We start from the raw sequence: 288,358 nt of genomic DNA, 5'->3' as shown, positions 1-288,358 counted from the left end.
TGCCGGCCGGTCCAAACTGCATCCCCAGCATGAAGGTATCATTTCACTGCATCGGTGGAAAGCTGTCCAGAGCTCAGTCACCTCAGAACTGCACCAGATGCCTAGCTCATCCCAGTACTATTGGAGACCACTTCTGGACAGGAATCCACGCTCAGGATGGGATACATCATTCTAATGCCAAAACCAACGTCGTTACCAACATGTGCAGCTGCAGAACCAGCCACCTTCTTTTCCCTGGAAGGAGAGGGGAAGAAGGTGTCCACAGAGATCTCCACAAGCAGAAGCATGGCTGAGAAGCTGGCTTATCTTACAGGATGCTGCTCAGAGAAACCTGCACTTTGCTTCAGGGCAGGTCCCCTCTCTGCTCCCCAGAAGCCTGGTCTCACCTCCGGCTTTATCCCAGTACTTTCCCCTTTGGCAGCTCACCTATAAATCAGCCTCCTGCGAATGCATGCAGCAACGGAGCAAAAGGGAAGTTTTAAAAAAATGTCAAGTCATTTCTGGCCGGGGGGTTTCTTCCATGCCTGCAGTGAGGCGAGGGTTGACACACAGCGGCTCAGCCTGGCTCAGGGTGCCCACACCCCAGGACAAATCCAGGCTGGCAGCAAGAAGTTACAGCCACCAACCTGGGTCCAGCCTTTGCTGGTCAGTCCCTCACTTCAATTTTGTTTTTCAGGTAAGTGCAATGCAATTTCAGATCTCCCCAGCTATCAGTCATTGGTCCTTGTTTCACGTTGCTTACCCAGTGTGCAGGCTACATCACCCCACATGCCAGGCATCTACAGAGGATCTGGGAACATCCCCCTGCCCGGGCAGCAGCTGGTCCAGCATCCCTCCCCGTCACTGGGTCGCTGGGCCTGGGAACGGTGCCAGCCTGATGATATTTGCCGTGACGTCTGCTCTCCATCCACACCAGCTCCCAGACACAGGAGGAAGAGACACTTTTCTTTTCACATCAGGAGTGATGGCAGAGGCACACGTAATCCTCACTGGCACCAGATTCTCCATTTCTTGTTTGAATGATGCTGCCACAAACATTTATTGTCACAAAAGAGGTTATTCAAACACAAGCAATTAGGCAACTATATTAGCATATTTTTCATTGTAATATTACAACAAAGGGTATATTCCTCCCAGTGAATGTATTTATAGGCTTTCGGAGCTAATATTTGTTTAAATGATTAATATGTTTTTCAAATATATGTGACAAGTGTGGCAGAAATATTTTTATCTCAGCAAACAATGTTCTGAAAGGCAAGAGCTCACGAGTCTCCAGGAGGGCTGTTTTCCAGGTTCAACAGAGTTTTTCAAGACATACATATTAAATTTTTATCATAATGAATTCCAAGAGAAGGGCTTTCTGCAAGGAATGTTTAGAAATAGATTGAGGCTGCGAGACCTCCACCCCAGACCAGGTACCTTCCTGTACAGCACGTTTCCAAAGAGCCCCCAGATTATCTCTGCAGTTAGGTTGCTGTCTTCATTCAAAGTGCATACAATGCTCTTTCTTTGATAAGAAAATCCCAATACACTGATGGTTAAAAGCAAGGCTCAGGGCAGTCCTGTGTGTCACAATTTTTTAACCAACACTACATTTGCTGAGCACCCTTCACACAAAGGGATGCAGGATTTTAATTGAAATTCTGGTGTGTGGTTGGCAGGAGTTGACTTCCCACATCCAAGTTACGTGTTACTTTCACTGGTCATTACCTTGGATAAACACATCCCTCGAACCTGAGTCACCTGCAAACTCCCTCTCTCCGTCTTTGCTTGAAAAACGATCAAAAGCATAGAGAGGAGTAAACTCAAAAAGCTTAATTTTGACATGTCCGAACTGAGAGGCTACTGCTGGAGGGAGCAGAGCTTGGGGTTACGGTGCTGAGCCCTTAAAAGCCCGGGCCAGACATCAGAGATGGACCGGCAAGCCCCTCGCTGCCCTGCCTGGGCCAGGGGAGCTGATCAGCTCTGACCAAACTGCCCTTCTGCAGCTGGTATTTCCCCCCTAATTAGTTTATGTTAACATTGGTCAGACCCTGCTCCCTGGTTTTAGGTGAGAAGGGGCAGGGCCAGAGCAGGGCATCATGAAATGCTGCTGTTTATTTAATACTCTTCACAAAAGTTTGGAAAAGTTGTGAATAAGCCTCTTCATTCCAGTGGTCCCACAGGCAGCTCCCTGACAGTGCTGTTTATTGGCTCACGTGTCTGCCCCATCACCTCGCGTCCCGCTTCTCCCTGTTTTCAGGGATGGGCTGGCTACAGCAGACTTGGGTGAGACAGCAGCATCTTTCCAAACATTAAAAGGTGTGGGGGTTTTCCCACGGACAATCCCCATGTCCTCAGCAGCTTTCTAGAGCTGGAGGAACAAAGCTGACATTAACAGAAGAGTATAATATGTCTATGATAAATACCACAAGTGAAATCTCTGCCTGTGATTTTTCTGCCAATTCTAGTCATCTCCCTCCTTTCCTTTTAAATGACAACTGAGATGTTATTTACATTGTACTCAGCTGTACGAGGAAGTGGAGTCTAAAGAGGAATATATTAACACCACCTGTGGAACCAAAATAGCAATCATCTGCAGAGGAAGCCAGGCTGTGGGGCTTCAGCCTGATGTCTCTGTTTGGGAACGTAAGCTCTGCCCAGGTTTCAGAGCCGTGTCCCACGTTAGGGGAAAAAAAACCTCTGCGATGCACAGGGAGGAGCAGCCAGGGAAGCTCTGTGGTGGCAAACCCTGCAGCCAGGGTCCCACCAAGCACGGGGCTGCGCGTCCCCCAGACTGGATGCTGGGGCTGACGTCGTCTGTCACACGCTCAAACCGAGCCGTGCCATAGATGTTTTCTCTGGTTTGAACCATGGCTTTAACCTGCAGGGCCTGAGCTCGGGCCTCTGAGCCCCCTCCCAGCTCTCCTGAGACTCTGGGCCAGAGCAACTCCGGCAGGTCCAGCCACATATGACCTCCCATCCTTTGGGGTCTCCTGGCCCCAGCAGCTTCTTGACCTCTGCACCAAGGGCTGACACACAACTCGGTGGCGTTGCTAGCACAGGGGACACCACTCCACCCTCCCCAGGACTGCTCCACGTCCAGGCAGCAGGCAGGGTTGGCGTCTCTGGGATTCAGAGAGGAGCTCAAAGGGGTTTCCAGCCAGGATCCTTCTCACAGCATCCTCTGATACCCCCCTGAGCCACCACGATGGTCTTAGTGTCAGAAATGCCCCTGGCAGTGGGCAGGTTCCAGCAGGAGACAGCTTCTGGCAGAGCAATTCATCCAGCTCTGGAGAAGAGGAGGCTCTCGGAAGCAACAAGCTGAGAGAGCGGCACCGGGGAGTGGTTCTGCCCCTGCCTGAGCCCACCTGCAGCTCCCCCACCTCCCCGGAACTTACCAGTTTGAGTTTCCAATGCTGCAGCACTTCCCTTGCAAAGAACAACCGTAAACGTTGATGAAATCCTTACAACAACTGACACCTTGCAGCCACGCTGGAAATGTGGTTTTCCACCATTTCTGCTATCTGCTGTAAGAGTAAACTCACAGACAAATTCATGACCCTGGATTCTTTTGAAAATTCTCCAAATAGACTTGAAAATGCATGGCTTTGCTCAAGATCACCCTGTTTGTGTTGGTATGAGGCCAAAATCCATGAAAAATAGCATGTATGCCAAAAAAAATCAATTTTATATAATAAATACAGATCATTTGGATGTTTCTTGCCAAAAACAATGCAAATATATACATCCTTCATGATTCTTATCAGAGCACAGCTGAATCTTTAATACACTTTACTGACAAGCTACTAAAAGGCAAGAACGTGATGTTCAATGGTTAAAGTTTCCTCATTTCCATCCACTGCAATGGCTTTTAACAGGCAAAATTGTGACATTCAGGTTAAGGCAAAAATTAATAAACCAAAACCCAAAGATTCATTCTAAGTAAACCCCTATTTTTAATGAAGAAACATAGGATTTGGTAGCAATATATATATATATATATTTGGCAGCACTAAAATTGCCTTATGTTGCTGCAGAAAGTTTTACCAAGGAGTAGCTGGTCTGAGCTCCACATTCCCAATGATCTTGTGTATTTAAGGTACAGAAGCATGTCAGGGCACTCTGTAGCATCCTATGCCATTTTCTGGAACACAAACATGTTGCTGCAAATAGTTTAAATTCTCCATTACAGCCTAGGTGGAGTAAATAAAATATTCCATCTGCCTAATGTGACATGCAGATCAGACCCCTGTGGGTAATACTGGAGTTTGCAAAGGTGCATATGGGATGCTCCAGCAAATTTAATAAATGTAAAGAAGGTTGTTTTATTTTTTAAAATAACCTTTATGTTATCCTTGCTATAAATTATGTAAGAAGATGCTATTGAAAATGTGACACACATGCTCACACATGTACACAGGGGAAAGCCAGCGCACAGCCCTACAGCATTGTACCAGGCACTGCAGAAGATCCCTCTGTTTGCAGTGTCTCAGACCTGGCTGGAGCAGGAACGGAATCAGCGCTCCAGCCGCCCGGCTCTGCAAGGACCGTGTTTCCCCGCCTGCCCACTCTCTGCTGGGCTGTGCAAGCAGCCACTGCTTTGTTTAAGGTACGAAACGCGCCGTTCCCTTTCACGGCTGGCATTTGTAGGCTGTGGCAGGGACACAGCCTCCAAGGACTGCAGAGCTGCTGGCTAAGGCCCCTCTAATACTGCTGCAATTCCTATTAATAGCTCTCCTTCAGTAAAACGTCCCTTGACCTGTCGTTCACACTGAACATCTGCTGTGCTCCCCGAGAGCCCCCACCAAGCCGGAGGCAGCTGACCCCCCGATCCCAGGCTGTTCACGCTCTTGCTGTCACTTGGATCTTCACGTGAGGACTGAGGCTGCTGCACGCGGGGTTGCACCAGGGGTGCTGCAGGTGCGCAACCTGGCTCAGCTCCATCCCAACACTGTTCAGTGACCTCCAGTGTGAGTCAGTGTACTCTCCATGTATGAATTACGGGTCTCAGAAACGTACACATCAAACTTACAGACCATTTAGAAATAGAGTCTTCTCCACTCCATTTAAAATGCCCAAATTACAATCTCTAATCCTGAACAAAACCCCTCTTTAGTGCATCAATGCCTGCAGGGCTGTTCCTGTGTTGTACAGGGGAGCTGAAGGTACAGGATATAATTTCAGTTCATCCCCAGAAACTCAGATAAAATACAAACATGTAACTATATTAAGCAGCACCTTTTGACTGTGCTTACAGAAAGCAGCCTCTGGTGTCGTTCAAGTCTGACAGTACATGCATGCAGAAATCAAGAGACCATGCTCCGTCCCGAAACCGCCCCCGCTCACCACCACGTACCCTGTCGGGAAGGGGCCTTCTCCCCACGCTTGCTATTGCCATTAGGCAGCAATCAAAGAAAGCAGCGGTAATGAAAGCCCCGGCGCTTGTCCTGGTCAATGCCCATGGCAGGGCAGGCTGCTCTGCGTCTGCCCTGTTCCAGCGGTTTCGCCAGCACTGCGAGGTGGGGAGCCTCGGGTGCAGCCTGAACTGACACGGCTCCTGCCATTTCCCAGAGTTTCACAAACCTGTGTTTCCTGCAGCGTCTTACAAGGTGATTCCGCACCTGAAAAGCTGGCGATGTTAACAGGGCTTGAAGTCCTTTTAATTCACCTGCAAGAGGATGTCCATCAAGGTCCATGCGCTGGAGCTACACCCTGACGGGACCTGGCTCAGGAGTGCAATTTCCCCATCTCTCCCACTCCTGGTAACTCCTTGCTGCAGGAACATGCACAGGAACCAGGGCACCTCAGGTACTAATTTCCTCCAGCTTTCGGGAGGAAAAAAAAAAAAATCAGGATTATTTTTCCAGAGTTGAAAACATTGTACTGAGAAATTATTTCCTCTCAATTTGGGACAAGTAAATTGTCTTTCCCACCACAGCGTGGCTGGGGCAGCACTGCCCCCACACCACTGACCAGCGGGTAGCTCCTTCGTGCAAGCAGAGCTGAAAAAGCTGTTTGAACACAGCTCTGGGTAGTTTGAGTCTCTTTTTTTTTTCCTTCTCTTTTAAAGCATCACTAATAGTTGGAGAGGCTGCATTTCACAGCAAAGTTTGCAAGAACTATAAGGGAGCATGTAACTGCTGGTGGTGGTGCCTAATGAAGTGTGTTTGAAATATTGAAGTGTATGATAAACCATTATGTAAATTAAATTCATTGATAGCTCTGCTATGAAATCGCTCTGGTAGCAGAATAGTAGATAAACATGGAGCTTAGAAGGTGTCATTTATTCATCCTTAAAATGGTTCCAAGTTTCTAGTGATTCATCATCATTCAGCAGAAAACAAAGAGAACATTAGTTTCACAACTAAATTCAAAAGAAAGGCTCTTGGATTCTGCAAACATCCATGCCATGCTGAGGTTTTCAGATGCTGTGACTCTTGCGAAACCAGGTCTTTCTCTTCTCTGCACGTCCTGCCTTTTCCAGCCACAAGGGAAAATTCGTCCTAGGGCTGACCGAGCCCAGGAGTGACTAGAGGAGTATGTGTGGGAAGAGGATAAAGCATGAGACTAAAGGTTTCTGCTGCTGCCCATTGCTGGTGTTTGCTTCTTGGCGATGTTGACTTGGCGATTAGTCAACAAGTAATGATGGAAATGGCGTTTTCTGTGCTCCCTCCGCTGTCATCCCCTGCTTCACAGCTTCTCCCGGGCAGGGACTGTGCAGCATCAGTCCTGGTCGCCTTCTTGCTTCTAGTGCAGACATGTGAAGGAAGGCTGGATCATCCCTTTCTGCTGTGGCTGTGGTAGTTTATACATTCACCGTTTCTGGCATTACCTGAATGTTTGTAAAGAATTGCAGTTAGCAATGTTCCTGCAGGGCTCTGCTGCAGAGTGACGGCTGGGAGCATGGCTCAGGGCATCCTACCGAGGAGCCTGGGGTGATCCGCCAGGACCACAAGCAGGACATCACCACCACGACTGTCCCCATGGCCCCGTAAGCCCAGCACAGGTGCACGTTGCCCCCGGCCATGGGAGTGGGGTGGGCACTGGTGTCCCCACGGCACAGGGTGGGAGCGGGCAGGCACAAGGGGTTAATGCTCCCGCAGCCGCCAGCCAAGCGTGCTGGGAAGGAGACAACCCGCTGCTCTGAAACTAATTTTACAGCTTAACTCCTATCAAATATCCTGGGCCCCCTCAAAAACCCTCTTTGAGAGGAGTGCTCCTAACTCGTTGGAAAACCCATGGCGTGTTTTGATTGGCAAGGTTTCTGCCAGACGGTGGGAGTTATAAATAAACATCTCAGCAGGGCCTGGAAAAGTCCAGCTCATTTTGCCAGCCTGAGACGGTGTGAGTGCCTCTCCGCGGGGTCGGTCCCTCGCTGGAGCCCCTCCATCCCATTACATAAGCTCCAAACAGGACATTACTGCATGTGTGTGAACAACTCGTGTTACAGGAACAGCAACTCCTATTCACCAGGAAAATTGCTGTAGTTCTCAAAAGGCCCCTTTTCTCGCAGCCTTTCAGCCTGAAAAGCTGAGAAAGCTGCCATTTGCATCACCAGGGACAAAATACAGCTCAAACCCTTGCACCCGTTGCTCCTTGCTGGAAGCTTTGTGCAGGAGCTGGAGCAGCAGGGTGCAGACTGAGGAGTGTCCTTCCTGCCTGCCCGCACAGCCCCTGCCAGCAGCCGTCCTGCTCTGGGACGCACAGCCCCAGCATGAGCCATGGAGAGCCAGCCGGCCCCTCTGCTGGGAGCAGTAGTGGGGCTCTGTGCCGATCAGCGGCACGCCTCCATCCCAGTCCTGCAGCCCCATGGGGACACCAGCCCACCGAGCCGATGGCCGGCAGTGGATCACTGCCCAGGGACTGTCCCCGTGCTGGCGTTCAACTGCCAGTCAGATTTACGGGGTGAACGCTGCAGGGTGGGGGCCATGCTGGGCACTAGGTCTCCCACGATGGACGGGGACCCAGCTCGGTACTGTGCCTGCCTCAGCCATCCCGGAATGACATGCCCCCTCCACCCGTGCCATAGCTCCTATGGCCTCGGGGAGACCAATGGGAGTGGGGGAACACAGGCACGTGCAGAGGTGTGCTCCTCCCTTCTGCCAGGACTAGGTGCCCTGGCTCATGGAGGTGGCCAGCTGGCCCCCAGGGCATTCCCCACACGCTGGGCAGGGACAGCGCGTTGGATCTAGCAGAGCTGCTCCGGGACAGGGATGTTCCCTTCTCATCACACAGCTCCACAGCACCAGAGGTACACCCAGCCCTGCAGTGCCTTCCCTGTCCCACACCCCCACCATCCCTGGCCGAGCCAGGCTGTGGGCAGCCACGCTGCACCCAAAGGCAGGCTGCCTCTGCCCACTCTGCTCCGTCTGGTCCTGCCCGTGCTGGCACTCACTGCGGTGAGCCAGAGCTTCACTGATGTATGGTGCAAGCAGTGCTGGTCCAGTGATCGATTGCAGCCATACTTCACCAAATGCCGTTGCTCCCATGATGTGTTATTGCAATACATCACCAGCATGACGGGCGACAGGACCACGAATCCGGCAGGTGCCCTTCATCAGGGCATTTAATTCTCCAGCTCTCAACTTTTCTCCTTTCCCCAGAAAATAAAGGCTGTGTTTACAGTGTGTGGGCTGGGAGGTTCCCAAGTCACTCCGTCAAAGGGCGGGGAAGCGGTAGCAGCAAGTTTAACAGCAGGAGAGCAAACCCCTCTGCATGACGAGTAGATAGGATCGTCTCTCTGGCTGTGACCTCTCCCCACAATTCAAAAGTCACCACCGGTTTATTGATCCTACTTTACCTTCCCTTTCACAGGAGAGGAAGGTATGCCTTGAAGAGGTCGTTTCTTTTGTAAGACAAGTTTTCCCCAAGTCCCACATCTACAACTGATCCCATACTGCATCATCCCGCGCTGCTTTCCGTGTGCAAGCAGAGACTGTGTGTGACGGCCCTGCAGCGGGCAGCGTGTATGTGACTGCTCCTCGCATCCACAGTGCTGGACTAAATAAGCTCTCCCACCCATCTGCAGCTGGGCAGGTAATTTCTGAGCACCCTGCAAAGCTGAAGCTATTGATAATTTGTTCATTTGTACGAACTAAGTTGATCTTGTAATCGTCTGCTGCAAGCACTTCTGTCTTCATCCCCGGGACTGCTTCAGCCAAGCGGGCCCCAGCAGTCTCCAGGAGCCTTCCCTGCAGCATCCCTCCTGGGGGGCTCCTCTTCCCGGACCAGTCCTGTTGTCACACTTGCCATGATAAAAACACCTCCAAGGCAAAACTACTCTGTGGCTCCAGGGCACACGGGGTTAGTCTGCAACCACTTTAGAGAGAAGCTGAAAATATATTTCTCCACCTAAATTGCAGGTTGAATTCAGGTTTTATGTCTTACTGTTAAGGGGCCCTGGCTCCTCATGTCAATACAGAGTAAATGGGAAGGGCTGGTGCCACGCAGTAACAATTCAATTACTTTCTGGGGATGCTGGGGAGAGCTGTTCTCATCTTAATGCTGTGGAGTAACTCATTTCATGCTGGAATTGCAAAGCACTCACTAGTCCCACACACACATGGCCCCTAGAGAGCCTTTTCCAATTAATAATCATTAACATTCACTGCTTCAATAAGTGAAATGATTTCTGCATCGTCAAAGAGAGCTGGGGTTTTTTGCAAGTCAGGCAGCGTATTCCAGGTGCTGGCTCTCCATCAGCCATACAAGTCTATAGGGCACGTGCAGGAATAAACAGTCTCCCCAAATGAGCTGCAAAAGCATGGAACCTACAGATATTCATCTATTTAATCTCCACATGCTCTTGTATTTTTCTTTTACCTACTCAATATCATTCCTGCAGTGAGAAATTTTGGCCAAGTAGATTATCTTACTATGAATATATGGCTTTGGGAATGATCACTGTGACTAGTGCGTCAGATTTGGAAACTGCAACTTCTCTGGTAAGAGGATTTGCTGTTCAGTATTTTTAACCGCAATTAGCTTGCTTTTGTAATATGCAGCAGAAACTGAAAACTGGCACAAGAACCATCCTTCTATGTTTACTTTGTGGGAAAACTTTATCGTGCATCTGTTGGCATCCAAATTTTAAAAGTTCATCCAATATTAATCATGTGGCCATTTATATTTGTACATGACCTGTTGTTCATCCGTTGTTGGCACTTAGATATAAAATAGCACTTCTAATTTTAGGCTGTGAAGTTTGCCAGGTGTATTTTTGCAAATGAATTTTTGTCCTATTTTTCGGAGGGTGGAAGTGTCGAACACTCAAACCGTTGCAGTACTAGTATTCAGCCAGCATTAGGGACATATCTTGTGGTATCTCTAACAAATCCAGCCTGGGTTTCCCAGAGCGATGGTGCTGATGGGAGATCTGGGGTAGATTCACTGAGATCTGGAGCAAACGGAGCCCAAGGCACCACCAGCTCCATGTGGTCCTTATCTGCAATGACCTTAAAGATCCACCTACTGCTGTCACCTTCCTGCTGAAGCTTGATGTCCTATGGCCTCATCTGCACGTGGCAGCCGTGCAGTCAGGGATGGCTCGGGTACAAGGGTGAAAACACCCAACGAGGTGCAACAGAGGCACCGGGGCCACCAGCAGCCACTCTGCTAATCCGGGACCCCGAGCATCAGCTGTGAACCCACCAAAGCCTTCACAAAACAGAACTTTCCTTTCTACCTTCAAGTAAAAACTTTTCTTTTTTTCCCCACTGGAATCTATTTTCTCTTTGAATCTGCAAAGAAATTCAGTGTAATCTGAATGCCTCATCCTGGTCTGTCAGTCCAGTGGAGGAACTGGTGCCTCCTGCACTACTCTGGGTTGAACCAGCTGCATCCAGAGGTTCATTAAGTGGAAGACCAGCCCCATGGTCAGGTCCTTCCAGGTGCCAGAAGGAGGGAGAAGGCGGTGTCTAGGTGACCACCTCCACAGACAAAAACCCCCCAAACCTCCAGGCTGCTCTTCAGCACAGTCACTGCGTGGCCGGCCGGCCCCCACGCGCCGCCCGAAGGCTTTGGCAGTCCTGCTGCAGCCCCACGTGAGTCCCATTCTGGTTTGCCATCACTGCAGACCAGTATCGCTGGAGGTGACAAAAGCAGCGATCGGTGACGGGTGCAGAGGGGACGTGGAGCTGCCTGTGGCTCCGGGCACAGACCTGGACAGACCGTGCTGGGCTGGGACAGCCTCAGCACTGCCACCAGCACTGCTGCTTCTGCTACTGGCTGCCCCCCCCCCCCCAACAGCACAGAAACCTGGGGTTTTTGCAGACACCTGCCCTGAGGCACTCATTTGCAAGCCTCAGGCCACATCATAGTCTGCTGAGAGGTGACAAGGAAAGGCCTGCAGGAACACCATGCCAGGGACAACAGCAAGCAGAGGCACACTGCAACCGAGCAGCCCGCTGCTCCGCCAGGGCCTGTCCTTCAGTTTGTGACTTTGCATGGCCCCTGTGGGACCAGGCACATCAGGCAAGCAGAGGCGTGCGCGAAAGCCTTCCCTGGAGACACGCAGGGCCCCGACCTCCGGCCCCAGGAGGGAATGAAGCTCCCAGCTAAAAGCTGCTCATTTTCACAGACTCCTCCCCGTCCCAGAAGGCAGCAAAGCAGCGCCAGCCTGGGGGCTGGTCGGCAAGCAGGAATCTCAAGCTCACTGCTCATAGCATCAGGGGCACAGGAACAAGGGACACAGCAACAAATAGCTTGTGAGGTCAGGCTTCATGCCAGCTGGTCGGGCTATAGATGCTCAGCGGCAGGGGATGCCTCCCAGCATGCTTTGTCCATGAGCAGCACTCATGCCAAGTGCCACGGCTAGCTGGGAATAGGTCATTCACGCTTGAGCTGAAATCCCAGTCACATTATATCACTTACAGCTAATTAGCAGGCTCCAGGCACAATGCAGCAAGATGCTGTTTCTTGCAGAAATGGATAACTCGGGACACCCCTCACCACAGTGTTTGCTGAATTCTGCAGAAGCAGAGACCACATTCATCTCCCTTCCTCCCCTCTCGGCACATAACCGCAAGCAGGGTTTCGGTATGAACCACCTAGTGCAGGTTTAACCCAACAAGTGACAGGTTATGCTAGAAGACTGCAGGAAACCATTCCCAGAAGAAAGGCTGCATTGATCTGCAGGGGCAGGGTACCTTTTCTCACCCCCATTCACAAAGCTGGGTTCCTCAGGACTTCTGGATGTCCAGGCAGCAGCATGAGCTGCATCGGCCTCTCCCTTCACCATCACTCACCTCAACATCTGCAGCCGTACTACTGCCGTAGCATCGCTGCGTCCAAATGCCACTGAGGGGCTGCGGCAGCGAAGCCACGCCGCTCCATAGACAGCAGCCAGGCTCCATGACACGGAGCAGCCTCCGCGGCTACGCTGTACCTCTAGGGGTCATATGGAAAAATATTGTACCCCAGTGCTCCTCGCCAGTGTGTTTAACTCCCCTGCCAGCACACAGAGGGGGCTGGGGGAGCATCTCCAGAGTGTGCAGGATACACCAGAAGGGTCTGAAACTCAGAGGGCAGGTGGAAGCAGAGGAAGACGCTGCTGGTCACCCTCCTGCTGGTCCCGGGAAGGCAGGGCTTCAGCTGCCCAGACCGAGCCTGAAGGCATAGCAAGCCACTGAAACCACTGAAAGAGCAAAGGATTCCCTTGCTTCCCCTTTAGCATCCCTCACTACCTGGCTTGGTACTTTTAACATCCTTTCATTGCAGTGCTTTCCCTGGCTCAGGCTCAAAGAAAGGATCTTCCCATTAATGGAGGAGCCAGTGCAGACAGTGCAGGGTTGCAGTCCAGCAGTGACAGGGGCGAGCCAGGGAATGGGGCTCCTGGGAGGCTGAGGCAGGATTCCTCCAGCGAAGGATGGGCAACTCCAGCATAATTAGGGCCAAAGATTGATTCCATCTAATCCATGAGTGACCTCAAGCTTATGAATATCTGCTGGTTTTCTACTATCTTGCCCAGCTGAGCCATGAGGTGTCTGACCTTTACTTATGAGAAAACTAGAAGAGCTCCAGTGAAAAAGGACCCAAGCCCTTCCAACAGAACACACATCCCCACTTCTGTTTCAAAACATTTTCTTTCTGAAGGCGCCCGAAGGGGATGCAGATGAGGACATGCGAAGCACACAAGTATTTTGCCTTCTGTCATGACAGAGTCCTGTAACCTGCCCAGGCAACGGAATTCAGGTGATACACAACAGGGGCAATTAAACCAGTTTTTGCATTAGGAGCCACACTGGGCTGGGTCTGCGAGAGGGCAGCCGATTTTCCCCCCATAGCCAGTGTCCCAGGGCCCTGCTGCCCAGCACAGGCAGGCAGGACCCAGGAGCAATCTGTGCAGAGTTGCTAACGATGGTCGCTCCTGTCTCCAACCACCGTTGTTATTCTGGAATAAAAGCATTTGCTTCCAACCTCTCTGATTAATTTAACCGAAGGACACACTCGCCCCAAAGAGGAGTGCTGCCGCAGGGTCACTGCTGTGCAGTCGCCGAGCTCTCCCACCAGGCTCTGGGTCAGCCCCCCGGCAGCGGGGGAGCCCCCCACCCACTCCCCTGGCACCCCAGGCTGCCCAGCGCCCCGCTGGGGGAGCCCCCTCCTGCCAGGAGCCCCCGGGAGCGGCAGCCACAGGGCAGGCAGGTTGGGCACGGAGAGCAGATGAAAAGGTCCTTCTCGCTGCCACTGTAAAAACACTTTTAAAACATTTCCGCAGCTTTCCTGACTGCGTTTTCCTGCCGAGGAGCCGGGGAACAAACACACTCTGTCAGGCTTTGGTTAATTTAGGTAGTATTGATCAAGACTTTTTTTTTTTCATTTTCTATTTTCCATTATTGTTATTATTTTTGTCAGTCTGCAGTATTTGCCAGAAACAAAGGAATTATTTCTTTTTTAGCCAAGTGTAGCAGTTGTGTAGACAGTTCAGTTCTAGCAATGCTTCATAATGGATATTTCAGAACAGATTTACCTTGCTTTACTACACGTTAGTGCACACTGAGCAGTCGCATCTCAGTAAATTTGCTCTGTGCATTTAAGAGGGCATTTCTTTGGAGAGATGCTGGCTAAGCAATGTAACTAATTACTTGCAAAATCATTCTTTTACTTGACAATAACAGCTACCACCTGTTCTAGGGCTGGCCCGTGCTTTGGTCAAACAGTTCACTCCTCTGTTCATTTCCCCACCTGGGAAAGTGAGAAATGCTCTATTTTTATACAAGTTATTTCTACATAGCCGTTCTTAATATAGGAATAAAGAGAACACTCCTGCAGAAGCCAAGGATGTTGGTCACTTTTGAAATGCAGAGTTTTATTGGACTTGCACAGAAGCAGAAATTGCAGGACTAAAACCCTGGACTTGAGGAGCACAGACAGCATCTCTGTTGTGCTGCTGCTGCTGAGGCAGAAGCCTCACCTGTGTGCTCCTCTGGGGAAAGTTTCTGATGGCCCAAACCTCAAATTGTTTCAGTTTCTTCAACAACTGTGTCAAACCATTACCTAAAACATAAAGAAACATAAGCAGCTAACCCCAGCTCTGCGAGCCCTACAGACATTCCCCATGCTGACCAGATAGTGATAATTACAAAAGCTGGCACAGAGGGAGATGAAGCTTCGGAGGCAATTAGCACGTCTGAGCTTGTGAGCCACCCCAGGCTCCGAACCCTGCACCCAGCACCATGTCCCACAAGGAAGGGCTACGAGCTGTCGTCCCCAGGGAGCCATGGGCATCCCTGCAGCCACGGGGCACTAAGGGCAGAGCAGATTGCCTTTGGCTTGTCAGGTCCCACTGGTGTCCAAGAGCCAGATCCAGACAGGGACACGGGCACTTGCTGCCACCTAACCCCGACGTTTCCCAGGTCTCACTACACAGAGCTCTCTGTCCTAACACAGAGCTCTGGGAAAAGCCAAAGAAATGAGCAAAAAAGCCATTTTTAAGGCTGAGGCTATTTTGAGTGCTAGTGGATTATATTGTAATGCAGCCCAAGTGCCAAAATATACTATGCTTGGGGGTATGTAAACTGACTCCCAAAAAAATCTTGGGACTCTATTCTGCTGTCCTGTCCCTCCATCTGACACAGAGCCAAGCCCTGCACAGCCCAAGTACCACAGCCTATTAGAGATTTTGCTCTAAGCAGCTTGAGAGTGTTTATTTGGTGTGCAAAGAAGATTGGAGCTGGGAAAAGCACAAAAAGGATTATTCTGTTTATCACTCAGCTTTCCCTGGCCAATCTCTATTCATGGAAAAAGTCATTTACTCGGGTTATCCACAGGCTTTGCTCGCCAGAAAGTGTTGAAAGCCCTGAAAATTAGAGAGATGCAGAATGGATTGGCAAAATGTAAGGCACTTAGGAGCATCTGACACCCAGAAATACACAAGCCGAACGCAAGGCTTTTTCTATCCCAACTTTACCCCACTGCTAATAAGAAACTGTCCAAGTCCCAGCACGTGCCAGTTAAACCCCTCCATAGGCCAAGCAATAATTAGACAGATTGTCACATCTGGGAGGTTGTTTTTTGAGAAGAAAATTAGAAACCAAAACATCAGATTGAAATAATGAGTCCTTCATTAATTCTTTTCTTTAGCTTTTTGCTTTTTATATAGTCTACAAATGCCATTTGATTTTATTTCTATTGTAGCAAACAAGAACCAGGAATCCACTGGGCTTATGCAATAACTACAGGCAGGAAAAAAAGGATCAGACAAGCAGGACGGCTGCAGTCCTCGTTCTCAGCCCCTGGCACATGGCATCACCTCTGAGTGCACAGCCTGCCTCTGGCCTTGCTTTAATGGGAGAGATGTGCAGATACGCCATGAGATGCAGACTGCCTCATTGCGAAGCACTGCAGTATACCAAGAAGACAGACTGTTAGGCTGGGGTTTTAAATCAGCACTGGAAATAAAACTCTGAAATCAAATCTCCTCCCTTCCCCCTCCCCAAAAAAGCAAAATCCATCACCAGACTTTGTGGAGACACACAACCACCCTCCAGTGCTCGCTGCATGCTGCCGGGTCCGCGGGCACCCTGGGCTCCTCTTGTCCCAATGCAGCCGCTCCCCACTGGCAGCGGTCCTCGGGGTAACCTTCCCCAGGAGCCATTGAGCCAGCGGGTGCTGAGGATGCACAACTGCCAGAGTGTGGATTTGTTTGGGTCTGTTACTCCACATCTGGTGGAACAACCGGGTCGTGCTGAGACCTCTCAGCCCAGTCCTTCCCAGTGCCCACCCAAGAGCAGAGCTTGATCTCCTTTGCAGATGGCTTTGCACTGATTTTGTTAAGAAAACTAATTTGGGGAGCCTTGTACTGAGCCAGACTGCAGAGGGCCCGAGGATCTGCTTTGCGTTGATGGTACACTTGAAGGAGGAGAAATCCAAGACAGTGAATGTGTGTGCAGCTGCTGCCAGGAGGAGAGCACCGCATTCCTCCCCTTGCTGGCTGGTGGCGGAGCCCTGTGGCACGGGGCTGGTTTGTAATGCCTGTGGTGGCTGCTTGTCCCCCTCCAGCCACTTCCAGCCCCTCTGCTGGTATATAGCCGAAAAGTCATGACTGTTAAATGCTGAAAAGCAGCTACTGTAATGGCGGGGCCATGGTGGAACTGGTTAACGTCAATGCCAGCTCATGCCCACTGCTGGGTGCACGCCTGTGCAGTCCCGAGCATCATCCCCCTCACCCCAGGGCAGAACTACGGGCTTGCACCAGAGCTGGGGGGGCCAGCAGCCACCCAGGCTGCAGAGCTGTGAGTCCTCCCTCCCTGCGGAGCTGGGGCTGGCGATGCCTGGGGACTGCAGGTCCCTGCACACCCGTGGCAGCGCATCGTGCCAGCCCGCTGCCCTGGGGAGCGGGGACCCCCACACGGGGCCGCTCAGCCCCTCGGCCTCCTCACGCCCCAGCTCTCGCTGGAGCTGGCCAGACGGCTGGTCTGACACCACGAAGCCTCTCTGAAAAGAGAGATTGTTTCTCAAAAATAAATATTAAATAACTCTAAAATTTCAAATAATTCAGAGCTCTGCTATTTTCCATGCATTATGAAAATAAAATTGAGGGGAAAAGGTATGTAATACGTTTCCTATTTCCTGTTTCTGCAGCCCTGCATGTGCCCCGGGGGATCAGCACAAGTGGAATTATCTATCCTCTGGCTGGGAGCGTTCATTTTGGGCCAAAAACACCAAAAAAGTATGAACTAATCCCTACATAGAGCTAGGGAAGTGTGGGATCGCAGGCCAAATGCTGAAAAATGAGGCAATTTTCCCCATTTCAAGAAGTGACTAAAATCCCTCTGCTGTTTTCAGCACAAGCGCATTCTGTTCCACCCCAAACCACTTCAAGAGCCGGATCGCCTCTCCCAAGAGCAGACAGTGAAGAGAAACCAGTGCACAATGCAAATACTGTCTCTCTCACCAGAGCTTCTGGATGGACAAGGGGGCACTTCTCAGATTTTGTTTCATTTTCTCTGTGATGCTTGGAGCAGCTGGAAGAGAGGCATTAAATAAATTAAAAAGCATGGAATACCAGAGCAAGATCTTCTGGAAACAAACTCATCACTGAAAGTGGGATTAGCGCAGCACAAAAGCACCCCCTTCCTCATGGGGAGGACGCACTGGAGACACGGAGCTTGACCCTTCCCGAGTGCCACAAGCAGGATCAGCCCTCCAGCTGGATCGGGGGTGGGAAGAAGCATCCCCACGCTGTGAGAGGATGACCTGATGGGGCTGCCTGAGGAGGATACGGCCAGGCTGGGCAGCCCAGCGGGGTCCCAGCTGCCTCACACTCCTACAGCCCATTCACCGGAGGTGTTGCCCAAGCAGCTCAGATCAGAGCACGGCAGGATCGGGCACGTCTGCAGAACCCCCCTGCACAGGACGAGCTTTCCTGGCCACCGCACCTGCGGTGAGGGGCAGAGCAGGGTGTGCGGCTGCTGGAGCAGGGAGGGCTGGGGGGAAGGCAGAAATCACCTATCCTTCAAGAAAAGACCTGCCAGCCAAAGGCAGGAGCCTGCACAAGATGCAAAAATTACAGGAATGTGATGCTCTGGTTGCGTAACTTCAAAAAAGTCAAGAAACACAGCAGTCAATACTCACACATCATACTCAGCAACAGCTTGTGAACATTGTGTAATGAGCATTTTAACAGTCTGTGCTAGATAGGTAAGGGTAAATCCAAGCCTTTTGACACATGTGTTTGCATCCACAAAATAACACACTTGTGCGTGCTGCATGTACGTGTTTGCTCTAATCACATACCCACAGCCAGGCTGGCCACACACATCCAGCAGGTCTTTCATCTCAAATGCATCTTTCAGATTTCCAAAAACTAGGAAACACGTACAAGGACGTGCATGTTAATACATGATTTTCTTTCTGGTCCAGTTTACTGCACATTTAACCAGAAAAACATATTTTTTGTTTAAACTTTATGAGCACCACAGAGGAGAAAGTCAATGTGGGGATCCACCTTTTTCATATTTCCTTCATTTAAAGGTGCAAGATCATCTACAAAGATCCTGCTTGTAACTTGCTTACTTTAAAAATAAAAAGAAATAAAAAAAACCCCAAAACTTTACAAGTAGCTGCTCAAGTTTCTTAGCATGAAAGTTTTCAGAGTGCTCATCAGACTTAGAGTTCTTCTTCCAATTAACTGTATGTTTTAGAGAAGTGGGAAGTTCCTACCCTGTGTTTTTATCATTCTTACTGATGCCTTTTAATAAAGCTTTACACCATGGAAAGATGGTTAGAGAAACAGATCCTTGGTTTGCTGAGTGTGTAACAAAGCACACGCCTCTCGACTTTGCTGCATGGGGTGTTTCTCCCCACTCTCAGACTCGGACTGCTGCCCCACCGTAGCACTGGACACCAGCCCTGTCTGCCCACCTTGCTCAAACGCACCTCCGGCCTCTCAGTGCCAGAGGACAACCCACACCCCCGTCCACGCTGGCGCTGCGATTGCAGAGTGCATAAAGCTGTATTAGGCAACACCAAAAAAAAAAAGAAAAGACAGAAATTATGGAAACGTAGAGCATGCTCAAACGGAGTTACGCCCTCCCCCAGCCCCTTTTGCCCAGTCTCCCATTTTCTTATCCTTTTTTTTCCTTCACTTTAATCTTCCCACTGAGGTACGTGGCTTGGAGAAAAGCTAGGTTCAGGCCAAGTTTTGAGGCTTTTCAGACTCCAGACTTTTTTCTATAGTCCTGTCTGAAGAAGAAGGAAGAAAAAAAAAAAGTAGCTAAAGATTTTCCAGTGGGAAGAGAGTATTTTCTCTTCTCCCATAACTCAGACACAGCCAAAGGAATTTTTCTCAAGCTTGAAAACAATTCACCTTCAGGCAAACAACAAGCATGGAAAATTTAAGCCCAGCAGGTGAATGTTTGGGAAAATTTTTAGCCTATAGAAATTCTCATGTAACCTTAACTATAGGGGTCGCTATATGGCATTGAACCATTATGCAGCACCCTCCTCCACGCTGCCGGTTGTCATCAGCTTTCCCAAAGACAGCTACAAGTATTGGCATGAGAAAATATGATCTTGAAAAAAAATCTGCACCCAGCCCCTTGAAAGCACTGAGCATTGGCTGAGACTCTTCTCCGCGTGTCGGTTCCCCTGCCGAGGCTCGCTGCCGGCTGCCATCGCCTGCGCTGGCTGGGCAGGCAGGGACCCCGGGCAGTCAGGGATCCCAGGCAGGCAGGGATCCCGGCCCGCGGTGACGGGGCTTGGCAGCCACTGTGCCTGGGACCACACAGGAATGCACACAGGCCACAAATTCAGCTTTGCTTAGCAGCCTGGACTCAGTGTATATATTTAAGTTAATCAGAAACAACTGAACCACCAAGAGACTAATTTCACTGAACTTAACTAGCCACTGCGGGACCATTGCAGGGAAGGCTGAAGCGCGTCCTCTCTGCCTGGTGATGTGAGCTACCGTCTGAGCAAACATCCCCAGAAAACGCAAGCAAGCTAAATATCTCCTTGGCAGAGCAGTAACTCGGTGACCACATGGCAGATCCACCATGTCCCCTTCCAGCTACACAGCACTGTTGCTGAGCTGATCCTGAAAATTTAAGCTAAGAAAGATAAAGCTCCTTTCTTCCCCCCACTCCTTCCTCACAACATTCCTCTAGAAATACTCATCACTTTTAGCAGACAGCATCCAACTTTTGCTTAGCTGACCGTACGCCAGAATGGCAAGGCCAGCTTCAGCTGGAGATGTGCTGGTGCACCAACCAAGAGGAAAGAGCAGAGACTCTTGGACCCCAGGCCTTGCCTGACAGTCCCAGGCAGGGAGAACCATTTACCAAGCAACGTGGCTTTGAGTCCCTCTAACAACCATCCCTTCCCCTGTGCAGGAGCAGCTGCAGTGAATGACATTTGGCCAAAGACAGAGGGAATTTCACCACCGCTCAGAATTAACAATAACAAGTCATCTTTATACCAGTACTCTGGGCTGCAGATTCCCTTTTGAGCTGCAGGGGTACCTGTGCGGAAAGACCACATACGTCAAGGTCCCAGCCAGAGCAACCACAGAGGAGTAGTAGCAGCGTGATCATCAGCCTGCCTGCCAGGGACAAGTCAGCCTGTCCAGAAGTCCCAGCTCCAGTCGTGGGACAGCCCACGGATGTGGACTCACCAGAGCATCCCTGCTGTGCAGCCCGGGGAGCAGATCCTGCCACTCGGCTGCTGGCCAGATCCCGACCCAGGCACAGGCACAGGGAGTCCTTGGGAGTGAAGATGCACAGCAATGCTTGGCACAGGCAGCCCACCAGACCACGGATCCCACACCCCAAGAGCAGGCCAGCTCGTCTGCTGGAGAATAAATAAACACAAGAGGTGATCGATGGTTCCCTTTGGAAAACACTAATCACTTGGCTGTAGCGCATTTAGCAAGGCGGAGTGTGCATCAATCCCAGCAGCTGCCTTCAATCATAGCTGAGTTTAACTCAACCAGTTTAGGGGACTGCTATTAACCATCATCTGGTAGACAACATGCCCTTATTGTAGTAAACATTCATTTACAGCTGAAGGACAGCAGCACTTCTCATTGTCTCCACATATTTGTGGTGCTCCAGCTGGTCCGGAGATGACTCGCTGAGCAGCAGTCGAAATGGTGGCTGAAGCGCTGTCTGGGTGTAGTTACTGTTGGAAAGGGGAGATATTTTGAAAATACCATGGCTGATATTTTTATACAATAGAGACATCATGTACGTAGGAAGTCTTTTTACATTTTAAAACATAAACCGAATCACCAAAGATAGAAGATGAACAAACCTACAAGCATATGAACATTTATGATCTCACAGATTTCTCTCCTCAGTGCTCTGGGAAGCCAAGAGGCAGTATTTGCAGGCAGCTCACAGGCAGAGGCATTGTCTCATCTCAGCAAGGAAGGATGGGATTATGGAGACAGAAGTCACTGTTTTCTGTCTTCCTCTTTGCCTTGAGCTCACCCTTACACCAGGGCACTAGAGCAGACACCAGCGCAATGAGAGGAGAGAAAGCCTGCCCAAAGGGGGCTAAAACATCTGGCATTACTGTCGGGATCTGGCAGCACACTGTGCTCTCCAAGCAGGCAAGTCAAGCCAGCGAGCTCCCAGAGTGAGGGCAGACATGGGCAGTGGTGGACAGAGCCTGTCTGCAACCAAAGGCAGACCCTGAGGATGCCCAGGAGACAGCAGCCTCCATGCTTGGATCCTCTGTGCCCACCAGGCTGGGAAACAACAGATTCATCCAGCCCCCACACACGGGAGCTGCCGCAGGAGCTGCCCCCGGCAGATGCCCACATCCAGCACCAGCTGCTAAAGATGGCTGGCAAAGGCCAGAAGAGATTGTGTTTGGAGAGGCAAATAAATGAGAACCAAATGGAGGGATGGCTACATGGAGTGGACCGGACTAGTGTTCCAAGAGTTTGAAATACACTGCACTTTAATTACAGCTCTTACCAATCAGGCGGTAATTACTGGTATCCTTCCTGTAGCCTACAATTGCCTAATCTTGTTATTTGAGAGCCATCAAGATTTAAACAGCTGGTGAGCTGTGCCTGCTTCTCAAAAAGTCATCACTTGACCCCGACACTGTTTAAGCTTGCAACAGTGTGTGACAACATGTGCTGGCATTCCCTCTGCAGCTCCTCGGGTCCTTTGGGGGTGCCACCCCTCGCTGCCCCTTTCCAGGCCATTTGCACCAGCTTTTACCCCAGCTTAGCTGTACAGCAGGCAGCCTGCCCCGCCACTGAGTCTGCAGCTCCTGCATGGGAAATCCCACCCTGGGCCCCAGCGAGGAAGGGGGTTTGGGCTGCAGGCTCCAGGCACTCCTCTGCCCCCTCACCGGCTTGGCGCAAGGGCTGGGAGGTGCAGAGCTCTGCACCGTGCCCCCGAGCTCGCCAGAGCTCGGCTGGCATGTGCTGGCACGTGGACGGCTGGAAGGGCCATCCCATCCAGCTCCCATCTGGAGTGGGCACCAGCACCACCCGACAGCAGCGTCCTCATGCTGCTGGAGCGGCCAAAGCAGAGGTAAGGAACACACTGCGTGGAGATAACGTTTCATGGGATGGTTTGGGAGGTTTCCCTGTGGGAACGCAGGACCTCCCTCTGCCCGCCTGGCCGGAGCCGTCCCCAGAGGGGACACTTGTCTTCGGGTGTCTCCAGAAGCGAGCAGCTTCTGTATGCACGATAGAGGTCTGGGCAGCAGCTCATCAGAGAAGTAAAAAAATCCACCTTTCAGCCACGTAAGAACAGATCAAGCGTTCGCATCCAACAGTTTATTTTCCTCTCTCAGTATTGGAGACTCCTGTTACTAGAATGATACCAGCTAAGCTCAGTTATCCTCAGGATGGCAAAGAGCTGACTTCTCCCCAGATCCACACTGCATTTGGGTCTCCTCGAGGAAGAGGAGCCATGGTGCAGCGCTAACACCGACACGCTGCACAGCCCCACAGACCCTGTTCTGCTGCGCCTTGAGGCTAGCAGTGAGCAGATCTGGCTTGCGATGGTTGCTGGTGAGCCCACAAAGTGAACCCAAGCACAAACTGTCCTAACAGCTCTTAATGTGACTCTGCTCAAAGCTGCAGCAAGTGGGAGTTCTGGAAAACGGTCCTTTCCCTTTGGTCATATTTAAGAATTAATGCATCGTGGAAATGCTGATTGTATCTCCTCACCATTCTTCCTTGCATACTTGTGTGACTTATCAGCCTGGGAAGCAGCTAAGGAGATGTTGTCAGCAGCATCCGTCTCCAAAGAAAGCCTGAAATGATTGTGATAATACTGCAAGTACGTAGGGCTTTTATTTTTTGAGCATTACTAATTACAGGGGATACAGAAGGCTCTCAGCTAAGAACCTCAGCTTGCGCAGAGAATGGGATTTAGGTGGTGCTGGGGCAGACAGGAGAAGGTTGCCAGGAGCATTAGGTTTTCCCTGGCGCTGTACGGTCCGTGAGGTGGCATTGCACCAGGGGAGGACCCTTCAGTGGCCCAGCCCTTCGGTCTGAGCAGCAATTCTGTGCAAGCCTGAAATGATGCTGCAGCTTCCAACAGCCCTTCCCGCTCCCGTGGCAGCCGGGCAGACAGACCACAGCTTTCACCTCTGCCTGGCCAGAAAGTGAGAGCAGCGGGGCTGTGCCTGCACACGCTTGGGGGTGTTGATTTTAGGGCCACCTCCCCGCACGTCTAAAAGGACAAGTTCAACTCAGGGCAAACCTGGCCGTGAAGGGGGAGGCTCGGGAATGTCGAGCTTGTAGCCTCAGTGCCTGCTCTGTCCCTGCCCCTGCACCAGCAGTGACAGGGGCTGGTGCAGGGGCTGGGGGAGCAGGGACAGGGCACGGGCAGTATCTGATTGCACCAGCCCACTAAGGGACGGCAGCCTCTGACAGCTGAGCACAGTAACCCTTTAATCCGTTGCAGAGCTCGTCTGTCAGAGCTCCAATGCCCATGGGGAGGTATCAGTAACAAAAACGCAGGAAAGAGAAATGAGAGTGGAAAATGTTTGGCTTTTTGTCTCCTTACCCGCTAGAAACACAACTGCTCTTGTTTTGCTGGTGGGAGCATTTCTCCGAGGCGATGCCCCCACTGCCACGGGCTGCAGCTCACCCCGTTGGGCGCAGGGTGCGGGTGGGGCGCCCCGTCCCCGCAGGACCCTGCACTACGGCTGTAACCGCATTGAGCCTGCGCCCATGGGTGAACAGCTCGGGTCGCTTCACCCACCGCCTTCGACCGTGCACCCCAGCATGGGGCAGCCCCGCTTGCAGGGCAGGAGCCTGCGCCGCCTGCCCTGCCTGCCAGTGTGAGCAGCGGCCTAGCGAAGCAGATGGGTGCAACCTCTGGCTCCAGGGGCTGGCTGGGAGCTGCACCCCGACCCAGCACAGCCCCTGGACTGTGGCTGCTCCGAAGTCACAGAAATCAGAGGAAGGAAGCGATAAAGCCGACGGGGAAGGCAAAGGGAGGGGAAGGGACCCTATTTCTGAGCCATTTAAAGGAGCAATCGACATTTCCGCTTGGGCAGTGCGTTCCTCACCTAAAACAAGGCGACTGCGAGGGGGTGAGAGGAAGCTATCCACCTCCCCTGCTTGTAATCTGCGGATTATAGTTTGTATAACGGGATTACTGGAGGCTGAGGAGCGGCAGCGAGCAGGATCCAAATCACACAGCGAAACAGGAGAGAAACCTGGAAGAATGTCTTACACAGTACGACTGCAAATACATCCTTGCAAGACCACATTTGTATTTTAATATCAAGTTTTCTGTAATGCAGAACATACTTATGGCCCAGGTCCCTTGCCAGGCAGCTGCTGGGTTTCAGCATGGAGGAATTGGCAAGATCTTTTCACCAGGTGAAATAAATAGAGTGCTGGGCCCCAGATAGGATTACGGTTTGTTTTCTTTAGGTGTATAGAATCCGCGGGAAAGCTGAGCCCAAACGGAAACTCAACTCCTAAAGAATTTGGCCTATACTGGCCAGCTCCTGTCTGCCTGCCAGGCATGCTCTCCTTGCCTTGTATTTTGCTCTTTATCTTTTAAGAGGCTTTGTTAGCAACATATCAAGCTATTCTTTGTGTACCTAGAGGACAGGGGGCTTCTTTTCAAATTATTTGAGGATGATAAAGTTACAGGGTTTTACCTGGAGAACTGTGATGAGAAAGTTCTCCTGGGCATTTCCAGGAACACATTCCCCCCTCCCCCAGCCAACTCCCCCCCCCCCCCCCAAACCCAATTCCCAGCATTTTCAGAGCAAGCCGGGGGGCCTGAGCTCAGCTGGGGAGAAAAGCACGACCTGGCAGAACCTCACCCGTCTCTGAATCCTATTTTCTGTTACTAATATGTTTTCCTCCTTGTTGATTTTATCTTTTGTCCCAAAAGGCTTGTGAAAATCCCACAGTATCTCACACAGGGAGGAAGTGTATGAGGTGCGTATTGCACAGCAGCTTCAAGTCAGTGCTACATTCTTGCCCCTGCCCCACAACAGCCACGATGGAAGGGATCTGAGCAAGCATACTGACTCAAATTAACACCAGAGACAGAGACAAACACAGCCCCAACAAGCTGAAGGCTTGCTTTCAGGCGTTTGCTGCACGTCTCTGCTCTCTTGCTTCCCTTTGTTTCTCTGGTGAGCAGCATTCGGAGGAAAAGCCTTGGCTAGCATATGCTGGAGCCTCCAGGCAGCTGCCTCCTCCCAGCTCCCTGCGCTGGCGGCAGCGCACGCCTCCGAAAGCTGGGCTGGGTGGGAGCAGCCCTGTGGACAGACCCACTCAAACCAGTGGCTGCAGCCATGTCACAGGAGGACCTGTGGAACTGGCACCGTCCCTGGCCGGCCGGGGGGATGGCATCGCTTCCACCAGTTCAGAGCAGTAAGTGGAGAGCCTGGCTGGAGTAAGTCTTATTGCAATTAGACTTAACACAGTAGGTGTCTTTTGGGGACCCAGAACAAAGAGAACAGCTAGATGTGCCCTGGAATGGGCATGGGTGCATTCAGTCAGTGCTCAGCATGACATGAAATGTGCTTCAAAGTCAAAGGAGAGCCATCTGCAGAGTCCTGACCCATCCACTGCCCTCCAGACATGGGTGCTGACATCCCAGCTCAGCTCCGCTTGGCCACTTCAGGGACCACCGCCCACATGCCAGTGCATCTCACATGGGAAAACAGGATCCTAACACATACTAAAAATCCTGGGCTGCAGGACTTCTAAATCTACTACTCCAATAGGACAGCAAAAGTACAAAAAGCTGTTTAGTCATGCATTTCGCTCAAGTGGATGAAAGACCTTGAGCCTGTAGTTCAGTCCAAGGGGCAATGCTGGGCACAGAGGACATGCAGCAGGCTCTTCCACAGCCGGGGAGCAGCCTTTGCTCTTCTTGATTAAAATACAGTCTTTAAAATTCTTGCGGAAATATCAAGGGGAATCTTGCACTGAAAATATATACAGTTCACTGTACCAGTGCTTGCATTTTGGTAGTTAATGCAAAGCTTAGTTTTTCACCTTGTGCATGACATGTTCTTTACCTAGATACCTTTTATTTGGCTGTGGAAGGCAGCATCTTGTTTAGTTTGAGAAAATAGGGGAGGTAGAATGACCTAGCCAGTATCGAGTCAAAAATAAGTCTCCAACAGTAGAACACAGTGGTCTGCGTTTTCTTCAGATGTTGGCTACAGGAGTAGTAATGTGTGTCAGCCCCCACCAAAACTACCCCATGGGGGGTTGCCTTTCTTTCCAGACACTGCAACAGTGGCTGAAAAATGGGTCTGCAACTTCAGCAACCCAGGTCTCCACTATGGTCAAACTCCTTTTGGATGGGTGTGCAAGGAGGCTCTGAAGAGTAATTCAGGGCTTATTTTAGATCTTTCTGTGTCTTTCCTCCCAGTGTAAAGTCAAGGCTGCTCTGACATGCTGGGCTGTCCCTGTGCAGCCAGGCCCTGAGCAGCAGACGTTCCTGAAGGCAAGGAGGGAGCTCATCCTTCTGTACCAGCCCCCTCAGCTTCACCACCTGGGCAAAAAACTTGGAGAGCTGCAGAGACATGATCAGAGCTGCCTTTAGGGAGGATGAGCACGGCCAAGCTCCCGTTGCTAATTACACACACCCGAAGCCGTTCGACTCCTCAGGTGAGCCCTTCGTGGGAACAAAGGAGCCCTTGTAAGGAGCATGCTCGGCATGTGGTCCTCAGGTGTGTAGGACCCCAGGTTCCTCGGCAGCTCTCCCTTGCACTCTCAGGCAAGGCTGTGCAGAGTTCCTCTCTGCCTCCTACCATGCAGCTGCCACCGCTCAGCCCGTAGGGCTGGGGCCCCAGTCAGAAAGGGGGTGTTTGTAACGGGAAAGCAAATGTTTCTGTTGTCCTTTTGCCCATAAATTGCCACTTCACTTTTGCTGAAAAATTCACAGAAATCTGAACATGACCTAGCCTAAAAACTATCAACTCCAGAGCGGTTGATTCACAGCTTTACGAACATCTGCAACCTGCAGATAATAAGAGGAACTAGCTTTGCACCATCAAGAGAGAGCCAGGGAGGCGGCAGTTCCCAAGGCGAGGGCAGCTGGCTGGTTTGCCATGAGTTACCTGGCTGGCGGCGGGGGGGGGAGAAGTTCTCTACAAAATGAAAATAACAATATTTGTTTGACATTCAGAAAATTCTCCCAACCTCTGCCTGCTGCACTTACAAATTAGAGCAATTGCTTATGTGAGCACTGTGAATGCACTTCTCTATGGAAGACTTTGGTTTTCTAAATAAGCCTACCTACCTCCTGCCTCACAGAGAATCCTTGTTAACATTTAAGTGTCAGTCACACATGTGCGTTAACAGGGAAAATACCAGGTCTGGGCCCATGGTAACTGTCCACCTAAGGCCAATGCGAGTGCGGCCTCCTCTGCCACAGTGGCCACTGAAAACAGTAATCCCAACCGGGAAACACTGGTGGGTGACCAGCATAGGAAATTGTTCCCCCAGCAGCTTGTGACAGCCTGCTTTGGACTAGCATGTCATATGCCCCCACATTCATTGCACTCTGCCAGGCCCACGTGCATCTGGAAATGCTGTTTGTAGGACTTCAGTGACGGGGGCTGCGAGAGCTGCGAGCCTTTCAGTGCCTGAGCACACCAAATCCGCAAAGAAATGGTCGGATCATGATATCACAGGGAACTCTCGCCAAACCAGCTGAAATCATTCAAACATTCAGAGCGTGCTTATGGGGGGGACGACCCTCTATTCTAAATATATTCCTTTGAAGGCAGCTTGTTATTTAAACAACTATTGCAAAACAGCGTTTACATGGAGCGGCTCTAAACTGAAGAGGGAGGGAGGGAAAGCTGGTTGCGGGCACACAGTCACCACCCAGCTATTTTAATTGCAAATCCCAGCATGTTTTATAGATGTCTAGAGAGTATCTTTTTACGTGGGCTCCAAGGATTACAATAAGATCCATCATGTTTTATATGAACCTAGTGACAGCACGTAAGTCCCACCCTGATGATGCCTAAGATGGGAGGAGACCATGTAACAGCCCGTCCATGGAGCCAGGAATAGTTCGAGGCATCTCCACGCAGTCTAAGGCTCCCAGGAGAGTTTAGACAAGCAAGGCAGCTGTGGGGCAGTGCCTCTGTCCTGCACGTTGGAGACGTGTTGTCTCTCCATCCCTTCCCACCTGCCTCGGCTCAGCACCCACACGTCCTGGGGGAGTGCAGTGCGGCAGCCCCCGCCGCTGCGGAGCCTGCCGGGGCAGAGAGGCCCTGCAGCAGCCCAGCCTCCAGATCCTGAAGCAAAAGGGTGGATGGCACCTCCGTTCCCCAGGGACTCGAGTGCCCGCAGTCAGTGTGGTAAGGTAATGTGGGATTTCCATGGCTTTCCTGGTGTGATGCACCAGTCTCTATCACATCGGCAGCAAGAGCTGGTGGGTAGCTGGAGCAGCTGGGCAGTGTCTGGGGTCCCTTCCCGTGGGCTTTGTGTTTGTCCTCGGGATGCGGGGCAGGACTGAGCCTGTGCCCGAGGCTTCCCCCCATACACCAGAGCCTAATAACTAGAGCAGAGCCATGTGCTGGAGCCAAGCTCCTGGGACAGCCCACTCACTGTCCCTGCCCTCCAGGACCCCTCAACCAAGAACCCACCCCCACAACTACAGGGACGTGCCTTTGGCTGACTTGTTTTCCTACACGCTGTCAGCACTCCAGCAGCAGCCAGGACCAGCCCTGGAAATGACCCAGCACTGCCAGCTCTGCAGTGGCTCCTCACCCTCGCAGCTGGAGTGGGGGTCCTGTCTGTGCTATCGCAATATTCCCATGAGAAGCAATGCTGCCTGTCTGCGCAAAGTCCTGATTCCTGAAGACCTTGCAACAACCCAGTCTCTGCATCCTGATCCTACAAACAGGCCACGGTTCTGTGGCTTGCTGCTTTTAGGCTCAAAAACTCCAGTATACAAGGAAAAAGCAAGGGCAGGACTAAGAGGCGGTCTGCACCAGACGCACAGGCAGGTTGTCCTTGCACACCTGCACGACATGCCAGCAGGTGCAATGGGAAGAGCTGCTGCGAGCCTCTGGCTGTTCCCCTTCCAGCCCCTTCAAGAGTGTTTGTGCACATCGCCAGGCTTTAGCTCAGCTTTCGTTTTGTTGTTAGTACAAATAGGGGAGTCCCAAGCGTGTCTGCAACCCGAAGGCGAGATTCCCAATGGCAACCAGCCCAGCAGTCAGCAGGGGCAGTGTGTCCCATTTGGCCTGACATGACCAGTGCATAAATGCTACAACCTGCTACACTGCTTATTCCAGAAATCCCAGGAGTGCCATCTTTCCTGAAAAGTATGTCAGTCTGTGCTTAGACACAGGTTTTGCTTCCCGCCTTAGAAAGCTTTAACAGAGAGGGTGGCAGGTCTACTGTGCCTCTGCTCATCTAGGTAGCCATGCACAGCATTATTCTTTGGAGGAAGACTGTGCCTTTTGTGGACTCATACATCCATAAATACCCACTTGAGGGTACCTAACTATGCTTTCCAAATACAGCACCACCAAGAGGTGAGAAGCCCCTCCAAAGCATGCAGGGTGGGAACCGTGGCATTAACAATCACTCTGACACTCAGCAGCATGGGCATGGGGACACAAAGGCACTCTACTGCCAGCAAGAGCGTGATGGCTGTATACGTGACATGAGTGTTAAAGGAAGATGTCTCTGTTGCTGCTGTGAAAACACTGGCCTGAATATCCCCCTTTCCTGATGACCTCTGTCCTGACACAAAGGGCAACGCCTGGGCAAATTCAAAACTAAGCTTCCGTTCACTGAGTTCTTCCTACGCTCTCCATCCTCATGAGTGTTTGTTGGAGCTGAAGTTTGTTGTTAGAAATGCCCACAGCAACTGACCTGCTGGCCGCTCGCTGGACCTCAGCTCCTCCTGGTGTGGAATTTGCTTTGGTGGCAGCAGCAAAGTAGCATCCTCAGCTATGTAAGCGAGGGCAACCTTAGTACGACAACATGCAACAAGAGGGAAGGTGGTGGGGGATCGCCCTGCTCAGCCATCCCTGATGCTGCTGGTCACCAAGGCTGGGACACTGTCCCCAGGACCAGGACTGGGCATCGTGGGCTCCTCTGGCAGCAAGGTATTAGGACCAGGGCATTTCATGGGATCCTGCCCTGAAAAGCAGGGACTCGGCACCACTCCCACAGTGCTGGAAAGCAAGCACAAGAAAGCTTACCTTCAGCCACCAAGGGAGATGCCAGTCGTCCCCAAACCTTATGGAGGGCACTCCCTGCCCGGAGGATGGATCATGGACCGCCGCTTCGCTTTGCCAGGCCAGGGACTCCTAACCGGTAGTTTTCCTGACTGTCACCTTTGCAGTAAAGTGCCTGAGGACAGGAGGGCTGGAAAAGGCCCCAAACCTCCCTGGCACCTGTGTATATAAAGTACTAATAAACAAGGACATAGCCTCCAGGGCAGCCACAAACACAGGCAAAACAAGAAAGTGTTCGTGTACCAGTACAAAAGCATCATAAATACTCTCCCACTGCCAAAAGACCTCTTCAGTCTTTTACTAAATCTCATCACAGGAACAATTTACAAGCCAATAATGCTGAACAACTCCATTCCAAACTCTGTGTTAAGCTTTATTTCAGGCTTTCACACTTTATCATGTTAGCACCTCCCGGGCTGGCACTGGACTAACGCATGCCAAGTTGAGAAAGGGGAGTAATGAAGTGGTGCTTGTCTCTGTGACTGAAAGTCTTCCAGCCAGGAAAAACTGCACTTTCATAGGCACCCAGCTTGCAGAGTGGGCTTTGTGTCCCCTTCCCAAATGAATGCCTCTTGATAGAGAATTTTGGCCATATAATCCTTAATCATTTTCCCCTAAAATGCAGTTCTTCAGTAAATGCTCTATCCTGGACAGCATCTGTTCTTGCAGGTATATCCAGGCCTTAACTTCTGTGACTGTGGGAGGCCTTGCACATTCAGGAAAAGCTGGATATTCTGGGCTCTGTATTCTGATGATCACTGTACTAGGCAGATCCCCCTGTGTGCTTCCTGTCCTGCCAACAGAACCAGCCCCACTGGAAGCCCCACATCTCCCTCCGGAGACACGTGTAACCCCCATGCTTATGTCAACAATAGCCATTGACCAGGAATCTAAAAAAACTGCATGGGAATTGATGTGCTGTAGATCATGGAAAAACACACTCATAGAGTGAGTTTGAGAAGGGAACTTAATGTAATTATCTTAAATTAATAAGAGGAGAACATTCCTCTTCAGAGGTCATCTCCATTAACTAATGCAATCCTATTGTGTTGTAATGTAATTGTGTAAGCATTGTGTCTCACATCCAAGAGCTGGGGCTCATTACAAGAACAATACAACTCTGTTACGTTCAGTGTCAAGGCATCGGTGTCCTTCTTAGCTTGCACACTGATACCTAAGAGCTGGAAGACACAGCTTGCAAATTTTCAGTAAACAATGAGGAGGTGTAAAAGGAGATGGCTGCTGGAGGATCACCTGGGGGGGACTGGCAGGGTCTTTCTGTGAGTTTAGCAGCAAGGTATAGACCTTTCCTAAACCTGGCGGCTCACCAGTTTTCCCTGACTTCAAAATGCAGCAATGCTCTGCCACTCCTCTGTACAGCCAAGTCTGCTCTTCGATTTCACAACTGCTAGCACACTGCAAATGTATACAGCAATCTCCGGTGGCTTGCCCTGAGAGAACATGTTACCAATGGCTGCTTAATTCAAATTGCAGCTTCTTCAGAAAATACTTCCACAAACATTGACACTCCAGAAAAAAAGCTCTCTTTAGCTTTTTATAAGCTAAGAGTTTATTTTGTTAATATTTTTCTGCATGGAGTGTTTCAAATGAGAACATTCTGAAAGTAAATTGGCAGAGTATTTATTGCTGTTTATTTCTAAGCAGCTATAAGCCAATAATAATAGAGAATCCTCTTCAAGTGAAAACTAAATTCCTTTCGGTTAAAATGCTCAGCGCAAAGTCTGAAGCTGCGTTTTGTCAAGCAGATGCAAAGTGTCACCTTATAACGCCCATGCTAATGGAGTAATAGGATTGGAGCTGCGGCTAGCTACCCAGATCATTACGATAATCCTGGCCTAGAGAAAACAATTCTGCACTAAGCATTACTGCTCTGGAGAGTCCATTCCCCAGCTGGCCCAGCCGCCTCTGCTGCAGGCACACGCACACACATATACACAAACATGCTGGGGTTAGCACTTAATCCTCTAACTGCCCACGAATGCCACAAGTATTCAGCAAAACAGAGGTCTGGATCCCCCCGCCGAGTCCTGACTCGCTGGGAAACCTCAGGCACGGTTCTGCCCCATTGCTCCTAGTTAGCAGGGGATGCTGTGTGGTAGTGTGCACATGCCAAAAACACCGCTGTCTGCTGCTGGGGACACGTGGACCTGCACAGCACAGGCACCATGGGCTCTCCATGGCAGAGACTGTGGCTGGGCACTGCTGTGGCACTGAGCACCCGGCGCTTGTGCAGCAGGGCTGAGTTGGTCGCATGGAAGGAGCTAAGCTGGGTGGCAATCAGGGACCAGCTGAACCTGGAGCCAGCTGCAGGGGATAAAAGCTCTGGAAGCATTTCTTTCCTGACAGGGAGTATTTGAGAGTGGGGGCTAAGCAGGCTTCAGCTTTCTGGGTGAGGGCTGATAAGGGACTTTGGTGTTCATGGTGCTCTCTGGACTGGGACTGTCGGCTACAGCAGAGGTGAGGGGAGTGCTGAGCATGGTCTGTAGATGTGTCCCTAGAAGCCTAGATCTTGACTACAGGCAGTAGGACCTTCCAGGTGCAAACCACCTCCTTCAGGGCTGCCACTCAAAGGCAGCGCTCTTAGGAGCAAAGACCAGGGTATAAAGTAGAAGTCCTCAGGAACTGTTGAGGATTTTTGTTTATTCCTCCTGGAAAGTTACCAGTTCCTTAGGCTCAGTGCAAGCAGTGATGAGTCTGGGATCAAAGAAGCAGTACTTCTCAGTCCCTCAAGAGGTTTCTCTGTCCCCACAGGTGAAGCAGCCAGCCCAGGTTCCCTGGAAGAGCCCAGGCCACTGGTACTGGGAGACCTGAGCTCGCAGCTGGGCCTCCCGTGTTGCTCCCCTCGCTTGTGCAGCATGGCTGGTGGCCAGTAAGACAGCCGGACTCACTGCAGAGGGGTCCGGAAAGCAGTGTGACTTGGAGACCTCTGCATGCCGCTTTATGTACTTGGAGCTGTTCTTGTTGTCTTGTTTGACCAGGGACTGAAGTGCAGCCAACAGAGAGATCCTCAGCTGTAGTGCTAAAGCTGGTGGGAGGAATGGAGCTCCTGCCCATAGGGATGCCAGGAACTTCATGGTTCCACTTGGTTCTGGAGACTAGCGTGGTGCTCCCCGGTGAGCAGCTGCCAGCTAGTAGAGAGCTGTCCCGAGGCTTGATGAAGGAGCACCTCACTATCTCCCTGCGTGCTGGCAGGAGCAAATAGTACCACCTCGTTTTGGCTTGCCTTCAGCAGCACCCTGCTGCCGACCTGTGAGACCCTGCTCTGCCGCAGGTGGAGCCAGGCCAGTCCTGTTCCCTGGCTGGGCCATCGTGGCGGCTGTGCTTCCTGGGTGGCAGTGCCAGAGGGTTTCCACCTGGCTGTTTGCTCATCTTCTATGTATTCCTCCAGACTTGCTGGAACTCTGACCTCCCTGGGATCGTTTCTACTAAATGCAATAAGCATGCAGCAAAAGCTCCTCTGGCAAGAGATAAGTAGTGGTGCTCCTGTCTGTGCTGGGGGCAGGGGGTATCTCGGAGACATCCACCCACTTGACTGGCAGTAGTTTTCCTCCAGAAGTGCAAGCAGATACTGGTTTTGCTAATGGTTTATACTGGGTTTTCCCTTGAGCTGGGTGGCATCATGTGTACCTGTGACACCTCTGCACTGATATACCAATACAAGTCACTGTGCCCCGGCAGGAAAGGTGCTGAGCCAGGATGTGCAGGATGAAGTGCAGGGCTACAAGAACTGCAGTGGACACCTTCTCACCTTGGTGGGTGGTGAGGCAGAGACTGGATGTTTTCTGGCAGCAGAGAACGAGGCAGCGAGCACCCCTGTGCTGGCTGGCTGCCAGACCAGGTCCTGCAGGGCCAGGCAGCTCTGCCCCAGCCTGCAAAGAGAGGTGACCCCTTCCCTGCCACACAGAGTTAAACAAACAGGCAGCCAAACCACAGGCTTCAGCTTGGTTTGACCTGCAATGATTAAGAACAGGGCTGGTGATAGTGGTTTGAATGCGGAAGAAGGAGCAAAATAATTCGTGAGCGTGCTGGAGACTCTGGCAGCTGCTGGCACTTGCTGGTGAGATACGAAGTACTGCTCTGTGCTTTCCGTCATGCACCCAGCAAGGCTGCTTCTACAAAACATGAAGGTTAAGAAAGGAAGGATGCCAAACCGCTGACAAAACAAACCCTGCTGGTGCAAGGAATCCCAGAAGCGTCTGGAATTTGCTTGTGAAGCTGGGCAGCCCCTGCTGCCCATCTGCTCTTTGGGTCTCTCCATTCGCACGCTCCACCTCTCACTATTTTACAAATTAAAAATTGCAACAGTTCTCTCCAGATTTGAAGTGAGTGCATGGAGGCAGCTGGTGACTGAAGTGAGACCCCTTTGCTCTGAACAGAGTGGGATTTTTGCTTCCCACTTCTCTCACCCAGCCCAATTCATTGCCCTTGGGAGGTTGTCTTTCGCCAGAAACCTGAATGAACCTACCTGCTGGGTGAAACCTTGCTAAGCATAGGATTCAAGGCTGGTCCAGATCCTCCTTCAGAATGGGTCCTATTTGGATGCCAGGTTCCACCTGGGAGCTGACAGCAGTCCAGTACCTCTCTGAGGAGAGGAAGGAACAGTCGCTTTAAACTCTAGAGGCTGCAGAGATGATCTTGGGGCCATGTGTGATGGTGCAGTGAGAGGCACTACCTGCACCCTGCTGTGCAGGTGGGCTGGCCAGGGTGAGCACCCACTCACCAGCCTGCAGTTCTGATCCCATTTCCTAAATGGCAGGCTTTGTGCATGCCACAGCGAAATTACTAAAGGAAAAATCCTTTTATCCAGAATATACTATTTTTTTAAACCTGATTACTTGTTAATTGCTCCAATTTTACTGAAAGTGGGTAGCCTTTAAGTTTTAACCATTGATATGCTGTTATTGAATCAGTGACTTGCTTTCATAGAAGGTTTACTCGGCCTTCCTGGACGCTGGCCCATCACTGCACCCCTGAACGCTCTGCCAAGGTCAACAAAGCCCAGAGAAACATACCTTCTCCCACAACAGCCCTGGGTGCTGGGGCTGGTGGAATTCACCATCTTCAAGTTCAGGCTCTGAATGAGCATTTACCACATTACCCGTGGACCAGCACTGGGGACACAGTCCTGGGGGGCAGCTCTACACTGGGCTCTTTGTACAAGCTGCTTCTTGAAAAAAATGGTACATTTCTATGAAGAATGCATTCCAGCTGCTGACATGCAAGGCTATTACTAAAACTGGAAAGTATAGTGCTTGTATGATCACCCTTTATCTTTATTGCTTCCTCAAAGAGTGAAGAAACTTGATTAAGCTCATTTTTAATGTTGCCACTGGAGTCCGTGGGAATCTTCCCCACTCCTGACAGACCTGGCTGATTGCTCGTTGCAATGAGCTGCAGTTTCCCTCCTGTCCAAGGGGAGAAAGGCTTCAAGACCAGACTTCTGTGACAGTGCCATTCACTCAGCACTCTGTGTGGCCAGGGCCTCCAGCTGCTGAGCTGGACAATGCCTGCTCTGCTGGGTTTGTCTAACCCCTTTGCACTGGAGGAGCCACCAGCAGATGATGGGGTTCCTGTTAACACCATTGCATCCCCAAGGTGAAGGGCCGGTGTGATGCCTGGCCTTGGTGGGTGCTGGTCCTGTGCCTGCACCCTGCCAGTCCTGCTGTGAGCACCCTTGGGTCCATTTTGCTGCAGGACTGCTGTGCATTTGGCAGGGACAACTGGGCCCATGTCCTGCACCTGAGTGCTTGTTCCTGAACCAGGCTCCTTGCACGGCCTGAGGATTCCTCTTGGCACAGCAAAGCGAGTATTTACTGGTTGCGTAGGTGTTAGAGCACGGCACGGGAAGGGTTGGGAGCTTTCCAGTTATGGTGCTCTGATCGTTGTACTGGGGGGGGGGGGGGTGGCAATCAGCAGCATTGGTGAGGGTCTCCTTGGGCCTGTGGAACATCAAACCCCCTACAAAACACTTCCATGTGCGCCTTCCTGCTCCCTGCATGTCAGTCATGCTTTATTAATCCATTGGCCAGCATGAACGTTGCTGTCCCCACAAGTGTTCTTTCATGTTTGCCTACAATCTCAATGTCATCGCACAAAATCAAGAGTAATTATGAACAGATACCAGCCCCTCTCTCTCCCTCCCCCTTGTGACTGCCCCTCAACATCTGGTTTCCACAACCGCTCTCGGGTGTGCTCGGAGCCGCAGATTCGGCTCAGACCCTCAGAGCAGCTCTGCTGAGAATTAATCTCCTCTCCCCCTTCCCTCCCTTCCTCCCCAGAATTTTTCATTTTGATTGGTGATCAACATCAAGCAGGTTTTAATTCCCCAGCTCACCGTTCCCAATGGGCTCATCCCAGGTATCCTGGCAGCACAGAGACAGTGCAGCAGCCCTTCAGAGGGACCAAATCTGCCCCATCCCGCAGCAAACCGCCTCCATCCCAGCGCTGTCCTGATGTCCTTTTGCCATCCCCATTCATTTGCCATTTCAAATTCTGGTTTTAGAGTACCTGTGCAGCCTGTTGGCTGCAGGGGTCTGGGGGAAATAAAATACTGCCATGCCCATATGCAGAGAATTTATCTACCGTCCTTCCACTGAGTCTTTTGGTTTGGATCGACCTGCTGTCACACTGAACCAGAACGAGATTTCTGATTGGAGCATCTCATTTGCTCTGTGCACCACTTGTTGCTTCCACCTTCCTCCGAAGAAGTCCCCTGAAGTGTCTGCACAGTTGGGCACAAAATCTCTCCTTGGGTTTCTCCAGGAGTAAGACAAGAGCAGGTCCAAGGTCTGTTCCAGGTTGCCCTGGGCAGCATCCCTCTCCCATCCCAAACTGGAAAATGCTGGACGCACTGAACACTGCTTGAGTTGTTTGAAACTCTTCATGTTTATGTTTGCAATAAAAGAACAGGTGCTGGCAATTTAACTAATCAGGTACCATCTACATCTCCTCTGAACTGATTCCTTTGCAATACGCTCCAATGGCTGCTTGGCCATCTGACAGCCTGCAATTATGCAAACATCCCGATTCACATGGTCCTTATTACGGACAGAAGATATGCTGTAATCCTGTAATTTTTGCCAAGACCTCGAACTTGCTGCATCAGCTTTTTGGGCCCCTTGTGCAGATGATTTTCCTTTACTGCCCTTTTAAGTGGGAAGGGGCTCTGAGGGGTCCCTGCGGCAACAGGGCAGTGGGTGAGTTTGGAAAGGTGTCACCAAGAGTCCCAAGCATTTTCCTGACGATGCTCAGCGTGGGGTGAGCATTCCAGGCTGCCTGTAGTGAGTGAGGTGGGAGCCTCAGTCAGAGTGGCCCTGGCTGCTGCTCCCACCGTCCCACCATCCCACCTCCCGAGCTCTTGGGTGCTCCTGTAACCCGCTGGTCCAGGCATACCTTGCTGCCAGCAGTGGGGACGTTGCAGTCGGGCCAAGGGACGTGCCAGGTGTGCGACACACACTCGTGTTTCCCTGCGTGCTTGCACGGCTGTGCCAACATCTGGGTCAGAGCGATGTGGACAGTGAGCCTGCCACAACCTGGGAGCTGCCTCAGCAAAAAAAACCAGTCAGATAATTACAACTTTTGTAAAGAAAGCAACTGCTCCACCTCTCAGCAAGCCCTGACCCAGCAGCAAAGTTGCTATTTCACTGGTACATTAATTTCTCTTGCCAACCAGAGGATGCTCTTTGCTGCCCACTCCTCTCTCAGGAAAGGGCTTTTGGGTCTCCCTGCCCACATGGTTCAGAGGGGCGGCTGCTGGGACGGGTGACATGCCCTGTGCTCAGTCCTCTCCACAGGCACCACTGTCTTCCACTGGACTGGGAAATACAGGTTGTGTTTAAATGAAGGGAGAAAAGGGGAAAAAAAAAAACCTATTAGAATGAATCATAGAATGGTTTGGGTTGAAAGGGACCTTAAAGATCATCTAGTTCCAACGCCCCTGCCATGAGTAGGGACACCTTCCACTAGACCAGGTTGCTCAAAGTCTCATCCAACCTGGCCTTGAACAATTCTAGGGATGGGGCATCCACAACCTCTCTGGGCAACCTGTTCAGTGAAGAACTTCTTCCTTACAGCTAATGTAAATCTACCCTCTTTCAGTTTAAAGCTATTACCCCTTGTCCTATCGCTACCTGCCCTTGTAAAAAGTCCCTCTCTGGCTTTCCTGTAGGCCCCCTTTAAGTACTGGAAGGCTGCTCAAAGGTCTACCCAGAGCCACCTCTTCTCCAGGCTGAACAACCCCAACTCTGAGCTTGTCTTCATGGGAGAGGTGCTCCAGCCCTCTGAACATCATACATCTAACCAATTCTGACTTGACCAGAATCCAATAAAATGCAGTTCATACAACATTTTTATTGCTAATTGGTTTGACTGTTAAAATTTAAATGCATGAAGTTACTTTAATGACAGACAGAGAGGACCTTGTTAACCTTTAAAAGGATGTTAATTAATTTATCTACCTCCTAAAAAGCTTTGCACTTCTCCCTCTGGTGCACAGCCCTTGCTGTCTTGGCCAGTCTGCTGCACAGCCCTGGGAGCGCTGCCTGCTGAGCATGTCCAGAAAGCAGCTCTTGGAAGAGGTTATTAAATGCAAAATGGGGCAGACACAGGGGCCAGCAAAGCACAGCCAGCACTGGCCAGGGACAGAGGCGCCAGGTGAGCACCCAGCGCCGGGGGGTCTGGGACTCCCCATGCACATTTATGGAGACAGGCTGTTAAAAGTCAGTGTATAACTTAGGTCCACATTACCAACCCGAAGAGGGGCAGAGGGTGACCAGGGAGCCCCAAGCCGGGTGCGCAGCCTGTGGCGAGCGGAGGCGTTGGGTGGGCCCTGCAGCCCGGCGGGCACAGCAGTGGCAGACAAGGCTCCAGTGCGGCACAGGCTGGTGCAGCCCATCCTGCTGCTTGGAGGTCTGCTTCCCGGGACGCCGGCATTGCTGCCGCTGGTGTTTTCACCACGGCCCAGGGACCCCTGCTGCACACAGGTCCTGATGTGTTACACGCTGCCGAACAGTTTTCTATTTAAATGCAAATTTTGACTTTTCACTTGGCAGCTGGAGAAAGTTTTTCACACCAGAATGAGGGTCACGATAATAATTTATCCACAGGCCTCTTTCTACAATTACTATTTGTACAAGAGAAGTGTTGATACTTGGGTGGCTGGGAGAGGACTCCTGAGGCAGAGCCAGACCGCCGAGGGAAGGAGCACCGCCACGTCAGGGTCCGGCCATGTTTGTTTCCTTGGAATAATCTCAATGCACAACATCGCTGGGGAAAGAGCACTGTGATCTGCAGGACTTGCACAGCTAACCATGCTGTTTGCTGTTGATGGGGTCCAGTCGCTGTGTCTCTGGCTTTGGCAGAGCTGCCAGGCAGGGGCATCGCTGCACTGAAGCCCATGGACAGGCTCTGCAGACCACATGCATGTGGGGGGAAAATTCTTCTTGTTGAGGCTTGGCGAGGTACCTGTCCTCTCACCTCGGCACAGGCTGATGCACACAGTCGGATACCACCTGAACTGCAGGACACTACATTTGTCAGTCTCCAGGAGTCTGTCTGACATCCCTTTATAATTAATTACTTCATCCCTGGCACAAGCAGACATCTTATGTTCCTCAGTGCCATAATGAGAAGTCACAGTCAACAAGAGACTAGATGGGACATAATGCCCCAGGAAGGGTTAAGCTGACCAGAGACCTGTACTGGGAAATTACCTCCTTGTAACCAGAACCTCACCATGCTCTCCAGCCCATTCAATCGGCATGGCTCATCCCATGTCACCAGCACAGCTTGCCAAGGCCACGCAGAGGGTGCCAAAACTCCCACACCCACCACTCTTCAGGGACCCATGGCTCCGCGAGTAGCCCAGCCATCAGCATGCCATGGATATGCCGGCCTGGGCACCCCCAGCTCAGCTCCTGAGAGCCACCAGCAGCCACAGAGGATGGACAGGCACTGAAAACTGCCTGCGTCCTGCAGCTCTTTGCTTCGGAGCACCCCAGGCTCTCTGGTTCAAGGCATGCCTGGCTGCAGGTCCAGCACTTCTCCATGCTCACCCCATTCTGCCCTCAGCACAGAAGTGGGTGCTGCAGCTTGCTGAGCCAGGCAAGGCTGCAGGAGCCCAGGGAAACAGCTCAGGGGTCTTCTGGATCTGAGGCTGCAGGAGCAGCATTTCTTTTGGTTCTTTTCACCCTCTGGTAAAACACAGTGAGTGCTATGCAAAGAGTTGGCTTTCAGATGTCTTCCCCGTTGCAGGCCAGCCCCCAGCGTGCGGTGCACTGGGGAGCCCCCGGCACAGTCCTGCAGGGACCCCTGGAGCTGCTCTCCGCAGGCCTCACTTCACAGGTCTGCAGATTTACCATGTGCCTTAATTAGCAACAAGGGGTCTGAATCTCAAGTTGTTCTGCAGACTGTGGGAGTGTGCCCACATGTACAGACATGGGTGAATTGTGCACGCTTGTATTTCTTCATGGGAAGAGCCACGGCAAGAGGCAGATGTGGCAGTTCCTCTCTCCATGCTACGTATGATACTTTTCCAGAGCAGAGTCCACCAGCCTTGGGTATGATTCACGTCTCCCTGGTGCTGAAGCATAAGGATCAATCAAAGCCCTTGGGAAGAGGGCAGGGAGCCAGCTTTGATGACAGGACGGAGCTGTGTTGAGCAATTGTTTGCCTGCCATAGACACCCCCTTTGCACCAGGCTCCCTTCCAACACTTCCAGCCACCTTCTGGTCAACGTCCTGGGGCAAGCAGCACCGTGGCAAAAATCACTCTGTGCTTATCTTTCCCTGGCCCACCTGGGCAAAAGCCCGCACAGCCCCTGAGAATAAGCTGTCCCTTTGAAATGCACAAAATGCAGCATAATTAAAATCACATAGAAGTTGTATCATTAAATAATGTTATGGTTTCAAAGCCAAGCACTCAGAGTTAGGAAATGTTAAAATTAAGGTGGCTATCGCAATCTTAATTCTGATTGTTTTGCTCAGATGCACTAAGATAGAACACCTAACTCTGTGATGCATGCTGAACTTTCTACAGTGCAACTCTTTTTCAATATTTATCTTATTCTCATTCTTCAGTACATGGCCCCTGCCAGAGTTACCATGTTTAAAACCGTGCTTGGAAGACAGAGTGTTTATTTGATACACCAGGGAGGCTTTTCTACAAGGCACATCATCACAGTGTTTGATATACACACAAACTTATCTTCATTTATCTCACAGCCTTCTTACAAGGTACCAGGGATGATATTTCACAATGTCATAAAAAAGGGCAGAGATGCAAGAAGATTAAAATCAATGGTTTCCACTAATTTTGGATATCCGGTAAGTAGCGCCTGTTTTTTTCCAAACACTGAGCATTCACAGCATCCTTTTTACTCACGATCAAGGGGAGGATCCAGGCTGACTTTGGCCATTTGCTGTCAGCTCCCGGCAGTCGCAGCCCGTGGCCCCAACAGCAGCCGCCTGCGCACAGCCTGTCTCCGAGGACGGGTTGGAGACGGAGAAGCTGCGTCTCCTGAGACATGTTGCACCCCCGAAACGTCAGCCCCCCTTTCTGCAGCTGTTATCCTTGCTTTGTCCCTTCCTACCGTCTGGCAAGAAAAGCCAGGTTCCCGTGGGCTGCAGCCTCCTCCTTGGGCAGCATCAGCCCTGAGAGCAGGACCGGCCCGGGGCTGTGCACGAGGGGCTCAGACAGAAATGGGCAGATCTCCAGGTGGTGGAACAGTGCACAAAGCATCAGGGCCAAACCACATTAGTGTAGGGAATTAAGAGAAGTAGAAAAACCAGAAAGCCCATCGTGTGGCATCATTTCACCCCCTCCCTGGTTCATCAGCAGGACAGGGATTACTGTAGTGCCCAGCCCACCTGCAGCTACTGCCCAGGTGGCTGTTGCTGGTGTGACCTGTGGAGCCGGCAGCAGAAAGGGGCAGGACTCTTCTCCACAGCTCTCCAGATACCTGGGGGCAGCCAAAGAGACAGGAGCTGACTTTGCTGGGCACCCCCAGCCCCAGACTCTAGAAAAGATGATGCTCGGCCTGCCCTAATCATCCACTTTTTCCAGACACACTCGCCCTGCTCAGCCAGCACGGGCAGCCCGGGGCAGCGGCTGAGCGGCTGGCAGGGGCGAACGGGCATCGTGCACGGCACAGGGAACGGCTGGCATCCTGTGTGAGGACCAGTGTGAGCCATGGCCCTAGGACCTTGAGTTGTGTTTCCCTGCACTGCTTGCTGCTAGGACAGGGGACGCAGCACGGCTGCCTCCCTAACCCCACCACCACGAGACGCGCCACCTCCACATAGAGCAAGAGCCATAGAAAAGGGATCTGTAGCCGAGGTCACATCCTTTTTCTAATGTGAATTAGTCTGAGCACTAAATGAGTTCAGACTTAATTGTAAGCATTTTCTGTTAACTAAGCAAGAAATCTTATAATAACACAATAAGGTGCCATTTCACAGCATCCAAATGGAGCAATAAGCTAGTGCCTCATTTGTATGTATTTTTTTTCACAGTGATTGCTGACGCTGCTGCTTTTAATATATTCACATTGGCACAGCCATTTGCATTCAGATGCAATTATGAGTTAGAAACTCCCTCCTTTCTGCAAGCTCCAGAAAGGGAGAATTTCAGCCCAGAGACACGTTACTTTTCATTTTGTGGGGTCTAATTAAGGAGTCTGCTCTGGCAGGAATCAAATTCCTATTGTTACCAAAGGGAGCGTCCTGCAAAGAAATAGATTAAATTAAACCAAGCCTTTAAAATTCTTCCTTTTTCTCCACAAAATCTTATTGATCTTGAGCAGAAATAGTTATTTCCTATGGAAATAATGACCCTTTGGGGACAGAGACCAAAAAGATACATGAACCGCAGCCATTCCTAAAGAGTGTTAGCAGGTCACAGCTGTGCCACACACAATTTGCCACCAGACAACCTGCATCGAGACCCTCCACACCAGGGAGGGCTTGAGGTTGATGGCAAGCCCACTGCAGACCCTGCTGCCACCACCAAACCTCACTCCAGCTTGGGAGCAGCAACAGGGGTCCCTGAGTGCCATCAGCAAAGGCAGGGGACCGAAGGCGGTGCAAACACTTGCTCCACCATCCCTGCAAGAGCAGCTGAGCTGGGTGGCCTCCCAGCTCTGGGCTACATCTGTAAAGAGATCCCAGATCGGAGGAAAGAGTGCCTGGGAAGAGCTGGCATCTGATATTACATAAAACTCTGATACCAACAGGCCACAGCATGAGGCTCCATGGTGTGGGCTGCTCTGGGACTGGAGGTATTCTCCACTTCCATTTATTAAGATGCTGCAGGCAGGCCAGCTGTATGAAAAATTGCAAATATAAATGCTGGCACTCTGCCTGGAACAAGGGCCCTTCCACATCCCCACAAGTTGCAGCTGTCCCTTGACCCCACCTGGTCAGCCCATCTCCTTCCCCAGTCTATGAATTCAGTAAGATTCTCAGAGCTCCAAGGGAAGCCTGCCATCTCCTAAATGTTCCTCCCCAAGACAAAGCCCCCACCTTGGCTTGAAGAGGAAAATATCCCTCATCCTGACACCTGTAGCCTGTACCTCTGCCCAGGAGTCCAGAGAACACCTCTCGCCCTGCACCCTTGTGCTGCTTCAGGGCATGCCCTGACCGTGGGGGTGGCTTGGGCAGGTCCCAGCTGCCTGCAGAGGTGCAGCACCCTCCGACGTCACGCGCATGTCCCCCATCACTCCCCTTCTCTTTGCCTTGGGCTCTACTGACAAGATGCCACAGAAGAGCGATTGGAAGGGAGCACATCCCTCCAAACCCTCTGCTTTCCACCCAAGGAACTAAAGCAACAAATGAAAGAGAGAAGAGGAAAATAAAGAAACCAAGTGAGGTTCAAGCTCCAGCACGGGATTTAGCTCCCCTCCTGCAGGGGAGGCTGGGGTGGGAAGAGCAGCGAGGGTCTTGCCCTGGGTGTAGGCACTGAAGCCACCGCAGCGTGAGCCAGCACTATCCAGGATGTCTGGTTGTGATGTGTGAGAGCAGCAAGGAGCCAGGGGCTTAGAAACGCCCCGCAAAGATGTGGTAGGAGAAGGAGCATCTCTGCACCCGGCGTGGCCTTGCATCCCCGCCAGCTCCATGAAGGGACCACATTGTGCTGAGATAGGCACTCGCTACCCTGCCACTTCCACCTCGATTTCCAGGAACAGTACTAGGATTCTGGGAAGGAGCACACTCAGGAGCAGCTCGAGGGCCCAGCCACCCCAAAATCCCGCCCTAGCCAGGGAAACTTTAGCACGGCTGCGGGAGCTGGCGAGAGCAGGAACCTCAGGTGGTCCCTCAAGCTGGACACCAGCCTTTTCTGCCACAGCAGGGTCAGAGCTGGACCCCTCAGGTGCTGGCGGGCAGCAAGTAGCCTCCTCCTCCTCCTCCTCTCGCCAGGAAGGAGAAGTAGCAGAGGGAGGAGGAGGAGGAGGAGAAGACGGTGTAATTACTGCAGCACCTGAGATCTCATAAAGAGTGCCATGTAGATTACCTCCTCCCGACAGGCTGGAGCTTTGGTTTATAGTTTACACCAGCATATATCGAATTAACCTCAGAGAAAAAGGTTAAACTATCAATCACGAACTGCAGTTTAAAGAACTGCATTCCCCGTGATATATGGCACTGGCAGGCATGTCAGAACTAAGCCAAAGACTGCTTAAAAGTAACTGGGGATAATGGGCCCGGCTCCTTATGGAGATAGATGTGCAGTGTGTTGACTTTAATATGCTGCATAAATGAGACCCCGGTGTGGAAATATTGCATCACAATGTAAAACAATTTCCTCTATTCAAACAACCTCTAAGTAGACTTCTCCTATTTAATATTCACTGGGCAGCTCGGCCAGCTCTGGGCTGCCCTCGGTGATGGCAGAGGTGCCGGCGGGGTGCGGGAGGGCACCCCCGTGGCGGGGGGGACCCGGAGCTGCGCCGGGGCCAGGGGCAGCCAGGGCAGGGAGCACCGGGCAGTTGCTGGCACTTGCCTGTACTGGGGCCTCCGATAACAGAGGGCTTCTATTAGCTGCACATGTGTAGAGCAGCGGGGCTGTAATTTGAAGACATGTAACACAGACTGTTTACATTTTTGCAATCCTGGATAGTTATGTGCTGAATTTCCCTACTGGAAAGAAAAACTGCATGAGTGGGGAATGCAGAGAAGGAAGAGGCTTCTCGCCTCCGGAGCAAGGGGGATGCATCGCATCTGGGAGCGGGCTCGGAAGCAGACACACACCCTCGCTGCCCTGGGCCGAGGGGCCCCTCGTGGCCCTGCTTGGCCAAGGTGGTCTGCAGTCCGTGGCTGTGGTGCTGGGCAGCCTGGGCGGTGGGACAGCTCAAGACTTCTGGCTGCCCATGCCAGCAAAGAGGCTGGCAGGTCACCATGGGAAGCCACGGGACTGATGCCACGGAGGCAGACATGTAAAGGTGGGGGTCCTTGCTCGGGTCACAGCTGGGACCCCCGCTCCAGCCACACTCCAGCACTGCAGAGCCTGTCGCCAGCGTCAGCCCGAGGCTGCTGTGCCTCCGGAGCCAGACAGAGGGGCAGCCCCCCTGCAATGCTCCGCACGGAACCCCGCCACTGTGACCACCGGCTCCGTTGTGAATGAGGATGTGTCTGCTGTCACGGATTGGGGACAGGTGCTACAAAGTTGATTTTTAACTGTAATAAATGTAATTGCTAGGTTTGGGCAAAGGTACTCATCACTGCTTCAGGAACTTTGGGACAACCATCGTTTGATACTCTCAGCCAAGGATAATGCTGTCCGGTTTTCATTATACACTTTCTAATTGCAACAACTACATAAAAGTCATTGCTCTGGCCAAGGTATGGGAACAGTCACTCTGATGATGGCACCTGTGAGACTGAACAGCTGTGACAAGCCTTTCCCTGCCCCAGGAACAGCCACCCCCAAATCGGGAGCACAGCTCCCACAGGCATAGAGTGCTGGGAAAGGCAGTGGGAGCAAGGGCGAGCTCCACTCCTGCTCTCTGAGGATGGCATCTCTGCCCTTATTCTAGCTGCTGCTCTCTCATCCCTGGCCCTGGAGATCTCTGAAGTGGTCGGGGAACAACCCCTCTGGCCTGGGCCTTCAGATCAGTGCTAGTTTCGGATGAGCTGAGACCAGATCTGCTCGTCATACCCTTTGAGCCTAAAAAGAAGCTCGTCTGAGGTTAGTGCTTTACCTAACACGCTGTCTTGAGGAGAAGAAAAGGTCAGTGAGACTTTTGAAATAAAAATGTTTCCATCTCAGTTGAGAAAAAGCCCAGATGGGTGAGCAAAGTTTAGAAAAGGGAAAGAATTGAGCAAGCAAGCTATACTGTGAGAAGCTGATAAGAGGAGCTCTAGCAGGAGAATAGGGGAGCCTTGTCTATCAGCCTATTAAAGGCTATTCTTACAAGTTTTTTTTCTTTTCATTAATACGCAGGGTGAATAGAACATTGAATAAAAATCAGTACTTACTGCACAATTGTAGGATTGAAAGGTAACTGTCAACAGAAGGATTGGGGTGACAAAAGGGGCCATTTCAGTGCTTAGCAAATGATTTTCGGCTTGTCATTTCAATAGGCCGTGTTTTTCAGAGATTGTGTTTTTTTGAATAGCGTTTATTACCATGCTTTTTAAAAATTTCATGTTGTCTCTTTGCAGGCACCATTCATTTGCAGATGCTGTATTCCTTTTTGGTTGTCAGAGGGATACTGCTTTAGAAAAATAAAGTACAGTCGTCCAGTGAGAGAAAGGATTCTCTTGTGAAGCTAATGGCTGGGAGAAAAACAATCGGGGCAGCTCCTACCTTCTTGCCAGCCTGACCCAGTTTCTCCCACTGTTCTTTATTCATGATGGCGTGGGCCACCGGTTCTCTCCATTTCAAATTACAAGTATGATGCTGAGTAAGATAAAACTTTTTTAACAGAAAGCCCATCTTCCTTAATGCTCCAATTTTGCAGCAGGAGACCCTAAAGTACAAATAGGTCTCCTATCTCTCCCCTACAGACAAGTGGTCCAGTTTTGCAGTCTTTATTCAGACAAAATCCCATTTACCTCAATGGGGGCTTTGCTTGAATAAGCAGTGGGCAATTAATGCTCAGACTTTACAAAAGAGATACGTGGGGTGTTTAATGCATTGTGCTTATGCCCAAGAGGAGAAGCTAAGTGACAAAGTTTTACGGTTATCTGCTTTAAATAAAATCTTTGAAAACATGTGTTGATCAAAATGATCATGTTCATTGCTACATAATTGCTCGCATAGGTCCAGAATTTGCATGACACTGTATACTATGCAATAGCGGTTAAAAGGACTTGCATTAGGATTTCATATCATTTTAACAAAAACCACCATTTTTGGCACCCTGGGCTCCTAAGTAGAGAGTAATCTAGAATTAGTGAGAAATAGATTTCATGGCTTTAAGTCACTTTATAGTGTGCAGGTCTTGAACCCTGATCTTTTGTAAATTGAACCACTTGTGAAAAAACAAAGGGCTCTAATCCTTTTAAACTGCCACTGCACATCCCTGGCCCAGTGCCCTTGAGAAGTGATTTAAATGGCATTGAGTATGGCAGTTCAAAACATACTCAGATCTGTTAAGAGGCTGATATCTATGAAGGGAATGGAAGCAGGGTAAAAAAAGCTAATTAAAAGTATTGATGAGTCTGCCAGAGAGAATAATATCCTTCAGCCCTCTGAAAATCATCTGGAGCAAGACTGGGATCCTCCTGAAACAGTCGCTACAGAAAGGAGGAGAGGGCTGGCAGCAAGCAGGAGAGTGCCAGGCAGCTGTTTTAGGTGGTGCCTGCTGCTGGAGAGGGGCAGGACAAGCTCCCCAGTGCAGGTCAGTGCCCCGCGTGTCACCAGTGCTGGCCAGGGCTCTGCACCAGCATGCACCATCATCAGCTCCAAGGGATCGTGGCTGGATCCCAGTTCCCGCATGGGTGCTGGACCACTTCCCTGGGACTGGCACCCAGCACATCACCTCCTGCTTTCCTCTTCCGCAACAGCCTCTGTGACAGGCAATTCAGGGCAGCCCCAACTGACACACCGGTGGGGCCAGCAGCGGTGGCCGGAGATGCTGGGGCAGCTGAGAGCCCCAGCCAGCCCCTTTGGTGGGGTACAGGCTTCAGCCACGGGTCCCAGTCCGGGTGGGTGGCAGGCAGGGGGCTGCCCCCAGACATCCCCCTGGGGCTGCTCCTACCTCTTGTTCTGCGTGGGGCCTCTCCTGCCTCATCAACAGCCCACATGTTCAGAAAAATCCGTGCCTGTAATTTGGGATACTGTTTAGAAGATCGCTGCCCAGTGCGCAGCTCTGTAGCCTGTAGCCTCTGACCCAGCTGGGGGGAGGGTCTTGCCTCTTAAAACCACTTATTTCCCCTTCCTCCAAAACAAGAGAAGCCACTTGTGAACTATCCCAGGTGACCTGGAGTTTTCTGTGTTAGATAAACATTACTAATTCAAAAGCACTTTTCTTTTCAACAGCTAGAATTAAATCAGAACTCTTTCCTGAGAAGCTGCAGCAATAATGGGTGTGTTAATGAGGATTATCCTTCCTGCCAGCCCCAAGGAACAGCTGATAAATCAATAGACCCATCATACAAGCACTCCTCCCCATCTCCCTGGTCTGCAGGACCTGGCGAGGTGTGCAGCAGCCGCAGTGGGAGACGCACAATGAGTGTCCCCCCAGCAAGCGGCTGTGCTCATGAGGACACTGGCCATGGGGTGGAGAGTAGGGGTCCACCTGCACCACACAGCCCCACGCACCAGGCAGAGATCCTGCCATCGCCACCACTTTGCCTGGCTAGATCCTCCTCATCCCAGCCAGCATGGCTCCTGAAACCGAACGTGCCGGGCTGGCAAAGCATGGCCCAGCATCGCACTCAAGCATCCTACCTCTCCTGTGCATGCACAGGGAAGGACGCTTGGCCTGTTCTTTTTTTTGCACCACCAGTCTGCATGTCACTCTTTACTGTCCCCCTCCCAGGGCTCCGTGGGAGCTTTTGTTACTCCAGGTGTCTGCAGGGCTGTCCTGACCCTTCTGCTGCATGCTGTGAACTGCGCTCCAGAGTGCATTTGTCAGCGTCCCTGACCTCCCACATGGATGCCAAGCCATGTGTGGAGCCTTTTCCACCACAGCAATAAGAGCTGGAGCTCAGGGGCCAGCAAGGACAAAATGTTCAGTTTCCTTAGCAATAGCAGAAAAACAAGAATTTCACTTTGAAAAACTTAACAAAAAAAAAAAAAAGCCCTGTTCTTTAACAAACCTGCTGTCTGCTCTTCTCCCAGGGGAAAGGCTGAGACAAGGATCTCTGCAATAGAAATGCCTGACTCGGTGTTTAAAGTGCCCTTGTTAGCCCTGCCTTGATGGCTGTCTTGAGAATCACAGATCCCACAGATATTTAAGGCTATATAATTTGCTTATCTCCTTGTACAGTCTTAAGCAGCCCCTGAAGAAAGAGATGGGCTGTTCCCTTGCAAACACTTGTTTCCAGCTGATGCTCAGGTCACAGCAGAGGCACTGGGTGACAGCACAGGGGACCCCCCCAAAACACTCACCCTGCACCGGGCCCCTGTCCTCAAGCAACCTCACAGCACACATGCTGTGGGAGCATTGCCACCACCAGGCACCAGCCGGGACCACCGGTGGCTGCTACTGGCCGGGGGACCTCCATGGCACTGGCTCACTCCATGAGCCGTGGCCCCATGAGCACCATGGCAGGGGCTGTCAGGCATGCTTTCTGCAGGATTCGGCCTCTGGTTCTGGCTGTTTCAGCAGGGTTTCAGAGTGCTAATCTGCCCGCCCTCCACATCAAAGCTGTGCGCTCATGCTCAGGCACACAGCAGCCATTTTCTCAAGCTGAGGCTCATCCTGCTCCCAGCCCTCTCCATGCAGCAGTCAGTGGTGGCTTCCCCAAAGCCTCACATTGTAAATACTGATGGAGAACCAAAATGAAAGGCCAAAGAGCCCATGTTAGAGCACTCTCTGGACATTAGTCACATGAAAGACTTTAAAACAAAGTTCAATTAGGTGTGAAGGAAATTACAGGCAATGCGAACAACAGCACCACTCTGTGAATTAGAGAGATGTTAGAGCAGGAGACAATACACAGCCCAACATAAATGCATTTGTCTTTGCTCCGCACCAGCCTTCGCTGCCAGCTTATGCTTCAAGCCGTGCAAACAGAAGCCTCCTGGCATATTTGGAAGATAGTCAACATTTCCAGCTATTTAATTTTAATTATAATACATGCTGTTGAGTCAGTTATATGAAGAGACCGGCTCAGTGAAAGGCCCACTGCCACCAGGTGTGGGCTCTAAATGGGATGCTAGGATAATGTTTCTCCAAAAATCAAACGGTCTCCTCCCCACAGCCAAGTGCAGAACTTCCCCGCCACAGCTAGCTGCATTGCTGTGCTGGCTCCAGACGTATTTCTGCCCAGGAACAAAGCTTTTTGCTGCAGACACAGCCACCTCACATCTTCTGGGAAAGCCCGTGAAATGCAGCAGACGAGGATCTGCAGCATCTCCAGCAGACACAGTCTCTTGGGCAAAGGGCAGCTGAAGCATCCACAGATTTTGTCTGGAGGCAGAAGCGGTTCCTGCTTCACTGCTGCAAACCTGTATTTGGCCAGAATTTTCTGATGACTTTTCCAGCTTCTGGGATATCTCCTATGTTCCCAATTCCTCAGCTCCTCTGTGCCATCCATCCTGCCTTCCCAAGTATCATCATGTGTGCCTCTCTCATAGCCTTTCCACAAGCACCAGTGGTTGCTCTGGTTGCAGAGCTGTGGTACCTCGGACAAGAAGGGCTGAGCAGCATTGAAAGGCTGTTATGTCCCTCAGTATCACTGCTGGGAAATAGAACACAGAAATACGAATTCAACAAGGAAATAATAAAAAAAATCAATTATTGCTAAATGCAATAGATGCTGAGAGCCCAGGGATAATGTAAAGGGAACCTGAGAGCTGGAGACATGAAGTCCCAAAGTCTTGGGAGATTGGACAGGAATGCCGTGTTGCAGTGTAGGGATTTTGCTTCGGGACTGGCTTGACACTAAATCAAAGTTTGAGACATTCTCATCGGAATTTATACGTGAACCCTAGCAAAGCCGCCAGCAGCAAGCGTGCAGTGTTAAATCACGGACGCCTCAAATGCCATTTGGGCACGTATAGGAATCTGGGCTGCACAGCTTCTATCCAGGGGCTGGACAGGGACAACTGATTGTATTTTAATTGCAGGCTCAGTATGAAACAAGGTGTGGGCCAAAGTGCAGCTACAATAGGTGTGGTGCCAAGAAGGATTTGGTGCCAGCAATAGATACTCTGGCAAACTCAGCCCTACAGCTCCAATTATGGGACTTCTCTTACACCACTGTCTCTACACATTGGCTTCTGATTGCAGTGCCTTATGCCAAATTGTAATCGCCCTCATTCTACTAATGGTCAAAACGCTTAGAGTCCAAACGGGATATAATAATCACTGAGGAGGAGAAAGCGCACTTCAGAGATTATGCGCAGCATAGCATGTGGCAGTATATAGGGAATTGCAACATATGTCATCGCACTGTGATTACCTCACAGGATCTGGAAAAACACACGTTTCCTGTTCAGACTCCAAAATGATCATAAATTCAAATGGGTTTTGCAGCTTTCTGTGAGGAAGACTCTCCAGCAAACTCCACCAGCCAGTGAAACGCCAGACCGTCAGCAGAAAGGTACTGGCAGTGCAGTGTCATTCCTGGGAGCACTAAGAGGGCCCATTGACATGGTTCACACTATCATAATAAGCCCTGATTTATAGCTTATTAAAATAGAGTGAGTTGAGATAAAATGCCAGGAATAAAAAAAATATGACTGGATTGAGTGTGACTTGGCTTATTGAGTTTGTTTCCTATCTTTTTATAAGGGCTATAAAAACAAACAGCTCTCACTTGACTAAAGAAATCATTCATTAAGTTCCTCCACTTGCTCCGGCACATCCAGACTCAGGCAAATAAATTCCCAGTGTCCCTTTTAGGAGCTCGTCTCAAGGAGGGAGCCCATCAGCTGCAGCCGTGCCACAGGGGCAGGGGCAGGCTGGCGGGGGCACAGTCTGCAGCTGCACCAGGGTGTCCCCAGGGTCCGTGGGGCTGTGGAGCTGCTCCCAGCCCGGGTAGGGCTGTCCGTCCGAGAATCTTGGCCAGCCAAGTTCACATCCAGCCTGCTGAGACGTGGCGATAAATGTAATTGAATAAGGGAAGGGAAGGGAAGGGAAGGGAAGGGAAGGGAAGAAGGGAAAGCCTGAGCAGCTGGGGAAGAGAGGAGGAGCCTGAGGCAAAATTTATTTCTGTCAACTGGTGGTCTATTTCCCTGATACCATTTCCTTGTATACAGATAAGGAGTTATCTTAAATGACCATGTCTTTTTCAATTTGTACTTAACAGTCAGTCCCATTTTCCTTATATGATACTATCACAGCAGGATGAAAAATGCATTACAATAATCCCTGAGGATCTTCATATATCAATATCAAATGGTCTGAAATTGACCTGTTATAAAAACCAGCCTTTCAAGTCAGAAAAAACTTAAATAAAAAAAGCAAATTTCAGAGCTTGCAGTATGCTCCATAACCCAAATACTCAGGCACAAAGAGCAACGTTTCCAGAATGCTTAATGAAAACAAACCTTCAAAATCCATGAAAAAAATATTCTTACTATTGGTACACCTGCTTAACGTTTGCTGCACCTTGGAGGAATGCTAATCCTGGGCTGGATTGACGCATAAACTGCCAAATTAGGTTGAGCCACTGATTCCAGGACCAGTGATTCAGCACCAGGAATTTTCTCCCCAGCCTGCACAAGCTGGAGTGGTGGCAGCCAGACAAGAGGAAGAGAAAGCAACTGAAGTCGAGACACTGCAGTTTTGCCCCAGCCAAACCGCTGGGTGCATGGCACTGCCGATACCCGACTCTGCTCCAGGGTACCTGTGCCTGGCACCGAGGGGTCAGAAACAAGCTTGCTGGCCCTGAGCTCCTTCAAGATCCCTTGCAGGCTGGAGGTGCAAGGTGAACAGGAGGCACAGCCAAGCCCTGAACACTTTTCCTGCAACTTTTTAAAGGAAAACGTACCTCCAGGCTTTTCCACACAACGCAATGGGAGGACGGGGCACTGGGATAACACCCGTAGCAGCAGCTCAGGCTCCAGCTAGGTTCACCCCATTCTCACTTGCAAATACTCCAGCAAGAGGAGCAGAGAGCAGCCTGGGGTTGCTTGGATGCAAAGAGGCTCTCTCCATTCAGCACGTGTTTGCAATAAGTACAAACACCACATTATCACACCACTTTATTCTGCCTTAACTATCGGTACACATTTCCCTTTTTGATATCACAGCTATTGGGGATTTGTCATCCAAATTAGAGCTAAAGATACGAAAATACCTGAATAGATCCTAATCAGAAGAAGCTGTTTGTGTTGTGAGTTATTGGCCCACCACAAGCCAGTAGGAAAAAAAAAAGAAAAAGAAAAGGCTGTAAAGGAGACAGGCATCAGCAGAGCAGCCTGTGCCTAAAGCAAGTCAGAGGCAAGTTCCAACCACAGCCAACATGGACAACGTCTGCTGCTGAAGGAGACACAGAGAGGCACCCCTCGCAATGAGGGAGGACATAAAACTCAAGACCCCAACACCACAAACTCGGGGCACATTAAAAATCTGGACAGGAGCCATGTGGTGCAAAGTACAGCACTGAGGCCAGCATTCACCACAGCTACGTACTGTGCCATGTCCTTGGGGGCCAGACCCCACAGACTCCAGCACCAGCATAGGTTCCTGTCCTCAACATCGAGAGATGCTGCAGTCCCAAAGCACAGTCCTTGAGGAACAGGCCAAGCCAATGGAGGTGGGCACAGACTGCATAGGAAATGGCATATAAAAATAACACTGTTAAACAAGCTGGGACTCGGCAGCACTTTGTCCAGAGTTCAGGGATTCTCTTCCTTTCCTGCTGTTTTTACCCTCCTACTCCAGTGACTCTCCCACCCAAGGGATCGTGGGCCACAGGGTTTACACCACACCAGCTCTGCCAGCTCTGCCCTGGCGCGGCACTCAACCTGCTGTGTCGGCTCCCAGGCACTGCCCCACTCTTATGCCCACCTCCGATTCGTGGCCCACTTTGGCACATGCACCCTGCACCATACAGCTGTAGGATGCTCTGTGCCAGTTTTAAATCTTCCACCCCTCCAGGAAGGTGGATCCACCATGAAGGAGACAAATAACGACCGCTCAGAAGAGCCTCAGCCTTGCTGTCCACAGAACAGTCCTCGAAAGAAGGGCTTTCTTTGTGCCAAGCGGGGCTGTGGCTTTGGCTTTGCCCAGCTGCCCGTGGTGCGGCATCCCTCTCGCCCTGTGCCAACTGCAAAAGTTGAGCTGACATAGGGTCCTGGAGGAGTGACTGCCAAAGAGGAGACAGCAGTGTGAATCCTGGCACGCGTCTGAAAGGAAGGCCGCCAGCTTTAAGTGAATTTTGTGAGAAGTGCATTGGGCTACTTATCATTTTAAATGAGACCTGCATCTAAGATGAGAGACACAGGAGGACGTAAGTAATGTCAGAACAGAGCCCTTTATTAATTAATAAACAGGAGTGCAAGCTAAAAGCTTTACATCTACTACTGCTAAATGCACAGTTAAAAGCCCTATAATAACCTGTGTTCATAATATATTCCAAGCATTCTGCCTTGCTCTGAAGTGCATGTGATATGACACCATCTACCTGCTGCAGCATGCAATTAAAATTAAGAAGCAGTTCAGCCTGTGATGAATACGAAGTGAAACGCTGCACAGCAATATCACCTGGCAGATCAACCTAATTGTCATGGCATCTGCAATGCCAGAGTTCAGCTGGAATGTATGCGTTCATTACAAACCCTGGCTTTGCTGGGATTTCTGACGGGGCGTTGTGCTCTCGTGAGCTAACTGAAGCTTGCTGGTGCCGGTACAGCTCTCAGCTGATCTTTTTTTTAACATAATACTTAGGGCTTCCTAAATCATTTTAAAATCAAGGCACATTTTGATTTACTTGGTTTTCTTCTACCATCATAAAAAGCGTGCCATGGTTGTTATGCACAAATTCACATGCTCTTGTTCACCAAGCACGGTTACCATAAGCGAACATGCAAAGTAGATATTAGCAGGCACACGTGGCCACTTAGATGCCTACTAATTTGCATATGCAAATACTCATTTTGCATGCAAAATGTGATTTACAGGAAATGGACATCTAAATCGAAGTCACCATGCATGTACTAGCACTGGCCATGGTAATGTCTTCGACACTGCTGTAGACAATATTGACATATACGCTAAATTATTATGAATACTGTTGATAAAAAGTGCTGTAAAATGGCCACGCATTATTATTATTTTTACAGCTAGGGGGATTCATTAGCATTCATTAATTTTTAAAAGACACCTTTGGAGCCGGTCAGTATTATTAACTCCTCTGTCCTGGCCTCCACTCTGTATAGCAGGAATAAGCCGTCTGCCTGGCACTACAGCCAAGGAGAGTCTGTAAGGCGTCAGAAATGCCCCCCTTCCCTTTCACCTTGCAGAACAGTTGATTTCCGACACGTCCACCCTGCTCAGAGCAATGCCAAGGATACCTTTTAAGAGGATTATGAGGACGCTATCTCTAACACTGACTTCATAAGAGACCCTGGGAGCTTCCAACAGTCAATGTGTTTGGCAAAGACTCTCCGAGCGTCACCAAGCCTCCACGCATGGCATCGCCCACAGCCCCTCTCGCTGTGCGTGCTGTCCCAGCTGCCGCCGGGATGACGGCATTGGTGCAGCCATGACATCGGTGCTCTGTGGATCAGGGGGCTGGCAAGCACTTAGCACCTCTTTGTGAAGACAGCAAACAGGTGACAGATGAGCCCTCCAAGCTGGAAGCAGAGGACTTCTTGCCAAAGCAGCTGAAGGCAGAGCCCATAAGACCAGTGAACCTCCCTGCTGATGCCAGCAGCCCCGCACCTGGGTTGCGTCCAGCCTGTGCTCCTGGAAGACAGCTCTGTACATCCCGCACCTCCACCACGAGACTTTCCTGCCTTCCCAGACCTCATCTTCTACTTAACTACTGGGCAGCCTGCTGAACACACGCTCTGGTGCTCTGCTGCATACGAAGAAGTCATTCTGGGAAATCCTGGCTTTTGGTATGACTGAGGTTTATAGCAAAAAGTGATCCCATTTTCAGGCAGATTTCCACTAATGAGTAAAGACTTGACGACCATATGCTCTCCACAGCCTCTCCTGCTTACTGCTAGTTCCTTCCACTTTCTTCTTCGTAATGGGGAAGAGACATGATAAATTTCTGTGCTGTTTCAGTATTATATTAGGACTGTTAAGCTTACCCACGTTAAATCAAAGAAATTAAAAATAACAGCAGGATATCAAACTTAATTACTTCTTTAAGACTGTGCTGTACAGCTTGATGGGCCAGTCTCCTGCACACTGGAGACCAGAGATCCCTTCCCTCCAACTGCATGGCAGTTGTGCACATGACGCAGGTATGAGTGGAACTCAAGACCCTTTATATATGTAATATCACACAATTATTTACCAATACATGTGAACAGAAATACAAAACAGTTTCTGTACAGTTATATGCACAAAAATACATACATCCTCTTACAAAACTTTTGGAGATATTGCAGCTCTCTGCATCCTATAAGAAAATACAGAACTACTCTCTCCTTTAGTGCATCTGATTTTGTCTCTCATATCTCAGGACAAGCGATCCTTGAAAACTCTGCAAAGCTGGAAAAACTTCTTTAACCTTGGCAACCTCATAAGTAATGTATTGGAGAGCCAGAGAGGTCTTTTATCTTACCTCATGGATATAATACCACAGAGGTACAATTTGCATTCCTCTCTCTTTGGCTAGGTATTATCATTCCTCTTTTAGATTATATTTAGAAAATATGTGTTGGCAGTTAGACTTGGAATGCTTGTTTAAAAGCTTTAATGACAAGGTAATGGGAAATATTTCTTTGAAAAGGAACTGGGGCTGTTTGTGTGAAATTCTGGAATTGATGAGATGCAGCAGTCAAAATTGGTCATGTTACATTTACATACAGAATTATAGCAATGGTGTTGACTTGCACACTAGGGCTGCTTACTGCAGGTGACAACAGCAACTGGAGGGCGAGGGACGCCAGCTGCCACTCAGTCCCTGCTAGCAGGACTGTGGGGTACTTGCCTGCTCTCGGGGGGGTCACGCCGACACATGCAACCAGCGCGTAACACCATGTTTGTCCTTATATTTTCCTGCAACTCCAGCTGACCTGAGCACCCGAATATTCAAAGTGACAAATTAGATAAGAACATGTGATTTATGAACAGAGTCTCTGTCTCCCAGACTGGCGTGATGGTCAGAGCCTGCTCCCCGGGACGCAGGCTAGATCACAGCTGACAGCGACAGCTTTACAAAAAGAAGAGAAACAGATTCAGAACAAAGTTTGAAATAGTTCTTACAGTTTGTGCAGCTGCTAAAGGCAAACAAAAAGTCAGAGAAATGCTCGCATGCAGTATGACACACTTCGGTTTATATTATAATAAAAGCATGATTTGACATTAATCAATGCTTTCTGTAGAAAATCCCTGTGCAAAGCTTCTTAGTCACTAGCCTGGTTTGATGTGCAGAGCACCCAGGCTTCACACAGAAAGGGTTAAAAGAAAATGTTATACTAAAAGAAATCTTTCTACAAGTATAAAAAAAAGCAAAATGATTGTAAATTCCACCAGGGGAATTCTGCCATGAATATGCTTCACCTTTCGCAGAATCTCCCACCCTGCCTCAGAGGATAACTGACCTTTGGAGAAAAATAATGAAAAGAAGAAATTCCTTGGAGAAAATAATGTGGCCAGACCTCAGTAATGAGATCTGCTCCCTTTATGTTGCTATGACAACCGCAGTCATTTTATAATACAAAATACATGAATGGGAAAGAGGGCCATCTCCTCTCACCGGAGCCGGCGCCTCGGCACCCTTTAGCCTTTGCACACTTCTCGCAGGACGGCAACATGTTTGATTTGATTTGTGCTCTGCTTCATTTCCCTTTAATGCACACATGATCAAGAAATCCTACTCCTTTGAATGCTCTAATTACTGCTCATTAACTTGTTTCTGGGGCTGCAGGCACTAGGAGGGAACGGGCACCCTGGCCCAGCAGGGCTGTGCCCGTGGCACACAGCTTGCCTCCCTTAGCAGGGCATGCTGGGCACATGCTCTCTGCTCCTTCCTGCGGCCAGCCAGAAACTTCAGGCTGGAGAGGGTTCTTGGAAAGTCTCCTGCTCTTGACTTAGAACCATGGGTTTCCCACCCCAGCTGAGCAGTGACACCCTGTCCAGGGTGTATCGGCCTCTGCCCAGGCACTGGGCAAGCAGCTGGGCTGCAACACGGGGATGGCTGGGGCCCGGGCTTCCATGTGCAGACAACTTCCCCACCGCTGGCCGCAGGGACGTCCGTGAGCTGTAACATCCGAGTTCCATTTACTTGACCTTAATTCCTGGTCCCCCTGTCTCCCTGCTGCCTTCCTGCACAGTGCCCACCAAGGCAGAGCACTGTAACTGAGCCTCCCAAAGCCTCAGTGACTAGCGGCAGCAGCCCGCTCCATCATATAACGATCAGCAGAAACACATCAGTGATGTACACCCAGAGGATATGTGCCACAGCGGGACCTGCAGATATCTTACCCCTCTCCTCCCCATTCTACAGCTTGAATTTTTTCCCCATCTCAGCGAGAAACCCCTATCTGTGTGTGTTTGAGCCTTTGCCTTTCTTGCCTGGTCTGGCGGCGTAGCTGGAAGAGGGCAGGAAGGCTGGGTGTGGGCAGCAATGGCTGCGTAAGTCACAAGGCACAGGTCCAAAACTCTGAAAGGAGAATCCTCGGCTGAGCCAAGGAATCGGGAGGTCAGGGGGACAGGGGTATTTATTTCCTGAGAGCTATTCTTGGACGCATTTTCTGGGTGACCCACTTTGAGAAATCCTGTGGTTGCTGCGCTGGACCTCCTTCCTGGGTGGCTGGGACACGGCACACCTGGGTGCTTTGCAACCAAATGCTGCTGGCCAGGGACAGAAATGGGGCTGAGAAAGGAGAAAATATGAAAACAGTGGGAGCACATATTTGTTAGGATCACATCCAGAATCGCACAGGAAAAGAAGGCGCTTTTACTGCAGAGACGCCTGTATATGGCCCGTGCATTCCTCCCGGTTCCTCACTTTTAGTTTAAATTACACTTCATTTTGTACGCTGCTTGTAGGCTGGAGCTGTGCACTTCCAGCCACTGCTCAGGGAGGGTAGTATTTCAAAAGCAGCGCAACCAGCTCCATGTTGCAGACACAAAGGCAATTCTCCAATACCTCTCAGCCATGCAGAGGAAGAGGCTTTACTCTTGCAGCTCAGGCAGCTGTGACAGAGGTGCATACATATGCTGGGGACAGGGATGCCCAGTGACTGAGTGGCCAGCACTCAGCACTCAAGTCGGGGAACAAGCAGCTACAAGGAGGTCTCCCAGGCTGGTGGCCACTGGCTGGTGGCCACTGGCTGGTGTCCACGCCATCCATCTCTCAGGCCAGCAGCTCCTCTCTATAGAATGACGTGGCACCAGAAGTGTTTTGTCAGATCCTCAGCATATGCAAAATCCTGGGTTTCTATTTCGATTTTGGGAAGAGGTTGCTGATGCAATATCCATTTCTCACTCGGGACTTGGGAGACTTTCACAGGTCTACAAGCACACTGCTTGTGTTTGTGCAGGACTTCACTCCTTAGCCAGCTGAGCAAAATATTGCATGTAAATCAGAGATGTAGCTTGTGACTTTGAGGAGCAAGGGGCCAGATGGTGCCAGCCCCAGAGCAGGTTCGAGGCCACTGAGGAGCTACCTCATGAGCACTAACCCTGCTCTGCAGGGCCTCAAGAAAGCTGAGCTTTTGGCAAATCAGCCATCAGCAAAGTGGGAAGATTTGTATGAGAGCCTGAATGTACATCCCAGGCTTTTCCAGAGGAAGATACACTTACTCCTTGGCGTGCAGGGCTCTCCAGCTCGCCTCGAGCCACTTTCATGTGTGAGCACGATTATGACTGCTAGGATTAAAGGCCCAAAATCAGACCAGGAGATGGAAATGGAGAAGTCAAGGGGGAGCTAAGTATGGTCTTTCAGTTAATCCAGAGCTTCAGAGCGCTTCCTGTTTCCCAGGTGGTCTACTGGGAGACCTGAGCTCGCCTGCACAGTCAGCAGAATTGCCAGGCAAACTGGAAGAGTGCTGGGAAAAACTACAAAACTGAGCTTTGCAAATGAAGAAAACAGCCAGAAAAATAAGGAAAACCAAGAGGGTGGAGAAAAAGGAGGCCAAGAAACTAGGAGGACAAGGGACTCCAGTCCATGCTTTTATATAGTGCAAGCAAGAAGTAGCATGGAGGAGGGTGCTGGGGCCATGAGGAGGACAAACAGGACAGGGTTACTTTCATGTCCCTCTCTGCTGTCTTTTCATGGCTACATTTCCCAAAGAACAGAGGTTAGCAGGAAAGGATGAAAAGCTGAGGGAAACAGAGTCACAGGCAGGCAAAATCCAGACTGCTAAAATCAACTGCCATTTTCCAGCTGTTTCCAGTATGGTGATAGACATTTCCAGGACAGGCTTTTGGGTCAACACTTCTGAGGATGGAAGCTGAAGTGGGGTCTGTCTCTTCTCCAACATCTGCTGGAGGCAGGCAACACCATTAGCCAGAGCTCTGAATCTCCTTTTTCCACTCCAAAACAATTTCACTTGCCTCTGGTGACTAAGTCTGGGGACAATGGAAAGATTTCTGCAACCATCTAACTATCTGTGCAAGCCAGAAAGGTGTCAGGAGTAACCACTACATCAGGACAACTCTGAACCACTCAGATGCAGGGACCCAAGGTATTTCCAAAGCCAGAGTAAAATTTAAGTTACCCTCTGACTGGTGCCTTCTTTGCATATGGAATTTGCAAGTGGCAGCAAGATCCCTCTTACATCAAATACCAATGCAACGGCTAATTTAAATTCTTTTTATGCAAATGTTCGGTAGGATGGAACAGTAATAAATCTGGGAAACCACTGGAAAGATGTTTAAGAGGACATACACATTCCAGTCACACATCAGCAATTAGGAATCCCAAGAAGGAGAAAGCACCTGTCTTGGCCTTTATTGAATATTATTCTCAATTAGAATATTCATCATATACACAAGACAATTCCTTCATTCAAACTTCCATAGGCATGTTCAAATTACATCATATCTGCAAAACAGAGAGATGGAAGTTATCATAACCTGTCTCTGAATAAAGCGTTATTGAAACTATAAATGGTCCTGTCTGAAGCTTGCTGAAGTGCAGAAGCCTGACAGATGCTGCACAGAAATATGACTGGCTGGATGATGTCTTCTGAAACAGCTTGCAGGAAAATGATCCCATTATGACTGAGGCTTTCCAAGCAGCCACCATGAATATCTAGCAGGAAGCAGAGGTTCTGATGCTGGGAGGGCCACAGACAGCACAGCAAACAAGGCACTTCTGGAGATGCCGCTGGCCTGTGGGGAGTGCAGTCCCACCTGGAAGGCTGCCCAGGCACGTCACTGCAAGATTTCCCCGGTCAGGAGCCAGGTAAGCCATCAGGTGGGCAGCCACAAGTTCATGCTGGCTGGAACTGAAAATGCGAGCTTACCCTGTTGCTATTCATCCCTCAAAAAGCCATGCTCTGGGCAGAGTACATGCCTCTCTCTGTGAGGTTAGTAAACTCCGAGGTTACTCTTTGCCTGGGGCTACCTCTGTGCACGGCACTGGGAGCAGAGCTTCAGTTCAGAAACACTCCTACCCCCATCCCTTCCCAGTGATGCCAGTCAAGCTGCCAGGTGTTTTCTAGTAACAGATCATACATCTAAGGCCAGAGGGATCCTCATGCTCATCTGGCCTGTGTTAAGCAGGAGATCAGACCTGAGGGCTTTTCTGTGTCAGTTCCTGATATAAATCCCGTGTCTGTGCTTGAAGTTTCAACAGGACTCCTCTGTGATAAGGGCTCTGTTCACCAGGAAGCAACCTGGAGACTCCCCACCTGCCCCTGCATGCCTTTTTCCAAATAATCTAACAAGACGGAGCTCCTTATTGCACACATCTGCCGCAGCCTGAATTCAATCCAGTGCCTCTCCTGCGGACCCTGCTGAGCTTCCTGCAGCCTCTTCATGTGAGGACACCAGCCCCATGCCCAGTTCTCTGCCCAGGCACTTTCCATCCTGCTCGGTACTGCCGTGCTCATCCCCCAGCAGTCCTGTTCCTGCCCTGTTCTCCATCACCACGATGGCTCCATTGTGTACCAGCCAGACGTAAACCCTCATTGAAATGTGAAATTCAGGCTGCTTTCTCAAGAGCTTTTTTTAATACCTTTCATTCAGCCGGTCAATAATTTTGTCTGAGACTGTCAGCTGACAAACCTCTAGCAGTTCAGCTCACCCTCCTCATCTTTTGCCAATTCTTGCACAAACTTTTCTCCCCTGGAATGTCTTCAGTGCACCAAAAAGTATGCAAAGTTACCGTTAACAGTCCAGGAAGGATCTCATCCTGCTCTTTTAACATGCTTGGGTGCATATGTTAGCTGGCTCTTTAAAGGTCCAATATCAGTGGCCTTTCCAAGGTCTGCCAGTGAACATCCTCCTCAGCGAGGTCATATTTTGTGTGTATGGTAATGAAATATTTTTCAAAACTACAGTGAAAATGAGAAACATTTACTGAACACTTCCAAGGCTGTTCACAGCCAAATGATCTCTCCCTGCAAGATCTTCACTCATCCCCCAGGAGCCAGAGGTGCCAGCTCTTCTCACCACTTGGTATATTTTCAGATGCCTCTCTGCATTTTCCCATGCTGTTTTTCCTGCAGGCAGAACCTCCTTGTTACCACTGCAAAAGCCATGGGAACATTCTTCTTTGATTTCTGCAATTTTTTTGTGAAATTCACCAGAACCATAGCAGCAAGACTGAGCACACGGCCTGACACCATGACCCATATTCCCATGCTTCCTTGCACTTTCTCTCTGTCATTCCCACTACACATCCCTTGTCCCTACAAAGTCAGTTCTCCAAACGAGGACCACTGTAGTGGTGTGTGTGAGCACAGCCGGGCTACAACCCATGGCTGTGGTCTGCAGGCGCATGAACAATACAGATAAATACTGATACTGCTAGATGCTACGGTTCAGCAATAAAATCCCATCACCAGTGAAAGGAATCAGATGAAAAGATTAATTACGAGGCTTAGCCCTTGAAATGGGGCACAGCACCTCTAAAATATCCAGGTCCCTCCCTGGTACTTAATCCATTAAATTTTGGTCAAATTAGCAGAGGTAGAAAAATGAACAAGGAAGAGTTTGGAAGGATGCAGCTGTAATAAGAAGCAATATTGATTGCCACAAAAAAGTCTTTATAAATCTTTCATGCTCTCTATCCATCTGGACCTGCCCCACTGAATTTCCCAACACTGCTTGTTTCTAAGGTGAACCTCAACTAAAAATTTGTTAATATGGACCAGTGGCTTGAAGAAATCCCCTCTCTCCTTTTCACCCCACGGTGGAGCTCGCTCCAGCCAGATCACTGCTGGTGCCTTTCCTTGTGCCTGAAATGCGGAGCCACCGTGCCCAGCCACTGCCTGCCCCACCATGCCTCTTGGTGCCGGTTTGGATGGGAGCAGCCCCGAGGCAGTCTCACCAAGGCAGCCCCGCATTTTTGGGTGCCATGTGGTGGGTTTACAGGGTGACTCTGGCTCAGGCCCCACACAGGAGGGGTCCTCTGGAGAGCAGAGGACAGAACTGGGCTGAGACCCTGCAGCGGGGTGACTTATCACCAGCCACAACTGGAAAACCCCAGGATGATAATTGTATTGCCATAGCAGCGGTGTTCCTTTCTGGATCGATAAAACCAAACCCTGGAGTGGGGACGCTGCACAGCGACAGTGTTTGGTGGAGCCACCAGCAGGACACCCTCACAGAGTTGGACATGGCCAGCTGCCAGATCCCCTGCCCTGGCACATCCAGGCCAGGCCGGGTCACTGCACGTGCTGTCCCCATGCCATCCCCACGCCGTTCCCACGCTGTCCCTGTGCAGTCCCCATGAGATCCTCTGGGGCTTGGCCACAGAAACCCAGCCTGCATTGGCATGAGGGCCTGGGGAGGGCGGCAATAGCAGCAAACAGGGCCCAGGCCAGGCCAGGCCAGGAGGACCCCGAGCTCCAGGCCCTGCTCCCCCGGCCCTAAGGCAGTCAGAGCTAGAGGGAACCCCCTGCCCTGGCAGCTTTCGGGTCTCATGGCAGCCAGGGCCAGGCCACGAGTGCGGGTTCCCGTCCTGCCCATGGGGCCGCGGTTATGGAGTGCACAGTACACATGGGCTGTGGGGGTAACACAGAGCTTCCAGCTCTGTCCTACACCAGCTCCAGGAGAAGTCATACTGCCCAAAGTATCAGATTGAGGATAAAAAATAAAGCTAAGACAACGTGCTTTAAAAAGAAGACACTGGCCTGGAGAGGGCTGCCTGAATTGTTGGACCAGCCAAAGGAGGAGACGTAAATCTGCACAGAAAGCATCATCCTTGGACCTCATCTCCCCCCCCCCCCCCGCCCCAGATCATGGCGGCAGCAGCCCACTTGCTGTCAGCACTTCACAACACCGCAAGTGAGGTGCCACCGCGGGTGCTTGGTGCCAAACCCCGCAGGAGCGGGTCCAGCCGAGCGCCGGGGCAGGCAGAGAGGAGGAACAAAGCTCTGCCACACGCTCTGTGGTATCACAGAGGGAGCCGGGGCCCTGGGGTGATGTCTGTGATCCTGCCCACCTCATAGATCTCCCGAGTCCCTTTGAACCATCACCTCTCTCTGCAATTTATCCGGCTTCTGCAGAAATAAAAGGTATTGAGAAAAATCAATGATAATTCATTGTATCCTATGATTTTTAAAGGCAATTAAGGCTAAGACAAGGTAAGAGGTTAGCAAAATCTCTCATTCTTTAATATATTGTATTTTCTCATTAATTCTTTAATCTTGTGACAAATTCTCCCAGGCAGAGGGCCAGCTTCCTGCCCACTTGAACTCTCGCTGAGTTATGAATGAAGCAGGTAATGCCTCAGCCCCAGCTGCCGGGCTGGAGCTAACGAGCGGCACTGGCCATGTCTGGCGCTTCGCCTTCCCCACGCTTCCCCACTCACATCTTGGGAGGTATGGGGGGCCCCATGTAGGATTCCCCCAGGATAGGGAAATGTCGCCTTGCAAGCAGCTTGTACTTCTGACCTTCTGCCTGCACAAGGAGAGGGGCTTTCCTGCAAACTGCCACAGCAAACTGAGGGTCTGGGCAGATGAAGCTTCCCTGGGGCACGAGACCTAAAAACGGCGGGCAAAACACTCCCACGCAAAAAGAAGTCAATACTCCGCAGTTCTATCCCTGCTCATTTGCACCAAAGAGTTAATAACTAAATTACTGCTAATTAGGGATACTATGAATGAGAACACATCACACTTCTGCTAATCACCAGTGTTTCTGTGTAATGTCTGGAAAATCAAAATTATTAATGAAGAAGTTATTTTGGAATTCAGAGTTTAATTCCGCAAATTCTGGATAATGGCAGTCTGGTTTGCCAGCTAATTTTCACATCATAACATCAGAACTCCTTAATTAATAGTGAACTAATTAGAAAACACTAACTTAAAGACAGCAGTAGAAGTTCCTTTCATAACGAAAGACCGGTCAGAGCAAGGCAGCTGCAAGCCCTCCTGGTGCAGAAGGCACAAGGCAGCTGCAGGACACACGCAGAAGATGAGGGTCACCCTGTCACCCGTGGGTGTGCTGGGGGGCACCCTCACAAAGTCAGGCTCTCCACTCAGAAGGTGAGGGTCACTTTCACGTCCCTCAGGCACCAGTACTCCCAGCTGCACCCCAGTGACCAACCACCACAGCAGGGCAGACCTTGCTTTGGGGGTCTGCCATCAGACACACCCCGAGGAGACCAGCCCAGTCTTTCGGTAGAGGTATATTGCAGGGACCAGCAGGACCCGCCACTTCTCTTCTGTACTTGAATACCATAACAGTCGCCGCCTTCTGTGTGAGCTACAAGAGGTACAAGACCTCTTCACCTGCCACTTTTTGTTTCTGCAGCCTAGGTTTTCTCCGCCTTCCTCCCTCCCACCCTCCATGCTTTGTTCTTCTCACCAAGCTTCCTTCCTTGCAAATACAAAGCTGGACTGAGCTCAACACCAAAATTCAGCAAAACACTTCAAGTAGAATATTTGATTGAAATCTCCCTGCTGCAGTTGTGCAATAAAAAAACCCGCATATGTTTCTCCAAGTCCGTCCTGTACTGATGGGTATGCACAAGGGGCGAGAGGAAATTCTCAGTCTCGTTTTGAGCAAGTTTAAAATCAATTGCTGTTTGGATGACTCGCCATGAAGCCTGTCTTTGGAAGCACTGGGAAATGTCTCCTTCCCTCCTTCAAAATAATGGTGAGAGCTTTAGCCTTGTGTAAAGGCAGACACAATGTTAACAACCTAAATATTTACCTGCTTCATTCTGTGTCCTATTTATTAGGAACATTTTCCATCTCTCTGCCTAACTAAGCAGAGTTTTCCCTAAAAACCAGCAAATATTGTGGCCCTTCATTCTACAGAAATTCATTACTACAGAGTAGAAATGCTACTGTATTCCAAACATTGGCAAAAGAGCCAGGAGGCTCTGGTCCTGCCAGCTTCTAATAAGATACACATTTAAGCTGCATGTTGCTTGCAAGTTGCATGTTTATTTAAAAAAGAATTTCCAAATGTTTAGGGACAGAGGTTGCTACAACAAGTTCTTATCATTAAAAACAATGGTGCTGAAACTTTCAGGAAGGAGAATTACAAATGGAGTCACTCTGCAGAATAAATCACTGATAAACTTTCAGCACAACTAATTTTAACCCAGGAAAAAGTACTGCTGGATCTTAACTCTCTCCTAATGGATGTGCACACTCCCAGGATGGTTTGGGACTTATTATGAGATGAAATGATTTATTTGGAGATTTCAAATGCTTTAAATAAATCTTTCTTTTAGTCTCTGAATTATGTCTTTTTCTAGCAGAGCCAGAGATATGACGCTTTCTCGAGGTAATTCTACAAGGCCAGGATTACCCAAACCTTTCCATTCATCTGATGCTAGAAACCTCTTCTGTGACTTCCAAAAAATTAAGCACAGAAAAGGGTGCTCAGGGGCTGACATTCGCCTTCGGTAGCGATGATAAATGAAGCTTCTCAGTTTAATTGTGCCAGGGGGCATTGTCACACCCAATTAAAACATTGCAGGCACAACACTTGCTGAAGGAATGCTGCTTGGGCCACAGGGTCATGCTGTCCCGCATGAGGAAACGTCACTTCACAGCTGCCCGTTCGAGCCTTACCCCAGCTCCCAAGCACTGCCCACACACCGAATGTGAGACGTGGGGAGAGGGGTTCGTACACAGGCCTGTCATTATTAACAAACAGCTACCAAAGACCTTACACGGGGCAGGTTGGCTGGTGGGGTGACAAGCCTGGACATGGAGGTGGCAATTGCCATCAGCTCCTGTTGTGGCTTTACCCCAGCCAGCAACTAAGCACAACACAGCCACTCACTCACTTCCCCCACAACCAGTGGGATGGGGGAGGGAATTGGGGAAAAAAATAGTTAAAACTCTTGGGCTGAGATAAGAATAGTTTAATAGAACAGAAAGGAAGAAACTAATAATGATCATAATAGCAATAATAAAAGTATGATAATAATAATAAAATAAATGGAATACACAAAACAAGCGATGCACAATGCAATTGCTCACCACTTGCCGATCGATGCCCAGTTAGTTCCCGAGTAGCGATCCCCCCCAGGCCAACTCCCCTCAGTTTATATACTGGGCATGACGTCCCACGGTATGGAATACACTGTTGGCCAGTTTGGGTCAGCTGTCCCGGCTGTGTCCCCTCCCAACTTCTTGTGCCCCTCCAGCCTTCTCCTGGCTGGGCATGAGAAGCTGAAAAATCCTTGACTTGGTCTAAACACTACTTAGCAACAACTGACAACATCAGTGTTATCAACATTCTTCTCATACTGAACGCAAAACACAACACTACACCAGCTACTAGGAAGACAATTAACTCTATCCCAGCCAAAACCAGGACAGCGCCACAGTGCCCAGCACCAACCCGAGTCACTTGGGGAGCATCACGAGAGCACTGGCACCAATTCTGCTGTCACAACTCTGTACGGCCCAGCACGACCAGCAGCTGCTTTAGCCTCTGTAATTAAAGATATAAACTGCCGACAAGGGGACACCCACACTGGAGATGCCGGTCCGCGTAGCTGGGGATCCACTGACACCCTGAGACACCCCAGCTGGCCCTGAGGCAGCATTACAGTTTAGCCTTTGGCCCCTCACCAGAGGAGGGACACAGGCCTGGGCTCCTCCTGCAGAGGCACAGGGCACTCTCCCAGCTGTCAGCTGTGCGCCGATCCCATAGCGGGGATCCCCAGCTGGTGCCTGGTTCCATTTTTCTCTTTACGCCTGACCCTCTGCGTGTCCCCCCGGAGGGCTGCCGGGAGCTGGCACAGGGCAGAGGCGCACACCGAGGCACCCCCGGGCCCAGGCACGGCAGCGCTGGTTATCAGAGCTGGGTGCAGGAGCACCTGCAGGGCTCAGCACCACCATGGAGACCCTCACATGGGTCCCACTGGGAGGGAGCTGCACACCGCGGTGGCCCAGGGTGAAGGCGGGAGCGTGGCTCTGATGGGTGCCTTCTCTGGGACCAGCGCCGACCCTGCGGCAGGAACCACGAAGGGTCCAGTTTAATGAGATCTGAAAGCTGCAGGAGCCGCACGTTGGTCTTGCAGGATCGCCGGCCAGTCTGCTGTATGGGAAATCAGCAAAGATGTCAGAGGCGATTGGATCTCAACCCGCTCGCATGTCAGAAAAGAGCTTGCAGACGTGAATCCTTCGAGTTTACAGCTCTGTAGTCTAAATACACCCATATGCCTTCCACATCCGAATTACCATCAGTTGCCAACCAAATCACAGGGGTGAGGGATAAAGTCTGCTCTCCCCTGACCTACTTTTGATACCCACCATTGCTTGCTGATGCCCCAGAGATGGAGGGGGAATGGTTTTAATTGGCTTTGCTCTTACTAATCTTAATCAGGCTCTAAATGTGATGCCCACTTATTGCATTAAAGCAGGACTGTGATGCAGGCTCCAGAGCTGCTCCCACAGTGCATGCATCACTCCTCTCATTTCACCGCCATGCTGCACTGCGAGTCACATCTAGCCATCAGCCCCAAACCGGCTGCTGAGGAACCAGAGGAGAAAGATAAGCAATCCTCTGCCATGGTGCCTACAGAAAACTGCTGGGACTCAGTAAATAAAAGGAGACTCTAAATATTATTTTTGGTAGGGATTTTCATACGAAAAAGTAAAACACCATAAATCAGGCACAATGCTACAATCAGCACATACTTGTGAATAAATGCATCCTGTAGTACATTTCAGCATAAATTATAGCCATTTGATTTAGGCTTTGCTGCACAAAGCCATATTATTTAAATTCAGCCAGAATTGAGTCCACTCACATTGCTACACATTTATAAAACATATTCATGATTATTGTCATAAACTCCTGAGAACTGGCTGTTGAGTTATTTTGCCCCATCATCATCTATAGTAAACAAGACTTATTTTACATTTCTCTTTTCTTTCCTGACAATCTGCTACAAACCGTGCTGCAGAATTAATGCCAAAGTTATGACCAGATTTTCTCCAGCAAGTGTGAAATAGTACCTATACCCAGTATAGTAAAGGCAAACCTGTGCACAGCTAGAAGCTTTAAGCTCTGCTTCAAGACCCTGTGCGAGGTTCCCCATACTCACTCCCTCCCTCCATCTCCTTTTCTCTCAAAAAAAAAATCAGCTGGTACAAGCACAAAGGCCTGAAGGTTTGGAGGAAAGGAGGGGATCCCTCCCTTACTGGCAGGTAGTTCTCCTGGCAAAAAGGGGTTTCTCTGTGAGACAAAGAAGGACAACTGGAAACCAAAAGAGAAAAGTCAGGATTCTATGTGGCCAAAGTCTTGGTTTCCTGAGGTTCTCTGTCAGGGCGGTGAGTTCTGCTGGGGGCCGGCTCTCACGGTCTCTGCAATAATTTGCAATTATTCTCAGCAGTACCCTGCTTCACCCCAGCAAGCAAGATTCTTGTTGCATAAGTTAGCACAGCCACCCTCGCAATTCAGGGAGCGGATCAGCCAGCACCTCTGGCCGGCACACCTCGGGCACCCACCCGCGGGAGTCCCAATTCCCGAACATCTGCCGACGCAAGGGAGCAGCCCTGAGTGCTGGCTGATCTGCTGAGCGCTTTGATCTCGCACCTCAGAAGGGCAGATGGGCTTCAGGAGAGAAAAAAATGAAACAAAAACGTAAGGCTATGGGGGGTGTTTCAGTGCAGGATTTCAGGGGAGGTGTCTCAATGGTGTGAAATGGCACCCTGTAACCGTGGCACCAGCACTGTCGCCGCATCCTGCCTGCCACCCACAGGTAAAGCAGCGACAACCCCCAGCACACATCTGGGCAGCCACGGGCATCCAGCTTGGAGACGAAGGAAGGGCTGGGGTTAGAGTGTCAATTGGTTTCTTTTGGTACCAAAAACTTTTGCTCTAGATGCAGTTTTTGATTTGTGAATCATTTTTTGTTCTCCATGCAGAAGATAAACCCATGATCTCTTTGGTAGAAACCATGAAGGCAGGAGTGAGACACAAAGTGCACTGCAGTTTTAAAATTTTCTGAGCTCATCAGAAAAAGTCATGGACTATCTGGCCCAAAAAATAAAAACTCCCACAAATATAAAACTGACCAGTGCCACTTTTGCCCCCTGCCATGATGGCACTGTTCCTCCACCGGCCTGGGAAGATCAGTCACTTGCTGGCTTGCTTGTCTAACTAAATTAATGTTTTACATTTCTCCTCTAGTTTGCAAACTTTTAAAAAATTAATCCCATCATTTCAACAAGTGTAACAACTAAATTATCATCTTCACATGATTAAAGTCTGTGCTGTGTCTTTTCTTGGCAAACATTACATGCACATAATTTTACTAAATGTAATAAACCAACCATAGAACTATTAATTTTAGCATGGTATTCATAACAATTAGAAACGCATGAACCTTAAAATGATAAAAACTGAAATGAATACCAAAATAGCATGAAACACAAGAATCCAGCTCCTCAAACCAGGGTAATGGGTATTATTGTGTGGTGTCACAATATCCATTTCAGGAGACTAACCAAGCACCACTGGGGATACCACCTTGCTCACTGGGGTAGGTCCTCTGCTCCTCAGGGAGGAAACCTGCAGGGCACAGGGTGTCACCCTCCTCCCTGCCACCCCCACACCCCCCCCAGGCTCCAGCTGACCCCACTGCCCAGCCCTGCCCACCATGTGCCGGCAGCAGCGGGAGAAAACTGGCTGTCCCCCGGGGCCTCGCACGACGGTGGGCCCAGCAGCACAGTGCTCCTCCGACCCGCTCAGCTGGCGGGTTGGACAGGCTGCAGCAACGAGGGTGTTAGTCCTCAGACCAGGGGTTTCACTCTGAAACTGTCCCGGCTTCAGAGCCACCACGAGGAACCCCACTTCTCCCTGCAGGTGGGCTGGGAGCTCGCAGGGAGCTTGAGCTCTCCTTGTGTCTGGGGGGCTGCCTTCCCCTGCAGCCCCCACTTGCGGCTGGTTCCCCCCACCTCTGCAAGCTGCCAGCCTCAGTGCTTCCAAAGACCTGGAAATTATTCCTCTTAACTCAAAGAATCACATGAGTGAGAAGCTTCACAGTTTTCTTTTCTTTTACTCTACTTTCAGCAGCTGAACTCTTTCTTAAAAAAGAAAAAAAAAAAAAAAAAAGAAAAGAAAAGGCAAAAAACTAGACATTAAGTATTTGATCAAAAGCCAAAAACAACCTTTGGTATCAAGGCATTCTTGAGCTGCTTTGTTTATAGATACCAAAATACACACACCATCCCACACTGCTGTAACCACTTAGAGCATAAAACACTTCCATAAAGAGCAGCCTGTTGGTACAAATCACACACTGCTGCACTTCCGAGGCAATAAACACCCAGGAGTGAGCAGCCAGGCCGGAGCAAGGCTTTCTGTGGGATGGCATGGGAAAAGCCACTGCCACAGGGACAGCAAGGGCCGAGCTGAGCCCTACCGCTCGCCGGCTTGCTCTGCTCAGAGTGTCCTAGTTTAGAGAATTCCTGACAGACTGGACGTTTCTGCATTTCCTTTCCCATTATCGCTGATTGCCAAAATATTTGTGCAGTGATGGAATTTGCCTGCCAGAACTAGAGCAGGAGGAGGGAGCTCTGCTTTCGTCTGACCTCGAGTCATGAGAGGTTCTGGGTCCCCGGCTTGAACTACCGGAGCTGAGCTCTGGCAGGAGCCCAGAGCTCCTCAGGAGGAGAGCCCAGCTGGGCTCTGCCTCCCCAGCGCCCAGGAGGGGACGGCAGGAGGGCTCCTGCCTCCTCCGGGACAGAGGGGGCCGACTGAAGCCACCAGAATGTTTCCACTTTGCCTGAGCACACTAGGAAACTATTGGAGAGAGACTATTTTAGCAAAATATGCTAAGTGCCTCCAGATCAATGCCTGTGAGTAGGAAAAATCAAATAGCTTTGCCATCGTAAACAGCAGAAGGATGGCAAACAGAGGAGTCCAGTGAGCAGTGGGACAAACAGGAAAGACTTGGAAATTTCCAGGGTATTGTTTGAAATTCAAGACAGAACATTCTGATCTACTTTTACTGTTTTGATGTTACATTTCATGTTTTAAAACACTCTGTGCCTCTACAGAAACACTACAAAGACGTCGAAAGAATTCAAATACACCAACTGCTCTTTATTTGGCTCCCCTTAGTTATTTGTGATTAGCAACATTTTCATCAGAATGGGAATGAGACATTTAAAGACAGACTCATGATGCCGCTTTGCTTGTTAGACAGCCCACATGAAGGACAGGGGACTTTTCCTCCTCTCGCAGAAAGTGCAGCAGCTTCCAACTGCGGCTTCACATCACAGCAGGGCACCGTGCCCCACGTTGGAGGCAGGTACCTCAGAGCACGGCAGCAACACACTGGGGCACAATGTTTTGTGTATGAGAACAAGCATGAACTTCCCAACTGAACGGTGACTCATTTTCCATAGAAGGGGCATGAGACAGATCAGCTGTCGCTGGCTTGTGGGATGCTGGGAAGGAGAGACACAGCATGCCCGCTGCCTCCTTACCAAAGGGGGTTCAAAGGTCCAAGCACACTCTTCAAGGCACTGAGTAGTAGCCGGCACTTGCCCAGAGCAGCTGCCCCATGCAAGCTATTGCTGGCTTCTGCTGCTGACTTTGGATACCCACGGGCAGCCTGCTGCGCTTACTCCTTGCTCACCAGGTTGGCCGTGCAGTAATGCCCTGCGGGGGGCTGGGGGTGGATGGCGATACCGCCGTGGCAGCAGCACCCTGACCTTCCCCATGGATGCAGGCAATGGACTGCTGGGAGACTGACAGCAGTGCCCCCTCAGCAGTCACTCCCAGGCTCACACATAAAATCTTATCCATGACACACCGTTTCCAGTGCCATCGCTCCTGCACAGGGGTCTGTGTTCCTCCCCTGCTGGGCACATGGCTTGTCTGGTCCCCTGGCCTCAGCAAGGCTTTGAGCCGCCCTCCAAGGGCTTTAGATCTGAGGACACTGTGGGTCATGGCTCTGTTGCAAACATGTGTGCTGGACACTTGTGATGATTTTGGCAACAGAAATGGCCTAAATATTTGTTCAGGAGTAGTAAGTGTCTTTGTCTGTCAGGCACAGAGAGACTTTTCTTCTCCGTCTGCTTAGCCATTTATACTTCTTTGTTGCTGCCAGTTGGAAGTTGCAGTTTGCAAACCAGGCCCTCCCAGAGCAGAGTGAATCTTAATTCAGGCAGAGGAGCGTGTTGCCGAGCCCAAGCTCTCTGATTCGGTTTTACAATACATGCTGCTCACTGCTCTCTCCCTCAGCATACCTTGATGGCAAGGTAGGTTCACACGCTGAACTCAGCTCGGAGCCTGCGCTCTCCAGCGCTCCCCATGCACCATGCCCTCCCTGGGGAGCTGTCGCTGTCCTCCACGAGCAGAGGGGACGCTCTGCTCCCCCTCCAAGGAACAAAGCCATTCCTCTGCACTGATGACTGCTGCAGAACACTCCTGGCATTTCAGCTGAGCAATTTCCATGCTTCCAGCATTTTGAGTGCATAATATAAGCTTCACTCCTGGCTCAAATTTTAAGTAAATGGGCATTTCACTGTGACAAACAGTTAAGGGAGACAGATCAGATTTGTTCATCTATCTAGTTAGATAGTCATAGTATTTGAAAGTAGTGTTATATTCCCAGGAACATGCTCTAGAGGCTTACAACCATGTTCAGGAGAAAGGTGGGAGAGTGCAAAAATCCTCTGATATGGTCATTGCACGTGTTCCACTCCCTCAGGCTGGAGAACAGGGTGCTAGAAAGACAGAGGTGGCAGATCAGGCCATCTTACAAGGCATCTCATCCAATAGGCTTTACCCAGCTTTCCTATACCAGGGGAAAAAAACCCACGTTTTTCTTTTGTGTCTATCTTTAGACGCAGCCCCGAAGATGACATCCCACCAATGACCAGCCAATGTTCTCCCAGCCAATGCTCTCATCATTGACGTGCTGTCAATAGATGAACTTCTCCCGCAGCCGGTGCAGGCAGGGAGGGCAGTGGGAGGCTAGAGCCAGGCAGGACATGACAATTATTTGTACATTCTACACTCTGGAGGGTTTTACTTTTTATTGTCTAGCCCTTCAAACAGATATCGGAGCTGTCAAAATATAAAATCTCCTGATGATAAAAATACTTTGCAGAGGAGCTCCTGAGGCATTCCTGTGTGAAACGCCCTGGGAGTTGCAGCAGGCTGAGGGTCAGACCTGTCCCCAGTCCCTCCCTAGAGCTGCACTGAACAATTAGTCTCAAGTGAAAATCAACCACAGAAGTTCAGATTTTTTTTCCTTCCACTTCCACAGATCACCTTCTGCTCTGAACATGGAAACCATATGGCAGACAGGTCCTATCCCCTGCCAAGAAATTCCTGCTTGATGAGATCCCTGTAGCTATCACTGAGGCTACATGGGCTTCCAGCAAGGGAGTTCACTTTCTGCTTCAGACAAACTCTCCAAGCAACCCAGGGAGGAAGAGCAGGGTCTGAGGTGCCAGAATCTGTGCTGTAGCTGTTGCCTGTGGAGAGTAATTGCCCTCAGAGGGAATATTGTCATGCTTAGATCCTCCTCTCTGGCCCCCCAGCTGATGGAGGCTGTGAAGCTAGCCCTGCTCCACTCTGCTGCCGGCAACTAAGGGACATCTCAGATGGAGGCAGGGATCCAGCTTCGGACCCTCTTCTCCAGCTGAGGGGCATGGGTGGAATGCACAGAGAACGCTTCCCCCTGCACTAGGGAGCTCACACTGCAAAAGGCAAGTGTTCTGCCCATGTACATGGTCCAGGCTTTGGAAACACTGAGAATTTCACCAACCCTGACTGGCAAAGGAGTCACACAAGTGGTCGGGTTTGCAGAGGAATAAAATCCAGAATTCAGCCATATGTTGGGAAGCTTCATCTAAATACTGTACAAATCCATAGTATAGCCCAAGACAGGGAGGAACAATTGTGAGAGGTGGGAAAGTATATACCAAACTGCCCAGAGCTGAATTTGGTCAAGACACAGCACCCACACAGCCAGTCTTTATGGAAACCACAGCCTGCAATGCCAGCACTACTCCAGCTTCAATTCTTCCTGTGGTACAAGTACCATTTCTCATGCTGGATTTTCTCCTGAAACAAGTGCTGATGTAGGAAGGAGCGATGTGGATGGAGTAATCATTGGCTTGAGCAATTGCCTTGTGAAAAGGATGGGGTCTGATGCATGGAGAGGCTGGTATCAGGGGATCAGTGTCTCTACACAGGGTACTGGCTCTTATCTACATCCGTGTCTTGTTTGCGGGATGCTGGTGATGTGCATCCATTTGTCAGCGAGAAAATGATTTGCAAATACAAGTGCTGGCAAGAAGGAATCATGAACAAAAGCGATAACAAATGAAGACACAGGCTCTCCTCAGACGCATCCTTGGCCTGAACCTGAGTCCTCTCTTGCTAACGACAGCTCGGGCTGCCGGCACAGGCAAGAGCAGAGCCCTGCCTTGGGCGAGCGTGGCAAGACTCATGTAGCCAGGAGCCTGCAGGAAAGGGGGCTGCCTTGGAACTGAGAAACCAAAAGCACCAACGCCCTGGGAGGCAGGGGGACCCAGCAGCAAGAAATGGGTTCAGGGAGCCCCGTGGGACCCTGCAGCCGCAGCCTGCCTCCACAGCCAGGCTGCAGGAGGGTTGTTCATTCTGAGAGCCCCCAGTTTGAGAGGGATGCCCACAAGGCCAGATACCAGTCCCCAGCTCCAGTTCCCTTGGGGAGACCCAGCATAGCAAAATGAGCAGCAATGCTGCCTGAGAGCAAAAGCAGAAGGGAGCAGCACCTGGCCCCCACAGCAGCAATACCAGGGTCCAGCCAGGGGCCCCACCAATGGCAACTGGACCCAGCACAGAGTTGTGGCAGTGGCCCAGCACTGCCAAGCCCCTGCCTGTGCCCCTGCCTGCCACCTCTCCGGTGTCACCCTTCTGCCTGCACTGGGAGGCAGCCCCACAGAGAGTGCCCATGGGCAAGCAGCAGACATTACCCCACACCTTTCGGTGACTCAGAGCTTTGCGGGGGCACCCCGTCCCCAGGGGTTGGGGATCCCCACCTTGCTTTCTCGGGGGGGTTACCTCGCATTTAGCTCCTTGGTGATGCATCACGTTGGCTTGTGACCATTGACCTAGAAGATTCACAGCTCTGCCCTCAGCTGCTTACAACAATATCAATCTGCATGTCATCTGCAGACACTACCAGCAAAGGTTTTTATCATCACTGTTGTTAAATCACATATTAAATCACGTCAGAATGCTCCTTGGGAACGCCACTGGAAGCGATGCTGCCATTTATGACCATACTTTGAAATCTGTCATTAAGCCAATTTTTAATCTACATAATATGTGCCATTAGCTACAGGTTCTCTGGGCAAAATGTCAAACACCTTCAAATAAATTGAAATACACAACACCAACTGCATTACGCTTCCTAACCAGGTCCACAATTTGATCATACTGGACTATTGATATGTTTTTCCCCCATCAAGAGCTACCTGTCCTTGCTTTGCACAGCACTGTCAGATCAGCAAGGGAAAGTGCACATGATGTTTGGCCGTTGTTGTAATTAACTGTTTGTTCCTGCAAGGATCACTGAGTTTCTTCTCCTGGGCTGCCCTCTGCTTTCCTGAGCAGACAGAATCTCCCCAGGGCATGGGACTTGTTCACTCTGTGTGCCCCCCCGCCGGTGCAGCACAGTGTGCCAGCCATGGCTGGAAAACAGTTGTGTAAAATAGCCCCAGAATTGCCAAAGGCAGGAAAAACTTGCCAGCAGCCAGATCCTAAATAAAATATATAGAACCACAGTGAGCCTTGCACTAACCTGGTGAGTGTGCTATAAAATCCTACTTATTAGTCAAACATAGGAAATCAATAGTCTTCCCAGACACCTGTGGCTTTTGGCCAGCCGAGGCAGCAGCTGCCCGTGGCTGCCAGGTCTGAGATCACAGGACACCTCAGGCAGCGCCAAGCCCAGCAGCATGGGCAAACGCTGGGCAAACCCTCCCCAGCATGCCAGGGAGATGCTACACGACTGCAGCAAGCAACCCAGAAAGAGGAGACATGCAGGGGACCCTGTGGTGTGAAGGCAGCAGGGTCTGAGCAGCAGACAGCATTTTGCACTCATAAACCCCCAGATTTAGCAGTCTTCTTACTCACTCACAGGTCTAACACAGCTCAAGCCTTTTTGCCTTCCCAGAGTCCCACTGTATTACTTCAGCCAGCGCAAATGAGGTTAACAGTATGGATGGAGAACTATTTCAAGAATATAACCTCTATAGAAACTATTGGGCTGGATCAAATCCTTTTCCTCTCACCCTGAGCTCCCCACCAGTAGCATCGCTACCAGTGGTCCCAGGGAAGGCCAGGAGCCATGCAGATGGGAGCAGCCGGGCAGCCTGGCAAAAGGAAAATAAGCTCTTTACCCCAAAATTCCTGAGGCTCTTCTCTGTCCTGAAGGTGTAGTTATTCACTCTGCCAAAACTCCTGTTTTCATCTGCACTGATACCTCTAGTACAGCTTTCCCTGTTTCTTATGAAGACATAGCTTTCTCTCCCCTTTCCCCCAGCACAGGGTGGGTAAGTGCTGAGGTGCTGCTGGCTGTCCAGGAGCATCAAACCACTGCCCCATGCTGATGTACAGGGAGCCAGCAAACACCACACTCAGTAAATTAATTACCATTACTCCAAACACGGACTTTGGCAGGTGGGGACGGCTGCAGATCCTGGGAATGGGGGGTGACCCCACATTCTCCACTTCAGGGGGAAAAGGTGAAATTTTGCACCATACAAGTGACTCGCATTTTAACAGGAAGAATTGGCTTTTCTTCCAGAATTTCCCACATACATTTGCTGTCAATTGCCAGGGTCTAAGCTGTCGCCTTTCTGGCCTCCAGCATGACATGGGCTCATTTTCCCTGCCCTGCCTCCAGCAGCACCTGGACACCCAGTGTCATTCAGTCGCTCTCCCCAATGGCTTCTGCTGTTCCATGGTGCACAGACCAAACCGCGCCAGGCTGGTGCTTTTGGCAGAGGGTCTGGGCCACCTCTGGCCTTCCCTGCCTCAGCCAGCTGAGGCTACACCGCCATCAGGCTGGGTTTTGTGGGGTGCCTGCGCTGGGGGCAGAGCTGGGCTGCAGTTGCACCCACCTGCACTGGCACGGGTCTGCAGCGGCTCCCAGGGGTCCCGTGCCGGCAGCTGTGGTGCAGGGCACAGTCGCCTGTCCCAGCTCTCCCGAGGGGGCCAGCAGGACCACATTTGCTGAAGAGCTAGGAAGAAAATAAATGAACACGGTGCAGTCAAAACAGATTCTGGCGGAGCCTGCGCCATCCTGAAGTGAATATTACTTGGGACTAAATTGTTTTCCTTATCTAGCAGTTTGTCCTAAGGAGCTGGACTTAGCCTCCCAGCGAACCCAATAAGTCTTTCAGTTTGACTGGAAACTCCACATTTTTCCTTTTTAGAAAAATGTCACAGACATTCCTCCGTTTCATTACTCTCTGCTGCTTCTCCTTTCCCTCCTATTAAAGCTCCAGCAAGGGGAGGCTGAGCTGAGCGCCAGCTTGGAGCTGGACACAGGCCCAGACTGTCTGGACGTGGCTCAACAGTGGAAAGACCTATTGTTTTGCTTGGCAAGCTACTGGTATTTTTCCTTATGCCCAGAAAGGCTGCGCCAATTTACAGCCAGTGACCTGGGGAGGGGGAGGAAGAGCCAGACTTGCATCCCACCCTTTTCCCCTCCAGTAATCTCAGTCCATGGAGGCACTGCATGCCCTCCCACTGGGCAGGGAGCATCATCCTGAAAATTAACTCCTATATCCAGAATAGCAGTCCTCCCCCCCCCAGGTATCCTGTGCCCCTCACTCAGATTTATCATCTGGACGGGATCTGATCCTTAACAGAACCCCAGGGAGCAGGTGGCCTCCCCAGCTCCAGAGCAGCCTCCCCAAGACCTTCCCATGCTCGTGGGGCTGCCCTGGCCCCCCAGGCCCCCCAGGGGATGGCTGGCACTTCCTGCTCCTGCCTGGACAGAAATCCCACCAGCACAGCCCCCCCGATGCTATCTTGGTACTTCCAGCGCTGGGGCAAGCAGGAAGCACAAGGCTGTGGGAAAACTAAACAAGGAAGTTAGCCAAGGTTTCTCACACCACCGAGCAGGTTTGCTGCCTTCTCATTGAAGCTGCTGGGCACAAGTTCAGGTCAGGACTTGCCTTATCATGAATTGTTTCTTCCAGGCCCCGATACCATCAACAGCTTCCACCATCCTGCTCCTGCCGCATCCCTGGGCTGAGCCACAGCCCCACGGCGGGGCGGCTGCAGCAAGGCTCCCGCGAGCCCCACATCTGCCCAAGAGGCAAGGCTTGTCCCTAACTGTCACGCCACGCTGTGCCGCAGCACCCTTTCCCACCCAGTGTGTACCATACATCAGAGTCTGGGGGATCTTTAGGCAGTTTCCATGACAGAACCAGCACACGAGCTCTTCCCCTCCTCACCACTTGAGCCAGCGCCATCAATCTGCTTGGCCGGCTGTCAGCGGCAGGAGTTGGGGGAAGCGATCTGCATGCCATCGCCAGAATCAGCCTGAGCCGCAACACCCTGCTGCCAGACAAGGCCCTGGCGCAGAGAGCGGCTCTGATCAAACTCACCTTCTGGAGGCAGAGCCGGTTCCCGCAGCACGCCAGGCTTTCACGGCACACAGTGCCTGGTGCTGTCGGAGCCCGAGCAGGGGCCTGTGGGCCGGCAGCTCCCAGACCGGCTGCACGTGCTGGGCAGGTGAAGCCAAAGCCGGCCCTTGCACCACAAGACTCATACTCCCTGCATTTGGAGGGGAAGGAGTCGTAATTCCACACACGCCGAGTCTGCCAATATCCTGAATCTGCCCCAGGGAAGCTCCTTCTAGGGTGTCAGAATGGAGAAAAAACTCAACATTTCATCAAGGACTTGCTCCCGAGACCTCTAAGCCTCTCCCCATCCCGACTCCTGAATTGCCATTTACCTTCCTAAGACAGGAATCACTACAGTGCTTTAGAAAACTGTAAAGTCCTGCACTTCAGCAGCAAATCTCTTCCCCAGAGCTGGGGGAGGTTTCCAGGCTGGCCCTTTTATCCGTCAGCAGGGACAATGCTCAAAAAAGGAAAAAAGGAAGGAATGAAGGAGTAAAAAAAACTTGATGCATCACTCCAGCTTTTCACATTGAATACTCCTCTTTCCTCCCAGGCCTCTGCTCACCAAACACTTTGCACCACAAGCCAGGCTATGCTGTGGCAAGCAGCATGAAAGGTAAAGCCCTGTAAGCCCAAACTGCCACTTCCCCGCCGTCCTGCGGCACACACTGGCAGCCATTCACAAAATCTGGGCTTAAAGGTAAGCTGAAGAACAAGTGCGAACCCAAGCCAAGCCCCACCATCCATGCTGGTTCCTGCCTTGTCCTCAGTCCCAGGCTCTCCCGTGCCCCTGGCTCACACCATGTATTGTGCCTGTCGCGCAAATTCTGCGGCGTGCCCAGCATAGCAGCGAGCGTCATGCTGCCCGCTGTGCCGGTGGGGCTGCAGGTGCAGAGGAGCCAATGGACCTGCGCAGAGGGAGGTTGGATTTGGACCCTGCCCCAGAGAAGTCCATCTGTCCTCACTGCTTACAGCCAGAGCCTGAGGAGAGGAGATCCCTCGCCTGGACGCCTGTGGCACACGCCGCGTGCGGGGCAGCAGGGACGTGCCTGCTTCTCCCAGCCATGCTCTCAGGAGCGAGGCAGATGGCTGCAGCCCAGTCTCCATCCAGTGCAGGGTGCAAACTGCCACGGCCAGAGCCAACAGCTGGCCATGCCCAGGCTGTGGGACCGCTGAGCACGCACAGCATGCCAGGGAAACAGTGTTTCTCTGGTCCTCTCTGGTTTTTCAAGGACAGAGCATGAGTAGGTAATCCAGACTGGGAGATGGCGGAGCAGTTTTAAGTACAAAGCTTATCTTGCAGTGTTCTGTTTGATATTATGCTGGAAATGGTCCTGGAATCTACCAAATGCAAACTAACTACAGCAGAGCAGCACTGGCAGACAGAGCTGACTGCCCCAAGGCTTCCGTCGAGGACTGGTTCTGAATCCCCATCTGTGGTTGCGTCCAGCAATCGTCCTCGTCCTCAGGAGTTGCATCTGAACGCCCTGATCCTTGGGAAACTCACTTGGAGACCGCTTTCCACCATACAAAGGCAAATGTGGCAGGTCTTTGAAACCTGCCAAATATTTACCAGAATGATGACAACAAACACTAATTATTGCTCAGGTTCTGTGCTCCATCTACCACATTTCTACAAGCTGCACAAAACCCCCCAGTCTCAAAGACTTCCATGGCCACAGATAGGGCTGGAAAGGAAGGGAAGCTGAGCGACAACGGGGCTAATCAGAAAGGAAATGGCCCTTGTAACTCAGCCAAGTCAAACTCTGATTGTCTCCTGGATTTAAAATGCTGCTGCAGCAGGAAAGCTTTTTAAGAGCACACAGTAATTGTCTTGCACATAGGACGGTGCTGGGCTTTCTTCCTCAGCTTTCAAAAGGACATTGCAGGATGCAATACATGGCCATCAAAGGTCACAGAGCAGTGATTCGGCACCCAGCAGAAAGCTCATCTGTCACCTCTGCTAATTGAGAGTCCCTCCTGAAGTACCTGCTCGCAGTTCCCTGAGCCCCAGTGACGCACTCCAGGCAGGGCAGGACATCTCAGCAGGGCTGTGTGTCCATTCTCACAGTGCCATAGGGCTGCATCTTCCCCAGTTTGCTTCTGTGGTCCTTTAAGAGGTGATTATTCATCTTTCCGGACTCTCCGTCACACCTCATGGCAGCAGGACTGCAAAGCTGCTCTTGGCATTTCCATCTGTATTATTGCTGGCCGAGAATGCAGCTTCCAGTCTGGCCCCTGCCCCTGCCTTTGACTCCTGAGAGAGTGGAGGCTCCTGCTGGGGACTGCTCCAGCTGTGGTGGAGAAAATACTTTGGAGGGATTGTTTTCTCAAACCTTTCTGTTGCCAGTTATTTTGATACCACGAGTCATCGCTGCAACGGGGAGGGAGAGGCCTCCCTTCCTCTTCAAAGGATATCCACGCTTTGTCGGGAGGCTGCTGGGTGCCAAAGCAGACCTCATGGAAAGCAGGTCAAGGGCTGCTCCTCTAATCAGGGAGGTCCTTCCTGACTCCTTTTCAAAGCATTTTCCAAGAAAATTGGATGCATTGGCAGCAATTTGGACGACTTGCACAATGAAGTTCATGAGCTTTGGAGGCAGACAGCTTTGCAAGATGGAAAGTGTCGGACATTTCTTGTCCTCATAGCAAATTCCCTTCAAATGATTCAGTTCTGCCTACAAGGTATGGACAAGCCCAGAAGAATTGAGGATACTTTCAGCTGCAAGCCCCAAGTCTTTCATTACCATTGCAGGTGAAATTACACCTCCAAACCCCCAGCAGCCAGAGAGCTACTCAGATGACCCTGCTGCCCAACAAGACCCAGGCCTAGGAGCCCTGTTGGATGGCAAACAGGAGGCAGCACCTGGGAATCTGTCCTGCGCAGCCGTGGAGTTGAGCGAGCGGGGCTGTGCAGGATGGGATGCAGGGATTCAGTCTAGGGTGATGACAGGCATAAGTACTTTGAAACAGGGAGAGAAAAAGTCTCACGTTATGCCAGGTTTCCAGCTCAAGTCTTGCTTTGCTGCAGATCTTGGTCTGCTCAGCACAGGCAGGAGAGAGAGGGAATCTGGGACCACATAGGGCTGGATGCAGCTGCTGAGCACTCAGCCCTGGGGCCAGAGCACACTCCACAAAGCCTAGGCAAGCCCAGAGGCAAGAGCCCACCCCGGTGTATCTGAGAGGTGCTTGTGCTCAAGACCCCCTCCAAAGGGTCTGGGTGGACTCCTTGTCCAGGTTACAGCATGGTGTTTCTCCCCTGTGGGAACACCCTGCTCAGCACAGCCCGTGTTTGCACCGCACCCTCCGCCTCGCTTGGCTTGGGGACCACGGGGCATGCACAGCATCCTGCTGCCTTCACCCCGGCCCCATGGGGGCAGGAGGAAACCAGGCAGCTCCTGACCCACTGGGCACCTGGAACAGATATCCAGCAAGCTCCCCCGTTCCCTGCCAAGTAAAGAGTTAAGGGGCTGGGAGGAGAGCATCCAGCCGAAACACGCCTAGCAGTGCTGGGGGAGCATGACTAACCCTGCACAGCCGCTGGTAACGCGAGCCGGTACAGCATACACCCCAACACAGGGGAACGTGCCGCCAGCACCCAGCCAGTGTGAACATGCTACTCTGGTGTAATTGCTTCAAAAATGGGATAAATAAGGAAGTGGCAGAGAAGCCAACAACACCAGGCATGAGTAAACCCCAGGCTCGCAGACCAGCTAACTATTACCCATGATGATTTGCCCTGCAGCTGGTTGTTCAGACACACCAAGGGGGATGCGTCTGGGACTGGGCTCTTCTCAGCTGAACCGCACGATCCCATCTGCTGCGGCCGCCGAGGAGCTCTCCCAGGGACCACCAGTTTGGCCCATTACAAAGGATTTCTTCCCCCTTTGGGAAAAGCAACACCACAAAACAGTTTTCTCTCACCCATGAGCTCACCCACCAGTTGAGCTTTGCACATCTCCAAGGGATGAGACCCCCATGCTTGATTACAAGGCTCTGCCCTGGCCCGACATCAAAGCGCAGTGCCCCACTTGGGAGCACCCCAAAGGGCTGAGCTGCTCTGTGGGGACAGGTCTGCTACAGAGTGGGCTGGGTGCTGGGGTCAGATTGTCTCCATTACCTGCAAAACCCAACTCTCCCGTTCATCACACCGAAGCAGAACTTCTCTCAGGAGCAAAGGATCTTTCCATTTGCATATGGGCAGCCCCAGGTTTTTTGTCTGGGTGTTCTGGCAGGTCAGCTGTAGCTTTCCAAAAGATGACTAACACAAAGAAATACTTTTAAGTATATTCATATGTACTCATAGGAAAACAAATTGTGATTTTCAGCATTGAAGATCAAATAATATTCCGGTTACAGCTAATTACACACCCCACAAGTACATCAAAGGGAGTGGTATTGTTCCAAGATCCTTTTTCCTTGATTTACAGTGTGCATCGGGATTTCACACCTGACTTTTTGTCATGGGCTGCATTATCTTCTTCTTGCCTTTAGTTAAAGGTATTCTGCACTGGGTGTGACTTCAGTGTCAGGGCAAAAACAATGACAAAGGTGAACTTAGGCACCTACATGACACCAACCAGAGGCCAGCCAGCTAATGGTTTTGAACACTTGTGTGAGATGTGCTTTCATAGGCTTCTAGAAATTTATGCCAGAAGGCATCAGTAGATCATACTGTCTCATTTCCAATATACCACAGGCTTTTCTGTTTTAACCAGTTTGCCCTGTATTGAGCCAAATAGCTTCTTTGGCCAAGACACCTTTCAGAGAAGCATTAATCTTGGTTTGAAGATGTCACTTTGGAGCATCTGCGACTTTCCTTGGACTTTCCTTCCAGCAGTTAATCCCCACCACTGTGGAAGTACTTACACCCTCGCATTAAATCAGCTCTCAGTCTGCTTCATGATAAGCAGAGCTGCCTGAGCTTTGTGAGCTGCACTGAAAGACATTTTTCCACAGCAGGTCCCCAACCCCAGCCCAGGGGCATTTTCCCCCAGACTCCCTCATCACTACACTGTTTGGACTACAAGATGTGTCGATCTTCCAAGCCAGCAAGGCTTCAGGTGCTCCCCAGAAGTAACAGGCCAGGGTCAATGTCAACAGAAAGATCTCACTTATGGCAGGGAGTGCAAACCAGCCCCCAAAACTACATTAGTCTCAGCCTCCAAGCCATTGGCAGACCTTCCCTGAGGCATCAGGGACCACACTCCCCCCTCTGTGGTTTTGGAAACAGGCATCAACCCTCAACTAAACGTGACCAACAGTAATGTAACAGCATTGGCCAGCATCAGGCATTACAAGACTCTGGGGCTGGAAAGAGCAATGCCGAGGGCATTGGATGAGTTTCCCGTGTCGGTGCAAGCAGGAACAGCACTGTGCACAAACCTTGTTGTGTCCATTCCAGAGACAGGCTGGTCAGAAAAACACGCTTCTGCTCCCTTGTCTCCATCTTCTGCCCTGCTCTCCCCATACTCCTGTGATATTGGCAGCTGGCTCCACAGTGCCCACTCCTCTGCGGAGGGTCTACAGTCCACACCAGTGGGCTAGTTTATGGGAGTTCAAAGTGCAAAGCGAGAGACAGCAAAAGATTGAGGCAGGAATGCACACCCATCACATTGTGTATTTCTAAGCTCACACACCATGTGGGCAGCAAGCAAAGGTTCGTGCAGTAGTCACGCTGCTCACCCCTGCCCGGCTGCTGGGGATGTCACAGGAGCTGGGGAAGGTGCCGACAACTTTTGCCCAGTTCCTGCAGCCCTGCTCAGCAGCTCATGCACAGTCCCACAGGAAGGTTGAACTGATTGATTTAAAAGAATTACAAGGGCTCTGTGGAAATGATTTGTTACCAATTAAGGCGGAAGTCAATTAAGGCAATTGGTACAGGTTAAAGAAAAGATGGCCTAAGAAATTCCTAATTGACAGAAGAAAAAAAAAGTAAGGAAAAAAAAAAAAGAACAGCCTTCCAGAAGCACTGCATTAGCCAAAGAGACTGAGGATGCTGTGAGGTTTCATGAGTTCATTACATTTATGATCAGGCAGAATACAGAACTCCAGAGGCTTGCTGTCCAGATGAATGGCTAAGAGAAGGATATTACATATCATCACTTGACTCTCAACTGCTTTAATTTTCCTCTATTTCCATTTTCTCCCATTCATTGTGTCAGCTCTATCTGGACTCTTGACACCCATAGGTGAGTTTTCATGCACAAGCGACGTATAACAGCACACAACCTTTCACATCCACCCATCCAAACAAACAACATCCGTCATTACAATTCAAACACACGTTTATATCCAGCTCAGGAAACCCCCGAGCTAAAAATATTTGGAGACTGGAAATATCCTCAGACATCAATCATCTCTGCTCACCCAGGTCCTGCTCTTCTGGCACAGGCTTCTGGCCACTGCTCGCACCGGCCCTCCCCTGGGGAGGAGCATCAGCCCCCGCTAGCCAGACCGAGAGCCCTTTGGAGGAGCCAGAAGCTGCAGAGGCGTGAGGCAATCCCAGGGAACAAAGGGTGAGGGCCACAGAGTCAAAAAAAGCAAAGACAGAAAGGTGAAGGTAGTGCTGAGGAGAGACATCCTGACCACTCCTGGCAGAGCCGCAAAGAAGGGCTGGAGAGCCCACAGATGCTCCCAGGATCAGAGCTCTCTGGAGCCGGGGACGGCAGGATGGCCACAGGGAGGAGAGCAGTCCCAAATGCTGGCAGGGCAACGTTGCAAATAAATCAGTCTGTGGTGCTGGATGAGCTCCTGTTGCAATTCAGCCTTGGTCCTGGGGGAGAGGGTGGCAATGCTGTCCATGAGTAACCAGGAGCACCTCTGTCACCAGTGTCCTGGGGCTGGACAGCCGTCCCATCCACCCCTCCAGGCACAAGCTGCCCTTGTCCCACTGGGACAATGCCAGGCTTTGGTGACCAGCAGAAGCATTCGTACCTTACCAACTGCTGTGTGAGCAGGTGGTTGCACCTTAACCTCGCCTATGATCTCCACAAACCATCTGCTGAACACCTCTGTTGCCACCTCTGGCCTCCACCTCCTACCCCAAGGGGCTCTGCTCCCGCAGGTGCCGGCACACACATCCATTACAGGATCCTGTGGTCCTTTGCAGGAATAACTCTGATGTGCTGCAGACTTCAGATGAGGCTAAATCACTTGCCTAGTATGAAGGATGCCTTCCTTGGTGACATTTTTAACACTGTTTTTAAGGAGCATATTGCCCAGCTGGAAATGAGAATCCATCAGGCAATAGCATATATCGTAGGTGCTGGTCAGTAAGTGGAAAGAATTGGGGTTTATGGCTCAATAAATCATAGAACTTTCAATTAGATGAGTAGCTTAATTACTCTGCTGGATTTAGCATCCTACCTCTTTTGTACGATCGTATTCTTTTAATGGCAACACAGCAGTTACACAAGAGCCTGACAAATTAAGCTTCATTCCTTTCTATTCAGCATCTGAACTAAAGCAGATGGGACACTACATCTTAAATTCATGAAATTACTCTTAACATACAACTTCCTTTGACTTTCTGTAGATTATTCAAAACCAATGGCATCCCATGACACACACACACACACACACCCCCGCCCCAGGCAGAGGATTTGCTTCACTTTTGTGATTCTCTCTAAACAGAAATGCACACTGAATAAAAGAAAAGTGAGATAAGCACACATTTACTAACGGGCACTGGGGTGCTTCAGTGGGACTGGACTTGGGATGCTTAGACTCCTGGTCAGAACAGACACCCTCACTGGCCCAGGGACAGCACGTACGTAACCCCACCATCTCCTTACAAAAGTGTCCTCCAAAGCTGAGGCCTCTCAGGGCAGGCAAACAGGACAAGCTGTGGGTAAGTTAAATCAAAGGGAAGGCTGTAAGAGATTATCCACCTTCACCAAACATTGACACCTGAAACCCATCTGCTTCAGGATACTTCCAGACCCGGTGTCACCACGTCAGAGTGAAAAATGACATCATCCAAAATACAGCGCTAGGACATAGTGAGAAACAGCTAGTTCCTTTAAAACAGCTGAACGTCAGATTCAACTGTTAGAGCATTGCCGAGTCCCTGTTGATCATCCAATACAGATGGCATGCGAGCTGCACTGGGAGCTGGCAGGGACAGATGAAGATGTGCCCGATGCTGCGGCTCTGAAGAAAGGCGGTCCTGGTCTCACCTCCCGGAGAGGGGCTGGCTGGCACCAGCGCTGGGGCCACAGCGGAGCGTGCAATCGCAGCCCCGGAGCGCGCCAGCCCGAGCAGCCTGCCGGCCAGCAGCCCACCTGCTCCTCCAAAGGCAGGTTTTCTTGAAAAGTCATCCAGGTTTGGTCTGTGCTTGGCTTTGAATGTGGTTTAGGAATGCGAATGCAAATATGAGGTTAGACATGAGGGAACACAGTGAAAGAGAGGAGCTGTGTGAGGGGCTGTGGAGAGCCCAGAGCCCAAGGCTTGGGCAAGGCTGAAGGTGCTTTGGATTGCAAGGAACTGGTCTGATTTCACTTACTTATCGCACACCTCAAGCATGAAAACAAAGCTCTCGAAATAAGAACTAGTATCCAGCCAGGAGGAAAAAATGTTCTCAACAGCAAACTACCTTTTCCATTAGGAAGCATTTCTCTAGACTTTGACTGCACATACCACAACAGCCGGGATGTCTCCCGTCACCTTGTGTCCTTTACACTGCCCCTTGGGCTGTCAGAGGCTCGCTGCAGAGAGAGCCCATCCCTCCGTCCTGCAGCCATGGGAGGGCAGGGGTGGCCGGAGCAGCAGGGCACAGCCCCGCAGAGGTGATACCATTGAGCCCCAGCAGTGCAAGAGCAGTGACTTGCAGGTTGTCCCCAGCACCCATAGCCGCCCAGGTCCAAGAACAGCACCTGCTGCTCCTGATTGCAACAAAACACCGTGGTTTAGCTTCTAATCAACCTGAGCTTGTGCTGTATGAACCCTTAACAGGTTTACAACGCAAGGTGCTCAATCCAAGCACCTTCCCCTGTGTTATATAAAGGTTATAGCTCAGATCAGGCTGGAAGCGTGTCTTTCCCAAGCAAGTCAGTGCCGGCAGCTGGCAGAAAGCTCTGCTCTGCCACAAGCCGCACGCCAACATTCCCCCTCCAGCACCCGTGGGGCAGAGTGGGCGAGGGGAGGGGATGGGCCACTCATCACGTCATGGGGGAAGGTGCCTCCTCTGTGGAGCGGTCTCCTGCTCGCAGGGTCTCAGGCCACCTTCCCTCTCTGCCGTAGCACCACCTCAGCCCTGCACTAGCCCAAGCTGTCTCCCCACTGCAGCCCTGCGGCCCCCGGGACCAGACACGCAGCCGTGCACACCCAGCCAGACCCCAGGGGCAGGACCATGCACCTGGTCTCAGCTCCTGTGCCTCATCCCAAGCACCCTTCCCAGCAGGACAGCTCGCAGCGTCCATGCAGTATCTCCCAGGCAAAGCACAGAAGCTGTGCCAGCGTGCAGCCCTTGGCACGAAGGGTCTTAGCTGCTGCCACACAGCTGCAAACTCTTAGCTTAGGAACCCATACCATAAGTAACACTAAGAATTTGTAATTGCTTCCTGGATTTTAAGTGTGGCTGCAGAGGTATAACTAATGCATGCATGTTTCAAACACCTGAAACCTCCCACTACCAGTTTGTGGTTTAGCTGTCCCACCTCTTTCCAGTTAGGTACCAGTGCAGCACAGGCTGCCTGCAGCATAGCTGCTCTCAATAAAGATTAAATTTTTAACAATGTCGTCTAGAGGCTGAGCGGCTCCCAAGTCCTGCAATCGCCATGTCTCAAGGCGAGTTACCAGTACTTCTACCCATGGCGGGTGATCATTTCCTGCTGTTATCCAGCACTCTTTGCATGGGATCAAGACACTTTACAAGGCTTAAGTGGAGATATTAGAGATCTTGGAGAGATCAAACCTCATGTAACTTTAGCAGCCTTCCAAAAAAAAAAAAAAAAAGGAAGGGAAAATCTCTGCAAAGCATTAGTGAAGCTTGCATCCAGCAGAGCACCAAAGATCAATGGCATCCCCATATCCAGAGGAAAGGATTGCTGCACTTCTGTCAAAGAATGTGCACACTTACAAATCACCGCAGTTAAGGGCCCTGAGGAACAGAGGTACACACTGACCAGCAGCCCTCAAAAACGCAGATGCATTTGGCTGAGGAGGTGTTTGCCAGCGCACAAACTAATCATTTACATCCACATAAATATTGCTACAGAGCTGGAGATAAACAAACACAGCTTTTGACACAAAATAGACCAGACACTTCTCACCCAGTCCGAGTGCTAAAGGCCTGGCAGGCAACAAGCAGCAGCGGGACCTACCAGCAAACCCAGCCCAGCCCCAGCCCTGACGGCTGAGCACACCACAGGTGAGAACTTCAGGAGAAAATCAGCAAGGTGTGTGGGGAAAAGACAATCTGTCATAAATTTTCCAGAAGGATCTGCTGGCAGCTGTCCTGCTCAGCTCTTTGAAGCTATAAAATTTTACTGGGGGGAAAGCTCCTGACTGCTAGCCGAGTCTCCCTGGGTTAGGGCTGCAGAGCACACCCTGGGCACAGGGAAGGGGTCTGCCGGCAAATGCTTCCCAGTCCTACCACCCCTGCCCTGCCCAGCATCCTGCCCTCTCCACAGACCCCCGTGTCCCAGAGCATTCCGTGCACATTGCTGCCCTGTTACAGCAAGAGCTAATGTAATTGCTGATCGGTGCCAGGGACACATCACTGGCACAAACAAGGCTGCAAGGCCCCGCTTGACTTTACATGCCCTGCTCCGGGGTGCTAGAACATGCAGAGCTCTGAGGGCTGGGCACGTGGCAAAGCAAACAGCAAAGGTAATCTCCAGGAGGGCAGCAAGAGGTACCTCCATCAGCACCCTGCAGAACAAAGAGCACCTGAACCTGGGTAACGGTGTGTAGTAGTGAGCTGGAAGGATTTAAATCAAACGGGTAATGCTGGCAGACCGGTGCCCAGCACCTAGAGGAGCTCAATCTGGGTGTCCAGAACCACCCAGCATGCCTGAACACCTTGACCCGTGAGCGTGACTCATCCCTCTGCACCATCAGCCAAGAGGAGCAGCCCAGGAACACCTATGGGGTGCACCAGTCTCAGGGGAAGCTTTGGCAATTGGTGCAAAGAGCATCTTTATCTCATCTTCACTTCTAAAAAGTCTGGGGTTTAATTAAAAGTGAGCCCTTCCCATACACTACACAGACTATCCGATCCATGCAGAGTGACTCCCCTTCTCTCCTCACTTTCTTCCTATTGCACCTCATGAGTTATAGATCTTTCACACTCGTAAAAGATAATCACCCTTCATGGGTGAAGTAGCCTCTATTTATACCACAGTAGCAGGATTGATAGACTGTGCAATTAAAACAGGAGCTGCAGCAGAAGGGCTGGGTGCAATTCCTGTTGAAGGGAAAATCCAGTATTTAGGTATTTTTTTTTTTTACCCTGGAGTAGAAACCCAAGAGTCAAAGATTTAATCCCAAAGCTTAGCCATGCCACTTCCCAAGATCAGCACTGCAGGAAGTTAGCACTGGTCCCACATTCCCAGCTGGGGTTTTGTCCCAGCACTGCTGATTCACTAGAAGTGACCTCCTGCCATTGAGCAGAGCCCCATACCCACAGAGCTCCCTTACCCAGCAGCGTTTGGGGTTTTCCTGCAAACACCCTGGGTTCCCCAGGGCCACTCCCAGCCCCAAGAAAACCTGAGGCTTTCTGCCCCATTTCCCACACATGTGGCCCTGCCCAAACAGGGACAGTTTTTGCACAGGCAGCAGCACGCCACACAGGCTGCAAACACACGTACACACAACAGCTGCTCGGGGAACTGCACCACGGTGCCCATCCGGGAGCTGCAGCCGCATCCCTGCACTCCTGCCCAGTGCCCAGCAGGACCACAGGGGTGGCCAATGTCCCTGCTGGCCAGGGCCTCCCCAGGAGCCTTGGCCGGCTCCCACCAAGCCCCAGCTCTCCAGGGGATCTCTGCCACATGCAGCTCCACAGGGGCATTATTTACCTTGTTAATTTCTGAGGGAGGCATTTTAATTGCTTTAAATTACTGCTGGAAAAACTGGAGTGGTCAACAATCAATCAGGCTGATTTACCACTCCATACCCACCCGCTGCGAGCCGGCAATCAGCTGCCGCCACAAGATCTATTATTGATGAACTTTGCGGGGCTGCTAATTAGCTGCAAGCGCACGTCCCCAGCATCGCTGCGCCGGCGGAGCAGCGGTGGGTGCCCCGGCACGGTGTCAGTCACCGCTGCCCAGAACGGGGGACCCACACAGCACAGGCAGCACACAGGGGCACAGGGAGCAATTGGCCCCTGCCCTGGTGCCATGGGGGCCATCGGGCCCCGCCAGCCCCACTGAGGGGCTGTCGCACAAGCCAGCACCAGCTCAGCCTCCCTGGCCAGGCTCCCGCAGGGAGCAAGCGCTGCCTGGTAAACAGTATTTATCACTGCCATTATTAGATTACTTAAAAGAAATCTTCTTTTGAATGAGGCTACGAAGCAAGAAACTCCCTTTGTGCGTTGGGCATTTATCTCCTATACCATTAAGTGGAACAGCATTAGTGTTACCACAAATGCCTTAATTACTGCTGGTGCAAGTTGCTCCCAGAGCTGGGGACGTGTGGGGGCACCCAGGGGAGCTCCATGCTTAGGCACTGCACCAGCCCCTGGAGCGTTTGGAGACCGCAGGCTCGGGGAACGGAGCCGAGGGCCAACAGCTGCTCATGGGTCACTCAGATCCGTGTCCACCCCAGGTGGGGTGAGATGTCTCCAGTGACCACAGGAGCATCCCCAGGGCCAGGAGCTGGCAGCAGGTGCCCCCGCAGGCAGGGCCAAGGGAGATGCTGCCCAGCCAGCACAGCTCTCCCTCCCCTCCTGGGGCAGGAGGAGCCCGGTTCCTAGAGGCAGCAAGGCACAGGCCAGTGCAAGGGTGAAGGCAGCCCCACCACAGCCCAGCCAGCAGGCACTTCACCAGCAAACCCTGGCCCCAGCCACAGGCCAACTCGTGAGAGGCATGACAAAATGCAGGGGACAACTCTGGGGGGAGTAAAGCTGCCTGAGGAGCAGAGTCCCTTGTTACATACCTGTATTTAAACAAAAGCAGTGAGGAAAGAGGGTGGCATTGCAATTCTGTGCAGGAAACCATAGTTCCCCATCCTCTGCCAAGAGCACCTCGGCAGCAATGGGTGCTCGCGTGCCAGTCATCCATCAGCCCACTGATCTCATCCTTGATTTTCATGAACATCTTTGATTTTTTCATCGTAAATTCTCCTTGTTCCTCACTGGAAACTGACAGGGATTTTAAGTACAGAATGAAATGGAGAATATTAAAGTAGCTGCTATTCTATTGTGCCTGTCAGCTGTTTCACTTTAAATGCTGTTCTTATTAATGATAACACCATAACACTTTAAGACCCTCAGCTAAGGCCTTCAAGGACGTTGATTAAATGCAGCTTGCCCTGGAAGACCCTTCCTTTTCCTCAAGTTCCTCCCATTTCAACAAGGAGGCAATGGAGGCATGAGGGTGCTGCCTCTGCCATTCAAGGTCACTGCCAGGGCTCAGTGGGAGCACAGCAGCCCTGGAGCAGCAGCCCTCAGCCCTCACAGCTCCTGCCGGACCACTTCCAGGTGGTCCCAATGCTGGTGACACCCAATTGCCAAGCTGGCCCAGCTCCCCGTGCACACCACTGCAGGCACGGATGGGGCAGGAGCTTTTGGCGTGGAGTTACAGCAGGGCAGCTGCTGAGAGGAGAACTGGCAGGGATGTGACCAAGTCCAGGTAATTGTTCCTAAGCTGCAAGGAGGGTGAAAGGCAGCGTGGGGGCCAGCCAGGGCTTTGCAGCACTAGCCACATGCTTCCCAGCTGATGGGACAGGGTGGCACATCCCCAACAACTCGCCGTGCGGACAAGGGCCTTACCCCAGTGTGGTGGTTTAACCCCAGCCGGGAACTAAGCACCACACAGTCACTTGCTCACTCCCCCCCACCCACTGGGTTGGGGGAGAGAATCAGCGGGAAAAAAAGTAAAACTTGTGGGTTGAGATACAAACAGTTTAATAGAACAGAAAGGAAGAAACTAATAATGATAACAACAATAATAAAATGGCAATACTAATAATAAAAGGATTGGAAGGTACAAGTAATGCACAATGGAATTGCTCACCACCCGCTGACCGATGCCCAGTTAGTTCCTGAGTGGTGATCCCTGCCAGCCACACTCCCCCCACTTTATATACTGGGCATGACGTCACTTGGTATGGAATTCCCCTTTGGCCCGTTTGGGTCAGCTGTCCTGGCTGTGTCCCTTCCCAACTTCTTGTCCCCCTCCAGCCTTCTCCTGGCTGGGCATGAGAAGCTGAAAAATCCTTGACTTTAGTCTAAACACTACTTAGCAACAACTGAAAACATCAGTGTGTTATCAACATTATTCCCATACTGAACCCAAAACATAACACTATACCAGCTACTAGGAAGACAATTAACTCTATCCCAGCCGAAACCAGGACGCCCAGAAAGCTCATCGGTCCAGTCAGGACAGGAGCTCCTTGCCATGATCCCAGGAGCCTGAAGAGCAGGGCCAGCTCTTCAGGTGGCCGGTAGAGCAGCAGCACCATCCAAGGATGCCCAGGCACAGGGAGCCCTGCCTGCAGCTCAACGGGGCCAGACCAAAGCAGCCAGGGGGCTGCCAGGGGGGCCGGGGGCATCAGCTCCCCTTCCACACTGGGGAGAAAGCTGCCTGATCATCCTCTCTTTGTCATAATCCCATCAAAGTACTCCTGGCTCCCTCTCACCCAGGGTGCTGCTCTGTCCTTCTTCTGCAGGCATCCACACAGCACCTGTGCTAGCCACCTCTCCCTGGCAAACCCATCCACAATTTTTTATCTCCAGACATAAAGCAGCAGTGCCCTGCAGCTCCGCCACTAACAGGTGATTAAAAGTGCATAAAGATTTACTCATTTCCCCTTCCTGGTGTCTGTAAGCAACATGAAAAATAAATATTCTAAGCACTTAAATATTAAGACTCCAGATTCACAGAGGGAAATGACAACTCCAGGCTACAAGGCAGAGGTTTCCAGCCAGCTGCAGGAAGGGACTGTTTGCTGATTCTGCTACACAACTACTCACTTGGTGCTGCTGCAGCAGCTTTGATGCATTTTTCTCAGCAAAGGTGCCCAACCCACCGGCTGTCAGCGAGGCAGAGCCACTCTATGAAGGGGAGGGTCCCCAGCAGTGCTTCCATGGCCCCCAGCCACCCACCAGGGTCTATCAGGGCACAAGCACCAGTGGACTGAGCACACTGCTCCTTCCCAAGATGGGGTGGGACGTGGAGATGTGCCCTCCCAGGGGAAGTGATCTCTGCTCTGGGTACATGGTCCAAGAGGTTCCAGCTGCAATCCCCAGCCATGGCACTGTGCTGGGATAACCCCGGCAAGTGTATCAGAGGTGGCCCTGGCTGCAGGCAGGTTGTTCTGGATGAAGCAGCTCGGATGGGCAAGAACAGTCCAGGTCTGTGCCTTTACAGGCAGGAGCGTTGGTGATGTTCAAAGTTTGCATAGCATTCATGACCTGCCTCCAGCACTGCTTATCTATGCTGTGCATCTTGCTCTGCTCAGGGGCAGGAACAAGCGGAAGATTTTGCTCACACTGCATCTGAAAGATCATTTGTTTATCCAAAGCTGTGCAAACTTTGTAGGCCTGGAAACAGGGCTGAAACCCTCATGCAACCACCCATCTGAGCCAGAAACAGCCCAACGCCAGCTGACACTATTGGTCCCAGCAGTCTAATGCTTGCATGGTTTGGCCCAGAGCAAAGATGCTGGAAGAAACTGGAACAGAGCCAGGAGCAGGTCCATATGCTGAGCATCCCTGTGCCTCCAGAAAGGCACAGCCTTCTGGATGATGCTGAGATGGCACTTCTGTGCTCCCAGCACACATGTCTGCATAGCCAGGAGACTCCTCAGAGACTGGAGAAGGGGAATCCCACACTGAACAGCACCTCTAGCCCATGCCCGGGTCCCACACTACATGGGACCTTCCCGTGCAGAGCTGCCCTCTGCACAACCTCTACCCAAGGAGAATTAAGCTGAAGGAGTCCCAGGTTTGAGCTCCCCGTAAACCACTGCATCCTCTGTTGGACCACCCAAGACCTTACCCAATCACCCTTTCAAACACAGAGCAAGGCACGACCACAGCATTTGGTCTGTGTCACATGCCAGGAGAAAGATGTGACCACCTGCTCCTCACTGCTGCCACTTTGTCTCCAGCCTAAGAAAAATGCTGATTTGTAGTCAGACACACTAAGATCACCTAGACACATGACAGCTCTGCTTCCCTGGTCTCCTTAGTCAGGCGAGTTGCTCCAGCCAGAGGGACAGGATCCATCCGTCACAGCACCCAGAGCTGAAGGACCCTGCACTCCCACAGCACAGAGGCAGGGAGCTGGAGGTGCAGAGCCCCCAGGGTAGCCCCTCATGGTGGGGGGCTCCTTCACCAGCCCCAGGCAGGGAGATCAGCACCCTCCCACAGCCAGGGCACAGCACTGCATTCAGATCTGACCCCAGCTGTTCATCATTAGCCACCCAGCAACATCAGTGATAGAAGCAACAACTGCACTAATCCCTAGCAGTTTATCATCACCACTATATTAACCTCCATGAAAATTACATTTTTATTTGTCTATTGATTTTTAAATTTTCAAATCAGCACAAACTCACTTCTTACCTGCTTTCTCCTTATCACTGCCACCTGCCCCCAGCACCTCCAGCTCCCTAGGATTTGCCTTTCCCTTCCCTGGCTCTTGCTTTATAAAAACACACCCCTGAAAGCAACACTGCACCATTTAGCACATTAGGGCTTCCTACTCCAGTAAGAACCCATTGGTTCCAGGGCACAGCTGCTGCCAATTACCACTACTTAACTGGCACATTAAACACATAGTAAGGAATTAGGAGTTTCGGTCTGCTCTCTACTTAACAATAACAAAGTCCCTTGACCTTTTTTCAGCCACCACAATGGCTGTGTAACTGACTGTTTGACAAATGTGCTTTGTAATGGTCTCTGTTCTTTCTCATGCGACTGGTGGAACAGTTAATATCTTGAGTCACAGCATTAAGACGAGTGCTCGTGATTAATTTAAGATGTCAATTAATCACGCCAAATGGACTGGTTTGTCATTACTTCCTAATGGGAAGATGTTGATTTGTCCCACGGAATTTGTAATAGGAACGGAGGCTGAAGCCCCTGCTTGGAGCGGCTGGAGCAGCCAGGCTCTGTGCACCGCGACCTGCCCGGGAGCTGCTGCCACCCAGGCTGCGGCACAAGTGCCAGCGAGAAGGAAATAAAGAAAATAAACACTTCCCCTTACAAGGGTTTGCTTTTGGTCCCACTTTAAAAATCACACAACCCTGGGAAGAGCTCTCGTGTATTTTTTCCAAAGTGCCAGTACTGATTTTGACTTTAGACACCTTCTCCAAGCACTCTGAGGCATGCTGCCCGCAGCGCAGGGCAAGCGGGGCTGTGCCGGAGCGCACGGCACGGGCGGGTGTCAGGGGCACCCAGTGCGCACTCCGTGGGGTGACCCCATCCCCAGTCTGACAGGCAGCACCAACCACACATCCCTCGCCTCGCGTTCCGCATCCAGAGCATGCCGAAACAGCTCGACACAAGGGCAACTGGAGGCGGCGAAGGAGCGGGTTCACACTGTGCTGGGGGCCCATGGGCATGGTCAGCCCCCAGCAGGGCTGCCCCAGCCCTCTCCTCACTGGGATCCTTCAGAGGGAGACAGAGCTGAGCTTCACCGCCTGCCCGCCTCGTCCTCCTCCGTTCCCTTTCCTGCCCTTCTCAGGTCACCTTGCTGTTAATACCTGAGTGTGAAATCAGATGGGTTTCCAGCCATCTCTTGTAGAACTACCAAGGTCCCACGTTCTCTTTGCTGGAAGCCGTAGCTGAAGTGAGAGGTCCTTTCTGATGTCAACTAATGTCTTATTCCTATACACAGATGAATGGGTTCAGGTGGGATTTTCAGAAGCACCCAAGCCTCATGAATATAAATGAGGCTTGTGCTTCTAGGTCACACACTTGGAAATCCTGCCTTAAGTCCTCACCTTACACATGTTCTCACTAGGAGGGTCCTGCACAGCAGCTCATGCTGCAGCCGCCCAAGTTCACAGGAGAAGAGCAGGTGGGATACCAGGGAGAGAAAGCGTACCCTGTGCTTCAGGCACTGTGTATTGGTATCAGGTCAGCATTTACCCTAAGCCAAAGGAGTTCAGATGTGCAATGCTGGTGCAATTCTTGTAGCCGTGCTTTCTCACCTGTGTGTAAGCTTCTCTCCTGTTTAAGGTGTCCAGTGCATACTGCACTCTAATTTTACATTGTATTGTTTGGAGATAAAAAAATCCAGGTCCAGGCTTCAAGAACCCCACACATTCCTCCTCTCTAGTGTAGACAGCAAGGACTGGAAAAATCTTTGATTCTAGCTGGACAAAGAAGACATTGACGATTCAAATTTGTCCTTGGTTTCTTTTTATAGAAACAAGACATGTGCAGCGATGATTCAGAAACATACTCAAAAGATTGCCAGTGCTGCTTTGTACCAGTTCCTCTGAGCTAAACAGTGATCTTTTGCAAACCCCTCCTCGCTCCGAGCTGCCTGCCAGTGGGGGGCTGTGGACGCAGAGCCACTCTGGGTCTCAGGTCTCATCTTGCCGGATGCGGCCAGCAGCCCCATTTCTGGAGGGCTGGCAGAAGCCCGTCAGTCACCGAGAGTGTTGCAGTGCTCTGCACTGATGGTCAAAACATGTCAGCCGATCTGACACATGGTAGGGTTGTTGCAGACAGGCACAGCCAAGCTCTGCAGTTTTGTTCCGTTTCTTAAAAATATGTTGCTTACTATGCCTGCGCTGATTGCTGAGCCGAAAGCCACTGCGGCCACCACACTCTGCCTCTAGAAAGTCCATCCCGGACTTTAGATTGTATAAGAACATCCTCCATTGGGAAATGCAAATGCCCCAAATACCCCTGCGTTGGTCCTCACCCTAGGAACAAGCTCCTGTGCTCTAGAGTAGATGAGCAGGCTTTGTTTGAAAAAAGTCTTGTGCAACAGTGTGACAACTGTGGTGAAAAGGAACTGAATCTTTCTGAATTTCAAGTGGAGCACTTCGTACTCCATCTCTCTTTACTTTCTGCAGTGTGGTGTTGATGGTGCAAAATCAGATCTGTAGTCTGCCCCACGCTGCCCATCTGACCGTGGAGGACAAGTGGTCTCTTTGTCCCTCTGGGTGCCCACAAAAGCAGGAGAGACCCGTGTGTGTGCTGGAGCAGAGGCTCACACCTGCACAGGCGTGTGTGCAGCTGTGTGCTCACAGTCACTCCAGGGCACAGGGCTGGCTGGACAGGGCAGAGCTGCCACATCACAGCACCGCGCTACGGCACCGTGCTATGGCGCTGCACTACGGCACCACGCTATGGCATGGTGCAGCGACAGCAGGCAATGCCACCATGCACCACAAGTGCTTCCCACCCTGCTCCCCGACAGTGGGCAGCTGGCAGCAGGGCTGTGGTGTGGATGTTCACAGGAAGCCACCTTCGGAGTCTGGCACCCAAAAAAGGCTGGGAACCTCCCACCCCATCACCCTCACTGAGGGTGCTTGTGGAAATGGCTTCGTAACAAGGTATGGTAATGACTGTGGCTACACTCTGTGGCCTGAGCGGTGGCACTGGGAATGGAGCGTCCTGCTGCTCCCGGTGACGCGATCTCGACGCCAACCGCTGGCTGTGGAAGTCGCTGCTCAGCCGGTGCCGGTCCAGGGGCTCTGCCTGCCGAAGGCTGGGTGCGGCACGGCACAGCCCCAGCCACAGCGGAGACAGGAGATCCCTGAGGAAAGCTGTGGCCAGGCGCCCAAGCTGGTTCTTTTATCTTTGCCTTTTATAAATGACTCTGCTTTAAACTCTGTCTGAGAGCTGTGAGCTTTCTTTAACCAGCACGAAATGCCCCTTTTATGTGCATTACCAGCTGTAGAACCATCTCCTGTTTGAGTGTTGACATGGATGGATGCGTTGACAGAGACAAACTTTCACACACAACCAGTTGTTAATACAGCACAAACCTGTCTGCTGGGCCTGCTCATGGGATGTAAAATGTAAGGAGTGCTTTCCACAGACAACTAAATGACAAGTTTACTGAAAGGAAGGAAAATGCACCGTTCTGATGGAAATAGGACGCAGGGGCCAAGCGCTGCAGTTTCCTCTTTCTGCTGGAGGAACTGGACTCGGAGAGCCTCCAGCCAGCAGTGCATGTTTGCAGATACCTCCTGCTCCTGAATTGGCTCCTTGTCTACAATCTCCTGCACACTGTGAGGATGTATATTAAAGCGAGTGTTATCACAGTGGTTGGGCTTAATAAGCTCAGTGTGCTGGGAAGGCAGCATGCTGCACGGCAGTGCATGCAAGCCCCCACACACACCACCGTGCCCCCCATCTCCTCTGGCACCAGCCTTTAACTTTTATTGACAATTAATACCACAGGAAGGAGCCCCGCCACCAAGGCGAAGAAAAACCCAGGGCTGTTTTACAGCACCATCATTTCGATATTCATGAAACAGCTGAACAAAAATGCCAGCTTCTTGCAGATATAAAAAAATGCTTCAGACTTTTCAACAGATCTGCTCCACAAGACTGCCCATGACCAGACTTCGCAGTTGCTGACATTGCCTAAGACCAAACTGCCAGGGAAGCAATCCTCCTCTCCCCGATCACAGCAGGCACAGAGACTCAGGAGACAGCTAACGCCTGCAAACACCCTGACTTACTCCAAGGGGCTATTTCCTTGGCTGCACTTTTCCAGGATGTTTCTGGGTCACTTGCTACCCTATGAGGCATTACCTGGACTCGTGTGAGCTGTGTCACCCCTAATCAGTCTCACACTGTGGCAATAAATAGAGTCCAAGAGGAGACAGAATTTTTTTCCACCCCGAAGTCTGTGAGAAAAAGGGCTGCTGGAGTCGGAGATAGAGCATCACCTGCCTCTGGCTCCCATGCAGCTCCCAGCAATGCGTAAAACTCCAGGCTGTATGTTCACAAGGCATATTAATCACATAACAAAGAAGTCACTTGGGATGTTAGAAAATAAAAGCAAGAATGGAAAAAACAAATTGGAAGTGGGGTGCAGATGAAAAAAGCCCACAGGTGTAACAGAGATGTATAATTGGGCTCTATCTCACTGCCTCAATGTAGTAATGCTAGCCAGCAAAACAGCTTCATCTTTCCCTTTCCACTTGTTTTTTCATCCTGCAACCACACATGAGGGCTGGCTGGTACGTGACCCCTCAGCCCCAGGCAGCACAGCCCCCGGCTTGAGTGGGCCCCGCAGCTTGCCATAAGGGCGTTCGGCATGCTCCAGCTCCAAATAAAGAGACCCAGGGTACAAGCGTGCTCCAGAGGTTTCCTCTGGCTCACTCCTCGTGTTGCTGCTGGCACCACTGCATGGGCAGCCAGCTGCAGGTCCGGCTCCACGAGACGTCATTGCTCTAGCACGGCTCTAACAGGACTCTTCATCCTCATGCGAACATGTGCAGCATCTCCTCTTCTTTAGCATCTTTATAATGAGCCACGTTTCCCCCCCATGCAGGCAGGTACCTCTCCAGGAGCAGAACCTGGTTCACTGCATGCCCAGGGGCCCATGAAAACCTGCTCTCTCATCAAGCCCTGTGACCCGTGCTCCTCTTCCCAGAGCTGCAGGAAACACATACTCTTTTCCTACAAGTTCCCATGAAATCACAAAAATGTTGGGGGCCTGGGGGGAGGAAGGACTGCCTTTCCCGTCCATTCATTGCCTCCCGTGGAGGAGGTTTTAAAACAACTGTCCTTCTGTCCATGTGCAATTCCCTGCATGGCAGCCACGGGACGGGTCCTGCTTGCCGGGCTGTGCAGGACCACCAGCACTTGCCCTACGGGGTGGCTGCACTGGGGACCCCACAGTAAGTGTTAGGAGCCTGTTTCTAATGGAGCGACCCCAAGAATGTTGGGCGAACTCCCCTGCGCACATGGGACGAGCCCAGCTCGGGCAGGAGCAGGCACAGCATGGCACCCAGCATGCACTCACTGGGATTTCTCCACAGTTTTTGCTGGCCAAAGCTCCATGACAAAAACGTCAAATCTGGAATTTTAACCCATAACAAACCCATGAAATCTCAGCTGCATTTCCATGAAAACATCAAGCCCCTTCCCTAGACATGCCTGGGCTCACACTGCAGGATGCCGGTGCCTTGGTGCCAGCACCAGCACCTCCAGCAGAGTCACAGGATTGTAGCAACAGGTGCCAATGGGGAAACTGGTCTTGCTGGGCAGTCAGGTCTCAGGGAGGGAGGTACAGGTGGCACAGCCCTTCCCACCACTCAGGAGCCTTCCCAAGGATCTTCTCCAGCCATCACATCCAGGCACACACATATGCATGTTGGTCCCTTCGTCCGTAGAAGTATTATTTCTAATTCACACCAGCAGAGAAGTGAACCATCAGGTGGAAAATGCTCTCCATCCGAACAGGATGGAGAACTGCAGGAGATGGGCAGACACCCTGCACCAGGGCAATGCCACTCTGCAGATCATCTTCTTGCGCTGACAAGTAAGGATTTCAGCATGAAATCACAGAGTGTGAGACTACACCGCAGATGGCCATACTAAAATAGGGAACAAAACCTCCAATAATTAATTTTCTTCTTTTAAAATCACTCTTGCAATTGGTTCAGAAAAAGCAAAGTTGTAATAACAAAAGAAAATATTAACCTATTTATTATCTCTCAAGCCCCTTAGAATAAAACTAATTGTATGTAACGAGCATCTGGAGAATGCTCAGAGAGTGGCAGTACCTGGTGGGATACCAGAAGAGATCAAGGTGAGCTAAGCAACAGCCTTTGAAAAGTTCCTGCTTTATTCAGACTTTGAAGTGGCAAAAGCCACTCGGTTCCCTGTTCCCAGCCTCAGGAAGCAGCAGAGACGTCGTCCATCGCCGACAAGCCGCGGTCCCCCTCGCTGCCCCCCCTCGCCACCTGTCTGGCTCAACCTGGTCCCCGTGTGGGACGCAGACCCGATGGCCAGCACTGAGCCACTGTGCAAGCCTGGAGCTGCCGGCACAGGCACACAGTCTCACAGGGAGACCCTTTTCTGTGCAAGCTCCAGGCAAAAGAGTGGCTCTGTCCTTCAGGATGAGCAGGACACGGCCCCGCTCCTGGTCCTGCCCCGGGTGCGGAACAGAGCTCACCTAATGCCACTGTTGGGCAGCGGCAGAAGAGCCCAGGCAAGCTCATCTCACCCATTTCGGAGCCGCTCTGCTTTCTTATTTATTAGTTTCCCTAAGACCGACACTGGAGCTGCGGCGTGTCATCTCCAGCAGCATCCTGGGAAGTGGCAGAGAGCGTGGCCCTGGGAGGAGGCAGCTCTGCTGTGTGGCGGCACTGCTCTGATCTAACTGGGAGTGACATGGTGGCTCAGGGTGCTCATCTGTGCCCACCCCCCTTCTTCTGTGCTTCTGGACGTTTTATATGCAGTGCTGCAACAAGAAAAAAAGTTACAGCCTAACCCAGCTATGATGGGCAGCCAGGTAGTCTGCCGGAAGAGGCTCTTTTGTCGCCAGAGCCCCACTGCACAAAGCAGAAGAGCAGTAACCCCAAAGATAATTTCCTTATTCTGATTGGGGATCAATTGACCACTTGCTCCTGTTTGTTCCCCCTTGGGACCAGCGGCCTCCAGCTCTGAATGCAAAGCAGTCACTCCTTATTTCCAAATGCAAATGAGGTCTGTGAAAGGCCTTGCTTTGAAACCAGTATTATTCCCTGGGGTCCTGACCCTCCCTGCCACATCCCTCACCCCAGCCTCTATCTCTGGCTCTGTGCTCTGCCTTCCCTGAGTAACAAAGGTTACGGGAAATAAAAGCAGAGCAATTACCATCTGGGAATCATCAAGCAGGACCCCAGAGGGGAAGGAGCAGGCTCCAGAGACTGGGCTGACCCCACAGCCCACCACCAGTGCATGTCTCAGCCCAGCCAAACCCCAACAGCCTGGCAAGTGCTCCAGGGACCCTGCCCCAGCAGCACCCGCTGGGGCAAGACATGAGGGGTGCCAAGCTGAGCCGAGCTGAGCCACAAAGCCTGCATGGCATTGGCGTGACACCCCACATCCCACTTAATGGGGTTGGAGGGAAGCGAGGCCACCACTAGCCTCCTTGCACCCCAGTGCACCAGTCCTGCACACCCAGAGCTGGGCACAGGCAGCCCAGGACGGCAGTGTATGGCGATGGCTATGGCAGGGCCAGAAAGTGACCGGCAGTTCCATCTCACCCCATCCACATTGCACAACCCGCTGCCAGCGTGGCTGCAAACCTGGCAGCTGGACAGGCTGCCTGCCTTGGGTCACGCACATCTGCCGGCCCTGACACTGGTGGTCCCTTGGGCATGGTGGGGCTGGGGCTGGGAGAGGTGGGGATGGGGACGTGGATGGGGATGAGGGTGGGGATGGGGACAGGGGTGGGATGGGGATGGGGAAGAGGATGGGGATGGGGACGTCCTTCAGCTCCACCCTTCCCATGTCCCCTCGCAGGCGGCCGTGTCCCTGAATGGGGCGGCTGCTCCTCCCGCTCATCAGTCAATTCCAGCTCTGTCCACTTCGGAGCCTGGAAATAAAACCTCCCTGTAAATCTCTGCCACAGCCGCTCTGTTTTGGTGGCGGAGGGCCCCGCATTCCTGAGTTGCAGGCTGCAGCCATGTCTTCAAGAGCGGAGCCACAAGAGCTTTCTGATGGTTAATTGCTGGCACACTCTCACTGAAAACATGAAACACCCCCTGACAAGCTGTGTGATTTATTACTGCCCACTGCAAAACGGAACAAAATCAATTGGCTATTACCTCACTTAGTGAAGGCTTGTCACCGCCTGGGAGCAGGGTGTTAAAAATAAAAGCCAGGCACGGCCCCGGCAGTGAGCCCCTGCGCTGGGGCCACTCCACCTGCTCCGCGGCAGATAACACCGGGGCTGCACCAGAGACGGGCTCTGCTTTTCCTAATCATTGCCTCGCTGGTGCAACACCAGCTCATTCTTGCTTTGCAGTTATTAATTATACAGACGTCATCATGAGCACCACGTACAGTAAATTTCACGTGAGATGCAGAGCAATGACAGAAACATATCCTGTAGTTCATCAAATTCATGCAACCCTTCCCTGCCCAGGCAGAGCAGACCCTCCGTGCCTGGGAAGCCACACTGTGCAGGCCGGGGCACTGGTGGCTGGGAGCAGCACCAGCCCTGCTGGGGCAGGTTGCCTTTACTGGCAGGTAGAAAATGGCCAGCACGAGTGCCAGGGAAAGGGACTGTTTGCCTGCATGTCTGCGTGTGACAGCCATGGTTTTCCTTGGCTGTTAGCGCATCTCGGAGAAGACAACCTTGGCGTGTCCAGCAAAGGCTGCTGAACACCCACGCTGTGGCAAAGCTGATGCAGCCCACCTCCGCCTGGCATTTCCAACAAAAACTGGCGGCTTCTAAACACTCAGGGAAACCCACACGTTGCCCTAGAAAACCTACCAGACAGAAAGCTGCTCTAACAGAAATCCGACTTTATTTCCCCACTGCCAGGTCTTTTCCTTAGCAGGAAAAGGGAGTGAGCTAGAAATCCACTGCCACAGAAGCAGCCGAGGTCAGGGAGCGCTCACTGCGGCCGCTGGTGGGAGAGCTCACAACCCGGGGCTGACACAGCCGGGGATGCTGCTGCTCACTTGGCAATTGCAGCTGGTGCCAGTGAGAACACACCACACCCGGGCAGCCCCAGTGCCATCGTAATTACTGATGAGAGCCCGAGCCGCAGGAGGGGAGGCAGGGGCCCTGCCACAAAGATGTTTTTAATGGTCAGTTATTGTAGGGTGAGTGTCAGGGCCCACGTCCTGGTGCATGTGGGCACAGCCCGTGGGGTGCTGGTGGAAGTGCAGGAGTTGGCCATAAATGGTTGAGGCACATTTGCAGGATATTTCAGAAATTGAATGGTCCCCTTCTTTGCATTTCATCGCCTTTGTTTCATTCCCAAATCACTTACAGGCTCTTCCAGTCATAGCAGGGAGATGCTCCTCCCATGAAGCTCCAAACTGTGCAAAGCATAAAGAGGCTACATTATTTATAGACTCTGGATAGATATTTCACACGCGGTCCGGCCCATTCCCAGCATTCCCTCCATTCACAGATCATTAAGTAGCACTTGCTGACATATAAGGTAATGCAAGTGGAGTGGTTAACTTTGAATATTGCCATCCAGCCCAGTGTGTAATGAGATTCAGGAAGTAATTGTCCGAGGAGAGGGGACAGCTTTTGCCCTGCCAAATAGAGCTCAGCTCAGAGCATCCATGAAAGCACCCAGCAATAACGTTATCACAGGGCGCTGGCCTGCACGACCCACGTGCTGCCCCGCATTGCCTGGTCACCACTGTGGTGCCAAGAGGGGACACAAAGGCCCGCCCGGGCCGCATTGCCATCGTCGTTGAACCCAAAAGGGCTTTCCTCCTCACTGAGCTCACCGCTGCGAGGTGAACCTCCTTGGGCAACAAAAATCCTCCAAGACCTTCAGAGCAGCACGGTGCAGAGCAGCCTGCCCCAAGAGCCTTAAGGGCAAAAGCAGACCCCAACTGGTTTAACACGAAGCCTGGCAGGTACAAGAAGGGGTCTCTGATGTGAGCAGTGTGAGCAGATGGCTGTGTTCAGGGCCGTGCGCCGTGGAGGTGCAGCAGCACACCTCTGATGACAGTTGAGGGTTTTTTGCCCCTGTGTCCGCCCTGGCCCCAGCCTGGGTGCCTAGAGCAGCCAGTGGCTCCACTGCCGGCCCGCAGACCCCGCTCCAGGCAGGCGGACACTCTCCATGCCAAGAGCTTATGACTGCCACATCCCTGCCTACAGTTAGGGGGAAAACCAGTGGGCACGTCTGCCTTCGCCTCTGTGGGCAATTTGGAGTAGCCAAGCAGAGACAATGGCAGGACGTGACTGTGGGGACATCTGTGTCTGATCCAGGAAATGTTTTGGTGTCAAAATAGAAGCAGTGGGTTGTTAAAAAGAAAAAAAAAAAAAGAAAGAAAGAAAAAAAGACATGAGCTTGAACAGATCTGGGATACATTCACAGATTGCAGCAGAGCATTTTAGAAGCAGACAAGGCTGAGATTTAGGTTCCCATGTTCCATGGATTGCATCCCTGCCGGGAGCCGGCAGCTGCCCTCTCTCCAAGGGCTCATCCTTCTGCCTGGGGGCTGCCCGGCAGACGGAGGCAGAGCTGTGGCTTGCACTCCTCCCCAGTACCTGGCTGCTGTGCCTGCATCGCAGGCTTGTGGCTTTCGGCAGGCACGACAGATTTGTGTCTCCTCTTTAGTCCCTGATGCTGAAGGCCTGCCAAGGAGGAGGTTTTGAGGTCTGCAGCAGAGCCCAGCCCCAGGGTGGGTGCCACCACCAGTGCAGCCCAGCCACATGGGCTTCCTGGGGCAGAGCAGCCTCCTGCTGCCGTTCACAAGGCATTTCACTTACCTTAAGTCTGGGGACCAAATATTACCCTACAGGTCTGTACCCCACTCTCAGACTCAGGTTTCCTCTACTGAGGCCAACACTGCTGGTCAGGGCAATTGTCCAGGTTGTGCAAACCAGCCAGTAAGCACAGAGCACAGGGTTTTGCCAGTGCACATGAGGTTTGCAGCAGCTTCTGCTCCAAGGAGAGCTGTAGCTTGCCCAGTTCCCAGCTAAAAGCCACCCCGCACTGCAGCACTTCCATTTCAGTCCATAGTGTGGTGTGCTGCAATGACAGGAACTGTGGGGCCAGTGGAAAATGGGGCTCTGAGCTCATGCATCTTATTTTAGCTCCCCATCCTCTCTGGAAGCTATCTCAGGCATGTTTTGGGAATACAGCAGGTATTTTTATGAGTGGGATTTGCAAGGGTATTTTCATCTTAAACTTGGAGACAGCTGGGCCTGCTGCCAGGTTTAGGAAGCGCAGAGGCAAGAAACATAAAACTAGCAAGAGGTAGGCTTCCTACTGGGGCTTATATTTAGCTGAGAGGAGCAGGAGCACTTAAAAGTGTCCTGCTGGTGCTCCCTGTGCCAGACAGTCCCTCAGCCAGTTCACGGAGGCCAACCTTGACCCGAGCCAGGAAAGGCAAGAGGAACGTGTCCCGGCCGATGGCACTTGTCTGGCCCAGCCCACCTGGCACCGCTGAGACCCCGGCTGCCCTTCGGATCAACTGACAGCAGTGCAGCGGGTGCGGTAGCGAGCCGGCCATCACCCGTGCGCCGGGGGAAAGCTGCTGCTGGGAAGCTCCGAGCTGTGCTCGCTGCATGCTCCTGTGGATGAGGAAAACATGGGATGGGGCCATAGTCAGCAGGAGCGGTGCGCTCCAGGCAGGCTCACCTCCACATCGGTGTTTCAGACACTCCTGCCGAGCCGGCCAGCTCCAGCACTGAAGCGGTACTGCACCGTACACCGTGCATGGGCTGTCACGCTGAGCTAACGGCAAGGCTCCTGCATCCCACGTGTACTTGCTGCACACATCGGCCCTGGGCAGGGCCTGAGGGCGCAACGAACAACTGACCAACAGCCGGCAGTGGAAAGCCTCCCAAGAGGCTTCCTAGGTGAACCCCATGCCACAAACCCACCTAGGTCCTCACCCCGCACAACTTTGGCCCAGGGGTGTTGCTGTGTGCGTGGGGGGGGAGCAGAGCCGAGCTGCCTCAGGCAGGCCTGAGCAATGGAGGGGCAGGTTCAGCTCCGCAGCGACCTGCCCCAGCCCAGGCTCCGCCATAGGGCTGGTGGCAGGGCGGCATGCAGAGCACATCCCCGGGGCTGAACTAGTGCACAATGTGCGGGGTCCTCGGCCAGCACAGAGTCCCCTGGGTGCCGTGGGGTGGCAGAGCTGCCAGCCTAGCAGGGGACAACAGCTGACGGCCCAGCCAGAGGGGCCAGGAGCCGCCCAGCCAGGGAAAAGCACGACCTTGCAGTGACATGGGGAGCGCTGTGCCATGCCGTGGCAGGGGAACATGAGCCGAGCAGCTGCGCGGTGCTTGGCCAGGGGCAAGGGCTGCTGGCGGCCAGCACGCAGAGCTGCTCTGAGCCACCCTGCGAAGACCCTCCCCAGCAAGCGTGGCCAGCTTGCTTCAAAAACAAAATGCCTTCCTTGTGAAAAAAAAAAAAGAAAGAGAGAAAAAGAGACAGCTTCATCCAACAAATAGCCACAGGCAGGTTTTGTTTTTAAAGCATTTTTATTTTGTTCATTGTGAATTGAATTTTTATGTGATTTCACTGCAAATGGACACATTTTGAAATACCATGTGTTCCCTCCTCTCTGCCCAGAGGGAGGTTGGCTGCTGACCCAGAGCAGTGAGCTGGAGGGCTGCGCCTGCTGAGAAGGGACACGCCACAAGCTCTTCATTTTCCATAGTAGCTTTGCACCTTTTCCAAAGTAAAGACAGTCCTCAGAAAGGAGGAAGTCTCAAGCAAAACACCCACCCCTCTCCTGTAGTTGGTATTGGTTTTGTTGCACCTGGCAAAGAAGAGGGACAATAGCTGGGGGAGGCAGAGGAAGAAAATCAAGATTTCCTTCCTCCCCCTTTTTTTTTTCAAATAAAAGTGTAATGTCATGCCCACATCCAACACAACCTATCACCCCTGTGGTGGGTCTCAGGCGAGCACTCACTCCATCTTCCCAACAGCCTTCTGAACAACCAGCACCTGCCAGAGCCCCGTTCAGGCCTGGCGCAGGACCCCGCCAAGCCCTGGCTCAATCAGCATGTCACATCAGCAGGTCACTATCCTTGCAGCATTCCCCCAGCGGGAATTCCTCCCTCAGCAGGCTACAAAAATAAACACCCACCTGCTGCACAGGTCGGCACCACAAGCTGGGTCTGTTCCACTGCCCTGCAGACATGTGGCACCGAGGGGGCTTTTCCCCCTCGAACACAAGCACATGATGCTCCACCATTTTGGCGGCCATCCTCTGCACGTGAAATGGTGGCAGGCACAGCTGCACCCATCAGTGGCTGCCATTGTGTGCAGATCTACTGATTACATCTCAGTTGTCATGCCACTCAGTGAGAAGCGAAGCTAAATTAGAGCAACTAATTGCACCTCTCTTTGAAACAATCAGGATGACAAATCAGTGGTAATCTCTTCAGCTCTAGAGGGAAGCTATTGCAGCTCCCTTACAAGGATTAATCAGCTTTTCATCAGTGTTATTATACCAACACTGCCTCGGGAGGAGCCCTGAGGCCACGCTGACTGGGCTCACACCATGGGGACACCAAGCTGGTGCTGGGGCTGCTGGTGAAGGCAAGCACTGCCAGGTTGCTCACTCCCAGCCCTTGTCCACATCAGCAAGGCTGCCAGCTTGCAGGCTATCGCATCTTTTGCTCAGCATGGTGGAGGTTCTGCCCGGTGGGCTGCTCAGTGGGCATCTGGATGCCACACTGCACTGGGCAGGAGGACCAGGGCTAGGCTCCAGGAGCTAATGCAGCTCCTTGCTCAGCGCAGGCAGCCCAGGTGAGATGGCCAACCTGCAGGAGACACCATGACAAGGAATGGCAAGCGAGGTATAACAAGAGAGGCACCAAGGCCACCCTGCTGCCACTGGACCCACACTGACTTGGCCAGCTCAGCCAAGGACCCCAGGGCTACATGCTGCTGGGACATGGCCAACAGAGGACTGGGAGTGAGGTGGCACCTTGGAGCTGGGCAGAGCAGACAGACAACAGGACAGCTGAGGCAAGAAGGAAACCAGCATGGCCTCAGGGCTTCTGTTATGGCAGGTAACCACTTTGCCACAGTCATTAAACTCTTTGTTAGATTTATGTGACCTAACGGGAAGCCTAGAGGCTCAGGTCGTGAGTGCAACCCTATCGGAGGGACTCTCTAATACACAAAACCATTTTAGTTACTGCAGTGGCATGTTAAGAGATTAGACAGGGAGAAATAACTATATGGTACCTCTCTCTTTTACGTAACAAATTGCAGAAGAAACCCTGGTACACCCTCCCCAGACCACAGTGAGGGTTTGCTCCACATGTCCTAGGGTTAGCACCACCAGCACTGCTCTGGGCCCATTGTTTGGGAAATCATCCCGTGCAGCCTGTTGAGCTGGAGCTGTCAGCAAGCAGTGTTGGTGCCTTTCAACTCTTCACCACCTGCAGTCAGTGGAAAAGCACTCAGCAGCATCCCTCCTTGGCTGATGCTTAACATCCAGAGGTCACAGACCACTATGGATGACGGACCTAGGCTTGGTTCTCCCAGCCTTACCACTGCTACATGGCATGACTACATCCAAACAAGCCGCTTTCTTCTCAACAAAAGCTAAAAGAGCAGGTCTACAGTCTCTCATGGGAACCAATTCATCAGCTTCTACACTTCCACTGCACTTTGTGGCAATCCCAGAGCACTTTGTATCCCACAGATGTTAAGACCAATGGTGGCAGACAGCTTTTACTGAAAATGCCCAAGATCTTGCGCTGCATCAAGTGGTGGTGCCCCTCGGCCAAGGCCCAGGAGGAAAGGACTCCTGAGGGAAGATAAACAATTCATGATACAACACAATGGACAAAACTAACCCAACTTGCTTTTTGTGGACTCATTTTCTTACTATCACAGGCCTTCCCTTGGTCCACAAGTGTCCCTCTGGCTGGCCTGGCAGGAACTAAATACACAAGCATGAGCATGGAGTGCATGAGGAGGAGGGGAAGGCCACAGTACTGGTGCAAAAGCCCCTGGAGACAAATTCTTGCTCTTTCACACACTCAGACCAACAGCCCTCAGAGCCCTGGACAAGAGGGCTGAAGCCCTGCACGTGGCTCTGCTGTGCCCTGGAAAAATTCTGCAGAGAGCACATGGCATTTCAGTCCCCTGTTTCAGTTTACACAATTACAGGTCACTCCATTCCGTCCCCAGTGCAGCCCTGCTCTCTCTGGCGAAGGGGTTGATGCAGGGCTGGGGAGAAAACTCTGCCTGGCCTTTCTCAGGGAGTTGCACAGGGATGGAGTTGCAGCACCTACATGCTGGACCTTGCCCAGGCAGGCATCTGTCTTACAGACCCCAGCCTACTACTACCCTGGAAGCTGAACAGGAGGGGGAGCAGAGCCCAGGGAGACCTTAGCTGCCACTGCCCCAGCGGCATGCCCTCTGTGGCTGAGGAGAGGGTCCTTCCCACAGGAAGGGCTGGTCAGCATCTCCAGCCAGAGCTCAGTCCTATGCTTCACACCCTCACTCCAGCAAACACCTTTGGGAGGCAGTCTCTGTGAAAGCAGCTGGCCGGTGACATTCATGCAATTAAATTAGCCCTCCCAAAGTAGTACCAGCCCCCAGCATATCCCCACAAACCTATATACACCCCACCTCGCCCTCTTCTCCAGCATGACCCTGGTGCACCTGCCTGTGGGCAAAGGCTGGCTGAAACTCATGTCCATCCTGCCTCCCACTGGGAGTCTACCAGATCTACTGGATGTTGGGCACAGTGATCGCTTAGGTGCAGGTCAGTGCCGCTGCTAGGGAGCCTGCCCAGTGCAGCAGCTCCGAGTGGGAAGCTGCCCAGCCGTGCAGTGGAAGATGATCCTTGGAGTCCAGGAGACAGTCAGCAACAAGGTTGGCATGATGCTGCATGAGGGCACTGTCCGAGCAGGCGTCCACGTGGCTCTGGAACAGATCACCACCTGCAAGGGATGGAGAGCATATGAGATTAGCAAAACTCAGCCGTGGTTATGGAAGCTCAGCTCCCAGCAGCTCCATTTGGCTTCAGACCCAGTCCCTGCTCAGTCAGGAGAGAGGCTGACGTTAAGGGGTCGTGGATTAGGGCCTGCTGCAGCATCTTCCATAGAAAAAATATCAGACTGCAGACCACTGCTAGGGGCCAGTGAAGGGCCTCCAGGCCATGCTGGAATCCTAAGGCGTGCATGCCAACACACCAGCACCCAGAGCAGTTTAGCACAGCCCTCCTGTCACAATCTTGTGCACAACAGCTCTGTGCCAGCTCTGCTACATTACAGCACTTGGATTGGACCATAAAAATGCAATGATGCACTTGAGTTACATAAAGATGTAACTCTTGGAGGAGAGAGGGCTCTTGACGTTTCCCCACAGCAGGCTTTTTAGGGTACATTATGAATGCTAACACCATGGATAGAAAGTGCACAGGAAGGTGAACAAGTCAGGCATCAGGCCCTCCAAAACAGTTAAACTAAAACTGCTGAAAAACATACAAGGAAATGGAAATCCACACTACATGCCTGCAACCAAAAGAACTCTAGAACATGTTTATATACTGTAAACATACACTATATAGCATACATAATTATAATTTCACTTTCCCACTGGCATATGTGTGGGCACACACCAAGTATAACATGTACATAAAATACTTCAGAGAGATATATTTAAGTCATCCTCATGTGCGCATACAGAAAGCATCCAGGCAACAGATTTCTCCTAGTGAATTCAAAGAGCTGAACCAGGAGCCATCCTGAAAAACAGCAGAGCCCTCTTTAATTCATCGTCACTCGCACAAAAACAAGTACATCCAAACCCTTTCTTTTTTCCCTTCTGAACTCTCTCCTACCCGAGTTATTAGAATTTGCCTTTCTGCTGCTGGGGCCTTGATGCACACGGTTTACTCTGCGGCATGTTAAACTGCCCACAAAAGACAGTGTGATAAAGCAGCCAGGTTACAAAGCTGTATCTGCTCTGCTCCAGATGGATTCTCTGCAGATCCCCGCTCGCAGCTTTACTCGGGCCAAGTCAATTAGAAATGTCTGAAAGTCAAAGCATCATTCCCGCATGTGATCTCTGGGAGTTTCCCAGTGTATTCCATAATCGGGGCTCACAAACACAATCCTGCCCTCGTGCATTGCCATTGTTGCCTGTAACAAAGACGTTTCAGATCAAAGGAAAGGGTTAACCCCTGTGCAGTCATCCCATTGAGTCTTGGAGGTCTGAGTGCTGCCAACTCCTGAAAAATGGCCACCAGGCAAGCTGCTGAGAATAATCAGAATAAGATTGGAAGGTGTCCACATCAATCAATCACTTGTTGACAGATGACTGGAAGCCCCCACTGTGACCGTGGACAGCTGACCAACTCTCGGCTTAAGCTGAAGTCTAACATTAGCCTGTTTGTTTCGTGTGGGTGGCTTCTGTGTTATGACCTTAATAGTCAATCAATCTTGCAATGAGTAGTCTGTCTGGCAGAAACATTAATTATCCATACTATTCATGCATTGAAAAGCTTTATCTTCAAAAACTCAGCATCACTTAGGGAGGAATAACAGAACCCAGAGCAAGAAAATAAGCCCAGCCTCAGTTCCTAAGGGGGGAAGCGGATGGCGGGGACAAGCTCCTGGGGCTGCTGCAGCCCCGACCGCAGCCCAGGATCAGGGGCACTCAGAGCAGGGCTTGGCCTTGCTTTTATTCCTGGTACCTATTCAGGCAGCTTAGAGGCTGCTGCTTTTGCACCAGCAACTACTGGAATCAGTGCCAAGAGGAAGACGAGGGGCAGAGATATAAAAGGACAACAAACACACATCAATTAAACCTTGCAAGCTGTTAGTCACACTAGTTAATAAGTTCATTCTATCTGTAAAGTGCTCTTAGTGACAAATCCTTTAACTGGCACTCAGAGCATTATTATGGCTTTCAAGATGCCTCTGTCTTTCATGTGCAGCTTCTTGTACACATGTGAGTGCTCCCCGTTGCGCAGTCTGTTTACACTAGTTGTGAGAAGACATCATCAAAGCAAACTGAAAGCAACACTAAATGCTTCAGAAAAAACAGAATTCATTCACTGCTGCCTGCTCTGAAATTGCCTTTCAGTTTGTTTAGAGGCAGCGGTCACTGCAAACGACAGTGGCAGCAGGGAAGAAATGGGGAGCCAGGCTGGCACAGCCTGCATTTGGCCTCTCCGGGGCATTGCCACTGAAAACACCCACTCCCCTGGCACCAGGCAGAGACTGGAGCCCCTTCCTGCCGGCTGTGACATGGTGGTCATGTCTCCAGCTATGCGGAGCAGGGAGCTGCCCATCCCCTTCCGTGGCCAGAGGTCCAGACCACGGCGGTCTGCGTACCTGAGCTGAGCTCGGCACAGGACAAGGGCAGCCCCTGCGCCTGGGTGGCGGGAGCAGGAGTGATGCCCTGGGGCCGTCTCCCCAGGTAGCCCTTCGGAGGTGCTGGGCAGGACAGACCCCCACCTCCCTGCTACCACCCCCTCTTTCATTCCTGATCATCAACCTCCTGTCCTCCTCCACCATCGCACCCGCGTGCATTCGTCCTGGCCGTTCCTGTGCCACAAGGGACCCAGAGGATGGTGCAAGCTTTGTTTCAAAGAGCTAAAATCAGACAGAGCTTCAGGCAAGGTGAAGGAAGGAGAAGAGGCACCATGCTTGGGAGGGAAGCTCCTGCCTCACTCACCGCCCTGCAGCGGCCAGAGCAGCCGGACAGCCCGGCACAACTTTGAGGCAGAGGTCTGCAGGAGCAACACAGGGCAGAGGTGCTGAGCCACCAAAGGACAACGTGCCTGCGCAAGGCTGCCGTAAAGGCTCTGCAAGGATGGCCCTTTCCCAAACTTCAAAATCCTCCCACTTCAGAGGGGATCTGTCTCTGCTGCCCTGGGCACAGAGGTGGCTGGGGCAGGGTCCCCAAGACCAGTGTGTGCTCAGCAGGGTGAGGTTGCGGCCACTCTCCAAGGACTGGTGGGTTTGGTGCCAGCCCCAGAGGTCCCGTATTGCGCAGATCCGGCACAGCAGGGAGGGAGCCGGGCTGCAGTGCAGCCCCACTGGTGCAGGCAGATACCTGGTCCTACCCAGTGTTCATCCCTCTCCTAATGCTGCAAATTAATTAAACTCTTTATCCAGTGCTGCAGGGGAAACAGAGCCGAGATGTCTAATGGGCGTGGGCCAGGTTCACACTCAAGTGGCCGTGGCATTGGAATGGCCATTTCAGAGCGCGGCATCCCTACGGAGCCCCATGTCAGGAGCCAGCTGGGTGCCAGCACGCGTCACATCCAGTGTCCCTCAGAGCAGAGTCACGCTGCCCTTCTCCCCAGACAAACTCTCCAGCACTGGGCTGGTCTAACACAGGCCCATGTGCACAACACCATGGTGTGCATGCAGGCGCAGGCACAGGCAGGGGGTTCCTCATTAACACCTTGTAACCTAGTAGTCCAAGCACTACAAAAACAACACCATAGGCTAAAGAGCTGCCCATTCTGCCCAGATATAGGGATATGGAGACACTACTGCATGCACAGTCAGCATCTTATCCTGCTGCCAAATGCTCTTGTGCTCAACAGCAAAGATGGCCCAGGCTCCATGCCTTGCACTGAGTGGACAGTACACAGTGAACAGCAGCGGTGCCTCACAGGCCAGGATGCAGAAGCCCCTTCAATACCTGCTGGTCCCTGTTCAGGCAAGGAGCAACGAGGAGTTGGGTCCACCAGCATCCTACATAGCACGGAACCCAACCAACATCCCAGTAGAGCAATATGGGACATGCAACAGCAGGTAAATGCACTGGCACAGGGGAGGCTAGGGACCCAACCCCAACCGCCGTGCCTGGGGCCCCTGCCTGCACAGTCAAAGCACAGGTCTGTGGGACACCCTTACGGAAACTATCTTCTCTTTAGTCAAAGTCAAAGCAATTAGGCCCCTGCAATGTTAGATTAAAAAAGAGACAGCTAATCGGAGACCGTCCATAATCTTTCACGCTTGGCCTGCCAAAGCAGGCCACAATTCAGCAGGCCTTGTCTAGACTGATTGTATTTCCTGAAAAATGAACAGTAACTCTTGTGTAGAAGCAAGTTATGTTTCTGCAAACTCTCTTCCACAAAAATTAAAGTATTAATCACCTTAATAAACATTAATGTGGAATGGTCATTCATTAGATTGAGGAAAATACACAGCCTCAAAGCAATCATTTCATGTTTTTGGTACCCAGCACACTCACAATGCAGCACTTGTGCTCCTCTTGCACAGCACGCCCCAAGCCCGCAGGCACCCGGTGCCCGCTCAGCTCCACTCTGCACCCACTTGCCAGTGGGCAGTGCAGCTGTGCACTGAGAGCTGTGTGGCCAAACCCAGGCACAGACCTGGCAGCCGGAGCAGCATTGCTGCCTGCCTGCACCATTGTCATGTCAGTGCTGTATCATAATCTTCTAGGTATGCAAAGAGAACAGCACAATCTACTAGCACAGTCAAGGAAGCAGAAAAAGGGGGCACAAATATAACAGGGAATTTCATTAAGCTTCTCTTTTAAGCACAAAGCCACCAATTTCCAGCTCTGCTAGTAACTGCGTCTAGCGCAGCCCAAGCAGTCACAAAGCAGGCCTGCCTCCAGACCAGCTAGCCCTGTTTGCACAGCACAAGCACCATCCCCAGGAGCCACCCAGGGAGCCCTGCCTGTGTGCAGCAGAGGAGGTAACTGGCTGGCTGCTTGCTGGCTCTGCTGTGTCCCCACTGCAGCCAGCTTTTGCTCCCAGACACCATGTGCAAAGGGGGTCTAGAAAGTTGGTGTCCACACCTGCCTTCAAGCTGCCACAGCTTGTGACGTACAGCAAGGAGCCAAAAGAAAGGGAGATTACTAGTGCCATAAGGCCCCCACACCTCCAAAAGCCAGGGCTGCCAATGGCTCTCCACCAAATGCCTTCCACGGCTGTATCACTTCTGTCCTATATCACCAATTACCCATTGCAGTTGGGCAAACCCCTCGTGTGCTCCATGGTGCAAGGCACAGGCACATGGCGCCTGCTCCTGGAGCAAAGTCCCCACAGACATGAATGTGCAGCATGAGTAAGGATTGCTCCAGAGAGCTCTGCCCAAGGATGAGTGATCTGCAGCACAAACCCGGAGCAGGACTCTGCCATGGCAGCAAACAGAGCTGGCCAGTCAGGCTGCGACCCCAGCTCAGCCGTACCCTGCCCCCGGCCAGCTCTGCTCAGCCACAACGTGCCAGCTCGGCTGCCCACACTCACAGCTCCAGATCTGTATTTAAGCATCTGTAAGGAGTGCCCACCTCACTGACATGGCACCAGGTATCACATATGTGGATGGCACTAGTAAGGCCATGCTAAAGGTGAACATGACCCAGAGTCTCCCAAAACGCGGAGTGCTGCCGGAGGCCGGCCTCCCATCGCACCTCCATTTGCTGAGCGGGGAGACTCAGCGCCTTGCTTGCCACAGCGACTATCTGCCTGGCTCCTCCAGCAGCATGCCCCAGGGGTGGAGGGGGGCCATGCAGCTGAGAAGCAGGGCAGCAGCAGCGGCATTTAGGAGACCTCCAGGCTATCAGATGCACACAATAATGTTAGATCTCCTGCCCCAGAAGGTCCTTGGTGCAACCTGGCCTCCTCCGGCTGGCTCAGGGCTTCATGGCCGGTGTCAAGTGGCAACTTTCTGGATTCTGACCTTGTTGGAATTTGCTCCTGGGGGGGGGGGGGGACGACACGCCAGTCCATAAAGTTCCCATTAGTGTAAAAGCAGATGTAAGCACTTTGTTGGCAGAGTTCAGCAGCAGGGAAGCCTGCAGTTGATCAGTTCTGCCTCGCTGGTCACTGCAGTCAACAGGAATTACTACAGAGGATTTCTGTGCCCCCTCTCCCAAAGCCCACCCTTCTCCAAAAAACAAGATTTAAAGAAACGAGCCAAGCTCAGACACCGCTCCAATATAACGCAATAAATCTGCGTGATGCATGCCAAGGGGAGTTGGCCCCATCCAGGAACAGCCAGGAGGAGGGTGGCGTGAATTTGTTTATTTCATGAAACAGATCTAACCACAGGGACTGGATGCCACTCAACGTGAGGAGCGAGCGGCTCTGGGGCCTTTGTGCCAAGCGACCTGCTGCAGGACTGAGGCACAGGTGGGTGGCAGCTGGGACTGGCCTTTGCCACCAGCTCCCCACGAGGACAGAAGATGCCTGGCACTCCTGGATCTTCCATAGCCAGGGAGCATCGCCTTCCCCTTCCCACGGGCACCACGGACGTGAGGGGATGGCCAGGCCCCGTGACGCCACCCCTGGCTGGGGACATAAGCGCAGCCCTCCCCAGGACCCCAGCCACCCCACGGGGTCTGCAGGCCGCTGGGCTCAGCCGGAGGGAGAGGAAGAGATGGCAGTAAAGATGGTGCACTGCTGTTGCCGGCCATTTGGGGCCGTGGTGCTTCCCATCGCAGACAGAGCGGGACTATCAGTACTGCGGGGTGCTGGGGCTCACAGCACTGCCTCCTCAGCCCCTCGTGCTCCCTCTCCATCGTGTTGCACCAAGAACCAGCACTGGCTGACCTGGTTTCAGCCAGTTTTCCTTCATGATTAACACTCCCTGGGCCCCTGCTCACTCTGTTATTCTCACCAAATTAAAGAGCAGTCCCGGATCCTCGTTAGATTTGCTCACATTTGAGCAGTGTCATGTGGTCAGTAGCCCATGGCAATACACTAAATTAAAGGCCTAATGCAGAATCCACCTACGAGCCTGACAACTAATGAATCGAGGGCTTCAGGCCCCAGAGGACCCGCGCTGGGATGAAGCCACTTCACACTGAGCCAGAGCAGAAGTGCAGTCCCTGGGCTGTCATTCAGAAATAAAGAGTTGTTTAATTTTATTCACCGCAGGACACAGAAACAACAGCATCGCTGTAACTAACAGCTGGTTTGCCAGAGAGCCAGGCAGCGATGACTCCTCTCGGTGCCGATCCCTGGAGCACAGCAGCTCCCACCTGCGCACCATAGGTGCTGACAAATAAACTCCTGCTTGGTTTCAATGAACTGGGTTTGAGTCCCCAACACAGAAAAGCTGACTCTCTCGCCTATGGTCAAAATGAATACCTCCACCCATCCCTCCAAACCAACACCAGCTGCTCCAGAGCATGTAACTGGGCCACCTCCCCCATACCCCTGGCCCTGCACGGCTCTTCCTCCGCACCAGCACCCACTGCTCCCCAAACAAAGGGCCCAAGGGAGCACAACTGCTCGTGGCACAGCACGTAAGCACAACTGCCCCGGCTCACGGGTGAGCGTCACTGCCCGCGGGCATCAGTCAACACTGACTGGGCTACACATGAGAAAAACAGACTATGGCTCCCACTCTGGGCTTTTAGACCCTTCTCCCCATCCTCTGGCAGCAGCTGGGTGAGCACTGGATGTAAACACTGGGGCCAATGCAGCAGCCATCAATTTTGCTCTGAAGCATTTCAAGTTGGAGCTGGAGTCTGGAAAGGTTCAGCCTGTTGCATCAGACAGCTCCAGCCCCGCAAAGGTCAGGGCTGTTTTGGTAAGGAAATGTTTGCTGAAACCTTCCCCTCCCCCAGATCCCTGCTGGCAGCTTCATGTTCACACACTTATGCACACACACTCACACTCTGCTCCAGCTTACAGAAACAGAAAAGCTACACAACGTGACACTTCTGTTCACAGAAAACACATGCGTGTCCCGAAGTTGCAAACACTGCAGCAGCTACGCAGCACTCCCAAGGCAGGGTGCACAGAGCAGATCATAATGTTAGGGTTAGTGGTATTTTTTCAGTCTCACACCAAAGAAAGCAATTCCTTCTCTCAGTGAACAGCCAAGCGAGCCCAAGGCAAAACCAGTGGTGAAGGACAACTCATGTTCCTAGCTAACTCTGCACACCAGCACCACTGGGAATCGCTGCTCCCTCAGCAGCATACCAAAGGGTTGCCAGGTGTTGGGGCAAATTCAAACCCCAGCAGACCAGACCCACCAAAGACCACGTAAGAGCATGGTTAGAAATACCTGTCCAGAGGAGACCCCTCTCTCTTGATGGAGCCACCTCCTTACAGGCAATCCACGATCTCTTCTGCATTTCTTCATCCCAAAGCCAGGAGGCTTCACTGCAAAAGGCACTCTGATCCCCAGCAGAAGGGTTTCCCTGGCAGGCTTCACCTGCAGCTCACCTATTGCAATGCTACGCATGGCTGCTCTGCTCCTGCACCTGGAAACAGCTGGCCATGGACTATCTCAGCATAGCCACCAAAAGGCAGAAAAGCTGAGAGCAGCACAGCCCCTGGTGGTGGGTCGGACTGAGGGGGGGAACCCCACACCAGTGGCTCTCAGAGTAGGCATAACAGTGCCTTGGCAGGGCAGGGGAGGCTGAGAGGCAGTGACCCAGCAGTGGGCTGCAGCCCGACCAGGCGCCGCTCCACCCCAGCATGGCCAGGTGCGGAGGCACAGGATCTGTAACATTGGCTATTCAAGTCCAGTCCGGTTTAAATGCTTAATTTGTTTTAAATGCTGACACTGCACATAAAACACCTCTGAGGATCCTGGTCTCACCCCTGAGGCTCAGCCAAGCCCAGGCCTCCATCATGCCCCTAGCACCAGACAGCCTTTGGACGCCAGCACCCTCGGGGTCCCGCTCAGCCACAGCTCCTGTGCTGGACCCACTCCTCTGGAAGGGGACACCAGCGAGCAGCCACTGCTGGAAGCAGCTGTTTCCTAATTGCTGAGCAGTCTCTGATGTCCAAAGATGCAAACGCAATTTTACAACAGACAGCTCTGCTTAAGGTTTCTCATTGACAAATGCAGCTATTTATATGACACTTATAAATGTGCACACACAATAGACTCAGGAAAGCTTTGTGCCTAAATACTGTCAACACTCTGACAACATTTTTATTACACTAGTAAATAATTTGTTTTGTTGCTTCTTAATTGGGAATCAATAAAGTGCCTATGTTTAATTACATTCCTTATTTCAGAATGGTTGGGATCAGTTGGTCTTTTCTCCCTACAGAGATTAGGGACTCTGTATTTAGGATTCAGAGAACACAGAGAGTGCCTACAGGAGAGAACAGCCCCCTTAAAGAAATGGACGTAGTTAGCAGGATCATTATTAACTATAAACAACCCATATGAAGAAAGGTCAGAAGCACACTTACCCTTTCCCATCTGTAAACAACCAATTATTCAGCTCATCAAACAAAATAATGCACAAGTATTTACATATGTGTGGTGTTTGTGCATGCACGTCTGTGTGATCAGGTGCCCCTGGCATAGCTAAAGGAAGCTCCATGACATGAGTGTGTGCAAAACCCGGACAGGGTAACCCAGCACACAAGTGACTGACGAACCCCCTTCCTCTGGCAGCAGACCCCCTGTCACTGAGGGCAGAAGGCAGCTGCCCCACTGCACAGCTAGGCCATGTACCATAACAAGGTGGTGCTCGCTGGCAGGCAGCAGCACCGCTGCTCTGCTTGGGGGCAGGGACACGCATTTGAGCAGCATGCGAACAGTGGGGATATAAATAACAATATCCTGCGCTGTCTCAGAGACAGCTGTGTGGTAACTCTTGCAATTACTTGCTTGTAAATGGCAACCTTTACATGTGCTTGACTCGTGACATCTTTACGGGCTCCATCTCCGGAGAGCTCCTGGCGCGGCTCAGCAGAGCTGCCTCCCGCCGCGGTGCTGGCGCTCCTGCCGCCCCACCAAGGCCACCCCAGCCAGGACACACAGTGCTGGGGGATCCCACCTCCCTACTCCGCCACGGGACTGCAGCTCTGTACCCATCCCTGGTGCCCTGCTCCAGCCAGGAGCCCAGGCAAACCCCCTGCCCAGGGAGCAGTAATCTCTGGCCAGGCACATGGTGCCACTGCCACCATCCACCATGTGTTTCAGATGGGCATGCTCATGGACCTAAACCTCCCTCCTCATCTCCAAAGTACAGGCTAACCTGTGGCGCAAGGAGAAAGCAACGGACTCGCTGCCTGTGGCTGGTCCGAAATGCCTCAGCTCATCCCTACAAAGTGGCCATCTGAGAACCCGCCCCAGAAAGTGCCGCACTGTGGACACAGGACACACAGATCTATGGGTCTTTGCAGGACAGGAGAACACTCCCCAGTGACTCTCCAAAATACCATAACAGCGGGGGGAGGGGGGGGGGGAGGCTTTGCAAACATGTGGGTCAGTCGCTCAGAGCAGGGGTGCAGAGCTGTGAGCAGCCAGCAGGAACTGGGAAAGGAGAAGGCTGGAAAACCCAGCGATGGGCTGTATCAAGGCCACCCCTCCCAGCCAGGCACGCGTGAAAGCTTCCCTCTCCTCTCTGCTGCTGGCAATCAATTCGTCCCCGGTACGTGAGGACAGCAGGGCAAGGAGGAGCACTTGAGGCTGCCATGTTTATTTGATGCTGGTACACAGCCTACCCACCCCACGTTTCTCCATCTGGACAAAGCATGACTACTTCTCTAAAGCAATTTTTTCATCCCTAGTGCGAGAGCTGCATTTTAGCATTAATTTCTTTTTTCCCAGACAGTCTTCAATCTCATTAATTTTAAGACACTCTAAGCTCTCTTTAGTGGTCTCTAACATAATTCTCCTAACTTAAGATACACTAGATAGAAGTAGCCAATCCTGTTCATAATTGTATATATGGCCAGCAATTCAAATTCACTTCCCCTGATTTAATGTCCTATTTGTATTCTATCAATAAATGAAGTTCTCAGGACCATACTTAAATGGAAGCAGCAGCATGCTCTGATAGCCAAAGCCAGCAAAAAAAAATTTCATCACTAAACCAAAACGTCTTGTAGTATATGATTCTTTGACTTATTGTTCTCTCCTCTTCACTGCACTTGAATATTAAATGTTGTATTAATAGCTCACTCTTAATTATCCATGAGTAATGTACTACAACCAGAAAATTAATGGAGGGAAGCACCACAAAAATGGAAAAAAATTCTCACTATCTCCAATACATTTTCAAACAGCCTGTGAGAAGAAGAGAGACATACACACTCCTTGAACACAGCCAGACAAAAGACCAGCACTGGGCCGGGGTCCACCGCTAAACCCCTGTGAACGCGACTCCTCATTCTTCCGGACATTGCTCACTGTGAGAAGGAGATTATGAGCATAATGATCATATAAATCTGGGGGTGGCCTAGAGAGGGGAGGGCAGGGGCAACCACTGACTCCATCCTGAAGCCCAGGGTGGCAGAGATGATGAGTGAGACCAGAGCAAGAAATTCAAGACTGTTAAGGAAGACTTTTCCATAAACATGCAATTCAGCTCTAGGCTTCACTGCTGCAGGAACGTGTTGAGATCTGAACTTGAAAAGACTGACAAAGGACTGGGTGTTTTTACAGATAACATGGATTCTCAGAGTTAAATGTTACAGCTGACAAATGTGGGAGGAGATGCTACACCCCTCATCTCATCACCACGGTTTAAAGTGCTCTCCAAAGGGCACCTGAGAGGGAGGACCTCTTGTCTCTGCCAGCACATTTCCCCCACCCCCCCAAGGACCAAGGGCCCAGCTCAGACCCCGAGCTCGGTGGGTAGCAGGACAGACCCACAGCACTAATTGGTTCCTGGGTTTCACGGTGGTTCGCATCCCATGGACATGGGCTGAATCAGCCAGGCGTGTTCCGACCTGGCGATGCAGCTCAGTGCTCACCCACCAAAATCCCACCCTGAGTGCCCAGCTGCTATCAGCCTCCTGTCAACTCACCCATGCTTGGAAACTAAGCCCTGTGAGATGTCACCAGTGACATACACATACAGTATGGACCATATATATCACCACTCTCAATGCGTTGCCCTACTTTGAGTGTCTTTGTCTCCATAAGTCAAAGCACGGCTGTCACATCAGCTGCATGCCCTGCAGCAGGGAACACGCCTATTCCTCTCCCTCCACCAGCAAGATCTCTGCTCACTGGAGCATCTCAGGTCTGTGGAAGCAGAACCAAGCTTTCTAAACCACACTCTTGGCAATGCTGCTGCCAGTGATGGACACCGTGAGGACAAAGAGCCAGCAGACAGCCAGACAGACCCACAAGCCAGAAGCCTGCTTTATAAGTAAAACCAACAGCCTGCTTTCTGGAGCAGCACTGTCTAGCTGGGCTGTGATGCAGCCTCATGAGAGCAGATGACAATCAGCACTGAAGAGGAAACAGGCAGTAATAATCCTTTAACTTCATCACTAGAAATACTGCCCAAGGAAGGGAAATGCTGCAAAAGTTGTCTGCACCCTGGCACAAAGCACAAGAATCAAAGTTCTGGTACCCTGATCAGCTCTGAACTTTGTAAAACTAATTTATTGAACTGTTCAGCATAGGAAAGGGAATTAGTTACTTTGTCTCTTACTCAATACATTAGGCATTAAAAAATTAACCGGCCATTACTAAGTTTTCTTTGCATTTCTGCCTATTACAGTGTTATTTAACAACTTGGGGCTCTGCTCCAAGCTCAGCACTGTTAGTGCAAGGAACCTGCAGCCCCAGGGAAACCCCTATCTGCTGCAAACCCTTTTGCTCTGAAACTGTGCCCACACACAGGAGCCCAGCGCAACACACCACTCCCAGGGTCCATCCCCAGCTAGCGGTGCGGCAGGCACCCCAGCATGGGCTCCCCAAGACATGCCACCCTGTAACCTGGCAGAGGGCCAGCAGCAGACTGGCTGGCCACAGCAGCACATTTCACTTTAGCTAATGGGCACCTTGAGTTTTCTCCTGCAGAAAGCTGGTGCGGTCAGCCACACAACAGGGCCAGGCATCAGCTCCCAGGGCAGTTCGTACTGGGGCACAGAGGTGAAGTGCAATGGGCCCCCTCCAAGGTCACCTCAAGGGCAGCATGGCTTGGGGAGGCTTGCTGTACCACAGCAGCCTCCACAGACCATTCCTGAAGCTGGGTGTCCTCCAAGGACAGCACAGGCTGAACTGCTTCTCAGGGGGCTATGTTGTCCTGTACCCTGACACGGACCATGCCACCCAGAGGGCTGCGCTGTCAGATGTCCCCGGAAAGAGCTGCACCATGAAGCCATGACACAGTGCCTCTGCCTCCAAGCTGGGACACTGGGGACAGTGCCAGCACAGCTTCTGCAAGGCGGCCAGGGGCTGCAGCAGGCAGGGCCACTGCAGCATCCACTTCCACGGGTGGGATCCCCAGGCTGCTCCAGAAGAGTAAAATGGTGAGGTGTCTAATTAAATATGTGCCTCCCATTGCCAGAGCCCTGCAGCAGCCATGAATTATGCAGCGGCTCACTTACATGTCAGCAGGATCACAATATTGATGAGTTATCCCATGTGTAATCTGATAAAAACCAAGATAAACTCAGCAAAAATTGAGTGTAATATGATCCTTTCCTTTCAATAAACAATTTCCAGCCCAGTGTTAGGAGCATCTCCGCACTCCCCTCTCTCCCTGGGCTCTCTCCTCACCTCAGGCAGCCCAACCCAGCAGCTCCTCAATATGGCCTAACACCGGCACAAATAAGCAGCCAAGCTGGCGGCATTAACCTACAAGCTGCGAGACAGTGCTGGGTGTCTGTGAAGTGCTACCTGGGGGATATTTCCGTGCCATATGGAATTAGAGGCTGGTGCTCTCCGCAGCGCCGGCGCATTCCACAAGGTCTGCGTTTTGGCATTTAGATTAATGCTGGAGACAGGGAGGAAGAAGTTGCCATGTCTCACGCTGACTCCCTCCTCTCTGTCTGAGCAAATGACGGATGGCAGAGTACAACTCCCACTCGGAAATGCTTTCCAGCACTCGCACAGACCTGGGTCCGACTCTGGCTTCCATGACAAGCCAACTGCTTTGTAGTCCTGTCCCAGATGCTTTCGGTACCCTGGAACAGCCAGCGGTGCAGGCTCCTGCCTTCAGCCGAAACATGTCCCACAAGAAACACCACGAGGAGAGGGAGGTACTTGGTGCTTCTGGCCAGGTCCGGTCACCAGGCCTATGCAAAAGGCCAAGCACTGCAAGACAAGGACGGAGGATGCTGCTCCTTGCCCCAGCACTTCCCCCGTGCAGCAGGGACTGGTGCTACTCACCCCAAACTGAGTGAGACCTTCAGAAAGGCCCTGGGCCCCCAAGGGAAGGCAGTGCCCATCTGCATGGCTGCTCCCCAAGGTGAGGAGAGCCAAGCCCACACCTCTTCCAGACAGAGACAATGAACAGCAAGCAAAGTGACTGTCCTCACCCTGGGGACACATACCAGACTCTCCTCAGCACAGTCTCAGTCACAGTGCCCCTGTACCATCAGCTGCAGAACATGACAAAGCAACCACTTCATTAACAAGAAACAAACAACAGATGAAGTATGGACACAGAGGTTGCCAAGGTTTGCCACCTTCAAGGAGGTGTCACAGGAATACCACGTGGCAAAGTGGGAGCCAGCAGCAAAGAGGACTCCAGAGCCTGCTGTACATCACTGGGAGCCCTGTGTCCACCCATAAACACCACCACCAACCCCAGCATTGGCAGGTACTTGCAGAAGAGGTGATCATAAGTAGGCTTGTTTGACCTTCTCCTGAGGGACATTGACTGTGGAGCACAAGAGCAAAGCTTCAAAAGCAGAGCACTGCTATTTTTCTTATGGATTTTCATATCTATAACTTAATGTTAAATAAAGAGAGAGACAGAAAAACAAAGACAGAGAAATAATCAAACTGGTGAGACATGGGAAAGACAGGAGGAAGGGGATCTTCCCAAGAGAACCAAGAAGCTGCAGAAAAAGACCAGTAAACCTTAATGACTTTGATGAATGCAAAGGCCCCAGTATCAGGGTGAGCACCCGGCTCCCAGCCCTGCTACTCTTCTCTCCAGACCTCTCTCCAGCACACAGGAGGGCATCAGCAGGGTGAACCCCCGGGTTGAATACCTCCGACAGCAGGGGCGCGGGGGGATGACAACACCGCACAGTCAGCACCACTTGCCCAGCTGGCCACAGGCAGCCCTGGGCTGTCCATAGCCACAAGTTCCTTTGGTTCAGTCCTGGCCATTGCAGGAGGGGTCTGGATCCAGCCAGGTCCTACTTGCCCTGAAGGCTGCTCTCCCCTTGTGCCTGGGGGGGTCTCAGAGGCATCAGGCTGACACTGGGCCAGCGGGTGTGGAGAACTGCGGCGAGCCAGGGGGGCTTGGGCTGGTGCAGCACCCTCGCAGGGGTCTTCAGCCACACTGATAGCCTACAGGGAGGGACAGGAATGGTGCTGCCTGGAGACGCTTCATTTCACAGATGTGTCTGTGCACGAGAGAGAAACTTTCACAGTTTTACTGCTTTTCAAATATTTTAATGCAAGCCATTTGGTGTCATATTTTTAAAAAATTGATACCAGCATGAGCTACATGCACATTAGTAAATGTCTCTGTATTAGTATAAATACAAGAAGCAGAAAAGCACAGTCTGACTCCTAATCCATATGGTTATTCCAAATAGATTGCATGGTCTTAAACTTTGGCTTATTAGACTGGATCTTACATATGGAAAGAATTAAAATGCTGGATTTAGAGTGCAGGCTAATCAGAACATGTTTAACTTATGATGCCCCAGAAGACCCAGGTCACAGCCTCCCAGACACCTGGCGCAGAATCCGATTCTGGTCACGCTGGTGTAAACCTCACAAAACCCCAGCATTATGCAGCCTTTACCATGGCGTAAGGCAGGGCAGGATCTGACCTCTAGCACTCTAATACAAGCAAGCTGCAAAAAGGAAATACCTCATTTCCCACTGACTAGTCCATACAAGTGCAGAGACAATAGGGCCAAGTGTGTGCTGCCGGCAGCACTCCCATATAGGAGTGCTGGCCAGTGTTCGGGCTGCTTTGCTGTGACTCTGTATCTGAAAAAGTCATCAGCCTGCCTGTTCCTTCACTTAGAATAAAAGGTCACTTCAGGGCTTTTAGGTTGGTTTTTTTCTTTTTTTTTTTTCAAACAAAATAATTGTCTCAATTTTTTAAAAATACTTTGCCCCGAGATCACAAAGGCTCTTAAAAGCAAGGCATGATATCACTGTTAATGAAGCCAGAACTCATGGGAAGGTGGATATACATTATTTACTTCTGCTAATTTATTTCTGGACAAGGCTAGACTCATCTCAGGTGCTTTAATACATGCATTTCCATCACCTCAGATGTAAGCACACTGAACTCCCCCACCAAAGAGTCTCTCTTGCAGCAGCCTGAGCCTCACTCCCTTTGTTTTTGCATGGATTTATTCCACTGATGTTGTTTCCATGTGAGTCAGTTGCCTTTTTATTACTCCTCTAACTACAACTTTGGAGAAAGTTGTTGAATTTCTGGACTTGGAGTGATGACAAAAGAATACACTGATTCACCCACTTTCACACTACTCTGTCTGCTCTCACTGTCTGACATATCCCTACAGGGATCATTTCATATGTTGTCTCCAGTTTGCTTGTTTTTCCAGTGTTGTTTTTTCTATGAAAAGCTAAATTGTTTGATTACAAGCATGTTTTTAAGTAAAAGGCTTTGGGAAAAGCATTCCGCTTTAGCTTCAAACTGGCTCTCTTCCAAAAGCTACCTTTGCTTCATCTTTTACATGTAAGGAAATTGTTTATTACCAGCTTGAACAAACAGGCACACTGCTAAAATGCTTCAGCAAGGCTGTCCTAAAACCATGCAGTCTTCGTGATGAGGTATTAACAACTGATAGGAAAAAAAAAGTCAATTTCAACAACCTGTCTGCACACACACATCACACAGGGGCTGAGAAAAAGCAGGGAAACTTTCAGTCCAATGGGTCACTGTTTTCAAAGGCCATACAAAAGCACGAAGCAGTTGGGCTTCAGAAGAGCTGCTCAGCTCATACCAGTGGTGTCTCTGCTGCAGTGTTAGAGAACTCTAGTTCTGAAGAGGAAAGAGAAATTAGAAAAGAGAAAGTTTTCACTAAGCACCTCCTATCTCGGTGCTCTGGAATCTGCACAAAGCTGCAGAGTCCAGGAGGATTCAGCTCTGCCACATGAGGCTATTTTCATCATCCTACTAAAAAAATAAGATGAGGTTGCTAGTCCCTGGCCTTGCTTTGCTAAAGGAAAAAATGCAGACTGTGTTCAGAAGTATCACTGTGGAAATCTTCTTAAAAACTTGTGGTTTTCTAACTCTGACCAAATTGAGGCAAAACTGACCCGCCAGACCATCTAAGAAGAAAAGATCTTACTGAGAAAAACACTTTCAGTGATGTCACCCAAGTTCACAGTTCACCTGTGTCCCAATGGTACAGCTCCGGTCTCAGCACATTTGCTGTCTGGTTTTAATCACCACACCTGACAGTTACAGAAAATCCCCGGAAACACCATGGGCAAAGGAAAGCTCCCAAAGGCAAAGGCAGAGCTGGCAGAGCAGGGGTGACCATGCCTTGCCTATTGCTGCAGCCAGAAAACTGCACCGAAAACTGCACCAAAGCAGCTCCTGCCCACATGGCAGCAGAAACCACCCAGCTTCTCCCTGCAGGTCTCCAGGCTCAGGTGCTCCCACCACAGAGAGCAGGAGCAGACCATGCCTGAAGCTGCTGGAAACGCCTCACCATGGCCAATACAAACCAGTACAAATCCAGCAAAGGAGATATGGACTGGGAGACTGGCACAGTTCTGTGCACGGACAGCCTCAAGGGTACAAATCCTGCTGCACCCAACTGCATCTCCAGCCCGCCTGGGTTCTACTGTTTGCCTCTCTGCTGACCCAGACAATAAATCCCAGCCCCAGCTCCACCACCACCATCCCCAGGGCTGGTCCCACAGTGTGCTGCACTACCCGCGTTCAGCTCCATGCACCAGAGCAGATGCCATCCGCACAAGTCTGCCTCCCTCAGCTCCATCCCACACCCGACATCGTTAATCAACAGTGCTCCCTTTCCTGGAAGGTCACTGGAGGCTATGCAGAGTTAGGAGGGGAGAAGGTTTTAACACCACAGCAGACCCCTTAATGATTATGTGTATTGGGTTTGCACGGCAAGATTTTGGTAGCAGGGGAGCTACAGGGGTGGCTTCTGTGAGAAGCTGCTAGAAGCTGCCCCTGTGTCTGACAGAGCCAGGGCCAGCCAGCTCCAAGATGGACCCTGCTGCTGGCCAAGGCTGAGCCCATCAGCAACAGTGGTAGTGCCTCTGGGATAACAGATTTAAGAAGGGGGAGAAAAAAACCCAAACCTCCGCAACAGAAACTGGAGCCAGGAGAGAAGAGTGAGATATATGAGAGAACCAAGCCTGCAGACCCCCAGGTCAGTGAAGAAGGAGGTAGAGGAAATGCTCCAGGCACCGGAACAGACATTCCCCTCCAGCCTGTGGGAAAGACCATGGTGAGGCAGGCTGTCCCCCTGCAGCCCAGGGAGGTCCATAGTGGAGCAGATACCCACCAGCAGCCCAGGGAGAACCCCACACCGGAGCAAGGGGATGCCTGAAGGAGGCTGTGACCCCATGGGAAGCCCGCACTGAAGCAGGCTCCTGGCAGGACCTGTGGCCCCGTGGAGAGAGGAGCCCACGCTGGAACAGGTTTGCTGGCAGGACTTGTGACCCCACGGGGGACCCACGCTGGAGCAGTCTGTGCCTGAAGAACTGCAGCCCATGGGAAGGACTCATGTTAGAATTCATAGAGGACTGTCTCATGACCCCACACTGGAACAGGGGAAGGTGAGGAGCCCTCTCCCCGAGGAGGAAGGAGCAGCAGAGACAATGTGTGATGAACTGACCACAACCCCCATCCCCATCTCCCTCTGCTGCTGGCAGGGAGGAGGTAGAGAAAATCAGGAGTGGAGTTGAGCCCAGGAAGGAGGGAGGGTGTGGCAGGGAAGGTGGTTTTAAGGTTTGGTTTTATTTCTCATTATCCTACTCTGATTTGATTGGTAATAAATAAAACTAATTTCCCCAAGTCAAATCTGTTTTGCCCATGATGGTAATTGGTGAGTGATCTCTCCCTGTCCTTATCTCAACCCACAAGCCTTTTGTTATATTTTCTCTCCCCTGTCCAGCTGAGGAGGGGAGTGATAAAGCAGCTTTGGTGGGCACCTGGCATCCAGCCAGGGTCAACCCACCACATTACATTAAGTGGCAAGTCATCTATTAGTCTCCTTAACTGCCAGAAAACATCAGCTCTGAGAGACTGGAGTGCAGCATTTAGCGTCTCCTCGTCTCTCCAGTGCCAGGACATGCACGGCATGCCCAGGGCAGCCAATGGCCAGAGCGGCCAAGGAACAAGATCACACCCCCAGCCCACCCCTGCCCCATCCCTGCTCCTCAGCCCCAGCGCAGACTACGGCCTACAGCTCAGGCTCCCAGAAAGCTGCATGCTGGGCTGAGCATCTGACAAGCACTTGCGATTAGGAGCAGAAGAGAGCAGCTCCATGGAGCTGCACAGGGACAGCTCAGCAGCAGGAGCTGCAGCCAGGCCAGCTGGAGGCACTGCAGACACTTGCAGGTTCCTGGGCAAGTCCTGAGAGTGCAACAGAAACCCAGAAGTGTTTTCCCACGTAGTCCATACGGCAAACTACAACAGAGGAGCACCTTGCCTTTGCTGAAACCATCATCAGATTTTGCTGTCAAAAGATGCTGCAAAACTTGGAAAGGCCAGAGGTGAATAACTATGCTCAAGCCACCCATTTCGGTACTGAAAGTGGTTCTGCAAAAATACATTAGGGAACCACCTTGCACTAACTATGGCCTAACAGGCTCTTCCTCTCTCCAGCCTCTCATTACTGAGGACCAGAAAAAGATAAGGAGCATGTTCTCCTTTTGATTTTCAAGGAAATTATTAAATTGGGATCAACTTTTCATCTTTCCCACGAAAAAGTGCTCTGTCATCTCATGCCTGTTCACCTACACAAAGACGAGATGGCATCTCTGGCTCTGCACCTCCTTGTCACTTTTAACAAGAAAATAATCCTGCAGAAACACTTGAAAAACAAATAAGTGTGGACACCCCTCATCTGCTAGGTACATTTTACAAAAGGAAAGAAATACTGCATTAGCGTTTGACCTCCTCACCTTTTTGACACTGGAAGAAAATAAAGAGGGCGAGGCTCAGAAAAGCTGATGCTGGAGTAACAAAATAAGGAGAGCAGGCAGTGCTCCAAGGCAGCAGCCCACCTGTCATGCAGGGAGGCCAGGCAGGGCGGGAGCCAGCCCGGGCAGAGGGAAGCTCTGAGCTGAGACGGAGGAGCCAGCGTGCACTGCTGCAGGCACCCAGCAAGCCTTCACTGGGGCACCAAGAGAGCTGAGGGGCACACAGGAGTTCCAGGGACTGGTGCCGACCCTCACGCTCCCTGCCACCTACCACCGCTGCCAACAGCTCCTGGCTTGCACCAGTGGCATCTCTAACTGGTGCTGGAGGCTGGACCCAACTCAGAAGAGCACTGGAACCAGAGCACGACAAATAACTGTGGGGAGGTAGTGCTGCACGTGCTGCAGCTCTGCCTGCTCAGCAGCGAGCATGGCACCCTCTTGGCTCATTTGGAAAGAGTAGTTCATTACAAAATGAGCTTGCTCCACCAAGAACTGCTTTTGTAGATGAGGCCACAAGGAATGGAGTCCTGTGCCTTAGAGAAGGATCATACAAGGCATTACCAAAAAACTCAGTATGGGGGCTCTGCACACGAGCTACAGTCCCTTCACGGGAGCAAGCCAATGCCTTCCCACCTCATCTTTTCCCACGTCTCATCTTTACCCCACAGGAGCCCTGCTCCTCCTCCATCCTCACACAATTATGTGGCTGTGCAATGCCGAGGGGCTACTTGCACTCACAAGAAAAGACTGCTCTGTCCTGCTCTAAATGCTCATGAATCACCCAGCACGCTTCCAGCTTCTCAACTCTGTAGCCTGTGGGCAGGAACAAGAGGGCTTCCTCGGCTCCCAGCGCTGCCAGCTGCTGCCTTCAGTCTGGGCATGGTGGATTTCACCAAATAAGTCACACTAACCCCATCTCCTCTCCCCTGAGCAGAGGTTACCAAGAAATAAAACTGAGCTTTGTCTTCTGAACAGCCAGACACTTTCTCCATGAATGTGCTCCCAGCACAGGCAGCCTTGCCCTTTGGACACAACGCTCAGATAACTTTCCACGTATGCGGGCACCAGATGGTCTCACTGCTTCCCCAGTATGGCTGGGTATAGTTTTGCTACTGCCTCAACAGGCACAAGTCCTTGCCTGTAGGAGGTGGGGGCAGTCTGAGGAACTCACAGAAATATTTTCCCACCGGTAGCTGTTGGCCTGAGCTAATGCAACATGACACATATCTCGCTAGGAACAATGCACTGACATTCAGAGCCTGCTTGCCATGTTCCAGACTGCACCATTGTCACCGCAGTGTGATCACAGGCAGGGGGATACATTTCTCCTCTGAGCTAGTTTCAAGCACCCCTTTGAGGTGCCACTGCTGTGGAAGTCCTGGCATTCTCTCTGCAAGACAGCTTTGTAACAGGTAGCACAGTGCCCATGGTAATGTCAGCTAAAAACAGGAGGGCAAAGAGCAAGGCAGCACTGGCTGAACAAGGAGACTCCTCTTGCAAAGCCGCTCTCATTAGTGTCCAGGCACACTGGCAGCTTCACATCCTGCAAAGATGAACCTGGCCCCTACCACATCTACCACTGTCCCTGGAAAAGGTGCTGCTAAACACAGGAGCAGAAGTCAGCACATGAGCCAACCATCCCCAGCATCAAGACAACCCCTCCACCAACAGCACATTCTGAGAAACAGCTCTGGTAGCTACCACTGCAATGCTACTGGGAAAGTGGATGGAAGTCCCTGGGATGGATGCCCTCCAGGCTGCAGGTGGGGAAACACAGGGAGCGTGACAGGGAGCATGGCTCGGGTGCCGAAACCCTGACACCCGCCTGTGCCCTGCTTACACAACAGCATTATACAACACAGCACTTCAGCAGATTGCATAAGGATGGGACGGGCACTCCTCGAAACCCCAGAACCAGCGGCATGCTGGGATGACAAACCCACTGCTGGTCACCCGAAAGCACATTCCCCACCGCGCTGCCTTCCCACTGACCCTTTCAGGCAGCTCCTGGGGGGAGGCAGCCCAGCACGGCACAGCCGCCTGAATGCCAGGTGGCCAGAGAAGGAGCTCTTCCACCACATGCTGGGAAGAGGCTGATCTGACCCCAAATCACAGGACCAGGGGAGCTCTTGCCGGACAAAAACATTTTAACTTCTGGAGAATTTCAAGTCATTTTTGTTAGAGATCAGCTGGAGGGGCAAGCAGCAGTTTGATGCAATCTGCAATTTTCCTCTTGGTTAACAAAGGCAGCACCACGGTCACCAGCAATTCATAACTTCTACTCTGAGCTGGTGTGAGAAGGAGAAGCGCTGCAAGGCACTGCCATACAACAGGTGTGAAGTTCTGGTCTCCGCTTCAACAAAATCCATCCAGTACATCCCAATGTGTAAAAAACCAAGAATCTACCACACCACACAGCACACAGAGAAGTCTGCTGGGAAGGATGAGGTTTGAGTTTCTCCCTGGCTGCTAAAGTTTCCTTTATCTGCCCCTAAGCAAGACGCCTGCAGCCTGAGCAAGGATTTACGATGGAGTAGGCTTTGGAGTCCCTCTGCTTCTCAAGGAAGTATCAGGAAATAAAAGGGCAATTGCATTAGTCAGTCATCAGGAGTTCAGGGTTTCTGCTTGGCTTCAGATGACAGCAGGTAAAAAAATTGCTTAGCTGCCTGACTGCAGCCAGCAGTATCTGCAGGAGGCAGGACGGAGTCGCCTTTGCAATGTGCTATGCACACCACACACTGTTTAATAACTGAGTGGCCACACAGCAACACCACAGAAACATGCCTGTTTTCCGGAAACCGCCAAGACCAAGTTCAGGTAATTACCACAGGGCTCTCCCTCCCTCACCAAGGCAGGGCAGGTCCTGGCACATACCAGTGCCTCACCCCAGGCTCTGCTCTGCTCCAGTGACTGTTGTCTGCATAGGGGGAGGACAGAGTAGAACACTATGCCTGAAGGGTGCAAGCATGCCCATGGAGGTCCTCCCCATCCTGTGGGCTGGCATGGGCACAGCTACATCTCTACTGAAAACTCCCACTAAAATGAGATTTGCCTTTCACAGTTGCATGTCAGCAGCAGCTCCCAAGCACCCACCCTTCCCCAACCAGTGAAACCAAACCCTCCTCTCCCTGGGCTCCTCAGTCCATGTTCTCAGCTGTGGCAGAAGCACCCATTAGGAAGGCCACATACTTCTGAATCCCAGTCCCTGTCTGTTACCCTATTGCCTGCTCATCAGGAAGGCCATCCATCCACATCTGCCAAGAATGCCTTTCAAGGTTACACTATCAAATTTCATAATCAGATGCCAGTTTTCCTTGCAACACAATTAACCAAGCACTATCCAGACCCAAGACCAATTCTTGAAAACCTCACCAACACCCTCCCTTCATCTTCCTTGTGACACCCTCCATACAGCTCTCGGTTGGTGACCGTACACAGCCAGTTTCACCCACAGTGCTGTCCCCACTAATTTGTTTCTTATCTCATGTAACAACTCCTAAAAGGCCACTGCAAACTATTTCAACAAGAGCTGAGGTAGCCAAATCCAGCTCCTACTAGCCTCTTTTCCTCTCCCCCCCCCGGATATAAATTTTATACTTGAAACTACTAAAGTTGGCTGAAAATAATGATAACTGACAGATGCTGGGTTAAATAGGCCACAGTCTTTCCCTCAGGCCTAATTTAGACCGGATATCAAAATGATATAAAATATCATTGCTTGCCTTCACTCCATCAGGACATCTGCAGACAGACCAATATTAACTCTTTCCTAGGAGTGTTTTGTTTGCACTGCCACCTTGGAAGAAAAAGCATGTTTTATCTAACCTTCTCCTGCCCTAAACCCAAGGTCCAAGGGAGCTCAGGTGCTCCTCAGCAAAGACACTGAAGTTCATGCTCAGCACCAGGTGTTGGGCAAGTTGCACAGGTCTGAACCTTCAAAGCTATCTGAGCATCTTGCCTCGATGCTGTCGAGGCAAGATGTTCAGTGTACATAGGGCTGTGTGCCAACAAATAGCCCACAGCAGGAATAACAGACCTTGAGAAGGGTTTCAAAATGATAAGAGAAAGAGGAAAATGGGGTATTTAAACCCTCTTCCAGACAGGTGTTTTATCATTACACTTTTTTTAACGTAATGATCTCCATCAGCAATTCCAGAGCTAAAACATAACTATACTTCAGCAAAAGTGGGCACCACTTCTAGATAGATACCACCTTGTGCTCCACTATCAAAGAGTTAACCTGAGTCCTGCACTGTGCACTGGTTTCAAAAGCACACTGGGTGTAAGTTGATGCTGGACATGGGGCAATCTGGTAGCCTGAAGACAGAGTCCAGAGCTGCTCTTGTCCTTATCAGCAAAGAGCTGATGCTCACATCTAGGGGGTTTCCTCTCAACTAACTAGAATTAGACATCTAAAAGCTGTCCTCAGAAATGGGCAAGTCACCTACCTCTCTGGTTGGAGTCCATACAGTTGGCTTTAACCAAGACCTGAAGTTCATCAGGAAGAGGCCCCACCTATAATACCAAAATGCCAGCACCATTAACCCTCTTACTGCTGGTCCCAGATGGACCACAGAAGCAAGAGAGCCATCACACAGCAATCTGCAGTCTACTCTCAGTAACATCTCACCCAGGCACTGCTGCCAAGACGACCACCAGCACCAGGTCACACGATAGATGTTCCTGTTCTTACTTTCAGTGTGACTCCCCATATAGCAGGAGCTATCAACTTCTAAACTTCAGGGAGAGCCTCTTCATTGCACTGCTAAGTCCCTGAGCTGGTTGCATGTATCACCTGCACAAGATGTGCTGGAGCTTTAATTTATCAGCCCTTTAAAGGGACAGCTGAGGGAGACACATCAGGATAAAACCCACCCAACAGTGACCAACAAAGCTCCACAGCTACAGGCAACTAATAGCAACTGTCCACTGGGTCACTAACTATGCCTTGCATGGATAAAAACTCCACTCGTGGGCAGTGGTGAAGAGGTGCAAGCCCTCACCATCAGGTAGCATCCAGAGGATTTCTTTTGTAATGCCATACGATTTGCTCTCAACAGAATTCATCCCCCATCAGCTGCATGGATATGCTGGGCAGGGCAAAGAGCTCACCTGAGCTCTTAACAGAGGAGGAAAGACACCACTGAGATACCATACGCTTCTGGCTGGCTTTAAATAGGATTAAGCAGCATATAAGTTCAGTGTGGGCACTATATGTGAATAGAGAACACTGTTACTGCAAAGATGCTGTGTAGAGAGCACAGGCAGGAAATCAGAAATGAAAAAGCCAATATAGTTCTGATGTTTCTAGGAGATCACCAAAGCTATTTCCTCCCATTTTTTTCTTGTGCGCTATTTCTAATAGGAGAGGGATATTTTGAGCAACAACAGCAAAAAAATCTTTTAAAAATCCTCTAAATCCATTTTCTGAGCCCAAGAAAGTCCAGCTGAGAATGCATTCCCGCATCCTAATGGCACTTCTTGGGTGGCTGAGCCTGCATGGCACGCATGGCAAGTGACAATGGCTCAGCTTAGAGCCCTTTGTGCCTCGTTGCTCAGGCAAGTCCATCATTCTGCATTTGCACCACAGAAGGGAGGTGGGCACAGGCTGGAGTTCTCCCATTTCACTGGAGCCCAGCTGAGACAGCACAAAGGTCTGTCTGCAGCCTGACCCCCAGCCTGCATCGGTGTAGGGGCAGAGCACTCAGCTGGGCTCCAGTCCAGCCCACCAGCTCACTCTGGGTACCCACTGCCTTCAATCCAGTTGCTCCAGATTTAGAACAGCACCAAAAAAGTCAGAATGAAAAAAACTAATCTTAAAAGTGAATGTCCACAGGTATTGGACAGATGACAGCAGCATCCCCATCAATACACACCAGCACCGTGACAGTACAGGAGTCAGATCTAATCTGTGGCCACACAAAGGCAGAGTGAGTCACTCGCACACCTAACTTGGCAGAGCTCACATCACAGCAGCCACCTTTAACTTAGCAGCCTCATGGCCTCAAACCAACAACCCACCCACAGCATCACAGCATACAGTACAACAGAATTTTCACTTCTGTACTTAAGGACACATGCAGCTCAGACAACTTACGACATGTAATTAGAGACTGTATTTTAATGAATATGCACAAGGGGGCAGAGTCAGAGTTGTGCACCTGAGGTTAAGTTTTGCATATTTTAACTTTTCACTTAGCAGCGCAGTCTCCCTTCATTAACTGGACCTTCTGCTCACTTGCTAGGAGGCTTGTTGGTTTTGTTTCTCTTAAAAAGAAAAAAGGAACATTACAGGAGAGTTTCTTTTGTTTCCATCAGGCACTCGGGATGAGGTGCACCATGCACCTCCAAAGCCCGAACCCAGCCTTCCCCAGCTCTCACATCCTTGCCAGACTGCAGCCAGGTCTGACCAAGTTGCAGGCAGCATCCCCACCCAGCACCTGCCCATACTGGAGGCAACAGTCCCATCTGCTAATAAGATTGTCTGAAAGGTCTGACGAGAAAGCCTCATTTTCAGTTGCTTATAAATTTGCCAAGGGTGAACTGATCAGACCCCAATTTTCATGGCAAATACATCAGCCAGACTGAAAATATTGATTTGAAGATTTAATTCAGAACTTCTTGGTTATTTCTGAGAGATATTTCTAAGGTAAACGCTCCATCTCTCCCACTCTATTCAGTTTACAGGGCAAAAGCATATCCCTGTGTTTTGAAAGAAGGTTCAAGATCCAAAAGGACTAAGGATCCCTACCAGGTTTAATGCCAGCAATAGCCTTTTTCTATCATCCCATGAAAAACTGCACAAATTTGCCTACTTAGCCTTCCAAAAACTTTCTCTTTCCTTGCCACCTCTCGGATTTTACCAGCTAAACTCCCCCAAGACCAATCCTGCTTGAAGATGCCCAAAGCAAAGGACAAGCAGGGCTCACCACATGCTTGCTCTCTGAGCTGCTGCAAGCATCTGGAGCACCACATCCACACCCTGACGCACAATGGTTGGGGAAACACAGACCAGTGCCGGTACCCAGCACCCTGGAGAGGAAGCAATCCTGCTGCTGGTGAGGAGTCAGCCTGGAATCAGCCACCACCAGGCAAGCTTCCCAGCTGACATTCACCATCTTGACCACTTGCAAGCACATGTTGATGACTTTCTCAACCAGTGTATCCTGGACTCTACTGACTGGTGAATCTGTGATATTGGCAGAGACAAAAAAATTTCTTCTAACTTAGGGCACATTGAGCCAGAAAACAGGGAGGTGGGATTTTTACCCCTACAAACCTAGCCATGGTGTGGCAAACAAGACTTCAGTAAAGATGGTTACAATGTAAGAGGAAAAGAGCAGCTTTGGCCTCAGATCATTTTGAAAACAGGAGTTTGATTAACAAATATATCACTGTTAAGATACTTACTGGACTAAACAACATGCAGTAAAATGTAGCTCAAGTCAAAGTAACATCATTACAGCCACCTCCACTCCACACCCACCTGCAGCTGGCTGCATGCTTGCAATCCTCAGAGCTCTCCAGCTCTAAAGGCTCAGAAGCTCCCAAGATCTCAACAAAACCCACAGACCTAGCCAAGATTGAAGAAAACAGTCAGTGCTCTAAAGTGAAGCCGAATTCAAAGAAAATCAGTTCATCAGTTTTAAAGTTACAAATGTTAAACTCAGCAAGGGGACCATTTGTGCCCCAGTAGACTCATAAAACTGTATTACACATTAAGTACTATGTTAAAAGGACATTATTTCTACATTTCAAATCCAGCATTCAGAAGTTGGGAATGCCTCTGCAACCTGAATTTGACCTTCTTGTTTCTTTGAATTGCAACAGACTCAGGTTATGCTGGTTTTATCTGAGAAGCCGAGTGCAGCCAGTGCACTGGGTGTTGGAGCTGCTCCGTGAGTGAACTGGAGATGCAGAGTGGTGGATGCTGATACTGTTAAAATCCTGCTTTACCTGCTGGAGCTGGAAGGTGCACATATGGGAGGGAAAAAAAAAGGTTATTTGGTTAAGGGAAGACCATGTGCCTTCCCAGACCACTACCTGCTGTACTCGCCGCTGGCAGATCCTGTGCATGTTGCTACCCAGGTGCTGCCACCAGGTTTACAAGAGTCCCATGTGGCTGGAGAGCGAGGAGCACCCCAATGGCAGACGGGGGGATGTGACAGGCTGGCAGCACCCAGAAGCTGGGGAAGCATCTCGTTGCCCCCAGGGCTTCACTGGGAGGCTGAGCATGACAGCTCTGCAGACCTAGCGGCTCTCCCCAGCCCTGTGGAAACTCTGCCCTGGGCTGGATGAACCCTGCTGCTGCACGTCTGACCCACTTTGCAGGGCTGCAGGGCATGGGCCAAGCCCACCAGCGGGCAGCACGCACGTGGGAGCAGCAGGAGCAGCTGCACTCATGTGCTGACGAATTGCACACTTAACTGGACACCGAACAAGGCCAACCTGTCAGCGTGTCAGCACAGGGACTCCTAATCCGAGTCTGTGTCAGGGACGGCCGACAGCCTAAATATAATTGCAGGGAGGCACAAGCTCATGATCTAGCAGCAGCGATGCTGCTACTGATCTGACATGACGGAGCAGGGGAAGGCGGCGGCAGCCACCGGCGCGGAGCACCAGATCCTCTGACCTGCCACACAGAGGGAAGCCCCACAGCCCACAGAGCTGTCCCATCTGCCAGCCCCACACCAGCCTGCAGCCCCTCACCACGGGCATCCAGGGGACAGGTTTGCACCCCAGCAGAGCCCAGGCCCTTGCTATAATTAAGCTCTCTTTCAGAGGGCAGGGAAGCCAGGGATGCCACAGAAAAGGGATTGCCTCAGCCTGTGGGCAGCCAAGCAGTATTTATACCTATTTTAAAGCAACAGCAGGGTGTGCAGTACCCACCGCTCTGCCAGACAGAGCTCAAGGCCACCCATGTGGTAATGTCATGTTAAAGAACCAAAGTGTGTCAGAACCCCCAAGAGCAGCTACGATGTTTTTACTCCATTAATAGTGTATTAATGTGTAATTAATTACACTTTGAGATTTGGAGAAGAAAATGGCACAGCTGTTTACTGGGATTTGCTGAGCAATTGCACCTCACCCCTACGACAATGTAAAATGTACAAGACCAGGATACACCTCCACTCTCACAGCAAAATGCAGCCTCCCCTGAGACATTGCCTGGGAAACACCACTTGGGGCCAGGTGCAACAGGAGGGAGAGGTAAGAGAGCAGAGATCAGTGCCCCAGGTTGTCCTGACTCATGCAGATGGTTGCTGGGATTCCCAACATCCACAAGCAGGAACATAGTTTGCCATCTTACCCTCCAAACAAGAAACCCAATTTTCTGGAAGCAGTATTAACTGCAGACAATTATAATGATAAGTGCAGGGAACAGGGCACTCACTCTACTCCCCAGCCTCACATCACAAGGCTCCAACCAGGGCAGGCTGAGGGGTGAGTGGAAAGCTGATGAGACAGCCCATGGTCCTGAAGAGCCCTGCTACCAAGCACCTTCCTGGCAGGAGAGCTTGGGGCCTGGATTTGTGCTTCCTACCTGGTGAGGCAGAGGCTCAGGTTGCACTAAAGCACAAGGAATAAATCTTGACTACAAAATGAAGCACTGCACATTGCACAGCAGGATGTGCCACTGAGCTGACATCACCACCAGCTCTCAGACAGCACATCCATATGGCAGGCCAGCAGCATGCATGTTCTTTCACTTACATTTCCCTGAAGTTTTGATATTATACCAGGAGCTCCAGCAAAAGCAGTTTAATGCCTAGGCTGATCATGTAGCAGGATCATGGTGAGAGGGTTTTCCCCAACAGCAGTACAAGCAGTGATGAGACAGCATTACCCATTAACCAGGTTCTGCTAGGCTCAATCCAGAGACAGATGCCTGAGCAAAACCTCTCACCTTGCTCCAGCCCATGCACTGAGGGGCACCCACGCATACCCCCACCCTACTTCACACACAACTTGCGCAATCCCAGCAAAAGCAAACACAAGCCCATTAGCAAAGCCACAAGCAAGGTGGCTGCCTGAATGGCTGCTCCTTCCTCTCCACCACCAACACTCAGGGTGCAGGCAGCTGGCACAGGCTGCACAGCCCAAAGATGCACCCACAGACACCAAGGAACACATGCCCCAGTGTCCAGAGGGGCAGACCCAGAGCATGAGGCACAGAGGGCGGGGGGGGGGGGGAGAGGTGTGTCAGCCATTCCACCAGACAGACATGCCCCAGCAGCTGGGTGCATCTCACTTCCATGCTCAGCACAGCTCCCTTACTACCCTCTTCCACCCAGCCCAAGCCAGGCAGCCCCATCCCAGGCTCCAGCCACACTCTGGTGAGACAGAAGAGCCATCTCTTCTCCCAGGCTGAGTGGTCTCTCCTCTGTGAGTAGACAGAATAAGGCAACAAACTATTTCATTTTTACTATTTGTATTTGACCTTTTTATATTGTTTGCTTTTTCCAGCATAATCTCTTAAGAACATGACTCCAATGATTTATAACAAAAGAATATCTCTATAGTGGGTGCCTTGCAAGACCTCTCTCCTGCTGCTTTAGAGTGATTTACTTTTGGATTAGCCTCTGATAGAGAAGGGCTCGGTTGACGATTTGCCCTCGTATATCAAAAGGGAAATCCTTAAGACATCACTATAAAACAGCAGGAAAGAGCACCTGCCTGACTCATAAACTTATATGATGTGGTTTAGTCAGATAGGCCATCTGCTTCCCTTACATACCCATATGTCCTTTGCTGTTCCCCGCTACCTCACTGTTAACTTCAGTGATTTTCCTCTTCACTTCTGCAAAGCTAAAATAAAGAGAAATGAATCAAATTATAAACTTTCACGCAGATGGGAACAAGTGGCCACTGCCTCTGCCTTCTAGTTAACGCAATAAATAATAACAGTGAAGTTGAAGAAACACACATCTTCTCTTAATTAGATCCACATTATAAAATTATTGTGCCAAGTCTTGCCCTAGCTTACACCCACATAGCTCAGCTGACTCAGGTTAAGGGAGAAAAGACCCATTCTTTAAGCATATCCTTGCCAAACCCTGGGTGTTCACAGCAGGAGCAGGGTACAACCCCTAGCATGGCTGCTCTTCTGCACTGAAGCCTCTGCCCCATGGCCAATGGAAAGTTATCCAGCCAGGGTGTGCCTCAACCATGACCCAACCCAATGCTTAGGGAAAAAATACAAGAAACTGGACCCAAGAGATTGCTCCTTTCTCTAGGACAGGATAATACCCTCCTGCCTCATGACTACCTATTTAGGGATTGACCAAGCCAAACCACATATCAAACTATCATCACTAATAACCATAAATGGACTTTTATCCCACAGACTCACCCATTTCCCTTTTGAATCCATTTCTTCTTTGGCTTCTACAATAATCCATAACCATTAACTTCCATAACATAGTTAAACACAATGATATAAAAGGTACTTCAGTTTCAAAACTGCTGGCTAACTTCATTACATACCCCTAGCTTTTGCACTATAAGCAAGCAATTAATCGTTTTCTAATGAACCTTTGCCTTCCACACATGAGTATACACAGCTAGGTAGCAGCCCCAGGACCAACACAACACTCCTTTCCCAGCTGCACAGGCCTGCTCTTCTAGCCTTCCTTGCACAGAAGCTGTTTCATGCCACCTTCTTCTCCTCTCACCCTTTAGAGATTTTTTTTTTTTTTTTTTGAAAGAGCACTTGACTAGAACAGCACTCACTGTATTTAAAATGAACATGCAAAGATCACTGCAGCTTCTTAACAATGTAATTAATTTTGTCTGCTCCTCTATCCTCTTTGGCCATGCCTGGCCATCAAACACTACAGTCCCCTTACACCTCTTGTGAGGAGACATCCAATAGATTCTGACCCCAGCTGCCATCCCAAGGAGGATGCCAGCATCCTTCCCTGGTCCCGACTAGTCACTCACCAACTAGACCAGCCTGGGGCTGAGAAAGGCACTGGTGGAACAGGACAGGACCAAGCCTTCCCCATGATCAGCACTGGGGTCCACAGGCCTCCTGGGGAAAGGAAGCCTTGAAAAGCACACAGGACTCTTGATAAAGACCATGGGGCTTCAATGGCCAGCCCCACACAATAATGCAGATGTTTACAGAAGCGCTGGAAGTGAACAGTGCCGGTGCATGCTGCTGGGCTGACTCACACCGCACCCTGTGCAATAATTTCAAGTGATAAATGCATTTGAAGCAATCATCTTCTGCTGGCAGATAATGCATGGCCAGCAAAAGAGGCAGCATTCCCCAAGCAGGTTGGCTGCTCTGCCTGGCCCCTTGCCAAGGCAGGACCCAACAAGCTTTCCAGCCTGCATCTCTGGAGGATCTGGTGGCAGAGCATCTGCAAACAGCTCTGGGAAGTTGAAAGTGCCCTCCATGGAGGCAGCAGGAGCTGTTGGTGAGTCTGGGGCAGGGCACTTGTTCTGCAAGGAGAGCATGTCTGCATCCACCCAGCCGCAACAGTGCTCCACAGGCTGCTGTGGCTCAGGGGGAAGGGGGCTTATGCAGACTGCCTCCAGGGGCACAGAGAAATCAAACCCTCCACAGCTCAGTGGGGATGAAAAGTCTCCTGTTATTTACGTTCCTTTTTAATGTTCATCTTGCTTTTTAATTTCCTAAAACCAAGACTCTGGGAGTTCATTTTTTCCCCTCTGCAATAGGGTAAAGGAAGCAGAGGTTTTTCTGGCTCTCTGGAGAGCTGCCTATAGCCTACCACAGAATGGAAAAAAAACCTGCATAAAAAGACCACCCAAGGGACTGGGAAAAGTGGTCCCCACAGGAAAGAAAGAGGCATTTTGTTTAGAAAGGCTGAAGCACAGACAATTACCCAAAGCAGAAAAACAACAGCATGAAGTCTCTTGCTCGGCTTTCCCCTCCAAGAGCCCTGACTAGCATCACTGGCCAGCACCGCACTGTGCCACAGGCAAAAGAGCTGCCTACACAGGAGCAGGTACCAGGGAGCGTAAATGCACACATGTGCACGCACTGGCATGTGTCCTTACAGAAAAACAGGGAGCACCTAGGGCATGGGAAACACTTCCCTGCCCAAACACTTCACACCACTTTCCCCCTCAGAGACCCTAAATTATTGCTCATCAGCACTGTTGAGCAAACAACCCCAGTCAAGCAGCTGATCTCTAAAGACATCCCACTATTGCAACACTCGGAGCAAGCTTACCCACAACACGTCCTCCCCATCTGCTCTTACACACCCAGCAACAATGGTCTTGCACAACTGTGAGGGCAACAGCCTTCCTGGGCACTACATGCCTCCTGGCCCTGCTGCCAGCCTGTCTGGCCTGCTGGTGACATGGCTGCGGTGAGTGCCCAGCAGTCCTGCCCAGTCCTGGCAGCAGAAGCAGGCAGGGCAGGGTGGGCAGAGCAAAGCTCAGGAACAGAGCTCTCCCACCCCGCTCCCCACCAGCCTCCAAGGACATCCTGGAATTCAAAGAAATTAAAAGTGGAAAAGGCAGGACATTAACCTCCTTAATTTTTCATTTCTGACACAGATTGTTTTCTCCTCATTTCAAAGAATTTCAAGTTAATGTCTGGAGGGCAGAAAAAATCCATTTCCCAATACGCCTGCTGCAGCTCTTTCACCAATCGACTGCCCTTCCTGGTACAATCACTGGGACATTGATTTTTTTTTTTTCTTTTGCTAGAGCATCATCCAAAAATCTATCAATGCAAACAGCATCTTTGAAAAAAATACCAGCAATCCAAGACAAGCTGCTTTCTCCACCCTTTAACCCCAGTGCTGCAGAAAAACCTCTGCCCAGTACCTGTTCTAGCAGCATCTCTTGCAGCATTGCAGCGCAGCAGGGACCAGAGGCAGACCCATGAAGCACACGTCGGCAGCAGCCTGTGGCCCATGTCTCCTGCTTGGCAGGGACGGTGCCTGGGGGACCGCATCCCACCCAAGAGCAGTGGGCAAGGAAGATGTGCCAGGGCCCAGCTGAGAGGAGTCAGCAAGGCTGCTCCATGCCTGCCAACTGTGAGGGGCAGCACCAAAGGACAGTATTTGGGGAAGAACAGCACAGGCAGCCCCCAGCTCACTGCCTGCCCCCCACCTGCAGACACAGAGGGACAGACTCAGCTATCACCCCAGGGACACAGCCCAGTCCCAGGGCTGCCACCTGCAACGCTGGGCTCACTTTGAGACTCAGTGCCTGCAGCCACCGCCCCTGAGGACAGAGAGCTTCATCTTCCACCTCACTTTGGGGAAGCAGCAGCAATGCAGATGGGCAGCAGGCAGGCAGCTTTTCTGCCCATGCATTGCCCTTGATGGGGCAGAGCATGCAGCACACACTACCCAAGGTTACATATACAACAGAGACTCAATTCTGGTGAGCCTGGCAATAACTGCCTCCTATTACTAAGCTAAATAAACACTTCATTCAACAGTCTTGGCACTTATTAAGCACCTGGGAAAGAGGCTGCCTCATGTTGTCCAAAACACTCTTAATTACTGTTTAATCAAGATCTCTTCCCCTCTAGAAAAAAAAAGAGGCAGCTAAACATTTGCATGTATTTTCCACTGCAATCACATTACACATCTCTGTGACAAGCAAATTCTTGGCAGTGCTTAGGAAGAACACACTGCCTGTGTAGGAGCATCTCAGCACAGCGTGCTAATCCAAATAGCCTTAGGTCTCCCCTTCTTTAGGTAAAGAAAGGAACCAGGAGGATTTCCTGGCACATGGACTAATGCTATCAAATGCTTCTTTTATTTGTTGTTGACACATGTATAACAGTTGAAGAATCACTAAATAACCTTGTAATATCTTGATTTATGGATTATTCTTCCATATGAATAGCACATGGTAAGGACAACATGCATTCAGTTCTACATTGTATCTCTGCTGGTCCAGGAGCATTTGATTCCTGCTATTAAGCACCCACAAATCCCATGCAGCACACAGCTCAGCAGCAGCACTGTTCAGATGGGATGCCCAATCCCCTGCTATCAGAGTGGGTGAATGCACAAAACCCTGCGTGGGCGTTTAGGCACAAATCTTTTTCCTTTCTGTAAACCAACTCCTGGAGCTGGATTTTCTCTGAGCAACTCCTGCACACAGCTTTAGAAGTATGCCTGGTGATTTGCAGCTGCATTCCCAGAGGCCAAAGACCAACAAGTGCTCTGCAGTACAGAGCAGGCAGAGCCAGCAGGCAGCACAGCACCTCCATCCTGACCTCTCCAGCCAGCGCACAGCATGGGCTTGGGGTGCAAGAATCCACACAGCAGAACCTCCCTTTTCCTCCACTTCACATGCAGCTGAGGCTCAGCTCTTCCTTAAGATAAAGGGGATTTGTCTCAATTGATTTAACTGGCAGACACAGTGCTCAGGCAGCTCCAGCAAAAATGAATTTACATCCGAGTAGCATGAAGAAGAGAAGGGCCTTTGAAACAGCATCACTACACTGCTTCACAATGAGGGCCAGGTCCTAGATGGGCCAGACAAGGCTCGGCCTGGTTGTACCACCACCATTACCTCCATCACAGCTAGAAATGCATCAAGCAGCACCAGTCTGAAAGCTCAGAAAAGCAGACGCAGCAGGAACATGTCCAGGGCGCGTGCTCCCTCCCAGCAGAGCTGCCAGTGGCACCCTGTGTTCTGCACCTGACACGCTATGTTCACTAAGTGACAATTACCCAGGAATGGCTGCTGGTGATAGATTATCAATGGCATATGACTTCGCATTTTAACAGCTGCTAATCTTCCTGCTAAACGCAGAATATCAGGTTAAATCACCTAATGTGATCCTTTGAGTAAGGTAAAGCAGAGTTCTATGTTGCAATTTAAACATAGTTGCTGGTAAAATCACCCAAAGAAACACAGCTGCAATATTCCAATACAGATGTTCATGCTTTGTGCAAAAGGGACATCTGTACTGGAGATGTCCCCAGTACCTTTTACACTGTGACTTCATTCAGAAGATCCAAAGCTCTTCATAATGACAGGCTTTGGGAAAAAGGCAAGAGTTTTCAGAGGAGCTGGGCACAGAGGTTTGTTCCTCTAGGACTCCTAAGCAAGACATAGGTATAAGGATCTTGGAGTACACATTAAACATGGATTCATTTACCCATTTTTATGAATGACTGAATTTCTTCAATCTCTCCTCCCCATCCATGGTACAAGGGTTATCCTCACACAGATAACAGGCAATCGGATATGTGCACATCCACGTGCATGTGACAGCTATCTGACCAGGAGATGCATGACTGCAGCAGACTTAGCTCTGAAGTAGTATTCAAATATGAACTGAGCCTGTGTCAGTCCTCATATGCAAACCAAACTAGACTAAGATTATTGTTGCTCTCAACCCGTTTACCAAATAGGTCTCATGGTAAGCATGTGCTGACTCTTGATCTAGGGAACACATCCAAGGAAAACAGCTGCCAGAGGCTTCACTGCAAATGAACACTGTGTGCTAAAGGAGTCCCTTGCCTGACACAGAGCTGGAGAGCTGGCTAGGAGGTTTAAGTGGGGACAGATGAAAAACCAAAGCTCACTGCCTCCTGTGCCATCTCTGAAGGAAGCCATACATGGACACAAAGAACAGGAGTAACAGTTTGCAGCAAACCCCAACCTAGAACGGTCCTCTGCAGTTTGCACAAACTATTTCTGCTGTCCTCAGCCCAGCCACACCTGTCATGCACTAAAGCCTGCCAGATACCCTGCACTAGCTGCGCAGTACTGCCCTGCCCCTGTAAGTGCCTTCCCCACCTCAGCTCGAAGGAAGGATGGATCGCCCTCCACCAGCAGCCAGTCCTACCAATAACCCCTCCAGCCCCTGCGCAGAGCTGCGACCACCCTCTGAGCATCCTCCAACCTGGGCACAGCTCAGGGACAGCACTGTCCCCTCTGCAGGGGGAGGGGGGGGAGCCTGAACCAGCACTAACAAACCTACTCATTAAAAACCTTGGAAGGGCTTAAAATTAACTTTCCTGTGGATTGGGAACAATTTGAAAAGCAAAACAAACTTAAATCTTTCTTGCATAAACAGGGAGTGGAGCCAGGATATCAGCATGCTGCAGCCAGGAAAACCAACCTAGGGAAGGGGCTAATGCCCTGCCCTTCTCAGGCCCCTGCCCAATGCTCTCCATTGCCACACTGCAAAGCTTTATCACCACAGGCAGAAACACACCAAGAGAAATGGGCCAGCTGCTGCTCTGCCATTTAAATGAGACATTTCACACATTTCCAGTTGTGAAATTAGTGTCCGACTTCATTGATTTCTCCCTCCCTCACCCTACAAAAATCCATTTTCTCCAAGATTTTTAGAACCTACACCAGGGAAGACAGAAACCAGTTTGGGGTATGCAAAAGAAAGGCCAGCAAGTACATGTGGATAACTTTTAAAGATAATTACTCATTTTCATATCCGCCTTCCATTCTTCTGGCTGGGAGCACCAGACACCATGCAAACAGCCTTTCTTGGAGTATTTTCTTGGCACACCAGGGTACCAAGGGTCTTCAGAGGAAGCTCTGAAAGCATTCAGACCTAGGCTGTGATACCCTTGCATCTCATCAACATGCACATTCCAGTCAAAAGCCAAAGTCTGGTGTAGATGACATACATACATTTCCCACTGAACCCACAGAAGGATTACTCCAGGCCTGTTTAGTGAAGTCCTAGCACAATAGTGCTGTAAGGCCCTCAATCACACTGTGCTTTAGCAGCATTCCTTGGCCCAGAAGAGCACACCAGCAGTATGAGACATGAACGCTGGCCAAGCTTTGTTTCCATGTTCCTGTCTCCTGAGCCCATGAGGAACATCTGGTTGCCTTCCTTCCATTGCAGAGGGTGGGCATGGGTGGGTCTCCACTGACAGCAGCAAGGCTAGAACTAGCAGCACACCCCAAGCAGCCTATTGATCAACGCAAGATGAGGCAAGACGAAGGACGTGCTTGGAGAGGTGCCTGCAAGACTTTTGCCATGCTGGCAGCAGAAGCGAGGGACACAGAAATTAGGATCTGCATGAATGTCAGAACTGCAAAGAAAACCAGGATAATGCAAGATAAAAGACATTTGACCATGGCCTGCAGAGAAAGTAGCCACCCATTTCCTCATCTCCACAGTCTAATGTAGGAACCATGGCACTTCACTGCAAGACACTTCCTGGTCCCTGCCAGGACACAAGCATCTGCTCAGAGGAGCTTTAACCACATCAGAGGGTCAGCCACAGGAACACGCTTGGGGTCACAGCTGATTTGAATAGGAAGGCAGGACCATAAACCAGGAGCAGGCAACCCAACACCCTAAAGCCTGTGCTTGGTCTTATAAGGGTTCAGGAGGTCTCTTCCACGGAAGCGGCACAAAAAACCCTGCCTGTGTAAACCAGAGACCCAGTCCTGAGGTACATTCACCAGATGGGACTCCCATCACCCAAGGCAGGTGAGGACATCCCTCTTTCACCCAGGAACACAACAGCAGCCAGGGCACACTCTGCTTCGAGGGGGTTTAAGCTCCAGATTTATTCTTCCTCTTTGGGGGTTAGGTAGGTGCTCCCTAGGATAGACAGCAAGAACACACACACTTCTGTGTCTGGAAAAAAGAAAATCTATTTCTATAAAATAAAAAATCTTGATCCTGAGTTGTTCTACAGATAATTCATTTAAAAGTAACTCCATATAGTCAGCTTGTCTGATTTGAAAGCCAAGGCATAATTCAAGGAGAGGTTTGGGGGCTACGAGAACTTGGCAGGAGACACCAAATTCCAAGGAGATTTCAGACACATGCCTACCCCACAGTTTTCTGCTGAGGAACTCAGATGGTTCCCCTACCACGCTGGCTTTTGCATGCCACATCTTCCGGAGCCCACGACTGCAGAGCCGCTGTGACTGGGACTGGGTGTGCGAATGCAAAAGCCTGTCCATTAGGTGCGCCGTGCTTGGGGCAGAGATCTTACCCACTGGTGCAGGGTAGTGATGGAAAGGCACTGCCTTGGCATGCCTCTCCATTGACATTACCAAGCAGTCTGTCCTGGGTCACTGGGGGCAAGGGCCCTGCCAGCAAGTGACAGGCTGGCTGCAGGCTCAGCAGCTCCATGCAGCTGAGAGTCCAGCACAGAGGGAAGCCTGGATTAGCTCCTGGCACTGTAGGAAGTGCAATAATAGCAGAAGCAGAGCAGCAGGCAGCAATTGTAGAGCCTGAGCAAAATCCCTTGTTTTCACTGGCTAGTTCTGGTTTCATGTTTCTGATCTTTTAAACATCAGGCACTCCCCAAGCCCAGCCAACAGCTCCCTAACACAGCACTCTACTCTTCCAGTAGCCTGACCTGTGCCAATAGATTTCCTGCAAATTGCCAGCTCCAGGCTGGAGACAGAGCTCTAGCCCCACTGCATATGGACTGGCAGCATCCCGCAACATCAGGAGCGGTTGGGCTCAGCTCCCTGGACAAAAGCAGCACCATCCCACTCTCCTCCAGCCAAGGCTCACAACAGGCAAAGCTACTTTTCCCAGCCTATCTCTGCAAGCAAACTCACAAGTATCCCAAATCAAGGCAGCTGAGGCATGGGGAACATTCTGCAACAGGAAGACACAAGACCAGTATAAACCAGTGCCAGCCATGGGCATTTACACATGCTCTGCTTTCAGCCCAGCCACTTAACCACAGTTTTTCCCTGGCTGTTAATGCAGCCACTAACACAGACCTGCCTGTCTCCCCCTGCAAAGGAGGAAGAGAGAAGGGAGGTCATGAAAATAACATCACCCTCTACAGCCTGGAAAAAGCTGGGTGTTACAAGACCACAGAAACAATGAGAGGTCATGTGGGCAGGTGAAGGGTTAACAGGTAGAAGTCAATGCCCCTCTAGCAGGCAGCCAATATTTCTATCAATACATTATGCATCAGCATCTAGTAATAATGACCTAGCAGCCACAGCTATTTAAAACAAACCAATCAATGGTATTAACATAATCCCCAGGAGAAAACAAGACACCACACACAGAGCTGGGACAGGAGCAGATCAGGCCAAGGAGAAAGGGACCTTTGGCTGGGAGAGCAGTTGGCCACAGGGGAAGGAGAGGTCCCTGCACTGAAAGGCCAGGCAGAGGCTCCAGCCAGGCCAAGAGCACAGAATAGAAACCACCTCCCTATCCCATGCCACCGCCACCGTGGCCATGGGAAGGGCTGGCACAGAGACCACCAGCCTGGCTCACATGCACAGCAGCTGCTGCAGCCCAACTTGGATCTCCCAGGCCAGACCTTCACCAAGCATGGAGGCAAACAGCCACTGCACAGCACTGGCTGCTGCCTGAGGGTCTGGGCCACTGCATATCCCAGGCATCCCGGTACATCAGCCATCAAGGCTTGGCCCCTTTGCAAGGACACAGAGCTCCCCTCAACACTGAGGCTGCACCCTATGCTCCCCATCCTACTTCTGTTCTTCCAAAACAGCCAAGGGGTATCTCTGGTGCTCATCTGTGTGAAGAGATGCTGATAAACAGCAACCCATGTCCTGCAGGCACTGGCTCATGCAGTGACACATGCCAACTGGTGGGAGAAAGACAGCAAGCCACAGACATCCCCACAAGCAGGCAGGGGCTGGCCAAGCACAGCTCCCAGCTCTGCTATGAGCACCATGCTGCCTACCCAGAACCAGCCCTGCACTTCAGGCTCAGGCACTGTAGCGATGGTGGGGGGTCCCAAGAGAGGGAGGACACCCACAGTTCCAACCAGCCACAGCAGAGCACAGGGGCAGAGCCACGCTCACCACCAGTCATCCTCTCTCCACCACAGCCAGGGGCTAGCCCTCACCTGTCACCTCACACCATCCTGGCACAGAGAGGTGCTAGGAGGCAACACAGCAGGGTGACAAAGGCAGCCAAGCTGGAGAGGGCAGATCCAGGACCTCCCAAACATCCCTCAGGGTGCCACAAGGCAGGAAGAAGATTCATTATTTGCTCAGGTCTGCATGCACATCCCTGATATTTACTGCTGCTAAACACTAAAAAAAGTCATATTTTCTGCATTCTCTGTATAAGTATTCTTGGCTGTTACTTGTTTCATCCTTTTCAGTTACTGGCCCAGATCTTTTGCCCTGTCTGATCAGCAGATAAGTATTACAGGGGATTCCTTTAAACATCTGAAAAAGAAATCCTTAGATAAGACCAGCACACAGGATTGCCTCCGATTTCCTTGAATCAGCACTGTACTCTGTCCCAAGAGCACATCCCACCCAGGGATGCCGAACCATGCAAAGAGGATAGGCATCGCTGCTGCTAACGCAGGGGCTGTGCTGCCTGGAGATAAGGCAAGGAGCTCACTTGTAAACACTGAAAAGGTATCTAGAAATTGATATTCCAATTTCCTGACCTAAAATTCAAAAGGTGAAATAATTGGGGAAATGACATTAGTTTGCACCATTTCTTCAGTTCTTGAAAGCTGCCAAATCTTTTGCCCTAACTGCTCAGCAAGAGGACAGTCGGGCACCAAGTCTTCTTGCTGCTTATTTATAATAAGCATCTTTACCAGCAATCTGAAGCAGAAGGGTTTAGTTTTGCTGTTGTAGCCCTTCTGAATACTGCCTGGCTCACAAATGCAAGAACATCCTGAAGGATTTGCCAACAGCATCACCCAGATGAAATGACAACCATTGCACCCAGGACAGCACCAGCACAGGGTGGAGGTTAAGTCCCAGATCACAGACCTGATACATCCAGGCATAAAGCTAATTCAGAGGGACAATAGGGCCAGGGTATCTCTGGTTTTTTCTCCTGATGTTTCTAAGTCCCTGAAGCATCTCTGGCAGAACTTTGCTTTGAACAATTGGTTCCTTTTCCCCTGGCATAATTAAACTAAATCAGCTTCAAGCAACCCTACAATAACAAGGAGCACAGATATACAGTCCTGTATAATCAGCATGTACAGCTCAGCATCCCAAACACCAGCACGTACCAACAAGCAGTTTGCAGCTGAGTTCACACCAGCCACCACACAGCACACAGTGTTTGCAAACAGCAGGTCTGCCAGGGCCATGCCACAGAGAGCAGCATGTGGCAGAGCCGGAGAGTATGCCACCGGCCCCTCAGCCAGGGGCAGGCTTGGATCGCTCTCCAGAGCAGACACACAGCTTTCACCTCATGCTCCTTAATAATGCAGCACATCTCCTTCCTTCCCCTGGGACTTGTACATCTTCCCCCTCAGGGCCTTCAGGACACCTTGCCTGGGTGCACACTGAGCACCCCCTCCACTGTACTGGCCCTCACCGCAGGGCAGGGGCCACAGCCCACCCAAGACAGGCACAATGTATTTAATCACGCTCATCCTTAGTGCTGCTCATCATGCAGAGACACCAGAGCCTGGAGGGACAACAGGGCCCCCACCACACCCTCTGCTCACCCCCACCTTCACTGTGGCCAGGCCCCAGGAGCACAGCACCTATGCACGAACACAAGGGCTCACCAGCCCATACATATAACACACTTCATGTGTATTCTCCATATTAATAAATGGGGAAAGAAGGAACCATAAATCTACAAACTGCCAATTTGCACAGGACTAGCTCTTTTACTGGCTATGCACTAGCACCTTTTACAGCCCATTAATTACTTTCTCTAATAAAGTTTGACAAAATGATAACTTGCCCATGAGAAGTGTTGTAATAAATACATTTTCTCTAACTTTGGACCGTTCTTGCATGTCTGGCTCATAAACCCCTCCCACGGTTCAGTAACTTATGGCCTACCTGTACTTTCCAGCCAAGGAGGGGGCCCCAGCATGATGCCCCTCTGTATGCCAGCCAGTACAACAGCACCAATGCCACGACCAGTGAGCAGGGTTCCTCCTGCAAACCGGGCAGGAGCCGGCCCTGGTCCAGCCTCCACCAGCCTGGGCTGAGCAGCAGAGAGCACATCCCACATTTCACACTGCACTTCCACTGCACCCTGGAGCACCTGCTTGCCTGGCACATCCTAGGTACCCCATAAAGCCTGCACCCAGGCACCCCCTTCACCTCCCACTTCTCAGGCCACACAGAAAACACCTCTTGGCTCAAACCCCAGCAAACCCTATGGCAGGGTTAACCAGCTACATCCACAGCAGCACCAGCTTTGAGCTGAAGAGGGTCAGGGTCTCCAGAAGCCCAGAGTGCCATCACCACCTCCAAGATGCCAGATACCTGGCTCCCACACACATGCAACACCTGTGCTGCTTCTACACAGCCCCTCTCATTCCAATTCTCAGACCAGGCACCAAGAGGCATCACATTTCCCAGCCCGACGCTCACAGCTTGGGGTACTCGCTGCTCATGGTATTTCTTTATTTACATAAAGCCACAGTTGAGCTCAGCAGAGAATACAGTGGCCAAAGCTGGTCTTTCCCAATACAGAAACAGGAAGCAACAGGTATGGTTTAGTCTTGTAAGAATTCCGAATTATAAACTGTTTAAAGACTTTCCTTTATTATGATTCAGAGGAGCACGAAGAGACCCAACTCACCTCCTGACACAGAAATTCAGATCTCTTACCTTACCCAAGTCAGCCCTGTAAATCTGAGCATTGGAGACTGGCTCCAGAGCCAACGGTCAGCACAGCTGGGCATCACTGCAGCCAAAGCACAAGACATCTGCCCTCAGTCCCCCTGCCTGCCTTTCACCCTTGCCCAAGGCCAAGCAGCCAGCACCGCTCTCAACCCCCAGCACTTTGCCACTCACTCTCACCCGGACACAGGCAGTGCTCATAGAGCCACTGCCACCACCCCTGCAAAGGACCAGACCAAGTGCAGCGACTTCAAGTGAAGGCCCGAGCAGGTTCATGCCACAATGCCCCAGCACACCCTGGCAGGTGCCCGAGCTGCAAGCCAGCTGCATGTACGCTGTGCAGGCTGTGCTGCACCCCAGGCAGCCGAAGGTTTCTTTCCCTGTTTAATTAGTTGAGTGACTCTGCTCTGACCAATAAAATCATCACCCCCCTCAGCAGTGCCATGCCACGGAAATTTATGATCATAATTTAGAGGCTGAATTACCACTGTCAGTACCTGTGCCATATGAATTACTCGGTCATATTAAATTCAACTGTTGATTTTCCAGGGTTATATGAAGCGGGAACACTTAGAGCCAATGAAATAATGGAGGAGAAAGAATTATGGTCAGGGAAGTTACATTAGCTGTTCAAAGCGTCCTGTGCAGAGCCCACCTGCCCAGCCTCGGCCAAGGGCTGTCTGCCCACAGCAGCATGCTGTGCCAGCAGCACAGGGGCTCCCCCAGGACCATTCCAGCAGCGCTGGGACCTGCAGCTGGTCCTCTTCCTGCTCCACAGTCCTGGGTGGCCACAAACCCTGCAGCCAGGGTCCTGGCCACACACAGCTCCACTGTCAGAGGATCAGAAGCAGGATCCATCCTTAACAAAGAGTTAAGGAAATCCAGAGGCCTGTGTTGGCATGAACAAGTCCTTCCATTTTTTAAAATGGTGTTCCCCAGGGCACATGCTATGATAAGCCTTATGTCCATATACACACAGAATTTGCCAGTCTGTAAAGCCCCAGCACGCAGCTCAGGGACACTAAGCACAATCCTGTATGTACAAAACCAGGGACCTCAAATCCCAGCATGACAATCTGAATCCAGCACTGACCTCACTTTCACAGGCAGATAGTTTAGAAGAGTCACTCAGGTACTGGTCCACCCTACAAAATCAGATCAATGAACTTGAATTCCAGCCAGCCTAGACAGAGTCGGTTCAAAACTTCACAGCCTAGCAGCTCGCTCTGACAGTACAGCTTGACTTGCTTAGAGAAGACTAACAACCTGGAGCCCTGCAATGCCACAAACTGGAATTTAGCATTAGACACAAACAAAACCCCTTTGACTTGAAAGCCTAAATATAAAGCAAGCTGATTTTGGAGTGATGACTTTAACAGTATGTCCAGCTTATTGGTAAGCAAGATTTCTAATGTACAGACAAAAAGAACAATGTGCATTTGTGTATGGAGCAAGTATTAAGCAACTACTGCAGAAAAAAGGTCCATTGACAAAAAAGGGAGCATAAACTTTGTCACTTATCTCCACTCACAAGCAGCTAAAACTCTAACTCAGAACAATGGAGAATGAGGATATGTTTTCTCTCTTTATAGGCAAGCTTAATTTACAATTTACAGTGGGTAGCACTGCAGGGGAAAGTAGCTGAGCCAACTGCCACAGAGAAAACACAGCATCAGAGCTCCCACTAACTGAAGGCTTGGCATTTTGTCCAGCCTCTCCCAGGTCGTTATGCAGCACAGCTCTCCGGCACTGTCCTCACCATTCCTGGCATGCCAGAGGGATGCTCCTTTCCTGCCCCAAGCACTTGCTGACCCCATGTCAAGGCACAGGAGCTGCTCTGCACAGGAACCTGGTAATGCCCAGGGTGGCATGCTCATCGTCTGCCCTGCGGTCTCCCCAGGAAAGGCATGGGATCGTGAATCTTTGCGCTTCTAGGGCAAAATGTGCACATCTTGAGGTTCAGCACAGTGGGAGCTACCCAACTCACACAGAGGACCTCCCCTTTGGCCAAGGCCAATCATATGAAGTTCAACAAGGCCAAGTCCTGGGTCCTGCACTTTGGTCACAGCAACCCCATGCAGCGCTACAAGCTTGGGGAAGAGTGGCTGGAAAGCTGCCCAGCAGAGAAAGACCTGGCCATGCTGGTTGACAGCCGGCTGAATATGAGCCAGCAGTGTGCCCAGGTGGCCAAGAAGGCCAATGGCATCCTGGCCTGTATCAGAAATAGTGTGGCCGGCAGGAGCAGGGAGGTGGTTGTTACCCTGTACTCTCGGCACTGGTGAGGCTGCACCTCAAGTCCTGTGTTCAGTTTTGGGCCCCTCGCTACAGGAAAGACATGGAGGTGCTGGAGCGTGTCCAGAGAAGGGCAACCAAGTTGGTGAGGGGCCTGCAGCACAAGTCCTATGAGGAGCGGCTGAGGGAGCTGGGGCTGTTTAGTCTGGAGAAGAGGAGGCTGAGGGGAGACCTTATGGCTCTCTACAACTACCTGAAGGGGGGTTGTAGTGAGGTGGGCTCTGGTCTCTTCTGTCAGGTGGCTGATGATAGGACAAGAGGAAATGGCCTCAAGTTGCAGCAAGGGAGATTTAGGTTGGATATTAGGAAAAATTTCTTTACCGAGAGGGTTGTCACACATTGGAATAGGCTGCCCAGGGAAGTGGTTGAGTCACCATCCCTGGAGGTATTCGAAAAGCATGTAGACAGGGTACTCCATAACATGGTTTAGTGGGCATGGATGATGGTTGGACTCGATCTTGAAGGTCTTTTCCAACCTAAATGATTCTATGATTCTCTTCCACCCACAGGCATGGCCGTGAGCCGGGGACACTTCATTACAATCCTGAGGTTCTTGGTATTAGCAAAATAATTTCCGTAAGGAAAGTAAATATCATACAGGGGCCTTCCCTCTGAGATAGCAAATTATATTTGTTATAAAGCCTCATTTTATACAGACATCCTAATGTCCATCCAAGACCTTTCTAATAATGGAAAAAAGCACATAGAAAAATTCACATGCACGATTTCGATCAAGTGCATTTATCTGTATAGATAGTCCTTTTTTTTGCCAAGACAATGTCAGAAACTCTACACAAATCATCACAATTTACACTCTCCTCCTCTTTAGTATAAGGCAGACTCTGCCAAATCAAGGGCTAATATATCACATTATTTCTAGTAATCCAAGGGCTGCCTCCTGCCACATGCTTTATGAAATACCTATGTCTTTGATTCATTGATTCCTGCCTCACCTTGTGGGTAGAAAACCTTTTCTCCCTTCCTGTACAACTTCCAGTTTAACACGCCATGTACTGTGCTGCTTGGCCAACATCAGCCCTCCACCCTTCAAGCCAGGATTAACCCCTTCTATGCTAATATAGGACCACATATATTGTGGAAATCTTGCCAAGGATTTATTTTTTAGAAAAGAAATTGTTTGGGGTTTTTTTCTCCTTCCAGGGCACCACAAACACATTTCCCCACTGCTACAGCCAATGCAGTCAATTATGCATTTGAAGAAATTGCAGAGGTGAGCACAGCTGGAGAGGGTCCCATCACTAGTGTCTCCCTTGCCTGCTGCAGCCCTACCCTGCTCAGAACCTCTCTTTTTGCCTAGTATGAGCATAAAGACCTCAGGACAGAAAGCCCTCCCGTTCTGGCCATGCAACACTGAACATGGCAACAGCAGCTGTCACCAGAAACTTGATTTTTTTTTTTTTAATAAACCTTCTTCTCAGGTTTACACATAGGCAGTCATTGGAGTTGCCTCCAGGAACCCAAAGAAAAACACCAAGCAAAAGCAGCTTCCAGAGAGTCACACTGAAAACCAAGAACCAAACCCAGCCAACCTGAGCACCTAAATCCCTTCTCTGGAAACTCTGCAGAGTTCTCAAGCCCTGCAGCAATGCCAGGCAGAGCACAAGCAGCAGCGTGGGCATGGGCCATAGCAGCACACCAAGCAGATCCCTGCCGGACACCCCATTTGTTGGTGCAGCCACCAACCCCATCTCCTGGAGAGAGGACAGACAGCAGAGAGAACCTCAGTCACTTGGCAAGCAACCCCCAGGCCTCCCACAGCCACAGGATGCTCATACCCAAAAGGGTTTGGGAACAGGATTTAACAGTTCTGTGGCCTCCACCAGCAGGGTCTGCAGAAGTGGTGCTCATGCTGTTGTGAAACAGGGCCTCCTGCAAGAATTAGCTGTGCCTTGTGATGGAAACAACTCAGTATTCCAGATATGCATCTCAACACCACACAGTAGATCGAATACGCATTGGTAAACACTGCTTTTGGTGCAAGAGTCCACAGAGAAGTTATCAAAAGGAAAAGCAAATGCATACAGCAAACAGTAAGCACACTGGAGAACACAGCCGCAATACAAAATGTGTCCTTCTGATGCCAGCTCCAGGATGACTAATTCTGTGCAAGGATGCCAGTCACTGAAAGACCATAGACACCCTTCTTCCATAACTCTGAAAACTGAAATAAATGTATGAGACTGTCTTGCAAATCTGATGCCTGCAGACCCAGGTGCTCCTGTGTAGCCCCCTCCCCACACAAACAGGCCTGTCACTGCTCTTCACACTAACTCAGCACTCACCCACCTTCAGTACAGGCACTCACCAGCTCTCATGAAGCCCCACTCCCCGTACCCTGTCACACCCCCAGGCTGGGAACAGCCTCCCATACCCCACATGTTCACAACAGATCTGAGCTCCTTGTCCAGACAGACTGGTCCTTCCCTGGGCTGCTACTTAATCCCCAGCTGTTGGAGTGAAAAATCCAGGGCCAGTGGGGGACATGCTGAGATCAGTTCCTGGTCAGGTATTTTGCACATTGTGTGTGTTTGTCCAAGTCACCACCAGCAGCCTAAAGCTCTGTGCATGGAGAATAAGATCTAGGAGAACATCAAGGAGGTGCACCAAAACAGACACCACTGATGCCTTGTAAGGAATGGCAGAGCTTCTGAGATCAACCTGGATGGAAAGCAACCTCAGGTGCTGGCAAACTCCCACCCCTCCACCACCTATGCTCACAGCTCCTAGAGATTTGCTGCCAAGAGCCCACATCAGGCTTGCAGTTAGCTTACATTTTGCCAGTCCAGTTTCCACAAGGTCTCACTGGCCCTTGCAAGGACTTGGCCACACAGTTATCAGACCAGGCTGCCTCATCCACTGCCATAACCAGCAAGAGCTGTTGTTTGTCCACATCTGAATTTCAGATAGCCCAGTACCTGGGAAGATCCCAATCACACAGGCTTCTTGGTGCCTTCTGGTTCCCTGTGGACTCATCACACCTGTGCTCAGCACCTGGGGTAGCCCAGAAGGTGGTCCCTGGCTATGACCATTGCTGCACAGCATACCTGCTCCCACCACCTGGGCTGAAAGCATCTGCTTGCAGGGGCTCTACCCAGTCACAGCCTGAGACTATTATCCTTTTGGCATGCATAAGTGCCTGGGAGTCTACAAAGGGGCCATTTTGCATATCAATAACAAAGTACATGACAATGCAAGCTGCAGGAAAAGAGAGGAAAAGGATGTGAAGACTGAGCATCCCCCAGCAGACAAGGGAGGCTATGGCCAAACCCTAGGGAGGTGGGAAATGACTCCTTCCCTTCCAGAACTCAGACTAGCCTCCTCACAGCCTTCCTGCCCAGAGAAGGCAAAGGCAGCTTCCCCACCACCACCACAAGAGGGGCAAGGGCTACCAGGTAAGAGGAGCACAGAGAAGAGAATCCCAAAGAGGCCCTTCCCACTGAAGGGCATGCAGCACCCAGGTCCATCAGTATCAGGGCACTGCCCCATACACACCCCTCCTGCCTGTGCCCTGCCCACCAGAAACCCCCCACACCATGCTGGAGCTCAGCCCCTCACCCACAACTCCCCACACTTCCCTGCGCCCAGCCAGGATGTGCCGGCCAGCCAAGAGCAGGCGCCAGGACACAGCGTGCTCCTCCACCTTGCCAAGGCTGAAACCGCTACCAGTCTGGTCCTCTTCCAGCCCCTCTTCCTCCACAGATCAGTTTCCAACCTGGCAACAGGGCTTCTGCGCTACCAGGTGAAGAACAGACAGCATGTTCAGTACAGTTATTTCCTCGGGAAACAAGGCTAAAAAGCCCCTGAGCAGTTTCCAAGCCTCTTCTACAGCCCCCCAGCAGGACCCTCCTTGCTCTTAAGGACTTCAAGGAAAGGAAGCCAGGCCTGAACCCAGCCACGAAGAACCAGCTTTCTCACCTCTTGCTCTTTTAGACATCTCAGGTCCCTTTCAGCTAAAAATCTTTAAGTGCAAGTTCCTCTCTGGTCTTCCTAAAAGGGCTATAGCCCCTCACCTAACAGCTTGCTGGCAAGCTTTTTCCTTGTGCTTTTTTTGATCTAAATGCACTCTTCCCATCTGTGGCCATGCAGCACCCTGGGGAGCAAGGGTGGCTGTTCTCATGCTGTACCCAACATGAAGGCACTCTGGGGCCAGGAGAGCCCATGAAGGATGTACTTTGTCCACTTTACAGTCTTTATCGAGGGCATAATTTCAGGCTTTTTTGCAGATTAGAAAAAAGGGGATTTATTTTACAGGAAGCAAGTCTGAGGCTAAAATCTTCCCTCCATCTCATGTCCAGTAGCAAGGTCTCCTCTGTTCATTATAATCTTCAGTGTAACTTCTGCTCTGCAGCTCCTTTAATCACATCAGATATGGGAACAGAAGAATGTCATTGTTCCTTGGCCATGAACAATGACATTCGTGGAGCCATGAGAAAGCGCAAGATGGATATAAAAAAGGCAGGCTCTTGTCTCCCCATAATCTCTTCTACAAACTGACAAAAGAGGGTTTTGTATAGAGAAAATTGTCACATACAGAAACAAAACAAAAATAGAGCATGCGAGCTGGGACCACTTTTATCTGGAGAGGCACCACAGGGAGATATGCCAAATGTGATTCATTTTAACAAGTTTAGCCCTTGAGAGACAAGAGCAGAGCCCCCAGTTAAGAATGAGGAGGTTAGCCAGGAGGGTCAGGGGCAAACAAGGCCTGGCACAACCAGGGAGGGTAAGTGACCCTGAAGACTGCTTCTTCCCTTATTAGAGGGGCAAGGAGCTCTGGCATGGGACAAGCACATGGAAAAGACTGACTGGTCTCAGGTAGGGATGAGGTGTTTAGGCTATTTTAGTGTTAATTTTGTTAGGTTAGCCTGTGAATTGGCTCATTTACAGTGGAGTAATTAAAGTATATAAACAGATAGAGGTTCTTGCTCTCCCATCCATAACAGGCAGCTAGCAATGATTAACTATGTAACCCTTTGGGGACACTCTTCCCCTACACAGGTAGCTGAGCAAATACCCCAGAGCTGCTGAGCAGCTGTGCGCAAAGCACCAAGAGGTTTTGGTAAAATATCATACACACACTCATGTGTGTTTGGGACCAGCCCTCCCACTCCTCAGGTTCTGCAGGTAGCAGAAGGACCCAGATCAATACAACTGCAAGACCCTTTGAATGAAATCGATGCAGCTGAACAAGTGTATAAGTCCTGGTGTCATCACATTATTTATTCCCCAAAGTCCACATCCCGCTTCAGTCAGAGGTAGCGCTCAAGCACATTCCCTCCCTTTGCTCTGCAGCGTGCAAATAAATCAGAGGGTCAGGTTCTGCTTCCCAATAAAAGATGGGATTACAAACCACTGGCACCAAGCATGCTGCTAACCACCACCAATTCAGAACGAGCACAGATAGCAGGGGAACAGTGCCACTGGAGCTCTCACCCAGAGAAGGTGAAGCTAGCACCCTTCTGCAAGCAGCTCTGTGCCTGCACTCCTCACAGGTTCTCCTCCTCCAGCTCTTCACTGCCTCCCTGGGATGTCACTCTGTTCACTTCCTCCTTTCAAGCCATTGTTAGTTTAAGTGCTTTTTAAGAGATGCAATTTGTGCCCCAGGAAAACGAGCTGCAGAGAAAGAGCTCCACAGTCCTGGTGGCCTCGCAGCACTAGCCAAAAGTCACATCCAGGCCCAGCAGGCAGCGGCATGGAAGCAACCAGGGCCATCCCCCGCCGTGCCTCCAAAGAATGGGTGAGATGGGCACAACCCCACCACTGTGCTGCCTGCCCTCCATGGAGGGGCCACAGCTCCAGCTCCAATAAAACTGTGGGGCATGACAGGAGATGGCCACAGGGCCAGGCAGCTGAGCCTCCTCCATAGCAGAAAGGAGAGATGCGGATGTACAGCATGCTCAGCCCTGGCCCTATCCCACCCTGCCCCTCAAGCCAGTGGGAGTCTAGCAGGGCTCGGGCAGCTCCAGACCAGCACCTTCTCCCCCAGCCATTGGCAAGGGCCCCATGCAAGGAGAGCTCCCCCTCCAGCTCACATGCCCACAAAGCCCACCAAGAACAGCTGCTAGCTCTGGCCTTCCCTCCTCTCACCTGCAACAGCACAGCACTCACCAGGAAAGGGCTGATAGGGCTTTCAGCATGACCACAGGAGCAGACACACACCAGCTCCCCTCGACACCAGCCCTGGTCTGAGCACAGCACCTGAGGAGCCCCCAGCCAGGCACCGCAGTGCTGTGGGGGCAGAGGAGACCCCTCCAGAGCACCGGCAAGGATGGGGAGCTCAAACACTCCCAGCCTGGAGATGCTGTAGGAGCCCAGAAACACCCACAGGATCCTCCCTTGCTCTGCTTTCACTCATGTTAAAATGCCACTTAAGTGACTCGTTATATGATCATTACACTAGACCACAAACACTTTCCAGGTCCAACAATGCTGGGGAGGTGGTTCTCAACGACTGCAGGCGGCACAGTAATCTGTAAGCAGACCATTACCTGAAGGCCCTTCCACTAGCAAGGCAGCACCTCCGGGCTCACCAAAGGCTGTTTGAAGCAAGTAATTGGGCTGGGGCAATGCAGGACAGCTGTGCACACCCTGAGGCCTGCCTCAGCCAGTGGCTCTGCTCCCCCCTGCAGCCCAGCACCCTGGAGACAGGGAAATCAACCACCCCCAGCACATCATCACAGCCCTCCGCTTCACCCCACTTTTAGTATGGACCTTCCTCGCCTATCCTCCTGGCAGCTGCCAGGCCATCAGCACCCCTAGACCTCAGGCAGAGGGAAGGCCTCCTGGAAATGCCTACTTGCTGCCAAGGATCATCATCAAATCAAGAAACTGTCCACAACTTGCACAATATAAATAACAATGCATGCTACGTACTTCCATGCAGGTTTTGAACTCATTGCCCGAAGGCTCTGAAGATGACTCACATCTCAAAGCCTCCTGCACTAGCAGCATCTCAGATACACTTCACATGCATTTGCTTTTTTCAGGTTAATCCATATTCCCACCCATGAACAAGTGACAAGTGTCTCACTTGCCACCTTCACCCCATCAAGTCAGCCAAATCCCCAGTCAAAAGCCATATCACAAATTAGGTTATTTAGGATTCCTAACCAACACTATTAGCTAAGTCTCTAACACCGTTAATTATGTTTCCTACCACCAATTTACAAAGCAACTCTATTGATCTTGCCCCTACTCTGCAAATTATGAAGAAATGACCAGAATTAAAAACCAAACATGTAGGAGGGAGATTTCAACCCCAGTAGAGAGGAAAGCTGGCTGGGTCCTTGCACACAAAAGACCAAAGACAGGTTTGTCTGCAGGCACCAGCTCCCACAGGAGGCTGTCCCGCCAGCCACCCTGGGGAACTGCAACAGAGCCAAGAAGGAGGCTATGAAAACAAGTCAGGACCAGCCAAGTAAATAATTTTAAGTAAAAGGACCGATTAGAAAAAACACAACAACTATACCCGCTCCATCAAGGCACCAGCCACATTCCCACAGCCACCACTGAAACCCAGCCGAGCCACAGGTCTGACTCACCTCAGCACTGCACTTCCCTACCATAAGCCTCCCTGGAAGAAAGTCTGCATGTTGCCATTTTTCATTTGGGCAATGAAGCAGAGGTCTAAGGAGCAATATATTTTTTAGCTGTGGTTATAGCTTGGAATTAATGATCTTCCCACAAGCACAAAGCTAACCCTGAGGTAGGAGTGGCATTTTCCATTATCTTATTGAGAAAAATACCACAGAAAACATCACTTTAAGTACACACTACAGGCAGGTAGCCTGGGAATACCAGGCAAATAATTAGTTGTTCAGAAAAGTGTAAAAGTTTAATATGAAACTGGGAAGTTTCCTCATTACTCAACTGGGCAAATCCCCACCACCCCACCCCCCACCTCCGTGACCCTCTGGGCACACAGCAGCACCCCAGGGCAGGCGGTTGGGCCAAGGTCAGCACTGCCTTTGCTCTGCACAGCTCCATGTAGCACCAGAGCTGCAGACCTGGCTTTCACCAGCACCTGTCAGGAGCTGAGGTCAGCCCTAAAAATCTAACACTCATTTTCACGTCATTTGCTCTGGTAGGAAAAGAGGCATTCTTCGTGATTAGCTCTATCAAACCCTTGTGCACATCGATCTCATTACAGCCAGAAAACTCATTTAGACCTTCAACAACAAGGAGAAACGAACGGTGATTGTGAGCACAGCCCACCAGCAGATCACAAATCCTCTTACTCTGAGGATACAGTTCATATTACATCCAAGCAAGAAATCTATCAAGTCACTTTAATTAATTCCCCTCCTCTAAAACAGTTGTGTGTAGAGTGGGAAGGTCACACCCTCCCATGAGGAAGCACCGTCTGCGCACCCACTTCATCCCCCAGCACCTCCAGCTCAGAACCTGGAGGCCACCTGACCACAGACACAGCAGCAAAGGGCCACGAGGGTCCCCACAGCTACACCGCCAGACCAGCACTGTGCCCCTGCAGCAAAGGTGGCTAACAGTGTCCTGGCTGCATTAGGCAAAGCATTGCCAGCAGGGCAAGGGAGGGCAAGCACTGCCACACAGCTCACACCGGGTCCCTGACCAGCAGCTGCTGGCCACAGGGTGATGGGGCACATAGGCGTGCTCATGCCCTGGTCTATCCCACCAGCCTTGGCCACAGGGACCATTGCAGGCTGTTGAAAACTCAAGAGAGGCAGGGGCTCTCCCACACATCTTATACTGGGGATGGCTGCAGGCACATGCCAGGGCAGAGCACGCTGCACTGAAGAATACCTACAGAGGATCGCGCCACCCTTTACAAAGCTGTACAGAAATTTGCATGCACTCCTTCCACAAACTTTTTTTTTTTTTTTTTTTTAATATTTCCTCATCTACTTATAGCTGCAGATAACAAAGCTTGCAAAACACCAGAGGACCACTCACACAGACTTGGGAAAGATGAGCCCAACCAGAACAGGGGCAAAGCAACAAGGATTGATAAAGCACTGCAGAACCAACCCCATGAGAGATGCTAGCATTGCCCAGTCTCAAAAATAAGTGTGTTCAGACACTTCACTGACAGTACAGAAAAAGAAAACCACTGGGAAAGAGAAGCCTTATGGAAACTGAAGGGATGGGGAAACTGTCATGGGAACACAGAGGGAGGGGCAGGCCAGGAATAAACCCAGGCTAGAGAGCAGCAGGAAGCATCTAGCAACTGGAACAAGAACATTCCAGAAGAGAATGTCAGTTTTGCCCCTTCTTTCCACACAGACTTTGTGAAGTTTGTCAGTGGATGCTACAGACCCCCAGTCCTCGCCCCCCTGCCCACAGCCCCATCCACCTCCCTCCCCAAGCCCCTCTGCCCTGCTCCATGAGCGAACACACCCCTTCCCTCTCCCACCTGCATCCCCCACCTCCCCACAGCCCCACATCAGCCCAGCAACCCAGCCAGGGGCAGCTGGCAGGCAGCTCCCTGCCGAGAGCAACGAGCAGAGCACCGCTGGCTGAGGAGCCAAAGCCAGCGTCCATCCTGCCCACAACCTTTCTCAGCAGCCCTTCAGCCACACCACACTGCCCACAGCAGTCCCCTGCCGCGTCTGACCTTAACGCCTTAATGTCTCTTGGTTAAGCGGCGCCCATCCAGCGCAGCCCGGCCCATGCGCTCCCCAGCCCGGCAGACCAAGGCCCTCCTGATGCGGCCTGGTGCCAGCCCATGCACTCCCACAGGGGGACCGCGGCAAGTGCTTTACCTGTGTGAGCGTCTGTGCTGCAGCCTCGCCCAGAGACACCCTGCCCGGCTGGGGCAGCGGGGCCGGGCCAGGAGCCACGGGCGCTGGCGAAGCTGAGGAACGACCCGCAGGAGCGTCGCGTGAGGCTTTATATAGGTGCCAGGGCGGGGCCAGCTGGGATTGGCGACCCTGCAGCCAACGGTAGCTCAGGAGCACCCTCCCCCCTCCGTGGTGCTGCCGCTGGCATGACCCTGAGGCAGCGGTGCCTGGTGGGTGGGAGGTGCCGGGACCAGGACCGGGACCGGGACCGGGACCGGGACCGGGGCCTCAGCGCTGGTGCTCCGCCGATGGCAGGAGGCCCCGCAGCGCCGGCCCTGTCATATGGGCCCTGTCAGGGCGGGAGGCCCCGGGGCCCGGTTCGCACAGCAGCGCTCAGCCTGGAGGCTGCCCATCGGACTGTAGTGAGCGCCGCGCCGTTGGTAATGCAGCCCTGCAAACGGTTTGCCGTCAGCCGCCTCGGGAGTGAAGGGCAGGGTCTCTGCGGTCACCTCCGAGCCCCCGCCCCCAGCCACCCGTCGGCCCTCCGGGCAGGTGCCGGTGCTGTGCCCCAGGTGTGGTGGCCTCGAGAGGCACCGCAGGCCCCTGAGGTGCCCGGCCGGCCCACGCCAAGCCCAGGTCTCCCTCCAGTCAGCGGGCAGGAGGCCCTGCCGAGCACAGCAGCAGGCAGGGGAGGGGAGCCAGGGGGGTTCCCTGCCTCCGACAGGCTGTCACTGGGCTCAAGACTTGCAAACGTGCGAGACCCTCGTCTGTAACACCGAGAAGCACACCTGCTTTATCTGACAGAGGAGCATCCAAAGCCCAGCTGAATGAGGACTCTGGAAAGGGAAGCACGCAGAGCTGTCTTTAGAGCCAAGTACACGTTAAAATGAAATCCATCTCAGACGAGATAAGCTCGGCATCTCTAGAGAATGTGAGGGGATGGTGAGGTGACTGACAACAGAACAGCCTAGAAGAGGAGTTGAACCCCACCACCTTCTCCTTGAAAAATCACACCCCTTCGTTAGCACCCACTAACTTCGACTCAAGCGGGCATCCACTAAACACCATACTCTAAAGACAGATAGGGCAGACAGAAACACCTGTGCTTTCACAAAGGAGAATTTACACAGTAAATCTGTCTATCTGGACATACAGACTGTGTTCAGCACTGTAATATTCAAACAAATTCCCAAGTGTCTCAAATTAATACCGACTGATCCCAAAAGACTGACAGGTACTGCACAGAAGGAAGCCTGGGAGATGTTTTGCCAGATTTTAGAAACAAAACTTTCCTAAACATTAAAAAATTTTCATGGCTGCTAACATATTAGCAAAGCAGAAAGGCACTTACGGCAGGCACTATACTGCTACCCTGCACACTCAGCCAGCTGGGTTTTCATTACAAATCCATTCAGCATCTCATTACTGTCCATCATGAGGGCTCCAACACCAAGACCAGATTCACTTAAGCAGTGTGAGCCTCGCACTGCGCTTCCTAATGCGGCTGGATTAATGGGAAAAACATCTTAGGGAACATCCTCACCAAACAGAGGAAAACAGTAACATCCTCTGACAGTTCTTAGGCAGCAAGGCACAGATCCCTAAAGGGAGAGAAGTTCAAAGAATCTCAAGAGCTGATGGGGCAGGGACCTCATGAAAGACTGTTCATGACATGCCTTCCTCTCTGCAAAAAGATCTCACAGCTTGAGCTGCAAGAACAGGAGGTGCATTTCCACTCTGCAGACATGATTCCACATGAAAAGAAGATGGTACAATGTCAAACTCTCAGCACTGCAGAGCGAGAACAAAAGTAAGATGGAAAAATACAAGTGTAAAATATAAATACAAGAACTAAATTACAGTAATCCAGTATGCTAGAAATTTTTAAGAAAAGAAACCTCTGTTAGCTGAAGGACAAATATTTACTGTCATTAAGAAAAGCATTCAAAATACACATGAAAGAGACAGACTACCTTTACGTTATGCTTTCTTAGAGCCATGAAAAGGGCTTTGGGGGCTCAAGTCAGCTGTGTTAACCAAAAGAGATTCAATTTTTAAAGTTGTTGTCTTGCCTCACTGGGCATGTTCTTATAAAACATGAAAAGAAATAATTCACTGTTAAAGCACAGGGTTTGGAGCCAGAGCTTCCAGCTCCCAGTCTTCTGCAAAGACTATCAGTAAATGTCTTAGATTTCAATGGCTATTGATGACAAGGTTTGTCAAACTCGCACCTTACTGCTTCATTAGTGGTGAGAACAGCGGGGGTGGAGGGGCGGAAGATTTGCTCCACTGTTCATTGCCTTTCCTGTGACGTTTGCAGTCTGAGTGTGATACAAGACACCCGTGTCTGGTTCTGGGAAACATCCAGCTCTGATCCCTCCTTTTTCTGAAGGCACTTCGCAGCTCAGAAGCAGTCCCTCTCTCCATACCTGCATTGTCCTGCTTTCCAAATGGAAAATTCCTGGTTCAAAACATGCATTTTGGAAGACTGGAGCAGTTACTTTCTGTGCAGCATATGGATGCCTTTAGATTGAAGTGTCATGGGCGATCACCTAGAAGGCTGCTAGCTCTTTGCAACTTGAAAGTTTGGAACAAGCCATTGCTATACCATATATGACAGCAAAATCCTGTCATGTGAGGTAAAACCCTGCAGCTTTCTGCTCCTTCCTTAAACAGTGTAAGGTGGCACAGAGGACAAGCACAAAATATGAGGGCAAGGCATGGTTTGAACCATGCCAAGCAAGGCATGGTTCAAAGCTCAATTTCAAATTGTCTGTTTTGCCCCAGATCAATCCCACAAGCTCGGGCTGGCAAAGGCAATGCTGTGGCATTACAATTTGTTCTTCTGGTCTTTCTAAGAGGTTGGTCTGAAAGAGTAAGTTAGGTTTTAGCCCATAAGTTTAGCTTCATAAAGGAACAGCAATGGGAGCTCCTGCTGCAGTGCATGGGAAAAGGGGATCAAAAGGATATAATTTCAAATTCTTCCTGTGAGGCTACAGCTTGTGAGGATGGCTGTTGCAGAAACTGGATGCTTCCAGAGCTTATATGATAATTAACTTCATACCTGGGATTAAGATAATAAGCAGAATACATAGCCCATTGGGAGTGCACTGGCTCCTCCATTAAGTGCAATAAACAATACAATTACTCGATACCCATACCTCAGAGAGGGGGGAAAAAGCCCTTCACACAATTAATAAAAGTTAGCAGCTGCCATTATAACTTTTCCTAGCACAAGGCCCCCAAATTTACAGGATGAAAACTTGTGCCAACACATCAAGAATAAGGCAAATATATGCAACAGTGCTCAACTTCCATGAACCCTGGCCATCTTCCAGGTAAGAGTGGCTTCTCCAAACGCTGCTCCATGACAATGGGCCAGTCACTAATGAAGGGACCACTCTCTAGAGTCATTTAGGAGCCAGCTGTTGCTTTAATGTGCATAAGTGAAACCTACCCAGGACTGCACAATTGAGCTGATCACGGATGGTTTGCATAGAGACCAGGGAGGGCTGATGTGGATAGTCCTGACTGCAGCTGTTCCCAGGCACAAATATTACTGCATCCATGGTGGAACACAGCATGTACGTGAGCCAGCCTGGGCATGGCGTGAGCCTGGACTTCAGGGCAGGGTGCCCTGTGCTTCCAGAGGGTGTTGGCTGGGCTTCCTTTCAGGTACCGTCAGTGTTCCTATGACTAATTTCTGTGGAGAACTTCAACCTGCATGTGAAAATAGAAATAAAAAGCAAGCAATGAGAGGATTTCACACTGAACTGTCTGCCTACTGTCTGGTTAACCTATGCATGCTGTAAGTTTAGCCCTACCTGTTAGACACAACTCACTCTAAATGATTAGGCTCACCAAACCTGCAGGAAAAAGTCATGCTGGGAGCAGATACCAACCAATGCAAAGGAAAAAAAACCAGCTTTATTCTCACTGGCTCTCACAATACAGCCAAGGTCCATAACGGTAACTTCCAATGCATTAGTGGATTTTGCAGGATCTAGTTACACAACCCTTTCCTCCTCGTGCAGTGAACCAGAACCTTTCCACTGAATTCATCAAATTCCCTTCCAAGTGTCCCACTCCTGGAAGGAACAAATTCCCACATCTGCAGGAGGAGAGGTGCTGTGCCTGACTGCACACTGAGTGAGAATCAGACTGGGTGCTGCGTTGTGCCCCTCACCGCGTCTTGCCCAATGTCAGCAAGAGCTACCTCAGGGAAAGGAGAACCTGCAGCTCCAAACGTACGCACAGGGTGCCACAGCTCCTGAAGCAGGAAGACATTGTAAAATTAAAATCTGATTCCCTGCTTTGCTTTCTCCAAAACTAATGAACGATATTCTAAGCATTATCCTTTATGATGGAAGAACCAGGCATTAAGATGGCAAGTGATGGACAGGCAGCCTATGCATGCAGAGTGTAATGGCACACAGCAATACTGCTGCACAGACAAGCCACCTGGGCGAGTCACTGCAGACTTTTGTATGCAATTTCCTTAGATCAACGTGCAGGCTTTAGCTGTGTGCCTCCCACATTCTTCCCAGATAAGTTTCCTCTGCACTCTTTGGGCCTTCTTATCAGCCACATGATCCACCAGGCCTTACTTGCAGGATGTGAGCCAGACTGCCTGCTGATTCCCTTCCCGGAGAAGGCATGACCCTGCCTGAGGGATGCAAAGCAGAGCGGTCAGCCACACATGTGGGAGCGCACCAAATCTGCTCCAAGGGTGGCAGCTCTGAAGGTGCATTTCCATAGCTTGCATTTACATAGTGTCACACTGGCAAAGAAAGGAGAGTGCTGGGGAACGACTGGCTTGGCAAGGTTGAGAAGAAGGCTCTGCTCCACTAGCCTTTCAGATACAGAGGTCACGGGCTTGCAAGGGTCAGCAACCCCTCTTAATATTCACCAAAGTAGCAACAACAAAGGCAAGCTGGGGAAAGGGAAGCGTTCCTGTGGAGTCCCATCTTCACTCTGGATACCACTCTACAATGAAGTTATTTCAAACCGCCCATAGCTTAAGCTATGGCTTTCATCCCAATAGCAAAGTTCCCGCTGAGCTCTGTCTGCAAAGGCACATCAAGCAGATATGCTCAGATGACGTCTAACCTCACCCAGCTCACTACAGCAGCCACCCTTCTCAGCCAGGCTGGTAATTTATATAACAGAAGAGAGTGTGTCAAATGCATAACATTTAATAAGACCAGAAGAAGGTCAGCTGCCCTGTCTGAGCAGCACTTTAAAAGCTCCCATCTGATATAAATGTTATCTTGGACATCAGCAGTGCTTGGTAAATAAAACGTTCCACCTTCCAAAGCAAATTACATGAATGATGCTTGGCTTTGATGATGTTTCCTAGGCGGCAACTCTCTCTTATTTTCCCTTCATACACCTGGGCATTAACCAGAAAGCCAAGGTCACTTATTGCTTTCTCATTCAAACAATCTGGATTATGTCTCCCTGAAATCATTACCACGTTGTGACAGCAGCTGGGAAGCCCAGTGAATGCACTTCCCTCTGCTGTTGTACAGCTGCCAGGAGCATGCCTGTGATCCGAGTAACAGAGCGGCCCAGCTACAGCCATGAGCAGCACATTGGGATGCAGTGGCAAACACAGCATCTGACTATCCCAGCAAAATGATTGAATTCTTTCTTTCAGGTTTGTTGCTTTCATGATTGCCCGAAGCTCTTGCAGGTCTTGACACCATGTAAGACCTGCACTTTAAAGCGCGGATGCCAACAAACCTATAGAGGACTGGCACCCAAGAGTGTTGCCTTCCCAAACCACGTTTCTCTAGAACCAAAGATGTGGCTGTCACTAGAACAGGTCACCTACCAGTTTTCTTCCCTTGGGTTTCCATCGTGCATTGAGCACTGGAAAGAGGAACATGGCCAGCCCTCCACAGCCTCAACCCATGCCAGACCTGATGGAGAGTAGTAGAGGGGGCAGAGGTCCTTCGCCCGCACCCTCTGCTCCACCATGCTTCACATCACCCACGTGGGCACTGCGTTAGCAGCAAGGTCTGGTCAGCAGCAAGAGCTTCATATCACCCTCATGCCTTGCTGAGGCAGGCAGAGCTGTGAGAGCACATGAGGAGTTAAGCTTTTTCTTACAAAATGTGTAAAGATGTGGTCTGCACACTTGGTGAGCTGCAGCATTTGTGGGCCAAAACATTTTGCTGCATATTTCTGAAATTATTTGTCAGAAAAGAACGTCAATGACATAGAAAATGAGTTGCAGATGTAACCTTTTCAAGCATCAATAATAACTTAAGACATCTGAAACTAAATCTTAACTCACAAGTGACTACATCACACAGGGTAGTTTCTGAGGCAAGGGCTAGCAGATCAGATGCAGAACTGTAACAGATCCCAGCAATGGTGCCCGCCTCCAGCCCTCCCACTTAGCAAAGAACAATTAAATTCCTGCATTTGACAAAGCTGCTTCCCTTCCTGGGACCTTTTTCCTGATTCCCAGGCTGCTCCTGGACCCAGTAGGCACACTTGGGTGGGAAAAGAGGCTTCCAGACCAGGTCCAATAGCCAAGTCCCACAGTGCGCTGAAATTAGGATGGCCAGAGTGCTTTCTCTGAGGTCCAACATAAAGGCAAACGCACTTTGCAAGAACAACTCGTGTTTTAATACTTCCTCATTTACACACACCCGCCCCACTGCCACAACGGTCGGTCCACACCCCAGATTCCGTGGGCTACGCGAGTATCGCTTCTCGGACACACGAAGCATGAGGACCCCCACTAGAATGCACAGATGTGCACGCTGCAACCATGCTACAGACAGCGAAGGACGTCAGGGTGTTTCAGTATATGCAGCAGTGTCCTCAATTCTGCGCACCCATGGCGTGGGCACATCTGCAGCCTGCAGGAGCTTTCCTGCTGGCTCAAAGTCCAATAAAACAGTCGCTGCTATGGGTCTCCTGACATGGCCAGATAGCCTGTGCTGCCACCACACTGATATTTCTGTAATGAATATCACCACTGTATTCTCAGAGGCACATGCTTAAGGAATTTAACTACTTTAATACAATGGGCTCAAATTGCCAAAGAATGTTTGTGCATCAGTGTGAAATCAGAAATTCGGGGAGGGGGTGCTTTATCTGTCAAAGGCCAACATCAGGGGGCTGACAGAGCAGACAGTGGGAAGCTGGATTGCATTTGATACGCATCAGCCCATCAAACACAAACAGCCTTCAAAGTGCTGAGCCAGCCCCATTACAGGCTGTAACAGCCCTGCCGGGGTCCGACCAGGAACGCTCCCTGTGAGCTGTGCTGGACTCGCGTGGGTCTCCTGGCGTGATCTTGCACCATAAATCACAGAAAAAGGGATACTTCTTAACAGCTCAGATTAAGATAAAATGCCTTTATTGTCAGGCCAGCAGCTACCTGTGCCATCCCCTGGCCATGTGCTGCTTCCAAGCAGAGGGCGTGGGATCTCCTGCCCAGGGATGTGCCTGCCATGCAGATGGCAGACCTGCTGTAGCCAGGCGTGGATGGACTGGTGAACTGGGAAGCAGCGTCCAGGCTGACCCCCACCCAGCCAGGCCAGCAACTGGGCCAGTGACCATCAGTTAATGACTGTTCAACAACAGCCTGCTCAGGATGGAGAGCAACAACACCCCAGTCCATGCCGTGGACTGCCAGCACATGCTGCCGGGCTATGAAGGAGGCCAACCCAAAACTGAGATCCTGCCAGGGTGAGCAGACATCACCCAAGCATGGTGATCATCCCCATGGGCACCACTCCTGTGGCTGGCACCCACGTTTGGCTCAGCAGAACTGGGGCTGGCTGGGGAGTGGCAAGCGTGTTCCCACTGCCTCACAACCATCCCTCTGCAGTCCTGCTGAAGAGTTACCAGCGCCTGAAAAGAGCTGAACTTAAATTATTCCAGGGGAAAAAAACCCACAGAACCTTGTCTTCAGATTAACTCCCAGACCTCCACCCTGAAAAGACCCTTTCTGCAGCCCCCCCCACTGCCAAGCTCAGCCCTGGCACCCTGGGCCCTGGCCCTCCTGCACAGGCTGCCCTCGGGGCTTTTCCAAAGGGCTGTGCAGCCTTCTGCAGAGCGTGAACACAGCCAAGGGGAATAAATAACATAACCCCAATGTGTAAAAAATAGGCTTTTCTTGCTAAGCAAAGACTCAAATAATAAGTGAAGGAAAGGGAAGGGGGGGAACATGCCTGAGCAACCCCTCATAACCACCTCCAGCACAGCACAGCATCACTCAGCCAAGCAGGGTGCATGGCAAATAATACCCGCTCTGCTGTCGCCCCCACCCCGGCAGTGAGACCCCACGCACCAGGGAATGCAGGGGAACAGATGGATTTTCCATGGGAAGGAGCTGCGACTGCTCCTTCCAGTCAAACATGTCAGCTCCGCAGAGCCATGTGTACAAAACATTAAACCTGCTCCCTTTGCTAGGACAGCAGCGCTGGGAGAGGGATTTGGGGGATATTCAGAAGGAAATGCTCCTCAGCACGGCACAAGGTGAACAGGCAGTGTTTCACAGGGGCCCATAGCTGGACCCTGGGCCCATCATTTCTACATATGCAAACAACCAGGTTTTTCCTCTTCCAGGTGCTCCTTGTCAATGGGATGGAGCAATGGTAAAATATTAAATTGCATTGAAGCAGCAGTAATCTCCCAACACAATGGGCTGCCTTCACTAGTGCTTGTAAGCAAGAGCCTTGATAAGGTGTATCGAGCTTACAAGGCAAACATGTTTAGGAGGTTATTCATACACAGTGCAAGCCACTGGGGTTATTTCAGGCCGAAACCCGTGCAGAGCATTGTGCTAGACGCAGGGAGATCTCAGAGCTGAAGGTATCAGCCATTAATTAGGGAAACTGGCAATTCCTAATCTCACTGCATCAAGAGTAGGGAACCTTGAGGGTCCATGAATTGAGATAATTTGATTTAATTACAAATATAATGCACGTCTCTATCTTTATTAACCTTGGAAATTTAAATAGTTTAAAACAGATGGAAAAGCAACCCCTGCCGCATTTGCTTACAGTGCTGCTGGGAGAGAAGGCCACAGCAGACATGGTATTTGTTTGTAAGGGATTTCAGGCTTAAATCGTTGACTGTTTCCCCAATATCGCCACAGAGCCACCAGCTGAGCAGCTGAGGAGCACAGCACAAAGCCTGAGGCTCTGCCAGGCACATGCAGGGTCAGGGGCACTGCTGCAATCCAAATCCAGCATCTCCCAGCCCTGCCATGACACAGCGGGCCAAGATCTCCCTGACCCAAAATGCTCACGCCCCACACAGCCCTGCCACTCTGCTGGTCCTCCCTAGGACTAGGCTGGCTTCTCTGGAGCTGCAGAAATGGCTCTCATACACGTGGGCCTGCCCATAAGCAGGGCAGTGAGCTTGCAGGAAAGGATAGCTCATTCCTCGCTCTTTTCCCTAGGAAGGTTCAACCACGTATGTGCATGGTGTTGCCTTGCATTTATGAGAGGAGGTGCAATGCCAATGGGGCCAGGAGCACGGTGAGGTCTGGGACACCTTCATTTCCTCTGAAAGAGAGGAACTATTTTCCATGGAAATTAACAAAATACTTCCCTTAGCAGCAATGGGAAATAATTTGAAATTATATATCATAGCAAATGAAATTGCACACCCAAAAAAAGCAGCATTAGAAGCAGACTAGGTCTGCAAAGTCAGAAGGTAGGAGTTGCCAGAGCTGATGCTGCCAGCAGCCTCCAGCCTTCAGTGCTGCAGAGCCTTCATGCAGAAGTGCTGTCTCCAGCAGCTGGCAGGACATGCAAGTGGCCATTGTCCACAGGAGGGGTGCCCAACAGAGCACAGCTGCTTCTGTGTACAGGTATGCCGGGGTCCCGTGCAGAACACCTGCTTTTATTCCTGAAGGGCAGGATTCACTTGACTTGGGCATGAGCTGCTCTGTGAAAGGCTTGGAGTCTACCACCAGGTGTGTTACCTCTCAGGGAGACAGGCAGTCTCATGCAACAGCAGCCTGAGAAAGGCACAGCATTATTACTGGCAGGCAGCAGGAACCTGAGACAATCTCATGATTTTTCTGGGTTTCATCCCAAAACACATTTCTTTGGGCTGAGTGATACTCTGAGTTGCTTGGCAGACCAAGATTTGGCAGCACAAGCCACAGAATTCAGACCATTTAAAAATACAAATATTCTAATAAATAACCTAGAAGACCTTCCTAGTATGGGAGGGAGTCATTTTGGGGGATAGGTCTCTACAAAAGCAAAATATTTCCCGAGTAGGCTTTCCACCTGGAAACAAGAACAAATAAGGTTTCAAAGCCTAAAACATGGCAAGAGGTGCAACTTGCACTGTGGACTTAGTGCATATGTCTCCCCAAAGCCTCTTGCTGATGCCAGAGTGTTGCAGAGCATGGTGCAGCTGGCCGGCATGCCAGCTGTGGCCGGGCGGCCGCTCTCGGGTTGCCTTCGAGGCACAGCACATGCAGAGAGGGGTGCCGGGGGCACAGGGAGTGCAGGGCTAGCCTGCATGTGGGGGCTAACAGCCCAGCTCACCTCACCTCGTGCTCCACAGCAGAAGCTGAGAAGGAACACAGCTCTTCCATACAAATGCATTGGATAGTCAATGCGAGGAAGAGCAGGGAGTTACTCAAGCAAAAGGGGAATCCCAGTGCAGGAATAAATGGACATAAGTTTGCCCAAGCACTCCTAGGTGGGGAGCAGGCTTGCTGGCAGCAGGAAGGAGAGGACCTGAGCATCCTCCAGCAGGAACAGAGACACCAGCCTGGCTTGCCGCATTGTGCTTGCAGGCAACACTGAGGCCTGTGCGGGCAGGAGGGGGCACAGGGAGCGGTGAGACCCGCCAGCCCTGCTCTGCCAGGCGAACATGCAGCGTTGGACCGGCACCCTCACAACTCAAAGTCTGCCGGAGGTTCCATGGCCCGTTGCAGGCAAAGGAACTCTGCTTTGATGCCCAGAGCAGCACATGGATGCGAAGTGGCATGAAGGGATGCGTTGGTGCTGCGGCAGCCCTGGCCGGCAGTGCCAGGCTGCCCGCCTGGTGCTGTGCCACAGGTTATCTATCGCAGGAGTCCCACACGTGTTCACACCTCTGAGCATCCCCGCACGCTGCATAATAACCACGCTGAGCATGTCCAGCTTTGTTGTTTTAGCCATACTGTAGAGGCGCTTATTTACTTGGGAATCATATGTTTTCTGCCCTGGTCCTCACTGTATTCAGAACAGTTACTTAGCTTCAATAAGCCCCTTGTTAAAGCCTTTTCCCTTCTGTAATCTCATCAAACTAACCAAAAGGAGTTTGTTCTGAAATAGAGTCCCATTTTGTAACCTGGCTTCCTATAGGAGATCTCCCCATGCGCACTCGGCCCCTCCACCACAAAAGGGGTCTGCTTGTCCTAGCGCGCTAACAAAACACTGCCGTCTGTTTGGGTTAGCCAGCAGGGGGTTAATGAAAAGCCCGGCCCTGGGGACTCCCACCTTATCTGCAATCATGAATTTATTGAAGAATGTGTTAATGTGCTGGATTTTATTCATCAGGGGTCAGGGCTTTTCAAATTCTTCCTCCCAGCTCCCCCTCTTTCCATCCCTCCCCAGCAAGCTCACAATGCTGTTTAAACAAAGGACTCCCAACACAAAGAGCAAATTTACACAGTAAAGTTTTCTTGCAAGCCCAGAGCGAGTCTGGAAGAATTCCAGCTTTATAAAGAGAAAAGGGGGTTGGGGGAAGAAAGGGGGAAGGGAGAGAGGGGCATTTTGCAGAGGATAAAAGGAAATTGAGAAAAGTTCCCACCTCCTGAAGCTCAGAACTGAATATTCTCTGCCAGTTAACCCTGATGCATTACAAACCCTTGAGGATGTTTCAGCAGGACATGAGCCCTCCTAACACCAAACTTTTCTTGAAAGAGGCTGAAATTAATGTTTTAACATCAAATTTAGGGTGACATTTCAACAGCTTCTTTGTCTGTGGATTAATAACATTAGCCCCTAAAAGGACACAGCAAACATTAACCAGGGCTCACAGTTTCTCCCTTGTGCCAGTCTTACAGGTGATGATATAAGCAAGATATAACAGGAAATAATAAGGCTAAGCGATGGCTTACAGGCCTTGCAGTGACTACGTGTCCAAGGCCAAGTGAGAACGTGAAGGAGCCTCTGTTCCCACCTCCCGCACCCCACCCCTACGCCACGCACCATCCCGGGACCAGAGGCCATTAGGGTCCTGCGTGGAGCTTCCCTGCGCACCACCCACCTGGGCTCTGCAGATGCACAAACCCACCGCTGTCTGCAAGTGCTAGAAAAAAGGTGGTGTCATTCCAACGCTGCCTATACGGCCGGTGGGCTCTTTTCCTCTTCCATCACTTTGAACGTTATCCCCACCTGAGAGCTGGGGATAAAGGGTTGTTTGGTTGGTTGTTTTTATTTTTTTTAACTAAAAGGTTAGGACTGCCCCCACTGCTCTGTCAATTTTAGTTGTGCTGGTCAGAGCTCTGGGAATTAGAGAACAGGGAGCAATCCTACGCTAATTAACCAAAGATGACCTAAATGATTTTCTTCAGGTCTTGTCACCTCCACTTTCTGCACTATCATTAATAAGTTCTGGCAATGTCTCAGAAAGAAGGAGAGCTCAGAACAGGCATCACCTCTATTTCCACCTCTGCCCAGCAGGCACAGTATACAGAGTTCACCTGAGCAAAGAGTTTTCAGACATTTTACAAGCAAAATGTATGTGATGTTATTGGCTGTAAAGCTAAAACTGCTGGGGAGGCTACAAACTCTGGTCACCAGGCAGGAAAGTAACTGCTTCAGGCATGTAACTTGGAGATTTTTGGAAATAATTAATATTAAAAGAACCCCATCATAATTCCATTTCCTAACAAGTTTCTCAGCCAAAAGGATATCATTGACCCAAATTTTCATTCCTGTGTTTATTTACTTTGGTTTGCAGGAAAAAGATGCTTTCTGCCATACTCCCATGTAAGCAGCTAGCACAGACAACGACCTGGGAAAAGGGGGTTTTAATGACTCTGGAGTCACACACAGAAGCCCACAAACAGCAACGCAGCACGCATTTCTGTCCATCTTTGCTGCGTGCAGCTCTGCCCTGGCTCAGACACGCGTGTTGCTGCCATGGCCGCAGAGGTTCAGAGGGGAGGCAAGCAGCTTCTAACACCTCATGGCCAAACCTGTCCGGGAGCCATGCTGAGTGCACTGCCATGCTCACAGCCACCCTGCAGAAAAGCACACAGGCTGGCAGCGCAGGGGCAGAGCTGCCCAGACTGCTGCCCAGCTTCTTGTCTTCCCGGCTGTGGGCACTGCCAGGCAGCTGCGGAGGGGCCGGGCAGATCTCGGCTCACGGGATCCAGCTGTGCTGCCGATGGATCCCTGACTGCTGAACATACAATACATATTTATAGGGTCTCCTCCGTGACAGGAATGCCAAAGCCTCGTGCAGAAAATAACTCAAAGGACATAATTAAATCAGTTAAATGGCTTGGGAAAAGAGACACGGCTACAGCCAGATTTCAACTCTCAGCACAGTCTCAGGGCACAGGGAACAACAATTAGGAGAGCAAGAACTATAAAAGCTCTCTGACCAACTACTTGCTCTTCTTTAGTTAATAAACTATAATCCCTGCTTAACACTGACACAGACCAGAACAGAGCCTCTGAGCACAGAGCACCAGGATGAAGGCAAGCGTTTGGGGTAAGCAAGCACCGTGCCAGCATCACCAGAGGTCATGAACGTTACCAGACAAGTAAAGCCAGCACAAAGAGTAGGAAATCAAAGATCAGTCAGTTTATTTTCATCTGTTAACATGATGCACAGTGAACAGCGAGCTCCTGCTGGCGTTTTGGAGCCAGGAGCTTGGAGACGAGCATTGCCGGTGCAGGAGGGGCAGCTCCAGCTGCTGGCAGCAGCAAAAGGAGCCTTTGCACAGAAGGAGATCTGGCTGTCGAGAAACAGCCATTGCGTCCCAAGAAGCCACATGAATCCAACCATTAACAGAGCTCATAGCCAGTTTTACTGGAGCAACTAAGGCAGTAAAAGGAGCAGTGCTGCATTACACAGGCGGGGGGGGGGGGGGGGGGGGGGAGGCTTTGGAGAGCTGCCCCACAGCCACCGCTCTTGCTGCCCAGCCGCCTGCCAGGCAGCACCGAGACGGCTCCAGCCACAGCCACGCTGCAGGAAGGTCTGTCCCCTCCAGACCACCTCTAGAGCCACAGGTGACGAGAGGAGAAAATGAAATGCTGCAGCAGAGAGAGGGCACACTGAGGTGAGCAGGACGGCCCAGAGAATCCCAAGACAATGTTTGGGCAAAGTGGCTGACATTAAAGCTGCACTGAATGTCTCCGATACCCAGCAGCTGAGAGGGTCCTAACACTCTCAACATACGGGGGTCACCATCCCACAAGCGTCTCTGTGGATGGGTTGGAGAGAGGTCGGGAGCCATCAGTGGCAATGAGGAACACCAGAAGCTCCCTGCCACCAAACTGGGCACCGGTCCCGCAGGGGAACTGGTGCCTGTATGGGGAGAGGGGAGGGTCTCATCTTCTGTGGGTTGCTGCTGCAAAGAAGGAACTGCACAGGTGCCAGGAACGCTGCCTCTATTTCTCTCTCAGGATCAAAAAGAAGTCCAAACTTAAAAAAACACTGATACTGAAAAAGTCATTTCAATGGTTTTGAGTTGAAAGTTGGGGAAAAACATGCACACTACTTACACAGCAAGGAGCAAAAAGCTGTGAAAATAGATTTACTTCTCAGAAGGGTTGCATACAGAAAAAAGGAAGCAAGTTGCTTATTTTTAAAGGTAGAGTTACAAAGTATCTAGCATATAATTACCAGATTTAACGAGAATGTTTCAAAACAAAACAGCTTTTTACAGGCAAAGTTAACAGATTTCTGTCTGCTCCCTCTATACCCAGCCACCACAACGAGAGGTGAGCTCACATCTTTAAAGCAGATTACACTTCTCTTTCATACATTGCTTCATCCCTTCAAGAATATTAAAAGCATGGTTTGAAAATTAAGCAAAGCTTTCACCCTCAACGGACTTGAAATGGCTCTCAAAACAGTTTCATTTTTCCATTTGTGCTTTCAGTGTTACAAAACAACGTAGAGATGGAATACAATGTCATGGTACTTCGTTTAGGTTTTGATGCATTACCTATGAGTTACTAGATACCTAATTCAGCATACAGAAACGCTGGTGAGATGTGGGCACGCTGGCTGTGCAGGAGACGCAGTGGCCCATCCTGCTACACTGCACACCAGAAGGCGCAGTGCTGTGCTGCAAGCGCTCTACACCCCGTCTGCACCCCAGCGCGTGCTGAACCCACGGAGACAAATACGTGAGGCTGAGCACCACTTCTGTGTTGCCTGTGAGTATGAAATATAGAGAAGGTTGTTTCTTCAGTTAAAAAATGACATGTTTGAACATTGCCTGGGCTATTGCGCCTTTTTTTTTGTTGCTTTGGAAAATACCATACGACATTTCTCCTGAAGGACTCCTTGGAAAACTCGCAGGAATGTGAAAGGATTAAGAGTTTGAAATTTGAATGACAGAGATGAAGGGATTTTTAAGAATTTTGGTAAGAGCTCTAGCCTGTTTACTTTTTATTCACAGAATTCAGCTCAAACATCTTGCCCGAAGTGCTGTGGAAGATCCAGCACTCAAGCTTACAAGGCCAGAAGGAACTTCCTCTTGTACCAGGGATCCCCCAAACCTGGGGAGGAGCCTCCTCAAAATTCAGCTGCTGCTCCCAGGGAGGTTAATCTTTCCTCATTGAGCCCCATTTACTGCAGACGGGGTAGCTCAGCAAAACTCATGGATTTGCTGTCTGTTCTATCAGAGAAGTGCCTTCAGCTAAAAAGACGTTTCTGATCGCCCCGGTTAGTTCCAACCTTCACGATCTCCATGTCCGTCACCGTCTGAACCAGGAGTGAGGGGCTGTATCTGGCTGCGGAGCTGCACCACGAGCTCCCAGGGACCCACATCGTCAGGCGCCGGAGCAGAAGGTCACCTTACTGCAGGCAGAGAGGAATCTGCAAAGCCCAGGAGTGCCAGGAACAAACTGCATCCCCACACCTTCCTGTAGTCATCCGGCTCGGCGTGACAGCCCTATCAGCGAGGGAAGCCAGTTGTTAGTGACGGTTTCCCCAGATCATGGGCAAAATTTGTACCGGTCAGCGCGAGGCCCAGGGTTTACCTGTATGTGAATACTATCATTTCACTTCTTTACATCTTAGCAGAAAAAGGACTTACTACAAAAATTAACAAACATGGTATGAAATATACAATAGCCACCATTAACATCATATTTATTGTTATTTAGTTGCTCAGTAAAACATATACAGATATGTACAATATGCATGAATACAGAAGACTGCACTTTACATATTTAAAAAAAAGAAAGAAAAATAACACTCAATTTCATGAGCTATTGTCACAGTCTTCCAACCAAGCATTTAAGAAATGAATTTAACAAGAATAAAAAAAAAAAAAAAAAAAAAAAAAGGAAAAAGATTACAGGATTGCCTAACACACAGCAGAGTCAAGTTTTCATATTTTACATGTGCAATAACATTTTTCAGAAGAGTTTGCTATGCAGTACGGATTACCAGTGTTTTGAGTTTTTTTTTTTCTTTTCCATGAACCAAATTTAGTACAATGTAATAACATCCTTTTGCTTAAGGCTGTTTTAAAGCTGTAATATTCTTGGGTAGTGAATAGTGATAAAGTTATAACTGCTGGAAATCACAGCCTGCAGTTTCATCAGTCAGAATCTATGAGCGGATGGACTCAAACCAACAATTTTAATAGAGAATTTCTAAGACAAAATTAGACTATTTCCTCCATTAGCCTTAAGCAATAAAGGAGAAACAATTCTATAAAAATGGGTTATGCTCTTACACACCATCCATTGAACAGCTGTGAATCTAGTAGTTGAGAAAACCTTACACTGCAGCTTAACAAAAATAATCAAAATTTACCAGTTTTGTTTCTGTCTGCGTTTCCCCCCTACCCACCTCCTCCCACCCTCCCAGCAGCCGATGCGTTCTGCTGACCTGTGCTCACCCTTAGTAAAGGTGTGAACATTATGCCTTACTGTTGGTGCCTGGAAGCCTGATACCGATTCCTGGTTTGGGAAGGCCAGCCAGCCTCAGAATGACCATGTAGACATCCAGTATCTGAAACAGTTCCCTAAATGACCTAGATGACATAACTCTGATGCTCATTCCCTTCCACCCAAACCACACAATGAAATCCTTACCTATTTGATGAAAAGTCACCGTAACTAAATGAAAATGAGTCTAAACCCTCTCTCACTGATGCTCTAACAACTGAGCTAGAATAGCAGAGAACTAGTGACCCTAGGAAAAAGTGATCTGGAGAAAATTCACAAGAGTATTTAATAAATAAGGCCTATTCCTTCCTTTTTTTGGCAAAGAGGTATTTTATCACTCCTCCCAATTTAAATGCAAGAGAGATTTTGCTCAGTTTGCTAATACATTTCGACTTACAGACTAAAAGTGCAGAGCTTCTTTTAACAAATACCAAAGGAGTCAGCGAGCTGGGTCAGGAGGTCAGTGACGCCCAGGCTCCCCCTTATCCAGCACCTGGGCATGGGGCCGCATGGGAGAACTGAAAACGCCCGGGCAAGGCAGGGAGAAGTCTCCAAAACAAATGCAAAGCTGCATTTTAGCTGTTGTTCACTGTACAAAGAAAAGATTGTGCATATCTCAATGGCACATTTACTGCAGGTCTTTGACTTCTTGTACAAGGTCCCCCCTGTCTGGAAGCCCGATAGGACAAGCAGGTGCAAGTTTACATTATTCTGGCTTTACCCAGTCATTTGGGGAACATGTAGCTCATAAAATTTCACCCTGTTGCACTGGCTTATCCTCTGAAGGGAGCAAGCTTCAAGCCCTGCGGCTCAGCAACCAGGGCTGCAAGCACAGGTCAGACCTCGGGTACAGCTCAGCTCTGCCACTGATGTGCCTTTGACCCAGCTCGGGTTGACACTGTCTGTGCCTGTTTCCACAAAAAAAGTGCAACTTACCTCTTGCACAACAGGCTTTTACCTACAGATCTCAAACATGCTTCAGTTGGACGTTATTATTACTCAGAAAATTAAATCATTTCAATTCTTACCATGTAGGGCTATGCTGATATTTTATATATGCTAAAAAAAACCCACCCCAGTGCATTCAGTGTCAAATTAATGGAAAAAAGAAGCACAATGGAATTACTGCAGGCAACACAAGCTTTGTGACAAAGCTCTATCCTTCTGCATATGCTGTCAGTACTAAATACACCAGGTTATGAGCATGAAGTGATGCATATCCTGGTCAGTCATTTCTGTTCTGGTTTTTGGCAAAAAGCAAACCAACATAAAAGCCCAGGTTGGTCCTGGCATTGCTAACAGCTGCCCCAAGTAGCACTCACAATGTCTCCTTTTGCTCAAGCGATAATGTCACTTAAATTAAGCAAGATCAAATGGATAGGAGGTTAGCAAAAGGAATGCATGTGACCATATTATTCAGAAAAATGGACAATAAGGCCCAGAAGACAGTCAACCACTGTTATTAGCTCCTTGCTGTCTGAAACTCCCATCCTCCCACTGCATCCACCTCACAGGTACAGCGGTGCCAGCCATGCAGGAACAGACCCAGTGCCACAGCTCCCACACTTCCATACTGTACAGCTCAGCAGCTGAAGACATGTCCCCTGCCTTCAGTATAGCCCATCCTCCTCATTTCATAGGATTTAAAACTGTTAGGATTCCACTGCTTTTTAAGGAATTGCTTCGATTTTGTATTTCTATGAGCAAGTGAAAAAGCAAGTCTCAAGTAGATGAAAATAACTCCAGGAAAGAAGCACAAGCTGTAGAGAGCAAACCAGAAGAAAAAGGCGGGTGAGACCGAGTCACCACATTTCTACTTAAAGGAGGATTTCTCTTTAAAAGCGATCTGAAATGTTTGATGCAGCATTCACTGAAAGGTCTCTTCCTGGTAGCACAGGGTGTGCATCCCTGACCTCAGGAAGCCTGAAAAACCTGTTCTCTTGAATGCAGCAGGAAAAACTAAAAACAAAGAAGTCAGCCACTGGGGCTGCACTCCGGTACAGGAATGCCAGCAGACCATGAACTCTTCCTAAATTTTCAGCTGGAAGTGCTGAAACGTGGTATCATATGTCTGGGCATGCATTTTGGGGGGTTACTCCAAGACCCGCTGAGCTGGAACAGGTAGGAGCTGCCAGGTCAGGGTGGAAGCAGCGGACAGAACCCACCATGGCAGCTCTCACCCCCGCTCTGGCAGGCACAGAACCCCCCCAGCTCAGCAGCCCCCAGGTGCTTTGCTAGACAGGATTTAAAGTTAAACACATATTTGGGTGAACTGGGACTTAAGAAATGACAGGCAAAGAAAGAGGCATCTTCCAGAGTGGGGGGCTGACAATTATTATTCTACCAGGAAATACTTTACTGGGGATGGTGATGTTTTATTGCAGGTACAGGGGAGAGCTCCGAGCTTTTGGCAGCACACACACCTAAAGAAGGTACAAAACATCGCATCCTTTTGTTCCAAACCAAGCAGGTGTGAGGCAGCTCCACAGCCAATTGCTCCGGGATGGGCAAAAATCCTCATCCTCATGGCAGCTTCAGCTTCAATAAAAAGTAAAATAATATCGAAAATCAAGGTTCAAAACTATCCAAATTTATCCAAAGTCAAGTCACTGACCAGACCCATAAGAGGAAATCAATCCATGCACGGTTAATAAGAGCACATTCAACTAACATTTCCAAGCACTGTGAGTCCCTCTGAAGCCACGTAAGACCGAGGGTGAGGATTTCAGACCAGCCGGTGCCACTGGCATTTTAGGCAGAATTTCCTCTCCATTGGTGTCTACCAAGAACATTACTTCAAAATCATTAAAGGCCCAGCACAATCATCGAAGAGAAAATACAAAGCAGTCTTCAAACTCCGTCCCTTGAGGAGAGACGCATTTTGCAAATTCATGACAGAAGTAATAAATAACCCTAGAGAGGCCAACCTTTATATCACAGCTAAAACCTAAATCTCCAGTGATGTTATTAAGCTTCAGGGAGCAGAGGAAAGCAAGCTGGCCTGAGTGGAGTGGGACAGCTCACACTCCTGTACACAGAAGATACACAAATAATGGACAGCATTACGTAAACCACAGGAGTGTCGGATCATTGCGTCAGTCGTGGTTTTTATCTGGTTTGCTTCCAACCTTCTTCTCAAATGAGTATTATCTATCACGAGCAGGAAAGTATGGTTTTCCTTTTATTGTGTGCATCCAGTAACACTGTTCTTCAGTGCATGGCAAAAATGGGGCCTCAAATGAGTTTGGGGGAGTCTAACACGGGGTGTCCCTGCCCTGGCAGATGAGGAAACACTGACCCTGGGCATACAGCTCCCCACATCCCCTTGCTTGGGCTGTCCCCCGACCGCTGTCACTGCACTGGGACAGCCATGGTGGGAGCTGGGGTGCTCCACGGACCCTGCTTCCAATCGACAGCGTCTTCCTTCAGCTAAAAATAGGTGAAAAATGGGCAGGGTGCAGCAGTGCCGCCTGGCAGGGCTTTGGGGACACCGGCCACAGCTGGCGATGGACCCAGCCCCAGCCCCACTGTGGGCGCTGGCTCCTGTGCCGGGACACCGTGCCGTGGGACAACGCACGCAGGAGGCACGCAGTAGCTCAGGGGGATTTTTTCTCCAGCTGTGATAAAGTGGGAACCGTGGGAGCATCACCAGGACCAGGAGGCTATGGCCACACTGGGGAGCACCCCCCGCTCCTCCTCGCAAGCAGGGAGGGAGCCTGGGTGTTTGGCAAAGGGGATAATGACTCTTAATTATTAAGTAAAACTTCCTGTTAGACTTACACAGAAAAACTTCTCTATACCTTCCCCGGCTGTGTCTGAACCAGCCCATTCATGACAGAGCTCCATCTCTGGGCTTTACCAGGGTAAATACAGGAACGAGCGTCCTCGCCTCGCAGGGGGAGGCGGAGAGCAAACGAGGCTGAACGTTATTAGTAACAGAACATCATTTTCTCAGGAAAGGGCAGGCTCGTTGCCTGAATATTCAACAGAGCATTAACTGTTTGGTTTGTATGTGACTGGCAAAAGCTGGGTGTCAATAAAATATATAATATAATGATGACCATTTCACTTTAACCGGCATTTATTCCTGAACTGCTGTTCTTCAGGATCACCATTGTAATAAACACTGAACAAAGCAAAACAAAAAAAGGAAAAACAAAGCAAATAAGGAAGAAAAGAAGGAGGAGGAGGATCTTTGTCTTATTATGACATACGTGACTTGGACATACGCTGAGATGAAAAAGGAAAAGGCCTCATCTATAAATGTATGCCAAGGTTACAGAATAATGGGAAAAGGTGGTCTAGCAGGAAAATCTTAAGCAAAAGTGTGCTAACTGCAGAAGGGTTAACACTGGTAACATACTGTGGCAGAAGATTAAAAAAAAGTTGAGGTTTACTTTAAATTAACCCTTTCCAGTCCATATGCCACTAAGCAGGTACCAACCTAGAAAAATAGTCCACCTAGCAGTAGCGGCCCTTTGAAATTAAAAAGAGAAAAAAAAATAATTTCTTTTGTTCAAGTCAGGGCAGCCACAAAAGTCCCAAATCTGTTGGAGATGTCCGAGTGCAGGGACCTCCACGTCGGTACCGCAGTCCGGCCCTTCGCCTCGCCCACGTCGTCCGTGCAGTGGACCGAGAGGCACTGCAGGTGGCTGCCAGTCTGCGCCGTGGCCGAGGTCTTGCTCGGGGGAAGGTCGTGGGCTGGAAAGGGTTCACAGAGAGAGCGTTAGGAGAACCATGCAACGCAACCCCATCACCTCACACAACCGGCAGGCGGGGAGCAGGCATGGCCCCACGTCTCTGCCACCTGCCTCTGCCCTGCCGGCCTGCGCCCCAGCTCCTGCACCTGTGGCGTCCCCCAGTGTCCCCACCACTAGTACAGCTCCCTCTTCCCACCCTGCAGCGAGCCTCTCGGTCTGCCTTTTCACCGTGCCAGAGAAACACCAAAAATATTCTCTTTCACATGCACTTGGTTTAAAGTAAACCAGCAATGCTGGGGATGTATACCCGACTGATTATGTATGTCCTGGACAGCAGCACAACTGGGAGTTCTCACTCCCCGTGCACCCTCTGCTATTTGAAATCGATCCTGAAACCTCCCCAAGCAGAAAAAAACCTCCCCAGCCCCAAACCCTCCGTGTCCTCCAGGTCGTTCCGACCGCTGGTCTACAGGCAAAGGCCTCCCTGTTCACCTCTTTTAATGGAGCACCATGTAACATTTTTCTTGTAATTTCTTCATTTTAGGACTTTGCATGATCTTTAGCCACCACTAGTTTCTGTTAACCACAGAAATTAAAGAGTCTAACCGAAACATCCTAAACGATGTCCCAGGCCTTTTTCCTCTGGATTTTACAGTTAATATGAAAAGTAGCTAAAATTGTTCCTTCCAAAGTATACTGCCATGTATTCATGACTCGTTCCCACTGTCACTCCATTATTTTGCCTTGCTTCCATTCTTAACACTCTCAAGTAATCTTCTCTGTTGCAAACATATTTTTCTCATCTTCAAAATTTGTCTTTGTGCATGTGCCCTCTCCCTGCCCGGCACAGCCACTGATATGTTTCTTTCATCACCTTCTTCCTCTCTGAAATCAAGCACTTCTTTAGTTCTTCTCCACCGCTCTTAGTCAAATCATCAAAAAACCCCTAAAGCCAAAACCCCCCAAACTTCATCCCTCACCTTGTAAATCCTCATGTCCTCAACAGCCCCTCCACGGGGTCCTTCTCAGACCCTCTGAAACAGCAAGGCAGCAACTGGCACCCACCCTGGCTGGGGCTGGCCAGCCCAGTGGCCGGCACAGGCTGGGGCTTGCTCCCCCCATCCCCAGGAGGAGCCAGCCTGCCAGCCCTGGACACAGAAAACCGCCTCGGAGCTAACGCACCCCCAGGAACACCCATGAATGTCACTGCTTCTGCCAAGGAGGACGCCTGAGCTGATGCAGACAGCCCCCCCAGCATTGGAAGGGGAGATTTTTGCAGGATAAAAACAGTGAGTAAATAGAAGAACAATGCAAGACAAGACAAAAAAGCCAACATCATCTTGACAGGCAGCCTGCATTTCCTCTCATCCACCATTTTGTTCACATTCACCCAGAGCACAAGAGGTAAGAGCAGACCCGCTACAGGACTAGCAAATGCAGGGACTGCAATTTCTCTGACAGACCCCGAGAGTTACCATCGCACAGGGCTGAGGGTGATGCTGGAGCATGCCAAATATGCCAGAAAATGGCTGTGAATGTTTAACCTCCTTAAGACCTTTCTTCACATCATCTTTCTCATGTGCCACAAAGCCAAGCAGTGCGGGTTTACCACACTGCATGGAGCAAGTTGTATTTGTTTCACTTAACCAGCCACTACATCAGATACAAAACAGGAACTGAAGAGCTTGTTACACAATCACAGTGCTATTAAAAAATAATCTTAAACCAGTCTGGAAGTCCCTGGTTTAAACTGGAAAATGCTTTTAATGCTTGATTATAAGATGTCAGAGATGCTCGTATACAAAACTGTATCATAACACCATACAGAGAAACTAGTTAGAACACGGGGACACGATGCTATAAATGACGGGAGAAGGAACACGGATGCAGAGCAGTGCTGCTGCCTGCACAGCCATGCACCGCATTAGTGCAACCATGTGCCAAATCAACACAAAGCTGCGTTACACACCTCAGCCTAGCACAACCGTGCTCTGGGTTTGCATTTCTGTAGGATACCCTCACTCACTGCTCCAATAAAGAATCCAACATCAGCAGGCCAAAGATGCTCACGTTCTCTAAACTCCAAAGTGGATTACAGTCCACTGTAGTTGGCATTGGGTTTTTTTAGTCAGTCTTGATAAATAAGCAGTACCGAGGAGCAGAGCTGAAGCACAGTTTGTCGCATGATACCCAAATGCAGTGTTTCAGCAGGCAGAGACAGCATTAGCACAGCCTGCCTTTGCTCCAACACAGGGAGCTTTTACTCTTTTTTCCTGTTACCCTTGAGCCCCATCACACCCCAGACCTTCTCCCTTGCTGCACAGTCTCCTCCTGCCTCTGAAGAGTAACGAGTGGTTTTACCTCCCTGGGGGAGCGTTTCCACCTCGGCCCTTAACACAAGGGACACATCTGTGCTGCAGAGCTGGTCCACTGGCAGCACTCTGTGGGAATGGCAGCCCTGTGCAGGGCAGGGAACGGCACAGGTGGCTCCACCAACACAGGGCTAACAGCTGCAGTTGTGCAGACCAGTGAATCCCAAGCTGGTGCCACTTTGGGAAAATCACAGGGAAAAAAAAAGACTCCATAAACAAATGCTATTTGATGAAGTGTTCAATTTAAACTTACTATCCTGAATGTAAATATACCCAAATAACTTTTTATTTATAAATTGTTTCAAACTCAAATGGGATTGTGCAGAGAATTGAGAAAGGGAAACATTTTTCTCATTTGTATTTGTTCGCATCCCTTACAACGCACACAGTACCCAGTATTTTTTATTCTTAGGTCTCCCTGAACGCACAGGACATGCTGGTCTCAGTACAGGAAAAGCCAGCGTCTTGAGATTAGTCTTTGTGACAGCAGCTTTCTTCCTCTGCTGCAGAGGAAGAGTCCCACAGCTGAAGTGCTGTCACGAGGGACCCAGAGATCTCGGTGGTGTTTCTGCAAGGAGCATTTACTGCAGGGCTCCAGGAGACCAGCACCTTGCCTGAGGACACCGACAGAAGAGGCTGAGATGGTGCGTTCCCAGAGCAGGACCAGCATGCGACTGTGCGTGCCCAGCCACCCAGCCAGGATCAGAGCTAGAGCTGCGCTGTGCCGGCATGGGCAGCAACATCTGCATCGGCTGTGCAGACACCACCGACACCCAGAACGGATGAGGACCTCAGCCAACAATGAAGTGAGGAAGTTCTTATGCCACAAGCACATAAAGAATAAAAAATTAGGCTTGTTTACTTGTAAATCAGCAAATTATTTCTAAAATGTTTGCCGTGGATAAAATCCATAAGCAAACTACTGATAAAGGAATCAGTGCAAAATCTATCCCACAGTGATGAACAGGACTTGTTGGCCTCAGAGGAAAACCCAAGTAAACAAGGTGAGCAGGATGTGATCCTAAGTTTGTGAAGTTAAATACCAGTTGCCACTGTCCACATGATGCATAACTCAACACCGTGTGGGAGCTCAAGCTCTTCTGATCTATTGTTACAGAGCACAGAAAACAACGTGTTCAAATCCAAAACAAAAAGAGGATGAGAGCTTGCAGTAAGGCTTGCATTGGCACAAGTGTTCTCAAAGCCAATCTGGAAGGAAATATTCAGTACAATTTGCTTTTTTCCAATATTTCTGTCTTGACAAAGCTATGATGCTTTTCTGAAAAAAGCCCTTTGTATTAAAAAATTAAAGTTGTGCTGATCCACCTGATGAGAATTATGTTCTTAAGCACGAGATACTGCCTGATGCTTGTCCAAAACAGTAACACTCTCCCAGCAGACCTGTTTCAGCAGCCTTCTTCGCTGTCTCTTTGCCTCCTTCAAACCAGCAGTGCCCCAACACCTGCCTTCTGCAGTGCACACAGTCCTGAGGGGTATTGCTAGTAGAGACTAATGGGACTCAGCAGGTTAAAATTAGTTAGGTAATGCAAGATGGTGTCGTCACATCATTGCCTCGCAGTTGCCAAGTGTCAGATAATCACTGTTAGTCATGAAGTACATCTAATTGAAAGCGAGGAATTTTCAAACAAATTATGTTTAAATTGCACAACTGCCTCTGTTAGAAATTACTGCAAGAAATTTCTAAGTGTTATTAATAAAAACAATACCCTCCTAGTAAAAGCCATCCTCCATACCCAAGATCTCAAGATGGTCTGGGTAGAGACTTCCTCTCCAAACTGAAGAATGTGACACAACAGAACCTGGGACAGATGCAAGTAAAACTACCTCGTTCGCAGGATAGCGTATGCCACTTGAAAACAGGAAATGTTGAAGTAGAGGTAAGAGATAAAATGTCATACGTAAGCACACAACGTGCTCACATGGAAGGCATGAAACTCAAAGCCATAAAGTGACCAAAGAGCGAAAGGAGTCTGGAAACAGCTCAACTGTGACGGTATCCTCACCCCAAAGAGCTGTGATTAGTGCACGTCCCAGCTGTGGCAGCCTCCACCATTCCTGTAGGCCAGGGAGGACAGTCACCTGCAGAGCAAAAGCCAACAAGCTGCCTGCGACCGCAGTCAGGTTCCTCCACCAGCACAGCCAGTACCCAACCCTCGGCGGCAGCACCTTCTCACACTGTGACCAGCTGAAGTTGTGGTGGTCCCAAAAGCTAGTTCCTGCATGGATCGAGCTTGAATTTCTAGTACTGGAAACTCTTTCTTCCTTTTACTTGGATTATAATGGGCCATCCTACCATTATACTGTCCAGAGCAGCAACCCATACTCTGTATTTCAGAGGAAGATAAAGACGAAGAAAACCCAGCACTGTGTATCCCAGCCAACTGTGCAAAATTGCTCACAGCAGAGAAAATTCCTGCAATAATCACTGAATGCCCTGAAAGTTAACATGAGGTTTGATTAATATTATTAGCTCAGCTTGCGCACAGGCACTTCCAAGAGCCAGCCACAACATCTGGAAGAGCTGGGTGGCTATGGCAAAGAAATGTTTGCAAACATTCATTGGAACATGAAAGTGAATTAAGTCCAGCCATTTTCACAGCCCTTACATGACTGCATTCTGCCAATATTCCAGCAAGTTTGTTTATTGCAGTTCAAACTGTATGTTTTAGGTAAATATTTCAAAGTATTCTCTGAATAGTTTGCTAACATCCATCAGTTACAACAACATACAAAAGCAATGGTAAGAACTGTATCAAGCAGTTGGGACAAAAATGCCAGGCTGCTCTCCTTTACAGAGGCAGATGCATACACAGACAGTACACAGACAGCTTCACATTCCCAAAAGACTAAAAAAGATTTTTTTTTTTTTTTTTTTTTAAATAATATTGAAGTTTGCTTTTAGGTGAAAGCTACACATTAAGCTTTTGAACAGGCTTTAATGATAGAAATGTGTTCGTGTGGGTAAGTCCCAAACAAACAAGCTAACAGACAGAAAAGCACAGCCCTTGAAAGACTCACCCAGGCTTTCTCCCATGCCCCGTATCCTCTGCTCTGACCTTGCACATTTAGGAAGCTGCTCTTTCGTTCTGCTCTACTTTGCAAAGGCACGCATGCCTTCAGAAAATAAAAGGTTGCTGTTTGTTTGTTTACACAGCATTAATGGCAGCATGGTAACTAACACAGGAGCCTTGCCAGGAGCACTGGTAGCCCGCAGCTGGGACACAGGGAGAAGACAAGGAGTTCTGCTCCACCAAAAAATTCAATGCACACACTACAGACTGCTTTTCAACATCAACTCGGGAAAGACACATTTCTCTCTAGTCAGATTAGATCCTGACATTCTCCTCACTCCTGAAGACACCATGTATACACACTTTCAATCCCTCCAGCTTCCTTCTCACTCCCTCTTTCTCCTTAGCCGACATTAAGCTGCTATGTAAAGCCTCTTCCCTCAGGTAGCATCTTCCTACGCATTTTTAAAAAATAAACATGTTCTCTTAACTGTGACGACCCCACCATGCACTATGCAAACCCAGATGTGTGCCAATTTTTAGGTAAGCTAATCCCATTAAAAACAAGTTCACCTGCAATGCTAGCACACATTACGTGCATTGTCTCGTGAGAGAGGAGATTAATTGAGGGAGGGATGGTGCGTAGTCACGGCAACCGTGGATGCTACACAGAGGCACCAGGAGTTTAGGCCGCTCTTCAGGTGCTGCTCATGCCGTTCCTCTTGTTTTTGCCAAAACCACTACCAACAAAAGGAACAGGAGGCAGTGACAAGCAGGAGCAAGAGCGCAGTCATAGTCTGGTAGGGGTCTGGTTGGGAATGGGTTCCACTCCACATTTCAGCACTCCTGCGAGATTGAAGTGACAAACAGGAGGTGAAGATCCCTGGAACAGCTCCTTGCCCCAGGGCTCATCCCTTACACTTCCTCACCGGCTCTGACAAAGCCTCAGCCGCCCGCGCTGCCCAGGGTCCGGCTGCCTGGCACAGCATGGCCCCGCCGCCGCCGCCCTCGATGGCCAGCCAAGCGTGAAGCCCCTGCGTTGCTACTGATCTCGTTAAGGCTAAATCGGAGCATTTGGCCAAAACCACTATATTCCCTGATCAGAGATCAGTTTCCCCTCTACCATCTGATAACCACTCTTACAGGATGTGTTAATAGGCTTCTGTTCACTCTGCGCCCGTTAAGCAGGGGCCAAGCTATCATAAGAGGGGATAGATTTGAGTAATGATCTCTTATGAGGCAGCAAACCTACATATAGTGTTTAAAATTATTCCCTTAGGACAAGATGTTTTTCACCAAATCTCCCACATGACAGTTTGACATATTGGTTCAGGCACATAGCTCTGCATTTGTACACAGTACAGAATCATCTATTTCAGTTTTCAAGAAAAATAAGGTCTGAAAACATTTTGTGTTTCCCTGCACACTGGACCTAGTCTCCACAGATTAATTTACTCCTAAAGTTGTATTTTTAAACACAACTAGTTCATTTGTGTTGATAAACAAATGAGCCATCTCCTCCCTCACCGCTCTAGCACTGACAAAATCCTGGACAAAGGCATTTTCTTGACCCAGGAGTACAAGTAAGCACATGTTTTGCATTTGTTTATAAACACAAACATAGCATCTGCCACCTGCTTACTCCATAAACTTGCACCACTTTCAGTTTTCTTCACCTCTGGCAACCTGTACCACACTTTGGACTGGATCTGTCTCTTCTATTTTAAATGCCTTGGGGCATTTGGACTCTGCAGCACCGAGCACTCTGCTGGCGCTCAATGAAAAGCCCCATCTGCTCCATTACTGAAACCTTCCTCTTACTCCAATTTTATTCCTTCATTTATTTTGTGTAACCTGTGCAATTTTTAAAGCCCATAAGATGCTTAAAGGTGCTACCCTCTCCAATATGAACAAAATTAAAAGAAGTCAGAAGTGTTTGTGGTTAAGATGAGTGGCTGATGCCAAGGCCTCGTAATGACAAGCACAGCCGAAATGGGGACCAGGTGATTCCCCTCTTTGCTGACCAGGAGCGCTGTGCAGAGATACAGCAACTCCAGGGTATCGGCCACATCTCACTCATTAACATTTCAAGAAGTCATTTGGCTTGGTCAGCCCATAGATTTATTGCCAAGACCCAGCCAGCTGAGCTGCACTATGAAAGCCTTTCTCACAAAGGAGGGAAAGCTCTTTAGTAAAAAATGTGTGCACAGCACTGAGCACTGTCCCACGCCACTAATATATCCTGCAAACCAGGATTAAAGCATTTGACTTTGCTGCATATAGACAAGACAGTGCTCACCTGAAGGCAAGGCAAGGCAAGTGTCCCGGTTTCAGCTGGGATAGAGTTAATTGTCTTCCTAGTAGCTGGTATGGTGCTATGTTTTGAGTTCAGTATGTGAAGAATGTTGATAACACTGATGTTTTCAGTTGTTGCTAAGTAGTGTTTAGACTAAAGTCAAGGATTTTTCAGCTTCTCAAGCCCAGCCAGCGAGAAAGCTGGAGGGGCACAAAAACTTAGCACAGGACAGAGCCAGGGCACCTGACCCAAACTGGCCAACAGGGTATTCCATACCATGGGATGCCAAATCTAGTGTATAAACTGGGGGGAGTGGGGGTGGGAGATCCCTGCTCGCGGACTAGCTGGGTGTCGATCAGCGGGTGGTGAGCAATTGCACTGCGCATCATTTGTACATTCTAATCCTTTTATTATTGCTGTTGTCATTTTATTAATGTTATCGTTATCATTATTAGTTTCTTCTTTTCTGTTCTATTAAACCGTTCTTATCTCAACCCACAATCTTTACTTCTTTTCCCAATTTTGTCCCCCATCCCACTAGGTGGGGGGGAGTGAGTGAGCAGCTACTTGGTGCTTAGCTGCTGGCTGGGGTTAAACCACGACAGCAAGGCATGGCCGTCCCAGCTCGCTCAGGCTGGGAACACAGCCCATTCACCCTTCACGTGGAGTGGTACCCACCCCTCCCTCAGCCCATCAGGTCTAGCAATGTCCTCTGATCCTCAAAGCTTCTTCCTCCATAGACAGCATGATTAATTGGAGGTACCTGTGACTCTAAAGGGAGCATATATCAGCCCATGCTGCAAAGATGTTTATTTTGCTTTCAGTGGTCTCAGAGCTGGCATGGAGCTCCACTGGTGCTCACTGCTTGCACAGAATTTAGATAACAGGCGACAGAGTGCTTGCTGTGAATACATATTTTTCTTTTTTCTCCCTTGACCTCTTTTCATGCTCCTATTTTCACCAGGAGCAATGGAAGGATGTGCATACCACGACAGGGAGGCTGCCCAAACCCACGGCAGCATTAAGGGTTTGTTTTTACGGCTGTAGGGCTACAGTCAGACTGCAGTGTCCTACCCTACAGCTCCAGCACCAAGTCGGGGCAGATATCACTTCAGGACAAACTCAGACTGTTAGCCACATGCCAGTGTCTGAAGAAACTGGTGAAAACACCATTAAGTAGGAAAAATGCTAGTACTATCAGTGGAAAAGGTGGAAGTCATCTTACACATAGTATGACCTTGAAGACACAGAATGAATGATGTGTACATGAGAACAACATTGCCGTTTTAAAAAATGTGTTCCCTCCACCCTGCCAGGAGTAGATGAAAAAGGGGGAACACACAGTTCCCACTTTGCTACACACTGCCCAGCAGGAGAACAACACGCATCCATGGCTTTACAGGAAACTGTGAAACTGCCTACACCTATTTATTTCTCTGGAAGCTACTGTTAAATTACTGCTTACCAACTCTATGACTCTTTGAGAAGAAACGTAAACCCTTTGTCCAAGGGGGAAGCCAGAAGCTCTGTACTTCGGGACAGCATCAGCTCCTGTGCCCTGCTAGACAGCCACAGGGACAAGGGACTGTTTTTAACTCATATCCTTCCTCTCTTCTGGCTACCTCCAGTTCCTCTTTTCAGTTTAACACATTAACTCTCAGACTGGCTTTACTGCAAAATATGCAAACCACAGAGGGGAGTTCTGCCTACCCCCCTTGCGAAGAGGCCAATGTTGGGGTTTTGGTTCTCACATAATAAAAGACTATTCTTGCAAACCAGGTCCCATCACAACTACAGCACTGCAGTGCTGCTTTCTGCTAGCCTGGTCCTGCCTTCCCCCACGCAGGCAAACCACTGCTCGTGTGTAACAGCCATGGAAAGCTCAGCGACTGACAGCCAAACTTTCAACTGTGGTCTAAGCCAACACAACCCAACCCAACCGCATGGCTCTGAATCGCCAGTCGGGCTCCCCAGTGCCATCACTAACACCGTGCCCTCCTAAGCTCTGCATGGTATGGAGAAACTACAACCCTGCCCAAGTGAGGAAAACTGCCTTTAAAAATCAAATCAAACCAAACCAACTGCCACCAACAATCAAAGAACTTCTGGATGCTTCCAAGAGAAAACAAATGAGAGTCTGGCAACTGCAACCCATCCTGGCACAGCTGACTCAATGCTCCCGACGTTCATACGCTGCCATCCGAGACCAGTGAATCCTCTGGGAGCTCTGAGTTATATTCCAGGGCCTGTCCTTCTCCCCCTGCAAAAAACCGAGCATTTCTGCTCATCTCAGAAAGGAATTACCTGCCTAAATCCAACGCACCGGCTCCATCCAATTTACCCTCAAACCCAGCATTGGGAAGGCGGCTACAAAGGCCTTCTCCTAACGCTCCCTCCAAAGGCCTGCAGCTGTCTCAGCCATGTCCCTATCTCTGCATCTAGCACGCAACGTGAAAAGGAGAACTCCATGGTAGGAGTGAATATTGGCTGACTGATCCCATGTTTTCGCACTCACTTTCACTAACTAAATGCTTTGAGCCTATTTTCACCGAGAGTAACAGCCCACACATGATGAGTAAGGAAATGCTGGTTTTTGCATCCAATGCTTTCAAATTTATTTCATATGTACGCAAATTATCACATGGCAGCTTTGCGCACAACTCCAGCCCATGTGAAATCCATCTCTTGACAGCCAGAATGCACAAAAAAATAAAAGGTTTTGCATAAAATCCAAAGTGGAATTTTCTGCCTGCACAGAAGTCATATGAAATTGTTCAATACACCCTCGTTTAACTAAATCCAGCTCCTGGACACTGTCTAGCATTATTTCAGGACAGGCCAAAATTGAAAAAATACACTACTTAAATGTTCTGCATTAAATTGCCAACTAGACATTTAACAAGGAGTTAAGCTGATTAATGGTGACTAATGGCCGCCACTTCCCCATGCAGGATCACCTCACAGACCTGCCCTCTCCCACAGGCACCGCACAAGTGGCCACCACCGGTCCACGCACACACCTGAGAGCTCACTGTCGGCCTCCAACAGTCAGACTGCCTTCAGACAGTGTCCCGGGCTACTGGGTTTGATCGATCCCTGAGTTGGTTTTTCCCATTATGATGGAACCTTTTAACACGTGTTAAATACTGAAAAATGACTCAAGCTGGCCTGAGCTTCACTCTGCCACTGCACCAACACCACCAGTTTGATTCTTCGCCAGGGGATGGTGCCTGAAAGAGCACTATTTACTTGATCCATCAATTCATTCTATAACCCATCATACCATTTTAGTAAGTTTTGCTGCCACTCATTACTTCTTGAGGACACGCAGGTCCAAAGTACCAGTATCACCTTCAGCCTAATGTGAGTTTCAATGCACAGAGCAGGCCTCTAAAAATAGCATGAAAATGCCCACTCACACTGGCAAGGGAAGTGGGTGTATTAATGGGGTTTGTAAAGGCAATGAATAGATGGTGATTATGCACTGAGCGCAACAGAGGAGGAAACATGTAAATTCCAGCTTTCTCTCATCAGATTTGTGCAAGAGCTTCTACATAATTGCTGGGGAAAAAATAGAAATTACAACAATAAGTAGGATATTTAAGCTCTGCATATTATACATGGAAATCTCTATTTTCCTTCAATGAAGTGAAAACAGAATGAAAGAAGAAGATTCCCTTCAAAGAACTTTGTTTGTGGTCGCTTAGTTTCAGGATGCAAATTAAATGACTACTTGTTAGCCAAGTGTAAAAAAGGGAATTTGTCTCTGAAATATTACCAGGCTCTTGCGGGGCGAAGGCTTGGATACAGCTGGCCAAAGACTTTTATGTGTTTAGTCGCCTTGTTACCAAAGAAATCAACAGGAGCCATGTCCTCGTATCCCAAAGCCAGATCTGCATCCAGCTTGACTGCCAGGGCTGGGGATTGAGGATCCTCTGGCTGCCCAATCCCTCAGTCACTCCCGTCTCCTCCCCAGCTCTGCCTGCAGCTCCTGGAGATGCCTCTGCCCGATCTATAATTCACAATTACGAGAGACCGTAATACAAAACTGCCACGGGCAAAGTCAATCTCTCCCAGGGGCCTCACACACGAGGCTCTTGCACACCAAGAAATGGTGATCATGTGCATTAATGCTCTGGGTTAAACCACACGAGTTCAAGGATATTCGTGAAAATACAACTGGAGTTTACCAAAGGCTAACAGTAAGCGAGAAGAAACAGCATCCAGGATCTTTAGCTCTTTTATCTCATTTATTTATAGCGTTACCTTGAAATACATCATATTCCTCTTTAGGATACCTCCAGCTGCAGTTTGGTGTTTCGGAAGTAGTGGCTTACATGAGGCGACCTTGGGAAACAGTCTCCCTGAAATCAAAAGGAGCTCAAACAATTTCACCACTCACAGAGTAAGAGCAAAGCAAGAGCAGAGACCCCAGAACAAAGCTGGGTCTCACCAAGGCACCCGCAGAGACGTGGTTCAGAGGCAGACACCCCTTGGCCTGCTCTCTGTCCAGGAACACAGAAGGCAGAGGCGTGACACTGCCGAAATAACAGTTTTCAAATCACAGTTTGCAAGTCCCTAATAATTCATGGACAATTTCTAAATAGTCTACGGAAAGTAACTTAAAAAGGCAGAATCGTCAGGAAGCCTGAGCTTTTTAAAGGGACAAAATCTCTGCTGGAAAACATTTAAGTGCTTGCAAATCAGACTGATATCTGATGCTATCAACCCAAAATGTACTTTCTGGTCAAATTATTGCTAGGTCTGTTCTGCTATAGAAAACCCCCAAATTCTGGTATACCCCAAATTTTGGTTTGGCTACAGAAAGAGATGGAAATGTTTTTGCTGTATAATGGATTTGGCACATTCAGAAACATGCAGCAGAAAGGTGTGGTGATTCAGCTGGGGGTCATAAATCTAATGGAGGACCAGGGTTTGTTTGAACAGCATGTTTTAAAATTAAATCTATCTGAAGGAAAAGCAAAAAAATCATTAGATAGAAGAAATATGCAACCATGTGAAGGAAGAATGGCAGCAAGGGAAATTCACCTTAAAAAAACCACACAAAGAAACCTGGCTTTCTTAGGTACATCTCTAAGTGCCACTATTAGGGTAAGAAAAATATAAGCTCATCTTTTTCTTCCAATTGTCACATCACTGTGGAGAGTCTTCACGAAATTCTCAGAATAGCAACGAATCAGGAGCAAAAAGCTGTTCAAGCAAGAAAGTCACGGGTAGACAGACTTTCACTGCTTCAACAAAAAATTAACTCTAAAGTTTCACAGGCCAGTAAATCAACAAAATGGGCCAGTACAACACAGGACAGACAGTCTCATCTTCAAACCCAAAGCTGAAATATGGACCTGTGTTCCCTTTCTAGCCATATGCTCATGTGATTTATGATCCCCAACGATTTCAGTATCCCTGGAAAATGAAAAAATGGCAGGCAATTAGCTCACCCCGTTATGCTGGCAGCTGTGTGGGCTCTGCCCTACGGCACTTGGGGAGGGGATGCCCAGAAGCACCAACTCCCCCTGGCAAGCGCAGGGGAGCAGGGAGCCGGCACAGGGCTGAGCAGCACCCAAGAGCCGGCACACGGGAGTACACCATGTCCCTGGGCACCTCACTGCCGTGCAGGGGGGCTCTGCATAGAGCAGCCCAGGAGAGACCAGCGTTCATTCCTGTCCCATACAGGACATCCTACAGCTGTTTGTGACAACTGCTTTTACCCTACTTCAGATTTGGTCAGTGTAGAAGCATGGACCGTCCTACTAGAAGGTCAGGTCCCTTTGATAGCCTGGCTCCTAGGAGAAAGGCTTCCAGCGGCAGCGATACTCTCCCCTGCTGCGCCACTTTCCATGCGCCAAGTTAACAGGGAGTGGTGGAAGAAGGTAAATTTAAAGCAAATACTGCATGCACATAGCAGTAAGCAAGAGGAGCACAGAGCGTACGGAGCAAGTAGGGAGCTCCTCGCCGAGGCCCGAGCCCCGGCCCCGCAGGGCGCAGCACGAGGGGCGACAAGCAGCGCGCCCGTCCCCTGCACTGATGGGCTCTTGACACGGAGGGGAACGTTGGAGCAAATGGCCTCATCCTTCCAGACACAGAGGACACCATTCCTTAATCCATGTAAGTTATAACACAGAAATGTGCTGTGGCATATTCATCACCCCTACACAAAGCAGTTACATAGCACAGAATAATGTTGTGGGGGTGAGCTGATTAGGAAACAGCTAAATAACCTTCCCATGCATGTGGCCTGCAAGACCTTCAAAGCTTCTGGACACGTCCATAAAATCAGAAACACAGCAGCCAGTCCGAGATCCCTTTGTGAAAGGACTTTGTTTGCAAACACAACCCTGACACTCATGGGGGTGACTGTCACCTCGCACCCCCCACCCCTCCCGCCCCTGCAGAAAGGCCCCTTACCTCAACGCGTGCACGTTCCACACAAACGCCTCACTACCGAAATAAAGCCAAATACGAAGATGCCACCACGCAACAGTGTAAGGACTACCTTGTAATCTCCACCTGCAACTGCCCCAAGCAGGGCACTGTTTGCACTTTGAGCTCTGTCAAACCAGGCAAGCCATCGCCCTTCAGCACCCTCTTCACTGCCACAACACAAATGCAAAGAAGTCACCAAACAAACAAAATCCTCCACCCCAACACTGAATCATACCTTTCATGTGCACAGGTGGGGCAAGATGCAGGTGTAACTACAGCTTGAGTCATACAGTCACAACTCTCACCAAACCGCAGCCAGAGCTGCTGCACATGTAAACCACCACACTACACACAGCTTAAAGCCTGTGAGATACCGAGTCAATGGGCCCAACATCAAAACTGGTTGTTCTGAAGACAAGGGTATTCAGACTGGTCTTCAGGTATCTTCCAAGGGGCAAACCCCAAGTCATGCCTCTGCTCAAAAACCTGTCTCCAAACAGCAGCATCGCACCCTTTGTGGATGAACGCTTCATTTACTGGAAAACGCACTGAGAAATACAGGTATCCATAATAGCATTACAACAAATTATGCCATCCTCTGTCCTTCTCAGAGGTTTGGATCCACACAGCCTCATCCTCCAGCTGCACAGCTGCCAAGGCACATGAAATGTTGGGCGTGCTGGGCTTAGATAAGAGGGTGAGTGAAATGACAGCAGAAGCACCCATCACCAATGGGACTGCAAGGATATATGCATGAACAGAGACTGAACTCAGTGTCTTAACGTACCCACCTGGACTCCAGTCCTCCAGGTCATCTTGAGCAGAAGGCAGCTGTGCTGAAAGAGTTAATCTCTCCTGGAACAAACATATCTCCAGTTTCTCAGAAAGTCAAAGACTGCAGCAGAGCTGGGCTGCCTGCTCCCTGCCTGCCCTGCCTGCAGCCTGACCCCTGACATTTCCACTCTGCTTCTCCCTTGCATGGAAAACTTAACCATACACAAACAAACAGGTTGGGAGGACAGATAAATGGAGGACAGAGAAGGAGAAAGGGAAGATTTCTCAGATTCCTTGTAATAGCCCTGATCAAATAATAGCAGCCACCACCAGATGTGGGTGAGGGGCTGGTGTTTATCAGTAAACCCTGATGTCTACATACAGCTAGACATCTCTGTTTAATTAATTCTGAAAGGGTCCCTTCCCCCTTTGACTTCCCAGGGAGGTTTTGAGGATCCCCAAGTTTAAAGATACAGTGAGTCCTTTTTAGCTCTTTTCCTTACAAAACACAAGGGCAGAAAGCGCCTGTTTAAAACCACAGCCAGGATTTACAAAATCTATGGCAAAGACTTCCATTACATGAAATCATGCAGGCAAACCCCACTGAGAAGGTATCTTTGATTTAGTTGTATTTAACCCTTTGAAGCATATACCCACCAAGTTTTACAACAACCTGCTGGAAGTGTGCACAATGTAATCATAACCAGATATGGGTCTGCAGATTTTAGCCAGGCTTAGGGTCTCCTGCCATTCTTAGAAAATACCCATTTTCCAAGGGATAAATCTGTTCAGTGCTTGATGCAGTTCTACTGTCTCCCATTTTTGTCCAGTTTTCCCATTACCCTGGTGGCATTAACATCACTCAGTGATGGAAGAGATTGCACATACACACGGAGCAAGACAATTGCAAAAGCTCTTGCCTCTGGGCTTTCACTTAGCTCAGGGAGGCTTGGGAGGACCTTCCAAGGCACCTTCCATTTCAGAAGGTCCCCTGCCCTTTGATCCAAGGTGAACACTGTACTAGTGCAGAGCACCACAGATTAAGCCATCAGCCATGAATAGCCACAAAGCTGGCATGTCCCTCCACACCTCAGCAGCAGTGGGCAAGGAGCTCCACTTCCAGGGTGCCTTCATGCCACCACCACGCTCGGAGGGCCACAACATGCCAGTAAGCACCCATCACTGCAGCGATGGAAACCCTTGTCCCTGGGAAGTGGGCAGACCACCAGTACGCATCCTATAAACCAAAAAACTGCGGCCTCAGTGAGTGCCTGCCAAGGCTTTGAACCAGTCCGCAACAGACAGCAGGGCAGGGAGGGCCGGGCAGCAGAGCACTCGGTCAGCCAGCCCCCTTAAAAACCAGCCAGCCAACCACCCACCCAACTGACTGACCACCCACCCAACCAAGGACTGGTGGACCGACCTCCACCCCACTGGGAGGGCGTGCGGGCAGCCGTGCCTCCTCCGCTCCCACGCAGCCACCTCCTTGCCCAGGAGCCAGCCAGGAGCAGGGATGCTGAGCAGCAGAGCCGGACGACAGAACGGCATCGCTGGCACAGCACCAATCTACTCATTTTTACAAATGGTTTTTAATTTCCACATGTATTTTTCAAAAGCTGGCCATGAGATTTCATCCTTTCCTCTCTTCCTCAGTAACCACAAAAATGAGTGTTAATGTTTATTTAATCACTTATCTCCCCCCCTTTTCTTTTCCAACATTTCTTTCCTAAAGCCTTCCCAGCTTCAGAGAATAGTGACACACAAAATGGAAAAATCTAGTTTTTCACGTTCTTTTTTTTAGTAAAAGAGTAAGCTTTATTTAATTTTCTAAACCCCCTTTTCCATTCTCTCTCTTTTTTTTTTTCCCAAAACTTGTCTAAAGCTGAATGAACTGGTGGTAGAATTACAGAGATTTATTCTTTTTGTGTGGTGTGAGTTGCAAAAACAGCAAATTAAAAAATGGAAGAAAATCTCCAAAATAATGATTTCTGGTGCAATCAAAAGTAAAAAGAAGAGTGGGGGAAAAGGGAAATTTTGAAAGTCTAAATTAAAATTGTACAAGAAAGCTATATTTCACATCAGCTTTATAATATTCCCAGGAAAATAAAAAGTCAAAACCAGTTATTTTCTTGGATATCTATATTCTTAAATATCCGTTTTCAACATAGTCTCTTCTTTAAAGAAGTACTGGGATGGGGGATGAACTGGGATGAACTGAGAAATGCCTCTGTCTACCCAAAAAAGAAAAAAAATCATTATGCAATGTGACAAGAGACAATTCAGTATATAATCAAAGACAGAATCCTGACACGTTCAAAGAGAAAATTATTGTAACAGCAGCGACTTTGAAGATGAGAAGGGTTTTTTTGATAGAAACAATGGCCATCAAGATTTTTACTGTACCTTAAATGCACGACTTAGTATGCAGCATGCTTGCCATCAAGCTAGCACCAACAGCAAAAAAAAATTAAAAAATAAAATAGTGACGCATAAGAAATCCAAACCTAGAGTAGAATCAAGCAGCACTCTTTGAATGGTTAACCATTCACACAGGGTAGCAAACACTCCTAATGACAAGCACTCTTGTCCTAGGGCATGAAGCAGCCAACATAGAAGTCTGAGAACAGCCCACATTTGGCTAGTTGTATTGCGTTTTCCTTCTCAGACACCAAGTTTTAAATTTCCTGACAATAAGATGGCTGCACAAGACCTAGCCACCCAGGTTTAGTGGTATCTTTTCACCTGAAGAGCAGGGGAAGAGCCAATTCTGCAGGGTGGTGTGTCCTGCCTGGCAGGTGACAATCCAGACCTCTCTATCTGCCTGCAGTTTTGCCCTGCAGGGCCCTCGGTATTCATCAGGATTGCAGAGCACTTCTGAGTAATAATAAAAAAAGCACTCAGTGTAACACTGTACACTACACTGCACATTTTCAAGTACCACAAATGAGACAGCAGACTGTAACTATTCAGAAATGTTTGCCTTCCAGAGTTACTTTGAGCAATCATTCTTGTGGGCTTTTTTTTAATTTCATTTTACACAAAAACTCAAGAGCCAATGTTCCATTAATACAAAACTTGCAAGTTACAAAGAACTACACTGAAATATTTAAATTTTCAGCATTTGCTTCCAGGGAATTGCATATTTGGCTGTAAAAGTCATGATTTGCAATCTTCGCTGAACTACTGTGATTCACAAAAAGTGAATCACAAAAGGGAAATCTTGTGACTGAATAAATAGCTATTATGTAACCCATCTGATGAGGAGTATAGTATTTTTCTGTTCTTTGATTGGAAGACTATCGGAAGATGACTGTAAATAGTCAAAGCTTCACTGACTATAAATACCCCTTTCAAAAACAGAATTTGGATTAAGCTAAGTGTTAGTTCAGAGTAAGAGTCAGAAGGAAAACAAACGGATGCCAAGTCTCTTAAGTAAGGTATCAACCCAAGTGGAAATCACAAATGTGTATGAACTGATAACTATTTGCTGAGGGAGCCTGAGAACACATTTCGAATAACAAATCACAGAACTTTGTGATCCATTTCCCAGTAATCTGCAAACTGGTGGGAGGGGGAATCCACTGAAGGCATCTGTTTCCTTGCAAACGCGATTCAGGGAGCAGCGCCCGGGCAGCGACAGACCCACCGTGTACCCACCCTCCGGCAGCACCCAACACAAGGCTGCCGGGGTACCTGCCGAAGACGACCCTCACCCCACGACGCACGCGGAGTTCCCACCTATCGAGTTTGAACGGATCACTGCCGTCCTCCCGAAAGGAAAAAAGTTTGTCAGAACACGAGCTGGCTCTGGCTCTGCCCCGGCCTGAATCTCGGCGGCCTGCCGGTGAGATGCACACAGGCAGGGTCGGGCACCTTCTGGTTGCCTGAGCACTAAATCACCCAGACGACAAGTGCGTAAGGTGATTTTCAAGAGTGTTTACTTGGCAGCTCCTCCCCCACTTTCCAAACAAACGTAACACATGCGGGCTATCGCAAACACCATCTCCTTCTGTATTTGACCGTGCTCACACAACGAACGGTTAAGGCAGCAGCGATACTTTCACTGACTGCAGTCACGCAGTCGTGCAGGAGCAGACCCTTCGAACACAGGCAGGGAAGCAGCATCTGGGTGAAACCCCAATTAAAATCCCAATGCAGGACACCTACAATAGGCCAGCTAGATTTTGGGTTCAGCTAAGGCGTCCAAAAAAATACATTTTCAGATAGTATCAGGGAGAAGAGCTCCAGAGTGCTTTTACAGGCATCAGAACTGCTTTAAGAAAATAAGGCTTTACATTTTTCCTGTATTTCACATCTTGGGGGGATATCCCAAGCACAGAGTCCCTTGAAGAGTAGTTTATCACAAAAAGGATGCAGAAGGCTGCTCAGTGCTGCTACCAAAGGAGATTTTTGGTTTGAACATGGAGACTTTGAGTTGTACCAACTCCTATCCATGTCTTCATTGTTACAAGTATTGTTTATACGTGGAAACCATTTTACTAATACTATGGAAACACCAAACAGTTTATTTAATAAAAGCGTTTTCCCCACTGCAACTCAGCAGTGAATAGCTGCTTAAAGCAGGAATCTTTCTATTAGCCCTATTCCTACAGTACAGTTTTGTTCTCACCTTTATATTAAAACCCTTTTATTAAAAAGGAAACCGTAAAAAAAGTGTGAATATCTGTTCTGGTTTTCTGTTGCCTGGGACTGGCTGTTGATGACTCCGGCACACTTGCAGGAAAGGCTGTGAACCCCCCAGCACACTCGCTTGTCTCGCGGGTGCCCGTGCCCAGGGAAGGGCCAGCGCCGCTCAGGGCTGCTGGAGCCGCTCCTGCTCGTCGGGGAGAGGCTGCCAGGAGGAATTAAAAACACCTCTGCTCTCACACGCACGAGCTAATGACCCACGGCCGCACAGAGCCAGCGCCAGCAGCTGCCACACACCGGGGCCTGCTTGAAGTACCATTGCTCCAGAAGGAAAACAGCAAGGAGACACCGACACTGCAGATGGACAGAAGCCACCGTCACCAAAATCGGGCACGTGTGCTGCACGCTGCATCCCACGAGGACTAACCTCCCCAGGGACCGGCAGCTCTCACCTCTCCTCCCACACCGCCCGCCGAAAGCACCGTGGGACGTGCCCCACCAGCGGGCTCAGCGCCAGGGTGGTGGCAGCGCTCCTCCCCGAGCAGGTCTTCCGCAGTGTCCTCTGGCAAACCGAGTCTTCCAGGGGCATCTCCACCTCGGTTTTGCTGCCACCACAGAGGATTCTTTCTTCTTTTTTTTAATTTGGCATTTATTTACTTTCTAGAGAAAACGGACATATTAAAAATAACGTCTGTGCGTTTTTGCAAGCAGCTGCGTGGTGCTGCCAGCCCATGCCGCATTCAGGCTCACCACCGCTGCTCCAGCTGTGCAATGACGAACCCGCGCTGGGGCGACGCAGGCAAAGGCCACGATGGGCTTGGTCCTTCTCCCTTTTGGAGTATTTCTGGCAAAAATGACCCAGTAAGCGACATAGTCATGTCTCTCTTGCGTGGTGGCCAACAGCCAAGTAGAAGAACCAGTAAGAGCACAGCTGGCACGCACACCACATACCACCCCACCAAAAAGCACAATCCAGATGTGAAGTCACACGGATAAGAAGTGTCCCATGACGTACACCCTGCGAAGGGATGGAGAGTCAAATTGTGATGCTGACCTTTGAAACCAACATCTATTTTCCATAAAGTACCCAGATATCCCACAGTTCTATGTTCCAGTGAGATTTAACTAAGATTTAACTGAGGATAAAGACAGATCAATTTTGCTCCAAAATTTTAAATGAAACACTCCTGTTTTGGAAAGAATTTCATTAAGGTGAAAATATGATATAGAAGGGCCCATTTAGGAAGAATGTGCTATTAATTCTTAGCAGTGTATGTGGAAGGGAAAATTGCATTTTTATCTAAATGGTTTTTTCTGCATAACCCATTTACGGTATTCTTTTACAGCTCAGTAATGGGAACTTCTCACATTTCTATTTGGGCCAGACCACTGTGGAAGGCAGCCTTCAAGAACATTTCAAATACAACCCCTTAAAACAGATTCCAAGAGTAGCTCCACAAAAAGGAAGAGAAAGGCCAGTACAGCACATCTTAAAAGATGGTAGGAAAAGGAAAAGAAAAAAACCCCTCCATCTTAAAGATGTAATCCAAATTTTTGAGGGGGAGAGGAAAAAGGATGTGTTTTAGGGTTTGTTTCTTTTTCCTAAGGGACAAGAAAAGGTTTGGTCTTCCCCCTCTTCTTCTTTGCGTGAAGCGCAGAAACAGCTCCTCTTCAATGTAGTACACAGTCCCAAATGCATACAGAGAGCAAAATGGTGCCACGTTATCACTTTGACAAACTACACAGGGATATTCTGAGCTATAACAATTACTATTACATACAAAGAAAAAAATGTAGGCTATGAAAAACTATTTTTATCATCATAAACAAATGCTCGTTCCTCACTACAAATAGTTTCACACCATCTGAAACTGAATATAATCTAAACAATAATTTCAAACAATTGACGCTATGATCCATATTTGCCTGATACATTGCCATCAGGCAACAAGAATAATGTCAAGTAAAAGCAAAAGGAGACTCAGAACTGACTGAACCATGTTTTACCAGGTTTGCCTAATCTAGTACAAAAAAAAGCAAACATAAAAGTCAAAGTTTTTTAAAGTGTTAATTTTATCATCAAATATCTCAAACTCAAGTAAACACAAAACAAAATAGTATACTGGCTTTGTGTTTAATAAACATATCAACTGATTCTCCAAATAATGTAGCAGGGCTCACAAAAGAAGTTAAAGCTGTATGTTTTCTAAGCGTTGTGCATTTGACATTCTTAACCTCCCCCCCCCCGCCCTGTGTTGGCTTTTATTAGCTTACTTCTGAAAATGAGTATAACAAAAAATTTTATCTTTCAAACCAGACATTTAAAAGTGCAGCAGTTATGGAAATACAATTGGACAATGAATAGTTTTTATTCCCTTTACCTAGCCATACTCCTCACTGCAAAGTAATTACAGGAAGCAGTAATTACAGGAATCTACTTCTGTTTTAAGCTTTACAGTAAGCTCTTTCCAAATTTAAGGCCAGCAACCAACCCTTCATTATGCTTAATAGGTAGACATAAAAACGTAATTGTATCACAATCTCTCCAACTGCATGTTTCTCCAGCTCCTGAAGCTCACATTTGTCTGATTCAAGGAGAAGATTTTTAATCTATTCTTTTCTGTAACTGAAGTATTTCGGCACCATTGGCATAAACCACTCTAGAAAAAACTACACAAAATGCAAGAGGATTTGGATAATTATTTGAAGTAAAACTTCACTGCTTTGTTAAAAACCCACACTTCCGAAGTGGCACTGGTCAGCCCGCAGCAGCCAGAGTCCCCCAGCACACCAGCAGCCAGGCACTCAGCTGCACGTTCGGGAGTCCTGGCAGAGCCCGGACCATGGGAATCCGGAGCACACGGGAAGCCGGAGCACCCAGGAGCCCTATGGCTGCAAGCAGCAAATTCGTTTCTGCAATTCCCATAAGCACCTCAGCTAAAGTAAGTAAAATCAGGACACAGTATACTAACTTGATTCCTACAGGACAAATCACTTTATCATGTAAGGTATGATACTACCTTGCACGCACAAAGCTAAAAGTAAAGATAACCCAAATAACCCTGGCTACCCCCAAGCTCCCTGTAGCTTTTCCTGTGACAATTGCCCCAGTCCCCCCGCAGTTTTCGAGCCATCGCAATTCATACCTGTTCTGAGAGCACTACAACGAATTAACGGACAATGGTATGAAACTTCCCATTGATGGCAAATAATAATAATTAAAAAGAACAAGAATGAAGAAATGTTTTGCTGTTCTTTCTTTTTGGGGGGATCTGCCTATCTCAAAATAGCTAGTATGAGATTTTAATTATACTTGAGACAGTCCTATTTTTTCCTATGCCTCTAGAATGATGGCGTGGTAGAGAGTGAGCACAGGGATTTGGGATGCTAGCTGTTTCTCCCAGCATAAAAAGAACAGCGTGTGCCTATATTTAGAGGTAGAGAAGGGAACTACAGCATCCAGGGGAAAAAAAAAAAAATCATACTGATTTTATCTTCAAAAAAGCACTTGTGTTTTTGGTTTGTTAAATCAAGAATGTGTTGCAAGTGTTTGACCCTATATCCAGCAACAATAAAATCTGTTCCATCATAAAATACCAGCTGCTTTGCACTTTGAATGATAATACTATTTTTAAAGTGTTTCAGAATTATTGTCTCATAGATTGTGGTAATTTTTATTATGGTTACTGGGGAATTCCTTTTTTGTTGTTGTTTAGAATACAAACAATGGGCACATTTATTATTTTCTTGCTTTTAAAACTGCATTTGGTCTGAAATTTGGGCTACTCTTCAGACTAGGCAAAAAAAAAATAAATTAACAAAACAAGTGAGTCAGATCAAAAATACCTGTAACATTACATGCAAAAAGTTATCTGGCTGCATTACATGTCTAAGGGATACCCTGTTTCTAGCAATATTACATCAGAACAACTCCAGGCTTAAGTCATACCAGAGAGCTGTGATGTACCAGATAGCTCAAACCTTGGGGTCAGGCCCTGGTGGGGGAAGGACCCTCCTCTCCCCTCGCCCGACGAGAGAGGAGAGGGGGAGAAAGAGGAGAGGAAAGGAGAGGAGAAGCTTATCCGAGGTGATGCTTCCGTCCCCAGGCATCTGGAGAAGGTGAAAACCCATCTCGCATCAAACTACTTCCACATCATTTCAGTTTCTTTCCCTGTTGCTCAGACTGAGAAATTCATTTAGAAATTCACTCACACTCTGGATCAGAAGTGCCATAACTGTTTTGGGGTTTTTTTTTTCTCATTTTTGCAGGAGAGGAGAAATGCTGCACCGGGGAGGGCAGTACGGCCACTCTGTCCCCACCAAATGCACCGGAGGAAGAAGTAATTGATGCAGAAATGAGATTACCAAGTGGGACAAGACACTCTCAGCCCTCCATTCCCCCTGCGTACACATACTTCCTAACCACCACCACCACCAGCCCCCCGGTCGCACACTCCATCCCAGCACCGTTCAGTCCCAGCATGCCAGCCTTTATCGGTCATCCAACTTGTCCCCAGGTTCCCTCCAGCTCTGCCAGCCCAGGAGCCCACTGTGCACCCCACCAGCATCCTCTGCCAAAGCCCTGGCAGCACCGCGGTCATTCAGCCACACAGCTGCTCGTTTACCGGGACCAGCGAGCCTCCAGAGGAGGAGGTGGTCCCTGGTACACTGGCAGCTGCGTGGCCAAACGACGTCTGTTTTATCTCATTTGTACTGTAAATCTTTAGCAGCGGGAACGTCTCCCAGGTTTCTAAAGGACCGCGTCAATTTATGGTGCAATAAATATGATCTTAAATAATAAAAATAATAATAGAGTGGGACCTGAATACAGACTCCACTGCAATCTAAATCAAATATAAACCCAAGTATCCATAAGTGCAATGGTAATGACTTGACCGACTGTGCCATCTAGCCAGGAGATGGGAACACTCAGGCAGACGCTCCCTCTCCGCCTGTTTTCACCCAACAATCGGAGCATCACCTCCAGCAGTGGATGGGAGGGAACGCTCCGTTCTGGTCCCTGGGGACCCGGCCCTACTTGCAATGCATTCACATCTGTGTCTCTCAGACATCCTTCATCTACAGCATCCTCTGCTTCCCATGACTTCTCTTACCCAAGACCAAAAGGCTTTAAAATGTCATTATAGAGGAAGATTATACCCACCCCCCCAAAAAAAATTAGTGGAAGATTTTTCTAGGAAAGAGATCCTAAAATTCTGACCAGATAATAACCCCAGTCCAGCCTTCATTTCCTATGTTAATAGATCAATTTACATCTTTCTAGCAAAATGGTTTCAGGCTACATTAAAAAAAAAAAAAAAAAAAAAAAAAAGGAAAAAGTCATGCTTTTCTTCTTAGACGGCATTTTGGGAGAGGATTAAGAAGGAAGGAAGGATATGACTGTTTCCAGCAGTTTTTAGTGTATTTGCTTCACACAGCAAATTAATATTCTCAATTTTAAATCAGGAGTATATTCTTAATTAGGGTATGAAATGTTTTAAAATTTTCTTCACTTTACAAATGGCTGCTTTTTCAATTAACTGTGCTTCCTCAGCCTCAGTATGATCTTTCTATTAGCAATACAAATGCTTTCTAATATTTTGTGAATACTAATTCACAAAATTAATTAAATGCAGACTTAACTCTGAAAACATATATTTTACCACTGACTGATTACAGGCTTTTCTGTGATCAAGAGTATCAAGTCCTAAAGGCCCAGTGGTCAGAACTGAAGGTAAGAGAGTTAAATGAAAAAAAGGTAGCAACTCACTTTCCTCATCTCGCTTTTTAAATGCTCCAAAAAGGGTGGGGGGAAGAAAAGATAAATATCCACAAGTTGAAACAAACTGGTCATTAAAGCAAGGCTGCAGTGCCGTCCCTAACACAACACTCTGCAGCAGAGAACTAGTGGAGCCCTGCAGAGCTCACACATGTGTTGCTTGTGTTTAAACTCAAATAAACTGTATTTATTTTAATGTAAAAAAAAATCTATCAAAGCAGCACTTAAACGTAACCAGTCTTCCGCTTACCAAACCAAAAAAAGCTTCTTTAGACAAATCTTAAAAGCTAATAAAAATTTAGATGGCACAGTGTCATACTGCGTTTTTATGTTAAAATTCCAAACAGACACAAATAGATTTCCTAAAATTGAAAACAAACAGACATAAATTGCACAACTAAAGACTCTCAACAGAAGTTAAGCATGCAGATGAGAAATGGTTCATTCTCAGGAGCTTCCTGTGACTGATACATACATGCATTGGGGGAGTGAAATTGTAAGATGTGATAAAACAGTTATCGTCTAAGAGGGGCAAGAAAAAACTTGGAAAAACTTTATTTAAAAATGGCCAGCATGGATCAAACCCAATCCTATGGGAAGGGATGCATTCTAGGTTTTAGTCAGGTGTCTCAAAAGGGTACAAGCCCAGAACACATGGCTGCTGAACACAAATACTCTTACGGTAATGCTTGTACTGTTACAAAAAATAACTCAAGTACGGGGGAGAAGACTACTAGAAAAGCAGTAACCACAATATTTTTTGCATCAGTATGTAGACAAAAAGTGCAACACTAAGAGAGTACATTTCTAGATCATCAAGTCTTACAACTTACTACATCAACTAAGGAAAATGCATTCCCCGCACACATATGCTTTTGTCATTTGCCAGGAGATGAGCAGAACATAAAGACTTAGAAGGGAGGGCATTGGGGGTGAGCTGAGAAGAAGGGGTGCTGAGGAGGGAAGTAGCAAAGCAATATCATCTAAGATATTCTCTTTGAAGTATTAAGAAAGTCAACTTGTAAAAATTAATGGATTAGACCTCCAGCTGTTCAATTCTCAGCTTTAAATTTAAAAGGTATTTCACTTTGTAACATTGGCACATAATGCATAAAATACATTTAAATTTAAAAAAATATATAATATTTGCATTAAAAAAGGTCACTAATAATTCACGTTTTAACTGCACCAACACAAAAGTGTTTTGCAAAGGAAAAGCAGCTATCCACAAAGAATATCAGTATTTTTACATAAGCTAGTCATGTTATCACTATTGTGCAAACTGGGTCTATCTACAGAATAGCAAAAATTCAGATTTACATTTTAAAAGTTGAGAAATCTAACCAAGATCAGAAAGTCAGGGCAGACCTTGAATTTCCTGGAAGATTCCACAGCTTCACCTATTTAATTTCCATAGGGTTCCCTGCCCTGTGTCCCTTACCCAAGAACTGGTACTGAGGAAGTGCACAAGCAAGCCATGTTCTAAATATACCTCATTAACGGAAGCTCTAAACGCCCCTCAAATAAATGAAACAAGAATAATTCTGTATTAAAAAACCCCAACGTATCAATCTTAAAAATATCCTGCAAACTATAAGCATGTATTTGCAGGTGCAAATTTTGTTCTTTTCAAGGGCTTAGATTTTTCAGCGGAAAAACCAGAATAGTTTGACAGAAAGCCGACTGCTGGCTCGAGCGGTGGCCGCGACGTTATCCATGCTGTCTGCATACGAAGCGCTCCAGCCCGAAACATGTTAAGGATGATCTATTTTATGCTAGCAACAAAACAGGGAAGGATCCCGCTACCCATAATTTGACTGGTCTCTTTTGATATTCTCAATGTGCTCTAGGCATTACATAATTAAACTGTTTATAATATTTCAGTAAATTTAGCATTAAAAAAGCTTATGTGTTAGGCCACCTGAAGATTCATTTTAGAGCTGCCTTTACACTTTCAGTGGATGCTCTACTCATACTTGTATTTAATAGAAACACACAGGAAACCACAGACTAAAAATGTACAGTAATTTGTCTAGTACTAAAATTTTATATGGCCACATAAAGACATTTTGCTGTATCAAAACCTCTCCCTGGTACAGAACATTGCAGAAGCTGAGTCAGCTGGTACAAATAAAAACAGCCCATATACTTTTAGGTTAGACTTTTGTTTAATGCCTTATCCTTTGCTCTATACAAGCAACGACAAACTGTATCTGTAGGTATTGCTAATTAATAATGGTTTTTAGCAAAAAAATATTTGCAGTTTCATGGCAGAGCATTTCACTAGGTCATTGGTAAAAAAACAGGTATTGTATGTTAAAATTAAGAGCAGACACGGTGTAATACATCACAGATCAGAATAAATCTATGCTGTCATCTAAGCTCATATATAAACATTAAGTCTAATTCATTTCCCTTTACATCATATGTAAAGATGTGAAGCACATTCACATACCCATTTCAAGAATTATATCCCTCAAAGCCTGTCTCATGCACTCTCTCACACAAAGTGTGTACAAAACAATCCAGTTAAAACTAACCTCATAACTAAACGTGCCATTATAGAATAACAGACTTTGGTAAAAGAAAGCATCATGACACAAAGTAAATTAGTGATCTGCATTAATTCAAATACAGCTAGTCTGTCCACTAAAATGAGCGGAACAGGTAAATCTAAAGGCCAAAAATTAATAGACAGACAGACAGATGGAGGGATGTAAAGGCAAACAGAGTGGCTATGGTAGTTACTGAAAGGCCAATAAATTCACACACTTTCTGCATTAAATATCTTAGTGCATTACAGCAGCAATAGCAAATACTACTGAAAACTGCCCCCTTGCCTTCTCTAATATTTGCCATGAAGGTCTACAAACACATTGCTGCAGAATGTTTATAAAACAAAGGAAAACATTCCTAAACAGGGCCACTTTCTAGCAGAAAATATTAAAAATGATAGTCGGTCAAAGTAAACAATAGAGTATTACTCTCATTCACACGAAGCCAAGCCAAACTGGGGCAATCGCTTGATTTTTTTTATATTTTTTTTTTTGGACAGGTCAGAAGAGTTTAAAAGATCCTGTTAAACCCAAATCTAATGCACACCGAACTCTCTCCTACGATATGCAATGGGAGTACTCTTTCCTCATAAATCCGCATGCTAATCCAGATCATTTATTAAAGATGTGTATTTCATATCTGTGGAGTATATCATGTAACTTCTTGGCAAAGGCAATAGCATTTTTTTCACTAACTGTTAAAATTCCTTGTGTAAGTTTAAACAGCTCTTTCAAGCAAACAAAGCAGCATCGGGAATCACAGATCCATCGCTGCAAAGTGCGCCGAGCTTAGTCAGTGAACTCATTTCCAACAACCCTCAGTACAGTACAAACCCATTCCAAATCACATATTGCTTTCAATGATATTTAAGTGTTTGAAATACCTCACAAGAGGTCTGACAAACTCGGTCTCAGTAAACAAACCTAGTCCCTTGGTAAGGGAACGTCTAAAAGAATTTAGCAGTATTTAAAATAAAAGCACGCAGCAGAACGTACTAGGAAGAGAAAGAAAACAAAGGCTCCTAGCCACATCTGGACCAAATTTGACCTTTGTTAATGTATTTGGTAGTAATTTACGGATGTTACATACTGCTTCGTCACGAGTTTTGGCCTGCTGGCTCATTCAAATGATAGGTTCGGTGTTAGGATGAAATATTAACAAAACCTCAAAGATGAAAAGTAACCATGCTGCACTGCACATGCTCATCAGCTCGGACAGACGAGCCCAACGGCTACCGAGCAACTGAACATATTCTTATTTTTTCCAGTCAACACCTGCATGGTTCTAGGTTACATACTGACATCTTCACCTGACATCTGCAGTATGGGACCTTCAAAATTTCAATTAAAAACTAAAACCAAAACCCCACCAGCACTTAATTACTGGGTTTCTAGAGAATACTAATCAATATTTCACTAAAGGGGAAATTGTTCTGGTTCAGTCAAACCAGGCAAAGCAAAACCCCATTAAACTGGCCCTCAGTTTTTAAGTGAGTTTGATCTGGTTATTCTTTGTTAGCTAGAGCTGCAGGGTAGGAAGTCAACACGACCTCTCTAGACTCAGTATTATTATATCTAACTCCCAGTTCTAGCTGCAGAGGAAAACATGAAATTCTAGAAAGCATTTTGGGGGAAAAAACCCCAATCAGCCACTTCACGTAAAACATGTTAGCACAAGAAGCAATGTATCAGAGAAAACTCCTTACGGAAAATCGCATTTCAGTGAAGACCAATGTCCAGCCAGCATTAATAATGTTAAATTCAGAAACAAAACGTGAACATATGCACGGACCTGGCTAAAGGCTATCACTAAATGATGTAGGTGTGTACATGTTACAAGGGCACCTACAGCACAGGTGTCTGCAATAACGTTATCTGCTCCCCTCTACCTTCAAAGCTCGCAGCTCACACAGATTGCTAGACATTAGCAAATCATTCTAATGCCGTTATGAGAAAAAAAGAGACGAGCTATAAGAATCTGACCAGCCATTAAAACAACTCAAACAAGTTGTTTCCCCCGGTAATCTGGGCATTAACGAAGTATTTGAAAAGTTCCCGATCCTGCTGCATCTTGGGGAGCCTGTCCGTTCCAACAGCTGTGCCTCCACAGCTGGCAGCGAAGCCAGAGCCTCTGGCCCCGGCACTCGCTCCACGCCACGGGAGGAGAGCAGCGGGAAGGGGGACACCTGCCCTCCGACACCCGCCGTCCCTTCCTCCGCCCCGCTCAGAGCCCACGGAGCCGCCGCTGGTGCAGATTGCGGCAGTGCCACAATAGGAATAAATCACCAAATGCTTTCCCTCCCATCACGGCAGGTGTAATTAAGAAGCCCACCAACAATGCCTGCGTGCTGGTGAGGGAACTTGGGTCTAACAACTAATCTCACTCTTAACATTGCACAGAACTACGAAATGGTGAACACTTCCCCAGCGCAGTATTAAGCACATTTAGAAACTGCTTGAAATTTGGAGGAGTGCTGTCTGAAGCCTGTGCATTCAACCTGCATGCGTACACTGGGGAACTGCTGGAACAAATACCACGGATGCAAATCCCAGTCACCTAAAAGGGTTTAAAATCTCAGTCACCGGATAAATAAAGCCTTTTCTCAAACACAATTTCAAACACTTGGGGGTATAGCAATGTAAAGTTAAATTATTTCTACTAACTGAGGAGAACAGCCCGTTTTGTCTCACCTATTGTATCTTTATCACTTCCAACAACAGTTAAAGTAAATTCTCCACTGGTCTATATGAATTTCCTCATCCAAAGAACCAGCCCACTCAAATCCTGTAAGTGACTAAAGTGTGAAACAAAATGAGTGTCTCTATGCATTGTTGTAAAACTGGTTTGCTATTTTATGTTAAGCCTCTGAAATACTAAAACATATCCTTATACAGGAACACTGATTAAATGGTTTTCCTTCCAAGTGATGAACTGTTTTAATGGCAACATTGTGGTTATCGCGACCAGAAAGCAATTACTTATTTCACTAGATGTTACTAAGAATAGCGGCGATCAAAGTGAACGTAGGAGTGCTGTTAAAGACGTTAAAGAAAGCATGGCTCCATGTGACACATATACACAAAATACACATAATTTTAAGCCAAATTACACTTTTCATAAATGTGCTGTTCAGGATTAAATCACTGCTCAGGATTTTTTTTTTTTAATCCATGAAATTAAGATCTATAGAATATGTTACTCTTTTAAAATCTATTTCTAAAAACAGCACGGTGTGTAGATCTGCATATCTGTATGCATGTGCGTGTGTGAGAGTGCACACATAACGGGGGGATGTGCGCGCGCGTGTGTGTGTGTTGTGAGAGAACGTATATATGTGTTCGAGTCTGCCAAGGTAGAAGTGACAGGAACTGTGATTTGTGCTAACTAGCTATTGATCCAGTCAGATCTAGATGTTGTGTACAAGAAACAATAAAAGAGAAGGGGCCAGGAAGGATGCTGTGTGCAACTCCATTTAAAAATGGAAAAGAAGGGCCCCAAACAAACCAATTTATGTCCTTGCCTGGGTGAAGCATGGAGAATGCTGATGGGCTTCCTAGAGTCTGCTGTGCATGCTAAACACTCCCGCTTGAAATGAGAGTCTCCTGCGCTGGGCATTAAACATGAACAAAGAGACAAACCGTGGGGGCTAGGATTCACGCTTCAGAAAGCCAAAGCTGGAAAGCCAACCAGAACCGGGGGTAGGAAATTGCCCAGTTTTCAAACCAGCTCCCTTTTGATTTTCCCAACACCTTTCTTAGTGAAATCACGAAACGCGGAGGACTGTAAAAAGTCAGTCTGTACCACCAGATGTAATGAAAATAATTTCAAACTATGCTAGCGGTAACAAAACAGCAACTTTCCTAGGCACAAATAATGAGTTTATATGGCGTAAATTACGCACGTGTACTTATAGCACATCAAAAAATAGCCTGCATGCATTCATACAGCAGGTACTTCCACGTGCATCTATTGTAATACTCACACACACAGCCAGGCAGTTTGGAAAATATAGCTTTGATACAATAAAATAGAAACCAATTGAATCTATAATCATCTTTATCTTCAACAGCTTTTATAATAGGGGGCTTTCCATTAAAATATTTTTTTCCTGAGCTTGGGGAATTATGATGCCCTCTAGACATGGGGAAGGATCAAAAATGACAACTAATGTTGAAATTAAACATCTGTCAACTAAGCAAGTTTTATACTAGCAGACCCAGAGCCTTATTTTAAATTGCCTTTCTAGTAAAGGAAAAAAAAAACACGTTAAGAGCCTTTCAGTTCAGTATCCCACTGCTGGTAGGCTCTTAATGCAAGCAGGGAAATACCTGGAATCGGAGGGACAGCACCACTAACAGATGCGTGTTTTCTCTGTTGAGGAAAACCTCCATAACAGTTTGGGGGAAGTGGCTGAAAGGCTCAGCCGGCATGGGGCTCTGCGGGAGCCCCCTCCTCAGGACCGCATGCCCTAGTGGGGCTCTGCAGGAGCCCCCTTCGTGGCACCCCATGCCCAGTGGGACTCTGCAGGAGCCCCCTCCTCAGCACCCCACACCCGGCAGCCCAGCCCAGCAGCCCAATGGGGCTCTGCCGGGAGCCCCCTCCACAGCACCTTACACCGCAGCCCCCCTCCGCAGCCCCCCAGGCCCGGGAGCGTGGCTGGGGCTCCACCAGCAGCCCCTCTGCTCAGCACCCCCAAGAGCCCCGTCCCATCCGGGGCCGCCACAGCCCTCGGGGGGCCACTCCCCAGGAAGCACGATGGGGATGGGGATGGCCGTCACCTGGGGACGGCCGGGCAGCAGGCGCTTCGTCCCTGCCAATGGCCACCCCAGCAGAGCCACCTGCCATCCCACAGCCCCAGCGCAGGATGGGAAGGCACCCGGCACCCACCGAGGTCCCCACCATTGGTGGAGCAAGTCTGGAGCCAGGGTGTGCCCAGCAGCCCAGGGCCACAGCCCCGCCACCTCCCCTTCCCCGAGCAGCCCACCGTCCCCGCTGCCGTGGGCCAGCACCCGCGCGGGATGACTGATACCTTCTTTGCTTGGGTTCGGGGGCTTGGGCTTCTCCCAGGGCGCCATGGGCTTGTCCTCCTCCTGCCCCTCCATCAGGGCCTTCTCGCCAGGCAGGTACCAGGTGGAGTTGTGCTCCGCCATCAGGGAGTCCAGGTCGATGGTGCTCATGGCGCCCTTGACGCCCTCCGAGCAGCAGCTGCCCAGGTCGCTGTCCCCGTTCTGCCCCGCACACTCCCCCTTCTTGCTCTTCAGCCCCAAGGGCTGGTCTTCCGAGATGCTGAACTGCTGCCGCTGGAGCTGGATCTGCGCTTGCAGGATCTCCAGGGGGTGGATCTCATCCTGGGCCGAGGTGCTCGTGGGGGTCCGCACCTGCTCCATGCTCGGCGTGCCTGGGTGGGTGCCCGCCGTGGTGCTGAGCCCGTAGCTGTCGGGGGTCGAGGTAGACGTATTGAGGAGGCCGAGGGCCAGGGGCTTCTGTCCGTTGAGAAGTGCGTGCTCCGCGCGGGGCAGCTTGGGCGAGCCACCCAGCAGCGGGCTGCGGGTGGGCTTGGAGGCGGCGTTGTCGGAGCTGGAGGACACCTCGTCCTCGTTGCCGTAGCTGGTGCTGACCTCGTCAGGAAAGTCCACGTGCGGGGAGCTACCGTCCGACTTGGTCACGCTCTGGATGCCGCTGTCCAGGGAAGACATCAGGTCGGGCTGCTCCCCCAGCAGCAGCTCGCCGCCCTTGCCCCAGGAGGGCGAGGTCAGGGGCTTGTCGTGGGGGGTGCCCCCGCCACGCTCTGCGCCCACGGCCCCTGGTGGGCCCCCCGCCGCCACCGGCACCGCTGGCTGCCCCGGGCTGACGCCGGCCCCGCCGCCTTCCGTGGCCGAGAACTTCTCGAAGAAGGTGCCGGGGCTGACGTGCCCACTGTCCCGTTTCCGGCGGCCCCGCCCCCGCCCACCGCCCGCCTTCCCCTCTCCGCCGGCCGCCGGCTCCAGGGTGTAGCCAGGTGAGAGGCTGCTCTCGGCGGGCAGCAGTGGGGCAGCGCCCGCCGTCTTGCCCGTGCCGCCCCCGCCTGCCGGCGGCCCCGCCGGGAAGTAGTCTGGGGCAGCGGGCGGCGGCGGGTCGGGCTCAGCCTGGCTGAGCTTGCGCTTGGCCTCAGCCGGGCTCTTCTTGTTGAAGGTGACGTTGAGGTTGGGAGCACCCAGGCTGGCGATCATGTTCTGGCAGGCAGTGGAGAGGGCGGCCAGGCAGCTCTGCCCGAAGACGTTGTCCTTGCTGGCCGGCTTGCTGAAGGAGCCCAGCGAGAGGGCGCCCAGCTTGCTGGCGGCAGGCCGCGGCGGTGGTGGTGGTGGGAACTCGGGTGGGGGCGGCGGGTAGGCACCTGGTGAGGCGCTGAGGGCGGGCGTGGCCCCGTGGGCCACTGGCTGCCGCGCTGCTGCCGCAAAGGGGAAGCCTGGCTGGGCAGCGAAGTCAGTGGGGCCACGGCGCTCGGCGGGGGCACTGGGCAGCGCCACGCCGCCGCCCGGCGACTGCAGCTGCGACAGGCCACCCATGGCGGGCGCGAAGGGAGGGTGGACGCCAGGCGAGGGCAGGGCCTGCGCCGGCCCCTCGCCCGCCATCCGCAGTGGCTCCTGCAGCCCCAGCCCGCTGGTGCCCGGCCGGAAGAGCACGGCGGCACCGCCCGGCTGCAGGCCCAGCTCGTGGGGGGCCGCCTCGGCCGGCAGCCCCGGCGCCGCCATGCGCCGTGGCAGCAGCTCCCCAGGTGGCGGTGGGCCCGCGAACCAGGCGCTGTCGGGGGCCAGGTGCGGTGCCGGCGGGTCGAAGCCGCGGTTGCTGCCACCGGCCTCCCGCTCGAAGGCGGGTGGGGGCAGGCCGCCAGGCGGGCCCACCTCACCGTGGTGCCCCAGCTGCTGCAGGCTGGGCGGCCGCAGGCGCTGCTGGCTGCGCGAGGCCATCTGCTTCATCACCAGGGCCGCGTTCTGGCGCTGCGCCAGCGCCGGGTGCTCGGGGCCGCTGTGCGGCAGCGGCCCCCCGAAGGCCTCGGGCGCCGGTGGGGTGAATTCACCCGGCAGGCCAGGGTAGGCCGTCGGGGAGAGGTGGCTCTCCATGGTGGGGCCATGCATGCCGCTGCCCCAGGAGGCGCAGCGCTCGACGCCAGGGTTGCCAGGGAAGTCGAACCGCGGCCTCTTGGCGACGCTCACGTAGGGGGCATCGAAGTGCTGCAGTCTTTGATTTGGTGGCTGTTGCGGAGGAGGGTGCTGCATATTAAACACGGGGTCGGTGTAGGGATGCATATTCCTGTTCTCCAGTCTGTGAATAGGGTATTCAAACTGTGCATGCTGGTTCTGCATTATGGGCCCATTGTCCTGCAGGTTGGGGTTGGGAGCGTTGGCTTCTGTTTGCTGTTGCCTAGGGATGGCTGGCGGGCAGGAGTTCTGTCTGGCCAGCAAGCCCGGCGGCTGCTGCGGCGGTTGCGGCGGCGGCGGCTGCTGCTGCTGCTGCATCAGCGGGTGCCTGGCGCTGGCCCCCGGCTCCAGGCTGGCGGACATCTTCCGCGCCCCCCCGAAGCGCTCGAAGAAGACGCCGTGCTGCTGCGGCGGGTGCGCCTTGGCCACGGCCATGCCCGGCGCCCGGGCCAGGGCCGGCGCCCCCGCGAAGCCGCTGCCCGCCGGCACCTGCCGCCCACCGCCGTAGTGCGGCAGCTGCCCCTCGGGCTCCGACGGGGAGAAGACGGGCAGCTCGAAGTGGCCGGCAGGGCCGTCGCCGGGGTAATTGTATTCCAGCGAGTCCACGCCGCCCTGCGCGGGGAGCCGCCGCGGCTCCAGGCCGTGGGGCTCGGAGGAGCCAGCCGCCGGCAGCCCGTGGAAGGAGGCGGCGCGGTTGGGGGACTGGTCGAGGGGCAGGCAAGGCGCCGGCACGGCGTGGCTGGAGGCCCCGGCGCTGTGGTGCTGGAAGTCGGGCAGGTTCCCGGGGCGCTGCTGCCCGAAGCCCTCGCCGCCCTGGCTCTCGGCCATGTGCTCGTAGCCGTCGGCGAACGCCGTCTGCCCGCCCAGCGCGCCGCTGTAGCCCAGGAGCCGGCCGCCGTGCACGCAGGAGGCGCCGGGGTCGGGCCCGAAGTTGCCGCCGAAGTGCGGGGGGTGCTGGTGGGGGTGGTGGGCGCCGCCGTGGCCGCCGTGCGGCTGCTGCCCGCCGAAGAAGCCGTGCACCGGCGGCTGCATGCCGCCGCCGTGCAGCTCGGCGGGGCCGCGGCCCGGGAAGCCGTAGGCGTCCCCGGCCAGGCTCATGTTCATGCCCAGGAGGGGCGGCTCGCCCAGCGCGCCCAGGGCCGGGTCCACCGCCGCCGCCGCCGGGCCGCCGCCGGGGAAGGCCGGCGCCTTGAAGTGCGCGCTCATGCTCAGTCCGGGCTGGCCGAAGCCCCGCTCCGCCTGCCCGCCGCTCCGGCTGCTGCTCTGCGGCTCGAACTGCTCCAGCCCGAACATCCTGCGCGGCTCCTCAGAAGGGCATGGCCGCTCCGCGCCGCTCCGCCGTCCCGCTCCCCGCCGCGCCGGCCGCCGCTCGGCCGCCCCGCTCACATCCTGCCGCGCCGCCGCGCCGCTGGCACCGGCCGCCCGCCCGCGCTCACCCCGGCGGCTCGCCGCTCGCTGCCGCCCGGCGCCGGCCGCGCTGCGCTGCCCGAGAGCCGACGGGGCGGCGCGCCGCCGCTCATAGGCTCCGGCGCCCGGGAGCTGCGCGCCGCATCGCCGGCCCGCCGTGCGCTGCCCGCGGCTCGCAGGGCTCCGGCGGCGGCGGGGCGGCGGGGCCGGTGCGGGCGGCGGAGCCGGCGCTGCAGGCGGGCGCTGGGACGGCTGCGCCGCGCTCCCCTGCGCGCTCCCTCGCTCTCACCCGGCGCTGGCGGAGCAGCAACAAGTTTTGCATTTCAGCGATGAATTTCAGCCATCGGGGCTGCGCCAATGAGCGCCGCGCGGCCCGGGGCGGGGCTCGCCGTTAAGGTGGCTCCGCCGCGCCGCCCGGCCCCGCGCCCCGCCCGCCCCGCTCCGCTCTCGCTCCGCTCGCCCCGGGGCCGGCGGCACCGCCGCCGCCGCCGGCGCTCCCGCGGCGCACGGAGCGCGGGCGGCCGGGCAGCCGCGCGGAGCCCCGGGGCGCCGGCGGCGGGGGGCACCGGGCGGCGGCGGGCACCGGGCGGCCGGAACCGACCGGCGTGACCGGGGACGCGCGCCGCCCGCCAGCCACGGCCAGTCCCGCACTCCCAGCCGCCCCGTACGGCCCGCCCGGGCCGCCGGGGCGAGACCCGCCCGACGGTCGCGGGCTGGCGCAGGGAGCGGCTCGGCGGCCCCGCCGTCCCGGTAAACCCTGCCGCGCCCGCGAGCCCCGAGCCGGCCGCCGAGCGGCGCGCCCCGTCCGGCCCGGGCAGCCGGAGGCGCGCAGGGGAGCCGGGCGGCCCAGCGCCCCTCTTGCGCCCGGGCGCTGGCGGGAGCGGGGATGGCGGAGCCCGGCCTCCCCGGGGGGACAAAGACCCCTCGGGTCCGGGAAGGGGAGGGGGGTAAAAACCGCCGGCAGGATAAGGCACTCCAGATGTGCACGTCTCGCACGTGTCGATAGTTTAAAAAAATAAACCCGAAAATTACCCCCCCCCCCCCCCCAAAAAAAAAAAAAAAAAAGAGATCTATAAATAAGCGGCCGAGGAGTATTTGTATATGGCAGGAGAGTTTTAAAGGGATTTTTTTCTGCAGGATCAGGATGCTGCGCTGTGATTAAATATTGATTTTGTGTAATTAGTTTTCATGTGAACTATCCTCCTTGCTGATGGCTCGGAGATTTCAGAACTAGAGAAGAAATGGAATTGGACATGGAAATTATTACTTAGCAAAGTGACAAGGGGGGGCGCGGGGCCCGGGGCCCGGGGTGCGGGGCTGGCACCGCGGCAGAAAACGAAGGACGCGCGGCCCGACAGCCGCACAAAGGAATAAAGGGAAAGTCGCGCGCGTCCGCTGCGGGAACGGCGGCCGCGGAGGGAGGGAGGGAGGGAGGGAGGGAGGGACAGAGGGAGGCCGCCGGCCCCTGCGCCCGTGTCCCCCGCGGAGCCGCAGCGGTCCGGACCCACGGCCGCGCCCCGGCCCGCCGAGTCGGCGGAGCAGGGACGGCCCCGGGCCCCGGGCCCCGGCCTCCCCGTCGCCGCCGCGCGTCTCTGCGCCTGCGTGCGCGCCGTCGGAGCCGGCTCTTCCGAACGGGCACAGCGCCCCCTGGCGCCCGCCCCGCCCCAGCCGCACCCCCCCGCCGGGCAGACCGGCGCGGGCCGCCCCGACGGCGGGCAGCCGGGCCCGGGGGGACGGGCCGAGGACCGCGCCCGGCCCCCCCTTCCCCCTCCGCGGAAGGACGGGGCCGGCTCCCGGGGCGGGGGGCTCGGCGGAGGCGCCGGCACCGGCTGCCTGGTGCCGTCTCGGGGCACCGGCGCCGCCCGGCCGGCGCCGCGGCTCCCCCTCCGCGGTGACCCTCCCCGGCCCGTCCTGCCGCGTTCCGGGGGCCTCGGGCGGGCAGCTCGCCGGGCCCGGGCTACCGCCCGACCCGCTCTCCGCCGGGGGCGGCTCTGGGGGAGCTCGGGCTGCCGGGTCAGCCCCGCCACACCGCCGCCGCTCGCCACCGGGCCTGGGGACAGCCCCCCTCGGGGCCCCCCCTGCCGCGCCGTGTGCGGGCGCGGGACGGCTCCGGGCCCGGGGGCGAGCGCCGTTCCCTCGGGGCTTCGCGACTACCGATGTGACTGAGGGCACCATCAGCTGGGCCTCGAGGGGACCCTGCTCACGCCAGAGCCGCTGCAGGCTCACGGGAGGGGGAAATGCTGGTGGCTCATCCACAGCCCGTCCCAGCTCTTGCCACTCTCAAACAACTTCTGTTAACTTTCACGGGAGCTGGAGCGTGTCCCAGCAGAGAAACCGGTTCCTGAAGCACATGACCCCCCTTGCTGCGCGACGCTCCGGGAAGCACGGCCGGCCGTACCCAGGGTGCTTTGTGCCGCCCTCCGCTCAAGCCAGCGTTGGGCGAGGCAGAAAGCGTGGCGTATCTGCGCCCTGCGCCGGCCCCAGCATGTGGGCCCCGCGGGCAGCAAGGCAGGTGCGCGCCGGAGACAAAGCTCGCGGTAGATGTAACACCGTTTCCCGAACGCGGGAAGAGGAGGATGCCTTCATTGAGGAGACTTGCCCGTTGGCATTAGCGGAGGAGCAACTTCTCCGTCACGTCATGGAACTTTTTGAAGTTTGTACCCCACAGGAGTGGCGTTAACATGCTTTGGCTTTTGCTCCCAAGGAGATGTTCTCCGAACGGTAAGAGCAGCAGGTCTGCTGAGTGCCGGGTTGTGGCAGCCAAGGGCAAGCCTGCAGGGGCATGACGGTACGGCACGGAGAAGTGGGACCCCAGCTCGCCTCTGTGAACAGACATGGCATGCACTCAGCTCTTCACTTTAACTGGTTATTGCCTTGAAATGGTAATAACTCGTTGTGTAAACTAGCATTCACTTGTTACCTAGTATTTTTCTGACCAAAATGGCATCCGATTTGAAAACTGGTTTATTTGAAAAAAAAAAGGAGAAAGGCTGGATTAATTTTAAGAGCGCCAATCGAAACAGTAAGAGCAACAGAACAAGTAAGAGCATTTGTAAACCAAAACAATATTGGCGTTTTAATGCCTGTCCTGCCAGTACAGAATTGCACAATAAGGGCTGAGGTTCTCTGGCTGGTATGTCTTTAATGTGGGCAAGGAATGTGATCAGCCCTTTGTTGGGACAGATCGGCAAGTGAAGCATCCACCTCGGAGAAATAACACTGCTTTTATCTCAGCTAGAATCCAGTTTTTGTTGGTGTGTCCACTCTAGGGTGGCCTAAAGGGATACTTTCTGTGTAAGATACCACGTGCCAGTTGGACAATATATCTGTCCAGAGTATTATTGGAGGTAATTACTTACTGTTGTAATCATGGTGGGTTTCATTTGTAGTTGACCTTTTTTTATCACAGCTTCTTTGTTGTGTTTATATACAGGTATTTCTCTGGGGAAACGGTCTGTTCCCTCTGCACCATGGATACGATGAAAGTTGTATCACAAGCAGTGTGGAAGAAAGTTGATCCTGCAAGGCAGCTAGATTTCTGCTGTGAAGAATTACTTTTGCTGATGTAAAAGGACCTCAGGCCTCTCTGAAATTGCAGCTTTTTTCTAAAGCAGGGAGTCATGCCTTCATAGATAACCTCCTGTAACGTTGGCTTCCACAGAAGAGACCAAACGCTTCAGAAAAGACAGATTTTTACCAAATCAAAGATTTACCTTGCATTTCCTAGAAGATCCAGAATCCATTTTTTTCCTCCAGCAGAGCAAGCACGGTCTCTCTAGAAGAGCAGAGCGATGTTGTGAAGGAGAATACAATTAGAGGGATGGAGACTTCCTTGGTCCATGGGCTGACTATCTCAGATGCTTCTGGGCAAGCATTAATCCTCCTCTCTCCTCCTCTCTGGTCTGTGCCCACCAGCGGGAGCCACAGGTGTCCCTGCCAGGGCCAGCAGCAAGGCTTGCTGCTGTATTCTGCAGGCAGCGGCTAGCTGCTCGCTCCTTCCCTGGACTGCTTCGCTAGGAGGCTTTTCCGCTTCTCCACCGCTGGCCTAGGCATCACTATCTTCCAGGAGCAAATTTTAAGACTGAAAGTTTCAGCATGGCAACTCACGGGCAGCGCCGCCCGGATCCGGCTGCAGCTTGGGAGTAGTATATAAGTAGCTGATGGCGAACATGGAAATAGTATCAGCCTAAATATTTTGGCAGTAAAAACAGTGAGTTGATTGAAATGGTAGGGTCCTATAACTAGCTGCCGTGTTCTACAGGCTCATGGTGTAAATGTTTGCTATTTGTTAAACGTTGGAAAGCAGCTCAGCCCTGGTTTCTAACTTGGAACGTGTTCCCATTAGACACGCCCCGGAGGCTGCCAACCTGCCACGCACCTCCCGGCTTGTCAGTGCGGTGCTGGGGAGCACTAGCTGGAGGGGGCTCCTGGACTGTGACCAGTGCTGTTGGGAGCACTTCGGTGGCAAAGGGTCACAGTCGCCCAGCCAAATAGAAGGAAGCCTCTCTCAAATTGTACCGAGTAGTGAAAAGTATATTTCACGAAAAATATTTTTACTTTCAGTCTTCGGGTTTTGGTCATCTTGGGGGAAGCAGGGGAAGGCATTATTTAAATAGTTGTAGCTGCAGGGGATTATTTTCTAAATTAACAATAGTAATTGCTCCTGCCAAATCCAAAGTTGAGGGGATTCATTTATTTCAACTCTCAAGACAATAGCACAATTTTGGGTTTCATATTGCAAGCTCTGAAAACCGAATGGTGGGGCTGATATTTTAAAAAAAAATAAAATTCAAACAACATAAATTCATCAGACTTGAATTCAGCTCTTTCCACTGTGCCAGTTTAACTTGAGCTGAGAAAAGTTGCTGCTCAGCAAAAAAAAAAAAAAAAAAAAAATTCCTTTTTAACAAAATGAATGCATCATACATAAAACATCATGAACCATACAATTAGTAAGCAAATGTAAGAGTTCAGCTCAGTTCATAATTATTCAGCAAACCTATTCAGAATGATTTTTTTCTCCCTGCAGCAATCAACTGTGTGGGCTCATTACCACTGAGAATCTAACGAAGAAACCACCACATAAACTGTACAAAACAAGCCCATATGCTAGAAAAACTTTAGCCCAGCTAGTCATTAGCAAGAAGCCTTTTAAACCCTTCCATCGAGCAAAACCACATCTTACTTTTCTGTGGTGTTTATACCCCCAGCTCTACAAAGATGCCATTTCATTAATATGTCAGGCTTCAGGTATATAAATTTTAGCTACTAAGTAACCTCTACAGCGTTTGGAAGTGCAGCCATCTGGAACAATACAAAAAAACCATTTGGTTGCCGCTGCACGTCGCGTACCAGCCAAAGCGATGAGTCCTGTCTTTAGAGCATGGTCTCCCAACGGTTACTTTGCAAAAAAGCTGATAGGTTTTTCTTGGCAGTGATCTCTGCTCCTAGAAGGAATATGCAATGAAAGGAATTTGAATGTTTTGAAGGACAGGTCTCTAAGTCTGGTGGCTGACATTATGAGGAAGGTTTTCAACGTTTCTGCCTGGAACAGTTAGGGAAACTATTGCACCTCCTCCCTCTCAAAATCATAGTGAACACAGTGACTGGCCCGACTCAGAAGGCAAAAATGTAAAATCATTAGATGAGCTTCACAGTGCAGCGAGTGCGGAGCAGGATCATGAGGGAAGGTATTCCTCCAGAGGAGATGATGGAGTTTTGTGTGCACCTGCTTTAGTTCCCAAGAAGGGTAAGGAGTTTGGGGTACAGAAGTGCTCTTTTCTAGCAGGGGCACAGATCCCTGGGTGCTGCGTGGCACGGGCTGTGCTGGCAGCTGCCAGACCAGCTGCAGGCAAAGGGCTGCATCACACAGGGGTCTAGTGGGCTTCCAGGGGGTTTGCTGCGGGAACAATCACACCGCTGGCCTCCCGAGCTGGGCAGCACTGGGAATCGCGCTGAGAGGCAGCGTGTAAAGATGTACAGGGATCCGACCTCCTCTGTCGCTTCTTGTCCTTCCCTACTTGAATGTCTGGAGGTGACTATTTTGTAATTGAGATTAAAGACAATTTCCTCTGTAAAACCTGATTTGCATTCAGTTTCTGAAAAGTTCACCTTACTGATGTAAATATTTCATGTTTAGTTTTGCCAACAATGTTGTTTTCTGGAAAGTTTGAACCAAATTCCTTCAGACACTTGACTGCTTCCCATTTTAAAAATTGCATAACTGAATAATAAGAGCTAAAGGACTAAAAAACTGTTCCAGTCGTTTCCCGCAGAGATTGGCAGCGATTTCAGAACTCAGCCCTTCACAAGGCTTTTCCTGTTTGTTTCTCTGCAAGGTGGTTGGCTGGTTTAGTTTCTTTACACCTCTGCAACCTTAAGCTGTATATTTTTCCTGTGTGGTTTTTCAGGTACCTCAGTATGGATCATGATATTTTCACAATATTGGTATGTTTTTCTATTGCTGCAAACAGTTTTTTTGCATCAATTAAGTATATTGGGTCCCACTTATGTCAGTTAGATGAAAACCTTTACAGCATATGGGGCACTTAGGTGTACATGTTGAACACATTTAAATTTTCTAATTTGGATCACTAAAAAACAGGACAGTGCTAGAATAATACAACATCGAGATTGTACAGTTAGTAAAAACACTAGGAAATGCTAAAGCAAATTTTCCCATCTAGCATAATTCTACTACCCTATATGTCTTGGACTCTTTTTTTCCCCCTTCAAATTCCCATCCTTAAAACACACACCGTAGGGTTACACATTTGATTGGGGGGGGGGGGCAGGAAAGAAAAAAGGAATTAGATCATATATACAGCACAAAAGAATTAGTTTGGCGGCAGGAACAATTAAGAGTTTTATATTTCCTAAAATAACTCAGTGAAACATAAATAAAAATTAGTACCTCTCTGTACAGATAATTGGTATTTAACCCTCCTTGGTATTTTATGATGGAGTTTGTATGATTGACTTTGTTCTGTTGTCTTCTTAAACTTGAACCAGGTGGGATTTATGTAAGCTTGGTGGAGCAGGAATGATCTTTGAGCATCTGGAAAGTCTAGCTCACTATGGGTGATGCCAGCAAACCACTAAAGTTAATTCATTTTTCATCATCTTACAAATTGAACTATTGTGAAAGGAGAGAACCACAGGCTATTTTGTAAAGTCCTGATGACTTAATTTTCCCTAAGCATTAGCTTCTCGGGAGCGTTCACCTTAGTGCTTCCTTTTTACATCCTGAAATCCCTTGACATTTTATGCGCTGTGTTTGCGAGTCCTTCCCTTCTGTCACTTGCAGGACAGCATCTTTCTGTCCAGGCAGAGCGTGACTGTGCTGGGGGAGCAGCAGGGGCTGTTGGATGCAGTTTTAGATGTCACTGTTCTGGAGGAACTTGCCTGGCGTGGACCAGATGGGTCTCTCCTGGAAAACCTCCATGGGGCCACGCATCTGAGTGTCCCCCACTTTTCACTGTTGTCTGATGCCCACTGAATGCTGCCAGTACGTTGCCACCGCCAACCCTCAGGGTCTTTGGTAACGGTCTTGTTCCTGGCACTCCCTGCATAAGGGTCCCAACCTCCTGGTCTCGGCTGAAGAGAAAGCTGCATGTCCTGCGGGCAAGAGGAATGCTTGAGAACGGGGTGCCCAGAATTCAAAGCCACCGGGCAAATAAAGATACTCTTGTATTTATTATTTATCACGTTACTTCACAAGTTTTTATGGAACAACTCACGTTTCTGAGCCATCGCTGAACCTTGTCTCATAGTCCTGATTTGTCCGGTTTGAAGAAAAAGTGCCTCTGCCCACAGAAAGTGGTGAAGAGCTGTCCCAAAGGCAGCGAGCGCTTGGTCCGGCGGTCCGGCACAGCAGCAGCGCTGACCCCCCCGGCAGCCAGCCCCAGCTGGCCGGGCAGTGCTGGGAGCAGAGCAGAGGGTCTCCAGTGCCGCAGGGAGGTGCCCGTACACCCCCCTGCCAGGGATCCCATCTCCACCTGGGCCTTCACATGGGGCTGGATTTCACCCACTCCACGTAAGGCATTATTTGCTTTTTTGACGGGAATTTCTCAGGCTCACTAACGATTGGTACACACAGCAGCCCTGGCTGCCCCTGTGCAGCCCCCTCCCCTGCAAACACTCACATCAGCAACCCCCCCGGCTCCCCGCCACAGGCGCAAAGGGTTAAAAATCTCCTGCCATCCATAACCATCGCTTCTCCAAGATCACATGGCCCCTCAGCATCTCAGTACAAAAGGCCTGATTTAATCCCGGCTGCAGACGACTCACATTGTACGCGCAGACTTCTAGCGATGTCAGGCGATCAGGTTTCCAACTAATATCCAAGGCACAGCCCAAGCACAGAGATGGAACAAAGACTTCTTTGTTGCTGGGGGGAAAAAAAAAAAAAAAATCCCCTGAAGATATTAGCAGTGCAATAGAGTTCAAACTGTTAAATGATTCAAATATTATTTAATGAATACATTTGAAATGAGGTCTCACAACCCAGAACATTTTTTTAGATCATCATTTACAAAGAGCCCGCCTCTTCGTTTACTTCTTTATGAAGTCATTGCTTTCAGGTTTTAATTATAGCCATTTTGCTTCCAGGCTTTTTCAGGGACTTCACTTGTTGTAGATCAGTTCTTTTTATGATACGGTTTAGCTGGCGACTATTGGATCTTTCAGAAGTCCTAATAACCACGTTCCCTTAATTTACCTTGGACTGCACTTCCGTGGCCGTAAGAAACGAGACAGCCTGTTGCAAAAGAAGCAAATCATTAGGTACTGTTCTAGAGGGTGCTAAAAACAAGCTTTTAAAATTAGGAGATTTGTTAAATTAGTGTATCAAGATTTTAACTGGGATTGGAAAAGCACTGCAAAGTTCAAATTCAACAAATACCTCGAATTTCTTGTTCAAGTCTTGGATATGCAATTCTAAAACAGAAAGCCATACCATTTTAGAGAGAAAAATTAAAGAAACAAGGTAGGTGGGGTTCTAGAAAGAACCATGTCTCCAAGCTGAGGAAATAAAATTTTAAAAACTAAATTTGAGTTTATTGTGCTTATAGCAATGAGAAATCCACTGCTGCTCTGAAGCATGGAAGGCAGATATCTGACCTAAAGAGTAACACTAGTACATCTGGGACTGGGCAGGTGCATGCTGAGATTTGTGTTTTGAAAAAGTACAGCATATCTAGGAAAAATGGGGGGAAAGAGCAACAAAGCAGAAAAAGTACAAGAGCAAGTATCAAAAGAAGTAGAACAAGTACCAGAAAATAAGGCAAAGGGCAAGAGCAGAACTACTTCCAGATTCTGTCAGCAGAGTGCATTGCAAAGCAAAATGTAAAACACGTACCCTTACACCAGCAAAGCATTCTTGTCTCTTCTGCCTGGGGGGGGGAGGTGTGTACGTTAAAATAGCCACTTCAGGTGCAACTCTATGGAGAAAAGGGGAGGAACATCAGAACCATAACCCACTATTCAAACAGAGGCAGCGTAAGTGATACAGGAGCACGTGTATAATTGAACTATCAGAATTTCACTCAAGTCAAATTAAGGGTCCAGCTTGTCCTCATGCAGGCAACGCCTCAGGTGGAAGTTGTTGAAAATATGCCCCCAAAAGCTGGTTTTGACATATTGTTCTTTTAAATTATTGCAAGTGCCAGAACTTTGTTCTTGGTATGGTTTGCACGTTGAATTCTGCCCGCAGCAGGTAACAAGAAGGAGAGGCGGCTAACAAGAGTAACAGTGGATAAAATATCCTCAGTGGCTAAATGCCCTGGCGACAGGCATGGCAGTCTTTGTCCTCTGGATAATATCCCTTTCGTTTCCCTGCAGACACCCTCTTCTCATGTAAAGGGATGCTTTCCTTACTCTGGCAAGTTCCTTTAAAATTGGTCATTTCCAGCCTAAGCATGAATAAGGCTCAGTCAAACCTTGCAGGGCAACACTATGGTCTTGACAATTAGTTGCTGTTGATTAAAATTCATTTTCCATATAAATTCAAGCAAGTAGAATGTCTTTGATAAAAAGAGTGACAAAACTACAAAGAAAATATTTTTCTGATGTCTCTATTGAGACATAATCCAATAGAGAAGACTCTACTGAATTGCATGCACTGAATAAAAAAATCACAGTTAACAGCCCCAAGTTTCAGACTTTGCCATAAACCCACAGCACTGTCCCCAGCGCATGCACTCACGCTTCCCCCGGCTTCCCCCAAGGCCCATGTAAGAAATAGCTTTCCCAAAAGGAAACGCATAGAAAGATTAGTTAATGACAGAGGCATAAATTGTGAATTTGCATGGCATCTGTGTGCCCGCAGTTTTACAGAGCGACCCGTAAGCCCAGCCTGGGGCCAGGGGTGGAAAATGGGCAGCAAGGCAGAGGAGACGGGAGCACCTCTGAGAGCTTTCACCCACCCAGCAGCACGACGCCTGCGCTATCTTTGCAGAAAGCCATTCATTTTCTCCAGCCACCATGTTGGTTGGGACCCAGTCCTTTGTGCAGGATCTCAGAAAAACCCTAATTTTTGAAGAATCTTAAAAAAAAAAAAAAAAGTTAAATTTCTCTGTCAGATTAATACAAAAACACTGATAGCAGCCACTGAAATTTTTGCAGTGGTCAACAAAAGGGTAGCAATCATTACCACTATGATTTGTTGTTGTTGATTGAAAATTTTTGTTAAAATAAAAATGTTAAAATGGAAAAAGACTTTCAAGTAGTTCTAGTATAGTTCCTAAGGAAAAAGACCCTTGGGAAAAATGTTATTGCTACAAAATATGAGCACATAGAAAAGGACAGATTTCTGCACCAGCAGAAACAAAGATACGCCATAAAATTATCCATAGCCTCTCCATAGATCATTTGATGCCAGTTGCCAAATCAACAAGTTCTTCCCCCTCACCCCCGCCACGTGAGCCCCCCATAACTCGGTGGTGCATCTCGGTAGGCACCCCGGTACCTGCTGGGCGGCTGCCAGGCTCTTCCCAGCAGTGCCGGCAGGCAGAGGCTGCAGCATGGGCAATGCCGACAGGCACAAGGGCAGAGTCCTCACCAGAAAGGCTGTCAGATGAGGGTCGGTGCCTGGTGGGGCCGCGGGATCCCCGGCCTCCGGGAGACGTCCTCTGTCCACGGTGGGATGCCCCGATCCCACCTCAAAGCTGGTCCTGTGCCGAGCAGGGCTGCAGCCCTTGGCCGCTGCCTGAAGCATTTAGTGTGTCCGTAAAAGCTCCATAAGCTGCCAAAATATTGGCTCTTCTTTCAACTGAGAAAATAACGACTTGGTTGAGAGGGGGTGGTTTGTCTGTGTGGCCGCCAGCACTTCAAAACCATCGAAATGTCCAAATGTGTCTGATAGACGTTCACTGCTGCGCAGCTGAAAACGGGAGGATCCTTTATTCGCTTGATTCTCTTCAAGCGAAGATGACCCCACGATGTCAGGGCTGGCATAGGAACGCTGTAAAAGAGGAATAGGATGGCTTGAACTTTCCCAATGCATCACTATTTGCTAAAGCTAATCGTAACTTTGGAAGACACCGTTATCTACAAATTAATGGAAAGTGAAAATAAACATCTGCTTTAGCTAGTTGCCCAACACAAATACTGCTGTGCTAAAAGTTTATGATGCAATCTCAAAATTGGAACAGCCTGACTTCTGCATGCTCTGACTTCTGACACAAACACACAAAGAGGGGGGAAGTTACATCAAAAAACTAATGACAGATGCTGTATTCATAAATGTAACTTCGCTAAAAACACATGAAGGCAAGTCAGAAAAATGGCGAGTAACTTTGCTGAGTGGTGTGTGTGTATTTATATATATATATATGTATACACGCCCCCCCTTATTTTCATAATTCTGTATCAGTGAATACATTTCACCCAATTTTACCAGTTTCTTAAAAAAAAAAGCAAGTTTACTCTCAGAAAAGAAAATTAATGCCAATGGAAATTCAGAAAAAATATATAATGCTTGTTTATTTGTATGAAACATACCGGATCCTCAGACACTCAAAAGTGTCTGTCATATATGACCATTTCAGCAGTCATATTAGGAAATTGTCTAATGCTTGCCTTTAAATCTTACTTCTTTCAGTTGCTGGAAACTCATGGACTATACCATGTTTGTTGCTACCTCAAATAGAGCAACAGAAATAATATTTTTTACATAAACACAATAGCATAAATTGCAAAAAATATTGTACATATTGATTCTGCTACTAAGAGCTTCAAATTAAAGACTACTTACTGGTATAAAGTTTCAGGAATCAAATGTTAAAAAAGAAAGGATGTATTGAAATGCAGTGACAAAACAAATACACGCTAGAAAAGCTCTGGGAGCAATCCACTGCTGCGTGCCACTGTACCCGAGGTGCTTCAGCTGGGACTCTGTCTTTTCTTTTACTTCCTCAGGTATATCTGTATTTATTTTAAAGCACAAGCTATTAAGCAAATGTTCCACCCTAATTAATGTTGGCTAGAGATCCTTTTCAAGGAAGCTGGCGAACTATCAGCCATGTGAAAGAAAAGGTTTTTCTGATGGGTTTATGGTGATCAGAGACGGTGTTCTGATTTTCTTCTAACCTCCTGTTCCAGCTGTAACCCATTAGTACTTTATAGTAGGGGCTGGGGAGGGAGTTATTTACTGCAGGAACCATGGGACCAAGATTGAGGTTTAAATTGTGCGTATGAGTGATATAAAAATTTTGTTCCTTTTAACATGTTGCCCTACTAAAGCTTGATTTAGAGTATGTTGGCTGCAACAGAGTATTTCACATTGCAGAGATTCTGACACTGGCAGGAAACATAGTGAGAACAAAATACCCCTGTCACCGCTTACATCTGAGGTATTTCTTCACTGTAGCGACTTTTACCAGATAGCAAAGGAAATGGCAAACTGGCATGGCTCTGCAGCTGTAGCAATGCCGTTAGTGGTGTGCTTACAAAATCAAGAAGCGAGTGGGCCTCGGTGGTCTTCTGCTCCACGGAAGTGGGGGTTGCATCTGCAAAACAGAGAACACATAAGAACTTTTTTTTAAAAGGAAATACCTTTCAAAATCGCATGAATGTTGCAAACTAAGTTAATCAAATGCAGTACTTCATAGCCCTTTTTTCTTAAGGAGCTTTGCCCTAACAAAAATACAGACGGATAGTGACACCTAACAGCGGCGAAGGATGAAGCAAGCCCAGAAAGTGGCAGGCTCCGCTCTCAAATGCTACGCCTGAACCCAGCGAGATACGAGCAATCGCTGGCTGCTGCAGAACTGCCCCGGAGAGCTTTTGGCAGCCTCTGCCCAAGCCCTTTCTCCTCCAGCCAGTCACTACAGGAAAGAGGCACTTGCGGTTTTCTAACTCCCAGCCCAGCCTTTGCTCGGTGCAGGTACGGATGCGCTTCCTCACCACGTAACCTAGAGAACAGCTGAAGCCTCTGTATTTCAGTGAGAGGCATTAATATTCATACACCACAGATCTGACAGGGAAGAGCAAATAAAAGCCACTAGGACCTTGTCCCCACCAACACGCAATTGAACAAAATGCAGTTGTAACATTAACAGGCTTTTCCACGTATCACCTGGGTCCAAACCCTCCCACACCTTTGCAGAGGTGAACACCAGCTACACGCAGAGAGGCGGTGTTCACCAGTGTAACCGACATGGGCATTTAATTCTTAATGTTCAATCACTTCCAACCAAGCAATTATGATTTAGCGATACATAGAAATGTCAACTGCTCTACTCACAAATCAACCACAAGTTCTTCCTCTCAGCCAAAAAAAAGGATGAGAGCAGCCGAGAGCAGGAGGTGCAGGATAGAAAGCCCCACGGGGCTGGCACCAGCACCCACGCATGCCTGCATCTGCCTCCAGGCAGGGCAGAGCCACGGCAGCCCCCCCCCCCGGGACGGCCCTGGGGCCAGGGGCTCCAGCCATGTACAGTTTTTCTAACTTGCTGCAAACCTGCGGGGTCTGCGCTGTGCACCCCCACCAGCTCCAGCCTCCCCTGCAGCCCAGGGGCTCTGCAGAGCCCTCTGCGCCTGCGGTGGCCAGGACATGCAATGGTATTTTTAGCGTCTGGTCAGAAGGGAAGCAAAAAGAGAAGACAGACCCCCAGAGTGCACCAAGGGCTCGGGGAGGCAGAGGTGTCTAAGAAATACCAGTCCCTGTGCAGCAGAAGGGACCCTGGAGTGGGAAAGGGCTGCACAGTGTCTCAGCAGCACTCACTTGTTCAGCGGGCTGGAACAGAAGGAAGATGCTGAAATCAGTTAATGTTAAACAGTGATGGCAATCAAAAGGAGCCGAGACCGGAGGAATCTGGCATCAGCTAACGAGCTGTTCCTGCTGTTCATGGAGGGACGGAGCCTGGCTGGCAGCCACTGGCATCACACACCCACCTGGTGCTGAAACCTTTCCCCAAGCACACCTACGCGAACACCAGCCTATCATCTAAAATCACGACTGTCAAGTGCGGATGACAGCCCCAAAATTTAACACGTGGTGGTCAGTGTCACTCAAGACTGGTTGGGATTGCACCTGCATCCTTTGGGCGCTGGTGACTGCAACACGTCTCGTGGGTGCCTTCAGCCTGCGATGCTGGTTCACGTGGCAGGCGATAGAGCTCTCTGCACGCTTCCCGACACAAACAGGGCTTTATTCCCACGGATCCTCTGTAGCAGCTCGTTCTGCAGAAAGCAATCCTCCTGCCGACAGGGCCAGCACAGCCCACTGCCTCTGGGGTCGCAGCCCCCCAAAGGCACAACCCCCCCGGGACCTCCCCGCTCTGCTCTGCAGTGCCAGCTCAGCCCCGTGTGCCTGTTCCCCACCAGGGTGCACTTGCAGACCTCAGGCTTTAGTCAGCATCCCATCTCCCTGCCTTGATTAATCCTCAGCACAACCCGCTCCTCCTTTAACGCCTTCTCGCCCCAGGAGAGCACGGGGAGCTGGTGTGCTGTGTCGTAGCCAACGTCTGCAGAGCCAAGCGCTGTGGCAGACAGTTTGCAAGTGTCTTGCAAAGGTACAAAGCTATTTTATTCTTCCTGACAAGCATAATCGTACTATTTCAATATTTAAAGGGAAGCACTTGCTTAGTCCAGCGCTTTGAGGAGAGGTCACGATGTTAAAATCCATCTGTCAGGCGCAGTTAAAAACAAAGTAGGAATACAGCCTTAAGGCAATGCTGCTCAGCAACTCTGGGGTTCAAAGGATGCAAAGCAAAGAGATGGAAGCTCTTGTACATCACCACCAGACCCAACACAGGTTTATCTGCCCATTCGACACACTGTGACCATCCCGAGGTGCCTGTCGGTGCCAGCCTGCTGCCGGTCACAAGTTCAGGTGCTGCAAACATGAAGGTTTTGAGTGACAGGAGCAATATTAATACTCCGCTTTTGCTGGTGGATGTTGGCAGATAATAGCAGTGCGCTGAGGCGTTGCAACTACAAATCCACCAACAACATAGAAAACAGAAGCTGCATGTGGCGAGGTAACATTTTAGACCAGCATCATCCACAGCTGCAGGAGCAGCCCCGCGTCAGGAACAGGGCTGGCCGTGCTGCTGGCAGGAACTTTCACCTCTGCCTACAAACAGGCCGTCACCTTCTCTGACGTTCATCCCTGTTGTTCACTGAATACAGACGAGTTTTTAAATATCTCCATCCCAAGCCGCTGATCGCAAGTGCTGACCCTTGCGGTGCTGGCCGGGCCTGGACCAAGTGCCCACTTGGCTGGAGCCGCCCGCCCTATCCGGAGCCGCACAGCCACAGCATCGAAGCTAACAGCTCATTATTTCCTGCCAGCAAGCTCGTTTGCTGAAGCTACCAACATGGGGCACAAATGGTTTTAGCACAGTTCACCAATATTTAAGGGAACCACACAAACCTTTCTGGAGAAGCTGTTCCAGTTCCATTTAGCAGGGACAGGGGCAGGATTTGGTCTTTCAGTCCTGCAAAACTGTTCTGGAGCAGGATTTTGCCCTGTGGAACAGTAGCGTAAGCACAACAGGAACTGAATTCATTTCAGTTTTTAGAAGTGCTATTTGCAACACAAAATCCTTTACAGCTTTTTTTTCTCCTTACACTGAGTGTTGCACATGGCCTGTGAGAGTCCAGCCAGAACAACTGCATTTCAGCAGGTGGTTAAATAATCCTCATTAAATCATTGGAGAGATTTCTACCATTGCAGGAAAGGGCAACAGCCAGGCCAAGTCCCTCTGCAATGCCAGCATTCCCTGCTCTCATGCTCCCATGCTGGCACATGTCCACATGCAGAAACCTCCTCCCGTCTGCCTTGTCTATTGCGTATCTCTCGGATGTGTGTGTTTGTACACTTTTGTGTGGTCTAGCATCCTAAGAGAAACAAACATGTTGAACTGCCATAAATAGACACCTCATTTAGTTATATTTAGTCCTTTTAGCATGTTTCCGTTTTTTCCTTGTAGCCAAAATTAACACAAAGTTAAAGGACAGTTTTGAAAGCATTTACAGTTGCTCAAAGACTCTGGTGCTGGTTCAGGAGACTGAGAAAAGGTCCTCTAACACAAACAGGTGAACAGACAAAGAAACAAAAGGGCTCTAATACCTGCCCTCATCTCTCAGGGGCTTTGCTGCATCTTCCAGAGGTGACCAGCCAGGACCCTTACCTCATACAGGAAGATCGAGTTTTCCTCTGAAACACAAATTCACAGTACCTGGGAAAAAGCTTTATAAAATAAATTTTAAAGGCAGACTTGCTGACACAGCAGCCCAGCAGTTATCCCCTGCTCCCGGCCCACCTCCTGAGGGCTCACAGTCCCTCTCCTCTCTGGAGCCTCTAAACAGCAGAAACCTGCTTCGCCACGGACTCTGTGTAAATACACTTTCTGCGCTATCCCTCGATTCCTCTGGCAAAGGCAGGCAGCTCCACTCGAACGCCTGTGTTGCCCTGTGACTGTGGGCTGAGCTGTCCCACGCGGACAGACCCTGAGAGGGTGGGGAACAAGGGGGGCTGCACAAAGTGCCAACGTGCCGTTAGACCTACTGCACACGAGATGGGGACACGGGGAAGGGGCAGCCAGGTCTGGGCAGGGGCAGCCAGAAGGCAGCGGCTCACTTGGAGCTGTTTTCTCCTGAAGTTGAATTAAATGCTGGGGGTTTTCTTTCTCGCTTAGAATTTGTCAGCTTGGTGTTTCATACCTGCACCCCTATCCCTCCTGTGTCTGTTTTTCACCGCAATGCCAGGTCAGGGTTAAGGCCCAGAGCTGTAAGCAAAGATAGCGTGTAGCTAGCGGTTTTGCAAGGGCACGTCAAAAATAACATCAGCCGTTTCTGCCAAAGCACTTGTTGACACTGAGGACTGGCCTTGCTGAAGTAATGTTCGGAGGGGCTCAGCGTTCACTTTGATTAAGGATTTGATGAGAACGTTAACTCAGTTCTGTTGCTTTACAGTTGCTTTAGTACTTACTGCAGACATGAAGCATCAGACCAAAAGCATCTACCACCATCTGCATGAAAGCTGGATGCCAGTGGTTCCCTCTGTGCAAACTGTGCCTGACCTGGGATTGGACCAGATAAATGTAGTGGCCAAAGGAAGAGATGGTGTCACATCATTTCACTGCAGGAGACACAGCAGCTGCCAACAAGAACAAGGGTGTCACCTGGATTTTTTTTTTTTTTTTTTTTTTTTTTAAAAAGATGCTAAAACCAGAGAGAAACGACATGGCTCCTGAGTAACCTGGCAGTAAGCCCCTCCGGTCTTCACAGAGACCAGAGCAGACTTGGGTTGTGTAGGGAGATCACCTTGGTGCCCTCAGCACCTATGTGAAAAGAGAAGCAGGCTGCAAAGCCTGACCCGTTTATTCACAGAAACAGTGGAAGAGTTGTTCCACAGAGTGAAGAAGAAGAACAGCTACGCTTTATACATGAGCACTCGCCTCTGGAAACGCAGATTTGGCGGTGACAGACAGCGAAATGGGTGATGCTGAGGTCAGGAGTCCCAGAATGGTGGGAACGGCTGAGGACCTGACCATGTTCACTCCTGCCAGCAGCGTGTGACACAGAGGAGCAAGAGCACTTTCAAGTACATGATGTCGCCCCTAAATACGGCTAAATCAACCGAGTTCTGAGAAATTAATAGTAAGTTGCGTTATCAGAGACATTTTCAGACTGCTCAGAGAGCACTTAGAAAGGAGTTAGGGTAAAAAAACCCAAACCACCTGAAATCCCAAAACACAGATCTTGGCAGATTTTTTTCTGACATTTCCCAGTCCACACATGAAGGCAAAAGATGGAAAACATTCCCCTTTCTTTTCAATGATTAAAAAAATCCTCCAGAAAAAAAAAAACCTTCTTCACAAGTCCCTTTTAGACCACACTTATGTGCAGCCAAGTGATGGATTTAAAAGGTTACTGCTGGAATATGGTTCACAGCAGTCTATTGCAGTGAATAAATATCATGTTTACATATCCATTATAACAAAACTATGTTGCACTTCCATTACTTCATGTTGGTTTGCCATCTGGAAGCTAAACAAGCTGTGTAGTAAAAAAAGAATTCAATTTTGCATTTACCAAAAGGAGCCATACAAGTTTCAATTTATAGCAGGCGATTACACAACCTTAGCAGGCAGAAATCTGCCCATGGAGAGTCAGAGCCGTGCCCACACGGGAGGGCAGTTAATGCAGCTACGAGGGTTCAGCCGTGCCGAACAGCCCCTTAGAGAACTGATCTCGCACAGTAGCATCAGTCCAGAGACGAGTCTGAAAACACGCTGGTGGGAAACTCTTCCCACATACCCCGAGAGGACTGCACGCAGAGCCGAATACAGAGCAGAGTGGCACTTCTCAGTTTATGTTGTGTGTCAGGCTTTGTATTGCATATTCAGAAACACCCTGAGAAAGTGGCATTTCCTTGCTCTGAGCCAAGAAAAAACCCACGCGAACAGCTCTGCCCATCGCCACGCATCTGCCCCCCCCAAAAAGCGCCCTGGAGGCGGCAGTCGTGGGGTCACCAAGCCCAGACCAGGCTGGGCCCTTCCAGGCCAGACTGGGACTCGGTGCCAAACCCGCTCTCCTCGAGCGGGGCAGCCTGGCGTGCAGCCACCCTCCTCCTGCCCCCTCAGCAGAAGGCAGCCCCGCTGCTGGCGGGGGTCACAGCCCAAGCCTCCCTCCCGTTCCCTCCACCGCCCTCGGTACCACCAAGACATGCACCAACACCCCCCTCACAAGTTCCTGCTGCTCCCCAGATGCCGAGCGGCAGCTGCGAATTGCCCAGGTGCCCCGGTTGAGGGGTTCTCCACCCGCCCTCTCCTGCCTTCGTGCCAGCCTCCAGGAGCTTTAGCTAGGGCCGGCTATAAGTTTCCAACCCCAGACGGGGGACGGAGGCGCACGCGTCTTCCTTCCATTTGCTATGCAGCCCTTTGACTTTTGTTCAGATAAAAGGAGCATCCTTCTTGCTGACACACTTGCTGCTGAAAGTAGAAAAGCAACTCGCCGGCCTGAACTGTTTTCTTGCTGCAGGTGCTGCTCTTCCCTGGAGCCAGCCTCCGGCCGCTGAGGTGCCAGCCCACTTCCCGCACGGACCCAGCCTTAGCGCAAGACCCTCTGCCCCTCACACCCGCTGCCGTGGAGAAATGCTGCGTCTCTGCCGTATTTCTCTGGACTAAAGCATTGCTGGAAATCACTTCCAGCATCCCATAACACATCCTCTGTAAGTCCCCGCGCTCAGGGGCGACCGCAGCTCCCGCTCCAGCTGCCCCCGCTGTGCTCCGCATCCCTCGGCTGCTCTCCAGGCATGCAGCAGGCTCTGCGGTCAGGAGCAAACCCCGAGTGTACCCAGCCGGCAGGGACCGGCAGTAAACCCAGTACCAGCTACCTTGTCAGCAATAGCTCACTCGTGACAAGCGCCGAGAAGAGTAAAGCCTCGTTACGGACAATTCCAAGCAGCAACACAGATGCCAGTTTAACTCAAACTTTCATCAGGAAATGCTGAAAACTGGGACCCCAGAGGAAAGTTACACTATTGTTGTAGAAACTGCAAAGATGCCTTGCTATAAGCAGCCTTTACTCTCAAGCCTTTCTGTAATTTATCAGTTGTATGACTGAACAGAGTATTTTTCCTGCCACAGTTCTGATCACCTCTTCCTCACTCCAGCAGTTATGTTATTTTTAAATTCTTGAAATAAAGACTAGATCGTTACTAGGGTGCTCCATTAGAAGAAAACTGAAGCCAGGGAGGGGAGGCCAGACCCAGCTTCCCACAGGGCACCGAGAGGCAAGCTTGTGTCCAGTATTGTACCGAGCACAAAGTCTCCTCTTCTTCCACTCCACAGCTCTTACAGCACTTACTGGGGCCTGATCAGGGAGCAAAAGGACCCCACGCTACCTAACAGTGACCATGCATTTTTAAAAAAAATAAATTCAAAATCACAAATGCTTTCTGAAATCCAGCAGCTTCAGCAGACTGGCAGCCCATGGTCCATTTCCAGATTTCTCATCCCATGGGACAATGGTTTTAATCAGCATTAGCAAGCTTCTGCTCCTCATCTTGAGGCCATCTAACTTACCAGGAGACGCATCCAATCAGGGACGCAGCCAGGGAAGGCCAGCACTGCCAGGCAGAAACACAAACTCCTCCACAAGCCCCTCTCGACTTGGGCAGCTGCCTCTGCTGCTCTCCCCACACAGGCCTGGAAGCCAGCAGTCTGGGAAGCAGAGGCAGCTGCGAAGCCCCCTCGCAGGTGAGAGCAATGAGGACAGAGAGAATGGGACCAGCTGGGGAGGGACACCACTGCCCTCATCAGCACCCCCGGCACCATGCACTGCTCAGGGGGCACCCCCCATCCACAACCCCCTTCTCCCGTCTGGACTTCACCTCTGGTGCTCTGAGCGGCTTCACCTCTCCCAGTCTAACACGTCTTCATTCTTCTGAGGAGCACTGCAACTGCTCTGGTATGTAACACAATCATCCGGTGCAACCTACTTGCAGCTGCCTGTGTTAATTTTGTCTTTCTTACTCCATTTCTAATTATTTCTCCAAAGTCTGTTCTGAAGCTTTGCATATCACTGACACCAGACTAAATTGCCCAACTGCTCCCCCACACCCCATACGTATTCTATACTCATCTCACCCCAGCTTAAAAGCTTTCTCAGACATCCTTGCCAGGAGACCCACAAGGTTACGTGCCACTTCCTCAGGTGTTCTGCAAGAGCAGTTGTTCACTACTCCAGTCTGAAGGAGCCATGCTTTTGGAAATCAGCCTCTGCACCAGGCAGGGCGACTTCCACGCCTCCATTCCCTAACGACAACTCAGCAATGCCGCAGCCTCCTCCTCACACCACCTCATCCTCTCTGACCAGTATGGTGGATCCTTTCCTTCCACAGGCAAGATGCAGAATCAGCAGCAGCTGTAACACACAAAGACGGCCACACACCAGACAGCCGCTCTAGACCAAGAGCATCAAACGCAAGTGTCTGCAAAATGATCAGCCTGGCACATCAAGGTAGGCAGTCATAATACGCAACAAAAGCAAAACATCTTCTTCCTACTCTAGAGTGGCAAGGTTCCAGCTAAGTATGTATTGCTTAGCTTGAAATCCTAAAAGAAAACAAAAATCCAAACAAGCCCTTCCCTCCCCCTGATTGCTACTAAAATTCAAACACAGGTTTGAGCTCATAACCACTGCAGCGCATCCTTAGAGGACTTCCAACCTTCTTGTACAGCTCAATAAACTAAATGCCAGCTCGTTACCAAACTACAAATACTAATACCTAAGACAAGAGACAGAGCATTTTATGTTCAAATTTATTTAATTAAATTTCATTGACTGTTTTACCATAGGTCACACCAGAGACTGCCAAAGTAAACTAAACATTTTACATTCACTACAAGATTCTCTCAAATTTTCACAACTAGTCCAAAAACATGAAAGTTGTAGGGTCCCTTTCCATCAGTTTGCATTACGACTCACATTAATGACAGCAGGACTTATATTCCAGCACTGAAGAGAACGGAGCCCTTGGGTTCCCAGCAGCACTCCTGGCTGCAAGCTCTTCTAAATGTGTGTGTCGATGTGCGCGCATGTGTCTCTGCATATCTACAAAACCAACCTCCTGATGGTACAGAGGACAAATAACCATTTAACTGCTAATCGAGAAAGGAAAAAAAAAAAAAAAAAAAAAAGAATTTTGCAGCACGGAGGGTAGGAGGGTGGAATTACACAGGAGAGAGGTACAAACGCCCACACGCTGGCAGACGCGGCAGTGCCTGGCACTTGCAGCCGACAGGCGCACCAGCAGGGCAAATTGTATAGCAGAGCTGGCCCACCCTGGAAGCTTAGGAAAATTTTGCCACTGCTTGGAATGGAAATCAGATTGCTCCTTTTGTAAGCAAAGTAGGTCCAAAATGATTCCAAATTACTTGGATGTATGTGAGATTCTGAAGATGGAAGCTCAAGCAAGGCTTGTCCCACTGAGGTTTCTGGGGATACTGGGAGGAAACCAGGCATTAATAAAACTTCATTTAACTTCTGTTTTTAAAATAATTTGTTCTGATCTAGCAAGCATTTTGATAATATATATCTATGATATGCTCTGAATATTTCCTTAAAAAATGCTGAAGACATTTTCCCTATCTGAGAGTTATCTACAGGAGGTCTTTATTATACCATCTTTTCTTTTACGTGTCTACTCCTAACAAATATCAGAGAAATACGTCAGATGCTACAATTTAAACTTTCATCATATCTGAAAGTATACATCTCTTTTAAAGTGTATTTTCAACATGAAAAGAGCTAAAGTCACAATTATATTCCATTGCGTTATGTGTGTGAAATCAAGACCATTTGCATAGCTTCCAAAGTGAAACTCTGGAAAATAGCGATTTCATTAACAAGAAGTATTACTTTAGGGAAGGGCTACCATCCCCCTTCACTTTCACTGCACGGCCTAAGATATACTTGAAATATTCTACAAGTATTGTCAGTATCTTCGTCTAAAAAGCCAGCTTCTGGAAAATTTCAAGTTGCAATTATTTTATAAATCACAAGCCATTTTTCCTTAATCTTGCCAATTTTAATGAAGAAAAAACATTAGCATTTCAATGTACAAAAGTCCAATAAAACATGATTTTTTTTTTCTTTTAAATCAGTGAATGGGTAAAGTTTGGGTTAAACTTGTTTAACAGTAAAAGTATTCCAATTTCTACGAATAGAATTTCTTTTTTTTGATTTGACTATAGGATAATGACAATCCAGAAATAAATAGCTATAAATACATTCATTGTTCCTATTCGAAAAATAATCACATAGAGAAGACAAAACTGAAATGAACTTATTTGAATGTCTTTCTTTACAATGAGATATGGGCAAGTTATAGCAGAGCGACTCAAGACAGGAAAAAAACAAGTAGGGAATAAATTGGTCCAGTATTGACATTCATGAAACATACCAGTTAGCATAATTCTGCAGTTAATTCATCCTTTAAATGACACTACTCAGTTGATTTTTATTTGCTTCAGGTATACATAATGAAAGCAGTTTCCTTTGAATCTTTGCTGAGGACAGGTATAGTACCCTGGAGACACTGTAACAACCCCCTTCAGTATGCATGTGCGTATATATAATTATATACAAATAATCATGCATCCACACACACATTTGTATATCAACACTGCATGTGACGGTTAAATCCATCATCATTCATCATTGGCAGCACTTGTTCCTCTGACTTGGCCTTGATTACGTAACTGCAGAGAAAGAAAATACAGAATTAAGCATTAACAGTTTCCTCAAACAGTAAGTTCCAAATAGGCATTTTTATTAATCTCTAAGAAAAATAGGGCAGGGCAGTCAAAACATCACCAGGACTGAGCAAATCATACCAAAGCAATGCAAGACTTGTTAGGGAATCTTAATTTGGGTGCTGTCCTCACCGGCGGACAGCAGCTCCGGTCTCTGAGGAGCCCCACACGAATCAGAAGGCTTTTAAAACTGCTTTGGCTGGGGATCCCATCTGCAGTATTAAAACAGTCACAGGGGGAAACACCAACATTAAAGTACTGGACACAAATACTCAAAAGCTTGCAACTCTTGGACAACCTGTTTCCCGCAGTAACAGTTTTAACACTATTTAGTATTTATAAGAATCTGTGTGGAACTGGATTTCAAGAACTTACGCTTTCAAGATGACAGTCCACAGTTTCCCTAAATTACGTGGACTAAGTGTGTAGCAAAATGATGCTCAACGACTTTTCTGATTTGTGCCAAAAAGACTACCTGCAGGCTTAGGAGCTCAGTGCCAGCACAGTGATGACAACAGGTCACACACTTTGGGCTTCTGTACTAGATAAGCACAAAGAACCAGGTTATGTGGCCAATACCTCAGGCATTCTGCCACCAGACCGAGCACCTGCCCAGCCTACGACAGTGCCCATCTGTGGAGAAGGTCTCTTACATACCCTGGACACTAAGGGTCATCTCCCAAATGCTGATCACCACAAGGTTGTCAAACAGGAGGGAGGCAAGGCCCAGAAGTGTTATCTGGATATATGTCCATTTAGATGATTTCTGCCAGCAATTCCCATCCATCAGAACATTAATCACTTTTCTCCTTTTCCCTCCAGCAGTTGACTTACACAGCTTGATTTGCCTCAGAACCTACAGAGAACTCCTCTAGACGTCAGCAGCCAAAGTGCCTCGAACGGAACCCTTCTTACGCATCTAAACGTAAAATAAAACTGTGAGCTACCACATAAAGAACCTATTGCGCTGTTGGTTAGTAAGAGAGAAGTAACAACCTACATGACCAGGACTGCTTTTCCCTTGCCCGGAGCAGAACCAGCCTCAGCTAGAGCTGAGCGTTTTTGGAGATGGGGTGTACAGTATTTCTTTTTGTGAGGAAGCCTGGGAACTGTGCAGCAGCTGTAAATGATGCTTCTTAAATTTTAACAGCCCATGATGCTTCAGCACAGAGCAACACTGCTCAAAATACCCGATGTGGCATTCCTACCCTCACAAAGACATGAGGTAGGTCGGTCACAGTGCTTTGGCAGGGTCGGATGCTTTTCTACTATGCACTGATTAGCTGATGTGTATTTAACGAAGCACAGGTGCTCCTCATCTCCAGGAGTCAGATACATAAACCACTAAGTGAAAGATAAACAGTGAAAAAAGGATGAGCTGGGATAGAGAAACTCTGGAAGAACACTGATGAAGATTCAGAAAGTAACAAAAAAGTAACAAAAGCAGAGATTCTGACTATAAAAATCAACTTACGATGAAGAACAGGACCAACCAAACAACTGAAATGTGCACAGAATCCAAAGAGAAAGATTAGCTCACACCAGGAAGAAGAAAGGGTGTTAATGAGAAAGGAAATAGCAAAAGAAAGCAATGTATGTAAGAAAATGTAATGCTGCCAATATTACTAGGCTTGCTTTCTGCAGTTCTTTAAGCATCAAAGAAGTACATAGTGCAACACTGTCAAAAAAGCTGACTAGTACTCTGCAGGGACAGAAGCATGAGATATTCTTGTCATATTAAGCACCTTATCACTAAGCGCTTGCTTCCCAGAGGTCCTGGCCATAAAACAAGTGTTTTGTGGCATACTTGGGATTTAATGAAAGTTACTATTTAGCACAATGGATGAAATAGTTGAATATGAAACATAAAACCAAATCATTTGGGGTAAAATTATCATTCATATTTTATTTAGCCGTGACATTTTTGCCTTTAAGTTATTCTCCAATAATGCACTTCACCACAAAAACCTTGAAATTGCATCATTTATAGGTGTTTGTAGATACCCCTATTATAACAGTTGGGAAAACCCAAAATATTTTAACAGTAGGTCCGCACTCCTCTCACATTTCACAATACACATAGAAAAGCTGTGTTAGTGTAACTAATCAAGACATTTCTCTCATGAAAAACTGACTTTTTTCAACAAGCAATACACTTAAATTCCTGATGCTAATGTCTTACACAACAAGCTATGTGAAATAAACTATTTGCATTGCTTTGCAAAACAAGAAAATATTAAGTAAATACATTTTATATTTAAGAATGAGGGTAAATGTTACACCCAGAAACACGTGATCCAGGTTTTGCTTAAGGTAAAAACTAAAAAGCAGCAAATATTTTGCAAAAAATATTTAAAAGAAATTACTTACCAGCGAGAAATGTGAAACAGAACTTTGTCTACAAGAAGACAAACATCCACAGTGACACAAAAGGGAAATTTTCTCATGCACACAGATGTGTCAAGTGCTGCTTACTCTCTCCAATACATACCTTGTATGCACTCCTCAAACTGTCACTATCCCTTCTCAGAGAAATTGGATGAAGTCCGTTTCATTCCAAATAAAGAACTATGGGTGTGCAAAAGAGAACCCTTCTGACAAAAATCAGTTATAGAGGAAAGTAGTTACTCTTCCTCCTTCACAGACACCTACGAATAGGTGGCTCTAAGAATAGGTTCTGGCATAAAACAGAATTAAAGAAGAAATCCACATGATTTGAGAGAACACCTGCCATAATCAAAATTATCCAAATGCCAATGAGAGCGCACAATGTTTGCACAACTGAGTGAACATCATTCTTTTCCAAAGCATATTCTGGGAACTGCCAAAACAGACAAACCCTTTGGCTTATTTGAAGAGAAAGTTTGGTTTTACCAGCTCAGAACATCTACCTATTAACACACAGAACACTGAAGAAACACTTATTCCAAATCCAGAAAACATCTCTACACAATGCAAGATGGTTCCACACCATTCATAAAGTCCGAACATGGAGAGCATAACAAGTGGGGATGGAGGAGCTACAGCCAGTTTTGATACTAAAAGAAAAGATGTGCTATCCACTAACAACACTAGCCACTGTCAACAGTAGGTCTAAAGCACAAGGCAATCTGTTTAAATATGTCTGGCACCTGAAATGAGTTAAACCATGCAAAAAAAGCAAGTTATAGCTGAAGACACATTGTGTCTTGAAAGAACCAAGACAATGGAAGGAAAGTGACAAGCTGAATGGGTTTGGGGCATAAAGCAACCAGCAAAACAGGAAGGGGATAGAATTGCAAATCCAAAGACTGCAAAGAACTTAAAAAACCAGCATGATTTAAAATGAGAAAGGTTCATGCCAAAGGTCATGCTCTGGAAAGACACTACAGAAGAAGGCTTCCTGCCTAGCCTGTGCTGTTTCTCTACCTCTCAAAGGAAAGAGTACAGAGTGTGCCCTATGGATGAGTTTCCTTCTAGGCATCAGTCCAAAGACAGATCAGGCTAATATGTATTTGGTCCTCGCAGCCACTAAAGCATGAAAATTGAAACTATCTCAAGCCCGTTAATTTTACTTATTTCCTTTTTGCAAGTAGAATTCTCAGTTTTGGCGTGCTAATCAGCATGAGTTGAACAGCTGTCATGTGATTTATGGAAACTTGCCTGAAGACATGTTTGAAGAGAAAAAGTAATCAGAGCTAATGATGATTAGAAACAAAAAAAAGCAAGACACACGATGGAAAAGCAAGATGATGGCTCTGAATTCTAACTGACAAGTGGTAAACAGGCACTGAATGGGACTTTGTGCAATGGGTATGTTACCATAAATAAAAAGGTAGTCAGGGCAGACATTCTGGATTTAGTGACATCAGATATATTTACCTTACAGCCACTTCCAGCTTGACACAACACAGTATGCAGAAGCTTGAAGTGCATGGGTCTGCACAGGAGAATCACTAAAGGGGCTGTAATGTTCATCCGCAATTGCCCAAACACACATAAGGGGATGGACACAACATAACTTGCATCGATTCCCGAATAGATAAAGCTACAGGTAGATAGCACACAAACATCAACCTTAAAAAACCTGTTCTCACCGCTTCCAGCTCCTTTTGGGTTTCATCCTCCATTCTCCTAATGTCTTCCATAGTCAGATCAATCCACTTGTCAATCCAACAGAACAGCTGGCGATGAAAGTTGGTAAATATCCTTTTTTCTTGCTTTAAGAAGATAAAGAAAAATCAGATAATAGGCCTACATATTGCCAAATACTGGTGAAGTGATTGCAGCTGTTCAATTTGAAAAGTTATAATCTCTAGGTGCATGCTGTTTCACATTGCTACAGGTTCAGGCCCCTCACATTCCTGAATCCAATTTAAAGCCATCTCATTTCTCACATGATTTAACATGGAAAAAATGAACAAATTTCACTATCAAAAAAAAGTTTCCAGAAAGTTCAGCAATTCATGTTACTTGAAAATGCTGAAGAATCTTTCTAAAATCTGCTCTAGCGCCAAGATAGCCCCAGACAGAAAAAACATAACATCACAACAGCTAGAACATTTAACATGAAGTGTACAAAAATCTACGACAGAACTGTTGCAGGTTCTGTGCTTACTGTTAATAAAAACCAAGAATGGCCAATTCCTAAAGCCAGAACGCAGCAAAAAGGGAGTACTTCTGACTCCGAAGATGGCATGCTTGCAATTTGTACCAAATTGGCATCCCAGTAATACCTGACATGCAATTTCAAAGGTACAAAAACATTGAGAGTATAAATATTCCAGCTAAGGATTCCACAGCCCTTTCATTAAAGTACGCATATAATCAATCACAGTAAGAATATTTTCACTGTACCTCTTCTACTTAAATTGGTAGGTTTCACATTTCAAAACACCTGCCATCCCCCAAACCCCACTGTGTTATGTTGAAGAACTGCTACTTGCCAGCTCAGTCCACCTCTACTGCCCTGCAATCCCAACTTTTATAATGGGGACTTGAATGAAAGATGCATCATATAAATCATTCAATTTGCAGAATTACCAGTATTGCTTCCGGCTGCTCTGATAAAAGTAGTCATGTATATACAATACAAAAATCTATTTTACTACTAAAACTGACTTCTCCATGTATTCAGTTACGCAGGTTGCCACCTGAAGTTCACGTCTTGTTCATCTGCTCCCAGATTTTGCATTGCTCAGGCTGCCGAACGGCCTTAGAAACAATGCTGATCAAATCTAACATACGGTTCTTGACGACTAGCAGGCAGAGATGACTTCCTCTAAAGAATCAGCTTCAGGTAAAGCAAGGTTAAAAAAAAAATAAATTCCTATCTTCAAATACTCCTCATCAGACCATAGAATCATGTCTTGGCTCTTCTGCTCATCTTATTCCCTAACAGTGTTCAGTTTGAAATGTGTGATGGGCAACTCCTTCCCAAAACCACCACCAGTCTAAAGACAGTGTTCAGTATCTCCTTACCCTTACTTTGTACTGTGGCCATCACAAACTATGTCTCCATCTCATTTTCAATTACTATTGTTTGAAGCTTTTCTCTTTTGCTATCATATTTATTGAAATTTATAATCATTTAATACAGTTAGCTGTGTGGTCCACTCAGAGCTAAGAGCCCTGGCTACCACAATGAAAAAGGTCTGGCATTGGTTGTCTGTGAGGAAACACCATGGCTAATTGGTAATAGAATATCATGTTTTGGTTAACTCACTGTTACAGCACATTTTCTCTGGATTGGAAGGAACTGGCATGATGGTCTAGATTAAACACTTTGCCTATACTAAGTTATGTTCTAAATGTTTAGTCATACTTTCAAAAATATTTTATAATTCAAATTCTGATAATACAGCAGTAACAAAATAAAACGCAAACACAAATTGACAGAACACCACAATTGCCAACTAAATCCTAGTGCATTGGATTCTACCTGCATCACACCTGGTTTTGCAAGCAATAATTAAAAAAAACAAACAATCAAATATTTAGAATTAGCAGAAACACAAGAAGAGTTTCACAAGAAAACTAGAACATAAAATACTAGAGAAACATTAGCACACATTTTTTGCAACTTTCAACTTAAGAGAAAAAACAAAAGAATCAAAGAACTCTCTTCCTGCCAAGTGTTGCTGGTTACAGAATCAAGTATTAAACCTATGTGACCACAGACTCTTTGCTTATACCTTTGCTTTTTTTAACTTAGAAAGTTATTCTAGTAACACCAGTGAAACACCATTGCTAGTAGATCAAGACACGAATGCTTGTACTTGCTGAAGAAAAGAACAGAAATTGCTTGACTGTGAGCAACAGGAAACTTCATCACTGTTTCTCCTCAAAAACCCCCACATCAACACAGAACCACCCTGCCTACTTACCTGCCCACCTCCAACCCCACCTCCCCAGCAACATCCCTGCAAGGGAGAAGAACTTACCTTTTGTATAAAGTTTTCAACTTTGTTCTGGAGTCCCCACCATTTAAATTTGATAGTCACCAACTTGTAAGCACACATTTTAGGACACTCTTCGTCAGTTGCTAGCTCTTTCTGTTTAAGGATAATGGGAAGGAATTTTTAATTTTTTAAAAATTTACTTCAGTCAATTTAATACAATTATTAGAAATTATAATTCTAAGTATTCTATTAGAATTAGAAATTATATTGTTAATTTATAGTAAATTAAATTATAAATTATAATTCTAAGTATTATTAGAGTTATAATAATACTTAGAATTCTAAGTATTAGTAAATACTTAGCACTGTACTATGAACATGGGGTAATAGGGATTAACAAAATCAGGTTAAATCTGTAAGACAATTCCATCCATGTTGCAAACTTATACTATAAATCTTAGTCTTAACATGGATTTCATTTTCACGATTTCCACTGTAATATACTTTCTGACATTCTGAAAGGACAATGAAGCTTGATTACAATAGCTAGCACCAAATTATTTTTTACTTTTTGGTCTACTGCACAAAGGCAATTATAATCTGTGTTGTACCAAGTTGCTCAGTACAATGGTGGAAAACACATACTAGAAAAGATTCAGATAATAAAAAGCACATAATCATCCTTCAAGTTTGCTTCTCACAAAAGCATAAAATTTGAGCTTATTGCAGTTCTGCTCTGCCCATACAGACACTGGCATGCTCACCCCTCTTCCTCACATCCCTCTCCTGCAGACAATGCCAGAAGGGTATGTCTTTACCCAGGTGTAGAGGTAATTTCTAGTTGTGGGGCATACATATTCATTTTTGCATAATGAATTGCAGACCTCCTGACTGCTACTATGAGAAAAACAGGGAGAGAGCTCCTTTATCATCAATGGCAACAGGCAGCCATAAGACCAACTAAAACTCCACTTCAAAGACTGCCTGGAAGCAGCTCCAGCTCAAGGACTTCGTGCAAAAGAAGGATCCCCAGAAGAATGAACTGAGGAAAACTCAGGAGACGCCCACCACTGTTTCCTACAATTCCTCTGTTTCTGTTATAGTTCCTACATCCAAACAATTTTGAAGTACCTGTAACATCATACACAGTGATTTTCCTACAATTCATGCAGTCAAATTTATGTAATCCAAGAGACTATATCATGTTTTTAGTTTAACAAAGCATGTTAGGTTACTCTAAGCCTTGTAAAAGAGGAAGGAAAAATAAGAAAGGAAAAAAAAAACCCAACCCCCCAAAGGAAGCTGGTAGTAGCTTAAAAAAAAATAAAATCCAAACCCCTGTGTGTTAGGCTTGAATAACAAGCAATTACTGTAAGAAGTTCACAGATTTTTAGTCTTTATATCTGCAACAAATTTCTAAGTAGAAATACTTTACAGCATATGTAAGCTGGATTTCTTTTAACCATGAAATGGACAACTCCTGTTGGTCATGCACACAATAAAAAATATTTACTGTGGTATATATCTAACATATAAAAATCTTGGTGAATAATTCATATTTAACGAAGAATTTTTATCACAAATACTCATCACCAGAGAGCACTGAAATGAACACCAATTATCCTCAGAAGACTGATGTTCTATTCACAAGCAAAAAACAAAGTGCTGCTGTTGTTTGATGTTCCAAACAGCACAAGTCTACGTCCAGGCATTAGTAAAAGGACAGAACTAAATGGAACATATAAACTCAGTGCCGCCAGTTCCAGGCATTCAAAGTTCTCCTCCTCATTCTACAGCCGTTTTTAAAAAACAAACCAGCAACTCCTCACTTTCTTTGGGTCACACAGGCCCAAACAGGCCGTTCCCGCATCAGCCTCCTGCTTCCTTCCTGAGGAGGAAGGAACAACAAACACCTAAGGCAGGATGCACATTTTCAGCACAGTTTACAAAAATAATCCCTGTGACAATTTTACCCTGCTAGCAAGAGTACTTAGCCCAGATAGAAAGAGTATTACAATAATGGGAGTTTGAATACTTGCATCCCCTCATCGTCACCTCGAAACACACAATATGTTTATTTTCCCAGGAGATTCCAGCTAATGCTCTGGCCCAGGACAAACCCACAAGTCAGACTAAAGGTCTACCTGGCTCAGTATTTTGACAGTAGCTAATGGCAGAAATCTACGTAACTATATATAATCCAAGGAAGAAAATATTGGTAATTCACTTAGAAACTCTACCAATCTCCAGTTACTTAGAAGCTCAGAGACTTCCTGAAGCAGAACTATCTTCAGTCTTTGGACACACAAAGGGAAGAATTAAGGCTGTGTAGATATATGTAGATTGCAAAATCATGGCATTGCTGAGGTTGGAGGGGACCTTCTCTGATCACTGAGTGCAGGAGCCCTGCTCAGGAAGGGTCACCTACAGCAGGCTGCCAGGACTGTGTCCAGTCAGGTTTTGAGTATCTTCATGGAGACTCCACCACCTCTCTGGGCAACCTGTTCAAGTATTTGACCACCCTCACTACAAAAAAGTGTTTTCTGGTGTTCAGATGGAATTTCACGTTATTTTTGTGTCTGTACAATTGGAGTGTCACAGGATGAACTTTCATCATGTTGAAAAGATGACGGGAACAGCTTTGACAACACCACTTAGGTCAGTGGTATACATCGACTGCATCCTTGGCTGTCATTAAGACAAACTGAAATATGTGGAGCACCCACGAGGTAGCTTCGCAAGCTTTTCTTCTGGTAATGCAGCATAATGCCAGTGAAGTGTCTGCTTCAGTAGCACACACCCTTTCCGCTCTGCTGAAACTCTCAATGGTCCTGTTATGGTTCCCTGTGTTGCCATATTGTTGCCTGTCCTCTCACAAAAACCTGGTTCCTTTATTTTTTTCCCTAGGTTAATTGCCACGCAGCATTAAAACCACTGTACCAGCACATACTAAAGTAGAGGAGTGAATGGTCAGTGCTGCACAAACGTGGCCCTGGAACTACAGCTCATTCCACAGAGGGACAAGAGACACCTTAGGTCCTCAAATTCAGGCTGCTTTGATTTATGGTCTCAGGCCAGCTGAGAACAAGTGTGGTACTATGTAGTGCGAAATGGGGACTCTGTCCTGTCAGACATGGTGGTCAGTTATAGGAAATTAGAGTCTGCGAGCTTGCTGGTCCAATGCATCCTACTCAAATATTTGATGCTTATCTTGCTGCTTTGCAAAAACTAGTGGTAAAATAACTAATGGTGACATAACTAGAAGAAAATTCACACCTCTCACAGGAAGTTCTTCACACTGTATTTGACAGAAACATTCATGCTGTATTTAGAACTTTTTTTGGGTAATGAAAGACTGAATGCTTTTACAAGAAAATTTAAGAAACTGGGGCACCATTTGCAATACATTCAAAAAAACCTCAGCATTTTACTTAAGCGTAATTCATCACAGTACACACTAAACACAAGAAGTAAAATTACACTACTGTCAATGAAACATTTAATTTATGGTAATGACAAAAGTGAAAAACTATATTAATTGGTAACTAGGGGCCTATTCCTGACAGATTGCCTGTATATTCATTCCGGTATACAGCAGTTAGTTTCTATGAGGATATCTGGTGTAGCAGACAAAGTGTATTTCTTTCTGGGATGGGCATATACACGTGAATTTTGATGGCTGTCTGTGGAAGGATGTGCTTTGTGACTGGGGCAGGGATGTGCTGGCAAGTTTTGCGTTGCTGCTCAGGTGTTGTTGGGTTCCATGTGGTACATGTGGGTCCACATGAAACTTGTTTCTGAATTTGAATCAAGCAAGGCTCTGGAGGAAATGGAAGAGGACCTCAGGCAACAGATTCTAAGAAAAGTTATTTCAAGATAGGACCATCTTTATGTATGCAGCAACTGTTCAGGCTAAATTGTAAAGAAAAGTATACAGGCAAAGGTATATATGGGTGACATATGCGTGTTCTGACGCTTCAGCACCAGTACTCATGCTGCCTACTAAGGAGTCAGTTCTCACGCACGATTTTCCTGCAGTTGAGTATCTAAGCAAAGCAAATTCATCCTGGATGGGACTAAGTGCTAAGCTTTCACACTGCAGTCATACTGACAGCCACATAAGAATTGGTAAATGACCAAAGAATCTGGAAAACTGATTTCCCAAACCGACTCAGATTACATATGCCAGACTGAAAACTTGAAGAACATGGTAGATGCATCTGTGCATGCATGCACACACACATGCACAAATGCAAACAGGGTGTGTTATCTCACTGAGAGAAAATATTTATGATGAAATACTGCAGGTTGTCGTGTATTTTGTATACACTCCATACAAGTGAAAAATACCTAGATATTCAATATAGCAAGGTGAAGACAGGCTTAGATTTAGTTGCCACTATCTTCTGCTAGTTTTATGGTAATACTAAATAAAACATACACATGTACTATCTTTTACCCTGCTCTAAGAAATACACAGCTAAAACCATTTAAATATAAGCAGGTTACAACTAATTTTTTTGCATTTTAAGTCATCTCCAGTGGCTACCACAGCAGGCTGATGACTTCCGTGGAATTCATCATAGTGTATATTCAGATGTCAATCCTGAGTAAGGATTAAGTTCATCCAAGTTAATTTGCACAGCTTTGGTTTTAGTGATGTTTAACAAGTAGCAGACAGTACCTTTACTTACTAACACATCTGGAATTTAAACCAAATACAAAAGTATTCAATTTCTGCCCTCCGTTTTAAGACTAACATTGCTAGGGCTAGTCTCTAAGGAACAGTGAGCTGCTTTTTTTTTTCTGCTGATAAAGACTTCATAAGGTTGTAACATCAGTTCTTAGTACCTTCCAATTTGGCCCCAAAGGTCCTCTCTTCGTCTTAACTGACTGGAATAACGCAGGGTCTTCATCAGCTTTGTAGTCCTATAATATAAAAAAACCCCGAGAGTCAGAAAAAAAACCCAAAACCAAACCAGATTCAACATCCCACTGTATTAAGCTTCTGTTCAAGACTACCAAATTGATTCTCCTGAGTGGTCTGGAGCAGGATAGGTGATGCACATTTGTTAGGCTGACTTAAGTTTGTATTGAATACTCCATCACACCTGCTCATTCACTGCATATCACTAGTGGTGCTCATTATGTTTATACTACAATAGCATGCCAGGACTGCCTTCTAGGTCAGAATTTTCTTGTGCTGTGCACTGTGTGACAAACACTATCCTACTTGTTCTATAAACTTTTGAGAGGAAGAGAAAGCAATAATACAGAAACTAGTGTGCTAACATTTTCCAAGCTGCAACCTATATCCACACAGAACAAAAAGGGAAGGCGGCATAAGTGAGCTAACTTGCAAAATTAGAAACTCTGTAATCTCAAGTCTGTGAGATATCACCAGGCCAAGTACAGAGAGGGCACAAGGCAGCAGTCTGAGTGGCACCACTTTACAACGGACATCACTGCTTACCAAGTCATATACAGCGGGGAAAAAAGCTAGTATCTATAACAGAGTTGAAAATGACAAATGCTTCCAACATACAGATTTACTTAATTTTACTGATGAGGGGTATGAAAATTATTATTTGGTAAAGATGTTACTTTGGAAATTAGGAAAGGATTAAAAACACTGACCTCAGTAACTGAGAACACATAAGGCTTCAACAATGTATGAAAAACATCAACCTAAGAATACCATTACACTTGAGCAACCAAGGAGAACTGTAAAAGTTTAAGTTGCTTTAAAGTAGAATAAATGCTTGGGGGGTGCTACAGAAAAGCCCAAGAAAGTTTAGCAGAGTTTATGGTCTCCTTTTAAAAACAGATTTCAATGAGGACAAAATTTGCAGAACATGGAGTAAAAGAAATACCACCATAAAAGTAGCTACTGGCATTTCCCCCCAGTCCTGCATCAGAGAGAGGTCACAAGGAATCACATTCGTAAATTGCTTCTAAAGTGAATTAAAACTAAACCTTTACCTTTCTAATGCATTCCCCTACATTCAAAATTAAATACTATCAGCAGCAAGATAGACATACATTTAAAAAATGGCTCTTTGAATATTAAAACTGAAATATCAATGTTTCTTCTGAGACATACTACATCACCTAATTACATCTCTGCTGCAGAAGTAGTGTATTTTGGAGAACTGGTTTCCCTAGACAACAGAGTTACAAAGTTCTTGTAGACAAAAGCATGAACATAAGCACGTGTAAGATAAACCCAAACACTGTAACATTATAGAGCAGGAATTGTCAGATGGAGTTATACAGAAGACCACTCTAATCTAATATTCTGTCTTAGTGGCCAGTAACAGACGCTTCATGGAAGGATGCAAATAACCCAGGACAGAGCTATCACTCCAAGCAGTGAACAGTTTGGTCTTCCCTATTCTGTGGGTTTTTTTTCTGGAAAGGATATAAACTCTTCCTTTATAGAGGATCATATAATTGGGTATTCCTCTCCACTTTTATTCTTGGCCTCAGATGCACCCTGTGAATTACTGACTAATGAATTATGAACTGTGCAAAAGTATTTCCCACTCCCATTCTTCTGAAGGGATTTCATATTTATTCTCCATATTTATTCACCAGGAAAATCCCAAATGAACCTGGGGAAAAAACAGTCCACACAAAAGAATTCCAACCAACTTTCCTCAGCCCTCCCAAAACAGCTCCATTTCTGTTTTTCATGTTTAACTCATGTAACCTGAATTCAACAGATGGTCCTACCGCATGTACAGTGGAGGAACTATTACATGAATTAATTGTTTCAGCTGTCAGAAGTATTGAAGATCACATGTAACATGCCAGTTTTCAAATCTAGATTATTCCATTGGCACAGAGGAACAAAGGCTACTTCTAGACTGAAATTCCAAATCCACAGGCAAGGCTACACAAATTAGTTATTAATGCTTTCATAACCATTTTGACATTTACAATGCACTTTTGGCAAGCTAGATGGAACTGGATAATCCAGGAGGTCCTCTCAGAGGAATCTCATTTCACTTACAGAAAAATCAGCTGTTATTCTCTGATACTTTCTTCTCCCCAATTTTTTCTCATTGTTCCCAGTTCTTTTATTGTACCTACCTACACTATGTATTAAAATAGGCTGGAAGAAACCTTCAGCCATTCTGTAATTAACATATCTAGAAACCATTAACTAGTATTCAGATAAACTTCCATATTAAGCGTTCAAATATATACTTTAAGAATTGAGCAAATATTTCACAGAAACATCTAAATGAGTCAAGACATTCAATCATATTGCTAATCAGTATGTTTTATGAACTTCCACAAAATAGTATTTTCCTCTATTCCTCCTGCTAAACTGAAACACTATGTTTATTTAAAGAACCCATATAATAGCCAGACAACTTTAGCAGGGTACTCCCACAGGTGCTAAGATAATACTTTATTCACCTCACAGGGACAATTTAAGGAATCAGCATAAGCACTATACATTAACATTTAAACTCAACAACACTTAAATCTAAGTCCACTCAAGTTATTATAATTGCAGAAAGACTAACAGCAATATTTGTCATCTGAATTTTAGTAAAAACCCACTTATTTACAATTTTACTGGAATAAAGCACATGTCCTTTTTACAGACATCAAAAAGAGCAAACATATTCCTTCATGTATGATAGCTTCAGCATGCAGTATACAGCCCTAATTCTCAATTACTGCCGCATGTGAGCAGTAGCACTGAGCAAGACAGCCTGCTGGCTTTGCTTGCAGTCTGTCTCCTCTAGGAAACCAATGGGGGAGGCAAGCAGAGGGCACACAATTTACAGCGCTTGCCATCAGCTGTAGACTTCTCATCTCATTACTTATTTCCAACTACTGTGGGTGAAGACAGCTGCAACCTACTCAAATCCTCAGGTCCTGCATATTCTGGAGGCTGAATGTGATACACCATTTTTTTTTTTTTTTTTTACCCTTCAATCCTTGGGTGGAAAAAAGAAGACATTGTCTTTACAACCATATCAGCTTTAAGAAATATATGTAAATACTACAGCAGAATATTTTCATAGAAATATATTTATGTTTTAAATTACTGATTATGACTGCCTTTTAACAATTTCACTCAAACACTGGATGGAAGACACTGAGAAAAGGATAAAGCTATAGTAATGGATAAACAATTTTCCAATAAAGATTTTGTTCTAGATAACTAATTCCTGGCACGAGCATTGCTACTGTTTTGGGGTAGCGATGTGCTAAACAGAACCACAAAATACAGGAGTTTCCATATTTTAGTGCCAGTTTTGTAAATAAAATCAGGTACTGCATTGAGATAACCCTGAATTTCTTAGTTTGATTGTCTGAATACCCTGCCAAGGTAGAGCTCATACCATAGTGGTGTAAGGCATATGGATATCCATACCATATACTTCATTTGCACTAGCAATACCCAGAGGAAGCTGCCTGGCCTGCTGTCCCAGTTGTAAGCACAGTCTCGCAGCATTGTATGGCAACATCACATTTAGGATGTTTTCATAGTTAGAGTATCTCTGTGCTTTATTCAGAGGGAAAAAAGATGAAAAAGCAATAATTATAAAGAGATTGCTGTTGTGCTTCCATGGATCGCTACAGAGCACAACAGACCAAACTTAAAAGCAACAGAAGGACAATACCAAAATGAGCCCAAATGTATGTAATATACTGGAATATTAGAAAACCTGGAGAGAACATAACACAAAATATCTTATGACACTAAAATTCTGTGGTACATCTGTATTTTGTATATTACATTAATTTTTGCTACCCTTTTCTCTAGAAGAATACATTAGAAATGGAAGAGATACAGAAGACAGCAAGAATGATTAATTATGGAACCAATTCCATTCAAATAACAAAGAAAGTAGACCATGAATCTTCAGCCTGGAAAAGACATGACTAAGAGGGATAAAATATGGAAATCTGTAAAACCAGAGAGGGAATATATGTAGGTAGGGACTGGAACTAGGAGAAGCTGAAAACCATAACCATATGAAATTGTCAGCAATCCAAACCAAAAACTTTAAATTACTTTCAACACAAATACAGGCAGAATACTGCCATCAGTGGTCAATAATGACCAAGAAATAAAGAAAGCACAAGCATCTTTTAGAAGGGAGGGATTTTTTGAAAATTTTTTCTGAAGGAAAACGAACTCCCTTTTGATAGCCAGTGCTTGGCTGAGCCCATGTGTTTGTGCTGCAAAAGTGACATGTTTCCAGCCATAAAACTTTTTTTCCAAACTGTTCACTAGAAGGACAGATAAGCTGCAGTTCTCCCTCCTTACTAAAGCTACAGTAGTGCATCCTCATGAAGAGTAGAAAGTAATTTGGACTGTTTCTTTACAATGGCACACTCTGCAGAAATGTCTCTACATAACTGTCAAAGAGAAAGATTACACCAGACAACACAGCTCATCAGCACTGGATTTACCATGGAAAGTGCCAATATAGAGAACGTAGCAAACCATTTTAACAACAACCATCTCAAATTAAGTACAACCCTTACGATTAAAACAGAAAAATAAGCCACAATTTATTAGTCAATGTAATACTTTTGAGAAAGGCAGTACAGGGAATTAGACTATTTTGAACAATCTTCTGACCCATGAAACAATCTGCGCTGCACTAACATGTGGAGGCAACAAAATGCATAAAAAGGTAGAAAGCAGAACATCTTTTCCCTAAGTGGAAAGATAATAATAGTAATAATAATATAGTATTGCAGGGATAGTGAATATGTTTATAATATTATTTATATTATTTACATTTTATTAGTCATATACTTATTATTTTACATGATATTATAGAAATATTATTTATATATGGTAATTGTTATGCTTGTATTATTTGCCTTTGGTTCCAGTTAGACAACAATGAATGTAATTGCTACCTAACTAGCCCTTCCTACACCCGTTCCATGTGTGAAGCAGGGGGAGTAAGCAGCAGAGTGGAGGTTTTTACCTTCCTTAACATCCAGTGCTGATCACTACTGGAAAAAGCACACTGTTGTGGTCCAGTCTGAAAATGTCAATGCCAGAAAGAAAAATCCACAGGAGACTAGATGAATCACTCTGTGTAAGATTATGAAGTGCACATATTTTGACCAGGTTACATTACTTGTAACTAGACTGTACCTTTGTACTAGCTTGTAAGACAAAATCAGTTTTGAAGACTGGTGAAGTTTTCTATGCCAGAGACCACATACAGAAGCTTTGAACCAGGACCTTTCAGGACTCAGTTAACCCAAATCCTGCTAAGGACAGAAAAAACCCCCGTCTAGATTGAAGTCTAGATGGACAAGAGAGCATTGTAGGAACTCTTCCCAACACACAAACCCTACCAGCATGCAAGGAAGAAGACTGGACTAGAGCCAAAGTACAAATAAACAACAGTTCTTTGCAGAGTTTAAGGAAAATATCTGTGCAGCAAGAGCTCAACTCCCGACAGCAACAAGTCCTTCTTAGGAAGAAAAACAGGTGGCTGTTGGAACAAGTATTACAGCTAAGAAACCCTGAAGCCCTCTTGAAAGCTAGACAGGCAAAACATCATTATGCAGCAGCATAACAATATAAAGGAGCTAAAAACCATTTCAAAGAAATACACAAATATCGTTTCATAGGCAGTTTCTGCTCAAAATCTCAATATAATATGCATGAATGCAACAAACTGTTACAAATTATTTCGAGAGACTGTGAACACAATAAAGTAATAATTGCAACAAACTCAGAACGTGGGTGTTTCTTTACAATTCTCATTCTCATTTATAAGACCTGCTAGAAGCAGTCACGGAACTCCTGATAGCTCGTAGTTCACTCTATCAAGTAGTATAAAACTCGAAGCATACCTTCAGGACAGAATGATTTTAAGAAAACTTTTAGAACCCAACATAAAAATGATACAAGTCTGATGTCTTATGTGCAAATTAATGAAAAAAGCTTCCTGAACAGCGAGTGGCATAAGACTAACTAGGCAGGTGGACGTAATTTCTGGCTTTTCAACTCAGTATTGCATTAGTTTTTTAAACAGGAGAACATACATACTGTCAGTGTTATTTAACAGAAAATGCACATAAAGATGACTGTGGAAGGGAATGCATACTAGCTCTTTTCTCCAGTATGATCCATAGCTCTGAAGACTCTTTCACAGCACAATAAACGATCAAAATCAGGTTGATCAAAGTATGTCATATTCCCAACTCGGTGCATGATTTCCATGTCTCATAACTGAAACAATGAGCAGCACTACTGTACACTTAACTGATATGCAAGAAAAGTGTTGATGTATTTGGGTAGGTTTAGCTAAATGGCTTTTAATAACAAATGTCTTACAGTCATTCCCATCTCCTGAAGAGTCCTGTAGCTACAGGACAGCTACTAGGTGAACAGTTCCCTGAAATCACCTTTGAAAGAATGCCAAGGTTCAAATGAAAAATAAAATTAGCCTTGTTAAATTAGCACAGATGTACACTGCAGTGTCATCCTATGTACTAAAAGTTAAAGGTCTCCATGAAAGAGACTGTTTTATAAGACAGTCTGGAAGATACGAAGATTTATAAGCACCCAGGACAGTATGAAAAAAAGCCTGAGGGGACAGAAAAGAGGAGAGAAAAACACTAGTAAGCTAGGAATAAGTCTTATTTGTACATACATAGGTTGTTCCATGGGATGCGCAGTTTAAGATACATACTTAAAAGAGTAAGCCACAGGCACTACTGAAGGAATTAAGCAAAATTCAAAGTGTGTGCAAATTATTCTATTTTCTAAACCGGTAAATAACATCACAATATGAAGAAAGGCTGTTTCTGTAAGCAGGCTGAAGATTGGGAGAAAGTAACAGGGCCATCTAACAATCCCCTGGGCAAACAATCATTTGCATCTTTATTCTAAATAAGTACTGATGGAGGTTGAACAGTTCATCTATTCAAACTCAGTAATTCGGACAAGCTTTTTTTGAAAATACAAATGCCCAAGGAAAACACACTTCGGGGTGAAAAGTCAGGTCTGTAGCAGTCAGTCTGTTTTCCACATATCTCTGGATACTGGCACCTCAAAGAGCCCTAGTGACCAGGAACACATCTATAGGGTCACTTGCAGGGAGTGCACCTAGCACCAGACTGTCATTTTTGATGCCTGAATCCTGATCACTAGCATATTTTTAAACAAGTCAAGGACATTACAGGATCCAAATCCCAAGTATTGCAAGTCACTGGGCTTTCTTTAGCAGCAGCTAAATAAAAAGACTGACCACTCCATTCCCATAGCCATTGTAGCATTCTTCAAAACACAGTAATTTTGTAGGCTCGACTGTAAACACTTAAGGCAGTTTGACAGTGGAGCTTCACAAGACCTGAGAAACAACTGCCGAATAAAGACATGACCGCATGATCCAAAGTCACCTAGTTATCATCCACCAGCTGAGCACCAGTAGCAGTCCATATTCACATACCTGCCTCAGCTGGACACCAAAATGAAACAGCCCCGCAGAACTGAAGTCCAACAAAATCCCATTTAAGTTGATAGCGCTTTCCCATGCTTCTTCAAAAATAAATGTTCTTGATTTTTTAAAAGAAACTAAGAGGTATATTCCGATCCTTTTGATAATACAGGGAGTCAACTTTATGACTTAGATAAGATGTTCCAAGACTGTTACCAATGAAACGCATCATGATACTAAGCTTCTGGGCTAATAATATGGACTTTAAGTCCGAAATGGGAGAGATCCATCTATCAGAAAAACAGCTCTTGCACTCAAGAATATTTTAACAGTCTTTTACAGACTACAAAAGAAGAGCATTTCCTATATTCCATTGTATTTCTTCAAACTGCAGAACAAGGGATAGCTCAAGGCACACAGTAATTTGACTGACTTGTATAAAATTGTATTTTTAGAACTTTGTTTCAAGTAATATAATGAAGATCGACTACAACCTAGTTAATTTCTTCATTGTACAAAAATAGCTATAAACCTGATTTCAATTTCTTTGTTTTCACTACACTCTACTTTCTTACAAATCGTTTCAAAAAACGTAGCCTCTTCTGATGTTAATTCAGTGTTCACTTCTGCTTTCTCTTTAAAAAGTCTTACTCTCCTGGGAAGTGATTTTTATATACAAATCACATAAAGCTACATAGATTGTATGCTGGAGATGATTAAGAGAGGGCAGGGTTAATTTTATATCTAAAGAAAGCCACAGATGTCAGCCAAATTATTTCTATACATACTTAAACAAGCATGAGTTAGCATATGCATGCCATTAGTATCTTAAAAGAAATTTACTATTTTTATATTTATGTTGGTTGTAGCTCTGAAACTAAAGTAACTGCTACACTACAATGGGTTAGACCAGGCTCATTCACTGAACAAAAGGATAAATCTTGAATACATGAAAACTTTTATCAAAATAGCTGGATCTTATAAACATAGTTCCATTCTTTCAGTCATACTGTTATCCAAGACAGTACATTTGAGTTGCTTTTCCAGGCAAAACTATGACTGAGAAAATAAACGTGCAAATAAAACTTTCCTTTGGCAACACTGACTATTCCTTTTCCCTAAAAAAAATGAGCATACAAACTCCCTCCCCCCACCCCCCGGCCACTTAGAAATGCAATTCCCAAACAAGCATCATAACAACAAAAAAAGAAGCCATACAATGCACATGATTTCAGAAACTACCCAACAGAGTGAACTAGTGACTGCTCTAATATCACTGAACAAAGACAAAGAAACTGTAGGAAAAGAACCTCTGGACAAATAGAATACATGGAGAACAGCTAATGCTTTCATAGGGGACATATACTTTCCAAAACCAGCAGCCTTCTCCGAAGGCATAAAGTAAGCATGTAGATCACAGCAATTTTGTTACTATGATGTAGCTAAACTTCCAAAAAAATTCCTCAAGTTCCATTACCTAACCTTCATAAACATATTAGCATAAATGGAAAGTCTCTCTCATGGAGTCATAAGCAGTAAAGAGAGAGAAATCAAAGAGACTACAAGTGTGGGTCCCAAAGAATTTCTGCTAACTAATCCTTAACTGTCCAGGAAAGGGGCCAAACAAGTAGAGTGGAAAGGGTGTTAGCCTACAGAAACCAGAGTTATCAAAGTTTGCATAAGAGTTTGAGTACAATGTCAGCCTTTATTTAATGAAGTCAGGACTTTGCAAAACTGAATTTCTGGGAGATGAAATGGAAATGAAAATTTGAATCTCAAATGAAAATTAGTCCCAGGTATTTCTACACAACAACGGGCTACACTGAGTTTGAATTTGAAAATATTTTCTTGAAATATTTGCTAAAAGCGCAAATGGTGTTAGAAGTTATCAAAAAAGAAAGAGAATGTAGAAACATCAGAAGAGACTTAAGACTCTGGATTAAACCACTCTGCACTCATAGTTTTGATACTCTGTAGGTCAAATATACAAAAGAAAAAAAAAAAAGAAAAAAAGAGGATAATGCACTGAAAATAGTTCCCACGACTTCCCCACATGAAATGGCTTCTACAGGGAGATGGACTGAAAGATAAGGACCCTCAGCTTGGAAAGATATGCTAAAAAAAGAGGTAGGGGAAGAAAATATGATCAAAAACTGTAAGATAAATTATGCAGAAAATATAAATAAGAAACATCCCCACCCCCAACAAATTACTTAAATTATCAGTCAGGCAGAAAGAAAATATCTCCATACCATCTAGCACTCTACAGAATTCATGATGTCATAAAGATCAAAAGTATAAATGGGTTAAAAAATGGATTAGATGTACTTATGGGCATATAAGTGGCTAATAAACACAACAGGCCAGACACAACCAGTAGCTCTGGAAGTCCTTTAAATATAGATTGATCTTTCAGAGATATGCATCTCCCAGCTTCTAGTATATACTTCCCAAGTTTCTTATCCTTCCACAAGTATCTGCTACTGGCCACTAACAGGATACTGGGTTAGATGGATCTTTGTCCCGAGCCAAAAATATAACTTGTTTTAGCATACCACCATCTGTCAGTCTTCAGTACAAAGGAAACTGGCAATATCAAAGGCAGGCCATGTAATCCAATAGTGCAAGAGGGCATACAGCACGAGCAGTGCTGCTCACTAAGAGTACTTCAAACAGAATAAATACTTAAGTTCAACACACAGTAATAAGCACAACTCTTTGTTTACACATACTGTGGTCAAGCAAGCACTCTGACAGATGACAGCATTGTAGTTGTCTGCCACAATTCCAGGCATGGAATAGGGAATGCACAACATACATTTACCTGCCAGGTCAGCTCTAAGGTCATATGGAATGTCTGAAAGAACAAGGGGCAGCAAAACGCTTCCTCGCTGCATTAAAATAGGCAAGACATATTTAATTTGGTTTACAGGGAGGTTCTCCAAACAATGTATTTTCACACATGTAAATCCACAGATCATCTGTTAAACATTAGTTAAGCAACAGTGCAGGTTATACACCTATGTTGGTAATGCAAATGGAAATTTATGAAGCAGAAACCTTTCCCCTTCACACACCACAGCCTTTCCCCTCCTTCCTCTACTTTCCTGCAAAGGGATCCTCTCCCCACAATGCCAGATATCCAAGTATTTATTTTCAGAAAGTAACAATTAAATAGTATAAAGAAAGTATCCTTTCACAAAATCGAGATAATAAAATTTATTGTGTGAACACAAATTGCTGTCAATATTAGTGCATACCATTTTCCTACTACCAAAAATTAATGACTAGACATAGAACAGTCCAGCTGCTAGAATTAAACAAACCAGACAAGCCCAGATGTGTAGAAAGCAATAGCAGTAAAAACAAGGAAGTAAGGCAGGCACATAAATAAGTACAGTGAAGCTGCCCTCTAAAGTTGCATAAAGCAGCATCTAAAATCAACATGTCCTACCTTCTTACGCAGATTAATCATACACACTATGAAAAATTGGACATGAGCCGGCAACATGTGCTTTGCAGCCCAGAAAGCCAACCATATCCTGGGCTGCACCAAAAGCAGCGTGGTCAGCAGGTCGAGGGAGGGCATTCTGCCCCTCTGCTCCGCTCTGGTGAGACCCCACCTGCGGTACTGCATCCAGCTCTGGGGTCCCCAGCACAAGACAGACACAGATGGACCTGTTAGAGTGGGTCCACAGGCGGGCCATGAAAATCTGAGGGCTGGAACACCACTGCGGTGCAGAAAGGCTGAGAGAGTTGGGGTTGTTCAGCCTGGAGACATGAAGGTTCCAGGAAGATCTCACTGCAGCCTTTCAATATATAAAGGGGGCTTATAAGAAAGATAGAGAAAGACTTTACCAAGGCCTGTAGTGACAGTACAAGAGGCAACAGTTTTAAACTGAGAGGGTAGATTTAGATTGGATATATGCAAGAATTTTTTTTTATGGTGATGGTAGTGAGGTACTGGAACAGGTTGCCTAGAGGAGTTGTGGATGCCCTATCCCTGGAAGTGTTCAAGGTCAGGTTGGATGGGGCTTTGAGCAACCTCATGTAGTGAAAGATATCCTTACCCATGGCAAGGGGATTGGACTACATGAACTCTGAAGAACCCTTCCAACCCAAACATATGACTACAAGCTGGTTAACAAAAAACTGACAATAGAGGGGAAAAGAATGGGAACTATTACAAATATTAAGTGTTCTCCTGTCAGCAAAATCTCAACATGGCATGTAAAGCTTAACTAGAAATCCTTTCATGTATTTATTTCAGTAGAATTTGATACAATCACATTCAGGGTAGTACTGTCTTTTCTGTGCAAAGACCTATTGAAAAGGCAAGTTGAAAGTGTGCATGCCCAGCACTAAACTTTGCTAAACTTACTTCTTCATCTCGCCACCTACTTCCATCACACATGTAAGCAAGATAAGACTCCACGCAATCCTGGTGAAGACACTCCTTCCAAATTTACACCCATGCTCTGTGTACAAATTCACCGAGTAACCACATAGTCTTACTAATAAAATCTGTCCTTCTAAATTTTTGCTTCTTATATCAAGATATTAAGCTTAAAGTTCTCAGGGAAAAGACCACAGACTCCTATGCATAGACTTCTGGGCGTATCCAGGACACTTATGTTTGTCAAAACAATCACTAAAGATGAAACTGAAAAAGTAATCCCACAGCTTTCGGAAGAGATGAGCAGTTCATGTCTTGAGAACTACTCTGATGAATAAAGTTTAAAACCAAAAAAAACAGGTCTAGATTTCAATGGTAAAACCTGATTGATCCTCTTGAGATTGTCATAACCCCAGAGTGAAGGATGTGTGGAGGGACAGAATTTAATTTGAAGAATTTGTAACCAAGAAGTAGCAGCAGAAGCACAGGAGTAGCTTAGTGGAGACACTGTGCTCTGTCATGCGGGACAGCTGGGATACATTCTTGCACTTGGTCTCACACACCGCAGTGAGCACATAAATGCTTGCTTGACCAAATCAATTACTTTATCTACAATTAAAAGTAAAAACTACACTTGTGCCAAAAGCCTGTTGCCCTTCATGTCTTAGTTGTGCAACTAGAAGTAAAATTCAGTAGACAGAAGTTGTAAATGCATTTACCAAGTGTGGAGCTTTGGAATGAATGATTCTATTCAAGACAATTTTCATTTATCTGTTGGGTAAATTCCATACCATTTTAGTTTATTCACAATCAACACAAAGCATCAATAGAATTAGCTGCATGCTACATCCATATCCCAATAGCAGAGCATTTACTTACTCCTGGTTCTACTTGAGTTCTATCTGCAATGTCAATATGGACAATTTCAACAGTCTTCCATGTGTTTGGATCTAAATTGTGCACCTGCAAAAAGAGAAAAAGGAATGATTTCCATGCTGTCACCTTACACAGCGATGCACCTTATGCAGTACGTATGCGTGCCATGGATTTTTTCTGGCCTTCATAAAGGCAGTGTTCTCAAAACCTATCCTTTCTTCCTCTACCTTTCTAAAAAGGAATAATGTCCACAGTTACAGTTCAAATTCACTCACTAACCAATTTTAAACCAGCACAAAGCCTTCACTTCTTGTGCATTCAGGAAACCTGGATTTAAGATTAAGCTGTATTCTTCTGTCACATTCGTTAATGCTAATGAAATCAAGCTCTAATTAGAAACATTACCCATTTGGTAATCTGCATGAGCTTTTTGATCTAGAAAGGAGCTGCACAAATTCTGAAGTGCAAATATGGCAGGTTTCAATAACCTGACTAAATCTAGTAGGTTCCCTAAATCATAGGGCTGCCTTTAATACAGACCAGATGAAGTGTGTGTCGTATGAAGGTATATGAAGGTCTGAAGATGTAATCAGCTTCACACCTGTAGGCTGTCAGGCATACCTAAAGTTACAATTACAGCAAGCAGAGCTGTCCAAGAAATATTCTCCTTCTCTGTAGCATATCCATTGCTACAGTTCATCCAAGCACTGAAAATATACTGACAACTATTCCTTTGTGAATGGTTTATGGATATGTTTGTCACTATAGTAAAAACACAGCTGAAGAGACCTGTGAACCAAATCAACTGTTTAGAGAGGAAAACAAGAGTATTGCCAGCCTGGAAAATTTGCAGAAGCTGCTTCAATACATAACTCTACAGAAGTGTATGCAGATAAACTCCAATAGTCTTGTGAAACCTGTTTTCAAACAAACTTGTCAGCCTAAGTAGCACAAGCATGTCTAAGGTAAAAGAACATGAAATTAAAAAGAACTTACTGAAAATCTATTTAAATATTTGAGTGAGAATCAAGCATCTGCATTGGCCTCAACACAAAAAATGAAAACCTTTTCTTGTTCTTGCATCTCATTAGGTGAGACAGTTGACCACGTTAGAAGGATTTGAATAATGCTTTCTTTGTTTTACAATTATCACTGGTAGGGCTTTGACTTTATGCAGTAATTATCCACCATTACCAGGTATAGAATACTTTATCTGGATGACTATATCTTGAAAATATTACTAATGCTTGGTATCCAAATCCCAACTCACGTTCTCTGATGTCCCCAAATCTGGTTTATGCCAGGTCTCAATTTTTATGAAGAAGTCATCTTTCATATATTCATTCTGTAAGAATTAAATCAAAAAGCATGAGTCTGATTACACCTCTGTGCTTAAAGTTTAGATAAAATGGTATTTACATATAAGTCACTACAAAGCCTTGACTAGCAACATAGTCTAAATTATAAAATTAAATTATATTAATTATAAAATTAAATATAAAAGAAACAGCCCCCTTACCTACATGCAGAAATAGGTACAATGAGATAACTAGTATCTAAATCTTAAGTATCAGCTACGGCAGTAAGTAGTAAATTAAAACCAGCTATGTTTGAGAAATCCACCTCTAACTCTTGCATACAAATAGAAATAATACTGTCATTTACCATCCTTCCTCAACCCTGAAATTCTTTACCTTCATGTTCAAGTAATTTTCAAATTATGAATACTGCAGTCAAGACAAAAAAAACTAAAATACATTTGCTTGAAATTTTTAATAAATGAGACTATTCTGAGGCAGGGATAATCATTAGATGTTACTGTATAGCACAACTATGATAATAAAGGTCCAGCTACCACTGAATTGTATGTCTAAAGACTAGCATACAACGCTTCCAATTTCAGAAGTAAGAAAGCATATACCAGTGTGCGCATGTATCATGATGAGTCAAGCTAAACAGTTCACAAACTGATTTGTTACTCCTTACGTTGCATCCACCTAGTGACAGTCTAAATCAAGTTTGCAAGCAAGCAGATAAAGCAATTTAACGTTAAACTTATAAGCTTCCTTAAACAGGTCACCAAAATATATACACAGGGAAATAAAGTCTTAATGATCTCTTTCCCATGCATCTTAAATAAAAGCCAGAAAACCCCAAGCCCCCAGCTATGATGATCCATTTAGATTCTCAGTTAACCCATTTTAACTGAAGCAGGATTTCACTTTACAGAAGTGGGATTTCGGACATTTAGGGACTGATTTTATTTCATTGCTCTTCCTCCATTCAAGAGTGTAGAAACCTCTGATTTGGATATTCCCCCCCCCCCCCCCCCCTCTTTTTTTAGCCTTATGTCTTACCAGGACAGATATTATGCTGCTGTAATGGTAAGTAAAGGCACAAAAGAAGATGCAAAAAATGAAAACATTTCTCTGACAAATAATAGTCTAATTATAGCCATGTGCAGACAAATAAAGCAACAAGGAGCTCAATGCCAGGAACCCTCACAAGGCATATGTAAAAGGTTGAAGCTAGCTTGCTAGAGTCACAGTCAATTGTAGCAGTAATAACAGATAAAATATATTTTAAAAAACCCAACACAGGACTGATAGTAATTCAAATACTCACTGTCACAACTGGTCATTGGAAACACATGCAATGAAAATGAAAAGGAAACACAAAGTGTTATTAGATAAAATTGTTTCTGAAAAGTCTCACATAAAATGCTTCACAGTGTAAGAAACATTCAAAATTAGTCTAACAGCATTTGTGTGCATCAAGTCAGCAGAGTTCAGCAGACTTTGACTTGCTGGCCTTAACCTTAGAAGTTTGTTATAAGATATTTCAAAGTATTCAACAGAAACAAAAGAAATAGAGCCTACTCTTAGAACCTTCGCAATTAAAAGTATTCAATTAAAGCAATCACCTTATTCTAACAGACTATGAAGAATTAAATTCCTTTCAAACTCTCTGTTCTAGACCTTAAGAGCATCACCTCTTCAGTTTTACCCTAGGGACACTGGATGCTAAGACTCTGGAGGAACCAGTAACTGGTCCCTCGAGGTTGCTCTTCAGAAGCACCTCTCATTTTCAGAAGAGAAGATCTCACAAACGCAACATTAAAATCTGAAATATATTTTCCACTTGATGGCATCCTCTTTTCTCCTAAACTGTTTAAGACCATCCCTCAACTGAACACTGACAGCAAAACACACAACAGTAGACCTACTTGTTCTACAGTAGGGATATGCATTCCAAGCCTTCTCATGGAACACCAGGGAGCCTTCTGGAGCAATCATCCTTACAAAACCAGGGACTTTACTGTGAAAAACAAACATTGACAACATTTTTTAAATTTCTGCCATCTGAAATTCCTCACTGATATCTTCCACGCTAATAAGAAAGGCACATTCTATCTAAGCACCTTAAAGGTTATGATGCACAAGTTACCCACAGTTAAATCTGTTGGAACTCTAGCAATTTTACTGATCACAACATAATGAAGAAAAAAAACAGGGAAGGTAATAATCAGATAATTGAGAGTGAGCTAGAAATAATTTTGAATCACTATGATCACAATGAAAGCTGTGCTTTCTTTTCAAGGACAGCAAAGACAAGTGTTGAGGGAGAGCGCTGCCCAAGACAAGCCACCTCCAAACTCTCTAGCAAAACTGCAGGTTCATCAGTGAGCAAACTTGTAACTTGGCTGGCCTGCATTCTAGATGGAAGGCCATTCAGCTATTTCAACCATGCCTGAAGAGGAAAAATGCAGCTCACCATAAGCAGAATTACCACCTCTGATAATAATTGTCCTCTTTAGTCCAACAGAGTGCCCATGACAGTTGTCAAAAATTGGACGCTTGGGACAAAAGTAACAAAATCTGATACAAGAGAAATTTCGTATTACCTAGGAGAATACTTGAGGCTGGTGCCCTTAAGTAGGTGAGTTTGAACAAACTATGTGTACACATGTGCATAAGGGACAGACAGAGTTCAATCTATGCAAGCGTCCCATCCCCAATTTTTCTCCAAGGATGGCGAATAAGTTCCTGTCCTTTTTTCTTTTAGATTCAAGGGAAAGAGACAACTGATGTTTCCTTTTTACATCACAGGAACCTTATGTCCCATTTATCTGGGACTTCTCTTTTTCTAGAACAAGCAAACACAATTCTTTCGGCTCTTCCACACGAGTCATGCTGCCCATGCTTACTTTCTATCCTCTAGTCTCTCTCTAATTTGTGCACTTCTGAAAGTCCAATGCCCAAAGCCAACTAAGATTAATTACGATCCATACCATGCATGCAACAATCCTGCATAACAGAGCCCTGAAGAAAGTTTGCCTTCGTGTTTACTTTCACATAGCTGAGACACTAAACATTCAGATGCTTTTGAACAGTACTGCTGTACAGCATTTATTTCCCATGTCGTCTTTGTGCTTCTCCCACAGGTAGCCAAGTGTAAACATACTCAATTCTTCAACTTTCTAGACCTTTCTTCCCCAATTATAAACATTTGGAATACTAATCCTCACAACTTGACAACATATTACAAATCCTAACAATGCGGCTGCCTTTATGGTACTACAGCCCTCTAGAGTAACATCGACTGTTAATGTCTAAATGTTCAGACCCCTTTTGGGTCAGTTTTCCAAATAAGCCAGGTTTTACCCACTGTGAAATGCATGTAACTTCTGAAAATATTATTTACCTTACTCATTCTCTCTCAGAAAAACATTACCCTACCACACCACAAGAACTTGTGTGATGCCTTATAGGGTGTTTTTAAAAAGCATTCAGCCAAAAAGAACTCTTTCTTAAATACCAAATCATATGAAAACATTCTTCCTTTATAACGCAATAACCATTCTCCTTTTCTCTATCCTTCTATATCAACACTCCTGTCTTTTGGGCTATCCTACAAAGCATCTGTGATACCAACCCATCATTTCAGCTATCTACTAAGCATTCAAATTATTCTTACTGAGAGATGCATTTGCCTATTCACATATTGGATATTTTGCACAGTTCTCCATTACTCTGTCCCACATATTTAAAATCCACTGTATTTCATATGTTTTCTCACTCACCAGAGCATTCATGCACAATTCAGCAAATTACAGACTGGCAGAAAAATACAAGTACCCCAGAATAGTAAGCAATGGAAGGCTGCCCTCACTTTTAAACATTTCTCACTCAATATCAACTGACCATAACACGTATCAATGTTTTTCTCACCTCTTTAGATGATAGATTTTGTGAGTATATTGTCCCTTCTCGCCATCCTTTTCATAAGGCTCATTTTTTAAGACTTGAATTCCTTCACCGCCTCCTGTTTCATTTTTGCTAGCTTCTGCCACAGAATAAAGTTGCCCAACTTGATACTGAAAAGTTAAGAGAAATAAAATTTCAATCTTAAAGTTAGACAACACTTTTAATGCATACAAAAATTTAGCTGTTTCCAGTGAAAATGTGGTAGTACAAGCAAAATTATCAGGGAAGTAAAATATGCCATATAAAAACATTTAGTTAAGTATGACAATCTGCTGGCAAAATCTATCCGTCAATCACAAGCACCAGGTCTATAATCAGCTTGTTTCATATTAATGCAAAACTTTTGTATAGTATACCAAATGCGTTATTCTTCATTTTTCTCATCCTAAAAGCAAAGTAGGTATGTTGTTCTTAATTGTATAAAAGAAATATAATTTTTAGTTTACAGATTTTGAAGTGACTGCTTTCCAGCTATGAGCCTCCCAAATTCATACTTTTAACCAACTGGATACTGCCCTCCCAGGACTCAAAATGCAAACTGCAGAAGAAAGAAAGCATAACATTTTCCCTCAGAAGTACATTCAGACATCCTACCATGACTTTCATTTAAATGTATCTCAGTACCATTTAAATAGCTGGCTTCAGATCTTGGAAGATGATTCCTACCTCTGCCTTTAGGAAAAGACTTGGAGTCACTCAATGCCTTGATCAGCAGGAAAATTCTGCTGCAGTGCAGAATTTCACAACTTTCTTTTCTTGCTTGTAAGCTGTGGAGTGGCTCAGAAACAACTAAAGGTTCTCTGCCTGACAGGCATTTGCCTCCTTTGAAATCCACTAATCTGCAAGAGGTTAACTCTGCTCAACTGGTGGCTTACACATGCAGTAACTTACATGTGGCAGAATGCTGGGCACACAGCACAGGAAACATTTGGATACAGGCTAGTCAGATTTAAATTAAGACACATCTTCCCACCCATCACCCCAAAACAAAAGCAGGTTGGATGAGGACATACCTCTTGCACTGAGCAAGGTAAAACCACTCGGCTGAAAGAGGAAAAGAGCAAATTCAACAAAATGAATAATTAGGCTTCATCTGCAGATAACAGATATAAACTGTAACAAAGACATTCAAGAAGAAAGTGTTAAAACAGTTAATTCAAGTTTTCTTTTTAGAAACGCTCTGTAACAGTAAGGTTGCATGGATGCAATGCAACAAATTCAAGTAAAAATCAACAATGGATACATTACAAAAGTAAAAAAAAAAAAAAAAAAGAAAAAAGGGGTTAAGACCATTAGAAGCTGCAGAGAAGAGCCAGGAAATCTAAGATCTTCTTCCAGCTCTGCCATAACTTTGTATTGTGCTGAATTTCTTTAAGCTTTGAGGTGTGAGCTCTTTTCACGTGTTACACAGTAAGCAGTCCCATCTGTACAATTTAAAAGGACAAATGCACAGGCTCTCAGAGCCTACAAATGAATTTTGACAATTACAGCAGTTATGAATCATTTAAAAAAGCAACCGCAGCTCATATCCCATTTAAGTGGCAGAACCAAGTGCATTTTACGCAAACAGTTTAGTTCTAATACAATGTACTGTACAGTTAACAGCAACATCAGGGGATGCAGAAGCTGATTTTTCACAGCAACAGTACACTGCACAGACAGTATTTTTCAGTTTCACCTTACGTAATAAAATGGACAAAGATGATACAAATCATTGTTGTTGCAAAGCAACATCACATAACAACTGCATTGTTCCTATAGCTTTTAAGTGATGTTACCTCCTTTACTGAAAGCCTTATGGCCATTAAGATTCAGTGCAACATAATCATCCTGAGAGCACGAATATAAGTTAAGTCTGTCCGCTGTTCTAGAGAAGTTATTGTTAGCTGATTCAACTCTTGCTACCCCCTGCTGTGTCCACATTTTGTGAACAGTAAGTTTGAGATGTTTTTGTTTAGGTACTACTATGAAAATTACTTCAGCAGCTTAAGTGCCTTGTACCCCCCCCTACACGGCAGAAAATTCAGCAACCTTGAGAAGACAGAAATGATCATTCCCGAGGATCAAATTCAGTCTTTCAACTTCCATGCAACTACTTCTTTACCCTTTACTGGATAAAGATTTTCCTATTTTAGTCTACTATGTGCCAAGCTGAAACAGTTTCATTTAAACTGTAAAACCTTCAGAGAGAAACTGAGAAAAACATTATCAGCCTCAAATGTTGGCAAGTGTCAGGCTGAAAGCAGAACTTGCATCCAAACACAGAATGGCCAAATGGCAACCACAATAAAATTCCCATAAGGAGTCCTATTATATCTCATTTTACCTGATAAAAAGTCCTTAAACTGTTTTTAAAGCTGGCTAGCAAGACCAATAAAGACAGAAGACACCTGTCTTGGCATTAGCAGATCCTGACTGAATACCTAGAGAGGACACATCTGTGGCTTGCAAGGCAGTATAGGGGATTTTTTGGCAACTTCAGCTTTAGTCTTTAACAGGGCAATATGTAAAATAGGAGTATAATCAGTAAAATACAGCAAGCGTACAGGTACAAGGAAAGGTGAGGAATTAAAGGAAAGCATTGTAAGGAACAGGTTTTTTTTGAACTTAAGAATGATGACAAACAATGCAATAATTCAAAAGAGCTGAGTAGCAAAGAAATCTGATGAGAACTTCTAAAGTACACAGCCCACCATTATCTTGTAGGAAATGCAAGAGAGACAACTTCTCCTGCAAAGACCAATGCAAGGTCTCGCTAAAATGCAAGAAGAGCAGGACACTTGGTTCTGCATGCTGCGCTGCCAGATATAGTGCTGGTACCTCAGTCCTGTCAGTTTGCACCTACTCTCTGAAATTTAGGTACATCTTTGAAGCATCCTTGGAAGCCTGTTTGGAACCTAACAAACACGTTTGCTGCAATTTATTATTTTGAATTATTTCGAGCCCGCACATCACCTTTACTACTCCAGCACAGACTACATATTACTAGACAGTGAGGTACTATACAGCCAAAGGGGTGGGAGGGAGGAAGAAACTGGCTGGTGGTTTGCTAGCAAAAGACCTTATGGGAAAGATCTACCCAACGACACAGCGTTCCCAGCACCCCCGGCACAGGTAACTGCGGAGCGATGAAAGACACTGACACTGCCCCAGGACCGTCACCACTGCCACTCGAGTTCCCTGCTAAGCAGAGCGGGGGTCCCCGTTCCAAAGCACCCGAGATACAGCACTCCCTGCAACGTCCGTCAGCTTTGCAGGGGCTCACAGACATCGCCGCCTTAGTAAAGCATTAGCCCCAAGGGAGAAGTTTGAGAAACCCGTTCTGCGGGGACACAGCTCGCTGGCTCCGGGGCGGGGGTCACCCCTCGGCATCACTCGACTGCAGGCACACGCGCGGGTGCCAGCGCAGTCGATGGCACCTTCACTTGGCGTCAAGTGGCAGCTCGAGGCTGAAGCGCGGGACGTGGGCGCGGACCACCAGCGCACGGAAACGGCAGAGAAGCACAAAGCAGATCCGCGCCGCGGGCCGGCGGCGCTCCCGGCTCCCGGCCCCCGACCCCCAGCCGAACCGCTCCCCGAGCCCGCGGCGGCGTCCCGGGCCGCGACCACCACCACCACCGCCCCCGTTCGGCCGCCGGACACCGCAGCCCCTGGAGGCCCCGCCCGCAGGCAGCGGCCGGGGCGGAGGGCCGGGCGCTGCCGGCGCCCCGCGCAGCGGAGCCGAGGGAGGCCCGGCGGGGCGCGGCGCGGCGCAGGCCGGGCCGGGCCGGGCCCCGCCCCGCCCGGCGGCGGCCCAGAAAGAAGGGAGGAAGGGAGGGATGGAAGGAAGAAAGGGGCGCGAGGGCTGCCCGCCGCGCCGGTCCAGGCCCCAAGGCGCGCCGCCGCCGCCGCCTCCCCGACTCACAATTCCTTGATCAGCACCATCTTTCCCTCGCAGGCTCGCACTGCGCACGCGCGGGCGGCACCGCCTGCCCCACGCTGCACTGCGCGCTTCCGGGGGAGGCCCCGGCCCCACGGGCTGGCGCGCCCAATCCCGCCGCGCCGTGCGTCCCCGCGCCCGCTCCTGACGCGAGCGCACGCCGGCACGCCGCGCCTGCGCCGGCCGCCACCAATCCGAGGGGGCGCAGCTCCCGCGAGCGCCCCACCTCACCCGTAGGCACCCAATCATCGGGGCGCGCCGCCCGCCCGGCTCCGTCCCGGTGCCGCCCTCGACTCGCGTGCCCGCGCGGCGACGTCATCGTTCCGCGCGGCCGGAGGCGCTGCGGAGCGGCCGGCTCCCTCGGCGGAGGAGGGCGGGCAGCACCCGGCCGCATAGCGGGCCGGGGCCCGGGGCCCCCGCCGTGCGGCCCCCGCGACTGCCCACCCTGAGGAAGCCGAGGAGCGGGGCCGTGCCGGCGGCGCGCTGCCGGTGTAGGGGCTGGAGCGGTCCGAGGAGGCGCCGCGCCGCTGGGAAGGCGGCTGGCGCGCCCGCCGCCCCGGGAAAACGCGCGGCCGGTCCTGCGGGTAGCGTCGCGGTCGCGCCCGCTGGGCTCGGCATCTCGGCCCCGCCGCTCTGCTGAAAACCGACGGCGGTCCTTGCGATGAGGCGGCACCGCTTGTGCCGCGCTGTCCAGCTGAAGGAAGCGCCTGGTGAGGCGACGCGACGCGACTCCCGGCGCAGGAGCCCCGCCCGTGGGAAAAGAGAACCCGAAACGTTGGTTCATTTCACCCACCCCCCCCAGCCCCGCACGCGGGAAATCCTGGGAAAGGGGGCAACCGGCTGGGAGCTGGGCCCGACCCTGCTCTTCCGCAGCGCAGGCTGTGCATCTTCACCGCCCCGACGGCGTCGCCGAGCTGACGACGCCACCGTCCACGTTTCACTGCCAGCGCTGTCGTTGCTCCGCGGCCAGCAACGCTACCAGAGCTCTTTTCTTTTGCGGGGCGGGGGAGGCTAAAATTTCTGTATGCAGTGTGTTTCAGGCCAAATCCTTTTCTTGCGGATTGCTGTTACGTTACCTCTGGCCTGCCCCTGTTTTGCCACACAAATGAAAACACAGTAAACCAGTAACAGAAGTGCTAGCGCCTCCACAAAGGGAAAGACCCTTTCACTGTTTCATTAAAGGGTGTAACGCAAGCAGCCACAATTTCTGTGTCCAGTGCTGCCCTCTTGTGGGAGAATTTCTTTTATCCTTTATCAAGTTCACAGATAACAAGGTCACCAGAAATTAATCACCAAACTGACATACATACAACAAAGAACAAGACTCAACCGTTACTAGGCTCAGACCCACCTGCACTCTCTGGTCCCACAAACCTGCTGGTGACATTAGACCATCAGCTTCCATTAAAAATAAAAAAATGAAAAGAGCCTACAAGTCTTAGAGGCACCAAAAGAAGGCTGAAGTGAGCCCCAAGAGTAGAATACCCAGTGAAGCTCCTCGAGCCTGTAAAGAACCTGTAACACTAGTCCTTGAGGAGAGAAATTGCCTTCGTATCTCAGGGGGGTGCTGGTGCCAAGTCCCTCTATACCAGGCAGCTTACACTACTCAATTTATGAGGGCATGTGGCTGGAGATACTTGGCTGGGGGGCAGAGAGGTGGGACACACTTTCACTAGACGGTGAAAGAGCATCACATCTCCCAGCTCCCTTTTTATCCAACACATTTCTATTAATACAACAATCAAAGAGCAGAGTGGGGGCAAGAGAAAAACTTGGTGGGGAGGGGAGGCAAGCTAACTAAACCTTTACTCTAGGCATTTAATCCAAAAAGGGAAATACACAGAGCTTCAGTGTGTTCAAACAGGGATTTCTCTAGTAGCAACAAATCTTTACGCAGGAGTCTCTCAGGTACTACGGAGATGTGCAGGATTGAATTCCAGAGTGAAAACAGTAAAATGAAGGAGACAGAGAGGACAACACAGGTGCCAGTGAGTGATGAAGATAAACCTGCTGGAAGGTTTTTATAAATATCCATGAATGGTGACGCTTAAGAGACCTGGAATGAGGAGCAAATGATAAAAACTGGTTGTAACTCAGCTGTTCAGAGCTGGAGCACAGCAGAATTAAGAGAATCCAGGAATGTGTCTTGCAGAGAGACCTTATCCCCGTAACAAGGACACAGCCCTGCTTACTCTCAAAGCCACTGCCAAACCACTGCGACATACCCGGCTCTTCAACACAGGGCGTAGGAGGACAACATGGGTCAAGTTTCCCCAAGTTGCTTCTGTATGTTGTATTCAGCTTTATTGTTGTTTCCATAGTGACTAAAGTTTATCCTGTGGCAAAATGATGCGCTGAGAACAAAGCAGCTGGGTAACAATATTTCTGTTTCAGGGCACCCAAAAATAGCAATTCAGGTAAAACTACAGGATTTACTTAAAATAATGTATTCTAAATATATTTATTTGCTTTCTAGTTTGTGAGCATTAGCTTTCTGGTTTGGTTTTTTTTTTCCAGATTTTTCTTCATAGCTATGCAGACTAGCCACTTTTGCTTTACTGTGTTTGAAATGCTTGCACAAATATAGGACTAGGTAAACTGGAAAGAAAAAAAAAATTTCAAGATCTGACAAAGGGAAATGCAGGAGGGAAATTATTCCTTCTCAAAAAATGGAAAAATGTTTGGCTGTGGAACAGTTCACAGCATTTACACTTGCAGAGATTTTCACTGTGAATAATGCTGCCCTGCGGCTGACAAAAGAAAAGTATCCTTTTAAATGGACATTTGTGTCAGCTCTCAACCCACAGGAAGCTAAACTGCACAATTTTAATTTACGGTAGCTACTGCATTTTAATTCTGGGTAACTGTTGGTGTCCAAAACTGGCTAAGGCAGATTTTTGCACCTTGTTGAATTTTGGTCTCCTGTTTGAGCATCAGTCTCAGCACAAAACCAGTGTTCCCGTGTTTCTGAATTGCATCCTTTGCCCCAGAAGCGACTACTGACCCCAATTCCAGGCTCATCCTTGCCTACCCTTTTCTTTGAGAAGCCATCTTCCCCAAGTTCCATTTGCCAGTAGCTAGAACTAGTGATGCATTTACACATCAACTCCACTAAAGGAGAGCAGATATTCACAGATAGGAAAATTAAATGTTGCCAAATGACCTTCCCACAGGTAAGTGTCTTTAAAGAAAATCCCCAATAGACTCTGCCTTATGAAAAGATATTTTCATTCAAGTATCTCGCAATGTGAAAGACGGATGCTATGGAAACTGCCGCTCCGACTTATGCCTGCACTGGCTCAGTCTATGAGGCAAAGAAATTACAAAGGGCTGTGCCAGGGCACAGTGGTGGGGCTTTAAGCGTCTGCTTCCCAAAGTTCTCAAGCATTCAGTGTTTTCCTTTATTTGGTTTTTCAAAATTCTGGCTGAGTGCAGTCCCCTGCTGCTACTCCTTCCCCATATGGGCAACATTTGTCTTTTGT

At 48.9% G+C, this 288,358-nt stretch overlaps 3 protein-coding genes across 8 annotated transcripts; all 3 read right to left on the bottom strand.

Annotated features, from left to right (window-relative positions):
• Window positions 1-110,453: 110,453 nt before the first annotated feature.
• MN1 (MN1 proto-oncogene, transcriptional regulator) lies at window positions 110,454-227,772 on the bottom strand. Of its 6 annotated transcripts, none has more exons than XR_007506671.1 (3): window positions 224,266-227,772; window positions 191,081-191,337; window positions 183,659-185,630 (listed from the first exon to the last, which is right to left on the bottom strand). XR_007506671.1 is itself a non-coding variant. In XM_049805176.1 (2 exons), the coding sequence occupies exons 1-2, from the start codon at window positions 227,705-227,707 to the stop codon at window positions 113,674-113,676; spliced, it is 3,630 nt and encodes a 1,209-aa protein (XP_049661133.1). In that variant the 5' UTR covers window positions 227,708-227,772; the 3' UTR covers window positions 110,454-113,673. The 6 variants fall into 6 exon arrangements, 2 of the variants coding, with proteins under 2 accessions (XP_049661133.1, XP_049661134.1); XR_007506670.1 differs by lacking the exon at window positions 183,659-185,630 and adding an exon at window positions 185,814-189,174 and having other exon boundaries at window positions 189,564-191,337; XR_007506672.1 differs by lacking the exon at window positions 183,659-185,630 and adding an exon at window positions 185,814-189,174.
• A 21,823-nt stretch (window positions 227,773-249,595) lies between these two features.
• Window positions 249,596-277,390, bottom strand: LOC126041349 (phosphatidylinositol transfer protein beta isoform). Its single transcript, XM_049806887.1, has 7 exons — window positions 277,385-277,390; window positions 276,961-277,035; window positions 275,694-275,777; window positions 262,824-262,901; window positions 258,015-258,125; window positions 255,669-255,791; window positions 249,596-251,538 (listed from the first exon to the last, which is right to left on the bottom strand). Exons 1-7 carry the CDS (start codon window positions 277,388-277,390, stop codon window positions 251,488-251,490), a joined length of 528 nt encoding a protein of 175 aa, XP_049662844.1. The 3' UTR covers window positions 249,596-251,487.
• A 1,416-nt stretch (window positions 277,391-278,806) lies between these two features.
• LOC126041348 (phosphatidylinositol transfer protein beta isoform-like) lies at window positions 278,807-284,925 on the bottom strand. Its single transcript, XM_049806886.1, has 4 exons — window positions 284,862-284,925; window positions 281,971-282,001; window positions 280,922-281,067; window positions 278,807-279,008 (listed from the first exon to the last, which is right to left on the bottom strand). The coding sequence occupies exons 1-4, from the start codon at window positions 284,879-284,881 to the stop codon at window positions 278,807-278,809; spliced, it is 399 nt and encodes a 132-aa protein (XP_049662843.1). The 5' UTR covers window positions 284,882-284,925.
• Window positions 284,926-288,358: the final 3,433 nt, after the last annotated feature.

This window comes from Accipiter gentilis, chromosome 7, assembly GCF_929443795.1.
Source record: "Accipiter gentilis chromosome 7, bAccGen1.1, whole genome shotgun sequence".
NCBI lineage: Eukaryota > Metazoa > Chordata > Aves > Accipitriformes > Accipitridae > Astur > Astur gentilis.
The sequence above is the reverse complement of the archived record's forward strand: the minus strand, read 5'-3'. Positions and strand labels throughout refer to the sequence as shown.

Bases quoted from the DNA above. Each gene is read 5' to 3' on its own strand.
- LOC126041349 (XM_049806887.1), bottom strand. The intron at 275,778-276,960 runs GTGAGTTGGGAT...CTCTTTTTGCAG, and splicing joins ATTTGGGGACATCAGAGAAC to GTGCACAATTTAGATCCAAA. The intron at 251,539-255,668 runs GTGAGAACAGGT...CTTTCTCTGCAG, and splicing joins CCCAAAAGGAGCTGGAAGCG to TTACGTAATCAAGGCCAAGT.
- LOC126041348 (XM_049806886.1), bottom strand. From the start codon at position 284,881: ATGGTGCTGATCAAGGAATT. The intron at 282,002-284,861 runs GTGAGTCGGGGA...TTCCTCTTTCAG, and splicing joins ATGGTGCTGATCAAGGAATT to CCGAGTGGTTTTACCTTGCT. The intron at 281,068-281,970 runs GTATGTCCTCAT...TTAACTTTTCAG, and splicing joins TACCTTGCTCAGTGCAAGAG to TATCAAGTTGGGCAACTTTA.
- MN1 (XM_049805176.1), bottom strand. From the start codon at position 227,707: ATGTTCGGGCTGGAGCAGTTCGAGCCGCAGAGCAGCAGCCGGAGCGGC. The intron at 113,862-224,265 runs GTATCAGTCATC...CATCCCTTGCAG, and splicing joins CCCGAACCCAAGCAAAGAAG to GTGGTGATCTGTTCCAGAGC.